This window comes from Macaca thibetana, chromosome 3, assembly GCF_024542745.1.
Source record: "Macaca thibetana thibetana isolate TM-01 chromosome 3, ASM2454274v1, whole genome shotgun sequence".
Classification (NCBI taxonomy): domain Eukaryota; kingdom Metazoa; phylum Chordata; class Mammalia; order Primates; family Cercopithecidae; genus Macaca; species Macaca thibetana.
This window is the reverse complement of record NC_065580.1, coordinates 30,011,019-30,259,316: the sequence shown is the minus strand read 5'-3', so window position 1 is coordinate 30,259,316 and position 248,298 is coordinate 30,011,019. Positions and strand designations below refer to the sequence as shown.

At 43.6% G+C, this 248,298-nt stretch overlaps 3 protein-coding genes, 1 non-coding gene and 4 pseudogenes across 9 annotated transcripts; 5 read left to right on the top strand and 3 right to left on the bottom strand.

The window, feature by feature from the left end:
* The first annotated feature begins 16,773 nt into the window (after positions 1–16,773).
* IRF5 (interferon regulatory factor 5) lies at positions 16,774–29,266 on the top strand. Of its 3 annotated transcripts, none has more exons than XM_050782533.1 (9): positions 16,774–16,889; positions 20,997–21,202; positions 25,116–25,305; positions 25,768–25,832; positions 26,296–26,329; positions 26,503–26,763; positions 26,957–27,349; positions 27,439–27,557; positions 27,802–29,266. In XM_050782533.1, the coding sequence occupies exons 2-9, from the start codon at positions 21,008–21,010 to the stop codon at positions 28,045–28,047; spliced, it is 1,503 nt and encodes a 500-aa protein (XP_050638490.1). In that variant the 5' UTR covers positions 16,774–16,889; positions 20,997–21,007; the 3' UTR covers positions 28,048–29,266. The 3 variants fall into 3 exon arrangements, with proteins under 3 accessions (XP_050638490.1, XP_050638491.1, XP_050638488.1); XM_050782534.1 differs by lacking the exon at positions 16,774–16,889 and adding an exon at positions 16,900–17,085; XM_050782531.1 differs by lacking the exon at positions 16,774–16,889 and adding an exon at positions 17,917–19,705.
* Positions 29,267–31,819: 2,553 nt separating this feature from the next.
* Positions 31,820–133,688, bottom strand: TNPO3 (transportin 3). 2 transcript variants are annotated; one of them, XM_050782518.1, is made up of 23 exons: positions 133,151–133,688; positions 96,249–96,449; positions 95,277–95,350; positions 93,286–93,442; positions 83,745–83,888; positions 79,944–80,119; positions 79,311–79,449; positions 76,283–76,429; positions 72,749–72,856; positions 70,928–71,019; positions 68,638–68,777; positions 65,101–65,292; positions 62,473–62,564; positions 60,525–60,601; positions 58,319–58,379; positions 57,329–57,469; positions 54,429–54,545; positions 53,472–53,566; positions 51,367–51,523; positions 49,086–49,253; positions 46,273–46,385; positions 36,567–36,658; positions 31,820–34,740 (listed from the first exon to the last, which is right to left on the bottom strand). In XM_050782518.1, exons 1-22 carry the CDS (start codon positions 133,268–133,270, stop codon positions 36,598–36,600), a joined length of 2,772 nt encoding a protein of 923 aa, XP_050638475.1. In that variant the 5' UTR covers positions 133,271–133,688; the 3' UTR covers positions 31,820–34,740; positions 36,567–36,597. The 2 variants fall into 2 exon arrangements, with proteins under 2 accessions (XP_050638475.1, XP_050638476.1); XM_050782519.1 differs by lacking the exon at positions 133,151–133,688 and adding an exon at positions 132,925–133,025.
* Positions 106,944–109,002, top strand: LOC126949748 (ornithine decarboxylase-like; annotated as a pseudogene).
* On the top strand, positions 133,597–137,628 carry LOC126949763 (triosephosphate isomerase-like; annotated as a pseudogene). The gene has a single exon (XR_007723962.1). The product of XR_007723962.1 is annotated as a triosephosphate isomerase-like (transcript).
* Positions 137,629–140,387: 2,759 nt separating this feature from the next.
* Positions 140,388–140,491, top strand: LOC126951862 (small nucleolar RNA U13). Its single transcript, XR_007724705.1, has one exon. It is a non-coding gene; the product is annotated as a small nucleolar RNA U13 (small nucleolar RNA).
* Positions 140,492–182,346: 41,855 nt separating this feature from the next.
* On the bottom strand, positions 182,347–182,423 carry LOC126951917 (uncharacterized; annotated as a pseudogene).
* A 13,894-nt stretch (positions 182,424–196,317) lies between these two features.
* Positions 196,318–196,635, bottom strand: LOC126949765 (cytochrome c-like; annotated as a pseudogene).
* A 22,363-nt stretch (positions 196,636–218,998) lies between these two features.
* Positions 218,999–245,551, top strand: TSPAN33 (tetraspanin 33). Of its 2 annotated transcripts, none has more exons than XM_050782545.1 (8): positions 218,999–219,364; positions 238,101–238,158; positions 238,821–238,948; positions 239,260–239,334; positions 241,238–241,333; positions 243,459–243,587; positions 244,117–244,278; positions 244,490–245,551. In XM_050782545.1, exons 1-8 carry the CDS (start codon positions 219,263–219,265, stop codon positions 244,589–244,591), a joined length of 852 nt encoding a protein of 283 aa, XP_050638502.1. In that variant the 5' UTR covers positions 218,999–219,262; the 3' UTR covers positions 244,592–245,551. The 2 variants fall into 2 exon arrangements, with proteins under 2 accessions (XP_050638502.1, XP_050638503.1); XM_050782546.1 differs by having other exon boundaries at positions 219,245–219,364; positions 238,824–238,948.
* The last annotated feature ends 2,747 nt before the right edge of the window (positions 245,552–248,298 follow it).

Genomic DNA, 248,298 nt, shown 5'->3' with positions numbered 1-248,298 from the left:
TTTTCTGCTTCATATGATATCTTTTAAATCACGACAGTTGTGACAAATGAAATCAGCTAACGGGCCAGCTGAGCAACCACAGTGGGCGGGGGGATGTGCTTTTTATCAGAGATCTGAGATTCTAATGCCACAACTCATATCTCACAGCCCGGCGACATCTTTCGTAAATTCAGACTAGGTAGCCCACCAGTCCCCTCCCGGGAGGGATTTCGTTTGCCCGTCCTTAAAATGCCCCACAGGTCCACCTCACTGCATTCCAGGCACGGTGCCAAGCTGCAGTGTTGCCCACTCAAGTACAAAATGTCGATCCACACGCCCGGCCGGCCTGCCGGGTCATACGCAGGGTTGGGACCCAATACTTCCTTGCTGGATGGAACCTGCTGGGATTTGAGGAGTGTGTGTGAGTGTGAGTTTTTTGTTTTGTTTCCAGTATAGAAAGACCAAGGCACTCAGATTGCAATATATATATATATAAAAAATGTATTGCACTATATATAATAAATATATATAAAATAAAGATATATATCTTTATATATGTAATACATATAAAATAAAGTTTACTAAACATATATATACACACACACACACACACACACACACACACACATTAATTTAATTTTTGGGAGGATCTTGCTCTGTCACCCAGGCTGGAGTGCAGTGGTGCAATCACAGCTCATCTCAGCCTTAACCACCTGGGCTCAAGCAATCCTCCCACCTCAGCCTCCCAAGTTGCTGGGACTACAGGTGTGTGTCATCATGCCTGGCTAGTTTTTTTATTTTTTATTTTTGTAGAGACAGGGTCTCCTCCTATGTTGTCCAGGCCAGTCTTGAACTCCTGGACTCAGGCTATCCTCCCACCTCAGCCTCCCAAAGTGCTGGGATTAGAGGTGCGAGCCACTGCACCCAGTCACATTGCATATCTGAACCCCATGCCACAGCCTGCCCCTGGGGGCTGGGCAGGAGGTTTCCAGACACTCACACAGTGACCCCCCCAAGCCTGGAGGTTCTGCAGCTGGAGGAAAACTTGCCAGTAGAGCCTCGTGCCTCTTCTCACCTGGGGCTTCTTTAATCCCTTTTGACTTCTCAAAGGCTGACCACTGGGGATCCCATTAGGGTTTGGAGAAGCTAAGAGGTTTGGGGAAGTGTGCCCCCCACCTGGCATTCTCTCTTCTTCCCACCTCAGCTCTTCCTGTCCTTCCTGGCCTTACTCTCAAGCTTCCACAGTGCCTCCTCTCACAGTCCAGTAGGACTGTCTGCAATGATGGACGTGTTCTAGATCTGTGCTGTCCAATGTAATGGCCACATAAAGCTATTGGCACCTGAGCAACTGAGTGTCTGAATTTTTCATTTTAATTAATTTCATTACTTTAATGTAACTAGCCGTGTGTGGCTAGTGACTTACCGTACTGGGCAGCACATATTTAGACCTCGAAGACTCCAATTCTCGAGACAATTTACTCCCACAGGCTGAGACAGTTTTGTAACAGATCCACAACGGCTATGATGTGAATAAGGCCCCCTAGAGTTGTAAGGCACAAAGCTCCCCCTGTGGCAGCCCCGGCTTCAGGAGCCCCCCCTGCACCCGATAGGGCAGTGATAATGACTCCTGGGCCGAGTGCTCAAGGGGTGCCAGGCCCATGCCAGGTGGGCTACACAGATGATGGTGATTTGTGCTCACAGCTGCTCTAGGAGGTAGGTGCTACGATGGTCCCCAGGAAACTCCAAACCCAGGACTTGGAGAATTTAAGAGGCTCAGGCAGAGGAGAGGAGCTGGTTCTCCATCCCAACTCTGGTGGGCCCCAGACTCTCCACCACAACGCAGACCTCTGCTTGCCCCCCTCAGCCCCTGCACCTGCCCCACACCCTCCAAGTGGCTTCTCTGCACACTGAGAAGTTCAGCTTCTCCATGGTTTCCACAGCACTGCGTCTTCCCTCTGCTACGGCATCCAGGCTTATCTCCTGGGGCGCCAGGCTAGGAGTGCCCTGGGAGCTGGGCTTTACCATCTCTGCACTCCCTTGCTTTTTTAGAGAGAGGAATGGCCCTGAGGGTTATTTGGATGGGCACACACAGAGGTCTCGCCTCCAACTGCCTCAAACCACATGCAGTGCCCAGGAATTGGGTTGGAGGGTGGTCCTGAGACTCGGAAGCCGCTTTGGCCCCTGCTCTTGTGATCCTGATTTGTGGCTGCAGAATTCAGATCTCCAACAGACAATGCCTGTTGGGGCTGAGCAGCCTGGGGGCTGGGTGAGGAGGGGCATAGCCCACACCTGCCAAGGGCCCTATGCTTTGGGGCAGCTCAGCACCTCTCAGCTATTCTCTTGACTCCCTTAGCAGTCAGGCCCTGAGTTGCCAATGTTTGCCTTCCCCGGTTGGTTGGCCAGAGGAGACATTATCTCTCAGGAACTTGGGTCAAGACTAGCCAAGAGGCCTCTGGACAACAGCCTGGCCTCACCCACCATAAGTCCCACCCCACTGTTTGGAGGCAAGCAGGACCTTAGACAGGGGCCGAGGCCGTGGGAATGGCGGCTGCTGCTGCTAAGTAATGGGAAGTAGGAGCGTCCAATGCAAGCGGCTAGTTAGAGGCCAGTGGATCTGCAGCTGGGGCCCTCTCAGGGCACCGGGTGTCCTGGCACCCAGTGGTGATCTCAGGCCACTCCCCTTTTTTGGTAACAACTTTATTGAGATATAAGTCACATACCATACAATTTACCCATCTAAAGTGTACAATTCAATAGTTTAGGCCGGGCACAGTGGCTCATGCCTGTAATCCCAGCACTTCGGGAGGCTGAGGCGGGAGGACTGCTTAAATCCAGGAGTTCGAGATCAGCCTGGGCAACATAACAAGACCCTGTCTCTACAAAAAAGATAAATAAAACATTAGCCAGGCATAGTGGCACATGCCTGTATTCCCAGCTACTTGGGAGGCTGAGGTAGGAGGATTGCTTGAGCCTGGGAGGTCGAGGCTGCAGTGAGCCATGATTGTACCACTGCACTCCAGCCTGGGAGGACAAAGCGAGTCCCTGACTCAAAAAAAAAAAAAAAAAATTTTCAATATAATCACAGAGTTGTGCAACCATCACCACAACCAATTTTGGAACATTTCATCATCCCAAAAAGAAATCTTGTACCCTATCCTGTCCCAAAGCAAACCACAAATCTACATTTTTTAATCTGTGGATTTGCCTGTTCTGAACATTGTATTTAAACAGAATCACACAATATGTGGTCTTTCGTATCTGACTTCTTTCACGTAGCATGTTTTAAAAGCTCATCCATGTTGTAGCATGTAGCAGTACTTCGTTCCTTTTTACTGACAAATAATATTTCATTGCATTTATATACCACATTTTATTTATCCATTCATCAGGTGACAGACATTTGGGTTGTTTCTACTTTCTGGCTGTTATGAAGAATATTGCTTAAACATTCATATACAAAGTTTGTGTGGACATGAGCTTTCATCTGTAATGAGGAAGAGAATTGTGGCATTATATGGTACTTCTATGCTTAAGCTTTTTTTTTTTTAAACAGAGTGTTGCTCCGTCACCCAGGCTGGAGTGCAGTGGCACGATGTCAGCTCACTGCATTCTCCACCTCCCGGATTCAAACAATTCTCCTGCCTCAGTCTCCCAAGTAGCTGGGATTACAGGTGTGTGTCACCACACCTGGCTAATTTTTGTATTTTTAGTAAAGACGGGCTTTCACCATGTTGGCCAGGCTGGTCTCGAACTACTGACCTTAAGTGATCCACCCACCTCAGCCTCCCAAAGTGCTGGGATTACAGGCAGAAGCCACCACGCCCGACCTCTATGTTTAAGCTTTTGAGCAACTGCCAGACTGTTTTCCAAAGTGGCTGCACTGTTGTACATTTCACATACAACAGCAGTATGCGAGGGTTCCAATTTCTCCACATTCTTGACAATACTTCTTATTATCTGTCTTTTTTATTATAGCCATCCTGTAAGTGTGAGTGGTATTTTATTGTGGTTTTGATTTACATTTTCCTAATGAATAATGATGTTGAGCATCTTTTCACGTACACACTAGACATTTATATATTTTAATCGGAGAAGTGTCTATTCAAATCCTTTGCCCACTTTTAAACTGGGCTATTTGTCTTCTTATTATTCAATTGTAAGAGTTATTTACATATTCTAGATACAAGTCACTTATCAGGCATATGGTTAGCAAATATTTTCTCCCATTCTGTGGGTTGTCTTTTCTCTTTTTTGATGGTGTCCTTTGCAGCACAAAAGTTTTTAATTTTGATGAAATCCAATTTATGTTTTATTCTTTTGTTGCTTGTGCTTTTGGTGTCATTTTAAAGGAATCATTATCTAATCTAAGGTTAGGAAGATTTATCCCTATATTTATTTATAGGAGTTTTATAGCGTTAGCTCTTCTATATAGGTCTTCGATCCATTTTAGTTAATTTTTATATATTGTGTGAAGTATGGTTCTGATGTTAGTTGCATGTATGTTTATAATTATCATATCTTCCTGATGGATTACACTTTTATCATTATAAAATGTCCCTCTTTATCTTTAGTAATTAAAAAAAATTTAAATCTACTCTGTATGATAGTTTTCTTATGGTTGCTGTTTGCTCTCTCTCTCTATATAGGAAATCATATATATACACACATATATGTGTATATATATGAAACACATTGGAAATCAAACCAGAGTAAATAACATTTTTTAAAGTGGATAATGATAAATCAACATTGTATATTTTAAAAAGCAAATCATTCAAGAACTTTGGTGGTTTATTGCTGTAAGAAATTCCTTGCAACACATTTCAGAACTGATCAGGACAAACCTCTGGGTATCAGCATAGTCACTGGGAACTACTAGTTTAGGGTAGAGTTTCTGGCTCTGCTCTACTCATCTGCTTGGAAGTTTGACTAATAAACTTCTGAGCCCCTTCATCATCATCACATATATGTACATATATATATATAATATTTTAAAGAATTTTAATTTTTTATTCCTCTTACATTTCCCCTTGTTTATTCACAAGAATTATATATAATTAACATGTTTGTCTAAATAAATTCAAAAGACCATTTAAAAAGAAAAGCTAAAACACAGATAAAAATACTGTATTGGCTTATTTGGCAGTTTTTTTTTCTTAGTGGTACATAAATATTTGCATAATTACAATTGGTGACATGACAAAACATGATACAATAAATTTAAATTAATATGAAATAGTATGATACAACATTAGGACAACAGATGCCATATGACTCTGATAATACCTCCACTTACTTTCCTAAAGTTTTGCAAACATTTCACTCTTGGTTATCACTTCAAAAGAATGGGCAATATCTTGATGCACGGCTTCCTACCACAGCACATCTTCCTGACTCTTGGTATCTAACTCCTTGGGGACCAGTTTTGGGGCTTCACTCCTCACTCTCCAGGGATCTTTTACTTCCTTGTTAGTGCTCCTGATCAGTGTGCTGGCTCTCTCGCTCCAAAATCTATTGATCAATTGCAGGTCATTCAAGGGCTGTTCAAAGTGAAGGGGAAATATTACTTTTCAGCTAGAGTTTCGGATGCGTATTTGGTTTTCGTTTTGTTTTGTTTTGTTTTTGACAGAGTCTTACTCTGTCACCCAGGCTGGAGTGCAGTGGCGTGATCTCAGCCTCCTGGGTTCAAGCAATTCTCGTGCCTCAGTCTCCTGAGTAGCTGGGATTACAGGTGTGCGTCACCATGATGGTAGGTATCAATTTTTTCTACCCTCTTATTAAATCTATTTATATCTTTAAATCTAAAGTGTGCCTCCTGTAAATAGCATGTTGTTGGATTTTGTTTTTAATTTGTATGTTTTTAAATTAATTTATTTTTATTTTATTTTTATTTTTTGGAGACAGGGTCTTTCTTTGTTGTCCAGGCTGGAGTACTGTGGTTCATCACAGTTAGCTGTAACCTTGAACTCCTGGGCTCAAGCGACCCTCCCACTACAGGCTCCTGAGTAGCTAGGACTTACAGGTGTGTGCCACCATGCCAGGCTAATTTCTATTTCATTTTATTTTTTGTAGAGTCGAGGTCTCTCTATGTGGCCCAGGCTGAAACTCCTGGCCTCAAGCAATCATCCTGCTTTGGACTCCCAAAATATTGGGATTACAGGCACGAGCCACCGCAACTGGACAGATCTTATTTTTAAATTGGGTCTGACTATCTCTGCCTTTTGGTTGAATTGTTTAATCTAGCAGTGCTCAACCTTTTTGGCATCAGGGACCGGTTTCGTGGAAGACAATTTTTCCACAGACAGTGGAGGGTGGTGGTGGTGGGTGGTTAGGGGGGAAGGCTGGTTTCGGGATGAAACTGTTCCACTTCAGATCATCAGGCATTAGATTCTCATAAGCAGTGTGCAACCCAGATCCCTCTCATGTGCAGTTCTCAATATGGTTTGAGCTCCTATGAGAATCATTTTTTTTTTTTTTTTTTTTTTTTTTGAGACGGAGTCTCACTTTATTACCCAGGCTGGAGTGCAGTGGCAAGATCTTGGCTCATTACAAGCTCTGCCTCCTGGGTTCAAGCAATTCTCCTGCCTCAGCCTCCCAAATAGCTGGGACTACAGGTGCCCACCATCACGCCTGGCTAATTTTTATATTTTTAGTAGAGATGGGGTTGTGCCATATTGGCTAGGCTGGTCCCGAACTCCTGACCTCAGGTGATCTGCCTGCCTTGGCCTCCCAAAGTGCTGGGATTACAGGTTAAGCCACTGTGCCTGGCCTCCTATAATAGTCTAATGCCACCGCAATCCGACAGGAGGTGGAGCTCAGGCAGTAATGCTCATTGCTTGCCTGCTGCTCACTTCCTGCCGTGAGGCCCAGTTCCTAAGAGACCAGAGACTACTACCAATCCACGGTGTAGGGGTTGGGGACCCCTGGTTTAATCCCTTCACATTATCAATATACATAGTTGAATTTCCATCTGCTATTTTTAAACATTTCATGTCTTTTTTTGCTCCTCTATTTCTCCTTCACTGCTTTTTTTTTTTTACATTAAGTGAATACTTCTAGTAGGACATTTTAAATCCTTTAGTGATTTTTTAACTACATTTTTGAGTGATTTTCGTCATGTTTGGTCTAGGGCTTACCTGTGGGCAGCATACTATACTGTCTTCCTGTCCCGTCCAGGTAAGCTGCACACAGCAAAGGTCCTGGGCGGAGGCAACGGCAGGAAAGTTGCCTGAAGAGGGATGCACCGCCTGGGACAAGGGAGCCCCAAGGAGGAGAACTGGGGCCTTGAGATGGCCACAGGGTGGCCCCAGTGAGCAAAACAGCGGCTGTGGCTTTGATGGGCATGTGTTTGGGCTGCACGGCCCTGGTGATCACCTCAGATTTATGAGTCAAAATAGATGTCCTGGCCCTAGGACAGGGGCCAGGGGTGAGCATTAAAGGGTATGTCCTAGGGTCTGGGCACCACTGCTGTCAGGCTGCCTTGGCAGCTTCCTCTGCCACCCCCGTCCCACACCTTGACTGCCTCCCATCATGAAGCCCTGAACTGTCCACACTCCCCTCTGCCCCAGGGGCCAATAAAAGCGGGGCAGGGCTCAGTGGGAATGGCAGCTGCCTCACCCTTCCCTTGCACATCCTAAAATGTGTCAAGGCCTGAGCTGGGACTGGCTAGAGGACAGAGAGGGGATGAAGGGCAGAGCGGGGCATCTGATGTGGGGAGGCATCGGGAGTGGAGGCCGCTGAAATGCTCTCCCTTCCCTGGTCAGCCGAAGCCCTGCTGAGAAAGTACCAGGTCCCTATTGGAACCCACTCTCCGCACATCTGGAAATCTTTGGAAACAGACCAGAGACCACGGCACACCTGTGCCATGGGTGAAGACCCAGGGTCACCTACACACCGGAGTCCACCTAGTAGGACAGGGTGCCCTGCCACTCACTCAGACTTCCACAGGGGCCTGACTGAGGGCTTGAGGGAACAGAGTTCAGCTCTTGGTTGGGGCTGGGGTGCATAACAGGAGGGAAGCACTGCCCTTTCATCTTCACTGCAGGCCCCTGCCCCTCATCCCAGTGATGCTCAGCTTCCTGGCATCCACCACACAGTAGTGCAGGGTGCTGCCTGCCAAGCTCTGGTCCAAGGTAGAGGTAGGGGTACAGTGTCTGAAGACCCACGTGGGAGACGGCAGAGGAGAGGGCCTGCCCTAGGCCTCTGACCTCCCACCCTGGCCCTCACCCCCAATCCCAGTGCTGGCTCCTGGAACCCAAAGACTAAGAGCCCCTTGCAAGGTCTTCCCCATGAGATCCGGGCCTCACTGCTTCTCCGCCCCTGCACCCTTGGACAGTCAAGGCTGGTGGGCCCATGTGGCCTCCACCAAACCCCTGACTCTCCTGGGAGATGCACCTGGAGCAAGAGGGGTGATTAACAAGCATACCATGACTTGCAGTGGGATATGCAGGTCAGAGAATGCACATGCACAGGTGTGCAGGTGCCCAGCTCAGTGTCAGTTCCCTCCCAGCCCTGCCAGGGGCCAAGAGGAAAGCACTCCCTCCCCTCATTAGCTGCCACCAGTCCTGCTTTCCAGGGCACTCGGAATATGCATGGCCCCCGGGCCAGCTCTGCCCCTCCCACCAGGAGGTATGGGCAAGAGACAGGAGGCCAAGAGAATGGGACAAAAGGGATTTCTTCCCTCTGCCTGCAATCTTCCCCTGGCAAAGGTCCCAAAGGACGGCCCCTCTGAGGGTGGAGGTGGTTCCCAGCTGATGCTAGGCCCTGGATGCCTGGAAGTTCCACAGTAGCTTTCAGAACCCTGTCTACACCTTTGCAAGTGTCCACTTCACTCAACTCTCCTCTGCCCAATATCACCTGTCTCCTGCCAGGACCCTCACCTGAAGCCACCCACATGGAGGGTGGACTCTTGGCCTGGGTCCGTGGGGCAGTCAGGGAGCCTGATAGACATAACCAAATCCCTGGAGACAGTGCTCAGTCTCCCAAGAGCTTGGAGCGAAGCAGAAGAGGGACTGGCAGGACAACTCGGCGATGGCCCAGAACAGCCAGACTGGAGCGACGGAGTGCGGAGAGAAGACGGCACCACCTTGCCTCTTTGTGAAGGATGCCTCTCGGATCTGTTATTTTTCTTTCTTTTTCCTTTTTAAAAAAATTACTTAGGGCTGGGTTTGGTGGCTCATGCCTGTAATCCCAGCACTTTGGGAGGCCAGGAGATCAAGACCATCCTGGCCAACATGGTGAAACCCTGTCTCTACTATAAATACAAACATTAGGTGGGCATCATGGTGGGTGCCTGTAGTCCCAGCTACTTGGGAGGCTGAGGCAGGAGAATTGCTTGAACCAGGGAGTCGGAGGTTGCAGTGAGCGAGATCGTGCCACTGCACTCCAGCCTGGGTGACAGAGCGAGACTCCATCTCAAAAAAAAAAAAAAAAAAAGAAAATTACTTAGAATTTTTATTTTAAACATACTTGAAAGACTTATTTAAGACATAGTTACATATAAGTCTTTTTTTTAGGTATGAAGGAAAATATAAACCATATAAATTAGTTAAGCTTTTCCTAAAAACTCCTTTTTTTTTTTTTTGAATACAGGTTCAAGTGATTCTCCTGCCTCAGCCTTCTAAGTTAGATGGACTACAGGCATGTGCCACTGTGCCTGAGTAGTTTTTTGTATTTTTAGTAAAGACAGGGTTTCACCACGTTGGCCAGGCTGGTCTCAAACTCCTGACCTCAGGTGATCTGCCCACTTCAGCCTCCCAAAGTGCTGGGATTACATTCATGACCCACCGTGCCCAGCCAAAACTTCTTGACATTTGGAGTTTGAATCTTCTGAATCATGAAACATTTAAAAAATTTTTACATTTACATACAGTAAAATTCACTCTTTTTAGCGTACGGTTCTAGGAGTTTTGGCAAAGGCGGAGAGTTGTGTAAACACTGACACAGTCAAGAGACAGAACTGTTCCCATCACTTCATGCCGTCCCTTCGTGGTCGACCCTTCCCCACATCCCATCCCCTAATTCGTTCTCCGTTTCTTGATTTTTCTTGGGCCTGTTCCTATAGTAAGGCAGCCTGTGTAGGGGGTGGCAGGCAGGCTCTTTGGGGGTCCATGATCATTCTTTCGGTACATGGGCCTCCTTCTCTACATAGAGAACACTCCAGGGCCAGGGTGAGGAAGGAGGCCGCCAGCAGCCAGCTGCTTTCCACCCTTCCCCTACCGTGTCAGGCCCAGTGGAGGGAGAGGGGAAAAGGAGGGCGTGGCCCAGGGGCAGTCTAGGGATCTCTGAGTTGAGGGAGAGTGGGAACCTGAATGCCTCCCGGCTCTGCCTGCCCCAGGGAATCAGGCAGGACAGCTGGTCATGGTGAGGCAGTCGCCCAGAACCGCCGGAGCACCGGACATGTTCTATGGAGCAGCTACTGCTATGTTTAGTAGAATCTTTTCCACTGTGTGTCCAGCGCTGGGCTGGGCCTGATCCTCACCGCGGAACAGCAGTTCTTTGTTGCTGACGGTGTATCATTAGTTCCATTTCACAGTGAGGACACCCAGACTTGAGAGGTTGAACAACTTGCTGAGCTCATCCAGCTATGACCTGAACCCAAAGGATAAAATGTCACTGATGGTTTAGTCTGGTTCAAGTGCCAGTGCCTCATGTGACTAGCTGCTGTGTGCCTTTGGGTAAACTGCCCCACCCTTCTGAGCTCGGCTGTCTGGCCCCTGGCACAGTCCTCTTGGGCTCTCCTATGGTCTGCTACTGCAAAGCAGAGCCTCCTTAGAGCCAGTGAAGAGGCCCCATAAGCTCTTTCCTGCCTGAGCAGGTGCCCCTTTCTTCTTCCTAACTTCTCCTGCACCCCCGCTCCCTAGCAATGGCCCCTGGACAGGTTATCAGGGTATGCCAGTATCCCCATGGCTTTGGAGGTGCTGCTCCAGGAGAGAAAGGAGGAGGACGGACTGGAAGACACAGAGGAGACCTGACCCTCGAGACAGGCACGGGTTGGCGGAGACGCTCCTGAATCCACAGGTCCACTGGCGCGCTCAGGGTCCAGTCTGCCCGGTACGGGGGTCTGGGTGGGCCTCAGTTGGCTCCTGGCTTGGAGAACTGCAAAGCATCAAGGCTCCAGGACACTGGCCTGGTAAGAACCTGCCCCCAGAACCCCCTCCAATGAGGCCTGACACCCTTTTCTTCCCTGAAAGGGCTCAAGACAGGAGAGGGGGCCCTGGCCCATGGCCCCCACAGGGTTCTTCAGCCCCTAGGCTCTCCGCTTTCTTGACTTTCTGCCCCCAGAATCAGAGGCTACAGGAACAGGAGAGACTCCTAGAAGGTGCCCCACCCAGAGCCCCCAAGGCCTGACCCACAGGGTCATAGTGTTGGCCCGGGGAGCAGCTGGCAAGAGCCAAACACCAGGCCCTGCAACTCCATTCAGCTGCCAGCCCCCAAGTGCTCCCTCTCCTCCCTGCCTCACACCTGAAATGCTCAACTCGCAACCCACCCCCACACCTCACCCCTCAGGGGCCAGAGAGGGACCGCTGGGACGTGCCTCCTCATGGTTGAGTGTCAAGAGGCCACACAAGAGGAATGTCATACCCCATACCCCTCCCATGACCTCACACATCAGTGACTGCAGGCCAGAGAGTATTGGGGTCAGCCCTGGAGAGGTCCCTCGCAGAGGGGTGGCTCTGTCACCTCCCCACCACTCTGAGGAGAGCACCCCATGCCCTTGGGCTGGCCCTGCCATCCTGGAGAGAATTGCGTCTCTCCCCCTTTCCCGTCTGAGCCCACCTGGGAGGGACCACCATCCTACCCAGGAGCAGTCCTAGCCTTGGTTCTAAGCTGCAAGGGCTTGAGATGGATCTGGTTCAGAAATGTTTTGGAGTCTGAGGCCGGGGGCCCCCTGCACTGCACATCAAAGATAGGTGGACCTCGTGGGCCTGGTGGGGACACCTGCAGATGCTGAGCTCCAACCAGGCTCATTCTGGGACAAAAGAGCGTACCAAAGGTCTTCAGCTGGTGCCTGTGGGGCTGGGTTGGCATCTGTCCCCACAAAGCAAGGGCCCCAGAAGGCTGGGGTCTCTAGCTAGACTTTGTCCTTTTCCCTTTCCTCCTTGTCCAGGTGCCTCGTGCTCCACAGCGAGCCCTCGAGACATGCAGGAAGGACGGACATCCCACCCCGTCCGTGACAGAGCCCAGGAGCCAGGAGGGAAGTGGTTTGAGCACAGTGCTGAGCTAAGCAAGTTTTAGAAACACTGAATCAGACCACGTGCAGCCAGTAGGGGAGGAGAGAACCTCTGGGCTGGTGTCCTGGAGGCCCGCAGTAGGCGGCAGGGGGGCAGGGGCGCAGACTCAGGGAGCTGAGCTGGGAGAGGAATCCCAGAGGGAAGTGAGAGGGCTTCAGCACATTTATTTAAAGGGAATGGTGAGAAATCTAGGAAAGAGTGAAACCCCAAGATCTGAGGGTTTAAGTGAGAAAGACAGGTAGCTACAGGAGGCCAGCAGAGACCGGAGTTGTCGGGGAGTTCTGGTGGGTTTCAGGGCTTGCTTGAGCTGTGGATCCAAGGCCTGGAGGACGGTGTGAGGCCAGAACAGATTCCACGGACAAGGACAAGAGCCAGGTTGCAGGCATCAGAGAGGACAGGTGGACCTGTCAGGGCCTGGAGCAAGGGCCCGGGCAGCTTCCTTCACAGGCCATGTGAAGACAGAGCCATGGATTGGGAAAGGTGGGGACTCCAAGTGTAGAAGTGTTCATGTGACAGGCTGGCTGAATGGGGGACTTCCAGGTCACACCCCAAAAAGCTCCGATCCGGTGTTAGTTAGTACGAAATGGGGGGGAAGGCCCAGCCGTGGCGTCCTGGGTATTAATCCTAAAAAAGATACCACTTCTATGTGCCAGAAACTTCAAAGCAAGTGAGCACTTCAAATACAAGAACCAGAGGTGGTTTTTTTTCTTTTTTGTTTTGAGACGGAGTCTCGCTCCGTCGCCCAGGCTGGAGTGCAATGGTGCGATCTCGGCTCACTACAACCTCCGCCTTCTGGGTTCAAGCAATTTTCCTGCCTCAGCCTCCTGAGTAGCTGGGATTACAAGCATGAACCACCACGCCTGGCTAATTTTTGTATTTTTTTTTAGTAGAGACAGGGTTTCCCCATGTTGGCCAGGCTGGTCTTGAACTGCTGACCTCAAGTGATCCACCTGCCTCGGCCTCCCACACTGCTGGGATTATAGGTGTGAGTCATCGCACCCGGCCAAGAGGTGTTAAAACCTAAATCAGACTGTGTCATGCCTCAGGTCTGAACCTTCCAGTGACTGTCCCTAGCAAAGCCATAGCCTGTGAGGTACCCCTGAAGGCCTCACCCAGTTTCATTACTTGAGGATTTATTGTCTATCTTACTCTGCAGAATGGAAGCTCTAGGAGGGCAGGGATTTTTAGACAAAGTAGAAATTGTCCACCACTTTATCCTGGCAGGTACAACATGCCTGAGAAGCATTGTTGAATGTAGACTCACAGCCTATCTGTGACACTGGGGTCACCATTCTCCTTTACGGATGGGAAATGGGGTTTCTGGGGGAGTGAATGGCTTGCTCAGGTCACGCAATTCTAGATTGCAGAGTAAGGATTTGACTCAGACCTGTTGGCCTCAGAGCCTGATGTCCAGCCAACAGGTTCTCTGAAACTTGGGGTTTCTGAGAAATAGGACGGCCATCCTACGGACTCCTGAGAGCCCAGGCTAAGGGGATGGGTTTCCTGGGGTGGTTTTGAGAGGCAAAGGCAGTTATCATCCACCCAGGCTGCACTGAAGGGGGCTGTTCCAGAGCCAGGGTGTATTGTTCAGCTGCCCAATGGGCCTCTGGGTTTCTTTCAGTTCCCTTTGGTGACACGGCTTCCCTCCTCCCCCCGCCGTCCCCCACCCCTGCCACCCCACTCTACTCTCACTCACACAGAGTAGCTTCTACTTGAGTCAGGGGAGGGTGCCTCCTACCACACCCTCAGTCTGTGATACTCCAGCCAGGGGAAATGGGGGAAGGGGCCCTCTCACCGTGGGGAGTGGGGGGCCTGGACAGACCTCCCTGTCCCCACCGCCTCCTGCCCCATCAAGGGGGAACTGGGAGCGCTCACACAGGGGCCGGGTGTGGCTTCACTTCCCGTCTACTTGCTCTTCCACCCCCAGGATGGCACTGGGAGGCCAGGGGATCCCGGATCCTGGAAGCACTGGAGTGCTGCTCTCTGTCCTTCCTTCCTCCCAGGCCATGTCTCTGGCCCCAGGTGATTCTTGGCTCAGGTTCTTTCAGTTGAGGGAAGGCAGGACCCGAGCCAAGCTGAGCCCCTGAACAGCCTCTATCCCAGGAGCCCCATATCAATGCTGTCGGCTCAGTAACATGATCCCCCTTTTAGAAACGAAATGAGATTTGAGGACCTGCCTAAGGCCACTTGGCTGGAACACAGCAGAGCCAGGTGCCAGCCCCTTCTCTACACGCAGTCCGTGCTGCTTCTTGAGGTTCAGAGGCTCTAAGGAAGGAGCCTCACCTGAGCAAGATGGACAGTGGGAAGGGGGCAGACGGCAGAATTCTAGGGTCTCACAGTCCCTCAGAGTGGGTGAGGAGCATTTGATAATAAAAGAAGGTTCTTCTTAGCTATTGCTCCAGATACATTTTCTGGACCAGCATAGAATATTTTTCTATGAAGCATAACTGACCTCTAGGGGAAAAGGTTCCCATTTTGTGGGAAGCCACTTTCAATGAAACAGCAATTTCATTTTATTATTATTATTTTGAGATAAAGTCTCACTTCTACATCCAGGCTGGAGTGCAGTGGTGTGCCTCCTGGGTTCAAGCAATTCTCCCACCTCAGCCTCCCAAGTAGGTGGGATTATAGGTACGTGTCACCACGCCAGGCTAATTTTTGTATTTTTTGTAGAGACAAGGTTTTGCCATATTGCCCAGGTTGGTGGACTCAAGTGGTCTGTCTGCCTTAGCCTCTTAAAGTGTTGGGATTACGAACGTGAGCCACCGTGCCTGGTCTAGCAATTTCATTTTTAAAGAAAGAAATAGAAAACGATCTACCCATTCACATTTCCCCCATCCATACTTTAAATTTTAAAAATATGAAATAATGAAATACTCAGCAGACACAAATAATAAAATACATATATATAAAATGATATTTCCACTTCATATTAGGGCTACAAAGGTCAGGAAAGAGGGAAAGATACAGAAGAGAAAAAAAAAAAAAAACACAACACGTGAGTGTCTTTTTTTAACTTGTTAAAGGTAAAGTTCAACCCAGGAGAAGGGAGGGGAAGGAAGGTCAAAGTTCTGATTCATCAACAAATACTACTTTATTTGTTAAAAAACACAAGGCTCGGCTTGGCACGATGGCTCCCGCCTGTAATCCCGGCACTTTGGGAGGCCAAGGCGGGTGGATCACCTGAGGTCAGGAGTTCGAGACCAGCCTGGCCAACATGGTGAAACCCCATCTCTACTTCGGAGGCTGAGGCAGGAGAATCGCTTGAACCGGGGATGCAGAGGTTGCAGTGAGCTGAGATCGCACTACTGCACTCCAGCCCAGGTGACAGAGCAAGACTCCATATCAAAAAGAAAAGAAAAGAAAAGAAAAGAAAAGGAACAATGAAAAGACAGGAGGGGGGTTCCTGAGTAAGCTGATTCGAGTGGAAATCAGACATCTAAATTGAAACCCGCCCAATTTTCCAAAAAGCCAGATGCTCATAGAACTGAAGCTTGAGACACTTACATTAGTACTCCTGCTGCCTGTTGACCAATTCCTCTTCCTTATCCCTCTTGTTTTCCTTCGCTGCTATAAAGCCCCTAACTTTAGTCAAGGGGAGGGATAAATTGAAGGTTTGTCTTCCCTCTCACCAGCTCACCGACTGATGTCACCAGAATAAAGCCTTCTTCCCCGGCAATAAAGCTGTCTCAGTGATAGGCTTTCTGTGCGGTGAGCGGCCAGACCTAGACCAAACCCCTGGCTATCCATAGCAAAATCATAAGCAAAATTAACCAGGAAGCTTTTTGCACCCTGGAACCCCACGCGGGAGGGGAAGTCAAGGCAGACTTTCCAGAGAAGGTGATGCTGAAACAAATTTTGAAGAGAAGGAACAGGAGGTGTGAATGTGGAGGTCCTGGGACGAGGTTCTTTATGGAATCGAAAACGGTTCAGAACCACAGATGGACGGTCAAGGTAGCAGTGAGAGGAGGTGGGACAGGAGGTGGGACAGGCGACCACGCCACTGCCCCTGGGATGATTGGAAGGCGACTTAGGAGGGGAGCTGGGGCGAGACAGGTACAGGGGTTGAGGATGAGAAAGGCACAGAGTGACTAGAGGATTCCTGCCTGCAAGCACGTCTGGAAGGGGTGTCTGGATCCTGGGGGCAGCGACTGTGCTCTAGGGGCGACAGCCGCCCTCGCCAGGGGTACAGACAGGCGACAGGAGGGCTTAGGGCTGTGGGTTGGCCACACTACGCCCTCATTTGTGTGCAGCCCCGGAGGACCAGCGTGGGGAAGCACCCCCACCCTCTCCCAGGGCCCAACCGAGCACTGCAGCGGGAGGCACGGGGTTGTCAAATGACAGTTTTACGGTTCCAGATTGCCAAAAGAGCCAGTGGCCAGTCTAGCGCACCGCGCCGACTGGCATCTCTCTGGAGGCCCTGGGCCTGGCCCGAGGCTCAGCCCGGATCTGCAGTTGCCAGGTCAGTGCGGGGCCCGGAGTGGATTCGCGGGGCGGGGCGGGGCACTGCCCGCGCCCGGAGCTCGGCAGCAGCTGCCCAGGGGCGGGGGCGGTGAGACACGGAAGTGCCCGGCTGGTTGGCGGACCGGCGGGAGGCGCAGCCTGGGCAGAGCCCAGCTTGGTCCCGCCGCCCGGCCGGTGTTCCCGAGCGCAGCCACGCAGGCTCACCGCAGACAGGTGGGTCCAGTCCGCCGCGCTCTTCTCTCTGCGTCCCCGCCTGGCGCGCCCTGAGGGTGGCGGGAGCGGTGCCGGCTACTGCCCCCAAGTCTAGGCCTAGACTGGGGCCCGCGCCCTCCAGGCACCCGCGGGAGGCGGGATGGGGACTGGAGTAGGGCGGGGTCCGCGTCCAGCTGCGCCTGAGGACCGAGAACGGGTGGGTGCCTACAGCAGGGTGCGCCCCACCGGCCTGGGACTTCCAAGGCGTGGTTTGGGGTGCTGGCGCCCGGGGAGCCCCGTGACCCAGGCGGCGCAGTCGGCACCGCTACAGGGAGCGGGGGTCGCCGGCTCTGCTGTTCTCCCTCTCCCTCGCCATCGCCCAGAATGGGGGCTCCCGGGCACCCCGCTGGAGGCTGGCTTGGGCCCCTGAGGAGCGAGGCCCGATCCTTACTTTCGATGCACTCGCCCTCGCTCTTACCGGGCCACCCTCACCCTTTTGGAAAAGAGAATGAGGTTAAATCGTTCATCCCTCGGGATCTTCAGGCCAATGGCAGGAACTGCGCAAGAGTTTAGGGGAAGATGGTGTTAGGTAGAGGCTCCGTCTGTCCCTGGGCTTGCGGCCGGGAATGGTAGACTCTGGTCTCCCGAGCAGCGGAGAAGGATGGGGTGCAATAGTTCCTGGGCTGGTTTCCGTAGGTCCTGTCCCAGAACTCAAGGCGGCAACAATGAAGAGGCTAAACGTTGAAAAAAAGTGAGGCTAGCGTGGCCGGGATGCGTGGGGAGATGGTTGTCTCCGGACCCCGGGAGGGGCGGGAGCGGGTACCCGGGAGCAGAGGCGGGAGTAGGGGACTTTCCCAGTCTCGCAGCCACTCTGGGCACAGCAGGGCGAGGACGGGGTGCTGCTCCTCCAGCAGCAGGAGGAGAGGTCCAGAGGCCGACCCTGGAGGTGGAGGTGGCTCCGCGGGCTGGCCCAAGGGGTGTGCCCCAGCGGAGCCCGCGAGAGGAGTGGGGGCGGAGGGGAGGGGGGAGCAGGGGCGGAGGACTGGGCTGGGCCTGGGCTCCTCGAGGGCCCAGAATGAGGATAAGTGGCCAGGATCAGAGAGGGCTTGGCTGTATCGATGTAGGAAACTGTAGGCCCTCAGAAGGCCCTCTGGCATGACCTCGCCTTCCTGTCCCCACCCCCAGTAGTTATGGGGCCTGGGGTGCTGGGGCTGAGGGGCTCCAAGAGTCTAGGGAAGCACTGGGAAATCACCCCTTTTTATCTAAAGGCCCTACTTTGCGGTTTTCCCCCTGTACTCTGGTCTTCCCCTATCCTGACCCTGGGAGGAAGCTTCTTCCTGGGCACCCTTTGCCCCAGAGCCTCAGCCTGTCGGACCAGGTGGGCAGCAGGGCCCAGGGTGTGGGAAGCTCACCCGGAGGGGTGGGATTTGGGGTCAGGGCCTGTACAGGGAACCCCTTGTCCTCTCCCTGAGCTGGGTGTGGGTTTGCAAGGAGACATGTGACCCAGACCAACCCTGGGAGCAGCAGGGCTCCTGCTGTCTGGCCACTCTTACTAGGACTGCTGTGGCACTTCCTCCCCTAGTGGCCCCCCGGTGCCCACGAATTGCAGATCCTGGGTGGTGGGGGCACTGTCTCCTGGGACTCCAGCAGGGTTCTGGGGTGAGCTGTGGGCTCGCCCTACCTCAGCAGGTCCTCTAGGACTGCCCACTGGATGCTTCGCTCCCTCACACACTTGTAGGGGCTTCCTCAGGCCCTCAGCTGTTGGATTTCCCCACTTTCTGGGGCTCAGGTCCGTTGACTTAGGTCTAGGGCTGCATGCATTTCACCCAGAGCCTCCGGAGCCCTACGATGGCAGACCTGTTCTGACACCAAACTTCCAAAGTCATGGGCCTTGATTAGGGTGGTCTAAATCAGACCTAGCCCTTTTCTGGGCAGGAGGGAGCTTCTGGGAGGATGGATGCTGCTTGGGTTAGAGCTTGTGTGGACCTGGCTGCAGGCAAAAGCCTTGAGGCTGAGTCCCTTCTGTGGCATGGTGGACAGACCCTCGCTCATCACAGATGCGCTTGTCGTGGGAGCTCCTTCTCCACACTCCTCCCTAAGCTCCTTGTATGGACGCAGCCCTCTGACACTGAGGCCGGAGTTGTCATTTCAAAACCTTGCTCTGTATTAAACAGCCGTGTTGGGCAGGGCCAGACTGCTGGACTGACAGCAGGGGGCAGGCAGCTGGACCCTCTGATCTCCCCAGTGGCACCAGCACCTCCCGGCCTCGGCCCAGGGGGTCATCAGGGAAGCTCTCCCCGATTCTGCACAGACAGAGCTTCCTCTGTCCACCCTCACTCGGCCAGAATTGTGTGCTGCTGGTGACTGGCACCCCTCTATTCTAGGGTCAAGGCCTCTCAGGGATCTACAAATACAAATATGGGTGGGCGCACGCCCATGCTACAAACCACACCAAATGCACAAAGACTGCCTGCAGGTGTGGGGTGTGGGGAACAGCTCTGGGTGGGAGGTTGGAAATTTGGTCTGGGGGACCCACTCGACTCCCTCCGTCAGCCCACAGTCAGTTTGGTTTCTGAGTTGTCCCAGTCCAGCCACTTTCGTTTCCCCTGGGGCTGGGTGGAGGCTGGGGCAGAAAGCGGAACTGAGCCCCCATGTTCTGAGGTCGGGGCAGGGCTGGAGCGTTCTGAACACCTCCCAGTCCCAGCCCCTGGGCCAGGCAAGGCCGGCCGGCCTTACGTCTCCTGGGTTGGTGGCAGCCGAGCTGGGCTCTGAGGGAGGCCTACAATGTGAGACACTAGCAGCTCAGAGGCAGCACGAGGCAGGTGCAAACCCAAAAGGTACTGGGCAGGGAATTTCAGGGGAAACTGAGGTTCCGTGCTGCAAGGCCCAAGCAGGCCCAGAAAGACAGAGGGAGATCAGCTCGAACCTTTGCTCCTTACTTGCTGAGCGACACGTTCACTTCTGATGGGCTGTGCTGTATAATGGCCCAGTCCTTTCTGTCTTCCACACAGGGGTCTCAAGTGAAGGGCCAAGGGCATGGGTAAGGGGAGGAGAGAGAGAGAGGAGGGGGCTCAGGACTGTGAAGAGTTTCCGGTTCTGGGCTGGAGAGGGAGTTTGGCGGGTGGAGGGGAGGAGGCAGGGTCCCTCTGGCCTGACTCCAGGGAGGCAGCGAAGCTGTGGCCTGAGAGGTGGGGATCGTGCCCCTGGATAGGTAGTGGTTAGAGCTGTGGTTTCTGTTTCCTGCAGACTTCCTAACAGGCTCCGGCAGGCGTTAGGGCCTTCCTAAGGGCTACACCAATGCGTGTCCAGTGGGAGGAGAAGGGGGAGGACCAAGAATCTAGATGAATGGCCCTAGAGAAGTAACGTCTAAGTTTGGTGGCCGCTGTCGTTGGAGGTGGTTGAGTTGGTTGATGGGATTTATCTAAAGACGTTGAGGTTGGGGAACTTCCTCCCGGAGGGAAACTGAGGAAGAAAGGTAGCTCTGAGAGTTGGGTGAAGAAACCCACCCTCCATTCACATGTTCTGCTTTCCTCTGAGGGCAGGTGTCCTTGAGAGCTCGAGATGAGATTCTTGTTGAGGGCATCTCCGGAGGGGACTCTCAGGGGACAGGGGGTGAGAAAACTTGGGCAGAGAAGAATTGAACCAGGGGTGTGGACTGAGCGGGAGGTTGCCTTCAGGCTGATCCCACGGAGCACTCGCTGCCCCAAGTAGCCCAGCTTGAGACAAGATAGCCAGGCTTTTGTCCCTTGTGTCAGGCAGTCTGGCTGTGGGCTGCCCCCCCAAGAGCGAGGGGTGGGCCTAACCTGTGGGGTGAGTAGTGGAAGGCAGTTCTCTGGCCAATGGGCTGCTCGCTACTGTCAGCAGTTGGAGAATAGATGCCTCCGCCCGGTAAAGGGCGTCTGGGGCTGTGCCCGCAGCATTCACTAACTCGTAACTCTCTTTCCCTTCACCCAAACACCAAATCCCATGACACTAGACAAGAAAGTTGATGCTTGGAAAAGACAATTGGCCTTAAATACCTAGATGGACTGGAGAAACCATCCCTTGTGGCCCACAGCTTGACCTCTGAGCACCCTGTCCCCGTCCACCTGCGGACCTGCTGAGGCTCCCCCTGGCTTTCTCCTGCAGACCCTTCTGCCATGAACCAGTCCATCCCAGGCGCTCCCACCCCGCCCCGCCGCGTGCGGCTGAAGCCCTGGCTGGTGGCCCAGGTGAACAGCTGCCAGTACCCAGGGCTTCAATGGGTCAACGGGGAAAAGAAATTATTCTACATCCCCTGGAGGCATGCCACGAGGCATGGTCCCAGCCAGGACGGAGATAACACCATCTTCAAGGTAAGCCCTGGCGAGGAGGTTGGCTGGACCTCCAGAGCACCCTGTCCCCAGAAGAGGATCGCATATAACACACACAGGCAGCTCCTCAAGACTGGCCACCCACCCAGCTAGCACGCTGCCGCTGATGCCAGGCCCGGACTAAGGGGATGCAGACGTAGCCACAGGGCACACCTTTTTCCTTTTTTTTTTCTTTTTTTTTTTTGAGACAGAGTCTCGCTCTGTAGCCCAGGCTGGAGTGCAGTGGCACAATCTCAGCTCACTGCAACCTCTGCCTCCTGGGTTCAAGCGATTCTCCTGCCTCAGCCTCCTGAGTAGCTGGGATTACAGGCATGAGCTGCCGCGCCCGGCCTAGGGCACACCTTTTCTAACCTTCACCCTAGAGCAGTGTGGGAACTGAGGGTCCCCAGAAGGCCTTCCCATAATTTGTCCTACTCACCCTTTGCTCTTGTCTCACTGCTATTACTCATGAGGACTTGTTCAGTGCACACATATGCTAAAGGAAGCCAACAATCACCCATCATCTTTCTTTTTTTGAGATGGAGTCTCGTTTTGTTGCCCAGGCTGAAGTGCAGTGGCACGATCTCAGCTCACTGCAAGCTCTGCCTCCCAGGTTCCTGCCATTCTCCTGCCTCAGCCTCCCAAGTAGTTGGGACTACAGGTGCCCGCCACCACACCCGGCTAATTTTTTTGTATTTTTAGTAGAGACGGGGTTTCACCATGTTATCCAGGATGGTCTCGATCTCCTGACCTCATAATCTGCCTGCCTCAGCCTCCCAAAATGTTGGGATGACAGGTGTGAGCCACTGTGCCCGGCCCACCCATCATCTTTCTAAAAATTTTATTTTTAAATTAATATGCCCCCATAAATATATGGGGTACACAGTGATGATTTGATAAGTACAGTGATCAGATCAGGTACTTAGCATATCCATAATCTCAAACATTTGTCATTTCTTTGTGTTGGGAACAAACTATTTTTAATATAAGATTCAGATATATCATCAATCTTTTAATTTTTTGATTTTCTAATTTTTTTAGAGGCAGGGCCTAACTCTGTTGACCAGCTCCATTTTTTTTTTTTTTTGAGACAGGGTCTCACTCTGTCACCCAGGCTGGAGTGCAGTGGCGCAGTCTTGGCTCACTGCAGCCTCTACCTCCCAGGCTCAGGTGAGTCTCCCATCTCAGCCTCCTGAGTAGCTGGGATTACAGGTGCCTGCCACCACACCTGGCTAATTTTTTGTACTTTTAGTAGAGACTTTGCCATGTTGCCCAGGCTGGTCTCCAACTCCTGGACTCAAGCAGTCCGCCCACCTCAGCCTCCCAGAGTGCTGGAATTACAGGTGTGAGCCACTGTGCCTGGCCCAATCTTTTTTTTTTTAACTGACATATTACAACTGTACATATATACTCCCCCCCCTCCTTTTTTTTTTTTTGAGATGAGGTGTTGCTCTGTTGCCTAGTGTTGCACCACTGGTGAGCAGTGGTGCAGTCATAGCTCACTGCAGCCTCCAACTCAGCTCAGGTGATCCTCCAGTCTCAGCTCCCTGAGTAGCTGTGACTACAGTTGCATGCCACCATGCCCAGCTAACTCTTTTTTTTTTTTTTTTTTTTTTTGAGATGGAGTCTTGCTCTGTCACCCTGGCTGCAGTGGCGCAATCTCAGCTCACTGCAACTTCTGCCACCTGGGTTCAAGCAATTCTCCTGCTTCAGCCTCCCGAGTAGCTAGGATTAAAACCCCCATTGTCATGCAGGCTGTCTTAATGTTTCCCTTTTTTTCAACCTCAATTATGAATTTTTTTTTTTCTGTCTTTGAAGTAAAGACAGGATTTCACCATCTTGGGCAGGCTGGTCTTGAACTCCTGACCTCGTGATCCACCTGCCTCGGCAAAGTGCTGGGATTACAGGCGTGAGCCACCGTGCCCAGCCTAATTTTTTGATTTTGATTTTTGTAAAGATGAGTTCTCACTTTGTTGCCCAGGCTGGTCTCAAGCTCGGGGGCTCAAGTGATCCTCCCACCTCAGCCTCCTGAGTAGCTGGTATTACAGGCGCAAGCCACTGTGCTCGCTCCAGTAATCTTAATGCTAGGACGTACCTAGCATAACAGTTTTTGCTTACATTTTTAGTTTTTTTGCACGTGTGTGTATATAGAATGCAAAATTGGAATCAAGTGATATATCTTGATTTGTAACCTGGATGTTTTTCACCCTATATCAGGATCAGCTTTCCTTTCCAACATACGTCCACATCACTTTTCGTGACTGTAGAATTTCCACTGGAATGGCTTAGCACAATTTGCTCACCGGGTCTGGGTTTTTGGATACTTGAGGTTGCTTTTAAAACCTGAACTTGAAACCCCCATTGTCATGCAGGCTGTCTTAATGTTTCCCTTTTTTTCAACCTCAATTATTTTGAGGGTTGATTTCCTAGACTTAAAAATTGCTGGGTCAAAGGCAATGCTTATTTTTTAAAACTTTGGATACATATTTTCTTAGTTTTTGGACTTGATCCTTACCTTTCCAAAATTCTTTTGCTAATCCATTTTTTATTTTTGTATAGGTAATACAGTCACAAAATTCAACATTAAAAGGCATAGAATGGTTTAGAGCAAAAAGTCTCCCTCCTTCCCTGGCTCACCACCACCCACTCCCCTCCCTAACCTTTCCCTAGAGGCAGCCGTGTTATCATTTTCTTGTTTAGCCTTCCTGAGAGATTTTTATGCACATATAAGCAAATATGCACTATCCTTTCCTCTATTTTCATAAGAAATGCTAGATATCTGCATTTTTTCTATACTTCATACTTCTTGATGATTGCTACATGTCAGTATGTAAACAGTTTCCTGCTTTTTCTTTTTTTGTGCCGCCCAGTATTTCATTCAATGGGTTGGCCATAATTTCACCAGCCCCTCATTGATGGATGTTGCATTGGGTATTTTCAGTCATCTTTTACACACAGTGCTGCTGCAAATAACCTTGTTTGTGCAATATTTTGTGTGAATGCAGCTATGATATTTAGGATGAATTCCTAGAAATCAAAGAGCTGGGTTAAAGGGTAGAAATAAACATTGGTAGTCCTCACCTCGCCTAATTGCCATTCAAAATAATACCAGCAGCTCCAGTGTCTCAAGCCCGTCCTATGTGCGGGCATAGCTCTGAGTGCTTTACGGACATCAACCCCCCTCATTTTTTTTTTTTTTTTTGAGATAGGGTATCACTCTGTTGCCCAGGCTGCAGTGCAGAGCATGACTGATCATGGCTCACTGCAGCCTCGAACTTCCTGGCTCAAGCAATCCTCCCACCTCAGCCTCCTGAGTAGCTGGGACCACAGGCACCCACCACTATGCCCAGCTAATTTTTGTAGAGACAGGAGTCTTGTTATGTTGCCTAGGCTGGTCTCCAACTCCTGGGCTCAAGCGATCCTCCCACCTTGGCCTCCCAAAATGTTGGGATGACAGGTGTGAGCCACTGTGCCCAGTCGACATCAACCCCTTGAGTCTTTACTGCCACTCCATGAGGTGAGCACTGTGAGGAGATCAAGACAAAGGGAGGCAGTGACGTGGCCTGGCACACAGCTGGCAGGGGGCACATTCCAGATTGAAACCCAGCCTGGCTCCAGAGTGCTCATCCTTATCCCCCATGCTGTCCTCCTTAGAGATCACACTGATTCACCCTCCTAGGAGCAGGGACTACAGATGCATCTCATAGCCCTAGATTTCATGGAGCTTGCTGGCAGCCTTAGGGCTGGGGCAGGACTGTGGCAGACTTCCACGTTGCAAACCAGGTCTGGGGCTCAGCGAGGCTCAGCTTGTGGCCGAAGTTCTCCCCACACAGTGGGGTCTCCTACGGAACGGTAGGCAGACTGGGGTTGTGGTGGAGACGAGGTTCTCTGTGGTGGCTGTCTCTTCCTGCCCCAGGCCTGGGCCAAGGAGACTGGGAAATACACTGAAGGCGTGGATGAAGCTGATCCGGCCAAATGGAAGGCCAACTTGCGCTGTGCCCTTAACAAGAGCCGGGACTTCCGCCTCTTCTACGACGGGCCCCGGGACATGCCACCTCAGCCCTACAAGATCTACGAGGTCTGCTCCAATGGCCCTGCTCCCACAGGTATCAGGCCTAGCCCTCTGTGGGCCACCTGGGAGGCTGTGCAATGTCCCGGCCCCCAGTCTTGAGCTCTTGGGTGCAGGCAGGCCCAGGGCCCCTCTAGTGGGCAGTGGTCCAGGACACGATGTGGGGGCTCCTGCTAGGTCATGACACCAGGGTTCCCAGGAGTGGCTGGGATGGGTCACTGGCAGATTAGGAATGGCTTGGCGTGCAGTCAGGGACCTGGGTGCTTCTTCCTTACCATTGCTCTAGTTTTGGCTTCTGGCTCCAGCCGCGGTCTCATGGCCCATGGAGTTGGGGAGGTCCTTCCCAATCCTGGTGGCTGTACTCTCCACCGCGCCCTGTGTTGGGGAAGCTTTGGGGAGGGCAGAAGCTGCACAGGAGCTACAGGCAGCCTCTCAGGGGATCTTGCTTCTCCTGACGTTGACTCCCTTACTGCCCTGCTTTTCTCTCCCTGCTGTGCAGACTCCCAGCCCCCTGAGGATTACTCTTTTGGTGCAGGAGAGGAGGAGGAGGAGGAAGAGGAAGAGGTGAGTGTGGGAGGGGGAGGCAGGTGGAGCCCTGGACGGGCTCTCTGCTGTCCCCACTGGCCTTAGGTTTCCGCAGCCCCGCTCCCCTGGAGCCCCATGGCCCTCTCAATGGCTCTTCACCTTGTTTCTTCTCCTGGAATTCTGAATGACAGGAGCACAGTCCCCAGCTGCTCCTTCCTGGGGCGTTGTCGTTACCCCGCATGTGTGACCCACACAGCAGTTAGGGCTTGGTAGGTCTGACTCCCCGTAGAAGGCAAATGAGGGAAGTGAGGCACAGGGCTTTTCTGACCTGCCTGGGATGGACAAGCTGGGACCGGAGGCAGGGTCTTGCCTGAGCTAAGCTGAGGCTAGGGCAGTTGCCTTGTGGTTCTTGCATGTTACTTCCCCAGCCCCAGGTCAGTGGAATGACTTGTCCTCCCTTCTCTCCCATCTCTTCCCTCCCTTGCCGGTGGTGTCCCTTCAGCTGCAGAGGATGTTGCCAAGCCTGAGCCTCACAGGTGGGGCCGGGAGGTGGTGGTTGGGGGTCTAGTATACAGAGAAGCTACAGGTACCATAGGTACCTGGGAGGGGGCTAATGGGAGGCTGGGGTGGCCCAGGGCTGGGAGTAGGTGGGCCCGGGAGGCAGTTCTTGGAGGTGGCACTGACAGCCGTCCACATGCACTTTCTGTAGATGCAGTGCAGTCTGGCCCCCACATGGCACCCTATTCTTTACTCAAAGATGATGTCAAGTGGCCGCCCACTCTGCAGCCGCCCGTGGTGCTGGGTCCCCCTGCTCCAGACCCCAGACCCCTGGCTCCTCCCCCTGGCAACCCTGCTGGCTTCAGGGAGCTTTTCCCTGAGGTCCTGGAGCCTGGGCCCCTGGCTGCCAGCCTGCCCCCTGCAAGCGAACAGCTCCTGCCTGACCTGCTGATCAGTCCCCACATGCTGCCTCGTAAGGACCCGCGGCTGGGCACGGGGAAGCAGTGCTGGGGGATTGGGGTAGGATTGGCAAGGAGGGTGGAGGGTGCTGCAGCTCCTTGGGAGGGGAAAGTGGGAGAGCGGATGGGGCTGGGCCTGGACACTGGGCTGCAGAACGGGGAGGCACGGGGCTCAAGGACGGGATGGGCCTGCCTTCTGCCCCACAGTGACTGACCTGGAGATCAAGTTTCAGTACCGGGGGCGGCCACCCCGGGCCCTCACTATCAGCAACCCCCATGGCTGCCGGCTCTTCTACAGCCAGCTGGAGGCCACCCAGGAGCAGGTGGAACTCTTTGGCCCCATAAGCCTGGAGCAAGTGCGCTTCCCCAGCCCTGAGGACATCCCCAGCGACAAGCAGCGCTTCTACACGAACCAGCTGCTGGATGTCCTGGACCGCGGGCTCATCCTCCAGTTACAGGGCCAGGACCTGTATGCCATCCGCCTGTGTCAGTGCAAGGTGTTCTGGAGTGGGCCTTGTGCTTCAGCCCATGACTCATGCCCCAACCCCATCCAGCGGGAGGTCAAGACCAAGCTCTTCAGCCTGGAGCATTTTCTCAATGGTGAGGGCCCGAAGCCGTGGTCCTCCTGGCCACCTCTTGCCCAGGGGTGTGGTTCCAGCCTCTGACTAGGGACCTTGATTTTGATGCAGAGCTCATCCTGTTCCAGAAGGGCCAGACCAACGCCCCACCACCCTTCGAGATCTTCTTCTGCTTCGGGGAAGAATGGCCTGACCGCAAACCCCGAGAGAAGAAGCTCATTACTGTACAGGTACGTCTCCTCTGCCCCAAAGTCGGCCTTGGCTTGAAAACTGGGGAATCCTGGGGCCAGGCCCTTGCCCCAGGCTGGAGGCTCAGGGCTCCCTGAGCAGCGTGAACTTGGCTGCCAGAGACCATCAAGGCTCAGGGCCAGAGAATGCAGTCTATTACTCACCCCTGATGGCTGCCCTCATGCACAGCTGGATCTGGCAGCCCTGTCATGGGTCTCCCTGTCTCATCTCCTCTTTGCCTCCCAGGTAGTGCCTGTAGCAGCTCGATTGCTGCTGGAGATGTTCTCAGGGGAGCTATCTTGGTCAGCTGATAGTATCCGGCTACAGATCTCAAACCCAGACCTCAAAGACCACATGGTGGAGCAGTTCAAGGAGCTCCATCACATCTGGCAGTCCCAGCAGCGGTTGCAGCCTGTGGCCCAGGCCCCTCCTGGGGCAGGCCTCGGTGCTGGCCAGGGGCCCTGGCCCATGCACCCAGCTGGCATGCAGTAACAGGCTGCAGATGGTGACTGGCCCTGGCTTCCTGGGTGGCTGTGTGGACTGATGTGGAGGTGTGACAGCCCCAGTGAGCACCCAGGGTCCTACCTCTGGGTTTCCTGGAAGTGGATGTGGGCCAGGAAGAAGAGGGAGAAAGGCCCGAGCCCCTGCCTTCCCAGGCCTATCTGTCCTTGTCTCAATTGTTTCTGGTCTGGTCAGCCTGGCTCTCGAGAAACTCGGCCATGAGCAGGGAAGGAACTCCCTCAACCTTGGTGCCTAGTTGTATAGGAGGAATTGCCTAAGGGTGGCCCACTCTTGTGATTGCCCCATTTCCTCTGGCAGAAAAAGCCAGAGTGTTGTGGGCCAAGTCCCCCGCACAGGGCCTCTGCAGGGCATGGCCCTGATTTCCCTGGTTTGAGCCTCACTTCCTCATCTCCCTCTCCTCTGAGATAATATGAGTGAGCACTTAGGTATCACATCAGATGCTCAAGGCTGGCAGCTACCCCCCTTCTTGAGAGCCCAAGAACCTGAGTAGAAAGAATTTTTATGTATTTTTGGATTAATAAATGTTAAAAACAGACTCAGCTGTTTCTTTCCTTTTTCTACTACCAGTTGCTCCCATGCTGCTCCACCAGGCCCTGTTTCGGATGCCCGCTGGCCCACTCCCCAAGCACCTGCCCCCAGCTTGCAACCACTGGCACTGGGAGGGCCTGGATTCTGGGCTGATGAGTCAGTTGGGCCTTCATAAACACTCACCTGGCTGGCTTTCCTTTCCAGGAGGAAGCTGGCTGAAGCAAGGGTGTGGATTTTTAAATGTGTGCACAGTCTGGAAAACTGTCAGAATCAGTTTTCCCATAAGAAATGGTGAAAAAGGGCAGGCTAGCATTGCAGCTGCATTTGGGACCATTCAAATCTGTCACTCTTTCGTGTACATTCCTGTGCTATTAAATATATCAGGGCAATGCATGCAAATCATCCTGATATATTTAATATATTTATTACATTGTCCCCCGAGGTGGGGGCAGTGAGTTCTCACTCTTAGTCCCCTCAGAGCTGGTTGCTAAAGAACCTGGCACCTACCCCCTCTCATTTCCTCTGTGTCATCTCTGCACACTCCAGCCCCCTTTCTGCCTTCAGTCATTGAGTGGAAGCTGCCCCAGGCCCTTACCAGGTGCAGATGCCCCATCTTGAGGCCCAGCCATCAGAACTGTGAGCCAAATAAACCTTTTTCTGTGTAAATAACCCAGAAAGGTCTTCGTTTACAGCAACACAAAATGGATTAAACCCCCACAAATGTTCAAGGATACCTGGCCCCACAGCCTCATCCACAGAATATATATATTATCACTGTTTGGATTTTTGTCAACCTGACAGGTGAGATATTATCTCAGTGCCACTTCTTGTTATTAGCAAGGCCGAGTAGCTTTTCACATGGTTAAGTGACCCGTACAGATTTTTTTAAATAAACAATTTTAGAATGGTTTTAGATTTATGGAAAAGTTCCTAATAGAGTTCCCAAGGACCCACAGTTTCTCCAATTGTTAACACATTACTATGGCACACTTGTGACAATAATGAAACCATGTGGACAATTACTATGAACTCAACTTCTTTATTTGGATTTCACAAGGTTTTCGGATATCCTTTTTCGGTTCCAGGATCCTATCCAAGGTATCACATTACATTCACTTGTCACATTCACTTGTCATTACTTGACGTGACATAGACCAGACTCCTCTGGTCTATGACAGTTTCTTAGACTTTTCTTGTTTTTGGTCTTGATGGTTTTGAGGAATACCGGCCATTTTTTAAAGCGTGTCCCCCAGTTTGGGCTTATCTGATGTATTTCTCATTTGTTTTTAGAGATAGGGTCTTTGCTCTGTTGCCCAGGCTGGAGTGCCATGGCGCAACCTTGAACTCCTGAGCGCAGGAGTTCCTCCCACATAGCTGGGGCTACAGGTGCACACCACTACACCTGGCTTTTTTTTTTTTTTTTTTAAGAGACCTCATCTCAATATATTGCCCAGGCTGGTCTCAAACTCCTGGCCTCAAGTGATCTTCCCACTGTGGCCTCCCAAACAGCTGAAATTACAGGTATGAACCACTGTGTTCCACCTGTTTCTCATGGTTTTTGTATGGAAGACCACAGAGGTGAAGCATCATTCCCACTACATCATGTTAAGGGTGCATACTATTAACCTTATTTATTACTGTTTCTGACTGAGGTAGTGATAGGTTCCTCTATCATAAAGTTACTCTTCATCCTACCCGATGTTCTATATGTACACAGGTACAGTGATTTTAGAATTGTTCACCTGCATCCTCTTAAACTTCACCAACTAGAGTACAGTGATTACGTAGCGCTCCTTTTGTCTGTACTCTTAGTTTTCAATCATTTACAAAGGTGTGCACCTCTTTTCCGCACAGGCCTGTGCAGTTCTATTCCCTCTTGAAATTTTCAATGTTTTGAGATTAGGAGATGGGAGATGTCACATACCTGGTTTCCAGCTTCTTCCAAAACACTGGCAAATACGAAAACACTGTCACACATTCCTCAAAGGCAATAATCAGCTGGAACTCTGGGTGGGGAATATTCTCCCAGTTCAATATGGTCCTCTCCTGGCCTGCTTCCTTTCACTGCTCTCCGTGTCCCTAAGGGCATTTGAGTTTGCAACCCTTGATGAATGGTGGAGCAGGGAGACTTGAGTGTAGACGAACTGGGGAGGCTTGGAAGGGCCAGGTGCCCCTCGCAACCAGAGTGGGCTGACTTCCCCAGTGCTGCTAGCAGTTGAGTAACTGCCAACAATCTTCCCTGAATTTCTATTTATTGGTTTCTTAAAAATAAAATGAAAACAACAATAAAAAACCTGGCTGTCACTTATAAGATCTCTGTGTTGTAGTAGCCAGTTGTGGATGAACATTACCCAGAAGTGACGGATGTAACAAACTCCAGAGGTAAGGGCAGGCCACTGTGGTACAATTCACTGCTCTGAAGCCAGGCTAGGGCTCCCCTTGGTAGTACCTTTTGACTGCTCTGGTGGCCTGTGCTGGAGCTTACGTTGGAACCCACAGGACCTTGATGCCCACAGCCCTGGGGATGAACGCAGCCCTTTAGCCCCAGCAGTTTCTCTCCCTTCTTTCAAGCTCCTTGTCCCCACCAAGTTCATCCTTATAACCAACTAAATATACCCTTTTAAGACTCTCAGCTTTTCTTTGACATAAAGAACCTACCCTGGCTGGGTGCGGTGGCTCACCCCTTAGTCCCAGCACTTTGGGAGGCCAAGGTAGGCAGATCACAAGGTCAGGAGTTCGAGACCAGCCTGGCCAACATGGTGAAACCCCATCTCTACTAAAAATACAAATATTAGCTGGGTGTGGTGTTGGGTGCCCGTAATCCTAGTTGCTCGGGAGGCGGAGGCAGGAGAATCACTTGACCCCAGGAGGCAGAAGTTGCAGTGAGCTGAGATGCCGCCATTGCACTCCAGCCTGGGCAACACAGCAAGACTCCATCTCAAAAAAAAAAAAAAAAAAAAAAAAAAAAGAAGAAAAAACCTACCCTTTTCAGTCTCTGTAGAGGAGAAGATATCAATGGCTTTTCCCATTTTTGCTGAAGGAGCATTCTTGGAAGGCAATATTCTCATTTGCTGATAATCTATCCCAAAGAATCAGGCACATCTGGTTGCAAAATCTTGAACCTTTAAGGTCTCTTGGTTGTGGCTTTCATCTGATGATTCACTTAAATCAGGGCCACACAAGGTAGACATTTACATAAACTCATGAATGTTGATGCCATTCAAAAGCACAATTTCCTTTATGTCTTAGGCATGCATTCTCAGTTACTGTTCTTTATAACAATTCCCTTCAGATACATAAGGATTACAAGTTACTATGTTTTAGTACAGTCTTGCTGGAAATAGCCCCAATGGATGATCCGTGTTCCACATAATCTTGACCAACATTTCACGGCTAATCCTATCATGGGAAGACAATTCTGTGGGGAGATGACTTAGGCAAGTTCAGATGCAGTTAGCTGACCTGCCCATGTGGACGGGAGATACTCATCCTATTTCTACTAGACAATGCCATACAGAAACACAGCATCTCCATTAGGTGAGCTGATCCTGAACAGTTCCTTTTTAAATTAAAATCTAGATGGGCATCCTTGCTCTGCCAAAAGCTTCAGAGCAGCCCTTTCAAATAATCTGTAAGGCTTAAGTAAGCAGTGAGGTTCTGACACCATTAATAACACAGGGCTGTTTGCAAAGCTATAGCTTTAGATATGCATTCCACAGGATGTTTTTCAGTGGCTTGGGAGGGTTGCATTAAGTCTTCCACACGTTTTTTTCAGTTCCCCACATAATAACCTGTGAAAACAGCCAAATTCCTTAAACAGAGCAAAATCAACTGGTTATTTCAAGGACCTATGGTTGGACAACACTTAAAGGTTTTATTATTTAGCCAGAGCATGAGAGGGATGGCTGGGGCAATGTGCTAATCCTTGGAATCTGATTATCACTCTAGACACTCAAGTTTTTTTCTCTCCTTCTATTATTGCCTCTTTGGAGATTAAAACCCTGTGTACCACTGATGTTATGCTGGAAGATTTGTTTCACCAAATTCCTACTGTTCTGTAGCTTGAGGATTTATGCCCAGGAGTGAAAAAGTTAAAGTGACAGGCAAAGAAAAGGCAGAGAAGTGTCAGTATATCAACAACACTGCCAGATGTATCACATTAGAATACAGCTCCGCCGTTATTAGCTCAAAGCCCCACTGCCATAACAGACTGTTAGGATTCCATTTATTAAAAACTCAGGAAAATGCAAACTAATCTACAGTGACAGAAAACCAGTGGTTACGTGGAAATGGGGATAGATGGGAAGAGGCAGGAAGGAGGGATTACCTAGGGGTTCAAGGAAACTTTTGGCAATAAAGAGTATGTTCACTACCACCCAGGAGGCGGAGCTTGCAGTGAGCCGAGATTGCACCACTGCACTCCAGCCTGGGTGACAGAGCGAGTCTCAAAAAAAAAAAAAAAGTGTGTTCACTACCCTGACTGTGATAACGGTTTCATGGATGTATCTTATGTCAAAGCTTATCAAAGTGTGTACCTTAAACACATGCAGATTATGTTAATGATACTTCAATAAAGTTTTTTTTTTTTTTTTAAAGATCAATAAATCTGTAGGTCAGGAAACTGTCTATTTGTGTGGCCACAATAGAAAAACCATACCACACTGTTTAACATGAAAGAGTAACCCAACTCCCTTTCCCATGGAGCTACACGAAAGAGTAAAATGTAAGCGTCACGAGTTTTGGTGTGAATTAGGAGAATAAAAGGTGCAGAATGAGCCACTTCCCTGAAGTCTGAAGGGTCTGTGGCATCAGGGCAGGGGCCTGCCCTTTCAACTCCATCCCCAGATGTCTATCAGGTACCAAAGGCTGACTCCATAGCTAGTCTAGCTGAACCATTTCTGAGCTACAAGGCAGTGAATGAAAGTAAAAACAAACACTGGTTAAATTTTAAAAATTTATTCTTTTTCTTTTGTTGCTGTTGATTTGTTCTTGAGATGGCTACAACACCAGACAGAACAGTGCCCTCATATCTGATGGCTGTGCAGGGCTGCACTCCTTTGAAACATTAAGATCTGTTTTGGGCTTCCCTCTTTGGCCTCACCCTCCCCTTGAAATCAAGTCATTTCCACACTTTTTAGTAAAATACTAAATGACACATCATCCCTTGTTAGCCCTGTAAACATTTTTTCTCCACACACCCTCCCTCTTTTTTTTCTCTCATGTCTGTGGGTGAATAATTCACTAAGAAAAAAAACCTTAAAAAACAAAAACTTACACATTTATATCCTGCACCCCCCACCCCACCCCAGTTTTGGCTCTTCTCTCCAAGGCAGACAACAACCTGATGTGGATTGGAAGTGGACTGAGATATGGTTATGGATGTATGGTTCAGATATCCATAAATTCTGACCCTGGCAGGTCCTGAGCATCACCAATGTGACCACAATAGAAAGCAGAATAGGCTCCTTGCTTACTCCTCCTTGTCTAAACAACTCTAAAGGTGGGAAGAAACAGCTGGGGAAGGTAGAAGAAATTTCTACTCATTTGCATTTAAAAGGAGGGGAGAGAGAAAGAGAAGGAAGGGGAGAAGAGGAAACAGAGGACAAAACAATAGAAAACCTGAACAAATGACCCTGACCCTCTTCTTCCAATTGCAGCTATTTAATTCATGTGAATCCCCACATTATCCCCAAGTAAATTTTTTGTTTCACAGAAAGCTTGTCCTTTTGTTTTTCCATGTGCACGTGCGCACTGGCGCTTGTGCGTGTATGTGTGTGTGTGCATGTGTCATTTGCTACCAGGTGAATGTTTCAGTTCTGGTTTCTGTTTAGTTTTCCTTTTTTTTCTTTTTTCTTTACTTAAAATTATTTTTCCTTTTAGAAAGTTCACCAGGAAACCAGCTCCCCTCCCACCACGCCGGGCAGGCCACAGCCATCTTTTTAAAAACCGCGCTGATTTTCCCTCACACCCCCAAACAGGAACTCCTCAGGATGGCCTCAGAAGGCTGGAGTCTCTCCCTGTCTGGCGGGACACCCTGGTGGCGGTGAAGGCCCCTCTGCCACAACGGAGGTTTCTGATTGTGGGACACAGTCTGGTTTTTGTTTTCTTCCTGTCTTCTAATTAAAAAAGACATTCCTGACAAAAGAGATAAGATAGTCAATAACTGCACCAGAAAATAGAGCATTTAGTAAAATCAACCTTAAGGCAGAGGTTTCTGTATTTCCTCAGGTACCTCATTCTGAAGTTTGCCATAAGAACTCAGAAAAAAAAAAAATAAAAGTCTGGAGTTTTAACTTGTGGGTTCAAGGGAGCTACTGCATTAATGAGACACCATCTGCAGCGTGTTTCCAATGCTGAGTGTGCTGTGGAAACAAGGGATGATGTGTCAGGAGGGCAAAGAGCCAACAGGTCCAGGTCTCCCATTCAAAGCAACCAGGGAAGTTCCACCTCAGTCTGCTAAATCCCACAGGCTTCATGTCGATTTTATTTTGAAACAAGGCTTTGCCTACCAACCAGTTAAAAATAAAACACCAATTTAGATGCTATCGAAAGGATACTGTATTAAGTGGAGTGGTTCAAAGTGAGGACTCTGGTACCAGAATATCTACATGTGAACTCTGGCTCCACCAATAACTGTCAGGCAAATTGTTAAACATTGTTGAACCTCAATTTCCTCATTTGTAAAGTAGGAAAAATAGTAACAAATCCAGAAAAGCAGATGAGGATTACCTAATACATCTAAAGCATTTAAAACAGTGCCCTGACACACAGTAAGAGCACAATAAAAGTTAACCACGAACACCGACAGCTGTCCATGAGCAACCTTATGAGGTGTATCAGTGTCAGCTAACCCAGACGCCACGCAAAATCTGGGGATCCCAAATGATATTATTACTCATTAAAACAATCAAAGTTGAGAAATGATTTCGGGTGTGGCAAGGCACTGCTGAATATCACCTTTACCTATGAATGCATTTATCACAGAAACTACCAGTGAGTGCTACACATTCATCAAGAATTGCCTCCTGGGAGAAGAAACTCGCCTTGAGACATCAAAGAGTGGGCTTAAAGGACAGTTGGTTTTCTTCTCTCCGTCAAGAAATTGGCATCCAAATTCTACTACCCACTCCTTTCTGCTAAGCTTCTTGCTTTGCTTCAGAATCAGGAGATGGAAAGCACGTGGAGAAAAGTGCTCATCGGGAGCCAAAGATGCTCCTCCTTTCCTGTAAAGGCCAAGCATCCCTAACCTGAATAGCCAAAATTCTTCAACAGCTGACACTTTTTGAACGCTGATATGATCCTCAAGGGAATGCGCATTGATGCATTTTGGATTTTGGATTTTTGGATTAGGAATGCCCAACTGGTATGCATTCTGCAAATATTCCAAAATCCCAAAAAATCAAAAATCCGAAAAACACTTCTGAAAGTGTTTTTTCCTCCGAAATCCCAAGCATTTCGGATAAGGGCTATTCAGCTCGTACCTCCTGCCCTGGTCAAAACCAGGCACTTCAGCATTCAGGTCATAAAAGTGATAAGAATAAGCTCTCTGCTCATTACATCTGGAGGGTCAGTTTTAGGAGACTGGCAATACATATAACAGTCTACTTGAGGTTGCTTTTGCCAAAGTAGCCAGGTTAAAAATACTTGTTTGTTGCCATGTACACTTACCATCTTAGAAGTGTCTGTAAGGGGAAGGGGGAAGAAAATTTTTCAATGCACTTTGCAACAGTTACTTTTTTATGGAGGTAAAAATGGTCCCCCAAAGACACTGACTATTATCTGGCTGCCCAGGCCCAGGAAAATCTGGGCCCCGTATATTCCAGCTGTTCACCACAGTTAAACTGCTGAGTCCTTCCCTGACTCCAGCTATAAGACCGGTCCCTTGATAGGCATTAAAACCTATGCCCATTCCCAGGCATCCCCGACAGTCCGGAGAAAAGCTGGGAACTATGTATCCTCACCTGGGTGACAGGCACAGTGCAGGAGTGTGAGCTATCGAAACAACCTGGTGAAGTCTCGCAAGGCCCAGCAAACTTGCTTACATTCCTCAGCACTAGAAAAGAAAAGGTAGGTTGGTCCTTGACTGAGGAGAAAAGACAGAATATGCTGAAAAACCACCACAACATTGGGGCACACTGAGAACCGTCCCAACTCTGCTAGGAGCTCTCTCCATCATTTCCTGAGCGACCCTGGCTTCAGATCTTTCTGTAATTCAGGGCAAAAATTAACTATTATATATGAGAAAAGTTATAAGCTTGGTGGTCTTCAAAGAGTGGACTCTAGACACAAACTGCCCGAGTTTGAATCTTGGCTCCATTGTGCCCTTCAACAAGTTACCAATCTTTGTCTCAGTTTCCTCATCTGTTAATATTATCTACTTCATAACACTGTTTAGAGGATTAAAATCATCCATATACAGAGTGCTTATGATAATAGAGCAGTGAACAAAATAGTATTCAATACATGTAGGCTGCTACAACAACACTTGGTTGCTAAGGCTCTCATAAGTTTCCTCATTCTCTTCCAAAGATAGATTTTGTTTACAAAGGCTGGTCTAGCAACTAAGTCTCCATCAGTCATTGATTTTCTAGTTGAACAGGCTGCTCAGGATTTCCTCCTGTGGGAGGAGGAGGGAGAGAGGAAAGAGTTAAAACATGTAGAAAGAGAGACGAAGCAGAAGATGCCTATGCGATATGAATAGCCCAATATTCATCCGACCCTGTTTTTTCAAAAGTCCCCCAACCTCCCTTTGTCCAAAACTGTCACCAAGAAACCAGCTGATGCCAGGTTCACTCTATTGTATCTGTCTTCGTAACAGTTTTTGCTAAATGGACATGAGGCTAAGCTAAAGCAGTGGAAAAGGAAGCATCTCTTTTTTTGTTTTTGAGATGGAGTCTTGTTCTTGTCATCTAGGCTGCAGTGCAATGGCACGATCTCAGCTCACTGAAACTTTTGCCCCCCAGGTTCAAGCGATTCTCCTGCCTCAGCCTCCCCAGTAGCTGGGATCACAGATGCCCACCACCACACCCGGCTAATTTTTTATATTTTTAGTAGAGATGTGGTTCGCCATGTTGGCCAGGCTGGTCTCGAACTCCTGACCTTGTGATTCGCCCGCCTCGGCCTCCCAAAGTGCTGGGATTACAGGCATGAGCCACCGCGCCCAGCCAGGAAGCAATTCTTAATATGCTTGCCTTCCTGTGGCCCTCTCCCTGGCTCAACTAACTCAGATACCAGTGCCTACAGCCTAGGATTCAATGCAGATGAAAACACACTTTCCATCTCATAATGATTAAACACCAGGGGAGGGAGCTGCTCTAAGTGATCTAACAGAAAAGATGAAAATACAGCTATCCACTTAGGTTCCTACATCCAGATTTCCCTACCCATTATAAGTTCTGAAACATCATTAAGAACCTTGACTTAGACCCCATGACTTGATTCAACAGAACATTCTAGAAAGTTTCTTCTAGTCGCTCCATCCTAAAAATGTAATGAAAATAAGGCAGGTGGCCAGGCACAGTGGCTCATGCTTGTAATTCCAACACTTTGGGGCAACACAAGGAGACCCCATCTCTACAAATAATTTAAAACTTAGCTGGGTGTGGTGGTGCACACCTGTGGTCCTGGCTACTCACGAGGCTAAGGCAGGAGGATAACCTGAGCTGGGGAGGTTGAGGTTGCAGTGAGCCGTGATTGTGCCACTGCATTCCAGGCTGGGCAACAGAGTAAGACCCTGTCTCAGAAAAAAAGAAAAAAGAAAGAAAATGAGAAAGGTCTTTTGGCTTTATTGGAATTGCCATTACCTCTGTGGATTTAATAAGCTTCAATTAAAGTGTTACATTTCTTATTTTACTTCCAAATTAATATTGATTGTTAAGGAGGCAGCCAGGGTATGTGAGCCCATACCACTCATGCTCCCAATGTCAGGAAGGAGGAAGATTTGTAACCCAAGAGAAGTTGCTATGTGGTGTGTTATTACAAGGGACTAGGATAATAGAAACCCTGAAACTTAGGACAGTGCTGGAGACTGAGATTTTTTTGCTATCCTAATGTCTTACATGTTTTAAATTTTACCCTTCTTCAAGAGACTTCCGTTTTGTTTTGTTTTCAAAACAGATAGAAACAGGGTCTCACTGTGTTGCCCAGGCTGCTGGAACTTCTGGGCTCAAGCTATTGTCCTGCCTCAGCCTCCAAAAGTGCTGGGATTATAGGCGTGAGTCACTGTGCCCAGCAGAGACTTTGGAAGAGAAATAACTTCACAGCCTCCTTTGTGGTGCATGAGAGAAAGTATTGAAACCAAAATGCAAGTATGGGAGAACTGCAATGAGATAGGATGAAATGAGGGACAGGCTACGTTGTCAACTCGGCTTCTGCCCCAATCCTATCTGCAAGTGCTTTGGTGTCAAACACTTCAGCCAAATGTTTAACTTAAGTGTCCTTGGTGGGCAGCCCAATGAAATGGATCAAAAAGCTCGAGGCCGGGCGCTGTGGCTCACACCTGTAATCGCAGCACTTCAGGAGGTCAAGGCGGGTGGATCACCTGAGGTCAGCAGTTTGAGACAAGCCTGGCCAACATGGTGAAACCCATCTCCACTAAAAATACAAAAATTAGCCGGACATGGTGGTGGGTACCTGTGATCCCAGCTACTCGGGAGGCTGAGGCCGGAGAATCGCTTGAACCAGGAGGCGGAGGTTGCAGTGAGCTGAGATCACACCACTGCACTTCAGCCTGGACGACAGAGCAAGACTCCATCTCAAAAAAAAAAAAGCTCCATGAATGTTAGAACTATAGTCATGTGCTACAGTGATGTTTTGGTCAACGATGGACTGCATATATGACAGTGGTCCTACGAGTATAATAGAGATGAACAACTGCATGTTGCATTACTCACATGCTTGTGATGATGCTGGTATAAAAAAACCTACTGCACTGCCAGTCGTATAAAACAATGCATACAATTATCTACAGTACACAATACTTGATCATAAACAACTATATTACTGGGTTATGTATTTACTATACTATATTTTTTATCATTAGAATGTATTCCTTCTACTTACAAAAAAAAAAAAACTGTAAAACAGCCTCAGGCAGGTCCTTCAGGAGGGATTCCAGAAGAAATTGTTATCCTAGGAGACGGCAGCCCCATGTGTGTTATTGCCCCTTGAAGACCTTCTAAGTGGGACAAGATGTAAAGGTGGAAGACAGTGATATTGATGATCCTGACCCTATGTAGGTCTAGGCTAATATGTGTTTGTGTCTTAGCTTTTAACAAAAAAGTTTAAAAGCTTTAAAAAATAAAAAATAAGAAAAAAGTAATTTTAAGAATAGAAAAAAGCTTATAAAGATACAAAGAAAAAAATTTTTTATGAGCTGTACAATTTGTGTTTTAAGCTACGTGTTATTACAAAGGAGTCCAAGAGTTTTTTTAAAAAATTCAGTTTATAAAGTAAAAAAGTTACAGTAAGCAAGGGTTAATTTTTTATTATTATTTTTATTTTCAGACAGAGTCTCACTCTGTCGCCCAGGCTGGAGTGTGGTGGCACGATCTCGGCCCACTGCAACTTCTGCCTCCCAGGTTCAAGTGTTTCTCCAGCCTCAGCCTCCCGAGTAGCTGGGATTACAGGTGCCCACCACTAAGGCTGGCTAATCTTTAAAATTTTTAGGAGAGATGGGGTTTCACCATGTTGGCCAGGCTGGTCTCAAACTCCTGATCTCAAGTGATCTGTCTGTCTCGGCCTCCCAAAGTGCTGGGATTACAGACATGAGCCACTGCGCCTGGCCAAGGGTTAATTTTTTATTGATGAAAAAATTTTTTTGTAAACTTAGTGTAGCCAAAGTATATAGTATCTATAAAAAGTCTACAGTAGTGTATGGTAATGTCCTAGGCCTTCTATTTACTCACCACTCACTCATTCACTCACCTAGAGCAACTTCCAGTCCTGCAAGTTCCATTCATGGTAAGTGCCCTCATACAGGCGTACCTTTTTTTTTCCTCTTTTATACTGTATTTTTACTGTACCTTTCCTATGTTTAGATATGTTTGGATACACGAATTCTTACCATTGTGTTACAATTGCCTACAGTATTCAGTACAGTAACCTGCTGTACAGGTTTGCAGCCTAGGAGCAATAGGCTACACTATATAGACCAGATGTCCGGTAGGCTATACCGTCTAGGTTTGTAGAAGTATATTCTATGATGTTTGCACAACAACTAAACCACCTAATGACACATTTCTTGGAACATATCCCCATCAGTAAGTAACACATGACTGTATTTTCTGTCTCAGTCCTTCTGACATTTGATATTTCTTAGCTTTTTAATTTATTTATTTACTTTTTCAACTGCCAGTATTTTTTAGATTCTATTTTCTGGCTTCTAGTCCCCAAGTTCCTATCTTTCCACCACATTTCTGAATTATGGTCGCTATTTTTCGAGCCCCATAAGATTACTAGGGGAGTGCTGAGAAATGAGATCCTTTTGATCCGACGACCTGGTAGGTAATAGAAAATAATGAAACTCTGGTGACTTGACTAGGGATTCAACCCCTTACTGGCCTCTAATTCCAGTATCAATGCTTCCCATGTTCAACATCTTTTGGCTTTGAAGCTCCCCAGGCAAGTGACAAGCAGTCACAGAATAAACACCAAGATAGAGAAATGGAAATGATGGCAGGGTTTCTTCTGGTCCCAATTGGTCTTAGTTAATGATGGGCTCATTTGGCATTTGGAAAGCAAGAATGTTATTTTAGAATGAAAAGTCCCAGCTTTCTTCAAGTTGACCAACTAAAAAAGCTAGGGAATTAATTACTAGTACCACGTGAAAAGCAGGCTTGGGCTTGCTGAAATGAAACTGAACCAGTTCACCCTCTCTGCCAGAATAGCAAACAAAGTAGCATGTTGAGGCAGGTGTTACAGGACCTTAAAATCAAAAGGGAGACTGAGTCATGAATGGGACAGAAAGTTCAAGGGCTTTCTGTCCTTTCTACTACAGGCAATCTAGAGGAAGAGAATTACTAAGAGGAGATGAGCAATCTCAAGTCCTTTCTCTAGCACCTCAACATTAGCTCTCACTTCTGTTCATTTCCCACCACTATGTTACATATGTTACAGCCTGCTATAGGAAGAGCTGCAAAACTTGTTTAGCAATGAAAGATCAGGTAGGTCAGGATGGTGGTGCACCTTATTTTCCCATATCACAGGACAAAGATCACAGATTTTTCCCCCCACAGCACTGCTTTACTTAGGTCTCTTTTCCTTGCCCCCAGAATTATCATAAATTAGGAAAGGATATCTATGACCTTGATTTCAGACTTAGCATATTATTTTATCTGTCATATATTAGTCCCACTGAGGGAATGAGGGCTTGACAGAGACTTATTCCAGAATGTGTGGGTGGCTGCCTTAGAGTCAACAGGAAACATGCCCCAGCTAGTCTTGCAAGTACATAATGACATTCTAGCAGTTTCTCCTCTGAGGAGAAGGGAGTTAACATTCACTGATCACATACTATGTACAAGATCTTCTTTAGATTTCCATTTGGTATCTCATAATAACCTTATGAGACTGGTAGTACTAACCCTATTTCACTTGATAAATAAACTGAAGATCAAAGTAATAGGGTATGTGGCAAGATTCAAACAAATATACTTGACTCCAAACCCCATCTTTGGAGGGCTTCCCCTAGGTTCCCATTTGCTTTAAGAAAATTAGAGCCAATACGATCCTTCCCTTATACTGTAACCAGCACTGAATGGAATAATGCAAAACAGAAGCAGAGAGAAGCAACTACTATACTTCTTTCCCCTCAGACAGCTTGTAGATAGAATACTACTTCTACTGAGAAGATTCACAGTAAAAGCAATCAAATAATTTTTAAGGTCACCCCAGTCAATATATATCTACCCAGTGGAGGGAAAATCCCCACTTCTGGCAAAATGTGTCATGAAGGGTCACATGCTGTTTTTCAGTCATGCATGTCACTTGATCTATGGCTAAAAGTGAGTTATTTCTGGGGCATACTGGGCTTACTACTTAAGCTACTTAGTAAACTATAAAATAATAGCATTCCATGGTTTGGGATTTTAACATTAACAACATTGTTGGAAACATTCCAGAAGATGAGAAAGTAAACTATTTTGGAAAGTGACATTAAGAAATCAATTCTGAGAAAAGACAACTAGCTCTTGTACCACTGCGTAAAGTTCATTTTCTTTCCCTTCTAAGTCTGATTTTACCCATAAAAGTGTAATTTATGCTCATAAAAAAGTGCACATAGTACAGAAAGTTATGAAATGAAAAGTAAAAGCCTCCCTCCCCTCCTAGTCTCACTTATATATCTTTCCAAAAACTTACTGTGCATAAAGTAGCCTCTGTGTGTGTATAATTTATAATAAAACAGCTCTTTAAAGTACAAGTTGGTTAATTTACAATAGCATAAAAAAATACTTATGAAAAAATTTAACCAAGGAGGTGAAAAACTTATTCACTGAAAACTACAAAATGTAGCTGAAAGAAATTAAAGACACCAATAAATGGAACAATATACTGTATTTGTCGATTTGGAAATTTAATATTGTTAAGATTTCAATACTACTCCAAGCAATCTATAGATTCAATACAATCCCCATCAAAATCCCAACAATCTCTTGTACAGAAAAATCTACCCTAAAATTCATATGGAATTTCAAGGGTCCCCAAGTGGCAAAACAATCCTTTTTTTTTTTTTTTAATTTTTGAGACGGAGTCTCACTCTGTGGCCCAGGCTGGAGTGCAGTGGCCAATCTCGGCTCACTGCAAGCTCCACCTCCTAGGTTCACGCCATTCTCCTGCCTCAGCCTCCTGAGTAGCTGGGACTACAGGTGCCCACCACCACGTCCGGCTAATTTTTTGTATTTTTAGTAGAGACAGGGGTTTCACTGTGTTAGCCAGGATGGTCTCGATCTCCTGAACTTGTGATCTGCCCACCTCGGCCTCCCAAAGTGCTGGGATTACAGGCGTGAGCCACCGCGCCTTGCCGCCAAAACAATCTTTAAAGAGAACACTACAGGCCTCATATTCCTGATTCTAAAATTTATTACAAAGCCACAATAATCAAAACAGCATGGTACTGACATAAAGAAATACATCATAGACCAATGGAATAGAATAGGGAGTCCATTAATAAATTCTCCTGTATATGGTCAAATGATTTTCAACAAGGATGTCAGTGCAGAAAGCGCAGTCTTTTCAATAAATGGTGCTGGGAAAACTGGACATCCACAAGCAAAAGAAAGAGGCTGGACCCTTACCTAATACCACATATAAAAATTAACTCAAAAAGGATCAAAGACCTGACATAAGACCTAAAACTGTAAAACTCTTAGAAGAAAATCTAGGCGAAAAACTTCATGACATTAAATCTGGCAATGATTTCCTAGATATGACACCAAACAGACAACGAAACTAAAACAGATAAACTAGGCTATATCAAAATTAAAAACTTCTGTGCATCAAGGGACACAATCAACAGAATGAAAAGGCAACCTAAAGAATGGAAGAAAATGTTTGCAAATCATGTACCTGATAAGGAATTAATATCCCAAATATAAAAGGAACTCCTGCAACTCAACAACAAAAGAAACCCAATTTTTAAACAGGCAAAGCACTTGAACAGACATTTCTCCAAGAAGATAAACAAATGGCCAACAAGCATATGAAAAGATGCTCAACATCATTAACCATTATGGAAATGCAAATGAAAACCACAATGAGATATCACTTCACACTTGGTGTGAAATGCTAAGACGGCTACTCTCAAAAAACCGAGAAAATAACAAGTGTTGGTGAGGATGTGGATAAATTGGAACTTTGTGCACTGCTAGTGGGAATGTAAAATGGTGCAGCTGCTATGGAAAACAGTATGATGGTTCTTCAAAAAATTAAAAGAAGATTAAATAAAATCACCATATGATCCAGCAATTCCACCTCTGGGTATCCAAAAGAATTGAAAGCAGGGGCTGAAAGAGATATTTGTACACCTGGGTTTATAGGAGCCTTACTCACAACAGCTAAGAGGTAGAAGCAATCCAAATGGCCATCAACAGATGGAAGGATAAATAAAATGTGGTATACGCATACAATGGACTATTATTTAGCCTTTAAATGGAAGAAAATTCTGGCACACGCTACAACATAGATGAATCCTGAGGACATTATGCTAAGTGAGGTAAGCTAGCCACAAAAATACAAATCTGTATGATCTCACTTATATGAGGTATCTATAGTAGTCAGACTCAAACATTAAGTAGGAAGGTAATTGCCAGGAGATGGGGAGAGGGGAGAATGGAGAATTGTTGCTTAATGGGTATAGTTTCAGTTTTACAAGATGGAAAAGTTCTTGATATTGGTAATGCAACAACATGAATATATACTTAACCCTACTGAACTATGCATTTATAAAAATGGTTAATACTGTAAATTTCATGTTATGTGTATTTTTATAACAATTAAAAAATTTTAAAATTATTTTAAAAGCTCAAGTTAGGTTATATAATACTGTTATTTTAACCTTTACGATTTATCTTGTATATTTTTCCACATTATCACGTATTTCTTCTTTCTGGTTCATCTTTGGGACTATTTACCAGTATAAGCACACTGTTAATTATTTAACTTTTCTCTATTGATGGGCAAGTAGAATATTTCCAGTTTTTTCACTATTACCAACCTTGCTATAACATTCCTTCTTTGACCTATATATCTTTCCACACTGTATGATTATAAGTTATTGCCTAAAATTTAGTCAAAACTCTAAAGACTCCAAATATAAAAAGAGTATCAGGGCAAGGGAACATGTAGCTATAAAATCCAACTTAAGTTGCTGTCACTAATATTAAGACCATAAGTCTCATAACCTTTGATTCGGTGATTAAATTTTAACGGAAAATATTCAAAAGAAGGAAAAGGTTCTATTTTTGACATTATCTGTAATACTAAAAAACGGAAAAATGATCTAAATGTCGACTAATAGAGGCATTATAAGGAAATCAAGTAACACCTTTATAGCTATAAAACAATAGGAAGACTATGTAACTGTATTAAAAATATTTTTATGTTCACAGTAAAAAAACACACCCACTTTACATTTTAGGCTGTAATCCAGAGATTGTAAGTGCCTCATGGGCCTAATGTATCCCAGGCAGATATTCTGTTTGGACTACACAACTTCTTTGAAATTAGAATTTGACTCTCTTTAGGCATGGTGAATATTCTCCAATTCACTGTCGTCTACATCACTTTCTAATGTTTTATAACCAATGCTTTGCCCTACTCAGGTACCTACATTCTTGACCCCCGAATGTAGATGAAAACTCAGAAGGACTTAGAAAAATATAGACAGATCTCCTGACGGGGAGTGAGCTGCTCAGTGCACTTTCCTTTGGGAGAAATAGTGCCTCCACTTACCGTTAAAAATCTTATACCAGTTAGCACATATGTTAAATATATGTACATACATACACAGCATGGTGATGTTTTCCCGCTAGATTGGCTTCCAATGCCAATTTGTGCAATTCAAGGTTAAACAGAATATAAATTGTCCATTTCCAAGGACACATAAGAAATAAAGATATGTTTCTTCCCACACCCCACACCTCCTTTTTAAGAACCCCCAGTATCACTCACCTAGTGACTTGCTTGTGGAAGTCTGTAAGTTGTTTGTGTGTCACTGTGACGGCTCCCACAGTTGTTTCCTTTGGCAAACCTTTTAAGGAATTTTCTAACCAACGACAAAAAGTCTGTATAGGGAAAAAGGGTAAGAGTTTTAAAAGGAAGCATGGCTTACTCACCTGAGACCCTATAGATACTAACAAAACCCCACAAATTTTCCTCAGTAGCATTTACTTCCCTACACTTGGGAGCAAGTAAAGAAATCAATAAAAGTGCTCTCATTAGCCCTTCAAACCCTTTGGGTTGATGGCAGTCTGAACATGCATGCCTAGACTTCCCTTCAAAGGGGCAGCAGGCATCATTTCAGAAAAGGACTTTCTACACCTTAGAAGTGAAGTTTCTTCTGGATGAGGCTATTGTTCTTTTCCTGTCATAACGTATATGACAAATTACATATGCATGCATGCAAACACGGACACAGACACGGACACGGACACATGGACACACACACACACACACACACTCGCTCTCTTTTTTGAGATAGGGTCTCGCTCTGTTGCCCAGGCTGGCGGGCAGTGCACTGCAGCTTTGACCTTCCAGGCTTAAGTGATCCTCCCACCTCAGCTTCCCAGGTAGCTCGGACTACGGAAGTCCATCAACATGCCTGGCTAATTAAAAATAATTTTTTTTAAGAGATGAGGAGTCTTTCTATATTGCCCAGACTGGTCTCAAACTTCTGGGCTTAAGAGATCCTCCCAAAGTGCTGGGACTACAGGTGTAAGCACTTGACCAATATACTTTTAAAATTAAACAGATTTCCAAAAACTCTTGAGCTTAAAGATCAAAAGCGATCCAAAGTAAAGGTTCAGATACCTGAAAGAGGAGGGGCAAAAAGCCACCATGTCAGAAAGTATACATATGAGTCCAAAACCTTAAGGATTTTAAGGCCATCTCTCTCAGAATAAGTCCTATCCATTCAGTTCCTTTGGGATATCTGCCTGCTCTTTGTGTTAAAAAACCTAACTCTTGTTGCTCATATCTGAGCATTCTCTTTATGCCCTTCCTATGCACAAGAATTGTCTCTACTCCCTTTACTTCCTTCCTTTCAAAAATAAAAATTCTAGAGACTTCCTCTGGGTTCTTATTTTCAGTTTAATTGTTGTCCTTTGGGTCAGCTCTAATATTTCTTCATCCCTTTCTTAAGTGGAATGTATACTTCAGTCAGTTTTGGGCTGTAAAATTACTCTTTTATATCTAATTTTTTTTACATTATATATTTTCCCATCATATTCATTTATGACCATAATAGGCCAGAGTGAAAGTATTATAAATGCTCAGGAAGTACTAAGCATTTCTTAATTATGGATACAAAACAGTTCCTTAATTCTTAAAAATACATAATAGTTGTTATATAGCAAACTTTTTTTTTTTTTTTTTTTTGAGACAGGGTCTTGCTATGCAGCTCAGACTAGAGTGCAGTGGCATGATCATAGCTCACTGCAGGCTGGAACTCCTGGGCTCAAGCAATCCTCCTGCCTCACCCTCCTGAGTAGCTGGGACTATAGATGTATGCCACCACACCCAACTAATTAAAAAGAAATTTTTATTTTTTGTAGGGATGGGGTCTAAGTTGCCCAAGCTGGTCTCCAACTCCTGGCGTCAAGTGATCCTCCTGCGTTGGTATCTCAAAGTATTGGAAGACAAGCGTGAACCACTGTGCCCAGCTGATATACAGTACACCCCGTTGAGTACATGGCTACCTGGTTTCTATTCCTGTCCAAACTTCTCGTTCTCATTTTTTGTTGTTGTTGTTAGCACTTAACAATATGTTTACAATCAAGAATGTTTTTATAAAGTTAGATTTACATAAGTTTTCTGTTACTTGGGAACCAAGTGTATTTGTAAAAAAGTTTAAGCAGAGTATGAAGACTTTTTCCCTCAGGTCGACTTCTGAATTAAATTTGCTGATTCCTGGAGGTTCAAAAAGTACTTTTCTTTGGAAAAACAAATATGCTACTCTATCAGGTTGAAATGGAACATGTGTATTGAACCAGCGAGGAATAGGTACTATCTATTATATATTATTATTATCCATTTTATATTCTGCAGTTCCGTAAGACAGTTCACTTTAACTAGGTCCCATTGAGTACTTTCCTGAACTGCTTTTATAGTAATATTAAAAATTATAAATTCCATTTTAAAAACAATTTCAGGTTATATTATACTTTACCATTCTACTCAACTTTCACACAGTACACACAACCTGAGTTATGGTCATGTGGCCCAGTACTGAAATTACTTGGGCATTATCAGATAGCTTTAAAAAAACAACTCCATCCTTAGGTGGGTGATAAAGGATCTGGTTCAAAGAAATCCAGAGGGGAAATATATACAACTGTACATTGTGGGTTACTTTCACAATTATGTGCTTCCAAATGTTCTGGTTAGATGTATCACCAAGAAATAATATAGTGCTATAGAATAAGTCTCAAAGGATTAAATACTTCCTGAGTAATATGCAACTAATAAAACTGACATTTGGACATCTCTCACAAGTGAACAAATTTCACACTGGAAAGTCACACGACTGAATTCAATGCTTGATACTTACTTCTGGTAATATAGCCCCTATGATAGTGACATAGAAACATGCTTTAAACAACTCAATATAAATTACTGACCTTTACGGGCCTCTTCATCTACCAATCTAACTTGGCAATATGTCTAAATTTGGTTCCATGGACAGTAAACAGGGCTAGTTGCAAAATTAGGGTTGGTCTTAAGGAACCAAAGCCTGTGAGATAAATTCCTTATGAAAACAATCTTACCGGTCTGTCAACCTGCATGATCTCCCAGAGCACTTCAGCCACATCTGGTAGGGTATAGGGGGGGAGGCAAAAGCAGCAGGTGTGCAGCAGCTGGCTGACAAGCTGCTGTCCAAGCTGGTTCATCACCTGTCCAATCAGTTCTTTCCGTAATTCAAAGTCTTCTTCATGCTGTATGTAGGAAAGCAGGAACATCAGATAAATTCTAGTCTCAATTTCCCAAAGACCAAGCACTCCTTCCTCTTTAGCAATTTCTCTTTAATAGGTCGGAGGGTGTGTATGTCTGTGTGTGCGGGTGTGTGTGTGTGTGTATGCAGGTGTGTATAAAGTAACAGCTGGATTCACAAAGTCCAGAAAATGTTTTGTCTTTGGAAAGAAAATGAAGGAGTTCATTAGTATCCAGGGAATGAACATGGGTTTCAACAGAGATTAATGCTTAGATTTTTCATGATTTGAAGGCAGAAAACATGGTTAATAATTAAAGTTAGCAATTTTAAAAATTTTTTTCTCATCTTCTATGTGATGGTATTAATTTTTCTTTAATGTGAAAAATAACTTGTGTTCCTATTTCCTTTTAAAAAATCAAGTCAGCCTGGCACGGCAGCACACACCACAGTCCCAGCCACTCCAAAGGCTTATTAGGGGAACAGCTTAAACCCAGGTGTTCTGGGCTGGAGCATGCTATACCAATTGGGTGCCTGTGCTAAGCTCAGCATCAATGTGGTGACCTCCTAGGAGTGGGAAACCACTCCTGGGTTGCCTAAAGAGGGAGGGGTGAACAGCCCAAGTCAGAAACAGAGTGGGTCAAAATTCCATTCTGATCTGCAGTGGGATCTCACCTGTGAATGGCCACTAGTCTGGGTAACACAGCCAGACCCCCACGTTACAACAAAACAAAACAAAACCAACTGAAATAAGAATTGAAGACATCTATCAGAGATCTAATTTTTTCTATCAAAAAAACCCTTATTTTTTTTCTCCTTGTGGTCTTTAATTTTTTTTTTTTTTTCTTTTCTGAGACAGAGTCTTGCTCTGTCGCCCAGGCTAGAGTGCGGTGGCCCGATCTCGGCTAACTGAAACCTCCATCCCCTGGGTTCAAGCAATTCTCCTGCCTCAGCCTCCCTAGTAGCTGGGATTACAGGCATCCACTACCATGGTTGGCTAATTTTTGTACTTTTAGTAGAGACAGGGTTTCACCATGTTGGCCAGGCTGGTCTTGAACTCCTGACCTCAAGTGATCTGCCCGCCTTGGCCTCCCAAAGTGCTGGGATTACAGGCGTGAGCCACTGCGCCCAACCCTTCTTGTGGTCTTTAAAAACACATATATTTCTAATATCTTGAGAAAAATATTTTTTAAATTGCCTTTCCCTTCTAGTTATTTTCTTCTCTCTTTTACTGCCAAACTTCTTAAATGAATAGCCTGAATAGAATGCAGAAGTAAATACATACTTCTTCACTGCTCTCCCCTGTCTACAATTCTACTCCACTTCTAATCAAACCTAACTTCAAATCTCCTGTGAACCACATTACTGCTCCCACTGCTTAGTTGTCTACTAACAAACTTAGCACTATTCTGACGTGCTCTGATCTTGATTTAGAGGCAGTATGACTATCTGCCTCTCTAATCCATCACAATTCTACCTCTATTTCATGGCTCCATTTAAATCCCTCCCTTTCCAGAAAGTTATTCCAACTCTTTTTGGTCTAGAGCTTTCCCTCGTCTGACCTCATACCAATCAATGACTTTTATCACTCATCTGACAATCAAATATTGGAGGCCAAGGTGGGAGGATCACTTGAGGCCAGGGGTTCAAGACCAACCTGGGCAACATGGTGAAACCCCATCTCTATAAAAAATATAAAAACTAGCCAGCATGGTGTTGGATGCCTGTAGTCCTGGCTACTCAGTAGGCTGAGGATCCCTTGAGATTCACATCACTGTACTCCAGCCTAGGTGACAGAGCAAGACCCTATTTCAAAAACAAATGAAAAACACCAAATATTGGCTTCTTGTTGTTACTTAACTCTTTAAACTTGTTTCTCTCTTCAACTAGACACCAAATGGTTTAGGAGCATGAACAGTTTTAGACTGCTTTATATAGCCTAAAGCACCCAGCACAAGTGTCTTAGTTGATATTTTGACTAGTGAATGATCCACTATGATATATGTCTACCAATACAGATCAAGTAAGGAAATACTGAGATGCTGGTTTTCCCCTAAGGAATGACAAAGAGATAGGAGATAAAAACTGTTAAGCAGAAATGGTATCATTTTTATACTTACATCATTGGCTACCCCTGTATGAATGAGGTCTCGTAGGAACCTCATGACACTACAATTGGCATCCCGGTGGTCCAGGGTAGTAGAGGCAATGGCCCACTGTAAGATAGGGATGACTACTTGGCTCCGCAGCAAGGTGACAGGGCTACGCTGAATAAACCTGGTGTGGAAAGTGAGACTAGGTATAAATGACAAGTTTAGGCTATAAAAGCAGCCAGGGTAAAAGGGCAGAACTATGAAGACAGTAAAAAAGATCAGTGGTTGGTGGGGGTTTCAGGGAAGAAGGGATGAATAGACAGAACATAGAGGATTTTTATGGCAGTGTAAGTATTCTGTATGATACTGTAACAGTGGATACATGTCATTACACATTTGTCAAAACCCACAGAATGTACATCAAGAGTGAAGCCTAATGTAAACTATGGACTTTGGGTGATAATGATGTGTTAATATAGGGTCACTGTTTGTACCACTCTGGTGGGGAATGCTAATAGAGGGGAAGGCTGTATGTGTTAGGAGGGAGGGGTATATGGGAGTAACTTTTCACTCAAATTTGCAGTGAACCTAAAGTTGCTCTTAAAAAAAAAAAAAGAGACCACATCTTAGATTAGTATATTAAAAGACATGTCACCACACCTAATTTCCAACTAAGATTTTATAAATCAAGAAAGACCAGTCAAAAGGACTTACAAGTAGAAACTCTCCTAGGTTAAAAAGTCCTAAAGATGCTAGAACAGCATTTCCCAAACTAAAGTTCACAGAATTCCAGTTCCCAGGATGTCAACAGGAATCTCTCAAAGAAAAGGTTGTGTGTTAAGTAAGCTTGGGAAATGCTGCTGGATTTTTAAAGTGGTTTTGCTTGTTTATTTTTTGTTTTAAACTACTATCGGGTTTCCAAGTTCCTTTAATATACAGGGAGAATCTCTTCAAAAAAAGATATAGTATATTCCAAACTTGTTTCATCATTTGTACAAAGAACATTTCTAGGGACTAGTTTTCCAAGGAATACATACCCTAAGAAAACAGAGGGTGACAGCCCATCCAACAATTCTATCAACTAAAAAGAGAAAAAAACAGTTTTTCTAACCTATCCAAAAACTAACAAAAAAAGTGTTCAATATTCAATCCTGCCGGTTATGGTGGCTCATGCCTGTAATCCCAGCACTTTGGGAGGCCGAGGTGGGCGGATCACCTGAGGTCCGGAGTTTGAGACCAGCCTGACCAACATAGCAAAGCCCCGTCTCTACTAAAAATACAAAAATTAGCTGGGCATGGTGGTGGGCCCCTGTAATCCCAACTACTCAGGAGGTTGAGGCAGGAGAATCACCTGAACCCAGGAGGCAGAGGTTGCAGTGAGCCGAGATCATGTCATTGCACTCCAGCCTGGGCAACAGAGCAAGACTCCATCTCAAAAAAGAAAAAAGAAAAAAAAAAATCAATCCTAAGATGAAACAATCAAGTCAATATTATTTAGCATTTGTAAATGAAATAACAGTTGGGCTTTTGTTGTTTTGAAAATAATGATTTTTCTCTTTTTTTTTTCTTTTTTAAATGCTGATATGGTAACAGGTTTGGTTCAAATTCCTTAGTTAGGGACTAAGGAATTCAATCAGAAGTTTGGCAATCATATTATCAAACTTGATAAAGTAGGCTGTGGGTAGAGCTGAGAAATACAGTATAAGGCAGGTGCTAAGGCATCTTAAAATCCCAGACATTCTTTATTCTGAAACTGATTATATCTAAAAGACGCTAAGCTTCTCAAAGAGAAGGCTGAGGTGAAACATGAAATCACAACAGCACAAACAGTCAAAAACTACAGAGGACTGTAGAAATGATCTAGTCAAGTGTTTTGCCAGGCACACTGCATTGTCTTGTGTGTGTGCCCTCCTTCCTGGCAGGAACTCAGCTGCTTTATCCCTTGCTTCCTGCCATTCTCTGCGTCATTGCTGGGGATATATCAGCTTGCAATTTACCTTTGGGTTATGAATCATTAATCTACTTACTCCAGTGACTTCATTTTACAAGAATAAAACAACCAAGGGTCAGATGGCAAGACTAAGCAGTGACAGGATGAGCAATTAAGAAATGGGCTCTTCAGAAGGATTTACCTGGTAGCTAGCCGGAACAGGTCATCTACAGTGTCAGGGTGATTCTGGAGACCATTCTGCTGTTCTAGGAGCTGAAAGGTGGGGATGCACAGTGCCTAAAACAGAACACTGATTTTAAAAGAAATCCTTTTTCAGAAATGCCACAGCATTCAGACTTGCCAAATATTACAATAAGTACAAAAGGAACAAAGAAGAAAAGCACAGTTGGGAGAAGAAAAAGACTGTAATGAGAATCTGATCAGGAAAAGAAAGACATAAATCCTTCCCAGTTGACATAAACAGTTTTCACCTATGAAGTCCACATTTAAGAAAGGGTTGAGGATACAGATTTTAGTTGATAAAACTCAACAGATGTCATCTCAAAGTTTTAGAAATTTCTGAAAGCAGACTCTATTTAGGTACTAGATATGGTTTAGTCCACTGAGTGGAAATTTTTATAATAATTATGAAATATCAATTTTAAATGAAAAGACATCTTGGGAAAAGAAACAGCATTCTTAAACTCAATATTCCCCCTCTGTGGCTGGAAGGGAAGGAAAAGCAGTATCTGAGGAGCTGTTTCCAATGCTATTATTAACTCTAAAACCCTCCCTGCTGCTAAGAAAACTAGTCAGTTGGCTGTTCCAGGCAAGAAGTTAAAAATACAATAATGCTTGAGCTTAGAGATTCATTTTGCTCACCTCCTCCCCCCTTCCAAACACCCTATCTCTGGAAGAGCATAAACCAGGCAGTAACATCTGTAATAATCATTACACTCATGTGGTCAGTCTCTCATTCTCTCAAACAGGCCTGTTCAGAGAACAACTAGGAAGCTTCTACCTCCCTGTTACTAGGAAATCAACATGCCTGCGAGAAAACATAAAGAAGCAACAGAATTAAAGACATGGTAAAGAATACGCTGGTAGGCCTTCAGACCCTCTAGGCCTGATGCATCTATATTCCTCATGGAAAAGATACCTGGAGCATGTCTAGTAGTCCCTGCCGACAGCCTTCTTCCATGCCATATTCATCCACGAGGATACTGCCAAGGTACAGGAAGCAGGAATGCTGATGTACGTGGTACACATTCACCATCTGTTGAGGGAAAAAACAATTAGTTCAATGCTTCGCCCTTCAAAAACTACCAACTTATGAAGCTATCTCCAGGAAGAAATTCAGAGATAGATTGACTTCTTCTCTTTAAGGCAACACAGTAAAGTTTGTTAGCACTATTTTGTGAAACAAAGGGCTCAATATCTCAATGATTTTCAGGTTCTCTATTCTTCCAACCCTTTGAGCTTTCATCTTCCCAAGACAATGCTGTGTAAGAGTTGTCTAATACTTAAAGCTGGAAGCTATCAGGGAGCTCATGGATTATTTGCAAAACCCCAGCACAGAATATTTCATCCAGTACGTAAAGGTTGCTCTCATTTGCACTGTAGATAAATCATATTTTTAAATAGTATATATAGCCATAGTTGGGAAAACAATATCAAACACCTTCATCTTGGAGAAGACAGTGAAAGCATTGTTTAAATTTTGAGTTGCTCCTAAACCTATTTTATCTTTTAAGTAAAAAATAGTGTTTTCTATGAAGCTATTTGGATTTCAGCAGAAAAAAATTTGAGTATAATATGCACATTATTATTATTACTATTATTTTTAAGAGATAGGGTTTCGCTCTGTTGCCCAGGCTGGAGTGCAGTGGTGAGATCTTGGCTCACTGTGGCCTCAAACTACCAGGCTCAAGGGATCCTCCCACCTCAGCCTCCCGAGCAGCTGAGACTATCGGTGCGTACCACCATGCCCGGCCACAATATGCGCTTAAATAATTTGTTTAGAATTCTTACTCCACTATCCTCCCAGAATTAAGAAGCAATTGTACACTCACCTATTTAAAACGCCACCACAGTACATATGTATTGATCTTATTACATAAATTCAACTCTATGAACTTGGTGGGGACTGAAAGGATACAGTAACTAATTCTTCTATTGGCCTATGCCATGGAATGAGCATGAGATAGGAGCTATGAATCCATTCCATGATGTAAACTCAAAATTATATGCTCTACTAAGGAATGATTAAGTCAAGGATTGCCAAACATTTTCTTAAAGGGCTACTTTGTAAAAAGTACAGATCTTGTCCACCATTCAGTCTTCTGCCCACTCAAGTTTGCCAGTGTAGCACAAAAATGACCAATAGATAATACTTAATTATGGCTATAGCTCAGGAAAACATTAAAAAAAAAAATAGGTGGCAAGGCCACTGACTGTAGATTGCTGGCTCCTGAGTTAACGGATTTTTTTTTTAAGGATAATTTTCATTTTTGTCACATGTACTGACTCTAGAACACACTTCCTATATAATAGTGCCACCTACTCTATTGGTCATATATAACTGTTGGTCATATATGAGTTATATATGAGTTGGTTATATATGAGTTATATATGAGTTGGTCATATATAACTGGCAGGAATTAAAAAACAGTATCAAAATCATGAGGGTATCCTCTAATAGCAAAGGGGCATTCTATCAAGTTGTGGTAGACCCAGAATATATTGCACTGAAGGGGACACTTGACCAGAGGTAGCAATTGCCTAAATGCAAACATGTATTACGGTGCTCAGCATAAAGTGAAAGTAGAGAAAATCACTAAAAATCAAAATTCTGTTGAAATATTTACCTGTACAACCTTTAATCAAATCTACAATTTAGAGAGGCAAGGTTATCCAAGTACCACCACTGCACCAGCATGCCTGTGCCTGTGGTTGAGGGCACCTATGATGCAGAATTTAAGGGGGAACTCACTCTTAAGGCCAAGATCTCCTTAAAATCTGCACCCTAGGTGCCCTCCCTAGGTGGAGCATGGTCACTTCAGGTTGGGTGGGGTAGGGCTCTAGCCTGGAGCTCTGTGACTATTTTCCTCACAGCATGGGTACAAAACTTCAGAACACACCTCAGAGTCCTGCAAATACAGGACTGGCACTTTGCCTTGCATCCCTAAATCTTGTGTCCTAGGCACTGGCATCCTGGCCCTGCTCTAAGGTTAACATCAACATAAATGACTTAGTGACTTAAGCATAGGCACCTCATATAGTTCTAGACGAGCATATGATTTTAGAGAACATCATTTAGTGAGTCATACCATCATAATTACATATCAATCTTAATGACTAAAAGAGTCAAGTTTTTTGACAAATAAGAGACTTCTGTGGACAACTAACTGTGGCCAAGATTGAAGAAAATCCCTTTGGGCCAAGAAACAGCAAAGAAACTTGATACATTTTTTTCCCAAGGATCTCAATATAAAAATGCTTACCATTAGTATACAAGGACTGAGCACGAGTCATTTGCTTCACAGAATTTCACACTGGGCTGTGTTTCTACTTAGAATACTGCTATAGCTACTATACAGAAGAGATTTTAGGCTGTTTCCCTTATAGACAATGTACCTATCACAGGCATTAATCTCTTTCAAGTTTTTTTTTAGTTTGTTCATAAATACAAAAGTGTTTCATTTCTTCAGCAAAGTTTTTGTCCTAAAGGCTCCTATTTCAAATTCTTTTTTTGAGATGGAGTCTTGCTCTGTCACCCAGGCTGGGAGACAAGCAATTCTCCTGCCTTAGCCTCCCGAGTAGCTAAGGATTACAGGTGTGCGCCACCATGCCTGGCTAATTTTTGTATTTTTAGTAGAGACAGGGTTTCACCATGTTGGCCAGGCTGGTCTTGAACCCCTGACCTCAGGTGATCCACCTGCACAGCCCTCCCAAAGTGCTGGGATTACAAATGTGAGCCACCATGCCTAGCCTATTTCAAATCCTGTACATGGAACATGTCCCTCACCACCGCCCCCCACCCGCCCCAGATAACTTTACCTGTGTGACTAGTGGCTGCAGCAGTGCTGCAGATCCTTTGCCTACACAGCGAACAGCAAAGCGCAGGCACCTGCAACAACGCTCTACAATCCGATTATCAGCCCGGTGCTTATTTAGAGTCTCGGACAAAACTGGCCATATCTGGGTCAAAAGTAAAAGAGCACAAAAAAGAAAATTATCAACAACTAGGACCTGAAAAACTGCTAAGTTGGTAACACCTCATTTAGCTTTTAAATAACTGGGACAAAACTTTCTGTATAGGAACACACATGGCCAGCATGCACAGGTTCAATAGACTACCCACCACAAAACCCTACCACTCAACAAGAGAAAACAGTGCCTCTTTAGAACTGGAAGAAGAGCATGTCTAACTTTGCTAAAAGGCAGAGATACACAATTTCTAAACTTCAGACTTCCTGAAAGGCGATGAAAAGAATGAGTATGAGCTATACAGGAAGAGATGTTTAAAGACAGTTCCTGGAAGGTGGAAGAATTTGAACAAAAGGACTAGAGTTAAGGAAATGGCATCATCTGAGACCACTGGACACTTAAAAATATTTAGTGTTGATGTCATTTGTCCTCTGAAGTCTCAAAAGCAATTCTTAAAACATGACTTTTGATCCTCACATAACCTTCAGTGAAAAAAGTAGAGGGGAAATATGTCATCACTGAGGAAACTGAAGTCACCAGCTTTGTCAAAAATATTCTGCTGGTACTGATCAGGCCTCCCAGCAACTCTATGAGTTACACAGTGGATCTCTTTCTACCACTTCTCTGGCCTTTCAATGCATTCCCTTGTAGCCTGTTTTGTTATCAAATCTAAAATAAAAGATATTTGGATGGCTCTGTCCCTCATTTCATTGAAACAATATCAACAAACTGAATCTCCCTATGAACTTGGAACACAGTATCTCCTCAGGTGAGTTACCCAAAGCCCTGTAAGGAAAAAAGAAGCAAGCCTTGATTCCACAAGCATCCATTAGCACTTACTTCCTGTATGACTTTCTGGCACGGATGAGTCTGTCCATTTTCCACAATGGGATTGGTATGCCTGGGAAAAGACAACAGCCCAAAATAGTGAATGAAGACCAATTTCACTGAGGACCCAGAGCCCTGATCCCTGCTTGCTTACTTAGTATCATTTTCACCAAATAAAGAAAACCAGATGATAAAGTCATTTACTTACATCACCCTTATAAGCACATATTTTAAATCATCCTATCATTTTTTGGCCATCTTTAAGTCACTTCCAATAGAACATGCAAATTCAACCCAACTTTGGATACATGGGCTGTGAGGCGCTACAGCTATCTTTTCCATTTTTTCCCCCTTATAAACCCAAATATGGGCTGGGTGTGGTGGCTCACGCCTGTAATCCCAGCACTTTGGGAGGCCGAAGCGGGTGGATCACCTGAGTCCAGGAGTTTAAGACCAGCCTGACCAACATGGTGAAACCCTGTCTACTAAAAATACAAAAACTAGCTGGGCGTGGTGGCGCATGCCTGTAATCCCAGACACTTGGGAGGCTGCTGGTGGCGCTACTTGGGAGGCTGAGGCAGGAGAATCGCTTGAACCTGGGAGGCGGTGGTTGCAGTGAGCTGAGATCACACCATTGTACTCCGACCTGGACAAGAAGTGGATGAAGTAAAACTCCATCTCAAAACAAACAAACAAACAAACAAAAACCCAAAAACCTGAATATGTAGTTTCTTTCAAATTAACAAAAAAATACACACAAGTTGTCTAAATCCACTACTAGAAACCAAGTATTGCTTCATTCCTTGCATTAAAGGACTAAAAGCTATAGGAACTGTAGTCCAAAGATGCTGCAGTTCTAGTCTGAATCCAATGTACTATCCACAATCAGCCAAATACAACTCCTCTAATTCGAGAGCCCACTAATTTGAAGAAGGAAACAAACAAACACATAATTAACTACCAATTACTTTAAAGGAAAGCTACCCTTTAGTTTTAAAAAGCCCAATAGCAACTTTGATAAAAATTTAACTTTAATTCAAGTATTTACAACTATTACAGATTTTCTTTCACTTACTGTGAAATAAGGGTTACTGTTAATAGGTTCTCAGAATGGCATGTTAATAAGGCTCTCCTAATTATAAAAGGAAAACATTGCACCAACTCAGAGAAAGGTATCTGTTGACAATAACTAGTAACACATTACCTTTTTAAATATTTATCCCACATAGGCTTCTATGCAACGATTACTATAACATTCCAGTTATACACTGATCCCACAAATTATAAATTATGTTACTCAGTAAGAATCACCCTTTGAAAACTGTCACTCAAATGCCTTTTTAATCATTAGGCTCCTCCTCTTGACTTCAAAGATGCATTAATTTCCCCTGATCACTGAAGAAACTTCATTATATTTTTGTACCCATACACTATATAGAGAGATGTTCTGAAAGTATGGTCTCTGGAATAGCAAGCAGAATCATCAGTATCACCTGGGAATTATCAGAAATGCAAATTTTCAGGTCCTACCCATGATCCAATGAATCAGACACTGAGGGGATGGGAACTAGCAATCTGTGTTTTGATAAGCCCAGGTGATTCTGATGCATGTGGAATGATGATATATGTGAAAGTTTGGTCTTTTGGTGTCCACAGAACTGGAGACCAAAATAATTCCATTTTTAGAGAGTCTTTTTTTTTTTTTCCTTTTTTTTTGAGATGGGGTTCTCACTCCGTCATCCAGGCTGCAGTGCAGTGGCACAATCTCAGCTCACTGCGACCTCTGCTTCCCAGGCTCAAGTGATCCTCCCACCTCAGCCTCTCAAGTAGCTGGGACCACAGGCCCATGCCACCATACCCAGCTAATTTTTTATATTTTTGGTAGAGACAGGATTTTGCCATGCTGCCCAGGCTGGTCTCGAACTCCTAAGCTCAAGCAATCTGTCTGCTTTGGCCTCCCAAGTGCTGGGATTACAGGTATGAGCCATCGCGCCCAGCCATCCACTTTTAAAGAGTATTTTAACATAAAGATCTACCAGGAATGAATTCTTAGAATTTGTCTTTGCCCCAGAACTTCAGGTAACAGCTGGTTTAATTAGTCTCCAAACCACAGGGAGATACTTGGAAGTATGAGAAAAAAATACTTGCTTACTTCAATACACAATGGTTTCATTTGAGCCTTTAACCCAAGTAAGGCATCCAGTGTCTCCCTTCTTACCTAAATATCACTGCAAGGCGATCTAAGAACACTGTGGGATCTGAGGATATGCCATTGCTGGGCTCTTGAGACAACAGCTGAAGAGACAAAAGGACATTAACACCCAATTGTCACATGTACAAATGTATAGCCAACACTGCAACATACATCAACTTTTGTCTCAATCTCTGCTTATTTCCTTATAATAAAGCCCTAAAAGTATATAAAGTCCTAAAAGTTACTCAAATGGTGCAAATTTTAATTTAAACTGTCAAACCACTTTCCTCCATCTTATTGCATCCTGGCCAAGACTACATATTACTACATTTTACTGTCTGATTACTGAGAAATAGAAAATAGTATCATTTGATTTTTTTCTCATTTACTTTACTTATTATTATATATATTATATAATTATATAATAGATTGTATATATGTTATGTTACACAGTACGTAAAAGATTATATATTTAGCTTTATATTATAAAGCTTTACAATTATTATAGCTTTATAATATATTTTAAGCGAATTGTCTCTTACTCTTCTTTCCTAAAATTTCTTAGATATTCCCATAAGTAAATCATCAGAGATGAACTACAGAATTATTTTATCAAGTTCTAAAAATCCCACTGGTATGCCTACAATTGTTGTACTATAACTATAACTGGAGAAGAGTTGACATCTTTAAAATATCTTTTAAGGAAACATGGTAGGTTCTGACGTTGACTGCTAACTTGAATGAATTCTTTTCCCATTACATTTTCTAACTGATGATTACCAGTGTAAACTAAAAATAAAATCCTAAGTCTCCCACCAACCGAACAGGCCCTTCCTGTTACCAAGGGGACTCCAGAGAAACCTTAAAAATGGAGCTCTCAGCCATGATGGGACGGGAGGTCAGATAGGTTTTTGTTATACTCCCTATCTTTTGGAGTTTAGGAACAAGTGGCCAGCATTAATGTTAAATGGAGATCGTAAGACTGATCAAAGACCTTTTTTATTTGAGATGGATTCTTGCTCTGCCACCCAGGTTGGAGTACAATGGCACGATTTCGGTTCACTGCAACTTCCACTTCCCAGGTTCAAGAGATTCTCCTGCCTCAGCCTCCCGAGTAGCTGAGATTACAAGTGTGCATTACCACACCTGGCTAATTTTTTGTATTTTTAGTAGAGACCAGGGTTTCACCATGTTGGTCAGGCTTATCTTCAACTCCTGACCTCAAATGATCCACCTGCCTCGGCCTCCAAAGTGCTGGGATTACAGGCATGAGCCACCACGCCCGGCTGATCAAAGACTCCTTGTGGCAATAAGACAGTAAATTACAAACAAGATCTGAGGCCACACAAGGCAAGAGTTAAGTCACATCTATAGCCCATCAATCTTATTAAACTGTCAAAGTTATAGTTGACTCTGACACAGCACCCTTAACTTAAACATTCCTTTCTGCTAGCCCCAAGCTTTTTGTTCCTTTAACCAACTGCAGATTAAAGAATCTCTGAATCCACTTATGACTTGTAAGCCCCCACTTCAAGACAGCCCATCTTTTTAGACCAAACCAATGTATACCTTCCGTATTTTGATTTATGTATTTGCCTGTAACTCCTGCATCCCTGAAATACATAAAACCAAACCACAATCCCACCACCTCAAGCACACTTTCCCAGAACTCCTCAAGACTGGGTTTTCCTGGGCTGTGGTCACTCATACTGGCTCAGGACAAACCTCTTTAAAACATTTTATAAAATTTGGTTTTTGCGTTAACACTGATATAGTGAGAATCTATTAATTCTGAAATACTTATTTCTTGTATGCAGTTACTTTGATAGCATTATTAATTTTAATAAATTCTTAGTGCATTTTCTTGGGTTTTCTAGATAGATAAAAGATCTGTAAATAAGTAATTTTGTCTTTTCATTTTTAACATGTAAACACCTTATATTTGTTTCACACCTTCCTTAACTGGACTTACCTTTTTCAATGCCATAACCTGAACAGAACATAGTTCACTAAGACATTCAGTAATCTTATCCAAAGGTAATCGGGCTAGGACAAGTGCCGTCCCTGAAAAACAAAGGAAGATACAAATGAAAAATAAACGCTAAATTGAGGTAACTCAACCGGTCTACATCATATCAATGAACAGAAAAAGCGAACTGGTTTGGTTCCATTCTTTTAAAAAGATCAGCATTGTTTTTTAAAATTATAACACTTTGTTATTTACAGTTGTTTTTTTCTTTATTTGGCTCAGAAGGCTAAGACTGACTAACACTTACAACTGAAGTTAATATTTGTCAAAGACTTTTAAAATCTCCTTCACAAAGCCAAGGGCAAAGCTATTTTAAAATGTATAACCACAGTGTAATATTTCTCAGACTTCCCAGAGATGCTGATTTAGTGGGTCAAAGAGAGTCTTTATTTTTGATAAGTACTTCCGGCAATTCTTATCATAAGAGAAATTCTGACATAATGCTTTTAGAAGAATGGGCTGAAATTAGAGATTTCACTCTTACACCATAACACTCTCTGTGAGGTTGTAAGAGACATTTTCTCTGGGCTTCAGTTTCTTTATGAAATAAGTGACTTGAACAGCGAAGTAACAGTTAAATTTGCCTTTCTTTTTTTAAAAAAAAAAGTTACAAAAGCCTCCTGCCCCCTTCTTTTTCCCTCCTAAATAAATCTTGACTTAGAACTACCTAAAACAAAAAACAACAGAGGCAGTTAGGTTCAAGTGGAGACAGAAGGTCCAGACCCTTCCCACTCAGCCTCCCTCTTGCTGCAATCCCCATTCTATCCCAACCAACTGCTGAAACACCTTCCCCAAATCCAAAGGATTACATATTGTAGCCTAGGTCCCTTCTAGGTCAAGAGACACCTTGAATATAATTTTTTTTCCCCCTAAGTTTCATTCAACAGAACAGTAATTTATCCCTCTACCTTCAAATTTGAATAAAAAAACCAGAGTGAATCTTCCTGGCCTTCTATAAGCCATAAATGAGTTAGACTTTTTTTTTTTTTTTTTTTGAGATGGAGTCTTGCTCTGTTGCCCAGGCTGGAGTGCAGTGGCATGATCTTGGCTCACTGCAAGCTCCACGACTTTTCTTTAAAACTAGGAGGGAAAAGCCTAATTTCAGCATGATTTTCCTTTTAATTAATTCCTATAGAAAAGTATGTTACTTTAAAAAGTTGCCAGGCATGGTGGCTCATGCCTGGTATCTGAGCACTTTGTGGGGTCAAGGCGGGAGGATCACTTGAAGCCAGGAGTTCAAGACCAGCCTGGGCTATATAGCAAGACCCTGTCTCTATTAAAAATTTAAAAGATTAGCTGAGCATAGTGGTGTGCACCTGTAGTCCTTGCCACTTGGGAAGCTGAGACAGGAGGATCACTTGAGTCTAGGGGTTCAAAGTTATAGTGAGCTATGATCTGCTACTGCATCCCAGCCTGGCAACAAGCAAGACCCTGTCTCTAAAATAAATAAATAAATAAATAAATAAAATTGAAAACCATTTTCTACATCTATTAGATACCACTGAAATTTGGGAGGCCACGTTGCACTATAGGTAAGACATCACTTCAATATCAAGGTTAAATTCCACTAGAAAATGACAAGAATATTTGACTCTGATTTACCTGTACCTATGAAGGGAAACAACAAAAACCCAAGGCACAAAAAGAAAATCTGATATAAAAAAGCACAGTCACACTAGCTGGTAAGGAATCTGGTCATATGAATGACAAAGGACAGAATTCACAAATAAGGCCATCTAATCTTGCCAAGGCTAATTGTTTAACAAGTCACAGAGGCTTAGAAGATACTACACAGGTTATTTTACCCAATCCTTTAATATACCTCAATCCTCTCTAATTTACCAGTGATAAGAATTTCATTACCTTACAAGGCACTCCAATCTGTGTTCGGAAAGTATGGTTAGAAAGTGTTTTCTTCCTAGAGCCAGTATATGCTTCCGTATAAATGGCTGACAAGTGACTACTCATAAAATAAATATGATCCTTCTTTTATAAGACCATCTTCCAAATATTTAAAAATAGCCACCATGCTTAAAGGCTGGTCTAAGTCTTTTCCCCTAGCCTTAATAGCTCTATTTCTTCTATTAAGTCTGAGCCTTATCACAATGGCTGCTCTGGATAGAGAATCACTGAGCTGATCAGTAATGGTTAAAGGCTGCTAAGAGACCAGCACCCCTGACTTCTACTCATGGCACTGATCCATGTATACTACCTTTCAACTCCCACTTACCTCTTTGGTATGGCAATACCTCTTTGGTCTCCCTTTTTATTCTTCCAACTTAAAAAGCAGCCATGTTTAGTTTGAATATGTTGTCTCTACCCAAATCTAGGTCTGTGCTATACATACTACAAGTAGTATTAATTAATCATATTGCCTTAAGATAGTCCAAGAAAAGAATGCATGTACATATAGTCAACACTATCCCCTCTAGTGGAAAAGCCACCTTCCCCATCTCATAAATTCTTATCACTAAGCCCATTGCAACTGAAAAAATTGGAATATGACAGATGTAAGATTACCCCAAGTAGTGGCTTTGAGGTGACTATTAGTGGTTAACATCAAGTAAATACCTTTTAGCAAGCCCACAGCAGCTTCTGGAGACAACAGGAAGGAATCAAGGGAACGGGCAATCTCCAGGAGTCCATTAAAGTGCTGAGCCATGTGATCTCGGCAGACAGAGCAAATGTTATGAATGGCTTTGGCTGCAGCAGAAGCCAGGGGCTTTTCACATAGGCCTTTCATCAAATAGCCCAACACAGGGTCTAAGAAGAAAAGCCAAGTAGAGATTACATATCTGAAACTAAAGGAAAACTTCTAGTTTGTTAGAACAGAGGTATACTTGCTTTTCTTTTTTCAAAGCAAAAGAACCCTTTTAAAAAGTGAAATGTGTTCAGAACCACAATAAATAAAACACATAAAAATGGAGCTGATCTCACTTACATATTATCAACAGGCCCTGAGCCCCAGCTATTTCGTCTTCCATTTCTTCCCTCATGGCAGTCAACATAACTCCCAGGGATTCACAGAGCAGTTTGTAAACCACTGACTTAAGAGCATATATGGCAATCCAGGTATTAAGAATATGGTGATGTAAGAAAGAATGCAAAGCTCAGGGAGTTACAATTATACCGAGAGATGAATTACTTGGTAAAACAGTCTATATGAATCAGGACAAGGATAGCTGTCTAAAGCTGAAACTTTTATACTTGCTTCTTTCTAGTTACAAAAGGCCTTAAAAATAGGCAGATGAATCTTTAGCACTTCTAGATGAATTAATTCACTATGTTTTAATTTTGCCAAATATAAGTGTTCCAAGAAAGTTTATTATAAAGTTGAATTTCTATAGAGCTAATTCTACTCATCTTTTTACCTTCTTTTATAAAAAATCAGAATGTTTTTCTATAGGGAAAAAAAACCTTAGAAAAGCCATATATTATTTTTGGGGACAGAGCCTCAGTCTATCCCACAGGCTGGAGTACAGTGGCGCGATCTCAGCTCACTGCAACCTCCATCTCGCGGGTTCAAGCAATTATCCTGCCTCAGCCTCCTGAGTAGCTGGGACTACAGGCATGCGTCAAGCCCGGTTAATTTTTGTATTATTAGTAGAGATGATTGTTTCACCACGTTGGCCAGGCTGGTCTCAAACTCCTGGCCTCAAGTGATTCGCCTGCCTCAGTCTCCCAAAGTGCTGGGATTACCACTGAGAGCCACCACGCCTGAGCAAAAAACCATATATTTTTAAAGGTCATTGTGAGTACTTTATATTGACCTTGTAGGAAACTGTGAAAAAGTGGAAAGAATCAAAAGAATAACATCTATTTTTTTTTCTTTTTTTTTTTGAGATGAGTCTCGCTCAGTCACCCAGGCTGGAGTGCAGTGGCGCAGTCTTGGCTCACTGCAACCTCCCGCTCCTGGGTTCAAGCAATTCTCCCTGCCTCAGCCTCCTGACTAGCTGGGATTACAGGCATGTGCCACCAAGCCTGGCTAATTTTCTTGTATTTTGAGTAGAGACAGGGTTTCGCCTGTTGGCCAGGTTGGTCTCGAACTCCTGAACTCAGATGATCCTCTCGCCTCAGCCTCCCAAAATGCTGGGATTACAGGCATGAGCCACTGTGCCTGACCAAGAATAATGTCTTAAAGCCCATTTAAAACCATTATGTCCATTTCTAGTCTAATGATCAATACGATGTCCAAACTCAGCACAATCTGCCTACCTTTACCAAAAAGAAAAAAACAAAACCAAAACCTCACTCTGTTTAGTCTAGGAATCAAAAGACCTAGAATCTAGAAGCTACCCCAAGCAACTCTAATACTGTAGACTTCTGTGACTCCCAAATTGGGTATTTGTAGTTTTGACTATTCGGAATATGAACATAGAGCAATTTGTCTACTGCTGAGGCACAAATCTGAATGAGATACTGGAAGGTGGCACTGAATTATAAATCTTTTGATAAGAGTCTGCAAGTCAACCTAGATTTGCTGCTTTCTGGACATTAACTGAAGTATTAAAACAAACAAACAAATCTACTGTTCCTTGGTGGAAAAATGGTTCAGAAAAGAAAGCCAAATGTTGAGCCAGATAAAGTGCAGAAATCTAAGAACTAAAAAACAGTCATTTTGAAATCACTTGGAAATAGTACGCTGGGCCAGGTGTGGTGGCTCACGCCTCTAATCCTAGCACTTTGGGAGGCTGAGGCGGGCAGATTACTTGTGGTCAGGAGTTTGAGATCAGCTTGGTCAATATAGTGAAACCCTGTCACCACTAAAAATACAAAAATTAGCAGGCATGGTGGCACACACTTGTAATCCCAGCTACTTGGGAGGCTGAGGCAAGAGAATCACTTGAACCTGGGAGGTGGAGGTTGCAGCGAGCCAAGATCGGGCCACTGCATTCCAGCCTAGGCAACACAGCAAGACTCCGTCTCAAAACAAAAAAAGAAACAAAAACAAACAAAAAGAAACAGTACGTTGAACTTAGAAAGCAGCTCAATGTATAGAAACAAAGAACACATTCACTCTTTTAAGCATGTGTTTCAGTCACTAAAAACAGATACGTAAAATAAAATCAAGTAAAAAGGCAATAATAAAGATATACATAGGAAACATATCAACCTGAATGATTTAATACTAATCACAAATTTTGGCATTCCTAAAATTCTCAGAATGTATCCCTCTTAAATGTCAGGGCTTGATATATATTACCCTGGATAAGTTATTTCGTCTCTTTGGGCCTCAGTTTCCTTGTCTGTAAAATGAGGAGGTTACAATAAATGATTTCCAACTTTACCTTCAATTCTAAAGTTGTTACTTATGATCTTTAGTTATTTTTTCAAGTCAATAAGGACAGCCAAACCAAACACCGCATGTTCTCACTCATAGGTGGGAACTGAACAATGAGATCACTTGGACTCGGGAAGGGGAACATCACACACCGGGGCTTATCATGGGGAGGGCGTAGGGGGGAGGGATTGCATTGGGAGTTATACCTGATGTAAATGATGAGTTGATGGGTGCTGACGAGTTGATGGGTGCAGCACACCAACATGGCACAAGTATACATATGTAACAAACCTGCGCGTTATGCACATGTACCCTAGAACTTAAAGTATAATAATAATAAAATAAAAAAAAAAAAAAAAAGGACAGCCAGAGGCTATACAACAGTCTTCATTTTAATTTGCAGTTATTTAGTTTGGAATAATAATTCTTGGTTTTTAAATGAAGCATGTATTACAAGTGAAAAATTACCTCCTTTGCTTTGGTCCTTTAGTAGCTTCTAGTATGTTAAAACTATAAGAGAGTCTGATTAGCATAAGCCAAAGACTAACAGAGACAGAAATGTTCATGCTTAAACAGAGTACTAGAAGCAAACTGTTCAGTGTTTCCCTATCTGTAGATCTAATCTTTCAAAGGTCTTTCTCCCAGATCAGATTATAAGTGTTACATCAACTAAGCACTAACTTACAACATATTGTTTACTCTCAGTTTCTATAAACACTCTCGTGTTAAAAAAACAGAAAGGAAAACTCAAGCAAAAGTAAGAGATGAGAAGAAAAATCAGAAAAATGACAAGTTAAGAAGTGGCAGACGAGAGAGATTACACATACCAAGGAACTGAGGATTTCGATCAACGACTTCACTCATCTCTCCAACCAATTCAATGCTGGTGTATCGCACAGCCGTATGTACAGTCTCTGGGAGGCGGACAACTCCTTCTAGGACTTCCACAAGTGTTGGATTGTTCTCCCTGAGTATAGGTGGTAAGTACTCACAGTTACTGATTTCAGAGGTTATATTCTGGCCAAATAACAGGCTGTGATGACACACAGCATTGCTAAAGAGCTTCTTTCTAAATAACTATTAAAATAAAAGTACTTGGTATTTGTTATGGAAGATTTTCAAATCCTCAAAAAAGAGGAAAAGATAGAAATGAAAGATATTGTTTCAGGAAAAGCATACTGCTCCTTAATATTCTGAATGCCAGTAAAGTGTCTAAAGACACATCAAGCTGGAGAGGCAGACATTTACTGTGGATGAATGTCTTCTTTTAAAGAATCTATTTTATTTCATCCTATAGCTGCAGCACCTAGAACAGTGCCTGGCACATAGTGGGCACTCAATAAATATTGCTGAATGGCTAAACAGATGAATGAATAATTCTGATAGACCACTCTTTGTTGTTATTCTCCAAAGATTTCCTACACCTGGATATTGGAAACTTTAAGAACAGGTAAGTATGGGTAGCCAGCTCACTAACTGAAAGAACAAGAAAACAAGCTGCAGGAATAGATTAAGTTGCCCCGATTTGGAACATGAGGGAAAACTAAAGTTAACCAAACACTTTCCACAGCTCCATGAGTTTATCTGTTCCCTCTCCTTCTCCCTCTGCCCCCGACAAAATATACTGGCTAAACGCTTTTGAGTAGAGTGGAGGATGCCCCCAAAGTGGCAGAACTTAATCCAGAAATGAAAGATGTTTAAAATGTAAATAATATCCTGGATTAGAGCAAGACCACCCTCTGCTGATAAGCTAGACTATTAAGTCCTTTTATATGCACTAAAAAATTATAATCATGCAGTTGGCTTGAAATGCAGATAAACAAAAAAATATATCGAATCTCTCATTTATACCTTATGTTTCCTAGGGACACTAAATCAATTAATGAAGACTATCTAGGCATCATTTTTCAAACCAAGACATATTAGTTAGAATATTAATGATTTTAATAAGCTTCAGACTTGTCACAGAAGGTTCAAAATGACACCAAAATGGGTTTAAGAGTAAATAGTGTGGTATATAATTAAGGACCAGGACTTCTTAATAGAGAAAAATAAACCTATTCAACCTCCTTGAATATTTACTGGATTAGAAACAATATCCCATTGACGAGGCCCTGAAAGGCAGCTAAGAAAGAAGCACTGTGCTTTTTATAAATACCTGCCTTAACCATCTCTCCAATCAAGACTGAATATAGAGCTTGACTGCAGGTATCACGTCACAATTCAGCGTGGCAGATATTAACATCGATTTATATACTCATGGCACAAAGTAAATTCTGTCTCTAGGGCTTCATACCATAAATAGAATTTCTATGCAATTAGAAGTAAAATTTGAATAATCTGAAATTTTTCTTTTTTTTTTGAGACGGAGTCTCGCTCTGTCGCCCAGGCTGGAGTGCAGTGGCGCAATCTCGGCTCACTGCAAGCTCCGCCTCCCGGGTTCACGCCATTCTCCTGCCTCAGCCTCCCGAGTAGCTGGGACTACAGGCGCCCGCCCCTGCGCCCGGCTAATTTTTTCTATTTTTAGTAGAGACGGGGTTTCACCATGGTCTCGATCTCCTGACCTTGTGATCCGCCCACCTCGGCCTCCCAAAGTGCTGGGATTTAATCTGAAATTTTTCAATGGCAATAACAAAAACGGTAACTGCCCTTTAGATCTGGCTCTTTCAGGTGGAAAGGTGCCTAGGCCTTGCCTCTCTGAAACTCAAAACAATGTAATTAATTTTGTAAGGATAACTTACCCAAGGTCACAAAAGCAGAAAACCCAAATTAGTGTCTATTCAATTGCTTTTAAGCAAATACCAACAATTAAACAGTCTAACAAATTCTTTACCATACCAACTTTCACAAGGGAGCCTCAGTTGGAAAAATAAATCAGCATTCTATTCCTAGCATCAAGAATAAAATAATTTCAACTCTAGGAAATGTTGTTAAAACATGGTATCAGCAATTCAGGCGACCCTGGACTAGACTCTAGAAGTCAGAAGACTAGACAGCACAACAGAAGTAAGAAGTTCGAAAAGTCTCAGGTATATACCATATAAGGAAAAAAAATAGTGTAATTTTCCTTCCTCTTGATATTTAGAGTTCCCAGCAAAAGACTTATGAGACACTCACGGATCAACACTCTTTGCTATAGCAGCCATGATAAAGAGAACCGCTTCTGTCACCTCCCAGGGTGGGTTGCCTTCTTTCAGAGTAGAATATAACTAGAGAAGAAGAGGTGGATTATGGATCCATTAAAAGGAAAACAGAATGCCAAAACAAACAAAACAAAAAATCCAGTTAAAGTAAATCCTGCTCCTTGTTTCTAAATCTAATTATCTCTCAAGCCAGATGAGAATATTATTTTCATTTTTTTTACATCATTACTAACTAGGAATAACTATTTTAATATTTGAAATAAACCCATTTAGACTCCCAAGAGTTTATCAAAATTATCATCTGCCCCCAGAAAACGACTACTATGAGAAAAACAAAACACTGTACATGAGTGTCTTTTCCTGGTCCTGATAATAACTGATAAATACATAAACACACTTAAAATAGAGATACAATGTAAATCCTCTATATATGTATTGGCTTTACATTTCTATTGTTTTAACTACTTGTCTGCATCAGCACTGGTAGTACTGACTGAATTCCTAAAAAGCAGCTGTTTAGAAGCACCTATCACAATACTGTATCCAAGCAGAATTAATTTTTTTAAAAAAGGTACACCTAGCAGAATACTCTGAGATGTTCTGGTCCAGAATTTCCCAGATTATATCCACCTACAGAACGTGACTAACTAATATTTTACAGTCAAATAACAGACACTGCTAGGGAAGGCAAAATTAAACAGCTCTCTTGTTATACAACTTCATAGAGCCTTTAATATACTATTTATACCATTTCCTAATTTTAATTAATGATATAACTTTTTTTTGGCAAAAAACATCTCATGGGGTGGTGTTTCACAGACTGTATCTTGAACAGCATTGATAATTTACATAAATTTGTAAATTAAGTCAAAGGATTGAGAAGATCAAAGGATTTCTCAAAGCCATAGAGCTAAAGAGAGAAGAGCTGAAATCTGAGCACAGGTCATCTGTCTAAGATCCAGGGATCTCATTTAAGTGGCTTTCTAAGAATCCCCAGCTCTTCACAGATGGGTCAGTAAGCATGCTTTGCTTAATATAATGAAAACAGTTATACTGTTATTAACATTTTTTAGATTGTATGACTCCCAAATATACAACAAATGACTGAATTACCAAAAAAAAAAAAAAAAAAAAATTTAGGTTACTTCAGTATTGCTATGATAAAGCTTCCAAAGTAGTATTTCAGAGCTCATTAGAGTATAATCCAGCAATATGAAAACTGCCTGAAATTATACTAATGTTAAGTGATATGGAATGACGATGACTGTAACCTTATAAGGTAAAATGTTACTCACTGATTGTCAGGAAAACCTCTGGACTATGAATCTTCTACTCTAGCATAGTCACCTCTGGGATGAAACTGCACAGGAATCTAACCATAAGTGTGGACAAAGATAATGCCAAATAACTAAAAGAGTTACCAGGAGTTGGTATGTAATTACTAAAGTAGAAACACTTGCCTATTGTTCCTGGCTAGGTCCAGATTCCCTATAAGTATCCTAGAGGCTTTAATGCTTATCTATGATCTTCTATTCCAGCTGTACAAGTGGAACAGCAATCATTGCAAGCATAGAGAGTAAACCATAACCAAATCATCCATAAACTGCAACTGACTTGTAAAATGTTAAATAAACATAGCTACTATATGCCAGGCAGTGTGCTAGGCACTTGCATATCTATTATCTCATTCAGCCACTAAGATTGAAGAAATAAGATGGAACATTCACAGAAGACACAGAAGTGAACACAATTAAGGTGACCAGTAAAACTGGAAACAATCTCCAAATAGGCTTACCTGAGCAAAACACTCCATAGACCCTATCAAGAAAATCAAGTCCTTTACCAGGTCTGATACCCTCATCCGAAACTCCCCGAAGTCATCAGTCTCCTCAGGCACCCCCTCCTAAAATTTCAAATCAGATAACATTTGTTTTAAACTCACTGCAGCTTTCAATGACCTCTATAAAATTAAGAAGAAAAAAACCATTAAGCAGTCAAGTTTCAATGAACAGAAGTTGCCTAAATCATGAGGGTATTTTATTTTAGATAGAGGGTTCCCCAAACTGTGAGGTATGCCAAGTCAACACAACCTATTCTCTGCCTTTACCACGAGAAACTATTTGGTCTGTGTGTGTGTTTTGAATTTTTTTTTTATTTTTTTTGAGACGGCGCCTCACTCTGTCACCCAGTCTGGAGTGCAGTGGTGCGATCTCTGCTCACTACAACCTCCACCTCCCAGGTTCCAGTGTTTCTCCTGCCTCAGCCTCCCAGGTAACTGGAATTACAGGGACACACCGCAACGCCTGGCTAATTTTTCTATTTTTAGTAGAGACAGGGTTTCACCATGTTGGCCAGGCTGGTCTTGATGTCCTGACCTCAAGTAAGCTGCCCACGTCAGCTTCCCAAAGTGTTAGCCACCATGAGCCAGCGTGCCCGGCTGTGTTTTGTATTTCTAAGCTATAGCTTGTTCTGTTGTTGGAAAAATGTGGCTTGGTGAGAGTGAGAAGTGACCTGGAAGTAGTAAATTAACTGATAAGCCTATCTAGAGAAGGTCAGCTCTTTAGTGCCAAACAAACCTCTGAAGATTTATGTTTCAAGATCTACCAAAATCAACCACTGTCACAATAACTTCACACAGAAAATATAATTTTATTTTCATTTTTGAGACAAGGCCTCACTCTGTCGCCCAGGCGGGAGTGCAGTGACTTGATCTTGGCTCCCTGCAGCCTTGACCTCCTAGGCTCAAGCAATCCTCCCACCTCAGCCCCCGAGCAGCTGGGACTATAGGTATGTACCACCACGCCTGCCTAATTTTTATATTTTTTGTAGACTTGGGGTTTTGCCATGTTGCCCAGGCTGGTCTCGAACTCCTGAGCTCAAGCAATCTGCCCGCCTTGCCTCCCAAAGTACTGGGATTACAGGAATGAGCCACACGCCTGGCCTCAATTAATTTTTAAAATTTTCTGTAGAGATAAGGTCTCACTATATTGTCCAGGCTGGTCTCAAACTCCCAGGTTCAAGTGATCCTCCCGCCTGGGCCTTCCAAAGTGCTGGGATTACAGATGTGAGCCATCATGCCCAGCCCAGAATTTTAAACTTAAAAAAAAATTTCACGTAGGTGGACAGATACATAAAACTAGCATAGTAAAATATGAATAGTGGAATTTAGGTGGTAGGTATACAGATGTTCTCTATGACATTATTTCATGTTTGCTGTGCATTTGAAATTTGTCATTAAAAAATTTAAACATCATTTATATTCCATGGTTTCCTATTACAAACACTTCTGTATCTTTTCTATTCTGACACACTTCTGTAAGTAAACAAAGAGTTAGCAATTATAAGATGGTTAAAGGCATGTATGAGAATCTTGGGCCCAAATACCTGGGAAAAGCCCTTAGTACTGTTGAGAATTGCTAATCTAGTTCAACCTCCTTGCTTTAAGATGAAGAAATTAAGGTCAAGAAATGAGGAGGAAATATGATGGCTATCTCAGATGAGATAATGGCTAACATTATAAAGCACTATACAAATTATAAAGCACTATACACTTACAAATGTAAGAAATTACCCACAAGGGAAATGGTGCCACAGATTCAGCGAAGGCAAAAAAGGGATTAAGCACAAAGCCATTTAAACAAAAGGGGCCCTGCTTTATAAATCAGGCTTCCAAATAAAATGTAGCTGAAGACAGGAGTCGTCACTTTATTTTATTTTTTTGAGACTGAGTCTGGCTCTATTGCCCAGGCTGGAGTGCAGTAGCACAATCTCGGCTCACTGCAACCTTCACCTCCTGGGATCAAGTGATTCTCCTGCCTCAGTCTCCTGTGTAGCTGGGATTACAGGCACCTGGCACCATGCCCGGCTAATTTTTCTATTTTTAGTAGAGACAGGGTTTTGCCATGTTGGCCAGGCTGGTCTCAAACTCCTGACCTCAAGTGATCCACCCACCTCGGCCTCCGAGTGGTGGGTGCAGTCTGAAAACCACTAGACTAGATCATGACTAAGGTTGTGTGGAGATACAAAATACCATGACTCAAACAAAATACTAACATTAAAATTAAGAGAATAGCACGTGGGATTTAATTGTAAGCAATAAAACTTACTGCAGGTCCTAAATTAAAGGACGGATTCAACCAACCAACAGGATGAAATAAATGTGGCAAAATTTGAAGAGATTAAGCATGATGTTTGAAGAGTTTTCTAATAAACTAATAATATTTCTAGTATTTTTTTCTAAACAAATAGATTTCTATATTCTTTTAAACTATAAAATGAGTATAAATAAGATTTTTAAAATGTGTATGTTCGTGGGGCAAAATCATACACACAAATATTTCACTTTTGTATTAGTTTTCATCTAACCACTTACTTTCTACTATTAATAAGAGTCAAAATTTTGGTTGGGCGTGGTGGCTCACGCCTGTAATCCCAGCACTTTGGGAGGCCATGGTGGGTGGATCACAAGGTCAGGAGATTGAGACCACCCTGGCTAACATGGTAAAACTCCGTCTCTACTAAATATACAAAAAATTAGCCGGGCGTGGTGGTGGGCACCTATAGTCCCAGCTACTCAAGAGGCTGAGACAGGAGAATGGCGTGAACCTGGGAGGTAGAGTTTGCAGTGAGCCGAGATGGCGCCACTGTACTCCAGCCTGGGCGACAGAGCAAGACTCCATCTCAAAAAAAAAAAAGAGTACAAAATTTTACATTCTGATTTTTCTCTTACCATACCATCATTTCACTACCTTTTAATTGCTCCATCAAGTTGCTAAATCATAACTCTTCTTATATAGTTCATATAACTCTTATTATACTGCTGTATATGGGTTTATAATTTTTATTTTTATAGATAACATTTTGTATATAAAATAGCTGTTTTTTCTTCTGCAGATTTAAGATAAATTCCTAGGAAAAGAATTACTGGTTTAGCTGGAGTGTTTTTTGTTTGTTTGTTTTTGTTTTTTCCTAAACAGGCCTAACAGATTATACTGGTACTGACTTCTTCAGTATAAGCTGTAGAGTGACAAAACCTGCCAATCCTCCCACCTCAGCCTCCTGAGTAGCTAGGACTACAGGCGTGTGCCACTAGGCCCAGCTAATTTTTTTTTTATTTCTTTTTGTAGAGACAGGGGTCTATGTTGCCCGGGCTGGTCTTGAACTCCTGGCCTCTAGCAATCCATCCACCTTGGCCTCCCAAAGTGCTGGGACTACAGACATGAGCCAGGGTACCCAGCCAGGTTTATTATCTATCTTCTCAGTTCCTTTTCAAGTTGGCACTGACAAGAGGAAGAAATTAAGATTTGAAGAGGTAGAGAAGGGAACTTACATGGTCTGGTTCCAGCTGGCAGTGTCGAGCCAAGGCATGAAGCAGCCTCTGAATGTAAGCTTTGAAGATGCCATGAATAACTTCATCATTAGTTTTGTACAAATGCTCCCCGAGTCGGTACCAAAAGTTAAATGAAATTTCTACTACCTGTTAGGTTAACAGAGATGATTTATTTGAATGGGAAAGGAATAGAATAAGAAGACATTTTATTATCACCATGACCATATAGAAAGAAAGATATATTTTTAAATAATATGAGTGGAGTCAGTTAAGAAGTCACCTTTTCTCTAGCAGATTTACTATTTATCTCCCCAAATTGTCTTCCCATGTTAGGCCCAAATCTCCATTTAGAATGACTGGCTTTACATTCCATTTAGTCCTGAGGTAATGCCTCCAAAAGTACACTGAATTTTGAATTTAGAGAAAACGATAACAGACATGGAAGTCTTTATTTTTATTTATTTTTTAGAGACAGAGTTTCATTCTGTTGCCCCAGCTAGAGTGCAGTGGCACAAGCACATCTCACTGCTGCCTCTAACTCCTGGGCTCAAGCGATCCTCTTGCCTCAGCCTCCCAAGTAGCTGGGACTACAGGTACACACCACCAAGCTCAGCTAATTTTTTTTTTTTTTTTTTTTTTTTTTTAGTAGAAACAGGGTCTCGCCATCTTGCCCAGGATGGTTTTGAATTCCTGCCCTCAAGTAATCCTCCCACCTAGGTCTCCCAAAGTGCTGGGACTACAGGCATGAGCCACCGCTTCCAATTTTATTTTACTTAAAACAAATTTCAGCCAGGTGCAAAACACCATCTCTACAAAAAATACAAAAATTAGCCAGGCATGTAGGTGGCGCATGCCTGTATTCTCAGCTACTCAGGAGGCTGAGGTTGGAGGATCACCTGGGCCCAGGAGGCTGAGGCTACAGTGAGCTGTGATCGCACCACAGCATTACAGCCTGGGCAACAGAGTGAGACCCTGTCTCAAAAGATATATATTTTTTCTTTAGAGACAGGGTCACCTAGGCTGGAGTGCAGTGGGGCACAATCATAGCTCACTGCAGCCTTGAACTTCTGGGCTCAAGCGATTCTTCCACACAGCCTCCTGAGTAGCTAGGAGGACTACAGGCACTTGCCACCATGTCTGGCTAATTTTAAAAATTTTTCTGCAGAGACAGGGTCTTGCTCTGCCATCTAGGCTGGAGTGCAGTGGTGTAATCATGGCTCATGGCAGCCTCGAACTCCTGGGCTCAAGCGATCCTCCCATTCAGCCTCCTGAGTAGCTGGGATGAGAGGTGTGCGCCAGCACACCCAGCTAATTTTTGAAATTTTCTGTAGAGACAAGGTCTTCCAATGTTGCCCAGGCTGGTCTCGAACTCCTGGGCTCAAGCAATCCTCCCACCTCAGCCGCCAAAAGTGTTAAAGAGGTATGAACCTCATTAGAGGTATGAACCACTATGCCCAGCCAGAAGTCTTTTTTATTCATTTATTTATTTATTTTGAGATGGAGTCTTGCTCCATCGCCCAGGCTGGAGTACAGTGGCGCGATCTTGGCTCACTGCAACCTCCACCTCCTGGGTTCAAGTGATTCTCCTGCCTCAGCCTCCTGAGTAGCTGGATTACAGGCCCGTGCCATCACCCCAGCTAATTTTTGTATTTTTAGTAGAGACGGGGTTTCACCATGTTGGTCAGGCTGGCCTCAAACTGCTGACCTTATGATCTGCCTGCCTCGGCCTCCCAAGGTGCTGACAGGCGTGAGTCACCGTGCCTGGCCAGAAGTCTTTTTTAAAGTATTTTTCTGAAACTTCTGAAATCACTGCATTGAATGTTTGAGATTCAAAATCATCTGTAACTCCTGAACATAACTGATTCAGCTTCATGTCACTTTTATTCACCTGTTTTCTTGAGTGTGACAGAAAGGGAGAAAAGGCCTGGGATTTTACTCGTAGCCTCTTTTCCATATGGCACTGTTTAAAGGAGTGATAACTGTGTGGGGTTACATTCTTCCAGAAATGTTTTGGGTTCCACTCAAATCTAGGTATCCTCATGACATTACGTAAAACAAATAAACCTTGTCTTGCATGTGATAACAGAAAACGGGTCGAGAGTCACAGGACCACTGTGCCTAAGGCACAGTAAGAAGGTCCCTACCATCCATTTCCCATCAAGGATCCAAAACAGAGCTATTTAAAACAATGCCCAACTTGGGAGCACTTCTTTCTCACTTTTTTTTTTTTTTTTTTTGAGATGGAGTTTTGCTCTTGTCGCCCAGGCTGGAGTACAGTGGCCTGATCTCAGCTCACTGCAACCTCTACCTCCCGGTTCAAGCAATTCTCCTGCCTCAGCCTCCCAAGTAGCTGGGTTATTATAGGTATGAGTCACCTCGCCCAACTAATATGTATTTTTAGTGGAGACAGGGTTTCACCATGTTGGCCAGGCTGGTCTCAAACTCCTGACCTCAGGTGATCTGCCTGCCTTGACCTCCCAAAGTGCTGGGATTACAGGCGTAAGCCACCAAGGCCAACCCTTTCTCATTTCTTATACTATAAAACTTCTCAAATAAATTAGATTTAAAAAAATCTAGCAAACCTCGGTAGGTAGGGTGTCAAGGATTTTGAATGACAGAGACCCTTAAGTCTTTTCAATCCCTTTGTCATTCTCATCCATCATTTGGAGAAAAATTGGGGATGTTAAGACTTGTGGAGGTATAGTTAGAATTCGGTGTTTTTTAGCTATAAAGCTCTAGAGAATAAGTCAAGCTAGACAAGGGGTTCGCTGGAAAGGCTTGCTTTCTAACGAATTCCTTGAGGGGTCTACCACAGTCAGCCCAGCCAACCAGGTAAGAAAATAGAGATGGACACAATGCAGAAACCCAAATATAATTTTTTTTTAATTCCAAAACAGAGGATATCACATTAATTAAAAACAAGACTATAATTTCTCAACAATAAAACCTGGGCATGAGGTAATGAAATATAGATAATATGCAGCACACAACTTGGAGAATAATAGCCTTAGAATAGCATAAACACTACCTCATATTGAGGATGTCCTGCACAGATAAGAAGCAGCTCCAGAGTTCGGAGGTCCCCAAGACCTTGGCCTGGAGTACAAACAATTTTTTCAAGAAAAGTTTCACATAGTTCAGTGAAAATACGGCAGTAATTCAGAACTCTGTAGAAGACAGGCGAATGAGAACAATGAGTCAGAAATCTGGATATTATAAGTATATACAGGCACAGTTAATCAAATAAATAAAAGGTTCCTCAGTCTAAGGGACATCTAGTGATTATTTACTATGTTGTATCACAATCCCCATGACAGACACCTTTACCTAGATCATATACTCCTACACATGTGATTTGTCAGTTCAAATTCTCAATTATTAAAACATTTGAATAAAAATTCCCATCAAATCACACTTGATATTTTACAATTTGTCTCTAATTTTTAAAGCCTTAGCATTTCTATGGTAATTCTACAAACCCCACATCCAATTTGCCACTCTCCATTCAGAGAAGCGTAGTAGAGTGTCTTTAGGAAGCAACTATCTGTACATTTACAGAATCACCGAGAATCACAAATGACAGATAAATAATAAAAAGTGACTTAAAAGAATGACCAGACTGTAGGTAAACCCAGGGCTCCAGACTTAAACAATTACTCACTTGTCTAAATCTTCACGCGCCACAGCCATATGATAGGCAGTCTCCAACGTCAGCACTCCCTGAAAAAGTTGCATAGCTAATGGCAAGTTAGTCTCCACATTCTCAATGGCATAGAGAGCTGAGCATACACAGTCTGAAGCAGCTTCATGTAGGTTAGATGAGGTCTTATCCTGTTGCTGGGGAGGTAGCAGGAATAGGGAAGCAAGAAGTATGATCACTAAGGAGTGATCTACAGTTGGCCCTGCATACCCTAGGGTTCAACCAAGCATCGATAGAAAATATTCAAAATATAAGCAAATAATAATACAATGAAAAACACAAATTTAAAAATTACCCTATAACAACTATTTACATAGCATTTACATTGTATTAGGTATTATAAGTAATTTAGAGGTTATTTAGAGTATATGGGAAGATGTGGGTAGGTTATATGCAAATACTGCACCATTTTATATAAGGGACTAGGGCATCTGTGTATTTTGGAAACTGTGCACAGAGGGGCAGGGGTAGTGGGTGGTCCTGGAACCAATCCTTTGAGGACAGTGATGGATAAGTATAATAGGAAAACAATTAGAGCCTCTTTCTTTCTTTCAATTACAGCCTCTTTCTGAACATGTACTTTAAATGTGTAACAGTCAAGTCATAGGCTTCCATGAGAAAACATCCATCAATCTTCCCAATCCTATTTCTGTTTCCTTATATGTCAAGCAAATCAGTCTTTCTGTCCCTAAGTCATGGTCATATCATTTGTAATCTCCATGTTCTTGTTCACACCAGCCCCTCCAAATGGAATGCCATGTGTTTCCTACCCTATTCTAGTGTGTGAAAATCTTTTCCATCCTTTTTTTGATATTCAAGTGCTACCTAAAATGAAAGGGCTCAACAAGTATCAAAGACACATACCTAAACACATCATTGTGAAATTTCAGAATACCAAAGTTAAACAAAGGTCCAAATGGAATGCCATGTGTTCCCTACCCTATTCTAGTATGTGAAAATCTTTTCCATCCTTTTTCTGATATTCAAGCACTGCCTAAAATGAAAGGGCTCAACAAGTATCAAAGACACATACCTAAACACATCACTGTGAAATTTCAGAATACCAAAGTTAAACAAAGGTCTGTAAAATTTCTGGGGAAGAGAGAAGGAGGTAATAATAGCAAGCAGAAGTCAGAGTTCTCCAACATTTCATTAACAATGATGCATGCTAGTAAAGGAGAACAGGGCCTCTGAACTTTTGAAGGAAAATAATATTCAACCTACAACTTCATAACTAACTGAGCCATCAATCAAGATTGAAAGCAAAATAAAAATAGTTCTCAGGCATGCAAAAATTCCAAGTTTACTTTCCATTATATCTTTCCTGAAGATGTTATCTGAGGGGGTTTGAAAGAAACCTCTAACTTTTTAATCCAGAAAGCACAGTAAAGGCAAGTCCCAAGATGGCGGGGAGTACATCTAAAGAACTGATGCAAATCAGAGCAGACCAAAAGGGCCAAGAAGGGAATCCTCCTGGGTTTCTAGTGAAGAGAGTACAGTTGAGAGGTTAAATGCACTTAGTAAGGGCATATTAGTCTTCCTTGAAAAATTTTTTTAAAAGGATATTTAAAATCTCCAGTGGGACAAAAAGCTATACAAGCAGGTTTGGGAGAGCACAAAGATGCAAATTATTCATTAGGTTATTCTTAGATTGAATAGTGGGTTCAAAGATTCTCATTATATTATCAAGTTATTAAAAGGTAAGTGTTCGAGCTGGGCGCGGTAGCACACACTTGTAATCCCAGCACTTTGGAAGGTGGGCAGATCACAAGGTCAGGAGATCGAGACCATCCTGGCTAACACGGTGAAACCCTGTCTCTACTAAAAATACAAAAAATTAGCCAGGCATGGTGGCATACACCTGTAGTCCCAGCTACTCAGGAGGCTGAGGCAGGAGAATCATTTGAACCCAGAGGGCAAAAGTTGCCGTGAGCTGAGATTGCGCCACTGCACTCCAGCCTGGGCGACAGAGCGAGACTCTGTCTCAAAAATAAATAAATAAATAGTAAGTGTTCATACTTATTCTTTTGTATATATCAAGTATTTTAATTTTTAAGTTTTTTTAAAAAGCTATTGGGGGAAAGTTGTACAAGAAAGTCGTGGTCCAAACATAAAGCAAATTAAAACATGACATGGGCCAGGTGTGGTGGCTCACATCTGTAATCTCAGTATTTTTGGGAGGCTGAGGTGGAAGAATCGCTTGAGGCCGGTTCGAGACTAGCCTGGGCAACAAAGAGAGACCCTGTCTCTAAAAAAAATTAAAAATTAGCCAGGCATGGTGGCACATGCCTATATCCCAGCTACTTGGGAGGCTGAGGCAGGAAGATTGCTTGAAGCCAGGAGTTTGAGACTACAGTGAGCTACGATCATGCCAATGGAGCTACTCCAGTCTGCACAACAGAGAGACACCCTAAATCCCTGTGACACTCCCCCCCAAAAGAAAAAAAGTAGCATGATTTTAAACCACTGAATGAATGTAAAAATGAGAATACATTTTACCCTGACTCTAGATAAACACTCTTACTAGTGACAGAGAGGTCCTGACACTGGATCAGTAGAGGAGATAATATAATCCTGGCATACTACTTAACTGCTTCCTTACTCCAATCCCAATTCCCAGAAATTACCACTGTTAAGTTTGAAGTATATTCTAGACTGTCCTCCATTTATATGTAATCACATGTAAATTTTTTAAACAAAAGTGGGACATGACTTTATTTACAGTGATTACTCTTCATACTATTTGTTGAGGTGGTAATAAATATTATCATTATTGAGGAAGGATACCAACATACATGGAGACAGACAATGGCAAGCAAAACAATGACTAGCATCCTAATTTTCCTGAGACTTAGCTTCTGATGCAAAAATGACAGCAGAAATATACTACCACTGACAAGCCAAATGTCTCCTTGAAGAACGTCTTTCTTTTCTTTAATTGACAGTGGCATCAATCTAGCATCATGGTACTATCTTCTAAGTAATAGTGCATCCGCATACATTCAGAATACATGCAGCTTCCATACTAATACATCTTCATTGAAGGAAACCCACCAGCAGAAAAAGACAAAGTTTTTCACCTCTCCAAACACCCCTTCAATAATATTTATGCTTAAGATAATGTTATGTTTCTTGTTCTAAAATGTAATCATATTCTAATGACTCCCTACCTCCTATCTACCAAGACTATATTACTAGGCACTGCTACTTTCAAAGCTTAAAGAAGAAATACACAAGTATATAAAAATACATTAGTACTTACTCTACTAATCTCAAAAACCCAAATCCATTTTGCACATACAATGATGTTTAACTAATCTCAACTACAAAGACAGTATCTTCATCTATAATTGTCTCTGGGTGCACTAAACATAATTTTTAATTCTTTCTGTTCTGTTTTTTCCTAAACTTGTGATGCACATATAATTATATCATGGAAATGTCTAGGATTCAATGACCATTATTGAAATACAGAATTTATATTTTTAAAACGAGGAAAAAGATACCAATGGTTATTTGAATTTTAATATGTAAATCATGTATCAGCATATAAGATTGTTTTCTTCTTAAGCATAACTATATCCTATTTTGAGTATTAAAACTGATACTTTTAATTTGGTACCTGGTAGCAAGGAACATTGCTATGTTCTTAATACATGCTTTCCAGTTACTGTGCAAAAATCTGAAAACACTGTTACGTCCCAGCAGGTTAGTTACGAAGTGATTGGCAGAAATACTTTGATAAATAAAGTCATTACTTACCAAAACCTCAAAAAGGAGTGCTAGTAATTTATTGTTAGCCATGAAGTTACTGTCCAAAACTCCCAAGTTAAACCAACTTCCCAAACAGCGAAAAACCTTCATAAGCATTTTCTCATCTGTTCCTGCTTTTTCTACACAGGTCATCTGAATAGGGAAAAAAACTTAAAATGAATAATGTTAATCTATATATTTAAACCATTATTACAATCACCTTACAAGTATAATAATGAGAAGGATGGCAATAAAACAGCTAACAGTTAAAAGTGCTATTTAAGTGTCACTGTCTTTTTTTTTCCTTTTAAGAGAGAGGGTCTTGCTACATCGCCCAGACAGGACTACAGGCATGTGCCACTGCATCCAGCTAGGCACCACTGTTCTAAATACCACTAATCTACTTAATCCCAAAATGGTTTGGTTCTATGTCCTCACCCAAATCTCGTATCAAATTGTAATCCCCAGTGTTGGAGAAGAGGCCTGGTAGGAGGTGACTGAATCATGGGAATGAACATCCCCCTTGCTGTTCTTTTGATAGTTCTCACGAGATTTGGTTGTTTCAAAGTGTGTAGCACCTCCCCCTCCTCCCTCTCTCTCCTACCAGCCATGTGAAGATGTGTCTGCTTCCCCTTCACCTTCCACCATGATTGTTAAGTTTCCTAAGGCCTCCCTAGAAGCAGAAGCCTGTACAGCCCACAGAACCGTGAGCTGATTAAACCTCTTTTCTTTATAAATTACCTTGTTTCAGGTATTTTTTCTTTCTTTCTTTTTTTTTTGAGATGGAGTCTTGCTGTGTTGCCCAGGCTGGAGTGCAGTGCCACGATCTCTGCTCACTGTAACGTCCACCTCCCTGGTTCAAGCAATTCCCCTACCTCGGCCTCCCAAGTAGTTGGGATTAGATGCACATCACTACACCCAGCTAACTTTTTTGTATTTTTAGTAGAGACAGGGTTTCACCATGTTGGCCAGACTGGTCTCGAACTCCTGACTTCAGGCAATCTGCCTCGGCCTCCCAAGGTGCTGGGATTACAGGCGTGAGCCACTGCACCCAGTCTCAGGTATTTCTTTATAGCAGCATGAGACTGCACTAACACAATCCCCAAATACAACTTTATAGGTAGCTACTATTATGGTCTCTACCTTCTCAATGGGAAAACTGAGGTACAGAGAGGTTACAGACTTACCCAAGTTGTTTCAGAAATAACTTACTAATTTCTTAGTTCCCACTTCTGCATTAAGGTTGTATTATCCAAAAAATTATTTTACAAATAGTTTACTTATTTATATACCTGGTTGTCATAGAATAGATACCTAGAGTAAGCTAGGCATACTACTGTATATTTCCACAAGAAAAGCTAATGTTTCAGCTTTGGCAATAGAATAATAAACATGTTATCCCACAGAAAGTGATACTACTATAAGTACTATAAAAGAGATAAAACAGAATTAGACTAAAACTCATTGTTTCTCCTTGTAGACTGTTTTTGTGATATATATTTTTTCCAAAGTAAAATGTAATGCATCTTTTTCTAGACAAAGAATGTTTTAAAATAGCTCTTGCAAGCAATGAGTTAGAAATATAATTTTCATGGGGTTCAGGAGGCATGAGAGTGGGGGTGAAATCCCATAATGTATTATTAAATCAGATCTAAATATTGATATTTGTGGTTACAATGCAGATATAAAACACACAGGAAAATTCTCCAAGTTCAAAGCTTCATCTACTACATAAATCTACATTGAAGATGACTGTCTTTATTATTGTGCTCCAAAGAATGCTAGGTTGCTAAGATGAAGAGAAGTGAGGGGTATGCCAGCTCATTCCCACAGAGGGCTATATAAGATATTCAGGTCTGGGCCAGGCGCTGTGGCTCATGCCTGTAATCCCAGCACTTTGGGAGACCGAGGCGGGCGGATCACGAGGTCAGGAGATGGAGACCATCCTGGCAAACATGGTGAAACCCCGTCTGTACTAAAAAAGACAAAAAAATTAGCCAGGTGTGGTGGCGGGCGCCTGTAGTCCCAGCTACTCGGGAGGCTGAGGCAAGAGAATGGTGTGAACCCGGGAGGCCGAGCTTGCAGTGAGCCAAGATCGCGCCACTGCACTCCAGCCTGGGCAACAGAGCGAGACTCCGTCTCAAAAACAAAACAAAACAAACAACCTTTCCTTCTCAGAAGACAGAAGAAAGGAAGTCCAAGTACATTAATATACCTGATTCCTTCTATTTCTTCTCTCTCTTCCAGGCCATTATATTTCAGGGAGAGGAAGAAAAGTACATGACAAATAAGCTGACCAGTCAGTCATTTTAACACTTACTGAGCCCTTTCTGTGCAACAGGCACTGTTTTAAGAGCTTTATATGTACTAACTCATTTAATCCCCACTATATGAAACAGATACTATTATCCCTATTATACTGATGAGAAAACTGAGGCAGACAGTCAAGTAACTTGCCCAATATGGCACAGGTAGGAAATAGCATAGCCAGGACTTAAACTTAAGAAGTCTGGCTTCAAAGTCTATGATCTTAACCACTACACCATAGCTACCTCCCAAATTTCTCTATTTGCTTATATATACAGAACAAAGATATGATTACTATCAAGGACTTCCTCTACTTCAAAAGCCTCTAAAGCTAGGCAGATTGCAACAATAATCTTACTAATATTATACATCATCATCAGTATAACTAGCTATATACTAATTTACCTGGATGATAATTAGTGTATTACCAAAGAAAGCCAGGAAATATTAACAGCATGGGGAAACAGAATCATCTGTCACACATGAACCAACTATTTTACTAGTTTTAAGCATGTCAGCTTGAAGTATACATCATTTGTAACGAATAACATCAGAACTTGATGGTTAACTAAATGCAGACTCACTCATTTTCATTTATTGTGCATATTGCATTATATATGCTTGTTGAAAAAAGGTGGAGTTGCAGCTAACTTGCAGAGAAATTAACCACATAACCATGAGTATACACATAAGTTTATGTCTAGGATATAAACGACTTCTGAGACATCTGTTACTATCTAAAGCCACAAGAGGCACAGAGTAAATATCCAAGTATTTATAGAAGGAAGAATGGCAGGGGCTGGGTGCGGTGGCTCACTCCTGTAATCCCAGCACTTTGGGAGGCTGAGGTGGGTGGATCACAAGGTCAGGAGTTTGAGACCAGCCTAACCAACATGGTGAAACCCCGCCTCTACTAAAAATACAAAAATCAGCCGGGCATGGGGGCACACCCTGTAATCCTAGCTACTTAGGAGGCTGGGGCAGGAGAATTGCTTGAATCTGGATGCAGAGGTTGCAGTGAGCCGAGATTGCGCCACGGCACTCCAGCCTGAGCGACAGAGTGAGACTCTGTCTGAGAAAAAAAAAAAAAAAAGAAGGAAGAATGGCAGGAAAGGAAAGAACTGAGAGCTCTTGCTTTAGAGGGGAAAGTACTCTTAAAAAGTCATCAGAGGCTGCGTGCAGGGGTTCACACCTCTAATCCCAGCACTTTGGGAGGCTGAGGTGGGAGGATTGCTTGAGCCCAGGAGTTCTAGACTAAACTGAGCAACAAAGTAAGACCCTGTCTCTACAGATTAAAAAATAAAATAACACTTTAAAAGTCACCAGAAAACACACTAGATGAGATGAGAAAATGTCGCAAATATGGTTCTGGCCCCATTAAGTTCTTCTAGTTATTTTTTACCTCAAGACTTTCTTTGTTCCCCTGAAACTCAGAGAAAATATTCACGGATGCCAGGCAGTTGCCTAGAATCACTAAAATGGCCAGAATTTTTAGAAAAGAGTATGACACTAATATATGCAATATATTTAAATATGTGATACATAAATAAAGGCACAGGAGCACTTAATTTCAAGGCTGAAAGTAGAGTAACTAAGTTCCCTTAACATGAACTGGAGCCACTGAGAGATTTCTCTTTAAGAGCTGATACTCATTCTCTCTCCCTCTCAACCTGTCTCAAACTCTCAATTGAATCTTTGATGCTGTTGATATAAACTCACCGTTTTCCAACTCCACCTTTTTCCAACAAGCATATATAATTACATAATCACTTGGCCTTTATACTTCTTGAATGACATTTCAATTTTAATAAGACATGATATATACAAGTGGAAGGATTTGCTTGTACATTCTAACTACAGACTCAAACTGAAGGACCAAATTCTGAAAAAACCTGTTTCTAAAACTAATCTCTTTGAAAAGATGAAATTCTGCAAATTAAATCAAACATACATTCTAAAGCATCAGAACTAAGAGTTATCTTCTGTTCCTCTTTGAGAGCTATGCTATGTTAAAAATCTGTCTCTTAAAGTAAGTCCTCAAAAGCTTCAAGATAAATGCCAGAGTCCAGAAGAGCTCACCAGTAAAAAGATAGCAGGGATAAACAAGAATTGAGATCTTAGATTAACAAAATAGAAAGTGGAGAGACAAAAATATTAGAAGCACAGGTTCAGTTTAGCTATGATAGCATGCAGAAACACATTTAAAACTTCAAAAAGTTCAACACCATGTTTAGGAATGGGTCCATTAGGAGAGACCACAAAAGTATAATACTAACAAGAAATAGGATAGAATGTAACCATTAAAGGAGAGCATGCAGGAAACTAAACGAGAAAAGGTCTTAAGAGGAGTTTGGAACCCGGCATTACAGCCACATGCCTATTTTTTTCTTGGCCATTTTGGACTAATTTCATCCCCTGGCTTGGTCATGTAGCTTGTCATGTAGGCTAAAGTCTGACAGGGAATTGAACATTCATAAAATAACAAGCTCCCATCACACAAACTACATTATATTACAAAGGAGGAAGGTGACTTTTAAAAATAGAAGGATCAGACTTTCATCCTAATCCAGTGGTCAACCCTAGCATCACTACCGAATGCTGTATATACACTAAGACATAGCATCATGTACCTATGATATATTCTATCCCAAAATGTTTAACTTTTAAAAACTAATCATCCAAGCCTCTCAGTTTTTCTCAATCAGGATCCTAGGAAAGAATTAAATCCTATAGGTTAAGTGTGGTGGTTCACGTTTGTAATCTCATCATTAGGGGAGGCCAAGGAGGGAGGATCATTTAAGACCAGGTTTGAGACCAGTCTGGGCAACATAGAGAGGCTCTATAGCTACAAAAAAGTTTATTGTATAAGAATTAAGTCCTTCAGAAAATTATCTGAGTGCTTATCTTCTTAATTATCCTAAGGGTGGTATATAGCTAGAACCATTATTAATGTAGAGGAAAGAATTCATTACATATAATGAAAGCTTTAGGTTTAATTCTCTTGAGGAACCCCTACTGAGAAGGGCTGTGTTGGATACAACTTCCAATTAGAGGAAATACAGAGAAAAGAAAAACAAGCTAAATGAAACAAAGGAGAGGCAATCAGAAAATCATAAAGGTAAGATAATTCTATAAAACGACTGGTACAATCTCTTCAACAAGTCATGTCATTTTAAAGAAGGAACAGGATGTGGGGCTGTGACTAAGAACCTGATACAAGGCATAGTTATAGATTGGATATTCTTTGTAAAGAGTATCTTTTTTTTCTTTCTCTCTCTTTTTGTTGAGACGGAGTCTCACTCTGTCACCCAGGCTGGAGTGCGGTGGTGCAATCACGGCTCACTGCAACCTCTGCCTCCTGGGTTCAAGCAATTCTCCTGCCTCAGCCTCCCAAGTAGCTAGGACTACAGGTGCATGCCACCACACCCAGCTAATTTTTGTATTTTTAGTAGAGACAGGGTTTTACCATGTTGACAGGATGGTCTCGAGCTCCTGACCTTGTGATCTGCCAGCCTTGGCCTCCCAAAGTGCTGGGATTACAGGCATGAGCCACCAGGCCCGGCCTGTAAAGAGTATCTTAGGACTAACTGGTGAAATGTGAATATGGTCTGGGTTTATCAGATGATATGAAAACTTACTAACATGAAAAGATAAGCAGATGACTGAAAAAGCAAGATGCAGAAGAGTAAGTAAAGTATAATCGCATTTGGGCTTAAAATATCTGTATATATGTCCATAAAGAAGTATGTTCATAGAGGAAAGGGTTAACTGTATGATCTCCAGATGGTTTGAATGTAATTTGCTGTCCATATTTTCTAATTTTCCATAAAACGATTTCTTTAAAATAAATGGCTAAGTGAGAAACATATATTTAACTTAAAAGAATTATTTTAATTAATTTATTTATTTATTTTGAGATGGAGTCCCCCTCTGTCGCCCAGAATGAAGTGCAGTGGCGCAATCTCGGCTCACTGCAACCTCCGCTTCCCAGGTTCAAGTGATTCTCCTGCCTCAGCCTCCCGACTAGCTGGGACTACAGGAGTGTGCCACCACACCTGGCTAATTTTTGTATTTTTAGTAGAGATGGGGTTTCACCATGTTGGCCAGGCTGGTCTCAAACTCCTGACCTCAAGTAATCCGCCCGCCTCAGCCTCCCAAAGTGCTGGGATTACAGGGGTCAGCCACCGCACCCAGCCCTCCAATGAATTTCTAATACAAAACTGAACACAATTTTTAACAGAATTTTAATTTTTTTCAAACAAAAAGATCTATGATCTTGCTGTACTGAAACACATCTCTGAAAAATAATTTACTATAGGTGAAGTATCCCTAATCCAAACTCCAAAATGCTCCAAAATCCAAAACTTTTTCAGTGCCAACATAACGTTCAAATGAAATGCTCACTGGAGCATTTCAGATTAGGAATGCTGAACCAGTAAATATAATGAAAATATTCCAAAATTTTAAAAACTCAGAAATCCCAAATACTACTTTTTTTGCCCTTCCCTAAACACTTCTGGTCCCAAGCCTTTCAGATAAGGGATATTCAAGCTGTATAACCACATTATTGAGAAAATTAAGCTGGACTATAAAGACCTATAAATGAGATATGGGCTAATCAATTTATTACCATGTACTTTAGGAACCAGTAAACATTTTCTATAAAGAACCAGATAAGGCTGGGGGCAGAGGTTCAAGCCTGTAATCCCAGCACTTTGGGAGGCCGAGATGGGCGGATCATGAGGTCAGGAGATCGAGACCATCCTGGCTAACATGGTGAAACCCCGTCTCTACTAAAAAATACAAAAAACTAGCCAGGCAAGGTGGCGGGTGCCTGTAGTCCCAGCTACTCGGGAGGCTGAGGCAAGAGAATGGCGTAAACCCGGGAGGCGGAGCTTGCAGTGAGCTGAGATCCGGCCACTGTGCTCCAGCCTGGGCAACAGAGCGAGAGCGAGACTCCGTCTCCAAAAAAAAAAAAGTAAAATAAAAGAACCAGATAAATATTTTACACTTTGCAGGCCATATGGTCTCTGTGAAAAATACCCAATTATGCTGATATAGTCCAAAATAATAGACAGACAAAATATAACCAAATGGGCATAACTGTGTTCCAACAAAGCTTTATTTACAAAAAGAGGCAGCCAACACATAAACTATAGATTTACCCACTCCTGCTCTAGCGTATTAAAAATGTCGACTAACTAAAAGGAGCCTAATCACATCTAATTCTTTTAAAAATGTGTATTAGCTCATCCATAATGGGATACTACTACTCAAAAGGTCAAGTAAAATCTTCTATCACCTCCCTCTCAAAATTTCAGTTCATCTTTAAGAGAGGATCCTTTCTTTTCTCTCTCACAATATACAAAAATCAAATCAAAATGGATTAAAGACTTAAATGCAAGATGTGAACTATAAAACTAGTACAAGAAAACATTAGGGAAATGCTGCAGGACATTGATCTGGGCAAAGATCTCTTAAGACAGACCTAAAAATCAAAGGTAACCAAAGCAAAAAAAGTCAACAAAGGGATTACATCAAGCTACAACGCTTCTGCACAGCAAAAGAAACAATCAACCAAGTGAAGAGACAACCTACAGAATGGGAGGAAATATTTGCAAACTACCCATCCAATAAGAGATTAATAACGACAATATATAAGGAACCCAAAAACTCAATAGCAAAAAAAAAAAAAAAAAAAAAAAAAAAGATTAAAAAAATGGGCAAAAGATCAATAGCAAATGCTGGCGAGGATGCAGAGAAAGGGGAACGCTCTGGAATGTAAAGTAGTACAGTCATGAAAAACAGTATTGAAGTTTCTTAGAAGACTGAAAATAGTACTACCATATGATCTAGCAATCCCACTGCTGGATAAATACCCAGAAAAGAAACCAGTATATCAAGAAGATGTCTACAATCCCATGTTTACTACAACACTATTCACAATAGCCAAGATATGGAATCAACCTAAGTACCTATCAATGGCTGAATGGATAAAGAAACAATGGTATAGGTGCACAGTGAAATATTCATTAGCCACAAAAAGAATAAAATCCTGTCATTTGCAGCAACATGGATGGAACTGTTAGACATTAGGTTAAGTGAAATAAGCCAGGCACAGAAAGACAAATATCGCATGCTTTCACTGCTATGTTGGAGTGAAAAAAAAAACAGGATCTCATAGAGGTAAAGAGTAGAATGATGGTGATCAGAGAGGCTAGGAAGGGTAATGGGGAGGGGAGGATGAAGAAAGGTTGATTAATGGGTACACAAATACAGCTGAATAGAAAGGATAAGTTATAGTGTTACATAGCACAAAAAAGTGACTATAGTTAATAATTTATCGAGTACTTCAAAATAGCTGAAAGAGAAGATTTAGAATGTTCCCTACACAAAGAAATGATAAAGGTTTGAGGTGATGAATATCTCAATTTGATCATCACCTGATTTGATCTGATCATCACATATTATATACTTGGATAAAAATAATACATGTGGCTGGGCACAGTGGCTCACGCCTGTAATCCCAGAGCTTTGGGAGGCCGAGGCAGGCGGATCACTTGAGGTCAGGAGTTCAAGGCCAGCCTAGGCAACATGAAGCGACACCATCTCTACAAAAAAAAAAAAAAACACAAACTTAGCTGGGCATGGTGGCGCACACCTGTAGTCCCAGTTACTCAAGAGGCTGAGGTGAGAGGTTCACTTGAGCCCAGGAGGGGAGGGTGCAGTGAGCTGAGATCATGCCACTGTACTACAGCCTGGGAGACAGAGACCCTGTTTCAAAAAATAAAAGTAACACATGTAACCCCACAAATATGTACCACTCTCATGTATCAATTAGAAAAAAAAAAGGAAGGATCCTTTCTTAGTAAAGTAGGTTTATACACACTTCCCTTTGCATGATCCTTTATTAACAGTCAACAGTTTGGAGCATTAAGCAGTAGAAGAGCACAAGATATACAATGAGATGGCCTTAGTTCAAATTCTGAATTAACAGTTGTATAACTCTAAAGTCCATTTTTCATTCATAAAAGAGATAACGTCACCTTTAGAGGATTATACAGAAACTTAAAAAGCATAGTTTCTGAAAGTATGTTGTAATGGTAAGGTGTTACATAAATGCCAAAGCATCATCATTAAATTTTGCAAAGAAAGCTATTTCACAATAATGCAATTGGATTACAAAATAACCATCATGGTTTTCTGCCTTTATGCAGCAACTTAGTATTTCAAACTTACTCACCAATAGAGACACTACTGTACTAGAGTAGAAGGCCAGATCTTCTATAATTTCTGTGCGTCGATTAGCTCCAATTCGTAAGGAACGACTATGTACTTCTTCAGGTAACACTGTAAGGATCTCCAGCAAAAAAGGCAAAGAAGTAACATCATTGCTGTATCTGCAAAAGAAAAAAGGGGAGATATGTTATTTATAGACAGAAAATACACAATCACGTAAGATAACAGCCATCAGAGTAACTCACAACAAAAGCAGCATTCCCACCACTATTAAGGGAGAGAAAAAAGATATAAACATAAATGTCCTCCACAATTAGTTAAGATTAAAAAAAGGACAGTTTTTCAATGAAACATAGCCATTATAATGAACGTGATATCTATATGTCCTAACATGAAAAAATGTCCACAATGTAGTAACTGAAAAACATGTATGAAACATATTGAATATGGGTGAACAAATATATAGGTATTTGTACATTAAAATATATATGCACTTATTTATTTTAAAATGCATAAAGGAAACTCTACATAGCCAATTGTTAATAGTGGTTGCTTGTAAAATACAGGGTTAAGGGCCAGGTGTGCTGGCTCATGCTTATGATCCCAGCACTTTGGGAGGCCAAGGCAGGAGGATCACCTGAGCCCACAAGTTCAAGACCAGCCTGGGTATCACAGGGAGACCGTCCCTACATTAAAAATTTTTTAATTAGCCAGGCACAGTGGTGTGCATCTGTAATCCCAGCTACTTAGGAGACTGAGGCAGAAGGATCTCATGAGCCCAAGAGTTGCAGGTTCCAGTGAACCATGATCACACCACTGCACTTCAGCCTGGGTGACAGAGCGAGACCCTGTTTCAAAAACAATATATAAGGATAGGGAGAGAGGATGGGGTTCGCTTCCATACTGTTAGAATTTTTTCAAGGAGCATGTGTCAATTTCCCCAATAAAATTTTTCTTTAAAAAATAAGCTATCCATTCAGGAGGCTGAGGTGGGAGGATCACTTGAGCCCGGTAGGTTGAGGCTGAGGTTGTAGTGAGCCATGACTGTGCCACTGCACTCCAGCCTGGGTGACATAGCAAGACTGTGTCTCAAAAAAAATAAAAATAATTTTTTAAAAAGTTATACAGGCTGGGTGAGGTGGCTCACACTTGTAATCCCAGCACTTTGGGAGGCCTACGTGGGCAGATTACTTGAGGTCAGGAGTTCGAGACCAGCCTGGCCAAACCCCGCCTCTACTGAAAACATAAAAATTAGCTGGGCGTGGTGGCACATGCCTGTAATCTCAGCTACTTGGGATGCTGAGACAGAAGAATCACTTGAACCTGGGAGGCGGAGGTTGCAGTGAGCCGAGATCACACCACTGAACTCCAGCCTGGGCAACAAGAGTGAAACTCCAGCTCAAAATAAAATAAAATAAATAAAAAGTTATCCATAAAAGGCTGTAATGACACACTACATTGTAAGTAAAAAGTACATCTAGACTTTGTTCAAAAATAACTTCCCAACCAAATGCAAGCAAATATCAAGATTATCTTGCCAGGACCCAGAAGGAACGCTTGTTTCAAAGTAGCAAGTTCTGTGTGTCTAAAAAGAATACTGTCCCTCTGATAAACGTGAAACAAACCCCAATTAGTAAGAACATATATTCATAACAACTTCTCATTTAATATACTCTTAAATTCTATATTTTTACGAAACGGCTGTCATGCCAGTTAGTGAGAGTGATCCACAAGGCTTTTAATAAAAGACTTTGCTGCAATTAATTCAAGAAGTGTGTGTTACATAAATTACTAGTCTTTTACAACCCACACAATATATTTCAGTGGTATTTAAAATTTTAGATAAGTTTCACTTAATCTAACAAAGGTTAATAACATAATTCTATGTTAAGAGTTCAGGTAAATAGTCAAATATCTAGCTATTGCCAACAAATTTCTCTGTGTAGGTTAATGGCAATTCCAAATGCTAATATACAGTCAATATAAATTACTTACTTTTCCACCAGTGTTTGCACACATCCCTTCCAGGAAGGCATCTGTAGGGCAAGATCTGCTATTGCTAAAGCCAGCTGAATAAGAGAGAATAAATGAAGACAGATGAACAGAAATAGGGTTACAATAAATATTAATTGGGAAGCAAAGAAATTACATTTCTTCCAAACAATATAACAACTAGACTAACCTCCCCTCCCCCACTTCTCCCAACCTTCAGTTATATGTATCTGATATAAACTCTTCTGGGTTAGCTATAAATTGCTGAAATTTAAGAGTTAACTTTTAAAAATTAAAGAAAAAAAAAACAGAAAAGTCAAACAACAGAATATGGACATTCCTCAAAATATATCAATATTTACTTTTATTTGGCAATACCACAGAACTTCACAGACATATAAATTATACTATGCCAAAGGTCAAAGCTACTAACAAAGTCAGACCTTTGACTCAGTTCTCAAATAATGGATTGCCATTTCCCTTCTCTTTCCATTTCTCATCTTGAAGACTTAAGCAAAAGCCTCCTCTTCAAGGACACTTCTATGCCAGGCAGAGGACACATGTGAGTATGTACTCACAGAAGCTTCCGGTTTTCCTATCTAATGTATTTCCCTGTCCAAGGGGGAAAAGGACAGATACTCTAGTTCAACCTTTCATTCATGAGACCTTTACTAAAGCCAATCAGCCCAGAAAGGATTTCTTAAAAGGCAACTACCTAAACCTCTGACCTAGCATGCCTGTGAAAACACATACTCACCTTAACCACTTCTGGTATTAAGTTAGTTCAAAACCAAATGAACTCTAAGATTAATACAAAAGATTAAAAATTTCATTTTCTATCCACTTACAAGAATACAGCAGTATATCTGTAATGAAGTTAACATTACCTCACATGGCCTAGCAATACCAATTAAAATAATCCTGATAAATTCAAATGGCCATACAAATTTCTCTAATGAGAAGCACAGGATTTACCTGCGTTACAATGACAGGTGACAAGTCTTTCAAGTTCTGGATATGGGTTAGCAATGAGTCCCGTAAAGAGGCATGAGAGTCTGTGGGGAGCTCATAAAATGAGGTCTGAATCTTCATTTTCATGGTCTGTGCAGCAAAATAGCATGATTCCACATCCTGTCGGATCTGTAACAACTGGTCTGAGATCTCCCATGCATGAACCTGAAAGCGTATTAGACAAAGATGTCTTAAAGAAGACTACTTTTCTAATGTTAATGCCACAATCTCAATACTTATATAAACATATTTAGACCAACGTATAAAGAAAAATCTGACAAGCTAAATCACCTAGTAATTCAGCCAACAGTTCAAAATACATTGTTATATGCTCTGTTCAACAAAGTAATTACCTAAAATCTGACTAATTCTAGGAAAGCACGAGAGGTATCAGTTAAATTAATAGATACAATCTTGTTGATTTGAATGACTGTGTAGGTGTCAAGAATATGAAGAAAAATGTCCCAAAAGTCTCCACCAAATAATTTCCACTGTATAATTTCCAGTCCTAATCTATGGTTGGATGTTTCTTCTCTTTTCTTGCTTAAAATAAAGCTTTGTTCACTCTAAGAATTGAATCCAGAAGCTGTTTTAATATATCTATAAATATAAGAATATATTTTATATTGGTCTCAGTAGCCCTACATTTCAATTATTAGTTCCTGATAAAACAGAAGAAAAGCTATCTTGGCTCAAGTAAATATTTCACATCCTTCAATTATTTTCTTTCTTTTTTTGGAGACAGAGTCCCGCTCTGTCACCCAGGCTGGAGTGCAGCGGCACAATCTAGGCTCACTTGCAACCCCTGCCTCCCAGGTTCAAGTGATTCTCCTGCCTCAGCTTTCCGACTAGCTGGGATTACAGATGTGCACCACCACACCCAGCTAATATTTGTATTTTTAGTAGAGGCGAGGTTTCACCATGTTGGCCAGGCTGATCTTGAACTCCTGACCTCAGGTGATCCTCCTGCCTCGGCCTCCCAAAGTGCTGGGATTACAGGCATGAGCCACCGTGCCTGGTCCCTTCAATTATTTTCTGATGAATTACGACTTGGCAAAGTGCTACATATGCTACTGAAATCACTTTCAACGGAAAAATAAACTTATCTACAGACATAATAAAAAGAACCAAAGTATAAAATCTGGTCTCTAGTAGCTAGTCACAATTATAAAGGGGAGCCATATTTTGAAGACAACTTTGTAAACAAAATCATGCAGTAGATTGTAGACAACTAGTTAATTAGTTTAATTCTAATCCAATTCTATGCTAAACAGCCTCTGGAAGACGACTAACATGGACTGGCAATAATGGACTGAAAAAAATTTCAACCTCAATTCAGGAACAGTGTATATTGTAAAGAGAAGGGGTCAATTTCTTATGAAGACAGAGCTCTTCACAAGTAATACATAATCCCTTGTGTATCCTTCAAGATCTTTCCAAAGATAGATATGAAGCAAGTTAAGATATAGAAACAGGTAGAATAAACGGCTTGTACAAGTTCCTAAAGTAAATGGAAAATAAAGACCCTGAATTTCCTAATTACAGATTTACTGACATAAAACTTAGCTTTAGGCTGGGCGTGTGGCTCATGCCTATAATCACAGCACTTTGGGAGACCAAAGGGGGAGGATTGTTTGAGCCCAGAAGTTTTGACACTGGCCTGGGCAACATGACAAGACCCCCGTGCCTCTACAAAAAATTTAAAAAATTAGCTGGGGCCCGGCACAGTGGCTCATGCCTGTAATCTCACCACTTTGGGAGGCAGAGGCAAGCAGATCACCTGAGGTCAGGAGTTCAAGACCAGCCTGGCCAACATGGTGAAACGCTGTCTGTACTAAAAATACAAAAAAATTAGTCGAGTGTGGTGGCACTCTCCTGTAATCCTAGCTACTCAAGAGGCTGAGGCAGGAAAATAGCTTGAACTCAGGAGGCAGAGGTTGCAGTGAGCCGAGATTGCACCACTGTATTCCAGCCTGGGTGACAGAGTGAGACCCTGTCTAAAAAAACTAAAAACTAAAAAATAAAAAATTAGCTGCGCATGGTGGCATGCACCTGTAGTTCCAGCTACCTGGGATGCTGAGGCGAGAGCATTGCTTGAGCCCAGGCAACAGGCACCCTGTTTTTTAAAAAACCACCCCTCCCACCCCCCACCAAAAAACCCCAACATTAGCTTTCGATGAAATAAGGGGTACAAAGTAAGCATGAGGTGTTAACTTCTTTACAGATATAGTATATTTTACTAATTTTTGTACTTTTTAGTCCAAGCATCGCGTCTCAAACGTATTCAACAAAAGTTTAATGAATTAATGTAGTACTAATAGCACCAATTTTCCTTTCTCAAGTAAAAAATCTTCCAAAGTTTTTAGCCATTGATTAACCAGTAATCCAAGCACGCCTATGATTTAATATACCATCAGAATATCTTTACTTTGCTCACATTAATATCTTTTTATTTTTTGAGACAGGGTCTCACTCTGTCACCCAGGCTGGAGTGCAGTGGCACGATCTCAGCTCACTGCAGCCTCGACCTCCTGGGCTCAAGAGATAATCTTGCCTCAGCCCCCTAGTAGTTGGAACTACAGGTGTCTGCTACCACACCCAGCTAATTTTTGTATTTTTTGTACAGATGGGGTTTTACCATGTTGCCCAGGCTGGTCTTGAACTCCTAAACTCAAGCAATCCTCCTGCCTTGGCCTCCCAAAGTGCTGGGATTCCAGGCGTGAGCTACCATGCCTAGCTGATATATTTTTAAATAGCAAAAAGATTCTATGAAGCTTTATACAATCTCCACAAATCCCTCATAAAAACAGAGCATTAGACAGCAACAAAACTAGGTGTTGTCTAGTTATCTCCAAGGGTATCTACAAGAACCCCAAAATATAAGTGGAAAGAGACAAGCCAGTGACATCTGTAAGACCTGTGTAGTTTTAGTCTCAGTAAACGTGGAAGCAGAGGCAAACAACATGGCATCTAATGGACCTAAGAACAGAGAAACACCAAGAACCAACAGAGATTCACTGGAAAGTACAAGGAGCCAATCTGAGGATGGCAGTTGAAAATGGAGAAGGTTGGGCCGGGCGCAGTGGCTCATGCCTGTAATCCCAGCACTTTGGGAGGCCGAGGCACACAGATCACCTGAGGTCAGGAGTTCAAGACCAGTCTGGCCAACATGGTGAAACCCCATCTCTACTAAAATACAAAAATTAGCTGGGCATGGTGGCGGGTGCCTGTAATCCCAGCTATTCTGGAGGCTGAGACAGGAGAATCACTTGAACCCGGGAGACGGTGGTTGCAGTGAGCCGAGATCACACCACTGCACTCGGCCTGGGCGGCTGAGTGAGACTCCGTCTCAAAAAAAAAAAGAAAATGGAGGAGGTTTTACCCAATCCAATAGCCAGTGAGTATAAGTGTGAAGGGGATGCCAATAGTTTAGCCTTTATAAAACCTTGAAACCAAACAATGAGGAAAAGACCCCAACTGAGGAAAAACTCCTGTGAAAAAAACTCAAAATAATATAGGACAAGTATAATAGAAATGAAGGAAGAAAAGGTTGAAAGTATTATCCTTAATCAAACCTTCTTCTAGAAATTCAGAAAAACTAATTTCACAGAAAATAAGCAACTGAGGTCAAATGTCATACATGGCTGAAAGAGAAAATAAGCAGAGTAACACCTTATGAGGAAAGAAGACCAGAAAAACAGGTTTAAAAACCTAGCCTATTATTTCAAAATGAGCTAAACAACGTTAAGAAAATGATACAAGATACGGAAGAACAGAATTGGGAAGGAAAATTTCAGAAATGCGGTAAAAATCTCAGAAAAAAAACAAATTAAAGAAGAAAATCCCTTCAGAGATGAAGACTAGGAGGAATTTCACTGTGACTAAACACATCAGATAATGTCTTAAGAGAAACACATGGAGTTTTCAAAATAAAAAAAAAATTTTAAAGATTCAAGAGGAAATGACAAATATTGAACAGAGACAAAGATCTAACATCTAGACAACAGAGATCTCTGAAGAAGAAAATCAAAACAAGGAAACGGAACAATTATCAAAAACTGTAATTCAAGAAAATGTTCCTAGTTGGGCAAGGCAGTTTACGCCTATAATCCCAGCATTTTAGGAGGCGGAGGTGGGAGGCTTGACGCCAGGAGTTTGGGACCAGCCTGAGCAACATAGCAAGATACTGCCTCTACAAAAATTTAAAAAATTAGCTGGGTGTGGTGGTGTGTGCCTGTAGTCCTAATTACTAAGGAGGCTGAGGAGGAAGAATCATTTGAGCCCAGGAGTTTGAGGTTACAGTGCGCTATGATCCTGCTACTAATTTTTTTTTAATTTAAAAAATTTGGTATCAAAGTTATCAAAAGAGGAAGGGTAAATAAATGAATATAATCCCATCACTACACTCCAGCCTGGGTGACAGAGCAAGACCCCATCTCTTAAAAAAAAAAAAAAAAAAACAGAAAAGGTTTCTGAAATGTTGGGTGGTAAGAGAGAAAGACATAGAACTATACATTGAAAGAGTATATCATATACCTAAAAATACCAACCCAGAATAACCAATACTGAGACATAATCTGGTAAAATTAATATACTTAAAGAAAAAGAATAAAATAATTTGGACATCTATATAAAAACAGCAAATGATTTACAAGGGAAAAAATTAGATTATCATCTACTTTGACTTGAACACTTCATGGCAGAAGAAAATGAAAGAACATGGTAAAGACATGCTAAGAAAGAAAATGTGACAAAGATTTTATGTCAAGTCAAACTGATTTTCAATTATAAAGGCCAGAAACTGTTACTTGCAAGAATGTAGATATTATTCCTAAAAGCCCTTCCTAAACAATCTGCTTAAAAAAAAAAAAAAAAAAAAAAAGAGCTTTGGACAATCAAACTGATTAGAGAGAACAAGGCATCAATGTAAGGACTGGGGGTGAATATTAACCATAGTTTATTACAACAATTACGAATAAATGAAGGTCAAAAGAGAAATGGTATGTAATGATTACAAGCTATGTATAGACACAGTGTGGAAGAAAGGGGAGAGCACATGCAAAACTACGCTTGTTTTCAGTGTACATACTGATGGTAGTAGTGTTAGCATTGTTAGTCTGAGGCTACTGACTAGGCTAATGTGGGACAGAGCTACTGAGTAATTATGAGATATTCTATCACCGTCTGTGTCCCTCACAACCTGGATTCTCAGTATGGAAGAAAAGAAGTGCAGACAAAAAGGCTTAAGTTAAAAACTTTATAATGCTGTAGTTGAAAAGGCAATATAAATTCATGAGGTATTTTACCTTTAAGTACTTATACCCACTATTTATATACCTACTTTTCTACATATGTATACACACACATAGATAATTTATATATCCTATATAGATATATAAAATATATACAATTCCCTAGCTCTATCCACTGAAAGCCCTAAACATACTGTCCAACTCAGTAACAAGTTGCATCCCTAGCGCCTACACTGTAGCCTTTAAATTCAATTTCCCACTAAAAGATACCAATATTAAATATACAAGATAGGCCCATGATACATCTTGTCATACTAGAAAGGACAGAAGACAATAAGACTACTAGAGTCATTTCAAAAGTACTGAGGAGCCAAGGAGGCAACCAGCTGGCCAGAGATAGGACAATTTTGGATTCAGCAAGGGATACAAGGAAAAAACAAACTGTCCACCACAGGCCATTTTTGGTAACAATTACAAGCAGATATAAACTCATTATCTTACAAGGGAAAAAAATCATGTATTTATCTTGGTTTTCCTATATAAACTGTACTCCTAAGTAACCTAACAGATGAGAAGAGTCTCTTTATAGAAGTATTACAATGGCAAAAACCACAATTACTTTGGCACTAACCTAACAGCATGTAAGTAAAGAAATAACAGATTTAGAATATTAACACTTCACAACCCACAATTAATGGATTAAGCACTGAACAATAACAGCTAGTTACATCACACACAAAAAAGAATAAGGTGGATTAAAGATAGCTGTGAATATAATGCTAATCCTACACTGAAAGGTAGAATCTACATGCCTTTGAATCTGCACTGGCCTTGATACCTTGCATAACTGACAGAATATGGCAGGAAGTGACATTCTGGAACTTTCAAGGTTAAGTCAAAGGAATCTTTGGAGCTTCTGCCTTGGTATCCTGAACACTACTCTGAGGAAAGCCACTGCCTGTAAAAACTTAAGACTACTCTGCTGGAGAGAACGTGGTAGAGCCCTGAGACTACATGGAAAGCTAGAGGGGCCCAACTGAATCCAGGCTTCCAGTCATTCCCACCAGACTGTCAGGCATGTAAATGAAGCCATCTTAGAACCTCCAGACAAGCTCAGCCACCAAATGGATGAAACCCGAAGGAGCACAATCAGGATCCCGGATGCTGATTTGAGCCCGCTCAAATTCCTGATCAACAAAGTTATGAGATACAATAAAATGGTTTTTATTTCAAATCACTTAAGTTTTGGGGTAATCTGCTTCATCGTGGTAAACAATCAGAACCACCAGAAAACCAAACACTTATGTGCCTCTTGATGAAAGGAGATACCAAAATAACAAGGGAATCAAATCTGTGCCTCATTGAGCCTCTAGATCCAGCAGCTAATTTGCAGGAAAAACAAAGGAGAGTAGAACTGAATCATGACAATAAAATCAGCAAAATCCACTGTGGGAAACTCTACAGGTCAAATGGCCCTGATAGTTCAACAGATAAATAATCTACAGAGGCCAGGTGTTGTGGCTCACGCCTGTAGCCCCAGCACTCTGTGAGGCCAAAGCAGGCGGATCGCTTGAGGCCAGGAGTTTGAGACCAGCCTGGGTAACAAGCAAGACCCTGTCTCTAGGAAAAATTTTTGAAAAATTTGCCATGTGTGGTGGCATGCCCCTTAGTCCCAGCTACTCGGGAGTCTGAGGGCAAGGATCCCTTGAGCCCAGGAGTTTAAGGCTGCAGTGAGCATTGATCACACTTCGCACTCCAGCCTGGGCTACAGAGCAAGACTCTGTCTAAAAAAAAAAAAAAAAAAAAAATTAACAGAGAGAGAACCTGCAGATTAAGACACTCAGAAAACATATTAAAAAACAGGCCGGGCACGGTGGCTCACACCTGTAATCCCTGCACTTTGGGAGGCCAAGGCGGGTGGATCACCTGAGGTCAGAAATTCGAGACCTGCCTGGCCAACACGATGAAACCCCATCTCTACTAAATATACAAAAAATTAGCTGGGCATGGTGGCAGGTGCCTGTAATCCCAGTTACTCAGGAGGCTGAGGCAGGAGAACTGCTTGAACCCAGGAGGCGGAGATTGCAGTAAGCCAAGATTGCACCACTGCACTCCAGCCTGGGCAACAACAGCAAAACTCCGGCTCAAAAAAAAAAAAAAAAAAAAAAAAAACAAGAAGAACCAGCTGGACCCACTAAGCCACTAAGTATAAAACCATAAAGAAACACAAAAGATTATTATAAAAGGACAGTGGTTACCTCTATGGGGGAGGAAAGTAGTTATGTCAAATGGTACAAGAATAGCTTCTGGAGTGGAATGGCCAGTAAAGTTCTATTTCTTTTCTTTTCTTTTTTTATAAAAATGGGACAGGGTCTCGCTATGTTATCCAGGCTGGTCTCAAACTTCTGGGTTCAAGCAATCTTCTTGCCTCGGTCTCCCAAAGTGCCAGGATTACAGGTTTGAACCACTGTGCTCAAAGTTCTATTTCTTGACTTAGGTGGTGGTTACAAGGACATCCGTATATAGTAATTCACTAAGCTACACATTTGCATTGTGTTTCTGTGTTTACATTTAGAAAACAAAACAGAACAACAATAAAAACCCCAATGTAGGCTGGGCGCAGTGGCTCACACCTGTAATCCCAGCAGTTTGGGAGAACGAGACTGGTGTATCACCTGAGGTCAGGAGTTCTAGACCAGCCTGGCCAACATGGTGAAACCCCATCTCTGCTAAAAATACAAAAATTAGCCAGGCGTGGTGGTGTGTGCCTGTAGTCCCAGCTACCCAGGAGGCTGAGGCAGGAGAATTGCTTGAACCCAGGGGGCGGAGGTTGCAGTGAGCCAAGATTGCACCATTGCACTCCAGCGTGGGCAGCAGAGTGAGACTCTGTCTCAAAACAAACAAACAAACAAAAAAATCTTTTTCCCAAATGAAATCCACCTGTCAACCCACCAGGGTCAAGACCCTTGGGGAAAAAATTGCTTGTGCAGTGCCACATTGTGCAGAAACTAAACGATAGAAACTAGCAGAAAACACCAACCGTATCATCCTCAATTATCTGTACTTCTGACTTTAAACATTTCTATCTCCTTAAAAGTAGAGACCTCAAAAATGAAGGGCAGAAGCAAAACAAAACAAAACAAAACAATTACTTACCCCCTGGCAAACCAGTAATCTTAGAGGTAGAGATGCAAAACTGGTTAACTTGGAGGGTAGGGATGCACAGGAAATTTATTTTTCAAGCACCTTTGATGATGATTGATTTTTTTTTTTTTTTTTTGAGAAGGAATTTCGCTCTTGTTGGCCAAGCTGGAGTACAATGGCACAATCTCAGCTCACTGCAACCTCCGCCTCTCAGGTTCAAGAGATTCTCCTGCCTCAGCCTCCCAAGTAGCTGGGATTACAGGCATGTGCCACCACACCCAGCTAATTTTTGTATTTATAGTAGAGACGGGGTTTCACCATGTTGGCCAGGCTGGTCTCAAACTCCTGACTTCAGGTGATCTGCCTGCTTTGGTCTCCCAAAGTTCTGGGATTACAGGCATGAGCCACTGCACCCGGCTGTTTGATTATTTTTAAAATGTCTTTTGTAATTACCTTTTTATTAAAAATAACTTGTACTTTATATTCAATTTTTTTAAAAGTGATACAGATCTTGTAAATTTTTTTTGACAGGGCCTCTCTCTGTCACTCAGGCTGGAGGGCAGTGGCACCATCACAGCTCACTGTAGCCTCAAATTCTTGGGCTCAAGTGATCTGCCTACCTTAGCCTCCTGCATAGCTGGGACTACAGGCATACATCACGGCACCCAGCTAATTTTTTTTTTTTTTTTTTTTTTTGTAGAGCCAGGTCTTGCTATAATGTCTAAGTTGGTCTCAAACTCCTGGGCTTGCCTGCCTCAGCCTCCCAAAGTGCTAGGATTACTGGCATGAACAATCACATCTGGCCTGTAAGACTTTTTTCTATAAAATTTGTTTAGAAAAGGTAGCAAAGCTTTTTAACAACACATAGGAGTTAGTTTCATGTCCATATGCTCCCTAAACAATAATGCTACCTCTCTCATAACATTTATCAGGTGTTTCAACTTTGGTTATAACAGACCATCTGGTATTATTACACCAATTCATAAACCACCAGAAAAGATTCACTAAGACCAGGCGCAGTGGCTCAAGCCTGCAATCCCAGCACTTTGGGAGGCCGAGGCAGGCAGATCACTTGAGGTCAGGAGTTCGAGACTAACCCGGCTAATATGGTGAAACCCCATTTCTACTAAAACTACAAAAATTAGCCTGGTGTGATGGCACGCACCTGTAATCCCAGCTACTCAGGAGGCTGAGGCAGGAGAATCGCTTGAACCCAGGAGGTGGATGTTGCAGTGAGCCAAGAACACGCTACTGCACTTCAACCTGGGCAACAGAGCAAGACTTGGTCTCAAAAAAAAAAAAAGAAAAAAAAATTCACTAAATACTCCCGACAAAGAACGTTTTTAAAGACACCAACGCTAAAATATGAGGCCACAGATCCCAGAGAGAAGGGAATGGAAGAGCATAGAGTTCAGTTCACTCTTCGGCTCCACTTTTCCCCTCATGGCATTTGCCAATTTGAAAGTGGAAGACACGAGGCTAAGAAGCTGAAGATCTCTGGACATTCTCACAAGACTGGGGAAATCAAAACTGGAATTCAGAGATATCGAAGAGGAGCCCTGGTAAATACTCCAAACTCTCGAGTTGGGACCCAGTGACAGAAACAAGAAATATACCACTCCTTAAAAAGACTGATACGTTAGGCCACAAAGTAAGTCTTAATAAATTTTCAAAGACTGAAATCATACAAAATATCTTTTCTGATCACAATTAAATAAAACTAGGAGTCAACAGCAAAAGGGAAACTAGAAATTTCCCAAATATGTGGAAATTAAACAACATACTCTTAAAAAAACCAATGGGTCAAGGAAGGGAAATCAGAAAACATCTTCAGACAAATGAAGATGTTTCTTGACTTGGGTGGTGGCTAAAAGGACATCCGCATATAGTAACTCACTAAGTTATACATTTGTATTGTGTTTCTGTGTTTATGTTTAGAAAATAAAACAGAACAAAAACCCCAATGTTGCATATTAAACTGAACTAGTATAAAATCTAGTATAAAACTGAACTAAACTGAACTAGCATAAAAAACACAACATACCAAAATGTATGGGATGCAACAAAAACTGTGCTGAGAAATAAAATGTATAACTGTATATGCTTACATTAAAAAAGAAAAAAAGGACTCAAGTCAACAACCTAATTTTATACCTTAAGGAACCAGAAAAAGAACAAACTAAATCCAAAGCTAGCAGAAAGAAGGAACTAATAAAGATTTATGGCAAAGATTAACAAAAGAGAGGATAGGAAAATCAAGGGGATGCTACAAAAAGATCAACAAGGTCAGTCCCGGCAGCCGCAGTCACTGGCCGCCCCTCTGCCAACAGCTCCAGCGCTACCTTGGGCCAGCATCTCTGGCGAGCAGAAGCAAGGCACTGACAGGCACAGCAGAGAGGTCCTGTAGCTCTGGCTCAGAGAGCAGCATCTTCACTTTCCGTGGTACCCAGGTGTTCTGAGAATGTTTCCACTGCTGCTCTGAGGGCACAAGAGGCAGGATTTGGAATTCCTGGAGAACTGTCTTTGTGAGAATCTGGAAATATTTCTTTCAATTCCATCTCTTAGTTTTCCATTTTGTGTTTCAGAGGAACATCAAGAAACCATGAAAAGTTTAGTAATGAAGAGTTTCACTGCCACTCACTTCCTTGATGAAGGTTTTACTGCCAAGGACATTCTGGACCAAAAATTTAATGAATTTTCTTCTGATGATGATTAGGATGGCTTCTATGTCATGGACCTTAGAGACATTCTAAAGATATATCTAAGATGGTTAAAAACTCTTCCTCATGTCACCCCCTTTCATGGAGTCAAACATAATGATAGCAGAGCCATCATGAAGACTCTCACTGCCATTGGGACAGGATTTGACTGTGCTAGCAAGGCTGAAATACAATTGGTGCAGATTCTGGGGATGCCCCCAAAAGAGGTTTATCTATGCAAATTCTTGTAAACAAATGTCTCAAATTAAGTACACTGCCGATAATGGAGTCCAGATGATGATTTTCGGTAATAAGGTCAAGTTGATGTCAGTTGCCAGAACACACTCAAAGCAGAGTTGGTTTTTAAGATTGCAAATGATGATTCCAAAGCAGTCCGTCACCTCAGTGTTAAATCTGGTGCCAAGCTCAAAGCCAGCAGGCTTCTTCTGGAATGGGCAAAAGAGCTAAATATTGATGTCACTGGTGTCAGCTTCCATGTAGGAAGTAGCTGTACCAATCCTGAGACCTTTATGCAGGTAGCCTCCAATGTCCACTGTGTCTTTGACACAGGAGTTGAGTTTGGTTTCAGTATGTAACTGCTTGATACTAGCAGTTGCTTTCCTGGATCTGAGGATGTGAGGCTTAAATCTGAAGTATTACCAGTGTAATCAACCCAGCATAGGACAAGTATTTTCCACCAGACTCTAGAGTGAGAGTCACAGCTAAGCCAGGCAGATATTTCATGTGGCATCAGCTTCATTGCCAAAAATATCATATTAAAAGAACAGACAGGGCCAGGCACGGTGGCTCACGCCTGTAATCCCAGTACTTTGGGAGGCCGAGGTGGGCAGATCATGAGGTCAGATCGAGACCATCCTGGAGGCAGGCAGATCACGAGGTCAGGAGATCGAGACCATCCTGGCTAACACGGTGAAACCCCATCTCTACTAAAAAAAAATACAAAAAATTAGCCGGGTGTGGTGGCGGGTGCCTTAGTCCCAGCTACTTGGGAGGTTGAGGCAGAAGAATGGCGTGAACCCAGGAGGCAGAGCTTACAGTGAGCCAAGATCACGCCACTGCACTCCAGCCTGGGTGACAGAGCGAGACTCTGTCTCAAAAAGAAAAAAAAAAAAAAAAAAGGACAGGCTCTGATAAGGAAGATGAGTCAAGTGAACAGACCTTTAGGTATTATATGAATGATGAAGTATATGGATCATTTCATCAATCCTTTATGATCATGCACATGTAAAGCCCCTGCTGCAAAAGAGACCGACATCAGTGAGAAGTATTATTCATCCAGCATATGGGAAGAACATGTGATGGCCTTGATCAGATTGTTGAGCAGTGTGATCTGCCCAAAATATATGTAGGTAATTGGATGCTCTTTAAAAACATGGGCACTGACACTGTTGCTGCTACTTCTACTTTCACTGGATTCCAGAGGCCAACAATCTACATGTGATGTCAGGACCAGCATCGAAACTCATGCAGCAAATCTAGAACCACGACCTCCCACCCCAGATAGAGGAACAGGACATTAGCACCCTGCCTGTGACTTGTGCTTGGGCAAATGGAATGAAACATCACTCAGCAACCTGTGCTTCCACTAGTATTAATATGTAGATATCACTCTCGTTGTTGTTAACTATGAGTCCTGCTTGAATTAAGGGATTTCATAAGAGTTGGGTTCGCATGGATGGGGCAAGATGGAAGACCAGTATATGGGTCACACATTATTTGTGTTCCTATGGGAACTATTTAAATATTTGTTTTATATGGATTTTTATTCACTTTTCGTAACAGTTGGGTTCGCATGGATGTGACAATATGGAAGACTAGGATATAGTTCACACATTATTTATGTTCCTATGGAAACTATTTAAATATTTGTTTTATAAGGATTTTTATTCACTTTTCAGATATGGTACTCAAGAGTGCCCCTCGGCTGCTAAGCAAGCATCTGTAGCTTGTACAATGGAATGGGCCATAGTGTTGTGACTTGTTTTTAAAGTATTTCAAAATTAACAACAACAAAAAAATTGACAAAGCTTAAGCTAGATTAAGAAATAAGAGAGAGCTGGGCGCAGTGGCTCATGCCTGTTAATCCCAGCTCTTTGGGAGGCCAAGGCGGGCAGATCACTTCAGATCAGGAGTTCAAGACCAGCCTGGTGAAATCCTGTCTCTACTAAAAATACACACACACACACACACTCACACACATACACACACACAAAATCAGCCAGGCCTGATAGCAGCTGCCTGTAGTCCCAGCTACTTGGGAGGCTAAGGCATGAGAATCGCTTGAACCCGGGAGGCAGAGGTTGCAGTGAGCCGAGATCATGCCACGGCACTCTAGCCTGGGCGACAGAGTGAGGTTCTATGTCAAAAAAAAAGAAAGAAAGAAAGAAATAAGAGAGAGGATTTAAATAATCAGAAATGAAAGTCAGGAGATTACTACCAATTTTACAGAAATAAAAAGGGTTATAAAAAGTATTATGAACTGCAAGTGAACATATTGAATAACTTACATGAAATAAACAATTCCTAGAAACATAACCTACCAAGACTAAATCATGAAGAAATAGAAAATCTGAATAGACCTATAACTTGTAAAGAGATTAAATCAGTAATGAAAAACTTCCCAATGAAGAAAAGCCCAGGAACAAATGGCTTTACTGGTGAATTCTACAAAACATGTAAAGAAATAACATTAATCCTTTTCAAACTCTTTCCAAAAACTGAAAAGAACACTTCCTACTCATTCTATGAAACCAGCATTATTCTGACACCAAAGCTAGAAGAAGAAACAAGAAAATTACAGACTAATAACATCTGTTATGAATAGTAATGCAAAAACCCTTAATAAAATACTAACAAATGGAACTCAATAGCATATTTTTTTCTCAATTTTTAAATTTTTATTTTCAAAATTTCATATTTAGAGATGGGTGTTGCTATGTTGCCCAGATGGGTTTCGAGCTCCTGGCCTTAAGCAATCCTCCTGCCTCAACCTCCCAAATAGGTCAGAGTACAGGCATGAGCCATCATGCCTGGCTTTTCAACAGCATATTGAAGGGATTATACATCATCATCAAGTGGGATTTATACCTGGAATGCAAGGATGGTTCAACATATGAAAATCAAAGTAATCCACCACATTAACAGAATGAAGGTCATCTCAATTTATGCAAAAAAAGCATCTGACAGACTTTGACACCCTTTCATGACAAAGACACTCAACAAACCAGGAAGGAAACAACTTCAACATAATAAAGGCCATATATGCAAAAATCAACAGCTAACATCATACAACAGTGAAGACAAAAAGCTTTTCTAACAGGAACAAGACTAGGATGTCTACTGTTGCCACTTCTATTCAACATAGTGTTCGAAGTTCTAGCCAGAGCAATTAGGCAAGAAAAACAAAAGTCATCTAAATTGAAAGGAAGAAATAAAATAATCTCTGGTCACGTATAATGTAAGAGCATTCTACATGATCTTACATGTAGAAAACCCAAAAGATTCCATAAGAAGACTGTTAGACTTAATAAATGAATTTGGCAAAGTTGCAGATCACAAAATTAACAGATTAAAATTAGTTGCTTCTACATACTCACAATGAAAAATCTGAAAAGAAACAATTCCATTTACAACAGAATAAAAAAGAATAAAATACTCAGGAATAAGCTTAACCAAGGAGACAAAAGACTTGTATACTGAAAATTACAAAACATTGCTGAAAGAAATTAAAGATGACACCAATAAATGAAAGACATCTCATGTTCATGGACTGGAAGACTTAATATTGTTAAGATTTCAGTACTACCCAATGCAATCTACAGATTCAATGTAACCTTCACCAAAATCTCAGTGATGTTTTCTGCAGAAAATGGAATTGTTTCCTTCATATGGAATCTCAAGAGACCCCAAAGAGCCAAAAAAATCTTAAAAAAGAATAATATTGGAGGTCTCATACTTCTAATTTCAACACTTATTACAAAGCCATAGTAATCAAAACAGTATGATACTAGCATAAAGACAGACACACAGACCAATATAATGGAATAGACCCAGAAATAAACTCTCCTGTAAAGGATTCAAATGATCTTTGACAAGGGTGCCAAGACTACACAATGGTGCTAGGAAAACTGAATATTCACATGAAAAAGAACAAAGTTAGTCCCTTACATCACATATAAAAGTTAACTCAAAAAGGACTAAAGACCTAAACGTAAGACCTGAAACTATAAAACTCTTAGAAGAAAGCCTAGGGGAAAAGTTTCATAATCATTGCAATTGACAATGATTTCTTGGATGGCATTTCTGGAATAAATATTTCTCCCAAGAAGATACACAAATGGTTAACAGGCATATGAAAAGATGCTCAACATCACCAACCATAGGGAAAGGCAAATCAAAGCCACAACGAAATATTACCTCACACCCAACAGAATGACCACTATCCAAAAAAACAAAGCAAAAAACCTCAGAAAATAATAAGTGTTAACAAGGATGTGGAAAAATTGGAACCTTTGCATCACTGGTGGGAATGGGGATGGAGGCTCCCAAAAAATTAAAAATAGAACTACCATATGTTCCAAAAATCCCAGTTCTATCTATATATCTAAAAGAACTGAATATAAAATCTCAAACAGGGCCAGGCACACTGGCTCACACCTGTAATCCCAGCACTTTGGGAGGCGGGTGATCACTTGAGGCCAGGAGTTCAAGACCAGCCTGGCCAACATGGCAAAACCCCATCTCTACCAAAAATACAAAAATTAGCCAGACATGGTGGCACACAACTGTTAATCCCAGCTACTTGGGAGGCTGAGGCATGAGAACCACTTGAACTCAGGAGGCAGAGATTATAGTGAACCATGATCATGCCACTGCACTCCAGCCTGGGCAACAGAGCTAAACTCAAAAAAAAAAAAAAAAAGATCTCCAATAGATAAGATATTTGCACACCCATGTCCAACTGCAGCCAAATGCAGCATTATTCACAATAACCAAGAGACAGAAGCAACCTAAATGCCCATCTATGGATAAATGGATAAACAAATGTATATATATGCAGTGGAATGTTACTAAGCCTTCAAAAGAAGGAAATTCTGACACACACTACAACATGGATGAACCTCAAGGACATTACACTAAGTGAAAATACATTTATCACTAAAAGATAAATACTGAATGATTCTAACTTACATAAGATATCTAAAGTAGCAAGACTCATAGAAACAGAAAGTAGGCCAGGCCCAGGGGCTCATGCCTGTAATCCCAACACTTTGGGAAACTGAGGCAGGAAGACTGCTTGAGCCCTAGGAGTTCAGGACCAGTCTGGGCAACAAGGTGAAATTAGCTTGGCATGATGGCGTGTCTGTAGTCCCAGCTACTGGGGGGTGTGGGCAGGAATGCTGAGGTGGGAGTATCGCTTGAGCCCAGGATGCAGAGGTTGCGGTGAGCCATGATCACGCCACTGCAATCCAGCCTGGACGACAGAGCAAGACCCTGTCTAGGAAAACAAAACAAAAAAAAGGTTGAAACACAGTTTAGAATCTGCTCAATTCCTTTTTGAATTTCAAAGAGATCTGTTCCTGTCATAAAGACCTGCCAGATGCAAAAGAAAATCATTTCAGGAAGAAAACATCATTTATCTCTTCAACTTTTCTTAAACAACATATCAAGCATCTGTCAAACAAAAGCAAAGCCAGGCCAGGAACACTGGCTCACACCTATAACCCTAGCGCTTTGGGAAGCTGAGGTGGAAGGATCACTTGAAGCCAGGAGCTTAAGACCAACCTGGGCAACAAAGTGAGACCTCATCTCCACACAAAAAAGCAAGAAAAAAATAAATTAACCAGATGTGGTGGTACATGCTTGTAATATCAGCTACTTCGGAGGCTGTGGTGGAAGTTCCATTTATTTGAGCCCAGGAGGTCAAGGCTGCAGTGAGCTGTGATCACACCACTGCACTCTAGCCTAGGTGACAGAGCGAGACCACGTCTGCGGGGGAGAAAACAAAACCAAGTGACAACAACTAGAAAGAAACAGACAATAGAAAGTAACCATTATCTAGATAATGAACTATCAAAGACTAAAATAACTGATGTCTTAACCAAAGTAATAAAACATCACCAATAGCTTTTATGTGACTCCTGATGTGATTCAGTAAAAACGACAAATTATCGTCTATGCAGTATTCTTCCAAAAAAGGTTTGACCTAAATGCAATCATAAGAAAAGAACCAGACAAATCTAAATAGCGAGGCATACGAAAAACTAAGACAAAATGGCCCACTCTGGATTTGTGTGGGGTGTGTGTGTTTTTTTTTCTTTTTTTTTTTTTTTTTTTTTTTTTGAGATGGAATCTCACTCTGTCACCTATGCTGGAATGCAGTGGTGTGATCTCGGCTCACTGCAACCACTGCCTCCCAGGTTCAAGCGATTCTCCTGCCTCAGCCTCCCGAGTAGCTGGGACTCCAGGCGTCTGCCACCACACCCGGCTAATTTTGTATTTTTAAGAGAGACGGGGGTTTCACCATATTGGCCAAGCTGGTCTTGAACTCCTGACCTCATGATCTGCCCGCCTCAGCCTCCCAAAGCGCTGGGATTACAGGCGTGAGCCATTGCACCCAGCCGTGTGTGTATGTTTTAAAGGGACAGGGTCTTGACACAGTTGCTCAGTCTGGCTTCCTGGGCTCAAGCAACCCTTCCACCTCAGCCTCCTGTGTAGCTGGGGCTACAAGTGTGCACCACCACACCTGTCTTGGATTTGTGTTTTAATATCATTATCATAAAAGAAAAAAAAATACCCAGGTAATTAAAGAGACACAACAACCAAAAGAAAAGCATTACCCTTGAAGGATCCTAGATTAGGGAAAATAAAATTTTAGAAAGTTAGAAATCTGTAACTAGAGCAATTAGGAAAATTTGAATACAGACTGATAATACCATCATATCAATGTTAAACTTCTTGAGAGTGACAACAGTTTTAGTTTATTTTAGAAAAATATCCTTGTTCTTACAAGATACAAGTGGAAATGTTTAAGGAGTAGGGCATTATAAGGTTTACTTCTAAAAGGTTAAAAGAAACAGTTGGAAAAAATGAATAGCTGATTAATATATGCAAAGACTTAGAAGACAAAACTGGAGAATTTCCATTAATAAATGGAATATATTAAAAAGAATTAAAAGGAAATTCTAGAAGTAAAAAATACGGTAACTGAAATTAAGAACCATTAGAAAGAGCCTGAAATTAAGAACCATTAGAAAGGGCCAAACAGCAAATCAGACAACTGAAGAATTATAGATTACTATGCTTGATAACAGGTCAATAAAAAACAGAAAGACTGAAGCACAAAGTCAAAAAAAGGATAGAAGGTAAACAATGAGAAGAATGCAAGCGACATGTGGGACACAGTGAAAAAGGCTAAGACACATATAACTGAAATCCTAGTAGGAAAAAAGAAAACGGAAATCAGGAACAAATGAAGAATAATGAAAAAGCTGTTAAATATATGTGTAAATCCAATTAACACTGATTATATAAAGCAATAATATCTTGTGGGATTTAAAATATATGAAGAATAAAAATGCCTCAGAAGAGTTCCACATCCACCTAAGATATATAATGACAGAAACAATACTGCTTTCCACAAGTTAACAATACACAAAAGCAAATAAACTATAAAATAACCTTGCTTAAATGCATCAGAAAGCTGAGGTCTTAGGGCAACCAAGTTGACTGAAATCTAAGGACAGACCTCTAACAAGGAAAACGAAGGCAAGCACTGGCTCATCTATGACAGGACAGAGGAAGAAACTAACGGCACCTGGCAACCAGCTCATAAAAATTCAGCTAACACTTCTAACAAATTGAGAAAGGCTGCATGTGGGCTAGCATGAGCATATAGAACCCCCGGGACTCAGACACAAGGGGAACTCAGTCACCCAGCAGGATCACCTCCGCAGACCAGATACTCAAGAGAAAGATTGGGGGTAGGGCAGAAGACCAGCTCCTTTGGTGGTGCAGTCCTGGAGGAGGGGAACAGCCTCTGTTGCAGAAAAGCACAAAAATCTCTGACTGAACCCTTCTTCTCTGAACAAAAGCCTTAGGCTATGGGGAAGGGGCAGCAAGGCATGTCACCCCTCAAAGCACAGGTTAAGACTCACTGCAGTTGCACTAAGCGTAAAAGAAAAACATCTACCCCAGGGGATAGGCATAAAACAGTCTTGAGCCTATAATAATACTACCAACACCACGAGAGGTCTCCTACCACTGAAAGAAGGGAAAAAAAACTATTTTGCACAATATCTGCCAGATGCAAGGCAAAGAATAAATGCCACAAGAAAAACTAGGATCATTGAGGCCGCCCTACCAGTGAGAATGGCAGACAACGGAAATGCTAAACACTAGGTTAGACCAGGGCAACAGAGAACATTACTGTTCCCTCCTCCCGCAAATAAGCGAACAAATTCTAAATATATCATACTCAAACTCCTGAAAACCAGAGATAAAGAGAAATACTGAAGGTAAGCAGAGAAAAAGGACACATTAAATACAGAGGAACAAAAGTAAAAAGCTAGAGCAGACTTCTTGTCAAGAATGAGGATGCCGGAAGACATGGAGAGGTAGATTTAAAAAATGGGAAGAAAAAAAGGAAAGAATTCCAAAGTCAATGAAACCGTATTTCTAAAATGGAAGCATTCAACACAAAGAACCCAATTTAAAAATGGACAAAGCAAAAAATAACAGATGCTGGTGAGGTTGCAGAGAGAAAGAAATGCTTACACACTGTTGGTGGGAGTGTAAATTCGTTCAACCATTGTGGAAAGCAATGTGGTGATTCCTTGAAGAGCTAAAAACAGAACTACCATTTGACCCAGCAATCCCACTACTGGGTGTATACCCAAAGGAATATAAATTGTTCCATGCATGCAAATGTTCACTGCAGCACTATTCACAATAGCAAAGACATGGAATCAACTTAAATGTCTAACAACGGTGGACTGGATAAAGAAAATGTGGTAGATATGCACCATGGAATACTATGCAGCCATAAAAAGAATGAAATAATGTCCTCTACAGGAACATGGATGGAGCTGAAGGCCATTATCCTTAGCAAACTAACACAGGATCAGAAAACCAAATACCGCATGTTCTTATTTATAAGTGGGAGTTAAATGATGAGAATACATGAACACAAAGAAGAACAACACACACTGGGACTAACTGGAGGTAAGAGGTTGAGAGGAGGGAAAGGATCAGAAAAAATAATTAATGGGTCCTGGGTTTAACACCTGGATGACAAAATAATCTGTACAATAAACCCCTATGACACAGGTTTACCTATACAACAAACCTGCATGTGTATCCCTGAACCTAAAAGTTTTTTTAAAAATGGACAAAGAACTTGAATAGACATTTCTCCAAAGATACATGAATGGTCAAAAAGCATATGAAAAGATGCTCAACATGATTAGCCATTAGTGCAAATCAAAACCACAATGAGCTATCACTTCATACCCACCAGGACGGCTATAATCAAAAAGACAACATGAAGTGTTAGTGAATATGTGGAAAAACAGGAACCTTTATACCCTGCTGGTAGGAGTGTAAAATGGTAGGTACAGCCATTTTGAAAACAGGATGCCATTCCTTGAAAGGTTAAAAATAGAGTGTTATCAGCCAGGCACAGTGGCTCATACCTATAATCCCAGCACTTTGGGAGGCCAAGACAGGAGGATCACTTGAGCCCAAGAGTTTGAAACCAGCCTGGGCAACATGGTGAAACCCCATCTCTAGAAAAAATACAAAAATTAGCTGGGCACGGTGGTGTGCACCTGTAGTCCCAGCTACTCAGGAGGCTAAGGCGGGAGGATTGCTTGAGCTGGAGAGGCAGAGGTTGCAGTGAGCAGAAATCATACCCCTGCACTCCATCCTGGGTGACAGAGCAAGATTCTGTCTTAAAAAAAAAAAAAAAAAAATAGAGTTATCATATAATCCAAAAATTTCAACAGCACTTGTATATGAATGCCTTATAGCACTATTCACAAACGATAGCCAAAAAGTGGAAAGAGTCCCAATGTCCACTGCCCAATGAATGGATAAGATGTGGTATATATGTTGAATGGAATACTGCTCAGCCATAAAAAGGAATGAATAATATGTACTATAACATGGATGAACCTTGAAAACATCACACTAACTGAAAGAAGACTAGTCACAAAGGATCATGAACTATATGATTCCATTTATATGAAATATCCAGAATAGGCAAATCTCTAGAGACAGAAAGTAGATTAGTAGTTGCCTAGGAATGAGGTAGGAGGTGGCAGGCCAAGGGGTACAAGTCTCTTTTTGGTATGATGAAAATGTCTAGCTGGGCACAGTGGCTCTCGCCTGTAATCCCAGCACTTTGGGAGGCCAAGGCAGGTGCATCACTTGAGGTCAGGAGTTCAAGACCAGCCTGCCCAAGATGGCGAAACCCCATCTCCACTAAAAATACAAAAATTAGCCAGGCATGGTGGTACACACCTGTAATTCCAGCTACTCGGGAGGCTGAGGCAGGAGAATTGCTTGAACCTGGGAGGCAGAGGTTGCAGTGAGCCAAGGTCATACCACTGCACTTCAGCCTAGGCAACAGAGCGAGACTCCATCTCAAAAAATTAAAAAAAAGAAAATGTCCAAAACTTGATAAAGAAATCTCTATATTAAAAACCATTAAACAGTATACTTTAAATGAGCGAAATGTAGTTGTGTGAATTATATTTCACTAAAGCTATTTTTTTAAAAACAGGCAAAACAAATCTGTGGTGATGTAAGTCAGAACAGTGGTTATGGGAGGGGAATGATTTACTGGGAAGAGGCATTCAGGTATCTGCTAGAGTAATAGAATGTGCTATGCCTTGAAGTTATTTGTGATTACTTAAAATGTACATATAAGAAAAAAACATTGAGTTATACACTTAAGATAATACACTTTATGTAAGAAAATTACCTCTCCTTAAAAAAATTATTTTTCTGTGGCCGGGCACAGTGGCTCACGCCCGTAATCCCAGAACTTTGGGAGGCCGAGGCGGGCGGATCACAAGGTCAGGAGATCGAGACCATCCTGGCTAACATGGCGAAACCCCATCTTTACTAAAAATACAAAAAATTAGCCAGGCGTGTGGCAGGCACCTGTAGTCCCAGCTACTTGGGAAGCTGAGACAGGAGAATGGTGTGAACCCAGGAGGCAGAGTTTACAGTGAGCCGAGTTTGCGCCACTGCACTCCAGCCTGAGCGACAAAGTGATACTCGGTCTAAAAAAAAAAAAATTATTTTTCTGCAAGTTGAAAATTGCACCTTTTTTTTTTTTTTTTTTTTGAGACGGAGTCTTGCTCTGTCGCCCAGGCTGGAGTGCAGTGGCCGGATCTCAGCTCACTGCAAGCTCCGCCTCCCGGGTTTACGCCATTCTCCTGCCTCAGCCTCCCGAGTAGCTGGGACTACAGGCGCCCGCCACTTCGCCCGGCTAGTTTTTTGTATTTTTTAGTAGAGACGGGGTTTCACTGTGTTAGCCAGGATGGTCTCGATCTCCTGACCTCATGATCCGCCCGTCTCGGCCTCCCAAAGTGCTGGGATTACAGGCTTGAGCCACCGCGCCCGGCCTGAAAATTGCACCTTTTAATGCTCATTATGTTATTTTCTAGTTTGGGGTTTTTTTAAACTAAACTATGGATGGCAGCTATATGAATTTCCCAGGACAATGCTATGGGAAGTTAGAAAATCACTGACTTATTCTTGTGCAAATGTATCAAGTAGAAGCAAAAGGAAAGCACTATCTTCTAAATTCAAGCACCCTTATTTACTTTGATACTGTCTTACCCTCTGGTCAAATGTACTTCTCCTTTCAAATACTGTATTGGTTTTTTTCAGAATAATAACTAAATATGAAAGTGACTCCTAAAGAATCACTTGGCAAACTTGGGTATCAAGGCTACTAAGTACATTGCCAATCAAAAATCAACCATGATGACACTGCCCATACTAAATGTTAAGGGTCATAATTATCACTTTATTTTGAATTCCAGGAGAGTTTAACAATTGTTGACATCCAGCCAGGCATGGTGGCTCACACCTGTAATCCCAGAGCTTTCGGAGGCCTAGGCGGGAGGCTTGCTTAAGGCCAGGTGTTAGAAACCAGCAAGATCCTGTCTCTACAAAAAAAATTTAAAAATCAGCTAGGCATGGAGTATTTGTAGCCCAAGCTACTCAGGAGGCTGAGGCAGGAGGATTGGTTGAGCCCAGTAGCTGGAGGCAGCAGCGAGCTACGATCACACCACTGCCCCCGAGCCTAGGTGACAGAGTGAGATGCTGTCTCAAAAAAGAAAACAAAATGAAACCTCGTTTTGGCCACTGAGTCATAAAGAAAATTCAACCAAATCCTGATACCCTACACACTACAGTACATTGCTCATTGTTCTTCCCCTCTGCTAAACAGCAGAAAAAAGGAAGGGAAGGAAGAGAATCAATGAAGGAAAAGGGATTCTTTATAAGGAGAGAAGAAAGCACTTACACTTCATAGGACTTTCTAGCCACAGATGCCAGGTGCTACCCACTGAAATCCAGGCTTGGACTAAGCTCCACATTTCTGAAAGGACCATCTCAACTGAAGCCTGGGGCTCAGAGTCAGCAGGAGGAAGCTGCAGCTCCCACTAGCAGCACATTTCAAAGAGGCTGCAACAAGAGAACATTTTCTATTTAAGCATCTAATTCCAATCTTCCATTTCACAAAGCAGTAGCAGAACAGGCCTTTATATCAGTCTTTTCAAAAGATATTTCCATGACTATGTGATGAATATGAGGCAGGCTGTGGCCCAGCAATCCTTTCACTAACATGCTCTAAGCCCTTCATTATACTTCACAGCAGATCCTAAAGTACTTGCTCCCTTTTTTCTTTAATGGTGCACTGTTGCTCCAAGACTCACTTCTAAACTAACATTTCTAAAACTGCCGAATCAACCAAAATCACTGAGCAGGCCGTCAACAATGCAAGCACACACCCAGACAGACGCCTAAGGACTCATTAGCTGCCAAGAATTAGAAGCAGATTACAGCTGCTAGTTAATTCCACACAAAAACTCCTCAAATTAAGCAGAATTACCTAAAATACTTCACTGAGTACCAAAGAGCTCTGGCAAATAGAAAATAAAGCTCTGGAAATACAGATAATTCAATAAGACTTGAGAAGTAACGTAAGTGTCAGGTTGCTGCATTTTTTAAGCATTTCAATGAGTGAACGATATTATTTATTAAATGAAGATTTTCAAAGATTTATAGTATATTGGGGAAAGTTCTGGGAAGGAAGACTACATCAGAACACAGAGTAAAAAGGACTCAAAAAGAAAACCATAAATCAGTCAAACAAAACAATATTTTAGATATATGCCCTGCAACCATGTGGTATAGCGCTAGAAAAGTCAGAATTTCCCAAATCAAGAAAAAGTCATTTTCATGAGACAGGTAAAGAAAGAAAAAGTCTAATTTACCTGAAACAGAAAAAGTAATTTTTTAAGTCATCAACTACCTTCTTTTACATAATCCTTTATGAGAATTTTACAAAACGAGATAAATTGCTAGATTTGTTACAACAAATTACTTCCTGATAATTTTCTCGGACAGTGGGAAGAAAACTGGTTTGAAAGGATACCAATTAAGAAAAAGTAAACTGAGGGGCACATAAGATAACCATCACTATCTAAAAATATTTTTCAATATAACTTCTTTTGCAAGATGGCCTGCAACACAGAAACCAAGATGAAATCAAACTTAACTAATATCTTTACCAAAGCAGTGATAAAGCAACTCCCATCCTCCAAAAAAAAGTTGTAAAAGTAATCATAAATCCCCTAGCAAGCTCCCAGATTCACAAAATACACTTGGGTATACATAAACACATTTTCTAGAAGCAAAAAAGTACCCTTACAGAGGTAAGTTCAGTCAGCTTACATTTTCACAGCCATCTCCATAAGAGCTAAATATATAATCAAAAGGAAAAAAAGTATTTTCCTCAGGAGGAAAGATATTCGTAGCTAAAAACAATTACTTAAAAGGAAGGGCCAGGTGCAGTGGCTCACACCTGTCATCTAAGCACTTTGGGAGAATCACCTGAGACCAGAAATTCTACACCAACCTGGGTAACATAGCAAGACCCAGTCTTTAAAAAAAAAAAAAAAAAAAAAATTAGCAGGATGTGATGGTGCGCACCTTTGGGCCCAGCTTCTGGGGGTGGGGGTAGGGGACTGAGGTAGGAAGATCACTGAAGCCCTAGTTACAGTGAACTGTGATCCTGCCCCTGCACTCCAGGCTGAGTGACAGAGTGAAACCCTATCTCTAAAATAAATTGAAATTTAATCAAAATAAAAGAAAGGAATCAATGAGGCCAATGACAGCACTGCACAGTGTGGTGTTCCCAGATTCTCCCGAAATCCCAGAAGTTCTGAGACAAGCACTTTCAAATGATCCTATATCATAATGACCTTTGACAAAGGAATTTTGGCTGAACTATGTAGTTGTTGGTCACACATAAGATGATACTAAGATATCTTGCCCCAATTTTTTCATGACAAGAATCCCTACCCAAAATAATAATCCTCAATTACCTATGAATGTGGGTATTAATCTCAAGAATGGCCCTGAAAAAGATAAATAAATTTAGATCCATAAAGCTAACTTCAGTTGGGAATGACCAAGGCAAGCATTACTCGATAATCTTTTCCCTGTGGGCCTTATTTATACTAGGCAGTCTTGCTTTAAAAATAGAAAATGCCAAGCTTGAAACCATTTCATTTGAAACAAATGGTTAGCCCATGCAAGGGCTTCCTGAAAGCCAAAATACAGAAAATTTATCTTCTTTCAACACTGGTCTCTATTTCTGCCTACCTGTTCAGTTTCATAGTAACTCACATAAACCAGATGAGAATTCTATCGTACATACAAAGCATATGTTAACAGTGCTTAAGGCTCAAATTTTTCAAACTTAATATAAATGTAAGATGTCTAACTTAAAGTATTGTAATAATATATTAAAGTGGTTTTTAAATCTCTGAATGCTTATTTATATAAAAGCATGTATATTTTCTTGAACTCCTGACCTCAAGTGATCTGCCTGCCTTGGCCTCCCAAAGTGCTGGTATTACAGGCATGAGCCACCACGCCTGGCCTTTTTTAATTTTTTTGTTTTTGAGATGGAGTCTTGCTCAAAAATCTATGTTTTCATGTCTAGTTCCAAATATATTCTCTTGCTTTGAAGATAACTGTTAAAACATTACACTATGACTGAGACAGAAAATACAACTAGGAAGCAATGAATACAAAATAGAAAAAAGAATTGTGCTGTGGGCTTGAGAAAAAAATAAGTAAAAACCGTTATGCAAACTCTGTCAACAGAAAACCCAACAAAAGGAAAAATACTTGTTTTCTAATTTCATTTTGGAGACTCTACCAGAAGAGGAAAATTAAATTAGTACTTTTAAGAGTATGTACATACCCAACACTACAAAACTATCCCCTGTAGCAATACTGTTAACTTCCAATAAAGAGAAATAAGGTTTATCTTAGAGGCTTCACCTGCACAGCTGGAAAAATACTCTCTGATAATATTTCAGCACCATGGTACAAGCGAGGGAAATACAGGACAGGTAGTCTGAGTAATCTCAACTTCCTATGAAATAAATTTGTTTTTAAGTTCAACAGAGCTTAAAAATCTGGGAAACAGTATGACAGTTCCCCGAATAAGTAAGTAAATAAATATAGAATTACCACATGATCCAGCAATTCCACTTCTGGGTATACCGTATATTCAAAATAACTGAAAGCAGGTACTCCCACAAGTATGTGTACACCCATGTTCATAGCAGCATTATTCACAAAGGTGCAAGCAAGTGTCCATTGATGGATGGATGGATAAGCCAAATGTGGTATATATACATACAACGGAATATTATTCAGTCTTAAAAAGGAAGGAACTTCTGACACGTGCTACGCACATGAATGAACCCTGAAGATATTATGCTAAGTGAGAACAGCCCATCACAAAAAGGCTACATACTGTATGATTCCACTTACATGAGGTACCAAGAACAGTCACATTCATAGAGACAGAAAATAGAATGGTGGTTGCCAGGGACTAGGGGGAGGGGCAAATGGGCACCTATTGTGTTTAGTGGGCATAGATTTAGTTTTACAAGATGAAAAAGTTTTGAAAATGGATGATGGTGATGGTTGCACAACAATGTGAATGTATGTAATACCACTGAACTGCACACTTAAAAATGGTTAAAATGCCTGGGCACGGTAGCTTATGCCTGTAAGCCTAGCTACGTGGGAGGCTGAGGTGGCAAGATAGCTTGAGCCTGGGAGTTTAAGGCTGTAGTGAGCTATGATCACACCACTGCACTCCAGCCTGGGCAACAGAACGAGACCCTGTCTCAAAAAAAAAAAAAAAAAAAGTTAAAATGGTAAATTTATGTTTTGAATGTTTTATCACAAAAAAAAATCTATAAAACCTACTTTCCATTTCCTCTATAAACATCAGTGCAATCACTATAAAAGAATGCTGAAGAAATATCTGAAAAGCTGGAAAAACTATTGTAATTAGAAAATACAGCAGTACACTGATAATTTTACATCCTAAATCAAACAACTTTGGGCCAAGGCCTGACAAGATGAGAAACTAATCAAAATATGGAGAAATGCCACCACATAACAGACTACCATGGCAACAGAAATACTGTCACAAAATCACAAACATAGACTCCAATACTTCAAAGACATGAAATGTTCTATATTTGCACTGTACAGCACTTGGAATTTGGGTACGTGCAAATAAGAAACTGATTTTAGGCTGGGTGCAGTGGCTCATGCCTGTAATCCCAGCACTTTGGGAGGCTGAGGTGGGTGGATCACGAGATTAGGAGATCGAGACCACCCTGGCCAACACAGTGAAACCCCATCTCTACTAACAGTACAAAAAATTAACTGGGCATGGTGGCATGCGCCTGTAATCCCAGCTACTTGGGAGCCTGAGGCAGAATTGCTTGAACCCAGCAGGCGAAGGTTGTAGTGAGCCGAGATCGCGCCACTGCACTCCAGTCCGGGCAATAGAGCAAGACTCTGTCTCAAAAAAAAAAAAAGAAAAGAAACTGATTTTAACTTTTACTTAAGTTTAAATACTCACACTGGACTGGTGGCTGCTACACTGGATGACACAGCTACACTGGTAAACTCTCTGGGAGAAAGATCTTTGGTTTTCATTATTTACATACTCCTAGTTTCTACCAGTGGGAGGCATAGAGTATTCCTAGACTGAACTCATCTACTGAAGTTGTATAGGAACATTATCTACTTTCTAGAAGGCTTTCCTTTCAAAACCATGTTTTGACTGGAAGGTGTGAGCATAAGCACACATAAAAAAATGCCTAAACTTTCTTTTTTTTTTTTTTTTTTTTTTTTGAGACGGAGTCTCGCTCTGCCGCCCAGGCTGGAGTGCAGTGGCCGGATCTCAGCTCACTGCAGGCTCCGCCTCCCGGGTTCACGCAATTCTCCTGCCTCAGCCTCCCCAGTAGCTGGGACTACAGGCGCCCGCCACCTCGCCCGGCTAGTTTTTTGTATTTTTTAGTAGAGACGGGGTTTCACTGTGTCAGCCAGGATGGTCTCGATCTCCTGACCTCGTGATCCGCCCGCCTCGGCCTCCCAAAGTGCTGGGATTACAGGCTTGAGCCACCGCGCCCGGCCAAAAATGCCTAAACTTTCAAGATAAATCAGTAACGACCAGAGAAAAGCCAAAAACCCTACGTTTTATAACTAGGCTAAAGAATCAATAAATTCCAAAAGGGAAAAGTACTAGGAAAGAAGTTTGAAGCTGACATTCCACGACCCACGTATTAATCGGTTCTCACGCTGCTAATAAATACATACCCAAGCCTAGGTAATTTATAAAGGAAAGGGGTTTAACTGACTCAGTTTCACACGGCTGGGGAGGCCTCACATTCATGGCGGAAGAGGAACGAAGAGCAAAGCGATGTCCTACATGGCGGCAGGCAAGAGAGAGCTTGTGGAGGGGAACTCCCATTTATAAATCCATCAGAACTTGTGGGACTTATTCACTACCACAAGAACAGATGGGGGGAACCCCCCATCATGATTCAATTACTTCCATCTGGCCCCACCCTGACACAAGTCGGGGGGTATTATTACAGCTCAAAGTGAGATGTGGGTGGGGACATAGCCAAACCATATCAACCCATGACGTTTCTGATATCATATCTAAGAAGAAAATTCCTATGGACATGTGATAAACCAAACATGACAATGCCAACTTGGTCTATCAAGGCATGGTTTACTTCATCTGCTTTATGCTTTTGATGCTTTTCATCAAAAAGCTGCAAATACCCATGCTGAAGCATGCCTTTTCAGTTTCCAGACTGAACTATAACACTTTTGAGGTAACATCTAACCCAAAGATTATCTCTGTAAAAGTTATCTCCTACTTACAACTTAAATTACAAACTTATAACTGAATAGCTTAAGTAATTGGCCCTATGAAGAGATGGTCTTTCCTTCAATAGCTCTCTACAACTTCTACTAATTTTGGTTACCAGGGGTGGACAAATGAAACTACTAAATGTACAGGACAGGCTACTAAGATTCCTTTAAGATGTGCCTCCAAATACTCTGTCTTTTAGAACACTTTGAAGTTATCAGTGATATTTACCCATCACATAAAACATAACCATGGCTGTACATCTCCAAGAATTTTGGTGGAAAAGGTTTAGAGCAATGAATACAGACTCAGAAAATGACTGTTTTATACAAATATTAGAGAAAGAGAAAAGATGCTAACTCACAGCACAGGCTAAAGCCTATTCAAATTATACCTCTATAGCAAGTCTACTGTCACCAGGTCATTAGAACTATACTAAATTACTCTCAGATTAATTAGTTGGGGTGGTGGGGAGGAATAAGGATAACAGTTTCACAAATACATATTCTTGAAAGTAGTTTTTTAGCTAACTACACAAATTCTATGCCTTACCAATTTCAAATGGATGTTAAAATGCTATACTTATTACTACAGTTAAAATGCGCTTTTGTTTCAGTAGACAAAATTTTCTGGAAAGAAAAAAACCACCACACACATTACTTTTGATTACAAATGCCACTCAGTGACCACTTAAAGAGAGCCTTGGCCAGGCACAGTGGCTCATGTCTGTAATCCCAGCACTTTCGGAGGCTGAGGTGAGAGAAGTGCTTGAGCCCAGGGGTTCGAGACCAGCCTGGGAACCAGGCTCAGGTGAGCAAGGCTGCAGTGAGCAATAATCACACCCCTGCACTCCACAGCCTGGGCAACAGAGTGAGACCCTGTCTCAAAAAACTAAATAAATAGGCCAGCTGCAGTGGCTCACACCTGTAATCCCAGCACTTTGGGAGGCCAAGGCGGCCAGATCACTTAAGGCTAGAGTTTGAGACAAACCTGGCCAACATGGCGAAACCCCATCTCTACTAAAAACACAAAAATTAGCCAGGCCTAGTGGCATATGCCTGTAGTCCCAGCTACTTGGGAGGCTGGGGCAAGAGAATTGCTTGAACCCAGGAGGCGGAGGTTGCAGTGAGCCAAGGTGGTGCCACTGCACTCCCACCTGGGCAACAGAGTGAGACTCTGTCTCAAAAAATAAGAGAGCCTTATTGAGTCCAAAAGTTCCTCTCCCTTTCTGCACCTGAATATCTGCAAGTATAAAATGAGGGCAACATACATATCTCATAAAGGTTTTTTTAAAAAAAAAAAAAAAAAAAAGAAAAAAAAGACTGGAAAGACTGAAGAGCATTAAAGGAGCTGAATATTGTTTATTTTTAACCATGTATACGGTTAAGAGTGACAGCAAAAATAAAACTCGCAGATAAAGAAAAATGTGAGTTATCCAACTGAGTATCTGCATGTATGCACTGTGACAATCAACATTTTTAAGAACCTGTGTGTGAAGCATCTTGATTGTTTATCTTAATAATCATGGTTTATTTCTTCAACTATGGGTATTGGACTACATAAACAAATGTGACAAGAATCCCAGTCTAGTAGGGGAGGCAAAACACTTATTTTCAAAGGTTTATAAAAAGGCAAACACAATGAAATAAAGTTCTCTAGGCATTCAATGGGGGCTGAAATCACTTTTGGCTGAAGAGAAGCAGGTAAGCCTTCAAGGAGAAAGTAGAATTTAGTTTGGGCTTTCAAAAGGTGAGTTAGTTTCTGCATTTGAAGACAGGGTTGGGAAAGAGTAAAAGCAGAGAAGAAAGTAAAGTTGGGCAAAGGCAGCATCCACTCTACCACAAAATATTTGTGTACTATGAGAAATATTTCAGCTATTTGGATGCTGATGGGAAAGACTCAGTAAAGGAGTCTAAAGATGCAGACAAGATATAGGATAAACCAAAAGATTAAGGTCCCAGAGATTTCAGAAGATTGAGAGATGCAAAGCACCTAGATCTGACAAGAGGAGAAGCAGCTGCATACAACCATGCTGAAGTTTGACCAAATTAGAGGGGAAAGGTGATGGTATATTTATAAAATAACTAGAAAGATAGATCTTGGAATCCACATTTGATAAGGAGAGAAATAAAGACAGGAAGACCTAATAAAGAAAAAGGAAGGGACAGTCAATGAACTGAGGTTTTGATAAAATTCAAGAACTAATGCAGGGACTTCTGTTTAAAATGACTTAACTAACTGATTGAACACAGCTGTTTGCTCTCAGGTCCTTCCAAAAATCCACTAAACATCAGAGTAAAAATTTTTTTTAAAAAGGCAAAAACACATAAAGACAAAGAAAATGGAAACAGATGACAGATATCAACACAACTGTGGAAACTGGAAAGCTGAAGGACAGTGTTAACTGTCCTAGCAGATCCGAAAAGGCTGAAATTTGCCTTGGGGGTGGGGAGGGAGGATGAGATGAGAATGGGGAAAGCAAGGGACAAACTACTCATGCTGCAAAACCCAGGAAGACTGGGGAATTGGAAGCACAGGTACATCTGAAGGCAGATGCGCAGGCAGAACAAAAAACAAAAGAGTGGAGCTGGGTGTGGTGGTGTGCACCTGTAATTTCAGCTACGCAGGAGGCTCAGGAGACAGGATTGCCTGAGACCAAGAGTCTGGGTCCAACCTGGGCAATATAGCGAGACCCCATCTTTTCTTTTCTTTCTTTTTTTTTTTTTTTAAAGGGTGGGGTGGGCCGAGCGTGGTGGCTCACGCCTGTAATCCCGGCACTTTGGGAGGCCAAGGAGGGTGGATCACGAGGTCAAGAGATTGAGACCATCCTGGCTAACATGGTGAAACCCTGTCTCTACTAAAAAATACAAAAAATTAGCCAGGCGTGGTGGCGGGCGCCTGCAGTCCCAGCTATTCAGGAGGCTGAGGCAAGAGAATGGCGTGAACCCGGGAGGCAGAGCTTGCAGTGAGCTGAGATCGCGCCACTGCACTCCAGCCTGGGAGACAGCGAGTGTCTCAAGAAAAAAAAAAAAAAAGGGTGGGGTGGGGGAGAAATCTGCCAGTAATGCAGCATTAAAAGAAAAAAGTTCTTTGGGAGGCCGAGACGGGCGGATCACGAGGTCAGGAGATCGAGACCATCCTGGCTAACACGGTGAAACCCCGTCTCTACTAAAAAAAAAAAATACAAAAAACTAGCCTGGCGTGGTGGCGGGCGCCTGTAGTCCCAGCTACTCAGGAGGCTGAGGCAGGAGAACGGCGTAAACCCGGGAGGCGGAGCTTGCAGTGAGCTGAGATCCGGCCACTGCACTCCAGCCTGGGCGATAGAGCGAGACTCCGTCTCAAAAAAAAAAAAAAAGAAAAGAAAAAAGAAAAAAGTTTAAATAAAAAAAAGGGTCAAAATCTGTGTAAGAAGCAGTAGACTCCTAAATTTCCTCTCTGACTCTGAGCAACCAGGCTACTACTCTCCCACCATAACGGAAGACTCAAGGTTTACTTTGGAAAGATTGAAGTTGAAGTAGGTGGCCTCTGGACTCTTAGACAATAGACTCAGCTAAAGACAGGAGTATCATGCTGAAAACAAGAGATTAAATTAAAACCTACATACTCAGTTGTGAGATCCATCCCCTAGCTTCATTCCCTGACCTGGCTTTAGAACACTGGCAGTCTAGCTTACAACCTCCCGGCTGACTAGAGAACTCAAGGTAAAAGCAACCCAAGAGAAACAGACCAACAGAAAAGCAATGAGAGAAAGGATGAAGGTTCCCTTCTCGATGATCCATTAAATGGAAGAGTAACCCAAGAAAACATCATGGAATCCAAGAATCAGTGGATTCAGCACAACAAAGAGGCAAAGGGAATTCCCTAGGACAGTGTTTATGGAATCCCATAACGATAATTATCAACAGACCTAGCGAACCAGGCCAGACTGGAGCAGGGAAATGGAGGGTTCTTGGGATAGATATTTCCTTCAGCCAAAAAAGAAAACAAATCACCAGTCTGAACAAAGAGGATACTTACATTACTGAGATTTGGGGATGACTTATTGTGGATATACAGAAAACAAAATTAAAAAAAAAAAAAAAAAAAAGAGGTATTTGATTACCAACAGGAAAAAAGAGGTTCCACAGAATTTTGTTTTAAAAATAAAACTTAAATATTAGTAAAATTACATAAAGATTTCAAAAAACTGGGTGACGTTGAGATTTTTGAGCCAGCAAACTGGAAAACAGTGAGTTATTATCAAAGCAGAATGTCTGAATTAGCTATTTTGAGCTGTGGTGACTTTTTTTTTTTTTTACCATCTTGCTGTCTCCCAGGCTGGAGTGCAGCAGCGAAATCATAGCTCACTCACTCTTGAACTCCTGGGCTCAAGGGATCTTCCCGAGTAGCTGGGACCATAGGCGAATGTCACTATACCCGACTAATTTTCCTTTTTTTTTTGTGGAAATGAAGTCTCACTATGTTGCCCAGGCTGGTCTTGAACTCCTGGGCTCAAGGGATCCTCCATCTTGGCCTCCCAAAGTGCTAGGATTACAGGCGTGAGCCAATGGGCCTGGCTGGTAACTTTTTTGTTTTTTTGAGATGGAGTCGGGCTCTGTCACCCAGGCTGGAGTGCAGTGGCACAGTCTCAGCTCACTGCAACCTCCACCTCCTGGGTTCAAGAGATTCTCTTGCCTCAGCCTCCTGAGTAGCTGAGACTACAGGTGCACACCACCACGCCCAGCTAATTTTTGTATTTTTAGTAGATACGGGTTTTCACCATATTGGCCAGGCTGGTCTTGAACTCCTGACCTCAAGCGATCCGCCTGCCTCAGCCTCCCAAAGTGTTGGGATTACAGTCATGACAGCCTGGGTGGTGGCTTTTTAGTAAAGACAAGATCCAGGGTGTGATTGTGTGACCAGGTGACTGAAGAGAATGAAGAGGTAAAGGAATCAAAAGGCCAAAATGTTAGCTGAACTGTCAATCCAGATGCTGAAGTTGCCTAAACATGATGTGTGACTGCTGGATATTTTCCAGATCCACTTTTCCACCCTCTTCTGTCATGTTTTCTGCTCCAATAGGCTGACCTGCATAGACTTTACCAACAGGTCACTGTGTCGCCTGGCTTCCGGCTGGGTTTGGCCAATGGGAAATCCCATCTGTGAAGATGATGTAAGGTTGTAATAGAGTAGTGGAAAGTAAGGAGAGAAAAGTGACTAATATTTAAATAACAATTGCTAACATTTTAATCTCTATGTTCCAAGAACTTTTCTAAGCTCTTCGTAGAATATTAACTCATTTAATCACAACCACCTTCTGTGATAAGCAGAGATTTTTTTCTAGTTCATTTCCAAATCCAAACACCCAGCATAGTTGCTGGCACATGGTAAGCACTCAAATATTGATTTAAAATACACACAACAAGCAGGTTTAATTAGAAAGATATGACTTTTGCAGTGAAGTGTAGCATTTCTCCTATTTATACTTTAGAAAACTATACGAAGATCAGGGAATTGTGACTCTCCAGAGATCACAGAAACACTAAATGAGACCATATGTGAATGATTTTCTTGTGTAGCCTACAGTGAGTCGTATTCCTTTATTTTCTAACGAGGACTTGGGCACCAATTTTTTAAGTTTAATATTCAAAGTCAAAGTTGCAGCCAGGCGCGGTGGCTCACACCTCTAGTGCCAGCACTTTGGGAGGCCGAGGTGGGCAGATCACCTGAGGTCAGGAGTTCGAGACCAGCCTGGCCAACATGGTGAAACCCTGTCTCTACTAAAAAATACAAAAATTAGCTGGGCGTGGTGGCGTGCGCCTGTAATTCCAACTACTCGGGAGGCTGAGACAGGAGAATCACCTGAATCTGGGAGGAGGAGGTTGCAGTGAGCCGAGATCACACCACTGCACTCCAGCCTGGGTGACAAAGCCAGACTCTGTCTCAAAAAAAAAAAAAAAAATTAGTCGGGCATCGTGGCGGGCACCTGTAATCCCAGCTACTCGGGAGGCTGAAGTAGGAGAATCGCTTGAACCCAGGAGGAGAAGGTTGCAGTGAGCTGAGATCGCACCACTGCACTCCAGTCTGGGCGACAGAGCGAGACTCTGTCTCAAAAAAAAAAAAAAAAAAGGCAAAGTTGCTCCATACCAAGACCAGATTTTTAAAAAGTCAAAGTTGCAAATTTTTAAATATCATGAACTTGCAGTCTAGGAGCTGATTTAATAAGGCAGAGCACCTTTAAGTATCAGTTATGAGTTAAAGGGAAGAGGAGCAAAAAAATATGCTTGTTAGTATAAAATGCAAAAATAAAGGCAAAGGTGAGTATTTTGTCAGCCTGTAAAAAAGCTTCTTTAGTTGTTTTCAAAGTACTTAATTTTTAAAGTGCATACTACATTAGGACCTAAGTCAGCCAGATCACCAAGAATACACACTCACACAGAAATGAAGCACAGCAAAGGTGTGAAAATTAGGGAAGGAAGCATAAAACATGAATCAACGAATGCAGAAATACAATAGATATAAGCTACAATTAAATATCTCACTGGATGCACATACAGTTTTATATGGAATAATCAAAGCAGCAGTGATACCCATTTTATAAATAAAAAAATCTAAAAGCCAGAGAAATAACAAGGTTAGAGGATTAATATGAAATAAAATTAGAACTCCAAAGATTTTCTGAACGCAGAATTAATATTTTTTCTTCATATTATGTTGCCATTCCAAAGCAAGGGGAAAACTCGCACGAGTAAGAATCTAGAAACCTGAGAAGTTTCGAGAAGAACAGACTCAAACTGGAGTGAAAACAGGCAAAAAGAGTGAGGCATAAGGCTACGACTGGGAGGAAATTGCCGGATGCAAGTCTTGGACACGGAGAGGAGACCAATAAACCATTCTTAAGCGGAAGGTAGAGAAACACTGGGGTTGGATTTGGTGGGAGGAAGACAAAACGGAAAAGCACGGCCCAAGAAGCAACGGCAAAGACAGAACTTAAACAAGACTAGATCGATGCCACAATCGAAAAGTATAAGACCTACAAATCAGATTCCACCGGGTGGGGAAAGGGCCAGTTCGCGACCGATCAGGTGCGACTAGTTTCCCAAAAGCGGCAAAGATGTAGCTTCGCAGCCCCACCCCACGACAGCAGCTCCTCCCCAAGGAGGACCTCACGAGGTCAACCGCCGGGCTCAGGTTCTCCCCTGGAGCCTAGGTTCCACCCCGCCCCGGCCCCGCGGCACAGAACTGCCTCTCTGGGCCCCTCACCGAACGCTGCAGCTCCCCAAGCCAAAACGAGGCGCGCTCCTTTCCGCTGGGATCTGGGTCGTGGTAAAGCGCCTGCACTGCCTGGTACACGAGCTGCAATGTCGGCTTTGCTCCTTCCATGGTGGTGGCGGCAGTGGCGGTAGCGACGGCTCTGATTCTTCTCCCGAGGCTTCCACGGTTGCTCCGCCTTCGCGCTTCCTCACTGTCTGGGCCACGGCCGCTCCCTGACTGGCGCCATCTCCTCCTCTTTGGCCGTTACCAGGGCAGAAGGTTCCCTGTGGAAGTTGCCCCCTCGGAAACAGCTATTAGGTCGTATTCAGGTTCCTGGCCTTTTTTCCGGTTTTTCCACTAGACCCCAGACTTCTGAGTCCACAGATTCTGGCGCTCCCGTCTTCACTCGCTGACTTGCCTTCAGACACCTATCTTCGCACGCCACACACCAGCGTGTACCTAAGGTGCGTTTACCCGGACCGGAAGCGACAGCACCGATACCTTTGGCACACTTCCGCCTGGTACACTACAAACGGCCTCCTTCCCGGCACGCCTCCTCTTGTCTCCCCGCCCCCTCCCGGAAGTGGCCCTACCGGGCCAGGAGCCGGGAAGAAGAGCCGGTGTTGTTCTCTCGTTTCTCGCTTCCAGCTTGGGGCTTTAGCACCGAGATGTGTCCCATATCTAAGCTGCCTTCAGCTCCTTGGAAATGGATCCAGGTTTTTCCTCCCCCTTCCGACTTCCCTATCCCTCTCCAGAGAATCCTTTTCTGCCCTGGTGATCAAGGCGCGTCAATTCAACTCTCCCTGTAGTGGCCACAGTACTGGAGATCCAAAATGACTTAAGACATGGTGCCTACGCTGGCTCTAGTGGAGGAGACAGACACGTAGTCAACTGAACTATTTTACAAACCTGAAATATGTGCCACATTGAGATAAATCCAAAATGCCTAGAATCTCTGTCAGCTCCCCTTTATTTAGTTCTTAAGCCCAAAAGAGGTCTTTCATTCCGCTTACAGCTCCTGGTGCTCTAACTCCAGAGTGTTTTGCATACATCTTTAGGATTATTCTCACATTGAACCGTATTTTTGTGAATGCCTTTCTGTCCGAATCCAATACCAGTGGTCTAACAGTTCACAAAAGAAAACAGAAATCTTGGAAACTGTACTCTGGAGAAATTGGGGACAAAAGGTTAACAGTATATTAATATGAACATTGCTGCTAGTCCTTTGCACTAGTAAATAACTGCTATTTGATAAATGCTCACAATGTGTAAAACACTGTAGTTACAAGAGCTCATTTAATCCGCCTAACAACCTTGCCAAGTATTATTAAAACCCGTTTTAGGCGCTGACACTGACCTACGGCACCTCAGCTCCGGCGCCATGGCGCCCTCCAGGAAGTTCTTCGTGGAGAGGAACTGGAAGATAACGGGCGGAAGAAGTGTCTGGGGGAGCTCATTGGCACTCAGAACGCGGCCACAGTGCCTGCCCATACCGAAGTGATTTGTGCTCTCCCCACTGCCTGTATCGATTTGGCCCGGCAGACGCTAGATCCCAAGATTGCTGTGGCTGCGCAGAACTGCTGCAAAGTGGCTAATGGGGCCTTTACTGGGGAAATCAGCTCTGGCATGGTCAAAGACTTAGGAGTCACATAGGTGGTGTGGTCCTGGGGCACTCAGAAGGCATGTCTTTGGGGAGTCAGATGAGCTGATTGGGCAGAAAGTGGCCCATGTTCTGGCAGAGGGACTCGGAGTAATCACCTGCACTGGGGAGAAGCTAGGTGAAAGGGAAGCTGGCATCCGTGAGAAGGTTGTTTTTGAACAGACAAAGGTCATTGCAGATAATGTGAAGGACTGGAGCAAGGTCACCTTGGCCTATGAGCCCGTGTGGGCCACTGGTACCGGCAAGACTGCAACACCCCAACAGGCCCAGGAGGTACACAAGAAGCTCCAAGGATGGCTTAAGTCCAACGTCTCTGATGCAGTGGCTCAGAGCACTGGTATCATTTATGGAGGCTCTGTGACCAGGGCAACCTGCAAGGAGCTGGCCAGGCAGCCTCACATGGGTGGCTTCCTCATGAGTGGTGTTTCCCTCAAGCCCGAATTCGTGGACATCATCAATGCCAAACAATGAGCCCCATCCGTCTTCCCTACTCTTCCTGCCAATCTGGGAACTAAGCAGCCCAGAAGCCGAGTGACTGCCCCTCCCCTGCATATGCTTCTGATGGTGTCATCTGCCCCCTATTGTGGCCTCATCCAAACTGTATCTTCCTTTACTATGTATACCTTCACCCTGTAATGGTTGAAAGACCAGGCCAATCCCTTCTCCACTTACTGTGATGGTTGGAACTAAATGTCACCAAGGTGGCTTCTCCTTGGTTGAGAGGTGAAAGTCGTGGAATTTGCTCCTGGTTTCCCTAGGCCCTAGTGAGGGGAGGAGAGAGAAACCGTCCTCTCCCTTTTTACACTGTGAGGCCAAGATCCTCCCCTCAGAAGCCAGGGGTGCTGCCCTCTCCCACGGGGCCAACGCCTGTGTGTGTTGTATATGTGAGCCACCCCACATGTGAGGGAAATAAACACCTGGCACTTAAAAAAACAAACAAAAAAAACCATTTTAAAGAAAGAGAAATAGTAATGTAATTTGCCCAGGGATACAGTTCTTAAAGTTAGGATTTGAATCCAGATCAGTGTTGCTCCAAAACCCGTTAAATCACACAATCCCTATCATCTCGTGTGTTCGTTTGCTGTTTGCTTCTGATTTGTTCCTCAAGGAATTTTTAACTGCCAGCAACATGATGAAAACACTGTTACTGCACAGAGTTGATATAATTTTAGATAGAGAAAAGAAACTTGATATTTTAGTTACCCAATCCATTCATTCATTAAAAAAAGATTCAGTGCTGGGCTTGGTGGCTCACAACTGTAATCCCAGCATTTTGGGAGGCCGAGGCAAGAGGATTACTTGAGGCCAAGAGTTCAAGACCAGTCTGGGTAATGAAATGAGACTCTGTCTCAACAAAAAAATACAAAAAAATTAGTGGGGCATGGTGGTGGGTGCCTCTAATCCCAGCTACTCAAGAGGCTGAGGTGGGAGTATTGCTTTAGCCCAGGAGGTGGGGGTTGTAGTGAGCAGAGATTGTGCCACTGCACTCCAGCCTGGGAAACAGTGAGACCATATCTCAAAACAAATTTTTTTGTGTTTATCAAAGGATACTATCAAGAAAGTGAAGTGACAGTCCACAACACAGAAGGGAATGTGCAAATCACGTATCTGATAACTGATTAGTATCCAGAGTATATAAAAACTCTTACAATTCAGCAATGAAAAGACAACTCAGTTTTTGGGGTTTTGTGTGTGTGTGTGTGTTTTACTTTTTTGTTTTGAGATGGAGTCTCGCTCTGTTGCCCAGGCTAGAGTACAATGGCACAATCTCAGCTCACTGAAACCTCCACCTCCTGGGTTCAAGCGATTCTCGTGCCTCAGCCTACCATGTAGCTGGGATTACAGGTGCCCACAACCATGCCCAGCTGATTTTTGTGTTTTTAGTAGAGACAGGGCTTCACCATGTTGGCCAGGCTGGTCTTGAACTCCTGACCTCGAGTGATCCACCCGCCTCAGCCTTCCAAAGTGCTGGGATTACAGGCATGAGCCACCACGCCTGGCCTCAGACAGCTCAGTTCTTTAAATGGGCAATTAATTTGAATAGACATTTCTTCAAAGAAGATACACAAATGCACATGAAAAAATGCTCATCATTAGCCATCAGGGAAATACAAATCAAAACTGCAATGAGATACAACTTCACACCCACTAGAATAACTAAAACAAAAAAATGTTAAGTGCTGGTGAGAATGTGGAAAAATCAGAACTCTCATACACTATTCATGGGATTGTATCATGGTGCAGCCATGTTGAAAAACAGTTTGGCAGCTCTTCAAAAAATGTTAAACATAGAATTATCATATGAACCAGCAGTTCTACACTTAGGTATATACTCAAGAGAAATGAAAACGTGTGTGCATATAAACACTTCCACATGCATATTCATAGCAGCATTATTCATAATAGACAGCAGAAACAGCCCCAATATCTGTCATTTGATACATGGATAAACAAAGTGTGCTATATCCATACAATGAAATGTTATTTGACCCTTAAAAGGAATGAAGTACTGATAGATGCTACAATGTAGATAAACTTGAAATATTATGCTAAGTGAAAGTGGCCAGACACAAAAAGCACATTAATTACATGATTCCACTGACATAAAATGTTCAGAGTAAGTAAAGTTCTAAATATAGAAAGTAGATTGGTCGTTTCCATGAGAAGGATGAGTAGGGAGAGACTGCTGATCCTTAGGGTTGGTTTTCTGTTTTGGGTGTTTTGGGTTTTTTTTGTTTTGGTATTGATGGAAATAAATACTCTGGAATTAGTGGTGATGTTCAGAAAAACCACATGAATATACTAAAAACCATTGACTTATATGTTTTAAAAGCATGAATTTTATGGCAATGTGAACTATATTTCAATAAAACTTATTTTTAAAAGTTCTATGGTTAGGAATTATTAAAACACCACATGGATATTTAGCTAACAGTTGGAGAAAAGAGTAAAAAAATAGAAGTGATACCTAACCCAGAGTAGTGAGATTGGGAACACCATCTGGAGAAAGTATGTCTAAACTGAGACCAGACTGATAGATAAATAGGAAGCAATTAGGCAAAGGGTTTAGTATTGTAGGCAGAGGCAACAGTGTGAAAGCCTGGAGGCAAGGGAAAAAATTATGTTCTGAAGACTGAAACTAGCTGAAGGATAGAGTTGGCGTTGGGTAGGAGTAAGAAATGAAGCTAAACAGTGTTTAACCCAGCTTGATGACCTCATGCCATTACCTGATACATAGTCGGTGCTTAGCAAATGTCTTAAGTGGTGTGTTTCTTAGTTCCTTAGTCTTAAAAAAAACACACACACAGTCTAGTTTAACATGAAATGGCTTGGTCAGGGAAGGTGGCAAGAACAGAAATAAGAAATTATTGTAATAATCTTGGTAAGGAGTGATGGTAGCCTGGAGTAAAGTGTTGGCGGTGGGCATGGAGATAGAGAGGTATTTAGGAACTTAGGAGGAAGAATCTTGATATGGTGATTATTTGAGCTGCAAGGTGTGACAAGAGGGAAGAGAACCCAGGCTTTTGAGATATGGAACCTAAAGGAAGAAATGGTTTTTATGGAAACAGAAAAGGATATGAGGATGCAGATGAGTTTAATCTTAGCCATGTTGAATATTGAGGCACTTAACAGACAGCCAAGACCAGCAGGCTGTAGCGTGTGTGGGACTGAAGCCCAGGGGGTGGGTTGAAAATCCAGATTTGAAAGTTGTCAGTTTCTAATTCGTGGCTAAAGACAAAGGAGTGATTGAGATGAGCATCTTTAAGCACCAAATAAATGCACCAGAGATGTCAAATATTGTTAGAATAATATATTTGAAATAAAATATTAGAAATACATGGAATATTTAAAATACCAAAAGCCCTATAACTTTTGTCATTAGGCACAATGGTAACCCTAGGAAAACTGGACTCTAATGCAAAGTTTAATGAGACCAAACCCACTCCTTCCTTCTGCAAGCAAGCTAAATATGGATTCTCTGAAGGAAAGAAGGAAAGATGTAATGACTGTTTCTTTTACTGACTCGGGGTGAGATTATCCAAAGATTGAGGGCTGTACCTCAAGCACTCCAGTTCTCTACAGGCAATACCATGAAGCCTTCCGTGAAAGCTTTGATCTGGCCAGGCACAGTAGCTCACGCCTGTAATCCCAGCACTTTGGGAGGCTGAGGTGAGTGGATCACCTGAGGTCAGGAGTTCAAGAGCAGCCTGGTCAACATGGCAAAACCCCATCTCTACTAAAAATACAAAAATTAGCCAGGCATGGTGGCGTGCACCCATAATCCCAGCTACTCAGGAGGCTGAGGCAGGAGAATCACTTGAACCCGGGAGGCGGAGGTTGCAGTGAGCCAAGATCATACCACTATACTCCAGAATGGGCAACAGAGCAAGATTCTGTACCCCCTACCCCCCCACCAAAAAAAAAGCTTTGATCTGCCATGAGACGGCACCTATGATTTGTGGTGAACCTCAGGTTACAATAATAAGCATAGGTTGTGGCCCCACAGAGGCCTCCTTAATTCTTTTCTAGCCTCTTGACACCCACCCCACCCCTCTCCCCCCATCACTCTCCAACCTCAGGGTAAAGTGAGCCACACTGCACTTTGGGGAGAAATTGCAAAGGCAGTGTGGCAGAGGCCAGTGGTTTTGCTCTAATACCCATTGTTTTCTTTCCTAGAGTTCTTTGAAGAAATATTCTTTTTTTCCTAAGCTAATTCAAATTAAGTTTCTGTCACTTCCACCAAGAATTTTGAAGTCAAACTTAATCAAAATCTTAGCTCGACCTACCATAACAAAACACCAGCTTGAAGAAGGGATATTTATTTTCTCACAGTTTTGGAAGCTGGAAGGTCGAGATCAGGGTACCAGCCTGATCAGGTTCTGGAGAGGGCCCTCTTCCTGGCTTGCAGATCACCACTTTCTTGCTCCTCTCCTTTTTTTTTTTTTTTTTTTTTTTTTTTTTGAGGCGGAGTCTCGCTCTGTCGCCCAGGCTGGAGTGCAGTGGCCTGATCTCAGCTCACTGCAAGCTCCGCCTCCCGGGTTCACGCCGTTCTCCTGCCTCAGCCTCCGGAGTAGCTGGGACTACAGGCGCCCGCCACCTCACTGGGCTAGTTTTTTGTATTTCTTAGTAGAGACGGGGTTTCACCGTGTTAGCCAGGATGGTCTCGATCTCCTGACCTCGTGATCTGCCTGTCTCGGCCTCCCAAAGTGCTGGGATTACAGGCTTGAGCCACCGCGCCCAGCCTCTTGCTCCTCTTCTTGTAAGGCCACAGCCCTCTCGGATTAGGGCTCTACCTTATGACCTCATGTGACCTTAATTACCTCCTAAAGACACTATGTCTGGATACAGTCACATTGGGGGCTAGGGCATCAACATGAATTTTGGGGGGACACAACTCAGTACATAGCATCTGTCATTATGCCCACTTGCCTTGGAGAGTTAGTAGAAGACCCTCATCCTTGCCCAAAAGAATACGATAACATCAGATTTCTTTGGTACACAGATTATAGCAAAAGTTCAGGCAAAGCCATGCTGACTGTACCAGGGACAGGGATATGCTGTGCTTCACTGAAAGACAATACCTTGATTCTTTTGTAGTTGATAAGCATGATGATTGGAGTTTCACGTGCATGTGTGAGATGTACCTCCCTCCAACCTTGTTACCACATCTGCACATTACCTGCCTGATGTGAAAAAAAAGAGAAGAAAAAAAAATTTTTTTAAGACAATGCCTTTGAATTGGATTTCACAGCTCCCTGCCAGGAAAACAAGCAGTCACAATTTTCTCAGGTAGTAACACGGGATACTTACAGGATAAAAAGATGTATGCATAAGAATGTTCATCCTAGTGTGGTTTCCCCTAATGAAAAAGTAGAAATATCCTCAATGTCCATCAATAGGCATCTTGATGCCCATCAAGAACTTTAGGATATATGCATGCATTGGATAGTAGGCAGCCATTGAAAATCAAGCAGAAAGAACTCTCATTAACTTTGTTACATATGGTAATGACATTGTGGCTATAAAGGAAAATGTCCTTACTTATTTAGAGGTGCAGACAGTCCCCGACACGATTTTTTGACTTTACAGTGGTGCAAAAGTGATATATATACAGTACAGCTGCTTGTGGGGGCTGAGGCAGAAGAATCACTTGAGCTAGGGAGGTCGAGGCTGCAGTGAGTCGAGATCGCACCACTGCACTCCAGGAGACCCCATCTGTAAAAGAAAGAAAGAAAAAGAGAGAGAGAGAAAAAGAAAAAAAGAGGAAAATGCACTTTGTGTGTGAGATACGGTCTCACTCTGTCACCCAGCCTGGAGTAAAGGAGCGCCATCTCAGCTCACTGCAGCCTCGACCTCCCAGGCTCAAGTGATTCTCCTGCCTCAGCCCCTCAAGTGGCTGGGACCACAGGCATGCACCACCACATCCAGCTAATTTCTTTTTACTTTTGGTAGAGACGAGGTTTCATCATGTCACCCAGGCTGGTCTCAAACTCCTGGGCTCACGCAATCCACTTGCTTTGGCCTCCCAATGTGCTGGGATTACAGATGTGAGCCACTGCACCTGGTCTGCACTTTTGACTTACAATACCTTCAATGTACTATGGGTTTGCATATACTAAAGTATTTAGGCACAACGTAGTACAATAAAGAATATATCAAGTCTTCATCCCCCATTCCTGTCACAGTGCTTCAAATGCTCTTGGAATTTTCCAAGTGATCACAATGCCTTCATTACAGTAATGAAGTGACTGTGCAGACCCCTAGATAACTTCAGGATGGGGTTTGGTGACCAGAAAGACCAACCATGTGTTTAGAAGGTTGGAACTCTGGTAGGAACTCCAGGAGAGAGAGGAGCTTAAGATGAGTTCAATTTTATCGCCAGTTGTTTAACCAATCATGCCTACACCTTGAAACCCCAGCAAAAACTTTGAACACCAAAGTTCAGCGGCTCTTCCTACTTTAACACATTGGTGTGCTGAAAGGGTGATGCCCCGTGATTCCAGGAGAGGGCATGGAAACTCTGTCTTCCTCCCGGGCCTCTAACAATGTGTTGTTGTTGTTGTTGTTGTTGTTGTTGTTGTTGTTGTTGTTGTTTGAGATGGAGTCTTTCTCCATCACCCAGGCTGGAGTGCAGTGGCATGATCTTGGCTCACTGCAACCTCCGCCTCCTGGGTTCAAGCAATTCTCCTGCTTCAGCCTCTCAAGTGGCTGGGATTACAGCTACACACCAACACACTCAGCTAATTTTTTTGTATTTTTAGTAGAGACAGGGTTTCACCATGTTAGTCAAGCTAGTTTCCAACTCCTGACCTCAAGTGATCCACCCACCTCTGCCTCTCAAAGTGCTACAATTACAGGCATGAACCACTGCTCCTGGCCTTGTTTTATAATAAAACTTTAATCATAAGTATTATGCTTTCCTGAGTTCTGTGAGTTGTTCTAGCAAATTATCAAGCATGTGGGGACTGTGGGAACCCTTGAGGTTACAGCCAGTTGGTCAAAAGTGCAAGGGCTTAGGGACATCCCAAAGTGAGGCTGATATCTGAAATGAGAGCATCCTATAAAAGACTGAGCCCTTAGCCCTGTGGAGTCTGACACTAACTCTGGGTAAATAACCTCAGAATTGGGCCAGGCATGGTGGCACATGCTTATAATCCCAGCACTTTGGGAGGCCTAGACAGGTGGATCATTTGAGCTCAGGAGTTTGAGACCAGCCTGGGCAACATGGCAAAACCCATCTCTACAAAAAAAATAAAAAATAAAAAAATAAAAAAATTATCCAGGTGTGGTGATGAGCACCTGTGGTCCCAACTACTGGTGAGGCTGAGGTGGGAGGTCACCTGAGCCTGGGAGGCAGAGGTTGCAATGAGCCAAGATCGTGCCACTGTACTCCAGCCTGAACAAGAGTGAGACCCTGTCTCAAAAAAAAAAAAAAAAAGTTGTTTTTAAAAAACCAACAGCCCTTTGAATTGAATTATAGCTCACCCAGTTGGGGTGGAAACAGAACAGGTAAGCTGTTCATCATGTCTATAATTGAGTTTAACATATATAAACAAAAAAAAGGTAAAGTAAATATGCAAAATAATAATTGTTATAGGAGATAAATGTGTTTACCATTCTCTCTACTTTTCTATATGTTTAAAGTTTTCTGTATTAAAAAATTGCTTGATGACTCATGATATAGAAAAAAATCAAAGCTAGAAATAAAATCATATCAGTTTTTGTTTATTGACATAAAAAGATATCTCAGAAATATTACTGGAAACAGGTTATGAATCAGCCTGTAAAAATGCTTGTTGATACAAAAACATATTTGTATATTGGCAAAGAGAGGTGTTTGGAAGAATAGACAACGAGATGCTTACGATGATTATCTCTGGTGATGAGATTTTGAGTGGTTTATTTTTTTTTTTTTTTTTTTTTTAAGACAGAGTCTCCTTCTGTCACCCAGGCTGGAGTGCAGTGGCACCATCTTGGCTCACTGCCATCTCCACCTTAGAGGTTCAAGCGATTCTCCTGCCTCAGCCTCCCAAGCTGGGGTTACAGGTGCCCACCACCACACCTGGCTAATTTTGTATTTTTAGTAGAGATGGGGTTTCACTATGTTGGCCAGGCTGGTCTCAGTCTCCTGACCTTGAGTGATCCACCCACCTTGGCCTCCCAGAGTGCTGGGATTACAGGCATGAGCCACTGCGCCCAGACGGTTTATATTTTCTTTTTTGTGTTTTTCTTCATAGCACTATCACCACTTGACACATTCCATACTTCTGTTGTTTTTAGCTACTCCCTTCATTAAAGTGTAAGTTCCCTGATGAGAAAAGAAAATAGCTTTTATCTGAGGAATGAGAGTTCTTTTAAATTATCGGGCCCAGAGAGGCATGAAAATGAGAAAACAATCATACCCACTCCCCCACTTTTGAACTATGTATTCGTCTCTTGAAACTGCTTGCTATTGCCACAGGTAGCTAAAAATTAACTAAAATTAACCTAATAATGCCATACCAGACACCATAATCCACATTCTGTAGCTTAACAGTGTATGGCAATCAATAGTCAATGTTATTTCTATAAACCAATTAGAATTTTTGACAGATAACTTCGTATCAGTCTACTAGCTTTCCCCCTTTTTTGACTTTAAAAACCTGCTATAATAAAGGCCAAATGAAGCTCATATCCAAGGATACTGGGGTCTGAGTCTTCTGGGCAGCTGTTCTCACTTTGGCGCAAATAAATTCTTTTTGAGACAGGGTCTTTCTCTGTCACCCAGGCTACAGTGCAGCGGTGCAGTCATGGCTCACTGCAGCCTCAAACTCCTGGACTCAAGTAATACTCCTGCTGAGTAGCTCCCACCAAGTAGCTGGGACTGCAGTTGTGCACCACCATGCCCAGCTAATTTTTAAATTTGTTGTTGTCATTGTTGTTGAGATGCAATATTGTTTTGTTGCCAGGGTTGGTCTTGAATTTCTCACCTCAAGCGATCCTCCCACTTCAGCCTCCCAAAGCTCTGGGATTACAGGCCTGAGCCACTTTGCCTGGCCTCTAGTAAACTCTTCAAATTGTATTTTGTGTCTCTGCCTCTTTCATTTAGGTCAACAATGCTAACGGAAACTCTGTGTTGATCACTGCCATATCCCCAATGCTTTGAACAGTGCTGGCATATGGTAGACAGAAAATAAATAGTTGTTGAATGCATTAATAAGGCTCACATCATCTGAATCTTTTTTTATAGACAGGTTCTTGTTCTGTTGCCCAGGCTGGAGTGCAGTGGTGGGATCATAGCTCACTACAGCCTCAAACTTCTGGATTCAAGTGATCCTCCCACCTCAGCCTCCCAAGTAGCTGGAACTACAGGCCTATGCCTTCATGCTAATTTTTAAATTTTTTTGTAGAGATGAGATCTCACTATGTCGTCCAGGCTAGTCTCAAACTCCTGGCCTCAAGTGATCCGCCTGCCTCAGCCTCCCAAAATTCTAGGATTACAGGCGTGAGCCATTGTGCCCAGCCTGAATTTTTTCTTTATAGTGATTGTTTACATTTATTATAGTTTTTTAAATTAATTTTTTAAATTCCAGCACCCATTTTAGAAGGGTCCCTGTACATCCCTGTCATCACATACATGATAGACTGGCCGATAGTAATGATCATGCGAAGCAACTTTTGGGCTTCATTGAAAAGAGCTTGGTCTTTTGGGGTGCCACCAACGTCAGTTATCTTGGCGCCAAACAAAAGTTGCATTATAAGGCCAGACGTGACAATGGGACAGATCCCCAGCTCCATCAAGGTGCCTCTCTGTTAGAGGCTAGAATCACTCTCATCCAATAGAAAGGGTCAACTGAATCTGAAGACATAATACCAAATAGGGGAATCTGGCAGCACACTAAGAAGATAAAGAGGGTGACGCGGTCCACAGCACTTTCTCCTTAAACTGAATCCTCCTCTCCGGCTTCTGAATTTCCAGCAGGATGACACAGAAGGGCTTGATGACTTCCAGAAATTTGATCACCATGGCGGCAACTGCTCAGGCTCTGGGTGCCACTTGGGTTCAGCTCTGCTCCCAGTGAGGCGACGCCTGCAGCCGAGCCTGTTCCACTGCACAGCTAAAGATAGAGTCCGGCTATGTTGCCCAGGCTAGCCTTGAATGCCTGAGCTGGAGCGATCCTCCTGCCTCAGCCTCTCAAGTAGCTGGGACTACAGGCACAGGCCACCACGTTCAGTGATTACTTACATTCTTAACAAGCATATTTTAGCAAAAACAACACAGCTGGAGTTCCCCTGCCCCCCCAAAACAAGGACACTATAAACTTGAAGTTGTAATTGTCAGGGGCCAGTGTTGGCTGAATCTTGGTGGCTGTTTGCAGAGAAAAGGCCACATGGCACCATCCTCTCCTAACTCAACTTCTCCTGACTTATCAGCCCTCAGGGCACATATTCTAGACCAAATTCCTGCAGCTGCACAACCTGAGACAGCCACAAACCCAGCACCAAACACATTTCTTTTCCCTCAATTAAACCCAATTCAGGGTTTGCATGCTGAGGACAGCATCTGCCTTTGTCTGGCTCTGCAGCTCAGAACCACCCTGAGTCATAGCCAGCATTTCACTGGATTTCAACTGCAAAGCAAATGCAAACTGGTGGGAGGGGCTGGAAGTGGAGGATGCTGAACCGAGATCTCGAACTTCCATGAATCATGATGTTGCAGGATTTTTAAGGAATCAGAGAGCGTTCAGAAGGATATTTATTATTTAGGTGCACCGGCTCAGTTGGATTAACATCCAAAGGATTGAGCCCTGAAGAAAGAGTTAAGTTACCTTTTAAGCATTTCATGGGGCAGGGGAAAGCATATTACAGAAGTGAGAAACAAAGACAGTTATTCAATTAATTGAGACATGCATTACATCATTTCTTACTTTTCAAGGAAAAACATGTTTTACGACTTGAGTTTATCTGTCTAGTGACCTTGCAGCTGCACAGCTAGGGAAACAGAGTCTTCACAATGCCAGGGAAAGGAGGAGAGATAAGGCTTAATAGCCACAGAAAAATAGGCAGTTAATTTTTAAAGGACTCCAGCTCTTTTTCTTTCTCAGGGGGAACTGGGTTTTCTTACATACAGCTGAGTTTCTGCTTCCACACTCTTTAATTTCTTTTAATTCCCGTTTCAATGAGAGCACAAATTAACTGCCTACAGCCACAAGGAGCCTTACTCAAAGATTTTCTGAGGGACAGTTGTGACATGCTGGAGTGAGAAAGTACTAAGTAAGTCTGCATTTTTCTGAACACAAACAGAGTGAAATTCATTTCAAAAAAGGAAATATAGTACAGAGAACCCCGGGGAAAGAGAATAGAAAAAAAAAAAAACCCTAATTCAGTAAAAGGAGCACCAAACTACCCCGACCCCATCTCCCTTATCACACTCAAAGTCTTTCCTCAATGGTTTTCTCTTTGGAATCCAGATGTAGAGGAGGGGGAAAAGCAGCTTTCAACCAAAAAGATTAATTTGTATAATTCATATTATATCCAGTTTACTGATACCCAGCCCTGAAGTATACTTCAGGGTGGTGAGCAATGCACTGGTGCTGGTGTGATCTGGCTGAACTGCTGGACAACTAGGCTGATGGATGAATGCTTTTCTCCCACAAATACAAAAAGCTCCACTGACTGTAAGGGGAAAAGTAACTCTCTCGTACAGCACTAGGAAGAGAGCCGTCCTAAAAACCAGACTCCTTAGTGCCAATCCCAACACCACTTCTTTCCAGCCAGGTGACTTGAGCCAAATAACTACCTTCCCAAGCTGGATTCCCCTACAAAAAGGGGAACCAGACACAGTGACTCATACTTATAATCCCTGCACTTGGGGAAGCCAAGGCAGGAGGATGGCTTGAGCCCAAGACTTGAAGACCAGCCTGGTCAACATGGTGAGACCCCATCCCTGAAAAAATAAAAAAAATTAGCCAGGCGATATGGCACGAGCCTGTAGTCCCAGCTACTCTGGAGGCTGAGGTGGGAGGATCCTTGAGCCTGGGAGGTCAAGGCTTCAGTGAGCTGAGCTGTGATCGTGCCACTGCACTCCAGCCTGGGCGACAGAGTTAGATGCCCCTCCAAAAAAAAAAAAAGTGGGGTGTCGGGGCGCGGGTGCTTATAATACCTACCCATCCGACACACAGGAGAACCAGATAATGTGAAAACGCCTTGGAATTGGTTCACTGTAAACAACCATAAAATGATTAAACACCATTTTACAAATACGTGGAGTCAGTTTCTGGTCTTAGAAATAATATTTAAAAATAATTCACAGAAACTGAGCACCATGGCTCACGCCTGCAATCCCAGCACTTTGGGAGGCCAAGGCAGGAGGATCACTTGAGGCCAGGAGTTTGAGGCCAGCCTGGCCAACACGGTGAAACCCCGTCTCTACTAAAAATACAAAAATTAGTCAGGCATGGTGGCAGATGCCTGTAATCCCAGCTACTAGGGAGGCTAAGGCTGGAGAATTGCTTGAACCTGGGAGGCAGAAGTTGCAGTGAGCCAAGATGGCACCACTGAACACCAGCCTGAGGGACAAGAGCAAAACTCAGTCTCAAAAAAAAAAAAAAGGAAATAATTTACAGATTTTTTTACCAAAAACCCAATAGCCCTTTGAAACACTGGAGGAATCGTGTATTTAATGAGTTACCAAGTGAGGAAACAAGACAAAGTCTTGGCTACCCCACGAGCCAAGCACCCTAGACCACTGTCACATTACCACACTGCCTGCAGCTTCCTGCTTCCTGGGACCAAACGGCTTGCCAGCCAGTTCTTGCTTCCTGAAGAATTTAGATATTTATATCCACTCATAACTCTCCCCTTCCCTGTCACTCTGCTTAGCGGGTACTGAGTACGTACCTGCTCTGGTTCCACACCGGGGCATTTAGACCCCAGAGGCTCTTTCCCTAAACAAACTCAAAGCCCTCATCGTTGTCCTCCAGCGTTCAAGATCTCTCTGCAGCCTCTGAAGTTCCAATTGCCCTCTTTCTCCAATGCCCAAATCCTTTACCTTCCAGGACTCCAACTTCCAGGACTCATTCCTCTCTGGTTGTCGCTCTGATTCTTAATCACGGCTATCAACCCATTGCACATGAAATCACCTGGAGGACTTTTAAAAAGACCAATGCCTGGGTGCCTTCCTAGAACAATCAAATTGGAAACTCTGGGGCTAGGTCTAGAGTGCCAATCTAGGGCTTTTAAAGCTCCCAGGTGATTCTAATGTGCAATTGTGTTGATAGAAATGCCTTCATTTTGTCACAGAAGAGTTTATCAGTGGGAGAGCCACTGGCATTCGGGGGAATTCTTCCTTGTGCAAGGAAGCACTACAGCCTGTCACTAACACTTTCCAGTAATGGTGGTAGCCAAAAATACATTAAACATCTCCACATGTCCTTGCTGAGAATCTCATCAACTCTTCTTCCTTTTGTGTGCTTCCTAAGAGTCAAAGCATACATACCCCCACGACTCTTCAGGTTTTTGGTTGCTTTTTTGAGACAGGGTCTTGCTCTGTCACCCAAGCTGGACAGTGGTAAGCTCTCAGCTCACTGAAGCTTCAACCTTCTGGGTTCAAGCAATCCTCCACCTCAGCCTCCCAAGTAGCTGGGACCACAGGTGCATGCCCCTATGCCTGGCTTATGTTTCAATTTTTTGCAGAGACAAGATCTTCCTATGTTACCCAGGCTGGTCTTGAACTGAACTCAAGCGATCCTCCCACCTCAACCTCCCAGAGTACTGGGAGTACAGGCAGGAGGCACCATGCCCAGCTGGCTCTTCAGTTCTTTTTTTCTTTTTTCTTTTTTTTTTTTTTTTTGAGATGGAGTCTTGCCCTTGTCACCCCAGGCTGGAGTGCAATGGCGTGATCTTAGCTCATTGCAATCTCTGCCTCCTGAGTTCAAGCGATTCTCCTGCCTTAGCCTCTGGAGCAGCTGAGACTATAGGTGCCCACCACCACACCCAGCTACTTTTTGTATTTTTAGTAGAGATGGGGTTTCATCATGTTGGCCAGGCTGGTGTCGAACTCCTGACCTCAAGTGATCCACCCACCTCAGCCTCTCAAAGTGCTGGGATTACAGGCGTGAGCCACCACACCCATCCAGCTTTTCAGTTCTTGTGTGACCAACTGTTATTTGCTCAGGACTGAGGGGTTTCCCAGGACATGAGATTTTCAGTGCCAAATGCAGGAAAGTCCCAGGCAAACACAGGTGATTGCTCACTCTAGATTTTCTCCTATTGTCTTCCCTAAGAGACACCAATTTTTTTTTCTTTTCTTTTCTTTTTTTTTTTTCTGTTTCCCTCATGCCTTTTCTGGGAACTAGACCTTCCGAGCCCAGCCTTCCTCCATTTAGGGATATACTGGGAAAAGCCTGGAGGAAGTTGCTGATGCAAGCCGGATCACCTGAGTTCCTCCCTGTGAATTTGCAACTGGAACTGGATGCCCGTCTCAGGTTGGCTTGTGCTCTAAAAGAGATTTTTTATTTTTAATTTTTTTCAGATGGAGTCTTGCTCTGTCACCCAGGCTGGAGTACAGTGGTGAGATCTCGGCTCACCACAGCCTCCGTCTCCCAGGTTCAAGTGATTCTCTGCCTCAGCCTCTTGAGTAGCTGGAATTACAGGTATCTGCCACCACGCCCAGCTAATTTTTATATTTTTAGTAGACAGGGGGTTTCACCTTGTTGGCCAGGCTGGTCTCAAACTCCTGGCCTCAAGTGAGCCATCTGCTTCGGCCTCCCAAAGTGCTGGGATTACAGGTGTGAGCCACTGTGCCTGGCCCCAAAAGAGATTTCAACTTAGGAATTGTCGGTGGTCATTTTCTACCATGAAGACTTTTGCAGGGATGTGGAGGTGAATGGTCAGTGGGAGAGGAAACGCACATGCGGAGCAGAGGCGAGATGGAAACTTTCCCCGCTTTCCCGCAGTGGTCTAGGCCAGGAATTCTCAAATGTGAGCCTCTGTCACCAGCACCTAGAGAGTTTGTCAAAACACGGATTGCTAAACCGGGCACAATGGCTCAGCCCTGTAATCCTAGCACTTTAAGAGGCTGAGGTGGGTGTATCACCTAAGGTCAGGCGTTTGAGACCAGCCTGGTCAACATGGCGAAACCCCATCTCTACTAAACAAAAATTAGCTGGGCATGGTGGTGGGCACCTGTAATCCCAGCTACTTGGGAGGCTGAGGCAGGAGAATCGCTTAAACCTGGGAGGCGGAGGAGGTCGCAGTGAGCTGAGATTGCACCACTGCACTCCAGCCTGGGCAACAGAGTGAGACACTGTCAGAAAGGAAAGAAAGAGAGAGAGAAAAAAGGAAGAAAAGAAAAGAGAATCCACAGTCTGCTGAGTCCCGCTGCTAGAATTTTTGAGTCATGAGGTGTGACCCAAGGATCTGCTTTTCTAAGGAATTCCCAGGTGGTGCCGACGCTACAGGTTAGGGGCTTGACTCACGGTGAGGACCCCTGCTCTGGGCCAGAGGGCTGAACCAGAGGGCTTAGTTCAGTATCCTCCCGAGTCCCAAGCCCGTGAGCATCCAACAGGCCCAGCCCTGTCTTTGGGTTACATGAGCCTGTATCCTTCTAACAAATTCCCCCTTTTTCCCCCTAAACAGCTTAATTGTGGTATAATTCACATACCATACAATTCACCCACTTAAAGTATTACAATTCAGTGGTTTCTAGTATATTCACAGAAATGTGCAACCATCACCACAGTCCATTTAAAAAGGAAGGAAATGTTGACACATGTAACAACATGGATGAACCAAGAGGACATTATACTAGTGAAATAAACCAGTTGCAAAAAGACAAATATTATTTGGTTCCACTCATACGAGGTATCTAGAGCAGCCAAATTCACAAAAACAAAGTAGAATGGCAGTTGCCAGGGGCCACAGGGAGGGAAAATGGAGAGTTGTTTGATGGGCACAGAGTTTGAGTTTTGCAAGATGAGGAAGTTCTGGGGACTGGCTGCACAGCAATCTTGTAACCACATTACACCAATCTGGTTCAACTTTTATGTAGCAAAGTTGTGAGCTGTTTTTCAGTGGTCATGGCCCTGCAGGTTGGAGGGGGCAATGCCCGAATGAATGTTGTGTGAAACCACGAATGGGAACTAAGTGCTTGGACCAAGGAACCGGGCTAAATTAAGAAGCAGACATGAGGCTGGCACTGGTGGTACACGTCAGTAACCCCAGCAGTTTGGGAGACTGAGGCAGAAGGATTGCTTGAGCCCAGGAGTTCGAGACCAGCCTGGGCAACATGGTGAGATCCCATCTCTAAAATAAAAAATAAAAATAAAAATAAAAGCAGACACCATGGCAGGACCCACAGTCCAATCAGATTGAGCTCTGGGGTGACCATAACGGCAGGATCTAGTCAGATCACACCTCATTACCCTATGCTAATAAAACCCAACCCAGCCTCCAGCTCCAGGAGACAGATTTGACCATTTCTTCCTATTTGTCTGTCAACTCACAAACGTTTCTCACTGCAAAAACTGTGTATTTTGGTGTTTGGCTTTCTGTTGCATGCTGGCAAATGGACCCAGTTTTGGTTCGGTGACAATGTGAATATACTTAACACTGAACTGTACACTTAGAAATTGTGAAGACAGTGAATTTTATATTATACCTTTTTTTTTTAACCACAATAAAAAGTAATTCCCTCTCTCTCTCTTTTCTTTTAAAGACATATGGTCTCTGTCACCCAGGCTGGAGTGTGTCATAGCTCACAGTGCAGTCATAGCTCACAGCAGCCTTGAATGCCTGGGCTCAAGCCATCCTCCCACCTCAGCTTGCCAAGTAGCTGGGATTACAGGCATGAGCCACTGTGCCTGGCAAAAGTTATTTAAATTTTTTTTAATGTCTTTTAAAAGGAGACCTTCTGATGTGGTCAAAGGAAGCAGTTGGTATCCAGATTCAGCTGAACTTAATATACCTCCTTGGTTTAATTTATGGAAATATTTATATAGTTCCCATTTAATCATCCTCCAAGGACTTGTCTGCTCAGAGGATCATCCTAGTTCTCCGGCCAACAATAAACAGGAACTGAGACAGAGTGATGGACGGTATGACTCTCAGTGTTTCTGTCATGGCACATTGGCCTTTATGGGTCATTGCCCATGTGTTCCAGGATTTAGAATGAATTTTAATATGTCACTCTGCGTGGGCTAAGGATTGGGTTTCATTAGGGAAAGGCTGGGTCAACAAGCAAAGGGGAAGCAGGAGTCTCCCACTCTTCTGTCATCCCATAGAGAAGTATGCGAAGGTCAGGGTCTCGGTTGGATCTGCAGGATAGGTCCATGACCTGCTGTACTTGTTAGGCAGTAAATGTAAGAAACCAGTCTGTGAGTGGGGAACAATGAGTTGTTTGGGTACTGGGCAGCTTGCATGGAGGGTGCCAGGGGTTCAGAGGAGACGGCGGGAACTCCAGCTTCCCAGTATTTGGAGACCTTGTGCCTGTAGGAAGGTGCAGTCACCCTGTGTGAGAAAGAAGTCTGCCCATGCTGTGGAGGCTGAGTTTGGGACAGTTCCTCCCACCAGGAATAGGCCTACTTGCAGTTCCAACTGGCTGGCCCAGGTAACCTTGAAAGAGCTTCCAGAGCAGCTTCCAGGCAATTCTGCTCATTTCACCACAGTTTCTGAATTCAAAAATAAATGAAAAACATATTTGTCCTATCTGGTGTTCTTTGTTTTCTATGATTCTGCTACTTTCCTCTAGAAGAATCACGAATTTGCCTACTATAATTGCCTATGTGTGGTCTCCTTTTCAAGAAGCAGCTCTAGGATTGCTTGAGCCTGGGAGATCTGGGCTACAGTGAGCTGTGATTGCACCACTGCATTCCAGCCTGGGTGACAGAGCAAGATCCTGTGTCAATAAATACATAGATGAGTGAAAAGCAGCTCTTATGAGAGATCTGAACAGGGAAACACAAAAGGCTAATAGATACATGAAAATATATTAAGCCTCACCAGTAGTCAACGAAATGCAAGTAAAGAGCAATAAGGTAGCACTTTTCAATTACCATATTGGAAACAGTTTACATATTGAAAACTATTTATCACTGTTATCAAGGTTCTGGGGAAAAGGGTGTCATCTTGGAGTGCTGAGGGGCATTCTAGCAATCTATGCCAAAATGTTGAATATCTGCAACCTCTGACCCACAAAACTACATTCCTAGGAATTTATTCTAACTAGGTAATCTGACAAGTGAGCAATGATAGATGTACAAGATTATTTGACAATGTATTGCCTACAAAGTAAAAAATGGAAACACTATATACACCTATGGACAGGTAGTTAAATTCTGAAACATCCACAGAGTGAAATACTAGGCAGTCACGACAAAGAATGATGCATACTACCATATGCCACCAATTCTGAAATGATTATTTTATGCATTTTCACAGTTATTACAGTCCATGGAATATCACAGTTTAATTGGCAGCATTTTTTTTTCTTTCTTAATGGCACCTAAACTTACAGGGCATTTAACAGGTGATAGTATATTATGTTTGATGAAATATTGTATATTCACTGACATATGGTTGAGTGGAAAATGGGCTATCTAACCACATGTAATGTGGTTCCAATTACATGTAAATTTTAAGATATGTTTATATTGCCCAGGTGCGGTGGCTCACGCCTGTAATCCCAACACTTTGGGAATCTGGAGGCGGGGGCTGGATCACGAGGTCAGGAGTTCGAGACCAGCCTGGCCAATATGGTAAAACCCCATCTCTACTAAAAATACAAAAATTAGCCAGGCGTGGTGGCTCGCACCTGTAGTCCCAGCTACTCGAGAGGCTGAGGCAGGAGGATCACTTGAACCCAGAAGGCAGAGGTTGCAGTGAGCCGAGATCGTGCCACTGCACTGCACTGCACTGCAGCCTGGGTGACAGAGTGAGACTGTCTCAGAAAAAAAAAAAAAAAAAAGATATTTTTATATTTATACATGCATGCACATACCAGAAGTTAGCAGAGACCCCATCCCCACCCCTTCCCTGCCTCATTTCTTGGGATTCCTGGCAGAGTTTACATAAATTCCCTGCTAAGGCCACAGGCTATTGAAATCCAAAACTATCCCTGTAGATTTCTGCCAGCTCCAGCGCTCCTTTTCCCATGGTCTCCCCTCCTGCCATCAGAGCTGCTTGCAAGGAATTCCATCTAGAACTCCCTATCATGTAGATGGAGCCACTCAGAGCATTCATGAGTTATTTCTGGAAATGCTTGGTGACCATTTGGAGATGGCAGGGAATGGTCACACGGGCAGGTCACAGCTTTTCTGTTCCTATTAGCTTCCTCTTTCCTTCTTTCACCCCTTTCTAGAAGGAGTAAAAGAATTTCTTCTCTTCATCTTGTGTGTAGAATTCAGGATGGAAGCCCGGCTTAAGGGATATTTGCTCCTTTTTGGCACAGTCTCCGAAAATGTCAACGTTTCACAGTGTTTGAAGGCAATACATTGACAGAATGGTTGTTGAGACTGCGAGAAAGAATATTTGAGAAAGCAGCGTGTCTTAGTCCATTTGGGCTATGATACCACAGACTGGGTGGCTGATACACAACAGAAATTGATTTCTCACCGTTCTAGAAGCTGGGAAGTCCAAGATCAAGGCACAGGCAGATGCAATGTCTGGTGAGGGCCCATTTCTTGGTTCATAGTTTGCAGCATCTTGCTGTGTCTTCACATGGTGGAAGTGGCTGTGTGGTTCTCTGGGGCCTCTTTTACAAAGTTACTAATTTTATTGATTAAGTCTCTGCTCTCATGACCTCATCTCTTAAAACTCCAATTTGCTCATGTCATCATATTGGAGATGAGGTTTCAATGTATCAATTTTGGGGGGACGCAAACATTCAAACCATAACACAGTGTGAAAGTAACACAGTGAGAAAGCTAGAGAAGTGCTCAAAAACGGGTGTTTATAGGTGCCTGCCAGCTACCATCACCAAACAGTGCAGAGAGGCTCTTTCCTTTCTTGGATATTCTACTGACCATTAATTTTTACCTCTAACCCAAACGTTTATTAAAATATTTTCTTCCAGTTTTCATCAAACTTAAACTGTTGCTCTGTAAAAGACTGTTAAGAGAATGAAATAATAAACTACAGATGAGGCATAATATTGCAAATCACACACATGGCAAAGAATTTGCATCTGAAATATATAAAGAACTCTCAAAATTCAGTAGTAAGAAATGCACAAACAACCCAATTTAAAAATGGGCAAAAAACTTGAACAGACAATTCACCAAAGAAAATATATAGAAGACAAATAAGTACATGAAAAGATTTTCAACATCATTAGCCATCAGGGAAATACAAATTGAGATATCACTACACACTTAATAGAATAATAAAAATAAAAAATAACAGGCCAGGCATGGCAGCTCCCATCTGTAATCCCGGCACTTTTGGAGGCTGAGGTAGGCAGATCACTTGAGGTCAGGAGTTCAAGACCAACCTGGCCAACATGGTGAAACCCCTCTCTACTAAAAATACAAAAATTAGCTGGGCCTCATAGTACACACCTGTAATCCCAGCTACTCAGGTGGCTGAGGCATAAGAATCACTTCAGGCCGGGTGCGGTGGCTCACGCCTGTAATCCCAGCACTTTGGGAGGCCAAGGCAGGTGGATCATGAGGTCGAGATCGATACCATCCTGGCTAACACAGGGAAACCCCGACTCTACTAAAAATACAAAAAACTTAGGCATGGTGGCGGGTGCCTGTAGTCCCAGCTACTCAGGAGGCTGAGGCAGGAGAATGGTGAACCCAGGAGGCGGAGCTTGCAGTGAGCCGAGATCACGCCACTGTACTCTAGCCTGGGTGACAGCGCAAGACTCCATCTCAAAAAAACAGCAAAAAAATCATTTGAACCTGGGAAGTGGAGGTTGCAGTGAGCCAAGATTGCACCACTGCACTCCAGCTAGGGCAACAGGACAAGACTCTGTCTCAAAAGAAAAAAAAGAAAGATACTAGGAACACCTAGTGCTGACGAGAATGTGAAACAACTTCAACTCTCACACATTTCTGGTAGGAATGCAAAATGGTACAGCCACTTGGAAAACAGTTGGGCAACTTATAAAGTTAGACATATACCTACCACATGACCCAGCAACCCCACTGTTAGGTATTTACAGAAATGAAAACATATGTGCACACAAAATTCTGCATGTGAATGTTTATAGCAGCGCTGTTCATAGTTGCCCCCAACTAGAAATTATCCAGATGCTCTTCAGTAGCTGAAACTATAAAGAAACTTTTTTTTTTTTTTTTTTTTTTTTTGAGATGGAGTCTCGTTCTGTGGCCCAGGCTGGAGTGCAGTGGCATGATCTCGGCTCACTGCAAGCTCTGCCTCCCAGTTCAAGTGATTCTCCTGCCTCAGCCTCGAGAGTAGCTGGGATTACAGGCGTGTGCCACCACACCTGGTTAATTTTTACATTTTTTGTAGAGATGCGGTTTCACCATGTGGGTCAGGCTGGTCTCAAACTCCTGATCTCGTAAGCTGCCTGCCTCGGCCTCTCAAAGTGCTGGGATTACAGGTGTAAGCCACCGTGCCCGGCCAAGAAACTTTTTTCATCGGTACATTCATACAATGAGATACCAGTCAACAATGGAAAGAAACAAATTATTGACACTGGTAACAACTGGGATGATCCTCAGAGGCATTACAGTGAGTGTGAGAAGCCAGTCTCAAGACTTACATATTGACTGGATGCAGTGGCTGACACCTGTAATCCCAGCACTTTGGGAGGCCAAGGCAGGAGGATCGCTTGAGACCAGGAGTTTGAACCAGCCTGGGCAACAGAGTGGGGCACCATCTCTACAAAATATGCAAAAATTAGCCAGATGTGGTGGTACATGTCTATAGTCCCAACCACTCTGGAGGTTAAGGTGAAAGGATCACTTGAGGCCAGGAAGTCGAAGCTGCAGTGAGCCATGTTTGTGCCAATGCACTCCAGCTTGGTCAACAGAGCAAGATCATGTCTCAAAAAAAAAAAAGTTACATACTGTATGATTTTATTATATGACATTCTCAAAAAGACGAAACTATAGTGTTGAAGGACATATTAGTGATTTCGAGGGATGTGGAATTGAGGGGTGGATATAATTACAGAAAGATAGCATAAAGCCAAGCACAAAGCTCACACCTATAATCCTAGCACTTTTGGAGGCCAAGATGGGAGGACTGATTGAGCCCAGGAGTTCAAGACAAGCCTGGGCAACATGAGACCCTGACTCCGCAAAAACCTTAAAAAATTAGCTGTGTGTGGTGGTGTGCACCTGTAGTCCTAGCTCCTTGGAAGACTGAAGTGGGAGGATGACTCCAGGAAGGTCAAGGCTGCAGTGAACCATGATTATGCCACTCCAGCCTGAGTGACAGAATGAGACCTTGTCTCCAAAGAAGACAGCCTAAGAGAGTTTAGAGGGGTGATGAAGCCATTCTGTATCTTGATTGTGGAGGTGGTTAAAAGAATCTGCACGTATTAAAACTTGTAGTACTTTCAAAAGAGGGTCAATATTGCTATATGTTAATTTCTTTGTTAATTAAATTTTTTTTTTTATTTTACTTTTTGGACACAGAGTCTTGCTTTGTCACCTAAGCTGGAGTGCAGAGGCGTATGATCACAGTTCACTGGCAGCCTTGACCTCCTGGGCTCAAGCAATCCCCTCACCTCAATTCTCCGAGTAGCTGGGACTACAGGCATGCACCACCATGGCCAGCTAATTTTTGTATTTTTAGTAGATACAGGGTTTCACCATGTTGGCCAGGCTGGTCTCAAACTCCTGACCTCAAGTGATCTGCCTGCCTTGGCATCTCAAGTACTGGGATGACAGGCGTGAACCATCACCCCCAGACTTCTTTGTTAATTTTTTAATAGAAATAGGATCTTGCTATGTTGCCCAGGCTCATCTCAAACTCCTGGCCTCAAGCAATCCTCCCAAATCCTTGGCCTCCCAAAGCACTGGAATTACAAGTGTGAGCCACCTTGCCTGTTCTGTGTGTTAATTTACAAGACAAAAAATTTAAAACTTCATCCAAAGGAATGCAGAGCTAAGCAAAGAATTCTCAAAAAAGAAACACAAGATAGTGGTAACAAGTTTCCTCTGGGGAAGGATGCTGTAAATCAAGGAAAGAAGAAAGACATCCTTTTACAGGATTATACACTGTTTAACTCTTTGAATCATATATCATGCATGAATGTTACCTTTTCCTTCTGCAAAAAAAAAAAAAAAAAAAATCATATTGAAACATGTCCCCTTTTACATTCTGGTGATTACAATTTCCCCCTCTAATTACATTTATACACATCTATAAATGAGACTAGCTAGGGAGAGCACCAAAATGTGTAGTGACTGGCCGGGCGCGGTGGCTCATGCCTGTAATCCCAGTACTTTGGCTGAGGTGAGCAGATCACCTGAGTTCAGGAGTCTGGCCAACATCATGAAACCCTGTCTCTACTAAAAATACAAAAATTAGCCAAGCGTGGTGGCGCAAGCCTGTAGTCCCAGATACTCAGGAGGCGGAGGCTGGAGAATTGCTTGAACCTGGGAGGCAGAGGTTGCAGCAAACCGAGGTGGCGCCATTGCACTCCAGCCTGGATGACAAGAGCAAAGATCTGTCTCAAAAAAAACCAAACAAACAAAATTTGCAGTGATTACCTCTGAGCAATGGGATTGAAGGAGTTTGTTTTGTTTGAGACAGGGTCTCACTCTGTCATCCAGGTTGGAGTGGAGTGGCGCAATCACAGATCACTGCAGCCTCCGCCTCCCTAGCTCAGGTGATACACCCACCTCAGCATCCCAAGTAGCTGGAACAACAGGCAAGCACCACCTGTAGCCAAGGCCAATTGTTGTATTTTTTGTAGAAGCAGGGTCTCACTATGTTAATTTATAAGACAAACATTATGTTGCCCAGGCTGGTCTGGAACTCCTAGGCTCAAGCAATCCTCCCGCCTCAGCCTCCCAAAATGCTGGGATTACAGGTGTGAGTCATTATGCCCAGCCTTAAGGAGATTTTTATTTTCTTCTTATACTTTTCTCTGCCAGAATACATGATATTTACAATTTTTAAAAGCTATTTTCATTTTGGAAAAAAAAGAGAACATATTAGAGGAAAAACCATAAGCTCACAGAGGATGAAAACCATGTTTGAGTGCCTTTAGGTACTGTAAACTCTCGGACATGGTACAGGTGCTGAGTATTCTACCAAGTAAGACATTTTGCTTGAAAGTTATAGACAAGGTGTAACTATAATGGATATCGATTGTATTTCTTTATATTAAACTCTGAATACCACAGGTGTTCATAGAATAATAATCTACCTTAGAAAGGAGTTTTACTATTTGCATTAAAAGTTTTAAGGCAAGCAAGACAGCTATGAGTTTGCCCCACTTTACAAATGAATGAGTAAACTGAGGTTTAGAGAGGTAGTTACTGAAAATGACAGAATTTAGACCAGTCTCTTGATACCAAACCTAGTATATATTCCAGGACACTCCCACTATCTCTTCCCAGTTCTCAAAGAACTATACTAAGATGAAAATAGCTAACTCTGACACTCTTTTCAACATATTATTTGAACCAGCAGACAGCTGATTGATGTCATCTAAGAGAAGTGGTTTGGAGCTGGGAAAGATTCCTTCAGGGCAATCACTTTTTTTTTTTTTTTTTGAGGTGGAGTCTGCTCTGTTGCCCAGGCTGGAGTGCAATAGCGCTATCTCAGCTCACTGCAACCTCTGCCTCCCGGATTCAAGCGATTCTCCTGCCTCAGCCTCCTGAGTAGCTGGGATTACAGGTGTGCACCAACACACCCAGCTAATTTTTGTATTTTTAGTAGAGATGGAGTTTCACCATGTTGGTCAGCTGGTCTTGAACTCCTGACCTCGTGATCCACTCGCCTCGGCCTCCCAAAGTGTTGGGATTACAGGCGTGAGCCACCATGCCTGGCTCTTCTTCTTCTTCATCTTCTTCTTCCTCCTCATCTTCTTCTTCTTTATATTCTTCTTTTTTGAGATTCTTCTCCTTCATTGTCTTCATCTTCTTTTTTAAGACAGAATCTTGCTCTGTTGCCCAGGCTACAGTGTAGTGGCAACATCTCAGCTCACTGCAGCCTCAATCTTCCACCTCAGCCTCCTGAGTAGCTGGGACTACAGGCACATGCCGCCATGCCCAGCTAATTTTTAAATTTTTTGTAGAGACAGTCTCATTTTGTTGCCCAGGCTGGGCTCACACTCTTGGGCTCAAGTGATCCTCCCACCTTTGCCTCCCAAAGTGCTGGGATTACAGGCATGAGCCACTGCTCCTGGCCAATCCCTCCTTCTAACACAGTAACAGAGCTGTTAGCTGGCATATTACCAAGAATAAAAACTACATTTTCCAGCCTCCTTTGCAGCTAGCTATGGTGACAGGGACGAAGTTCTAGCCAAGGGATATAAGTGAAAGTGTTCTGCAGCAGCTTCTAGAAACCTTCTTTAAAAGACACCTGGCATGGTTCATCCCTTTCCCTTCTTCATCCCTTCTTCCATCTTGCTCCCTGGAAAGCAGATATAATGGCCACCCCCTTAGACAATGAGTTGACTTTAGGAATGGAGGGATGCAAGACAGAACAGTGATTTAGAACAGGGATTCTACACCTGGAGTCCATGGATAGAATAAAGAGATCTGCGAACTTGCGTGGGATTACTTTCACTAACCTCTAATGGAAATTTACCATGTCCTTCAGTCATAAATGTAGTCAAAAGATCATAGTGTATTACCAGTACATTTGATGTGTTCATATTACAGTATAATTGTGGGTATCGTGATGTATCATTATGCTCGTCACCACTTGAAAGTTATGGTAGTTATTAGATCTGCCACTAGAACTTGTTTAATGTATTAACATAGAAGCATATATATTAACTGTATCAAAATTTAAAAATATACTTTAATAACTATATTTTGAAATAATTGGCTTTCGTTACAGTCTTATGTGTTTTAGTCTATTTGCTTTAAATCATTACTCTGAGAAAGGGTCTATAGGTTCACCAGATTGCCAAAGGGGTCTATGGCACCAACAAGATTATGGCCTCTGCTCTTCACGCAGCCTGGGTGCCTGACACTGTGCAGTGCTCACTAACCCTGGACCACCTACCTCTGGAATTTTACAAGAGAAAGCAATACACTTTGTTGAAAGGGAGTCTCCCTCTGTCGCTAGGCTGGAGTGCAGTGGTGCAATCTCAGCTCACTGCAACCTCCGCCTCCTGAGTTCAAGCGATTCCCCCGCCTCAGCCTCCTGAGTAGCTGAGACTACAGGCCTGCGCCACCATGCCCGGCTAACTTTTTTTGTAATTTAATAGAGATGGGGTTTTGCCATGTGTGCCAGGATGGTGTCAATCTCCTGACCTCGTGATGTGCCCGCTTTGGCCTCCCAAAGTGCTGGGATTGTAGCCATGAGCTACCACGCCCAGCTAGTGTTTTAGGTTTTTTTCTATTATTAGCAAATTGAATTCTAACAAATATTCATGATAATTTTATTCCTCTTACTTTTAAGTTCCTGCAGTCCCAAAGTACAATAGTAAATTTAAGATTCTGGGCTGGGTGTGGTGGCTCACGCCTGTAGTCTTAGCACTTTGGGAAGCCAAGGTGGGAGGATTGCTTCAGCCCAGGAGTTTGAGACCAGCCTGGGTAACACAGGGAGACCTCATTTCTATTAAAAAAAAAAGAAAGAAAGAAAAAAGAAAAAAAAGAAAGATTCTGGAATGCTTCAGACTCCATGTTATACAAGCTTTCTGACAGTGTGATGAATCAGGGAGGAGTGAGTTAACAAATTTCTGACCAGACAACTGACTGGAAAAAACAGCTTGTGGAGTGCTCAGTATATCATTTCATTCCTCAGGTTCACGTAACAAAGGTTCAAAAGCTCAAAGCATATTTCATTTCATGCGATTAATCTTACCCCTGGCACCACTTTTATATCTCTCCTCAGTAACTGTATGGGCATAATCCTCATACAGTTGGTGCGATGATTAAATGAGTTAATAATATATGTAAATGAGTGAATGGAAAAACCGGGAGAGTCAAAACTGAGCAGAGGCTCTTCATTTCTACTTTTGTCACAAACCACATTAAATTGTAAATAAGGCCCTTCTCTACTTGACTTGAGGCAGCAGATTGTCTAGAAGCCTACGGACAGCAATTTCTCTGACAAGACAAAGTAGATATTTTATACCAGGGGTGGCAAACGATTGCCCACAGGCCAAATTTGGCCCAGTCTGTTTTTGTATGGTGCAAACTAAAAATGATTTTTAAATTTTTAAAGAGTTATAAAAGAAAAAATAACCCAACCCTCAATGTCTACAGGAGCCACGGAAAGAAACGCAGAACGAAGACAAATCACCCACCAGAACTGTGAGCAAGAGAAGCGCTGGCAGCAATAGGTCCGCTTACAAAGAAGAAACTTAGAATGAAGCTTTTCCCAAACAGCCTAAAAGGTCTTTTATCCTCCATAAGAAGCTGCTCACCCAATTTTTGGCAAATCCTCATTTTTGCTTCAAAAATAACAGCGAACCCTTACCTATGTTTATCATGTGCCAAGAACTGATCTAATCATCTTACATATATTATTATTTTTAATAGCAATTTAAATAAGGTTTTTTTTTAAAGGTGGTTATTTTTATTTTTTGCAATGCCATGGTTGTAGGAGTATATGAAGAGGTAACACATCTCCTTCTCCTTGAACATGCTTTTTTTTTTTTTTTAACCTTCTACACAAAGGTAAAATTTTTTGTTAATCCCATAGTTAACGGTATAAAACACAGGTCATGGCTGGGTGCAGTGGCTCACGCCTGTAACCCCAGCACTTTGGGAGGCTGAGGCGGGTGGATCACGAGGTCAGGAATTCAAGACCGGCCTGGCCAAGATGGTGAAACCCTGTCTCTACTAAAAACTACAAAAAAAATTAGCTGGGCACAGTGGCAGGCACCTGTAATCCCAGCTACTCGGGAGGCTGAGGCAGGAGAATCACTTGAACCCGGGCAGCAGAGATTGCAGTGAGCCGAGATCACGCCATTGCACTCCAGCCTGGGCGACAGAGTAAGACTCCATCTCGAAAAGAAAAAAAAAAAAAAAAAAAGCCAAAGTTCAGCAAACTTTTCCTCCAACAGGCCAGGTAGTAAATATTTTAGGTTTTACAGACCACATCTTTTTTCTTTTATAACTCTTTAAAAATTTAAAAATCATTTTTAGTTTGCACCATACAAAAACAGACTGGGCCAAATTTGGCCTGTGGACAATCGTTTGCCACCCCCTGGTATAAAATATCTACTTTGTCTTGTCAGAGAAATTATTCTCCATAGGCTTCTAGACAATCTGCTGCCTCAAGTCAAGTAGAGAAGGGCCTTATTTACAATTTAATGTGGTTTGTGACAAAAGTAGAAATGAAGAGCCTCTGCTCAGTTTTGACTCTCCCGGTTTTTCCATTCACTCATTTACATATATTATTAACTCATTTAATCATTGCACCAACTGTATGAGGATTATGCCCATTTTCTAGATGAGGAAAGTGAGGCATAAAAAGGATAATGAACTTGCTTAAGGTCAGAACAGAAAAACCAGGATTGGAACCCAAGCAGCCAACTCCAGAGTTTGTGCTTGAACCCAGGAAGCCTGGCGACCCAGGAAGCTGAGGAATAGGAACACCAATGAATGTGGCTGGAAATAGGGGATGCCTTGGAATGGAGCCATGTGGCACGGGAGAAGTTGGAGGACACTGGTGAGGGTAGAAAGCAAAATAAATTTTAGGGAGTATGGTTTGGAGGGAGCTTTCAGGGTAAAAGTATAGTGACATGACAAAGGAGAGGTAACAGAATGTTGTAGTCCTTTGTATTCTTTCAAAATAGCTTTATTGGGGTATAATTGACATACAATAAACTACATGTTTATAGTGTAATTGGATAAGATTTGACATACATAAAAACCCGTGAAACCATACCCACAGTCAAGATAATGAAAATAGGCCAGGCACAGTGGTGCATGGGAATCACTTGAACCTGGCAGGTGGATGTTGCAGTGAACTGAGATCATGCCACTGCACTCTAGCCTGGGCAATAGGGTGAGACTCTGTCTCAAAAAAAAGAAAAGAAAAGAAAGATAATGAAAATAAATATCAGCTCCCAAAAGTTTCCTTGTGTCCTCCTGTGATCCCTTCTTCCCGGAAACTTCCCCCAAACTCTCTCCCCAACCCCCCATTGTCCCTTATCTGTTTTCTGTAATTATGGATTGGTTTATATTTTCTAGAATTTTATAGGAATACAATCGTACAATATTTATTCTTTTATTTCCAGTTAAAATAGCTTTTATTCAAAAGTTCATACTCTTTTCTTGTCTGGTTTATTTTACTTGGTCTAATTATTTTAAGATCTATCCACATTACTGCATGTACTTTAAGCGGGCGAGTCATACGCTATTTGAATTATCTCTCAATAAAGCTGTTACTAAAAACAAACCACAATGAGATACCACTGCACACCCATTCAGATGACAAAAATTTAAAAAAACAGACAAAAGCAAGTGTTAGTGAGGAGAGGGAGAAATTGGAACTCTCATACCCTGCTGGTGAGTGGATTGTATAATGATGCGGCCACTTTGGAAAACAGTCTGGCAGTTTCTCAAACATTTAAACATAGAGGTACCCTTTGACCCCAAAATTTCACTCCTAAGTATATATACCCAAGAGAAATGAGAACATGTGTCTACACAAAAGCCAGTATATGAATGTTCATAGCAGCATTATTTATTATTTATTATTATACATTTTTTAGGTGGAGTTTTGCTATGTTGCCAGGCTGGAGTTCAGTGGTGTGATCTCCGCTCACTGCAACCTCCACCTCCTGGGTTCAAGTGATACCCCTGCCTCAGCCTCCCAAGTAGCTGGGACTACAGGCGCCCGCCACCACACCTGGCTAATTTTTTATATTTTAGTAGAGATGGTGTTTCACCATGCTGGCCAGGATGGTCTCCATCTCTCGACCTCGTGATGCACCCACCTCAGCCTACCAAAGTGCTGGGATTACAGGCGTGAGCCACTGCGCCCGGCCTATTATTATTATTTTTTGAGACAGAGTCTCACTCTGTCACCCAGGCTGGAGTGCAGTGGCGCGATCTCTGCTCACTGCAACCTCTGCCTCTGGGTTCAAGCAATTCTCCTGCCTCAGCCTCTGGAGTAGCTAGGATAACAGGTGCCCACCAGCATGCCCAGCTAATTTTTGTATTTTTTTTTTTTTTTATTAGAGATGGGGTTTTACCATGTTGGCCAGGCTGGTCGCAAACTTCTGCCCTCAAATGATCTTCCTGCCTTGGCCTCCCAAAGTGCTGGGATTACAGGTGTGAGGCACCACTGCTGGCCAATGGCAGCATTATTTACAATAGTCAACATGTGAAAAGAACTCCAATGTCCATCAACTGAGGAATGGGTAAACAACATATGGTCTATCCATACAGTGAAATATTATTCAGGCATAAAAGCGAATGAAACACTGATACGTGCCACAACAGAGATTAACCTTGAAGACATTCAGCTAAGTGAAAGAAGCCAAACACACACATACAAACCCCACATATTGTATGATTCCATTTTTATTTATTTTTATTTTCATTTTTTATTTTTTGAGACAGGATCTCACCTGTCTTCTAGGCTGGAGTGCAGTGGCACAATCTCGGCTCACTGCAACCTCCGCCTCCTGGTTTCAAGCGATCCTTTGCCTCAGCCTCCCAAATAGTTGGGATCACAGGTGTGCGCTACCACGCCCAGCTAATTTTTGTATTTTTAGTGGAAATGGGGTTTTGCCATGTTGGCCAGGCTGGGCTTGAACTCCTAGCCTCAAGTGATCCGCCCACTTTGGCCTCCCAAAGTGCTGGGATTGTAGGCGTGAGCCGCCATGCCTAGCTTGATTCCATTTTTATATGAAATGTCCAGAACTGGCAAATAGAGACAGAAAGTGGATTAGTGGTTGCCCAGGTCAGAGTGAGGGTGGTTGGGGGCAATGAAGATGACTGCTAAAGGGTACAGAATTTCTTTGTGAGGTAATACAAATATTCTTAAATTGATTGTGATGATGGTTGCACAACCCCGTACATATACTAAAAACTATAAAATTACATTTTTAAATGGCTAATTTTTACATATGTGAGTTATATCTCAATAAAGCTGTTACTGAAAAAATGTTCACTTACTGAGGTCATTCCATTATGTGAATATACTTTGGTTTGTCTAGCCATTCACTTATTGATAGTCATTGGATTGGTTCCTGATTTTGGCTACTAAAAATAAAGCTGCAGATCAGTGAGGTGCTCACACCTGTAATCCCAGCACTTTGGGAGGCCAATGTGGGAAGATGGCTTGAGGCCAGAAATTCAAGACCAGCCTGGGCAATATAGCAAGACCCCATCTCTTCAAAAAATTAAAAAATTAGCCCAGCACGGTGGCTTGCACCTGTAATCCCAGTTACACAGGAGGCTGAGGTGGGAAGATCACTTAAGCCCAGGAGTTTGAGGCTGCAGTGAGCTATGATCATGCCACTGTACTCCAACCTAAGCAACAGAGCAAGACTCTATCTCTAAAAAATAAAATTCAGGCTGGGTGTGGTGGCTCACACCTGTAATCCCAGCACTTTGGGAGGCCGAGGCAGGTGGATCACGAGGTCAGGAGATCGAGACCATCCTGGTTAACACAGTGAAACCCCGTCTCTACTAAAAATTACAAAAAATTAGCTGGGCATAGTGGTGGGCACCTGTAGTCCCAGTTACTTGGGAGGCTGAGGCAGGAGAATGGCATGAACCCGGGAGGCGGAGCTTGCAGTGAGCCAAGATCATGCCACTGCACTCCAGCCTGGGCGACAGAGTGAGACTCCATCTCAAAAATAAAATAAAATAAAATAAAATACAATTAAAAAATAAAGCTTCAAGCCAGGTGTGGTGGCACCTGCCTGCCTGTAATCCCAATTACTTGAGAGGTTGGGGCAGGAGGATCACTAGAGTCCTGGAGTCCAGCCTGGGCAACAATACAAGACCCTATCTCTTAAAAAAAAAAATAGCTGCTATGATTTTTTATTTGTCACTCATGCCTCAATAAAACTGAGGAAAAAAACAATAAAGCTACTATGAATATTTGTGTACAAGTCTTTATATGAACATGTGCTTTTTACTGGGTAAATACACAGAGGTAGAAAGGCTAGATCATATGGTAAGTATGTTTAACTTTTTAAAAAACAGATCAGCTGTTTTCCAAAGTGGTTTTATCATTTTACATTCCCATCAACAGTGTATGAGAGTTCTAGTTCCTCCACACTCTTATCAACACATGGTATGATCAATCTTTTTAATTAAATATCTAATAGGTATGCAGTAGTTTCTGATTGTGATTTTAATTTATATTTCCTTAATGTGTAATAATGTTGAACTCTTTTCATGTGCTTATTTGCCATCCATTTTTTTTGATGAAATATCTGTTTAGATCTGTCACCTACTTTTTGAAAAAAATTGAATTGTTTGCTCTTATTTGATTTCCAAAGTTCTTTATATATTCTGGATACAAGTCCTTTATCGGATATGGGCTTTGCGGATATTTTCTTCCAGTCAGTGGCTGGTCTTTTCATTCTTCTCATAGTGTCTTTTCAGGAAAAGAAGTTTTAATTTTGATGAAGTCCAGTTTATCACATGTATTTCCTATTGACTGTGCTTTTAGTGTAGTATCCAAGACATATTATCTAATTCAAGGTCACAAAGATTTTACTTCTATGTTTTCTAGAAATTTTGTAGTTTTAGATTTGACACTTAGGTGCATAATTGATTTTGGCTTAATTTTTATAACATGGTATGAAGTATGAATTGAAGTTCTTTTTTTCACACAGAGCTATCCAATTGTTCTAGCCCAACTCACTGAAGCTATTCATTAGAAATTATCGTTTCTAATTGCATTAGGGTATTTGTAAAAATCAATTGTGTATGTGTGTGTATGTGTGTCTGAACTTTCTATTCTGTTCCATCGATCTGTCTATCATGATGTTAATAGCACCTCATCTTGATGACTATTATTTTATATGAAGCCTTGAAATCAGGTGGTGTTAGCCCTCCAACTTTGTTATTCTCTTTCAAGGATGTTTTGGCTAATCTAGATCCTTTGCATTTTCATGGGAATTTTTAGACAGCTTGTCACTTTCTATAATTTTTTTTTTTTTCCTGTAAAGCTGAGACAGAAACCCAGGGCTCTGAGGTCAGTTGGCCTAGATTCAAGTTTCATCTTTACCTCTTCATAACTGTCTGACTTTGGCCAAGTTACCTAACTTCTCTGCAATTCCATTTCTCGTTCATAAAGCTGAAATAATAATATTATCATTCTCATGGGGCTGTAAAAGGGCTTAGATGAAGTAATGCAGATAAGGCTGAGAGACTGAAAATACAAACAGACAATGGCCAGATCATATATGACAATAGAACTCTGGCCCACAACCTCTGCAGCAACCCGTCCAGGAAGCCAAACCACAGCCTCTGCAGCAATCAGGCCAGAACAGTCAGAACTTGACCAAGTCAGTAAGTGCAGCTGTCCTAACTTCTGCCCCTACTTCCAACTCAGGACCAAGCACAGAAAGTCAAATATGGTCCCCAATCCAATCACACTGGATGCTCCATTTCTAGTCAGTCTACCCCTAGCTTTCCCATGCCAACAAGTTCCAAGCAAGGCATAGCTGAAGACTTCCATGTTTCACTATAAAACTTTGCACAGCCCTGCCTGCCTGAGTCTCTGACAAATGCGAGTAATGGTGGCTGAGTCCCTGGCTAAAGCAAGCTCTGAATAAACAGCTTCTGTTTCTTCTCACTTGGGTGGTTTTTTATTTCCACAGTGCTTAACACTGTGCTTTCAGACTTAGTGATTGCCCAATACATTTTATATAGAGCAGTAGAATTGTTTTGTCAAATGAAACTTTAAACAGAATTCCAATAGATAAAACAAATAAAAGTGGCATTTCAATCGTTTATTTTATCTAAGTCAGTCAATAATAAAGGTAGGACTTTTGCAGTGATCTCAATAACATTAAATGAACATGATGGCTGATCCTTGCAACCACAAGATTTTTTAAAATCCTGATTCACATCATAAGAAGTTGCAAATGCCAAATTTCTGTTTTCTTTTAAACAGGTCACTTTGCAATTAAATATCTGTGGAACCTCTGAAGCACCTCTTGAAAACTCTAGGGCTCTCAGAAACATGGAGTAAAAACTTACCTTGATGTGAGGTCAGGGTACAGGGTCTTGATTTCAGTCCTAGTGATGCTGCCAATCTGCTGGGTAACCTTAGGCATGACCCTTGACCTCTGAGATTTGTTTCTCCCTTGTACATGGAAAGAGCTGAACTAAAGAACTTCTCAAAATTTAGTGTGCATGGATAATCACATGTATATACTGGAGGAGGGGGTGTGCTCACTTAAAATGTAGGTTTCTGACCCACCCAGTGGCTTCTGAGTCAGGGCCCTAGAATATGCATTTTAATAAGCACAGCTGATTCTGGTGCTGGTGACAATTGGGCATAATTTGAGCAGCACAGGAGCAAATGGTCTTTTAGGTCCCTTCTTGCTCTGATGTGTGTGATTCAGGTGGGATTGTTGAAGAGAAGTCACTGGGCTGCAACACTGGGAGAGGAAAAGTGAAAGAGAAAACCATTCAACAGTGGGGAAAAGGTTTGTTTGTTTGTTTGTTTGTTTGTTTTTAAGCCTACTGTGTCAATATTCTACTTTATTTCTTTTTTCTTTTCTTTTCTTTTTTCTTTTTTCTTTTTTTGAGATGCAGTCTCGCTCTGTCGCCCAGGCTGGAGTGCAGTGGTGCGATCTTTGCTCACTGCAATCTCTGCCTCCCGGGTTCAAGCGATTCTCCTGCCTCAGCCTCCCGAGTAAGTGGGATTACAGGTGTCCACCACCACACCTGGTCAATTTTTGTATTTTTAGGAGACACAGGGTTTCCCCATGTTCGCCAGGCTGGTCTTGAACTCCCAACGTCGAGTGATCGGCCCACCTGGACCTCCCAAAGTGCTGGGATTACAGGTGTGAGCCACCACTCCCGGCCAACGTTCCACTTTTGAAAGCCCCCATGACCCTGGTCCAGAAGGACTTGGATTCCTGGCCCTGATCTTCAAGCCCTTTGTAGAGGCAATTCACATTTTATTCTCCGTGAGACCATAGGAAGAAAAAAAAAAAGCACCCTCAAATTTCCCAACACCATGCCCTAAATTTCAATGCGCCAGAGATGAAATGCAGCTTGCGAAATGCCTCCCTGCTCTTCTGCTCCACAGTTTCTCCATAGCTTGGCTTGGGGCAAGAGGGGACAGAGGAGAGTTTGGCCAGTGCGGGATCTAGCCCTCCAAGCCGGATTAAACCCAGGCCACAGCTCATGCACTCCGACTCCTCTTGAGTCTGCAACTGGGTCCCAGCTCAGTGTGGCCATATCGCCCTCTTGGGGTAGGGAGCGGGACTCCGCCTGGCGAGGGGAACAGACGCCAGGGGCTGACTGTAGCAAAGAAGCTCTTCTTGGATCCCAGGCAGGCGCGAGGAGGGAAAAAAGGTATTACCAGACAGACGCTCTTCATTATGACTTTTTCTATTTTTTCCTCTCCCTTTCTGCTTCCCAAACCCAGTTCTCCCACTTATCCTTGCCCGCTATTAAAAACTGTTTTGTCATGAGAAAACCTGCAGTTTACAAGGTGTTTTCACAAACTTCGTCTCATGTGAGACACTCTCACTGCCTTTTCTCGCTTCTCTTCCTCTTCCAGAATGAGAAGGAAAAAATAAAAAAACAACAACAAAAAAAAAACTGAAAAAAATTTACAAATGCCTTTCTAGTATTTTGCATAAGGGTAGGCTCGCCCACACCCTTGGTTTAGGTTCTAGGACCAGTTATCTTAAAGCTGAGATCATAACCTTCACCCCTGTAAAGACCCCTTAGCTTTGTGGTCACAAATAGAGTCTTAAACTTGCCAGGGCTTGGTCACAAGAAGAGAGAGCAAAGCATATGACCAAAGCGGCACAAGGCCGCTAAACAATTGTTTTTTGTTTCATCAACTTTTTTTTTTTTTTTTTTAAGAGGCAGGGGTCTCAGTGTGTTGCCCAGGCTGGACTTGAACTCCTGGGCTCAAGCAGTCACCCCACCTCGGCCTCCCAAGTAGCTAGGATTACAGGTACACACTGGTGTACCTAGTGTACACTAGTGTAACTAGTCTGGCTAATTAACTTTTAATTTAATTTAATTTTGAGATGGAGTCTCCCTCTGTCGCTCAGGCAGTGGCTCCATCTCGGTTCACTACAACATCCGCCTCCTGGGTTCAAGCGATTCTCCTGCCTCAGCCTACCGAATAGGTGAGACTACAGGCGAGTGCCACTACGCCCAGCTAATTTTTGTATTTTTAGTAGAGACAGGGTTTCACCGTGCTAGCCAGGATGGTCTTGATCTCCTGACCTCGTGATCCACCCGCCTCGGCCTCCCAAAGTGCTGGGATTACAGGCATGAGCCACTGTGCCAGGCCTATTTTTTTGAGATAGTCTCACTCTGTCACCCAGGCTGGAGTGCAGTGGTACTGATCTTGGCTCACTGCAACCACTACCTCCAAGGTTCAAGCGATTCTCTTGCCTCAGCCTCCCGAATAGCTGGGATTACAGGCATGTACCACCACACCCAGCTAGTTAATTAACTTTAAAAAATAATAATCAAATTATGGGCCAGGTGTGGTGGCTCATGTCTGTAGTCCCAGCACTTTGGGAGGCTGAGGCAGGTGGATCACTTGAGGTCAGGAGTCCCAGACCAGCCCGGCCAACATGGTGAAACCCCATCTCCATTGCAAACACAAAAATTAGCTGGGCATGGTGGCATGCACCTGTAGTCCCAGCTACTCAAGAGGCTGAGGCAGGAGAATCACTTAAACCCAGGAGGCGGAGGTTGCACCGGGCAGAGATTGCGCCACTGCACTCCAGACTGAGTGACAGAGCAAGACTCCATCTCAAAAAAAAAAAAAAAAAAAATTTTAATCAAACTATAACAAAATCAGAAAAATGTGAAAATCATAAATGTACCATTCAAATAATTTTCACAGAGTACACTTGTGTAACTAAGCCTCCAGATCAAAAAAGAGAACATTACCAGCATTCCCTAATGCCCCCCTTCATTTTCCTTCCAGTCACAAATCACCCCCACCATAACTCCTATTATGATTTTTAACATCATAGATTAATTTTATCTGCTTTTGAATTTCATATAGAAGGAATCACACAATATGTACTCACATATATGCCTTTTGCTGAACACTGTGAATTAATCTATGTTGTTGTACACCATTCTTTCCTATTGTGCTAGTATGCCATTGTAGAAATATACCACAATGTATCCATTTTATACATGGTAGACATTTTGGGTATTTATAGTTTAGGCCTATTATAAGAGTGCTTCTTTGAACACTCTTGTATTCATGAAAAAACAGCATTTTCTAGAGTGATCAAAGGGATTAATGGGACATTTATGTACCTAGAAACATGATTTATATATATGGATATAAGAAAACTACAGGCATTATGAATCCTATTTATTTATTGAATTTCCATGTTTATTGCAGCACTATTGACAATAGCCAAGATATAAAATCAACCTACAAGTGTCCATAATCAAATGAACGGGTAAAGAAAATGTGGTATATATCACAATGTAGTATTATTCAGTCATAAGAAAAGAAAATCTTGTCATTTTCAATCATGTGGACGAACCTGGAGTACATTATGTTCATTGAAATAAGCAGACACAGAAAAACAAATACCTCATAATCTCACTCATATGTGGAATCTAAACAAGTTGACCTCATTGAATCAGAGAGCAGAATGGTGGTTACTAGAGGCTGGGGTTTTGCGGGGAGAAGGTTTGGGGAGATGTCTGTCAAAGCACACCTAATTACAGTTAGATAGGAGGAATAAGCTCAAGAGATCTGTCACACAGCATGATGACCGTAGTTAATGATGATATATTCCATCTTTGAGGAATGTTAAGTGCTCTCGCTACAAAAATGATACCTCTGTGAGGTAAAGTACTTAATTGGCTAAGATTAAGCATTCAACAATGTATATATACTTCAAAACATCATGTTATAAACGATAAATGCATAAAATTTTATCTGACAATTTAAAAATTAAATAAATTATATATCAATATCTATATCGATCTACCTATATATATCTATCTACACATATATATATGTGTGTGTGTGTATATATATATGTATATATTTTTTTCCCCTGAGTCAGGGTCTCACTCTGTCACCCAGGTTGGAGTGCAGTGGTGAAATTATGGCTCACTGAAGTCTCTACCTCCCGTGCTCAAGTGATCCTCCCACCTCAGCCTCCCACCTAGGTGGAACTAGAGGTGTGCACCATCATGCCTGGCTGTTTGGAGGGTGTGTGTAGAGACAGAGTCTCACTATGTTGTACTGGCTGGGTCTTGAATTCCTGGGCTCAAGCATTCCCCTCGCCTCGGCCTCCCAAAGTGCTGGGATTAGAGGCTTGAGCCACTATGCCTGGCCAAAAAAACTAAATAAAATTTTAGAACACGTTATGAAAGGACAGCAGTAGGCTGGGCACAGTTGGCTCACGCCTGTAATCCCAGCACTTTGGGAGGCCGAGATGGGTGGATCACTTGAGGTCAGGAGTTCGAGACCAGCCTGGCCAACATGGGGAAACCCTGTCTCTACCAAAAGGACAAAAATTAGCCAGGCGTAGTGGCACATGCCTGTTATCCCAGCTGCTCGGGAGGCTGAGGCAGGAGAATCACTTGAACCCCGCAGGCAGAGGTTGCAGTGAGCCGAGATCATGCGCCATTGCTCTCTAGCCTGGGCAACAGAGCGAGTCTCAGAAAAAAAAAAAAAAAAAGGAAGAAAGGATAGCCATATTCCAAATACTGAGTCTGTGTCTTTGTCATAACCTTAGCTGAAATTATCAAAAATATATAGTTCTTGTGGTGTTTTTGTTGTTCCACTACTTCGTCCTAAGCATACAAACTCTGATGATTACCAGCGTGTTTAACACACAGCACACAACACGGAAGCCACTGAAGTACTTTAGGACTTTGACTTTAACCTCGTGCACCTGGAGTTTCTAGTGCTGATAGTGATGGCGTGGAAGACACTGCAGAGGCAGGAAGTGGTAACAGTTCCATTTCTGGCCACTCTGAACACAGAATAAAGTTTGTATCCAAAATCACTGAAGAAATGTTTCAAACCACAAGCTTCCGCAGGCCAGGCACAGTGACTCACACCTGTAATCTCAGCATTTTGGGAGGCTGAGGTGGGAGGATGGCTCAAGCACAGGAGTTTGAGACCAGCCTGGGCAACATAGTGAGACCCCATCGCTACAAAACAAACAAAACAAAACAAAAACAAAAGCTTCCACAGTCTCTGAGAATTTCCTAGAATGACCAAGGACTTGGTTATAGTTAGGGAACTAAGAATAAAAACTGTGGACTGTGAACTGCACCCATTAAAATAAAGGAAGACATCATATATGAAAGTGAGAAATAGGCCAGGTGCAGTGGCTAACGCCTGAAATCCCAACACTATGGGAAGCCAAGTCAGGAGGATCACTTGAGACCAGGAGTTCAAGACCAGCCTAGGCAACATTGTAAAACCCTGTCTCTCATGCATCACTTACAAAACTTATAAGTAAACCACAAATGGCCTGTCCACTTATATTTTCTTCATGCCTCTTACATTTCAGAGTTCTTAATCTTCCATAGAAAAGTGTATATGAATGATGTCCTCCCAAACTTTTCCTGTCTTTCCTTAAATGTAAATTCTCAAGGCTACAGCTTCCATATCTTCCCAGTATCATTTTTTGGAATGAATCTTTTTTTTTTTTTTTTTTTCCGAGACGGAGTCTTGCTCTGTCGCCCAGGCTGAAGTGTAGTGGTGCAATCTCCACTCACTGCAACCTCCGTCTCCCAGGTTGAAGCAATTCTCCTGCTTCAGTCTCCTGAGTAGTGGAATTACAGGTGCGCACCACCATGCCCAGCTAATTTTTGTGTTTTTAATAGAGATTTTCACCATGTTGGCCAGACTGGTCTTGAACTGGCTGGTCTCAAACTCCTGACCTCATGATCTACCCACCTTAGCCTCCCGAAGTGCTGGGATTACAGGTGTGAGCTACCGCACCCGGCCTGGAATGAATCTTTTATGCCCTGCTCTGGCAAAAGGCCTTGTGTGAAATGAGAAGACATAACTGGTGTTTGGCTTCTGTCTCCTGTCTCTTCATATTCCAGGGCTCTTTCCTTTGCTCCAGGCAGGTGATCACGTCTGGCTTAGATATAGCAAAACCCAGGGAGGCCAGGTTTCTGTAGTTGTTTAACATCACATCCCTATACAAATTCTACTGTGCAGGGTCCAGGCATCCCCACTCCTCTGGAGAGAATACAGCCACATCCCTGAATGTCAACAGACTCACTTGCCAGCTTCTAGGGTGTCCTGGTGTTCTCCCTATGGATCTCTGAGTACCTGCAGATCACAGGTCTGCCGATCACAGCCCATTCTTGTGTTAGTTTTTGGGAAATATATGCACACCTTTCTGTTGGCTTCATAACTAGGAGTGAAATTGCTGGGTCATAGGATTGCTTTCACTGATACCTCCAGCTTTCCAAAGTGGTGTATTAATTTACACTCCCATCAGCATTATATAAGAGTTTCATGTTCTTTACAACAATTGGTATGTTATTTTTCATTTAGTTATCCTGGTATGGGGGTAATGGTATTTATTGCCTTGTTCTTTTAATTTACATTTCCTTAATGACTAAAGTACGTTTTCAGGAACTTATCAGCCATTTGGTTTGGATATCTTCTTTTGTCAAGTGCCTATTTAAGGCTTTTAGGCAAACAATTTAAAGTCTGAATTTATCCACCACGAATGTGATAAGAGCATTGTTAAGAACTCAATTTAATCCCAAACAAGCAAGTTCTATTCATGAGTGACATCTAGAGAGAATCCTTACACCTGTATGGTATTTGCATGATCTCATTTGGCTAATACAGCAAGTACTCTGGAAAGTAGAAGGCTGAGGTTATGTTTTACCTGGAAGGAAGCTGTTTTGGAGGGGTTGTGACATGCTCAAAATAAGTGGCAGAACCAAGATTCTCAAGGTTTTGCAACTTCCTGACCAAATACTCATTTCACCATAGTAGTTCTTAACTCCATTTAATTCCTTTATAATAAATATTTTATATCATCCCCTTTACTACAATGAAATTAAATGTATACTTTCAAAAGATAATCAAGCCAAACACGGTGGTGCCCACCTGTAGTCCCAGATACTCAGGAGGCTGAGGCAAGAGGATCTGCTTGAGTCCCTGGAGTCTGAGGCTGTAACATGCCATGCTCATACTGGTGAATAACCACTGCCCTCCAGCCTGGGCAACAGAGTGAGACCCTATCTCAAAAAAAAAAAAATGATAATCAATATATTGCCTCTATGTTATAAAGGAGAAATAAAAGGGTAGTACTTTATAATAAATAATTACTGGCCTGGCACAGTAACTTATGCCTGTAATCCCAGAACTTCGGGAGGCCAAGGTGGGAAGATCGCTTGAACCCGGGAGTTCAAGAACAGCCTGAGCAACACAGGGAGATCCTCTCTACAAAAATTTTTTTAAAAATAGCCAGGTGTGGTGGAACATGCCTGTGGTGCCAGTGACTTGGGAGGCTGAAGTGGGAGGATCATTCAGGATTGCTTAGGCCTGGGAGGTGGAGGCTGCATTGAGCCGTGATCACACTATTGCACTCCAGCCTGGGCAACAGAGAGAGACTGTCTAAAAATAAAATAATAATTACAATGATTACAAATAGAATAATTAATAACTAAATAATTATAAAGAAAATAATAAATTCTGGGCACAGCTGTATTAGAACATGTAATGGAATGATAGATAGTTTCCTCTACACACAGACTGTCTCTGCTGTCCCTGACATAATTTTCCACATTGGTGAACAGCTCTAGGTAAAACTGTGAACAAAACAAAGTACAATAATCTTTTATATGGTAGTTGTATTCCAGAGAAATTAACTGTGTTAATTTTTGATGTTTTTAAAATCATTTTCTGAGTTTTAGGCTCAGATAATTATGGACAGTTTTTCACCTACATGAATATCTGAGGATACATTCGAAAGCTGGACAAGTCTTTATTTTACAGGATTGTCACATTCATTGCAGAACAACATAGCAGCCCTGGCCCCATGCTCCCTAAATGGCGGTAGGGTCCTGCAATCATTGTGACAACCTGCAGCTCCTTGGGGCGGTACTTCTCCTACTGACAACACTACACTACATGCACTGTCCAGCAAATGTCCAGCCTGAAATAGGCAATGTAACCAAAAAACCAAGGTTTGGCTGAGAAAGACCTGGGTTTGGCACTCAGTCATTCACTCTCAGTGAGACCCCGAGTAAGCCGCTTCACATCTCTGAGCCTTGGTGTCCCAACTATGAGGCTGGCCTCTGCATTTTGTAGCAGCGGCAGCATTTACTGTGTCTCACTGCACCTGCTGCAAGCTGCTTGGAGCAAGTCTCTGTCCTTCCCACTCCATCGCTTAGCTACTCGATCAACCACCTAGCCCTGCCCCACACTGGCAGCGATTTGCAAAGTTGACCAGTTAGTTACTCACGCACATAGTGCTTTTGATCTTCCCACTCCCTGTTGATAAATATGTTCAGCAGTAACATGGTAGATATTAGTATGAACTATCACCATCAGGAAAAAGGTGTTAAAATGTATATCTATTGGCTCAGTAGAAAATACTCCTTCAGGCTTTAGCTGTTGAAAAAATATACTGTTTGACACTTTCTCAAGTCCAAATGCAGTAGCTCATCGTAACCAAAATCTTGGTAAATATAACACCTTCCCATTGGGATTCCAACTGCAGGCCTTGCTAGCACATGCCTTCTTGAAATGTGTGATAATTAACTGCTTGAAAAAACAGAAATCAAATTAGTGACTGACGTCACAGTGGATTCAAAAGTATGACTACAGCTTAAATTCAAAGGCACAGGAGTGCAGAATATGAACATATCATTGTTAAAGTACAGTTTTTTAAAAAAGTTGATAACATGAACGTATACAAATATCAAATTAACATGCATCAAACATTTTATTCAACTCAATTAATAAAGGAACCAATAAGATGTTACAACAAATTTGAATGAGAATTTTACCTACAGAGGTTTATATTCTCCACTGGGCAAGGTATGTTTGTTTGTTTGTTTGTTTTTTGAGACAAGCTCTCGCTCTGTCACCCAGGCTAGAGTGCAGTGGCCTGATCTCGGCTCACTGCAGCTCGACCTCCCGAGTTGAAGCAATCCTCCTGCCTCAGTGTCTTGAGTAGCTGGGATTACAAACATGCGCCACCATGCCGGGCTAATTTTTTTGTATTTCTTGTAGACATGGGGTTTCACCATGTTGCTCAGGCTGATCTCAAACTCCTGAGCTCAAGCAATCTGCCTGCCTCGGCCTCCCAAAGTGCTGGGATTATAGGCATGAACCACTGCGCCCGGCTAGACAAAGTATTTTTAAAGTTCTATGAACAGGAATCATTTGCATTACTATGGACAAGAAGCATTTGTATTGCTGCCAATTTCTACAACTTAACTTCTACCCTAAAGGCTGTAAAACAATCTGGCCTCCTATTGCTGCTGTAGCATATTACCCATAAACTCCATAGCTTAAAGCAACACAAATTTATCTTACAATTCAGTTGGAGTATCTGACAGTTGGAGGACAGAAGCCCTAAATGGGTTTACTTGGCTGAAATCAAGGTGTTGGTGGGGCTGTGTCCCTTCCAGAGGCTCTAGGGGAAACCTGTTTCTTCACTTTTTCTACCTTTTTTTTTTTTTTTTTTTGAGAGGGAGTCTCTCTCTGTCACCCAGGCTGGAGTGCAGACTACACCCTAAAATCCACTGAAAGGACACCCAATAATCTCTTTTGTACTTTTCCTAGTCTTTAACAGTTTTTCCTGGCAATGTCAAGGCTCATAGCAAGGGCGATTTTGCAAAACACAAGATCACACAGCCCTGGGCCCATGGTCCCTGTGAACAACCAACCACCTGAGCAGGGGAGCAGCTGCCACTTTCACCAGGACATGGTCACTTTGTTCCTACCCAGCCAACTTGGCTTGTTTCCCTTGGTCTCTGCAAGGGTTAGAGTTTTTCACCCCTGGTTACTGATTAATCACATTATATTCCCTTCCCTCCATCCTGGAAGGAGACAACGAGGGAAAAGAGACATACAAATATTAATAGGACACGGACAAAGCCAAACCTTATCCGCTTCATAATTTTGTGTAGATCTGACGTTGTTCCAGGGCTGGGGCAGCAAGTAGAGGCAACAGAGAGTGGGGTGGAGATGTCTCTCCACACTGACCTCTTTCCCGAACCCATTTGGCTCTTGTGGAATAAGGGGGAGCCAGGACATCCCCTATAACAAATCCAAGATGGCTTCACCCTGTTAACTGTGTGGACATGGTGAAACAGAAGTAACTAGTCACTCTTGATTAAGCCAACAATTTTCAAACTACTCCTGCTCAAAGCTCCATTTAACACTGACTTTTCCCGCTGGTTAGTTACTCATCTCCTCCTTGCTGAGCAAATCCTCCTAAACAAATGGCAATTAACTAAGACATAATGAGGAGCTGCCTGATGGAGGCCAGAACATAGTTTCAGTCAAAGCCAGAGTAATTCATTCCTTCCCTGAACAAACACCAACTGAGCCTCTGCTGAGTGCTAGGCACCAGACTGACTCCATGGGAAATAAAAAGAAGCCCACAGTCCTGCCTTCAAGGAGCTCCCAGTCCAGTGGGTGGAGAGGTGAGGGTGAAATTGCATGTCCAAAAGCAAAGAGAGGGAAGCAGAGAATTTCAGAATGTTGGGAGAGCAGTAGAGAAAGCACGAAGATGTAGACACAAAGGGCTGTGTTCTTGGCTGGGAACTTCAGGTAGAAAGAAGTGGCTGGAGCTGAGAGTGAACGGGAGGTGAGACTGCAGAAGGAGAGGAGGGCCAGGCTAATGTAAGCATGCCTTGAAACTGGGGTTCAACAAGTCCTTCATTTGCTAGGTGTTTGTTGAGTACTTCCTATGCACCCAATACTGAGTCAAGCCCTGCTAACATAAATACAACTGAATACGAAATGGCTCTACCCTCAATAAATCACAAGCTAGTGAAGAGAAAGAGCTATGGAAATGCTCTCAGTAGAGCAAGTTAAGTGAAAAAATAGATGTGCTTAAGTGCTAAGCAAACTCTGCCCACAGGAATAGGGAGAGGAAGGCAGGCCCCTTGGGAGGTTTTGCAAAGGAGCCATATAATTAGTAACATGCCTCTTGGCATGTTAGAAGTAGAAGACAAGAGGAATTAGGGGATGACAACTCATGATCTACTCCAAGGGTCTATGTTTATAGATACTCTAAAGGCACAAAACTCATCACGTCCAGCTCAGTTGGGTAGTTGATGGCTCAGTACCCACTGCATCAAGACAATCTGAGGGCAGATTTCTTTTTTTTTCTTTTTCTTTTTCTTTCTTTTTTTTTTTTTTTTTTTTGAGATGGAGTTTCACTCTTGTTACCCAGGCTGGAGTACAATGGCACTATCTCGGCTCACTGCAATTTCCACTTCCTGGGTTCAAGTGATTCTCCTGCTTCAGCTTCCTGAGTTAGCTGGGATTACAGGCATGCGCCACCACACCCAGCTAATTTTGTATTTTTAGTAGAGACAGGGTTTCTCCATGTTGGTCAGGATGGTCTCGAATTCCCCGCCTCAGGTGATCTGCCTGCCTTGGCCTCTCAAAGTGCTGGGATTACAGGTGTGAGCCATTGTGCCTGACCTGAGGGCAGATTTCAATCCTGCACACATTCCTTTCTTCCCTTCTGCTGCATGTACTTCCTCCTGCATTACGTGCATTGGACTGGTTTCTCCCTGCCCTGAAGTTCTGCAGTGAATGAAGCCCAGGATCTGGTTTCTCCCGACTTTTGACCTTGGACTCACTGTCTGGCTGCAGTGTCCTTTAAACTGCTGATTCTATGAAAGGCCTTTGGGTCACATCAACTGCTGCTACCAGTTATTCAGTAACTAACTCACAAGCTCTGAGATTCCCAATCAGGCGAGAAGGAAGAGCTTGCAGGGGCTCCGCATTCGCTCCGCTTGGCTAACTTGGCGTTGTAAAGAAACTTTCTCCTTCTAGAGGTGAATTCCAGCTTTTATAGTCAGAGGAGCCAAAGTTCTGAGCCTGCAGCGCCATTCCCATCCTCCCCTAGTGCTTGCCAAGGCCACAGTCTTCTTCCTCCTCCCCAGCACTGCACCAAAGCCTCTGCTGTTTCATGCTAGTCTGCTTTGTCGGCATCATTTTTTGACCCTCCCGGCCTCATAGTTTGGGGCAAGGAGAATCATAGAACAATTTCTGTTTTCCTGACCTATTGAGAAACTCTGAAATGGTTTGTGCCCCTCATGTAGTCAGAGAGACCCCAAACAGGATCCATTCTGCTGGATTCCTCATGGGACCATTTGGAATACAAAAGATCCCAGCAGGCATCAATCACCTGCCATTTCAGCTAAGGAAGGAAGACTGAGCCTCTCTTTCATAGCATTCTGCTTCCTGGCTCTGGATTTGACCTGTGTGCAAACTTCCAGGGCGGCTTGAGCATAACGATGCTATCAATCAGCTCAGATGCCCTAGGAGGTGGCCTTATACAGAAATGGTAGCCTTGTGGTATGGCACAAATGTAGGCTGGCTACCTGTCTACACCTGCTCACCAGTCTGGCCAAGCCCTGAGACTGGCTGGGCCTGTCCACAGCACTGAGGCCTATGGGGTCAACTATAGCTGTGTGCATGCCCATACAGGTAAGTGTCATTTATGCTAGAGGGTGGGACTTGCTGCATCCCCCTCCTCCAATAACCTGCCAATTCCAATTCATGTGTACCTTCCTTTTTTTCTTCATGCTGGCATTTTTCTCCCCCCAGCTTTTTTTGAATGTCAATTAGCAATAATCATGCCTTGGATAAACCTCATTGGCTACAATACTGCCACTGTGCAAAGCTCTGGCCATTTTTTTTTTTTTTTTCTGCAGGAATCTATCCATGGGCCAAACCACAGAAGTTTTGAGTCTTGAGCCAATTCATCAACCAGGGCCAGCACAATGAACCCAGATACAAACACATCCAGGCTTCTGGTTTTGGTGAATATCAATGCCAGACACACTCTAGTGGGGATGAGGGGCGGAAAGGGGTTTGTACCACATGAGACCCCAGGACAACTGGCCATGGAACTTGGGAAGCCATTGCCATTTTTATCACCCATTTGTCACAATAATACTGAGACTCACCTGTTTCAAGATCCCAGGGTGGTGCCCTGGAACCTCAAGTGGTGGCATCCTCCTCAGCCACCTGGTGGCATCACTTACAGGCCACTTCCATCCTCCCAGTCACACCTTACTTTCTGACCCTGGCCTTCATCCAGTCCAGCCCAGGCCACTGGCCAAACACATGTGTTTTTAGGGTAAATAATTGCTTATGAGTGACCATCTTCCATCAGCCTCATGCCAACTGCTGCTCGTATTTACACACACTGTCCAGCACTGGGTAAAGCACTGAGTAGGCTCTTTATACGGGGTATCTATTTTCATTATCACTGTGCTACGTGGTGCTTCCTGAATACACAGTTTTTGAGTTCAGAACCATCTATCTTTCAATTGTCAGTGTGGCATTCCAACTGTAATGTAACATCTTGCCATGGCCTCAAATTCAACATAATTATTTGTTTTGTTTTCAGAGTCTTGCTTTGTCGCCCAAGCTGGAGTGCAATGGCGCAGTCTCGGCTCATTGCAACCTCTGCCTCCCAGGTTCAAGCAATTCTTGTGCCTCAGCCTCCCAAGTAGCTGGGACTACAGATGTGCACCACCACCATGCTCGGATAATTTTTGTGTTTTTAGTAGAGATGGGGTTTCGCCACATTGGGCTGGCTGGTCTCGAACTCCTGGCCTCAAGTGGTCCACCAACTTTGGCCTCCCAAAGCGCTGGGATTACAGGCATGAGCCACCGCACCTGGACCAAATTCAACATAATTAAAAGTGAATTCATTCCCTCCAAATCAGGTTTTTCCTTCTATCTCCTCTATTTCTGTTACCAATTTCTCAGTCCCTGGAATTAAAAAACCTGAAAATCTTCCCCCTAAATCCTCTCTAACAATTATCTCTCATATTTAATCAGTTTTCTGATACTTTAGAATAGATTCTTTTTGAATGCGTCCCTAACCCAATAGTTCTCAACCCTGGTTGTCCATTAGAATTGTTAGAGGAGCCATTTTAAAATAAATACGTGGGTCATGGCTGGGGCCACCTCCCTCAGACAGCTGTGAGGGTTATTCACTGCACTAGGGCGAGGGGGTTGTTCCAGCTCATGCTGTGCTTGCTATGCCTTTGGCCCTGGCATGTAGCTACCTCCGACTGGAGAAAAAGAAGCCTTTTTGAACTCATACAAAGGCCCTGGAAGGGCTAAGAAAGTGGCCAGTTCCCTGAAATTCTGATTCAGCAGACGTAGTCATTTATATTTTAAATAGTTTAGTGAGATACATAAACTTTACTCTTAAGTAGTGGTGTTCCTTTCTCCCTCTTTTTGTGATACTATTGTTACACATATTACTTCTTTGTATCGTAAATCCAACAGTACAATGTTATAATTATTACTTTTATATTTTTATTTTAAAAAGTTCTTTTAATTGAGACGAGGTCTCACTATTTTGCCCAGGCTCATCTCAAACACCTGGCTCATCTTGACCTCCCAAAGTGCTGGGATTACAGGCATGAGCCACTGTACCTGGCTATAACTATTACTTTGAAAGAGCCTGAGAGAAGACCAAGTACATATTTATAGAGTTAGTTATATTAATCTTCTTATTTATCCTTCGTGTTCCTCTTGATTTCTTCCTATGGATTTCAGTTCCCATCTGCTGTTATTTCCTCACTCCAATATAGCTTTGCTCCCACTTGCCTCCTTTGTGCTGTTATTGTCAAGTATACTACATTTTTACATGTCATAGGCCTAAAAATACATATTATTTTATGCAGCTGCTTTTTATGTGTACTCTACATATTATTCCATACATATTATTTTACGCAGCTGCTTTTTATGTGTACTCTAACTCGAAAACCATAAAATTCACCCCTTGATGATTATTGGTGACTAATGATGAGCATCTTTTTGTGTGCTTTTTGGCCATTTTTATCTCTTCTTTGGAGAAATGTTTATTTAGATCGTTTGCCCTTTTTAAAATTGGGTTGTCTTTTTATTGTTGAGTTGTAGGGGTTTTTTTTTTTTTAATCTGTCTTTGTTGTTTGTTTTTTTTTTGTTTTTTGTTGTTGAGACAGAATCTTACTCTGCTGCCCAGGTTAGAGTACAGTGGCGCCATCTTGGTTCACTGCAGCCTCCACATCCCAGGTTCAAGAGATCCTCCCACCTCAGCCTCCTGAGTAGCTGGGACCACAAGTGTGCACCACCACGTCCAGCTAATTTTTTTCTTTTCTTTTTTTTTTTTTTTTTTTTTTCTTTTTTTGGAGAGCTGGGGTTTCACCATGTTGCCCAGGCTGGTCTTGAGCTCCTGACCTCCTGGCTACCTTGACCTCCCAAAGTCCTGGTATTATAGGCATGAGTCACCATGCCTGACCCAGGAGTTACTTTTTCTATTTTCTTGATATAAGTCATCTATCAGATAAGTGATTTGGAAATGTTTTCTCTGATTCTGTGGGTTGTCCTTTCACTTTCTTTTTTTTTTTTGAGACGGAATCTCACTCTGTTGCCCAGGCTGGAGTGCAGTGGCCGGATCTCAGCTCACTGCAAGCTTCACCTCCCAGGTTTACGCCATTCTCCTGCCTCAGCCTCCTGAGTAGCTGGGACTACAGACGGCCGCCACCTCGCCCGGCTAGTTTTTTGTATTTTTTTGTAGAGATGGGGTTTCACCGTGTTAGCCAGGGTGGTCTCGATCTCCTAACCTCGTGATCCGCCCGTCTCAGCCTCCCAAAGTGCTGGGATTACAGGCTTGAGCCACCACCCCCGGCCATCACTTTCTTAATGGTGTCCCTTACAGCACAATTTTTTTTTTTAAATGGAGTCTCACTCTATCGCGCAGGCTGGAGTGCAGTGGTGAGATCTCAGCTCACTGCAACCTCTGCAGCCCAGGTTCAAGTATTCTCCTGCCTCAGCTTCCAGAGTAGCTGGGATTACAGGGGCCTGCCACCGCACCCAGCTAATTTTTGTATTTTTAGTAGAGATGGGGTTTCACCATGTTGGCCAGGCTGGTCTTGAACTTTTGACCTCATGATCCACCCACCTCAGTCTCCCAAAGTGCTGGGATTACAGGCATGAGCTACTGCGCCCAGACTACAAAATTTTTTAAATAAAAAATAAGGTTTTAATTTTGATAAATTCCAATTTATCTGTTTTTTCTTTAGTTGCTTTTGCTTCTGGTGTCATGTTTAAGAAACCATGCCTAATCCAAGGTCACTAAGATTTACCTATATGGTTTTCTTATGAAAGTTTTATTTTATAATTTTAGTTCTTTTTTTTTTTTTTTTTTTTTTTTGAGACGGAGTTTTACTCTTATTTCCCAGGCTGGCATGCAATGGCACGATCTCGGCTCACCGCAACCTCCACCTCCTGGATTCAAGCAATTCTCCTGCCTCAGCCTCTCGAGTAGCTGGGATTACAGACATGCAGCACCACACCTGGCTAATTTTGTATTTTTAATAGAGACGGTGTTTCTTCATGTTGGTCAGGCTGGTCTCGAACTCCTGACCTCAGGTGATCCACCCGCCTTGGCCTCCCAAAGTGTTGGGATTACAGGTGTGAGCCACTGCGCCCGGCCAATTTTAGTTCTTACACTTAGGTATTGGAAACCATGTTGAGTTAATTTTTGTGTGTGCTGTAAGATATGGGTCCAACTCCCTTCCTTTATATGCAGATACCCAGTTGTCTCAGCATCACTTTTCAAAAGACGATTCTTCCTTTGCTGAATGGGCTTGACATTTGTACTTATTTCCTAGGGCCACTGTAGCAGATGACCTCAAACTGGGTGCCTTAAAACAACAGAACTTTTTTACATGTCACAGTTCAGGAGGATGGAAGTCCAAAATCAAGATGTCATCAGGGTTGGTTCTTCTGGAGGCCCCGAAAGGTAAACCATCCTACCCCTCTCTAATGCTTCTCGTAGCTGCTGGCAACCCTGGGCATTCATTGGCTTGTAGATGCAGGACTCCAATCTCTGCCTTCGTCTTGTGGCATTCTCCCTGTGTCTCTCTCTGTGTGTCCTTTCTCCTAGGACACCTGTCATATTGGAGTCAGGACCCATCCTGATCTCAGGACCTCATCCTAACTTAACTAATTACGTTTTCAAAGACCCTGTTTCCAAACCGGGCTACATTCTGAGGTTCCGCATGGACATGAATTTTGAGATGACACTGTTCAACCTAGTACAGTCTACTCACTGGCACCCAAAATTCACACCCACCCCATGTACACAATATGTTCACCTTACCCCAAGACTCCCCAAAGTCTTAACCCTTCCAGTATCAACTCTAAATCCTAAATCTCATTTAAATGTCAACTCAAGAAGTCCCAAATCTCCTCATCTACATTATCTTAAAAGGTATGGGCGAGACTCTGGGAATGATCCATCTTGAGACAAAATTCCTCTCTGTTCATAGACCTGTTAAACCTAGAAAACAAGTCATCTGTTTTCTAAATGCAATGGCGGAACTGGCATAGGATGGACATATTTCCATTCCAAAAGGGAGATAAATGGAAGGAAAAAAAGGCGGTTATTGGTCTAAAGCTAGTTTGCAATCTAATGGGGTCAATTCCATTAGGTTTCAAAGCCTGAGAGTAATCCTCTGTGACTTGATGCTGTGTCTTCTGGGCCTTTATGGTAGCCCTGGCTTTACACTTTCAGGCCTCTGCCTCCACGGCTCTGCCTTCGGAGTCATTCTTCCTCCATTTTATTCCATCTCCGTCTCAATCAGTCTAGACTGGCGGTATTTGTGTTGGTATAAAATTCTCAAAAACCTTGCCTTCTGTGATGTCAAGGGAATCTATGCCAGTAGACACGAGGGTTCGTCATAGATTCTTCCTGGAGAGTTACATGCCTGCCTTCTGCTGAGATGGTTGGATCCATGAGTCACAGGCCTGATCTCCTTAGCAAATGGTTGCTGAGCCTCAGCCTTGGTGCTTTCTCCAGAGCACACTTTCTCAACTTTTGCAATGTGGATAAACTGAGAGCATTCTAAACCATGAAGTTCTGATTACTTTTCACTTAACAGTTCCTTCCTCTGTTTCTTTCATTTGCATTTTACTATCAGCAACAAGGAGAAAGTAGGCCATGTCTTGGTTGTGTACATTAGTATTTTCCATCAACTTTGGGAAGTTTTCAGCCATTATTTCTTATTTTAATTTTTTATTTTAAGTTCCGGGGTACATGTGCAGGCTATGCAGGTTTGTTACATAGGTAAACATGTGCCATGGTGGTTTGCTGCACCTATCAACCCATCACCTAGGTATTAAGCTCCACATGCCTTAGCTATTTTTCCTGATGCTCTCCCTCCCCCATCCCCCGCCGACAGGCCCCAATGTGTGGTGTTCCCCTCCCTGTGTCTATGTATTCAATTATTTCTTTGAATATTTTTTTCTGTCTCTTTCTCTCTCCTCTCCTTCTGGTACTACCATTATGTGTATGTTGGTGCATCTAATGGTGTCTTCTCACTTTTCTCTAATGCTCTGTTCATTTTTATCCATTGTTTTCCTCTTATGATTATATAACCTCTATTGATCGGTCTTTAAATTCACTGATTCTGTTTGTTTGTTTGTTTGTTTATTGAGACAGGGTCTCACTCAGTTGCCCAGGCTGGAGTGCAGTGGTGCAGTCACAGCTCACTGCAGCCTTGACCTCCTGGGCTCAAATGATCTTCCCACTTCAACCTCCCAAGTAGCTGGGACTACAGGTATGCACCACCATGCCAAGCTAATTTTTTTATTTTTTGTAGAAATGGGGTCATCTCGCTATGTTGCACAGGTTGGTCTTGAATTTAAGTGATCCTCCTGCCTTGGCCTCCCAAAATACTGGGATTACAGGCATAAGCCAGTGCACCTGGCCTGATTCTTATTTTTGACAGAACAAATCTATTGTTAAGTCCCTGTAGTGAATTTTTCACTTTGTTCATAGTACTTGATATTCTCTATTTGATGAGACATTGTCATCCTATCTCCCTTTACATCTTTTTGCCCCATTGTTAGCCAGGGCCTAGTAGCATGGATCTTCCCTCTCTGGTGGCTCATGATAGGGTACAGCCTTGGGGGTGCCCAGGATGTTCTCGACTACTAGAGAAGAGCATGATTTTACTTCCAAGCCTTGCTTCCTAGGAGTTGCCCTGGTCAGAGTAGTTTGTTGTTCAGTCAGTGTTTGTCCAGAGGTTCTGTTTAAGGCCTTTGTGCCAATGAGGCTTCTGCCCTTTGTTAACAGGCCTGTGTATGGTTTAGAGAATATTTTCAAGTCTGCCCCATGCAACCAGAAACATGTGCACACCCTTTCCTGACCCCTAGAGCTGAATGTGCTTCCAGCGTGCTTTGATTTCTTTTTCCCTGGCTCTCTATATGAAATTTTTAGCTGCTCTGCCATTGTGCTGTGTCATGGAGCTACCAGCCTCCTCTTAACTGCTCTCTTTCAAGGTCTCTGTTGTTTTCCACAACACCCTTAGGCAGCGTTCTCCAGGCTCTGTTCCAATACAGCCTGTGTCCTCAAGTAGAGCTCTAAAGCTCTTTGTCATTATGGGCTGCTTTTCTTGCTGAGAGAACCCCAGGACACTGCATCAGAGCTGGGGGTGGGGCCCGGTGTTGCCTGTAGTGACACCTGGCTCTGTGAGTGGGCAGTAGAGGAAGCAGGAGAAGCCACTGATCCTCTCTGCTTGCCCCTCCTGGTGTAGAACCTCCTCCACTCTACAAACTGGCTGGGAGGAGAAAGGTGAAGTGATCCGGTCCCAGTATTCTCAGCCTGCCATGCCTTGAACAGAATTTCTCCCCTACAGTTGGGGTTGGGTAAGGGGAGGGACCAGATCCTGCCTGGAATACAGCTTCTGCAGCAGAGAACTGGGGAGGGAACTAGAAACCCTGGCAGCATGCCCCTACCTGGGTAAAACTGGTAGCCACAGACTAGGGGCTGGGAAAAACCTTACCGGGAATAGAGCTCTCAGGTAGAGTTTCCATAACAGGGAGTGGGGGGGAGGAGTAAAAGAATAGGTCATGCCTTAAATGCCATAGACAGATTGTTCTTACTAAGATTTAGTAAGAACTTCAACAGTATTTCTCCATTTGCTCTATGCCCTTAGAACAATTTCCAGATTTTAAATGATTGCATTCTGTTTTACAATTTAAAAAAAAAAATTTTTTTTAATTGTCTTTGAGATAGGATCTCCCTCTGCCACCCAGGCTGGACTGCAGTAGTACCGTCACAGCTCACTACAGCCTCTGTTTCCCAGGCTCAAATGATCTTCCCATCTCAGCCTCCCGAGTAGCTAGGGCCACAGGTGTGCACCACCATGCCTGGCTAATTTTTTTTAAAAAATTGTTTTTGCAGAGACATGGTCTCACCAAGTTGCCTAGGCTAGTCTTGAACTCCTGGATTCAAGCAATCCTCTCGCCTCAGCCTCCTGAAGTGCTGGGATTACAGGTGTAAGCCACTATGCCCTGCTCATTTATTCTTTAATATTCTTCACTCATCAGGGAAACCTATTTTTGGGTGCACAGCCCATGATGGCAAGCGTGCCTCTGAACCCGGTAGCATTTGTTATGTGTGCTTTGCCCAGTTAGCTACCTTCTGTGCATGGGTGTCACCTCCCTGGCTGGGCCATGAGATGTTCTTATGCTTTTTTATAACTCCCGTACCCTGGATACTCCGTAAATATCTGTTAAATGATATGAAACCCAAAGCAGCATGAACAACAGAAGAATAACTTGTACCGGACATCCACGTAACTAATCTCAGTGATATATCCACCCAATATACTATTCTTTTTTATAACAGTTTTATTGAGATATAATTCATATACCATACAATTAACCCATTTAAAGTATAAAGGCAATGGCTTTAATAAATACATGGAATTTCACAACAATTACCATAATTCTAGAACATTTTCATCACCCCCATTACTAATTTTTCCCCATCTTACCCCAAGCTCCCACCCCTAGGAAAATCTGCTTTCTGTGTTTATGTGGATTTGCCTATTCTACATTTCATTTTATACAAATGGAATCACACACTATGTGCTTCTTTGTGACTGGCTTCTTTCACTTAGCGTAATGTATTCAAGGCTCATCCAAGTTGTAGCATGTTTTGGTAATGCCTTTATTTATTTATTTATTATTTTTATTTATTTATTTATTTATTTTGAGACAGAGCTCTGTCGCCCAGGCTGGAGTGCAGTGGTATGATTTCGGCTCACTGCAACTTCCACCTCCCGGGTTCAAGCAATTCTCCTGCCTCAGGCTCCTGAGTAGCTGGGATTACAGGTGTGCACCACCATACTGGGCTAATTTTTCTATTTTAGTAGAGACAGGGTTTCACCATGTTGGCCAGGCTGGTCTTGAAATCCTGACCTCAGGTGATCTGCCCGCCTCAGCCTCCCAAAGTGCTGGGATTATAGGCGTGAGCCACCGTGCCCAGCCAATTTTATTTATTTATTGGGGGATGGGGGTCTTGTTTTGTGGCCCAGGCTGGAACATAATGTGATCATAGCTCACCGTAGCCTCCAACTCCTGGGCTCAAGTGATCCTCTGGCTTCAGCTTCCCGAGTAGCTGGGACTACAGGCACACACCACTATGCCAGGCTAATTTTTGTTTTTTTGTAAAGACAAGGTCTTGCTTTGTTGCCCAGGCTGGTCTAGAACACCTGGCTTCAAGGTATCCTCCCACCTCAGCCTCGAAAAGTGCTGGGATTACAAGTGTGAGCCACCACACCCAGCTATTCCTTTCTTTTTATTACTGAATAATATTTCATGGTATATACATACCATATCTTATCTATTCATCAGTTGATGAGCATTTGAGTTGTTTCCACCCTTTTTTGACTATTACGAATAATGATGCTATGGACATTCATGTGCAAGTGTTTATATGGATATGTTTTCACTTCTCTTGGAGATATACACAGGAGTGGAACTGCTGGGTTGTATGGTAACTCTATGATTAAGCTTTTGAGGAAATACTAGACTGTTTGCCAAAGCAGCTGCACCATTTTACATTCTCACCAGCAGTATATGAGGGTTCCAGTTTCTCTTCATCCTCACCAACACTTGTTACTTGCCTTTTTGATATAGCCATCCTGGTGGCAGTAAGGTAGTAGTTCATTTTGGCTTTGATTTGCATTTCCTGGTGGCTAATGATGTTGAGCATCTTTCTTGTGCTCATTGGACATCTTCTTTGGAGAAATGTCTATTCAAATCCTTTCCCCCATTTTTAGATTAGCCTGTTTGTCTTTTTATTACTTAGTTGTTAAAATACTTAATATATTCCAGATATAAGTCCCTTATCAGATATACAATTTGCACATTTCTCTCATTCTATGGGTTTTTTCACTTTCGTGACAGTGTCCTTTGAAGCACAGAAGTTTGTTTTGATGACATCTAGTTCATCTAATACTTTGTTGTTTGTTGCTCTTCTTTATCATTAAAAATTGTGGATATGAAGATGGTACAGAGAAAGAAAATGCTTATGATGAATGTGTTAATTTGTTAGAACATGATATGTATCTAATTCAAACAAAAAAAAAAAAAAAGTTTTTTTCTGAGACGGGGTCTTGCTCTGCCACCCAGCCTGGAGTACAGTGGTAGGATCATGGCTCGTTGCAGCCTTGACCTCCCAGGCTCAGGTGATCCTCCCACCTCAGCCTCCCTGGTACGTGGGACTACAGATGCGCACCACCAATCCCAGCTAATTTTTTGTATTTTTTTCTATAAAGACAGGATCTCGCCATGTTGCCCAGGCTGGTCTTGAACTCCTGAGTTTGAGTGATCTGCCGGTCTCAGCCTCCCAAAGTGCTAGAATTAAAGGTGTGAGACCCTGCACCCGGGCAAACAAATTTTAACAGAAAAAATATGTATATATATTGCTCATAAATTCTGAGGATGTTTGAGCAACACTAATCCATGGAAGGCCAAGGACATATACTTAAGAAAAGAGCTAGATTCATAATCTCTAATAGCACCAGAGTGCTATCTCCAGCTTTCCCCTCACTTATTCTAGTTACATAGCCAGAAACACCATCCCTGGGAGCTCCAAATTTACATCTCACAATTCTGACGCCATGGAAGGGTTGCTCATGTGGTTCATGTGTCCACGTTCCTAACAGAAGCAGATCTGCTGCCTGCCCCCTGCCCCTCACAGTACATGCCAACCCCCATCCCCAGCAAGACACCTTATATGCAAAGCTATTTGGCTGGACACAGTGGCTCATGCCTGTAATCCCAACACTTTGGGAGGCTGAGGCAGGCAGATCACCTGAGGTTAGGAGTTCAGGACCAGCCTGGCCAACATGGCAAAACCCTATGTCTACTAAAAATACAAAAATTAGCTAGGCGTGGTAGCAGATGCCTGAAATCCCAGCTACTCAGGAGGCTGAGGCAGGAGAATAGTTCGAACCCAGGAGGTGGAGGCTGCAGTGAGCCGAGATCATGCCACTACACTCCAGACTAGGTAACAGAGCGAGGCCTCATCTCAGAAAAAGAAAGGAAAGGAAAGGAAAGAAGAGGAGAGGAGAGGAGAGGAGAGGGGAGGGGAGGGGAGGGGAGGGGAGGGGAGGGGAAGGGAAGGGAAACTATTTTCTGGAAAGATGTACAAGACTTAAAGTGGTCACTGGGGATAAGGATGGAGGAGAGGGACTGTCACTTTTTACACTTTTTATTATGTGCATGAATTACTTAAAATTTTTTTTAAAACAAAGTGAATCTTTAATGTTTATAAGAAAAAAATGTGTATGGGAGAAAAGATAGGAAAGAAATATTCCAAACGCTAGCAAGTGACAGATGTATTAAGACAATGAAGTCAGCCAGGCTGGTGGCTCACGCTTGTAATCCCAGCACTTTGGGAGGCCGAGGCGGGCGGATCACGAGGTCAGGAAATGGAGGCCACCCTGGCTAAGGCGGTGAAACCCCGTCTCTACTAAAAAAAAATACAAAAAATTAGCAGATGTGGTGGCAGGCGCCTGTAGTCCCAGCTACTTGGGAGCCTGAGGCAGGAGAACCGTGTGAACCCAGGAGGTAGAGCTTGCAGTGAGCCAAGATGCGCTACTGCACTCCAGCCTGGGCGACAGAGCGAGACTCCATCTCAAAAAACAACAAAAAAAAAGACAATGAAGTCACGTGTGATTGTTTTCTTTTTTCAATTTTTTCCCAAATTTTTTGGTAAACTGATGATATAATTTTATACCAAATATAATTTTTTTAAAAAATAGAACCATATAAAAGCTAAAGAAATCCTTCAGAGATGTTTTTGGAAAGCGAACTTTAAATGAAATAAGCAAATAAATACATACTCTCCTCCCAAATGTGTTATTTTGGGAAAAACATCTGGATTTCCACACCTCGGTTGTGCATAAAGCAGGGCTGACCCAGACTCCCTCTGTTCTTTTGGTGCTGGTGGTCATGATTGCTGCTGGCAAGTATAGGAATCAGAGAGCTGAGCAAAGAACACTTTCTGTCATCCATGCTGGCCCAAGTCTGGTTCTGGGGTAATCAGCTGGGAAATAGCAATGAGGTTTTAGAAGCCTAGAGATGGTGATAAAGCTCCTTGATAAGAGAAGTGACGTTAGGATCAAAGCCTGCTTGACTGCTCCAGTGTTGCTGAACATAGTCCACCTGAATCTATTCTACAGAAATCTACTCAGCCACAGACCTAGCTGCAGGGATGACCTTGGATTGCTGTTAGCAGATTCCCTTCAGCCTCAGCCCTCGTATGCCTCTTTCTCCTTTCCTTAGTAATCTCTTATATAGTCCCCATAAGACTCCCAATCTCTACGAGGCTTACCCTTAATCTCTAAACTCTGAACTAACAAAGGTGTCTTGTGATTCCCTCTCCTGAGCACTTGCCATGGCTTTTACCAAATCCATATCAGGGAGCAGAAAGGGTGAGTTGATGACTGAGTAGAAGATGACTAAAGTGACCATATTTCTAACAAACAAGTTTAAGTGTGGACCAGGCAGAGCCAAGTAAGATGAATGAGGGACTGGAAGAAAGCCAGCTCTTTCCTTTCTCTCCAGCACCAAGACTCAGCCCCAGGCTGTGGGAGGAGGAATAATATAGTTAAGAGTGGTATTGATTTTCCCATGGGAGTCTCCAAGGACTATTCCAAGCTTAAGAGATATTGCCTTATATTATTTGTTTATTCATGTTGTTACTTCAGCTCGGCCACCATATTTTATACACCAGTGCAAATTGCTTCATAGTTTGCGTATGGTTGTGTGTTAAGGCCAGTACAGGCCATCAAAACCCACAGCATCTCAACATTTGAGGATGTCCCAGGGCTGGGTCTGGTCCTTTCTTTTTTTTTTTTTTTTGAGACAGAGTTTCACTCTAGTTACCCAGGCTGGAGGGCAATGACGCAATCTCGGTTCACTACCACCTCTGCCTCCAGGGTTCAAGTGATTCTCCTGCCTCAGCCTCCCAAGTAGCTGGGATTACAGGAATGTGCCACCACACCTGGCTAATTTTGTATTTTTAGCAGAAACAAGGTTTCTCCATGTTGGTTAGGCTGACCCTGAACTCCCGACCTCAGGTGATCTGCCTGCCTCGGCCTCCCAAAGTGCTGGGATTACAGGTGTGAGCCACCACGCCCAGCCAGTCTGACCCTTCTAACGCTTCCATTCAAAGAATCAAGCTAACTTCTAAGATGGGGGAATTGAGGAATGTTCCTGTTCACAGAGACATTCTCAACTTTGTGTAAGAGAATAGGATGGCAATGAGAACACATGGACACAGGGAGGGGAACGTCACACACGAGGGCCTGCCAGTGGGTGGGGGAACATGGGGAGGGATAGCATTAGGACAAATACCTAATGCATGCGGGGCTTAAAACCTAGATGATCGGTTGATGGGTGCAGCAAACCACCATGGCACATGTATACCTATGTAACCTGCACATTCTGCACATGTATCCCAGAACTTAAAGTATAATAAAATAATAATAATAATAATAATTTTAAAATAAAAGAAAATAGGTGAGTGGCAAAGAGTACTGGCCTGGGACCAAATTCAGAGCTGGCAAACTCCTGGAATAGAAAGTTGTCCCTTTGTAGTATACATCCAGAAGCTCCTGAGAGTCAGCTGGTTTCCTGCTATTAACCTGAATTTGGTTTTACTTAATGGATTCTGGTCCCTTTCTCTGGTCCTGCTTTAAGCTTGGGCCATGATGTCCTGGGGCTTGAGGGTGAGGAGCAGGAGCCTCTGTAAGGGGAACAGAAATGGTGTGTGGAGGGGCACAGGGCAGGTAAATCCAGAAAAGTTTTCAGAGGGTGTCTGGATTCCATGTTCCAGTTTCGGGCCTGTACAGAGCTAGGAGCATCTGAGACCGGGTCAGGATTTAAGGAGAAAGAGAGAAGATCCCAGAAACAAAACAACAAAATAACATTATGAAAGCTGAGGGGCTGGCAAATGCAATGTGACATTTTGTTCTTTTTTTAATTGATATATAATAACTATATATATTCATGGGGTACATAGCGATGTTTTGATACATACACTATATAGTGATTAGATAAGGGCAATTAGCATATCCATCATCTCAAACATTTATCATTTCTCTCTGTTTTTTAATTCTGGTGTATGAAATCTATTAAATTATGATACACATAAAAAATTCATGAGATATTTCTCTTTTGTAATAAACAACTCAGTGGCCAATTATTACTCATGAGTAGCTTTTTTCAGATAAGCTATCAAGTCCGCCCTTTCTCCTTTCTTCTTAATGCCACCAAAGATCATTTTTGTTCCAGGGATGTAATTCTTTGGATTCTCCAAATACTCTATCAGTGTGTCCTCTCCTCAGGTGATGCCTTTGTTCTTACTGGTGTCTCTGTAGCAGAATCCAATGGCCTGATCTGTCTTCCACCCAAAGAGACCGTGGAGATTAGGCTCAGTCTTGTGCTTGCCTCCCTTTTCCATGGTGTGGCACTGGGCACACTTCTGAACACAAATATTTTTGCTTTTCTCAACATCACTCATATTTAATTCTCTCTTTTGTCACTGACACTGTGAAGGTTCCCCCTCAGAAACCAGATGTCCCGCTGTTTCATTTATCATTTGTGTGGAGAACATTCTATATCTATTTTTTAGTTACTGTTTTGTTTCTTTTTTTTTTTTGAGATGGAGTCTTGCTCTGTTGCCAGGCACAATCTCGGCTCACTACAACCTCTGCCTCCCAGGTTCAAGTGATCCTCCTGCCTCAGCCTCCCTAGTAGCTGGGATTACAGGTGCATGTCACTCCGCCCAGCTAAGTTTTGTATTTTCAGTAGAGATGGGGTTCACCATGTTGGCCAGGCTGATCTTGAACTCCTGACCTAAAGTGATCCGCCCGCCTCAGCCTCCCAAAGTCCTGGGATTACAGGCATGAGCCACTGTACCTGGTTTGTTTTAGCTATTTGAAACTATATAATATATTATTGCTACATCCAGTCATCCTACAGTGGTATAGAGCAGGGGTCCCCAACCCCTGAGCCACGGTCGCGTAACGGTCTGTGGCCTGTTAGGACCTGGGCCACGCAGCAGGAGGTGAGAAACAGGCTACAGAAGCTTTATCTGTATTTACAGCTGCTCCCCGTTGCTCACATTACCGCCTGAGCTCCGCCTCCTGTCAGAGCAGTGGCAGCAGTAGATTCTCACAGGAGCACAAACCCTATTGTGAACTGCACATGCCAGGCTCCTTATGATAGTCTAATGCCTGATGATCTGTCACTGTCTCCCATCACCCCCAGATGGGACCATCTCGTTGCAGGAAAACAAACTTAGGGCTCCCACTGATTCTACATTTTGGTGAGTTGTATGATTATTTCATTACATATTAATATTATGATGCAATAATAATAGCAATAAAGTGTGCAATAAATGTAATGCACTTGAATCATCCTGAAACCATTCCCTACTCCCTGGTCTGTGGAAAAATTGTCTTCCTTGAAACTGGTCCCTGGTGCCAAAAAGGTTGGGGACCGCTTGTATAGAACACTAGAACTTATTCCTTCTATCTAGCTGTAATTTTGTATCATTTAATGAACATCTCTCTATCTCCCACTTCCCTCTGCCCTTCCAGCCTCTAGTATCCTGTTTTACTTTTTACTTTTATGAAATCAACTTTTCTTAGCTTCCACATAGGAGTGAGAACATGCAGTGTTTAACTTTCTGTTCCTGGCTTAATTCATTTAACACAACGTGCTTCAGTTCTATCCATATTACTTCAAATAACTGGATTTCATTCTTTTTTTAGTAGCCGAATAGCGTTCTATTGTGTATGCATACCACGTTCTCTTTATCCATTCATCTGTTCTTGAACACCTAGGCTGAGTCTATATTTTGGCTATTGTGAATAGGGATGCAATAAACATAGGGGCACAGATGTCTCTTTGATACACTGATTTCTTTCCCTTTGAATAAATGCCCAGTGGTGGGATTGCTGTATCATATGGTAGTTCTATTTGTAGTTTTTTGAGGAACCTCCAACTCTTCTCCATAGTGGCTGTACTAGTTTACATTCCCACCAACAGTGGATAAGAGTTCCGTTTTTCCACATCCTCGCCAGCATTTGTTATTTTTTTGTGTGTTTCTGATAATAGCATCCTAACCGGAGTGAGATGATACTTCATGGTGGGTTTGCTTTGCGTTTCCCTGATGATTAGCAATGTTGAGCGTTATCTTGTATATTTGTTGACCATTCATTTGTATGTCTTCTTTTGAGAAATATCTGTGCAGATCCTTTGCCTTTTTTTTTTTTTTTTTTTTTTTTTTTTTTTTTGAGACCAAGTCTTGCTCTGTCACCCAGGCTGGAGTACAGTGGCATGATCATGGCTCACTACAACCTCTGCCTCCCAGGTTGAAGCGATTCTCCTGCCTCAGCCTCCTGAGTAGCTGAGTAGCTGGGATTACACCCATGTGCCACCACACCTGGCTAATTTTTTATATTTTATATATTTTTTATATTTTTGGTAGAGAGGGGGTTTCACCATGTTGGCCAGGCTCCTGACCTCAAGTGATCCAACTCCTGACCTCAAGTGATCCACCCTCCTGACCTCAAATGATCTGCCTGCCTTGGCCTCCCAAAGTGCTAGCCCACTTGCCCATTTTTAAATTGAATTGTTTGCTTTTTTACTGTTGAGGTGTTTGAATTCCTTGTATATTCTAGATAATAATCCCTTGTTGGATGAATAGTTTAAAAATATTTTCTCTCATTCTGTTGATTGTATTTTCACTCTATTGATTGTTCCCTTTGCTGTGTAGAAGTTTTTTAGTTTGATATAATCCCATTTGTTTATTGTTACTTTTGTTGCCTATGCTTTTGAAGTCTTATAAAATCTTTTCTCAGACCCATCTCCTGAGGCATTTCCCCATGTTTTCTTCTAGTAGTTCTATAGTATTGGGTCTTACATTTAGGTCTTTGATCCACTTTAAGTTGATTTTTGTATAGGATGAGAGTCAGGAATCTAGTTTCATACTTTTGCATATGAATATCCAGTTTTCCCTCAACCATTTATTGAAGAGACTATCAATAAGAGTTCTTGGCACCCTTGAGGGTGCCAATGAGGGTTCTTGGCACCTTTGTTAAAAATCAGTTGGCTGTAGATACATGGATTAATTTCTGGGTTCTCTATTGTTCCAGTGTTCTATGTGTCTGTTTTTATACCAGTGCCATGCTGTTTTGCTTACTACAGCTTTGTAGGATATTTTAAAGTCTGGTAGTGTGATGTCTCCAGCCTTGTTTTTGCTCAAGATTGCTTTGACTATTTGGGGTCTTTTGTGGTTCCATATACATTTTAAGATTTCTTTTTTCCATTTCTATGAAGAATGTCATTGGTATTTTGATAGGAATTGCATTAAATCTATAAATTTCTTTGTGTAGTAAGATTTTGTTCTGAATGCTAAAACTGCAGGTATAAATAGGATGGCACTGCTGGCTCAGAGGAAGATCTGATTGGCCAGGGTGCCTCCCTAATAGCTCTGATTTCACTAGTTCCCAATCTTCTCTCAGTACTTTGAGGGATTAAGACAAAAATTTCACATCATAGGTCTGATGCTGAAACAAGTTTGTTCCTTTAATGAGATAGTTTTTGACAAATTGGATCCAATGTCTCCTGTTAAAATGGAAATACATATTTGGAGTGGTGGTAGGGCAGGTAGACAAGTAACAAGCCTGAGCGGCCATCAGCACATTAGTTTGAATTAATTTAGGAACAAAGAAAAACTTCCTGGGAGGATATGATCTATAGTGGGATGGTTGAGAGCAGGTTGTTAGTGGCGGTGATAATGGGTTATTTTAATTTTGAATGTATATGTTGCAGGGAAGGAAAAAGTTGGTGGAGAGTTCAGAGCCAAAGTCATGCTGAGTGACAGGTGGAAGACAGTCTGATGGATCATAGTCACTGTTCTTAAAGAATACATAATTCAGGTTTGCATGAGACAAGATGAACCACTGACATCCTAATTTCTCAAAGTAGTCATTGGAAATGGAAACAAGAGTCAGGATTTATTGGAGGCTATAGTCACACAGAAGGGGTTCCTGAAGGTGAGGGACCCTTTCACCTCCCCACTGGGCAGAAAGCACTTGCCAGAAGAAAGGGTTGCAAAAGAAGGTTGAACTCATCAAGAAAAGTGCCTTGGACCAGTCTCTGTACTGCTAAGTAGGGCCTACCACCACAGCCTGCCAATCCCTACATAGGCCCTGTCTTCAATAAACACTAGAGTTCACTTATCTTCCATTCCAAGAACGAATCTGACGTCTGTTGTGTTAGTCTGTTTTCACACTGCTGATAAAGACATACCTGAGACTGGCTAATTTACAAAAGAAAGAGGTTTAATGGACTTACATTTCCACATGGCTCGGGAGACCTCACAATCATGGCAGAAGGCAAGGAGGAGCAAGTCACATCTTACATGGATGGCAGCAGGCACAGAGAGAGCTTGTGCAGGGAAACTCCTGTTTTTAAAACCATCAGATCTCATGAGACTTATTCACTATCATGAGAACAGCATGGGAAAGACCTGTCCTCATGATTCAATTATCTCCCACCAGGTCCCTCCCACAACACATGGGAATTCAAGATGACATTTGGGTGGGAACACAGCCAAACCACATCATCTGCTGTGCCTCATCCCACAGATAGCAGAGCTTCCTAATCTATCAAGAGTTCAGCATTTTGTGAGTGGTCAGGATCTCACCCTTCATTTAGCCAACTAACCACCACCAACCAACCACTACCATCAGAGGTGGGCCTAAGGAGGGCCTTGGGGTCTTTGGGAAGTGGGCCATGCTCAGTCTACATCTGAATGTGCTATGGCTCCTGACAGCCTGGCCAGGGGCACACACCAAAAGAATGATCGGGCTTGAAAAACGTGCCAACTTGCTTATAAATCAGTCTCTTCAGATTCTACAATTCACCGAGCCATAAAACCTCAGAGCTTCTAAGATCTTTAGAAAATATCAAGGCCAATGTTTCCAGGAAGCCTCAATGCTGCCATTTTACAAAGGAGAAAACTGAAGTGCAGAGAGATTAAGGGGCTTGTCCAAGTCACACAGCTACTTAGTGGCAGATCTGTAACTAGAAAGGTTTCAATTCATACTCAATGTTCTTTCCTCTAGAATCTAGCCTCTGCCCCCTTGTTATTTTTGGCATGAGAGAGAAGGATTATATTTGTGCCTCTAGAAAAGCTGCACTCTTGGATTGAATTCTGATTTTCTCTTCTCAAGTCTCATTGAGAACCACATGAAAAAACTTCTCTGCTGGATTTGAGTTAAAAAAAAAAAAGAATCTGAAGAAAAAAATAGCAAATCTGGTATCCTAATGAGATAATGAATGCACAAGTACTTTGAAAGAGGTACAGCACTTCAGTGCTTTTCAGATATGAGGTTTTATCATGCTCTTGAAAGAAATGCATAGGCTTTACTGACGTGGGGGCTGGGGCTGGAGCCCTGGCAGAAATGGGGAAGCACAGGCTGTGGCAAGGGGGGTTTCTCCAGAAGGCTGACTCATTTCTTGGCTGTCCCAAGCTTAGAGAGCCAGATTTCTTAGGGTTGTTTACCACCTTAGTAAGGAACTGGTGGAGGGTTTTTTTCTGGAGTTAAGCACTGCAGGAAGAGCTGCCCACAGTATGGGGGTGGGTCATCTGCTTCAGGACTGCCCAGGCCAACTGTGGTTACCCCAGTTAACTGTGGTGAGCTGTCCACATAACCAGCCTTCTGGATCTGCCTTTCAAGGAGTCCCGCTGTGCTTCTCCCTGCTGGGGCCACTGAAAGGAGGGCATAGGCAATTGCTAGAGGTGAAGAAAAAGTCTGTAGCTAAACTATAAAAACAGGCGTCCTGGATCTGGCTACATCCTGGTGATCTTGCATATAGGATGAATCCTAAGAAAAGGTGAGTGTTGTTAATGTGCACAGCACACAAGCTGGTGGGATGGCATGCCAGTCAGTCGAGTTTCAGTTCCAAGGTAACTGAAAATCCATTTTTATCTGACTTAGACAAAACGAAACAAAGCACCAAACCAACAAACAACAACCACACAATTTCACTGCTTCACGTAACTGAGAAGTCTAAGGTTAGGGCTTGTTTCAGGCACCACTGATCTTGTGACTCAAACTATGTCACTGGGACTTGGTTTAACCCCGTCTCAGCTCTGCCTTTCCTCAGTGTTACCTTCTCTCTCGGGAGCCCTGGGGTAGCCCCCAGTGGCTGTAGGTCATCTGTAATCCCAGGGGGTCCCAGCAAAAGAGAGGGGGAATCTCTTTCACTAATGGTCCCACTCCCCAACTAAATTCTAGGCTTCATTCTGATTGGACCAAGTTAGAGCACATAACCATCCCTGGGCTCTGATTGACCAGAACAGAGTCCAGTGCTCCACCTGCCAGGCCTAAGGGTAGATCACTCGCATGCGCACTGAGCCTGAGACAGAAGGTGGAGTTGCTTCCCAAAGGAAATCTACCATGCTGGTACCAGAATGGGGAATAGGTGCTGGGCTTGAAAAAATAACAGACAAGCAGTGCTACCCATTTAAGCATTTGAAATAATTTCACCTCAAAATCAGAGTGGTCGAGTCTCAGACACATGAGATTCTATCTCAGATTTCTGGTGGCTTGAATGGAGGGTGTACAGAATCATGTCTTGATAAATGTTTAGCTTCTAAGGTTTGAAGTGCAGATATTGGGCTGGGTATCCCTCCCAGAAATATTTGCATTTTCTGCATTTTTTTTAATACTTGATTTTTTTTTTTTTAGACAGTGTCTCAGGCTGGAGTGCAGTGGTGTGATCTTGGCTCACTGCAACCTCTGCCTCCTGGGTTCAAGCAATTCTTGTGCTTCAGCCTCTGGAGTAGCTGGGACTACAGGTGTGAGCCACCACACCTGGCTAGTTTTTGTAGTAGAGACAGGGTTTTGCCATGTTGCCCAGGCTGGTCTCGAACTCCTGGCCTACTATAGGGTTTCACTGTTGCCCAAGCTGGAGCGCAGCAGCACAATCATAGCTCACTGCAGCCTCGAATCCTGGGCTCAAGTGATCCCCCTACCTCAGCCTCCTGAGTAACTAGGACTACAGACACGTGCCACCACACCCAACTAATTTTTTATTTTACTTTTTGCAGAGACAGGGTCTCGCCATGTTACCCAGGCTGGTCTTGAATTCCTGGCCTCAAGTGATCCTCCTGTCTCAGCCTCCCAAATTGCTGGGATTACAGGCATGAGCCATTGCACCAGCCTCTTCTTATAAAGACACTAATTCCATCATAAGGGCCCTACCCTCATGACTTCATCTAAACCCACTTTTCTCCCAAAGGCCCATCTCCAAATACTATCACACTGGGGTTACGTATTTGGTGGAAGGGGTGATTCTGCTCATAGTGATATTATATACCTGCCCAAAAAGGTAGGGGAGCAACTTAAAGTGATACTGGAAACCAATGATCTTATATGATAAATAGCCAGGAAAGGCCAGGAGCAGCAGCTCACGCCTGTAATCCCAGCACTTTGGGAGGCCAAGGTGGGCAGATCACGAGGTCAGGAGATCAAGATCATCCTGGCTAACATGGTGAAACCCCGTCTCTACTAAAAATACAAAAAAAGTAGGCGGGTGTGGTGGCAGGCACCTGTAGTCTCAGCTACTTGGGAGGCTGAGGCAGGAGAATGGCGTGAACCCAGGATGGGGAGCATGCAGTGAGCTGAGATCGCGTCATTGCACTCCAGCCTGGGCAACAGAGCAAGACTCCATCTCAAAATAAATGAATAAATAGCCAGGAAACTTAATGGTACTAGATGCATAAAGACACCAAATAAATGTTTACCACTTTTTTCCTCAATAATTTCTGTATTTTTTGTTTTTTGTGTTGTTGTTGTTGTTGTTGAGATGGAGTCTTGCTCTATCACCCAGGCTGGAGTGCAATGGCACGATCTGAGCTCACTGCAACCTCCGCCTCTGGGGTTCAAGTGATTCTCCTGCCTCAGCCTCCCGAGTAGCTGGGACTACAGGAGCCCCCAACCATGCTCAGCTAATTTTTGTATTTTTAATAGAGACAGGGTTTCACCAGGTTGGCCAGGCTGGTCTCGAACTCCTGACCTCAGGTGATCCACCTGCCTCAGCCTCCCAAAGTGCTGGGATTACAGGCATGAGCCACTGCGCCCGGCCTGTATTTGTTTTTTGAGTAGCTGGTACAGTCACATGGTTTACAGTCAAAAGAGGCAAAAGGATATGCAGTGAAAACTCTCCCTCCTATCCCTGCTTTCCAGCCACCAGTTTCCTTCCCCAGAGACTGTGGCTGGGGCTTTTGTCTCCTTCCTATGTACATCCAGGTCCCTTGGAGACATGGGTTTCAGAATCCAGAACGTTTCAGGTTTAGGCAGTAATAAGGTGCATACAGCATGTATTCCGCAACACCCCAGGTTCTGTCTAGGATGGCCAATCATCCCAGTTTGTCCCAGACTGCCCCAGCTTTAGCACTATCAGACAAACCAAGCTGATTTGACCACTTTTTAGTCTAACCAAGTTTTTGTGAATGACTTCTTTATCTTTGCTGCTTCTTAATATCTACTCAAGATTGTTTTAAGATCACTTTATTCTTCCTTTTCCTTTGGTTTTCAGGCTTGCCCTCTCTTTCAAACCATCAGGCAAAACATACCATGATGAACATATCAAATTCAGCATCAAAGTGGTCAGTTACAACTTTAATGTTCACTACAGATTAACCTCAAAACAGCTACATAAATAAAATTAAGCAGGATTATCAGAGAATTGTTCAAATAGCAATCACAGAATTCTTTCCCTATTCTTTAAAAACTCCAGAGATTGGCCGGGCACAGTGCCTCACGCCTGTAATCCCAGTACTTTGGGTGGCTGAGGCCGGCAGATCACCTAAGTTCAGGAGTTCAAGACCAGCCTGGCCAATATGGTGAAACCCCCATTTCTATTAAACATACAAAAATTAGCCAGGTGTCGTGGCGGGCACCTGTAATCCCAGCTACTCAGGAGGCTGAGGCAAAAGAATCACTTGAACTCAGGAGGCAGAGGCTACAGTGAGCTGAGATTGCGCCATGCACTCCAGCCTGGGTGACAGAGCAAGACTGTCTCAAAAAATACAAATAAATAAAATAAAAAATAAAAACTTCAGACATTGTTCGTGATGTTGTTTAGGTCTCTGGAAACATTAAATGTCAGGCTTATTTTTTGTGAAAAATACGTGTTTGTATATGTGTGTGCATGTGCCCAGAGAAAACTCTGAAAGGCAGTGGCAGTGATTTTTATTTTCTTCTTTTTTATTGTTTACATATTTTTATAATGAATATGTCCTAATTGTATAATAGTTTGAAGTAATTTTTTTTTCTATTTAAAAAGGTGCTGGTATGTTATTTCCGGAATTATCATGATTCTTTTCAAATTTACATTGTGTCATTATTGGTAAAGCAGAAGTCACTTATGTTTTAAATCCAAACTATGTAGCTAGGCTTGTGGCTAGAACGCATGCTCCTTAGGTCAGGGCTAAGGCTGTGTCGTTCAATTTCAGTGTATGTGCTGTGGAAGTGAGCACCGGCTGCCTTATTCATGTTTGCGCCCTGGCCCTTGGTACAATGCCTGACATGAAATGGGTGCTCACAGTTTGTTTGCTGTGCTGCGTTTGAACACTCCTGTAAGCATAACTTCATTCTGGATGCAAGGATCCAAATTATTTTCACAGATTAAACAGTTTAAATCTGTTATCACAGGTTTTCATCCATGGTGAGTATCCACACACAGTACCACCAAGAATAGTATCCTATTACAAGTACATCACCTTGAAAAGGTGAGTCACACTTCTCCTATAATGAAGGTGACATAAAATCCAAGACTAATCTTAGTCAAAATTGCCAGAGATAATTTCTACTCCCTGCAAGTGCTATCACAAATACATGAATTTAATAATAGAGGTAATGTAGTCTATGAAACTCAATTATATCCAACCTTTTTCAACAAGAGACACATTTCATCTTTTTCTTTTTTTTTAAGACAGAGTCTAGCTCTGTCTCCAGGCTTGAGTGCAATGGCACGATCTCAGCTCACTGCAACCTCCACCTACCAGGTTCAAGCAATTCTCCTGCCTCAGCCTCCCAAGTAGCTGGGATTACCGGCACCTACTGCCACGCCCAGCTAATTTTTGTGTTTTTAGTAGAGCAGGGTTTCACCACGTTGGCTAGGATGGTCTTGATCTCCTGACCTCGTGGTCTGCCCACCTCAGCCTCCCAAAGTGCTGGGATTACAGGCATGAGCCACTGCGCCCAGCCAATTTCATCTATTTTTATTTAACAAAATCATATCTGTAATGAACCGATCATACCTGAAATGCAGAATTCAATTATACTTTAATATTTTTATTTCTTTTTCCCATGTCATTCCATTAAGAGTTTGTGACGGACTCCCCTCGCCTGAAGAACCTTTAATGGTCTTCCCCAGAGGTAGATGCTTTGCAAGGGGCTGCGGGTCCCCTTAGGACTCATCGCTACTACTTTCATTGCTCCTAGACATACACGATATAGCTTATAGCAGGTCCCTCAGAATGAGGTACAAAGTGTAACCTGTGAAGAGACAGAACACACACTGAAGAATTACATTGTTTTACCAATTTATATCAACCAATTCCCAGACTGAAAACAGTTCACAGATGCAGAACCTCTCGCATATACCAATTTATATTAACCAATTTATATCAATCTGGAGAATACGTGTGGGACTGGGTCCTCAGAGTATGGGATGAGGATGAAAGAAATATAAAGTGGGGTTAGACTAAATGGATTGCTATGAGCTCACTAAGCAGAGATTCTGGATTTCATATTGTTAGCTCAAGTTGCTAGAAATGGTTCTGATAGTTTGGTTAGTTTACTTGAAGTCTGGACCCAAAGGTGGCTTAGGCTGAATAAAGTTTCCTTGGTATACTGTGGAGCAGAATTTCTCAGTCTTGGCGTTATTAACTATGAAAGAATCAAAATGGAGCCACATATGTTAAAAACCCTGGCAAATAGAGTGGCGAAGTCCATGAAGAGAGGGTTCTCATGCATGAATGTCTGATAATAAGAACTATTAAAAAAAACTCCATAAAACCACAATCTTGCACAAAGGTCGTCTCAACTTTACACAGAAAAATACTTCTGCAGGGATGTACATCTGCACAGCAACCACCCATCCAACCTCCCTTGTTATTGATCCATGTAGCTGAGAATAATTATCTCAAAACAACTATGTAATCCTTCTCATTTTTCCTTTAAAAACCTTTATCTTCCTTTACCTCCCTGAATATGCCTCGGTTACTATGGCACGTGTATTCCTGTTGCAATGCCTCTTCCCCAATAAAATCACTTTATTTTAGAGAGTCTCCCTTTCTGTTTGCTATTTAGGTTGACATAGCATAAGACTTTGTGGTGGGGGACTGTCCCGTGCATTGTAGGATGTTTAGCAGCAGTGCTGAGACTAGGGTGAGTTGAGCGAGACAGCTAGCTTTGGGCCCTGGGTACCTCACTCACCTAATCCTGGTCCTGGCTTCATGTAGCCATAGCTCTGGCTCCTAGACACTAAGTACCAGTAGCACCCAGCTAGCTGTGACAATCAAAGATGTTTCCAGACATTGCCAAATGTCTCTAGGGTGCAAAATCACCTTTAGTAGGGAACCACTGCTGTAGAGGAAAGTTTCCAAAGTTTTCATAATTCCTTGTTTCTATCATGTGTAATATGTGTTATGAAAACTTGCAGTGCAAGGAAAATGCCTGGAATTCTGCCTGGATGTAAAATTATAAGAATGTAATAATGATGACCAGTAAATACATAATTCAAAAACATCATCGCTTCGGAAATGATATGCCATGGATTTACTTCAAAATAGTCCTGTGGTGGGGGCAGTAAGTGGGAGTGGTGATGAAATAAAAATGGCTACAAGTCGATGGCTGTTGTAGCTGAGGGTTGGGCTCATGGGCCTTTGTTGTACTATTATTATCTTTACCTCATATATATTTGATTCCATGATATAAATTTTTTGTTTTTGTTTTTGAGATGGAGTCTCGCTCTGTCACCCAGGCTGGAGTGCAGTGGCACCATCTCAGCTCACTACAACCTCCGCCTGCCGGGTTCAGGCAATTCTCCAGCCTCAGCCTCCCGAGTAGCTGGGACTACAGGCATGCACCATCACGCCCGACTAATTTTTGTATTTTTAGTAGAGACGGGGTTTTGCCATGTTGGCCAGGCTGGACTCGAACTCCTGACGCCAAAAGTGCTGGGATTATAGGCGTGAGCCACCGTGCCTGACCTATAAAGTTTTTAAAAAATCATCTTTTCCTACTTAAGCCCATTCTTCTGTTTAAATCACTTGTTTCAATTGTTTCACGTTGACGCTGCCTATTATTTCAAGTTCTTCTGATCTTTTATTTTGCTGCCTTTTTTAGCATAACTTTTGCAATATGACATACTTAAACAGGTATAACCATGATGACAAGAACAGACATGCTTAATCTTATCCTCAGGCCTGGTTGGGTAGCCTCGTCTGCCACTCTTTTCACAGGCCTTACGCACGGACCACTGGCTGCCTCCCATTGACCATACATTTGCAACCCTCTGGATCATCATGCACTTGCTTGTCTTCTCTGTTTAGCAAAATATTCCTCCTTCCTCTAGCTCAGCTCAAATGCCACTGCTCCCTCCTCTTCAGCGCTTCGCTTCCCTTTCATTCCAGCCCACTTCCCTTCTAGCCATGTCAACTTCTCTTTTCCTCCTGCTCCAAAAGAGCTTTGCTCATATTTTCTGTATACTATTTATTGTATCATATAGTTTGCCATTGTAAAAATAAGAATTATTTGGTTGAAAGAAAGAGAAACTAACCTATACTAGATTAACAGGAAGTCTGTTAAAAGAGTAACAAGGAAACTCTTCAGACTGAAATGCATGTGGCCAGCTGGGCCTGAGGGATTAATCCAGGAATTAAACACTCATCTCTCCAAGTCTCTCTCCTCGGTGCTCTTCCCTGGGTGACTGGTTCATTCTCCTGCAGCAAATCAACTATTTCACTCTTTAGTCCCCACAGTAAAAAAACGGGTGTCCCTTCGCTACCAAGTGTATATGTTAGAGGTTTAGCCACACAAAGAGTGAGTGAATATCTCTGTGTTTTGAGAGGGAAGGAACTGATTGGCCCAGTTTAGTCAGGACTTATCTGCGGGGAGTGGATGGTTGAGTGGGCAGGATCACATGGTACAAAATAACCACCACCTCTATGGGTGGGGATGGAGCAGTTACGGGTACATAGGGACACAGTAGACCATCCAAAAGCTTCCATTACAGTTATACACATGTCTAATTCCCCGGTTAGATCGTGAGCTGCTCAAGGGCACTGACAGTGGCTCCTTCATCTTTGTGAGCCTTTGCCAAGAAATACATATTTATTAAATGAATTTATAACCAATTCTGTGGAGCTTAACTTAGACATGAGGCTCACACAAGCATCTAAAATAATGCATACAGATATTCTGATAGACATTTTAACATATAATAAACACTTTGTGGGCCCGGCATGGTGGCTCACGCCTGTAATTCCAGCACTTTGGGAGGCTGAGGCAGATGGATTGTCTGAGGTCAGGAGTTTGAGACCAGCCTGGCTAATGTGGTGAAACCCCGTCTCTACTAAAAATGCAAAAATTAGTTGGGCATCTTGGCGCATGCCTGTGGTCCCAGCTACTAGGGAGGCTAAGGCAGGAGAATCACTTGAACTCGGGAGGCAGAGGTAGCAGTGAGCCCAGAACGTGCCACTGCACTCCAGCCTGGGTGACAGAGAGAGACTCCGTCTCAAAAAAATAAATAAAATAAAATAAACACTTTCTGGCAGACATTCTAGTTTCCTACTCATATTCTTTCTGGGCTTCTTTCTTTCTTTCTTTCTTTTTTTTTTTTGAGACAGAGTCTTGCTCTGTCGCCCAGGCTGGTGTGCGGTGGCCGGATCTCAGCTCACTGCAAGCTCTGCCTCCCGGGTTCATGCCATTCTCCTGCCTCAGCCTCCCGAGTAGCTGGGACTACAGGCGCCCACCACCACGCCAGGCTAGTTTTTTGTATTTTTTTAGTAGAGACAGGGTTTCACCATGTTAGCCAGGATAGTCTGGATCTCCTGACCTCGTAATCTGCCCGTCTCGGCCTCCCAAAGTGCTGGGATTACAGGCTTGAGCCACCGCGCCCGGCTGGCCTTCTTTCTTAATAGAACCCCACCTTTTTTTCCTTCCGGAGAGTAGTACACTCAGTTAACAATGTTTACTCAGAAGTGGTGATGTGGCCCAGTTCTAGCCAATGAGATATTAGCACAAGTTACTGGTAAAGCATCTGTGAATATTTTGTAAAAGGGACAAATGTGTCTGGCTTGTAACTTTTGCTTCTGTCTTTCCCTGCCTGGAATGTGAGTGTGATGTTTGGATGTGAAGCAGCTACCTTATGACCATGAGAATGAAGGTTGCTCCCTAAGATGGGTAGCAGAAAAATAGAAGGAGCCTGGCTCCTTGAGGACGTTGGTAAACCTTTGAGTGCAAAGGACCAGCCCTGGACAGTCCATCCCCAGACTTCTTGTTGTCTGAGACAAAAAGCAAATAAAAACAAAACAAAAGTTACTGGTTTAAGCCGTGGTTGGTTGTTTTTCTGTTATTTGCACTGAACATAGTCGTAACAAGCTTTAAAAAAAAAAAAAGATTGGCCAGGTGCAGTGGCTAACACCAGTAATCCCAGCACTTTGGAAGCCTGAGAGGGTGCCGATTACTTGAGCCTAGGAGTTCAAGACTAGCCTGGGCAACATGGTGAAACTCCACCTCTACAAAAAAAAAAAAAATATATATATATATATATATATATATATAAAAATAATATATTTATATATTATATATATTTATATGTATATATTATATATAATATATGTTTTATATATAAATATAAATATATATATATGCCTGTAGTCCCAGCTACTTAGGAGGCTGAGGCAGGAGGATCACTTGAGCCTGGAAGGAGAAGGTTGCAGTGAGCCAAGATTGTGCCACTGCACTCCAGCCAGGGCAACAGAGTGAGACCTGTCTAAAAAAAGCAAAACAAAGCAAAACAAACAAAAAATTAAACTAGAACTTATTTTTTTTAATTGTACAAGTCCTATGCTTACCTGTGGAAAGACACTAGATCCTTTAGAGATGTTTTTAAAAAGTATTGTCCATAGATGATCCACATCAGAATTACACAGTCTGCTTGTTAGAGAAGGTAAATTTTCAATGTGCTTGTTTGCTCAACCTAACCTCTCAACTAGCCCCAGAATCAGAATCACTCCTGACCTAGCCCCAGAATCAGAATCACTGGGGCTAGGGGCTGGAAATCTGCTCTTTCAACAAACTCACCAAACAATCCCTGAGCTCAGAAAATCTTAAGAACCACCAATAAATGATTCAAACAAGTTAAATGTAACTAGTTTACATTTAACTATGTAGCAAGGTAATGTAACTAGTTGGGGTTTTTGTTTATTTGTTTGTTTTGTTTTGTTTTGTTTCCTCTTTAGTTCAACACTAATCCCCACACCTACCAACTTAACTTGATTATCATCAAGAAGAGTCCAACCTCTTTTTGAAGAGGAAACAAACTGTCAAGCTTCAATAAGAGCACACAATTTCCTGTGAGGTTGAAGCAAATGTTCTGCTTTCTTTATTAAGTTTATTTTAACTAGATTTGCTAAGCTTCCTCTAAATGTGTCATAATATCCTTACCCCCTTCCTTTTTTGAGCACTGCCAATCACAGTCTCATTTCACATACGCAGTTGTGCTCAGTGTCATATTCTAATTGTCTGATACATTTGAAATCAACATAATCCGATATACTTCTGATTTAATATTCCCTTAGTTTAGGCTCTCCTGAGTTATTAATTCTTTCTAGACTCAGAATACTCTTATCTAATTTTGCCTTTCTTATTGAACTAAAAGTTACTCTTATGTGAAAAAAACATAAGTAGCAACAATTTTTAAAACCCCAAATCTTGAATTTGAATATGATCAGAGGTCATTTATTAAGTAACACCAGAGGCAAATGACCAATATTAGACCCCCTAAACTATCATGACCCTGTCTTCTGGAGTCTTATTTCTCAAAACATCACAAAGCTTTTTCTCCTCTCTAGTCATTATGCCACCCTAAACTCATTCCCAACTGTTCATCTTTGCTCAGGCTGTGTCCCCACCTAGGGAAGCCCAGCCTCACCTCCTCTTCAATTACTGCAACCCATTCTGCTAGCTCTCTTCTCTAAATTCTTATTCTAGTCACCATCATTACCACCTAATTTTTAAAATCTTCCCAAAGGAGATTTTGACATGTCAGTCTCCAACTAAGAATCCTTCAATAGCACCGTGTTTTCTTTTCTTTCTTTCTTTCTTTTCTTTTAAAATAGAGTCTTGCTCTGTCACCCAGGCTGGAGTGCAGCGGCACGATCTCGGCTCACTGCAACATCCACCTCCTGAGTACAAGCAATTCTCCTGCCTCAGCCTCCCAAGTAGCTGGGATTACAGGCATACCATCATGCCCAGCTAGTTTTTGTATTTTTAGTAGAGATGGGGTTTCACCATGTTGGTCAGGCTGGTCTCAAACTCCTGACCTCAGGTGATCCGCCCGCCTTGGCCTCCCAAAATTCTGGGATTACAGGCGAGAGCCACCACACCTGGCCAAGCACCATGTTTTCAACACTGAATACATCCTATGTCCCATGCTTTGCTAGGTGCCAAGGGTACATATACTAATGCAACACATCCAGAGTCTTACAGGCATTATGGACTGATGGGTTATTATCACTGGGGCTCACTAGAATTCTCATGTTGTCTACAGAGTGAACTTGAACTGGAAACAATCCTCATGGCCCTCCATGATCTGTTTCTAATTTTTTTTACTAATTGTATCCCCCCCCTTATTCTCTCTCCTTCGATCCAAAATACATGGGGCTACTTGCCACTAGACAAACATACCTGCCGCCTTTCTGTCTCTCTGAATTTGCTCACTTTGGTCTCTGCTCCTGAAGTGACCTCACTTCTCTACTCACGTCGATTCTGACGTATCCTTGAGGACTCAGATTTCAAATGCCACCTTCTTCATGAAACATTATATTGCTTACGAAGTTCTAATTAAGTCAGGTTTCTCAAAAAGAACCCCACATAATACCAAATGCAATGACTAGTTCTTAATTAAATCCTGGTTTGAACAAACCAGCTGTAAGATATTTTGGGGTCAACTGGGGAAATTTGAGTATGAACTGGGCACAAAATTATATTAGGAAATTATTGTTAAACTTATCAGGAATGATAATGTTATCATAGTTATATAAAAGTCATTATTTTTAGACATGAAAATGAAATTAACAGGTTAAATGACATGATAGCTCAAAAATGGATGAAGGAAACATGAGAAAATGGGAAAATTTGGTAACGGGAATGCTGTAGATGTTTCTGGATTATTCTTTCTACTTTGCTGTGCATTTGAAAATATTTCTAACCAAAAGAGAAAACAGGAGCTCCAAAAATTTTTCTTGCCAATAAAAATAAAACATATTCACTAAAGAAAATCTGGGGAAAAGGAAAAGCAACACAAATAGAGAGAAACCAATATCCTACCACACAGAGATAATCATTTATATTATGATGCCTTTCCTTCTACACATTTATAAACCTAATTCTTTTCTTTATCTATTTTTATTGACACATAAAAATTATACATATTTTATGGTATACAACATGGTGTTTTAAAATATATAATTATTTTTATTTTACAAAATTGTTATGGCTCTGGACATATAGTTTTGTACTGATCTCAGATTTTAAAATGATATATACAAAAGATAGAAAGAAGCACATAAAACCGGGCTCGATGGTTCACGCCTGTAATCCCAGCATTCTGGGAGGCTGAAGCGGGCAGTTCACGAGGTCAGGAGATCAAGACCATCCTGGCTACTCAAGAGGCTGAGGCAGGAGAAAGGCGTGAACCGGGGATGCGGAGCTTTCAGTGAGCCGAGATCGCACCACTGCACTCCAGCCTGGGTGACAGAGCGAGACTCCGTCTCAAACACACACACACACAAACACACATACAGACACACACACACACACACACACACAAAAGAGAATGCTGTATTTTGTAGATATGTTATATGTAAATAAAAAGTTAAAATACAAAAAAAAAAAAAAAAAAATGGTGCAGACAAACCTTCCAATCCTTCCAGAGTTACATACCAGCAGTTAGTTCTCTAATAATCCTAGATCCCACAGATGGGCTTTTCAATGGTGCATTTCAAATGGTGCATCCCAGAATCACTTGCCTCTTTGCAGTTTCCAGCATTTGTAGTTCTCACCGTGGGCTCTCCAGGCTACTACATGCTTTTTTCTTTTTTAATTTTTTCTGAGACAGAGTCTTGCCCTGTCACGCAGGCTGGAGCACAGTGGCCTGATCTCAGCTCACTGCAACCTCCGCCTCCTGGGTTCAAGCGATTCTTCTGCCTCAGCCTCCTGAGTAGCTGGGATTACAGGCACGTGCCACCACGTCCGGCTAAGTTTTCTATTTTTGGTAGAGACAGGGTTTCACCACATTGGTGAGGTTGGTCTTGAACTCCTGACCTCGTGATTCACCCACCTCAGCCTCTCAAAGTGCTGGGATTACAGGCGTGAACCACCACGCCCGGCCTACATGCTTTTTGAAGGGAATCACCAGCCTGGCCAACTGGGATCACCACAGTCATCAGCCATGCCACCTGGGCCATCACTGCTGCTGACCCATCTTGCCCGGAGTCTCCTGCCTTGCTCTACCCAGAACTCCCCTCTCCTAAAGTTCCTTGTCTACACCGTGTCACTGCTCCTCTCTTCATATGCCTTCTTGCCAATGTTAGCTCCAGCAACATGACCCTCTTTCTTTACAGAGATATCATTCAAATATTTTAATTATTTTCATAATCACGTGTAATAATATTAAATATATTTTTAAGTAAAAAATTGCTACACATCGTGTCACAACAACACAGCTGATTTTACTTTTATATTTTTTCATCTCTGTTGAAATTTGCCCGTATTTCTTACTGTGGATATTTTTATATTGTTAAAATCTTACATACTATTACATATTTTGGGGGGGTTCCATTTTTTGTTTGTTTTCTTTTGTTTTGTTTTTGTTTTTTTGGAGACAGAATTTCTGTCACCCAGGCTGGAGTGCAGTGGTGCAATCTTGGTTCACTGCAACCTCCACCTCTTGGGTTCAAGCGTTCTCATGCCTCGGCCTTCCAAGTAGCTGGGATTACAGGTGCATGCCACCACGCCCAGCTAATTTTTGTATTTTTAGTAGAGTTTTGCCATGTTGGCCAGGCTGGTCTCAAACTCCTGGCCTCAAGTCAGCCGCCCACCTTGGCCTCCCAAAGTGCTGAAATTACAGGCATGAGCCACCACACCCGCTTTGAATTCCATTTTAAATGGCCACATTATATATTATATATATTCCAAATAACTGAAATACCTTTTCCATTGAATTCCATTTTAAATGGCCACATTATATATTCCAAAGAACTTAATGTCTTTTCCAAGGACTCGAAATAAATTGAAACTATTCACTGATTATCAGATACTCTGTATACTTTATTCTACAACCTGATTTTTGCACCTCATATGTCATGGACCTTTTTGCAAGTCAGTACATATATTTTCTATGTTATTTTAAATGGCTGCATAGCATTCTATAGTAAAGATATATTTTTTTCAATTTGTAAATTCTTTTCGATTTTTCAATTTGTGTAACTTTTTCATTTTGAATCATTAATACATTCTATGCTGCAAAAAAAAGAAAAAAGAAAAGAAAAAAGAAAAAGAAAAAAACCAGAAAGAATAAAATGGCACACAGTGAAGTTTCTCTGCTCTCTTTTCAGTTCTCATCACCATCCCAGTTTGTAACCTCCTTTCTTACTTGATGTCTTACATTTCCTTCCAGAGTTTATTTAGTCAGAGGGAAGCAAACACAAACGTTATTCCTTATTTTTGTTTTCTCTCTTTCTCTTTAACCAGAATGTAACATATTGTATCTACTGTCCCTCGTTTTGCTTTTTTTTTTTTTTTCTTTTGAGGCTGAGTCTGGCACTGCCGCCCAGCCTGGAGTGCAGTGGCGCGATCTCGGCTCACTGCAACCTCCGCCTCTCAGGTTCACGTCATTCTCCTGCCTCAGCCTCCCGAGTAGCTGGGACTATAGGCGCCCGCCACCGCGCCCGGCTAATTTTTTTGTATTTTTAGTAGAGACAGGGTTTCACTGTGTTAGCCAGGATGGTCTCGATCTCCTGACCTCGTGATCCGCCCGCCTCGGCCTCCTAAAGTGTTGGGATTACAGGCGTGAGCCACCGCGCCCAGCCTCATTTTGCTTTTTAAATGTAATGACCTAACTTGGAGATCGTTCCAACTCAGTACAGAGAGTTCCCTAATTCTTTGTTCTATAGCTGCATGGCTTCCTACTTTGTGGTGCCGTCTATGACTTCCACATGAGGGACACTGTGGTCATCACTTTGAATCCTGATCCCATCTTTACCTGTTAATTCCAAAACATTCCATCCATTATCCACATTTATCCCTCTTTACTGTTTTGTTTCGTTTTGTTTTTTCCTACAAACATGTTAGGTCTCTTCTATGCTAACAGAGAACTTTACCTTCACTCTGGGGTACCTTAAGGCTCCCATAACCTTCAAAGCTCCAGATAGAGATATCCACAGTCTTCGTTCACAGCTTCCATTTCACCACCCATTCCTTCCTTGACACTTTGTGATCTTCTTTCTTCCTGTCTCAGTTAATGATCTCTTGGCTGGGCACAGTGGCTCATGTCTGTAATCCCAGCACTTTGGGAGGCCCATGCGGGTGGATCACCTGAGGTCAGGAGTTCAGACCATCCTGGCCAACATGGTGAGACCCCATCTCTACTAAAAATACAAAACCTAGCCAGGCATGATGGCTGGCGCCTGTAATCCTAGCTACTTGGGAGGCTGAGACAGGAGAATCGCTTGAACTAGGGAGGCAGAGGTTGCAGTGACCTGAGATCGTGCCACTGCATTCCATCCGGGATGACAGAGCTAGACTCCATCCCAAAAAAATAAAACTGATTTCTGGAAGATCATCTAATAGAAACATTCAGCATCTTGGTCTATTTCTCTATCCTCCCTGCTCTAACATCTGAAAATGAGCACCTACTCATTCAATCACTAACCTCTTGTAAAATGACTTCTGCCCACCCTACCCTCTTCATACTAAAACTGATCTCCAATGTCAACCTGTTAATGGCCAGTAATCACCCAGTAACCTGGCTAAGTGACTACCTTCTTTAACCTCCACTCTTGCTGCTCCTGTTATGCCTGCTTGTCACCACAGCCTAACCCCTAGAGATTCTATCTTGCCAATGCCTTCCCTTCTATCCTTTCCTAACTATCTATTATTCTATTACTCCTAAATCAGTTCCTCGTTTCTGATTATCTGGATGATAAGCAGCATGCTTCTAACAAATCTTTCTCTCTCCAGCTTCTTTCCCACTCTAACTGAAAACGTGGGTTTTTCATCATCCCTTTCTTCAAAACTCTTATTTCCAAGTCAATTAAGCACTAACTCCCCAATCTGATGTTCAATTACTTCCACAATTTTAACACAATTCCACATGTAACGGCATCGGTCAGCATTACCTCCCGCTGCTATTCCAAGCATACCCTGTGCTCCAGCCACAGCAGTCTGCTTATTTTGCACGAAACACATGGCCTGCTTCTGCACCTCCAGGCTTTGGTTCACCCCTTTTTTTTTAATCCACCTGGATTATGTTTCCCCTCCATCTCTGCTATTCTAAATCTCGTCCTCCCCTAATTTCACTTGTCACGCTATCTTCACTAACCTTCTACGAGATGTATTATAATTATTTGTGCAGTTATTTTCCACACTGGATTCTAAATTCTGCTAAAACGAAATACTGTACTGCCTTTGATGAGCCTTTCCATGTGCCAGCCATGTGTTAAGTGAGCTACATGCATTATCTCATTTAATCATCACATCGACACCTAGGTCAGGACTCTCCCATTTAACATTAAACAAACTGAGGCTCCGAGAGATTAAGTAGCTTGCAGCTTTCACGCAGCTAATTATGGTGGAACCAGATCCCTCCCCGAGGTTCACGCTTGCATTACTTAGGGTAGCCAACACAGTATATTCGCCAGCTACACTGCACTCAACCTGTGTGTGCCGGATCAGCATGTTAAAAACGGTGTCTGCAAGTAGACCAAGGGAAGAGGGGCTGCGGGGGCGGGAAGTGACATAGCAATGAATTAGGATGGCGGGATTGGCGGTGATGTTTCCAAATTTCCACTGTTGGGTTGTACAGCTTTTGAAATAAGCATTTAAAATGTATAGTTACTAAACAGAATTGCACCTACTCTTGGTCTAATGTGTAGGTTAGTTTTGTCTCCCTGATTTTATTGTCCCCCGGGATTGTTTCTGTTCTGCCGTGTTCCCAGAGCTTTCGGCGCATTGCTCAACACACGGTGTGCGTACTTGTTGATTTTAATGTATGTGTTTGCATATGTGCACAGCAACTGGGCAGCGGACGTGGGTGTGGGATGCACTGTGCATTCCTTCTCCTCATTCTTGTTCCTTTGAGCAGCTGCAGCCTGAATGCTTTCCCTTTGGGGTAGGGGAGAGGCAGAACCGCTGACCCTTTAACAAGTTATCCCTCACAAAACAGGTGTCTCCCCCGACTCTCAGTGGAGAGGGATGGCTGGATACTCAGTGACATCAGCCACGAGCCAATGGGAAGTCGGGCTCCAGCCGTCGCGCCAATGGGCGTCTGGGGGCGGGCCGGGTTTCCTGGGCGCCGGGCTGGCCGGGCTGGTCCTGCGGCCGCAGCTGAGTCTCCGCCGCTCGCGCTGCCCACCGCGGCTCCGGCGGCTCCAGGCGCAGTTCCCCGGCCCGCGAGGCTCCCGGCCCCCCGGCTCGAGCGCCTCCCGCCGCAGCCAGCTCCCCCGCCGGCCCGGCTCCTGCGCGGCGCGGCTCATGCCCCCGGGCGCGGGGCGCACAGGCCGGCCGGCCGCCACTGGGAAATAGGCCCCCGGGGGCGGCGGCGGCGGGGCCATGGCGCGGAGACCCCGGGCGCCGGCCGCCTCCGGGGAGGAGTTCTCCTTCGTCAGCCCGCTGGTGAAATACCTGCTCTTCTTCTTCAACATGCTCTTCTGGGTGAGTCTCGGGGTCGAGGGCACCTGGGCGGCGGGGTCCACCCGCGGGGTGGAGGGGTGGCCCGGAGTGCCCCACGCGCGGGAGCCACACTGCCGAGTTTTCTGGGCTGACGGCACTTGGGGGAAATTCATCCTGGGGAGGGACACCCCGGGGACGCCGCGTCTGCAGGGGGCGTTGCAGGGAGGAGGGTATGCCAGGGAATCAGTGAAGACTGATGGGTATTGTCGGGGTGTCGGAGGAGGGTCTGTGTCAGGCTAGAAATGTAGGTTTGAGGCAGCCTGTTGGCCCAAGGCGGACCCACTGGCACATGATGGGGAGTCGGTGGTGGCAGGTGACTTTCAGGCCTGGGGGCCTGGAGGCCTGGCTGGCAAAGAAGAGGAAGGAAAAACCCAAACCTCTCTCTCCACCACTTCAGAGAAGATGGGTTATGGGCATCATCTCTTCCTTTCGCAGGCCTCCTCTACCCCCACCTACACCCCCCCCAAAGTCTGGGAAGAATCGCCTCCAGGCGCAGATGTCTTGCCTATCCCAGCACTGCCCCAAACTTTGCCCCCTCCCCGCCACCCTCCTCAGGACCAGACTTCACCCCTGGAGCCTGACAGTCCCCAGTGTCTTTAAACAGGACCCCGTGTTGGGCCGGAGGGCCAGGGATTCTTTCAGAATCTTCTGCTTGGGGTGGACAAAGTATTGGGCTGGGACTCAGGACACCTGGATTCCCATCCCACTCTGCCGTTCATTGTTGACTTGACCGACCTAAGCATGTTATGTTCATGTCTGCAGGTCTTGCCTCCCTCCCCCACAAATCCAACCTAGTGTGATCAGGGGTGGCAGAAAGACTGCTGAAGCTGAGAACTGAGCTGAACCAGATCATGCAATGCCAGTTCGACCCTATTTCCTGGCTAGAGAGTCCTGGAGGTTCTGGGGTGTGAGAACGTAGGGATGTCCTTCCTTCATTCACCTCCTCTTCTGGCTCCTACCACACCAGAGCTGCTGCTTCTGGAGCCCACCATCCTTCCCCACTTCAGCTGGAGACCTAAAGTTCAGACTTACAGGAGGGAAGAATTGAGTCTAAAATATGTTTCCTAGGGGAGGGAGCAAAAGAGACATCTAAGCCCTTTGCTGTAAAGGTTTCACAGGGCCCGTGGGGTGAAGTGCAGACACAAAGCACATAAGTGCTGGCCTGTTGGGACAAATGAGAGAAATCTCAGAGGGTGGTGATGACAGCACACTCAGCCATCATACTCCTGGGGAAAATGAAACTTGGGCTCCTATCAAATGCTCAGTTTTAGAACTGGAAAAACATTTTAGAAGACATCTTGTCCAGCATCTGTGTTTATGTCTATAAAATGTAGAAAACTAAAGCACAGAGATGTTAAATGTTTTGTCCAAGGTCCAACAGCTGGTTAGCAGGCTTGGTCTGGTGACCTTTCTACTGAACCACAGTGCCTCTGGGGGAAGTCCTCAGCGCAGATGGCTGCTGCTATAGCTGGGGTATTGGCAGTTTTAGTAGTCAACCAGTCAACCCGAGTTCCCATAGTCTAAGTTCTGCTTCAGCTGGAGGTTAGGAAAGAACACGAGAAAATCCCTTACCACTCTGCCAGTGCTGAGAGCACACTGAGAGACTCCCCACCTACGGGCAAGTATCAGTGAAGTCTCCTCTGTGCTCACTGAGTGTGCCAGGCCAGTGACGTGCCATCGTCAGAGCCAGCACTAGCATCTCAGGGACTTTAGGTCATCACTCTGACTTCCTTTATCTGCCGAGACTGGCTCCCTTGGAGCCATCGGCACCTCACCCTTGTCTGTGCTTGCCAGTGACAACAGCTGGGTGCATCTGTTACACTTGTGTTCCTGGTCTTTTTTTTTTTTCTCGAGCTTCCCTACCCCTTACCTCCACCCTACCCCCCTTTTATCAGATAAATGACTTTGAGAGATCTCAACCATGAGAGAGTTTGGCTCCACAGACCCATTTACCTTGGTAAAATGGTTCATTCAAAGTCAGAAGACCCGGGCGGCCAAGCTAGCACCACCCCAAATTAGAATAGAGCCCCTTCTTGGCCCTACAGTAGACTCATAAAAAATCAGAGGCTCTAGAAATAGCACACTGAAGGACAAGAGGCTCAGCATCTTTTTGGCACCAACTTACTGTGTGACCCTAAGCCAATGTATCTGTCTCTCTGACCTTAATAATCTTTCTTCTCTAAAGGAGAAACAATTTCTGCCTTAGTGAACTATTTAAGGATGAATGAATCATTTGGGGGACTGTCATCTTTTTTTTTTTTTTGAGACGGAGTCTCGCTGTGTCGCCCAGGCTGGAGTGCAGTGGCCGGATCTCAGCTCACTGCAAGCTCCGCCTCCCGGGTTTACGTCATTCTCCTGCCTCAGCCTCCCGAGTAGCTGGGACTACAGGCGCCCGCCACTTCGCCCGGCTAGTTTTTTGTATTTTTTAGTAGAGACAGGGTTTCACCGTGTTAGCCAGGATAGTCTCCATCTCCTGACCCAGTGATCCGCCCATCTCGGCCTCCCAAAGTGCTGGGATTATAGGCTTGAGCCACCGCGCCCGGCCTGTTTTTTGTATTTTTTAGTAGAGACGGGGTTTCACCATGTTAGCCAGGATGGTCTTGATCTCCTGACCTCGTGATCCAGCCATCTTGGCCTCCCAAAGTGCTGGGATTACAGGCTTGAGCCACCGCGCCTGGCCGACTGTTTTCTTTCTTCAAGACCTGGAACTGGATCTAAGGATGAATCTCCCTGTGTCCTGATTGCCCTTCCTAGGGGACAGTACTTTTCAGGTCTTATTGAATGTCCCTTCTCCCCCAAACCCAGTGCTGCACAGGTATATTCCATACAAGAGCAGCTGGAGAGAAAGGGCTGCTTCCCCAGATCAGGGGGCCATGTTTCTTCCTAGCCCCTCTTCAGGCACTGGTTCCCATGCTTTCTTTTTTGTAGACTTTTATCACCCTAATCAAATTCCGCTCTTCTGCCCAGGAAGCACCTATGGATGAGACGATGGTCAGCCCACACCCTTGCAGGCAGAGTGCATGCTCTGACCAGCTTCTGGAGTGGCCACGTGGCAGTGGTTATTGTGTCTGTGCCTGGAACCCACTAGGAAGGTGTCTGGCATCCTCTGGGCTCACATTCAGTGGTGCTGGTGGTGATGGTGGCTATGTCTGCTCTTGCTCTAGAAGCCCTGACTCTTGGGGCTTTTGGAGTCTGACTCAGAAAGCTAATGAATTTCTGGTGACGGGGACCAGTTCCTACTGTTCGTGTTTCAAATCTCACTTCCCCTTTGACCCGGGAGTTCTGATTTTCTTCCCTGAATCGTGTTGCTGGGTTACTGACTGTGGGGATTCCATGGCCTGGAGTAGCTGCTCTAAGATCCTAGATGTTGTATTTAAATCAGTTAGGGTGGCTACAGAGCAGCTGCCTCTCCTCACCTCCCTCTGCAGGACAGCTTCTTGCAGAGAAAGACATTGGGGTGGTGCCTGCTTTATCAGCTTGGCCATGTGTTGTCAGGAACATACAGTGCCGCCCACCTCCTTCCTCACTGGTCCTTTTCCCACTCAGGGCAGCAGTTGGCTGGCTTTTGAGTCAGGCAGAGCCCAGAAGCTCAGACCTCCAGCCCCTGTGTCTCAGCCCAGGCTTCCCTAGCAGCTATGCCTCAGGACTCCCATGGCACCTTCTGTATTCTTCGATTGTCATATCCCTTACCTGTGCTGCAATTGTGTTTACTTCTCCATCTTCCCCTCTAGATTTCGGGATCTTGAGGCTGAGCACAGCCCTGTTCACCTCTGGATCCCCGGCGCCCAGCTGTGTTTGGCATAAATTGGGTGCTTATTGAATGTTTATTGGATGGTGAGTGAGAGCGCAAACCCCACAGGGTAGAGGCATGGTGTCCATCCTCCCTCCCTCATAGACACTGGCCTGTAAAGATGCAGCTCAACCTGGGGTCCTTGAGCACTCTTGGTGATGAGGTACCCAACTGTGTTCTCCTCTGTGATGGGTCTGGTGGCCTGGCATCCCTTCCCTTAAGCCAGGTCAGAAACATGGCAGCCATCCCCTCTTCAGAGCCACACGTACGTACTGTCTACAGCATGTGGATTTTCTCACTTCCACTGCTACCTATATGGACCCCCGTTCAGGTCTTCCCTAGGCTGAGCCAAGCCATCGGTGGCGCATCTTCTTCAAGAAAGCCACTCTCCCATGCAGGACTACTGTATTGGAGTCCTTGGGCACTCAGAATCACCCAGACCACTCTCAGCACCATCTCTTTTCGTCTGGCTCAAAAATCATGAGGACGTAACCAGGCATCAAGCCAGCCAAAACCTCTTCTAAGTGGCAGGGGCCCTTTCTGCCATCCAGCCTCCTCATCCTATACTTCCAAATACACTAGGAGGCAGAGCCCATCACCTCCTTCCCCCCGCCCCCCATCTTCCTCATAGACTTGGCTGGCTTCAGTAACTGAAGATAGTCAGATGCTTTTTATAAAAACAACAAAAATTACAAAATATGGGAAATGAAGACAAGAACCATCTCCTTTGCTATGCAGGTCGCATGCACACTTTCTTAACTCCCCAGCAGCTTTGTTTGCCTTGGACCAAGTAGAAAACCATAAACTTAAAGCAGCCTTTAAAAAGAAAAAAAGAAGGCTGGGCACAGTGGCTCACGCCTGTAATCCCAGCACTTTGGGAGACCGGGGCAGGTGGATCACCTGAGGTAAGGAGTTCGACACCAGCCTGACGAACATGGTGAAACCCCATCTCTACTAAAAATGTAAAAATTAACCGGGCATGGTGGTGCACACCTGTAATCCCAGCTACTTGGGAGGCTGAGGCAGGAGAATCACCTGAACCCGGGAGGTGGAGATTACAGGGAGCCAAGATTGCGCCATTGCACTCCACGCTGGGCGACATAAGCGAAACTCCATCTCGGAAAAAAAAAAAAAAAAAAAAAAGGAAAAAGAAAACATAGAATGCCTCTCAGATCTTGGTAGGAGGCTAGTGCAAGGCCAGTCCCTCCAGGGCTGTGAGTTTGAATGTTTATTTACTGCAAGCCCTTGCTAGACCTCCCTTCCTCTTTCTTAACCTTGGAAGAACAAAGTCAGCCATGGCCTGAGGAAGATGCCAAAGGCTTGGCCCCAGACATTGTTGAGGAAGGAGCCCTGTGAACTCCTCCATTTCAGAGGGACACTGTCCCCCAGTCCGGAGGGAGAGCGCTGAGAGCCAGCCTCACATGGACAGCCGCCACTTCAGACAGCTGTAACAGCAGCGCCACGGAGAGCACAGAAAGACCAGTATGTGTAAGGTTATGGGCAGGGAGAGAAGTGGCCGTGCTCTGGGGCCACAGGCTGAAAGTTCTTTGACTTCATCCAGATATAAGGGTAGGAAGGACTGAGAAACCAGAGGTGGAGACCACTGCCTTGCCCATTTCCCTCTGAGCAGGGACAGGGTTTTGATTGCCACACAGGGAACCACTTTACCCTCAGCTGTCTCCACCGTCACCTTCAAAAGAGGAGGAAAAGAGATTCTAAGGAGGGGGTGTGGGCCCTGAGACAGTAGGGTGCCACTGCTTCTTACAGCCTGGACTTTGGACTATGGAAGACAGACAAGGCTAGGGCTTTCCCTGGAAGCTGCACCTGCGGGTGGCCCCCCTGTGGCAACACCATGCCTTCCCTTTTCAGAGTGCTGTTCCAGAGACTTCCCTCTGAGCCACCTCCTGGGCCCCGCTGGCACCCTGTCCCTCCCCGCCAGCTGCAGTCTTCCTTCCCCTGCCTGAGCCCTAGCCCATTTGGAGATTATCAGCTGTTCCCCCAAGGGAACCACAAGCAGCTGCTTCCCATCTCCCATGATGGCTGAGGTGAATATGCAAAATCCTGGGGGTGCTGAGAGGCAGAGATAGGAAGGCAGACAAATGGCCAAGCTCATGAGGCTTTGGGGACATCCAGACCTAGGTTCCAGTCCCACTTCAGCCGCTCACTAGCCAAGTGAATGGAGGAAAGTTGCTAAAATTCTCTGAACATCATCTCTATAAAATGGAGATCCTAACGCCCTCTTGGGTTTGTGGTCAGAATTAAATGAGACAGTGTTTAGCCCGGCGCCTGATCCTTGGCACTCAACAGAAAGTAATGCCACTGCTATCCCTGTAAACGCTCCTAGAGGTCACCTGCTGGGGGTGGACGTGGAGGGTGAGGTTGAGTGCTCCTCCAAGGAGGACGAAAGAGAGTGGCAAGCAGACAGGAACTGGCTAGGGAAGGGCCAGCCTTTGCTCAGCCCTCTTTGCTCACGTTCTCACCATAACAAAGGAAGACTAAAAACAAAGGAAGAAAATTAAAGAGAAAAGAAAAAAAACTCAGCAGGAGACAATCATTATTGGTAGCTTTATGTTGTTTAGTTTATGGAGAAATTTCCTATTTATCCCATGAACAGAGCCACACTGTTGTCTCCGGGGGCCTTCCCTAGGAATCTAACTGAATCTTAACTGTGAGGAAACATCTGCTTCTCAAGGCTTGTCACACCACCTCGGCCTTTTAACATTTTTATTTACATATTTGTTGGTTCATTTGTTTGTTTGTTTAGACATGGTCTTGCTCTTTAACCCAGGCTGGAGTGCAGTGATGGGATCACAGCTCACTGCAGCCTCAACTGCCTGGGTTCAAGCAAACGTCCCACCCCATCCTGTTGAGTAGCTTGGACTGCAGGCATGCATCACCATGCCCGGCTAATTTTTTTTTTTTTTTTTTTTTTTTTTTTAGAGACTGGTCTCACTATGTTGCCCAGACTGGTCTTCAAATCCTGGCCTCAAACGATCTTCCCCACTTTGGCCTCCCAAACTGGTGGGATTACAGGCATGAGCCACCATGCCTGGCCCTACCTTGGTCTTAAATGCAATCCAGTAGAGATGGACTCTGGGAGCGAATTTGCCTGTAATTATTGGCATTTGGGCATAAGAGCCAAGGAGAACAACCTTTGTTCAGGACCTCAAGTTGAGGCCCTGCAACCTTTCCTCTCTTGTTGCTGATGGCCCTGAAGTACTGTCTTACGGGATAGAATAAGGGTTTTTCCTTTTAAACATCAAATCATGACAATTTTTTCCAAATTTGCAAGAAAAAAAGTCAAGATGAGAAAATTTTCTTCATCTCCTTTCTTCCATGAACATTAGTACCTGCAGCTGTTTATCTGCCTGCAAGTGCTAACAAAAGGCAAACAGAAGAGGACAAGTAGCAACTAACTATTATGGAAAACTAGGAAACAATTTAGAGTATTGCCTGCGTTGTTTTATGAAATGCAGAGACATACACCTAGCAGCCACATCTCTTGGTAATAATTGTTCCTTAGTTCTATAATAGAAATTAATGTTTGTCTCCTCACATGATACAGTGAGTTGGACACAGCAGTATCTGTGTAATATTCCTGTCAAATATGTGTAATCTGAATCTAACTGTGAGGAAACAACCAAATAAATCCAAATCAAGGGACATTCTGCAAAACAATTGGCCGAAATATAAAAACTGTCAGTGTCCAAAAAAGTGTCAGAACAAGTGTTGGGAAGGATGAGAAGACATTGGAACCCTCACACATGGCTAGTGGGGAAGTAAAAAGGCATAGAAGCTGTGGAAAACAGTTTGGCAGATCCTTAAAAAATTAAACATAGAATTACCATGTGACTCAGCAATTCCTAGGTATAGAGAACTTTGAAAACAGGTATTCAAACAAGACCTTTTACACAAGTGTTCATAACAATACTATCCACAGCAGCCAAAAGGTGGAAACAACACAAATGTCCACCAATGGAGGAATGGAGAAACAATTGTGTTATAGTCACACAACAAAGTATTATTCAGCGATAAAAGGAAATGAAGTTGGCAGGGTGCAGTGGCTCACGCCTGTGATCTTTTGGAGGCCGAGGCGGGTGAATCACTTGAGGTCAGGAGTGGCCTGGCCAACATAGTGAAACCCCGCCTCTACTGAAACTACAAAAATTAGGCTGGGTATGGTGGCGCACACTGTAATCCCAGCTACACAGGAGGCTGAGGCACAAGAATTGCTTGAACCCGAGAGGCAGAAGTTGCAGTGAGCCGAGATTGCACCACTACACTCCAGCCTGGGTGACAGAGCGAGACTCCATCTCAAAAAACAAACAAACAGGAAATGAAGTTGTAACACATGCTGCAACACAGATGAATCTTGAAAACATTCTGCTAAGTGAGCCAGGCGCGGTAGCTCATGCCTGTAATCCCAGCACTTTGGGAGGCCGAGGCAGGCAGATCATCTGAGGTTGGGAGTTCAAGACCACCCTGACCAAGATGGAGAAACCCCATCTCTGCTAAAAATATCAAATTAGCCAGGTTTGGTGGCACATACCCGTAATCCCAGCTACTCAGGAGGCTGAGGCAGGAGAATGACTTGAACCCAGGAGGCGGCGGTTACGGTGAGCCAGAGATTGCGCCATTGCACTCCAGCCTGGGCAACAAGAGCGAAACTCCATCTCAAAAAAAGAAAAAAGAAAGAAAACATTCTGCTAAGTGAAAGAAGCCAGACACAGAGGGTCACATAGTGTGTGATTCCAATGACAGGAAATGTCCGGAATAGACAAACCCGTAGATACTGAAAGCAGATTTGTGGTTACCATGGGCTGGGGTCAGAGGACGGGGTGATGGAAATGGGGAGTGATGGTTTAATGGGTACAGAGTTTCTATTTGGGGTGATGACAAAGCACTGCACCCTGATGGTGGTGATGGTTGCACAGCCATGTCAATGTACTGAAGGTCATTGAACTGTTTACTTTAAAATGTCTAAAATGGTACATTTTGTGTCACGTGTATTTTACCATAAATTTTACAGTCAGTGTCTTAAAGACCAAAAACAAAGGAAGAAAATTAAAGAGAAAAGAAAGCCAAGAAACTGTTCCAGGCTGAAGGAGATTTAATCTCTAAATGCATGATCCTTGATTGGATCCTGGATAAGAAACAAACAAAAAAAAAGGTTACAAAGCACATTTTGGGGATAATTGCGGAAAGTTACATATGGACTGTAAATTAGGTCACAGTAATAGTGTATTAAAGTTTAAAAAAGAGGTCAGGTGCAGTGGCTCACGTCTGGAATCCCAGCACTTTCGGAGGCCATGGCGGGTGGATCACTTGAGCCCAGGAGTTCAAGACCAGCCTTGGCAATGTTGTGAAACCCTGTCTCTAAAAAAAATTTAAAAATTAGCCCAGTTGGTAGCACATGTCTATAGCCCCAGCTACTCAGGAGGCTGAGGCAGGAGGATTGCTTGAGCCCAGGAGGTCAAGACTACAGTGAGCCCTTGATTGTGCTACTGTACTCCAGCCTGGGTGACAAAGTGAGACCCTGCCTCAAAAAAAAAAAAAAAAAAAAAAAAAAAGAATAATATGACAAAATCTATAATGTACACCAACAGAGCACTGTGACTTCCCAGTGCTCTGTCACTTGAACAATTTTAAGATCCACTACCTTAGCCAAGCCTGGTGGCTGATGCCTGTAATCTCAGCACTTTGGGAGACCAATGCAGGAGGATCACCATATGCCAGGAGTTTAAGACCAGCCTGGGCAACCTAGCAAGATCCAATCTCTACAAAAAATTTAAAAATTAGGTGAACATCGTGGCGTGTGCCTGTACTGAGGAGGCTGAAGCAAGAGAATCTCTTGAGCCCAAGAGGTTGAGGCTGCAATGAGCTATGATTGTACCACTGCCCTCCAGCCTGGGCAACACAAGAGTGAGACCTTGTCTGTTGGGTTGCGGGGGGGCGGGGAAGATCCACTGCCTTAAGTTTTGGTGTGATTGATGGGAAATCACCCAGATTAAAGTTTGTAAAACTGTATGCAAGTTAACCCTAGTTTATGAAAATCTGATATTAAAAAATGTATAGGCTGGGTGTGATGGCTCACGCCTGTAATCCCAACACTTTGGGAGGCTGAGGCAGGTGAATCACCTGAGGTCAGGAGTTTAAAACTAGCCTGGCCAACATGATGAAACCCAGTCTCTACTAAAAATACAAAATTAGCCGGGTGTGGTGGCTCATGCCTGTAATCCCAGCTGCTTGGGAGGCTGAGGCAGGAGAATCGCTTGAACCTGGGAGGCGGAGGTTGCAGTAAGCCAAGATCACGCTGTTGGAGTAAGCCGAGATCGCACCATTGCACTCCAGCCTGGGCAACAAGAGCGAAACTCTGTCTCAAAAAAAATAAATAAAAAGTATGAACTAGGCCGGGCGCGGTGGCTCAAGCCTGTAATCCCAGCACTTTGGGAGGCCGAGACGGGCGGATCACGAGGTCAGGAGATCGAGACCATCCTGGCTAACACGGTGAAACCCCGTCTCTATTAAGAAATACAAAAAAAACTAGCCGGGCGAGGTGGCGGGCGCCTGTAGTCCCAGCTACTCGGGAGGCTGAGGCTGGAGAATGGCGTGAACCCGGGAGGCGGAGCTTGCAGTGAGCTGAGATCCGGCCACTGCAGTCCAGCCTGGGTGACAGAGCAAGACTCCGTCTCAAAAAAAAAAAAAAAAAAAAAAAAAAAAAGTATGAACTAACAAATTGAGTGGGGGGTGGTAATAGACTATTTTTTAAGAACAGTTTTACAGAAAAATTGAGAGGATAGCACAGAGATGGACATTTCTCAAAAAAACAAAAAATAAAACTACTAGACAATCCAGCAATCCCACTACTGAGTGTTTATCCAAAGGAAAATAAATGAATATATTGAAGAGAAATCTGCACTCCCATGTTACTGCAGCACTATTCACAATAGCCAAGAAATGGAATCACCTTAAGTGTCCATCTACAAATGAATGGATATAGAAAATATGATTCATATACATAATGGGATATTATTCAGCCATAAAAAAGCACGAAATCCTGTGATTCGCAACATGGATAGAACTGGAGGTCATTATGTTAAGTGAAATAAGCTGGGCACACAAAGACAAATATTGCATGTTCTCACTCATATTTGAGAGCTAAAAAAGTGAAACCCATAGAGGTAGAGAATATAATGATAGTTACCATAGGCTGGGATCCAGGGTCAGGAGGATGAAAAGAGGCTGGTTCATAGGTACCAACATATGGTTACATAGAAGGAATAAGTTCTAGAGTTCAACAGCACAGTAGGGTGACTATAGTGGACAACAATATATTGTATTTTTCAAAATAGATTTAAAATGTTTCTAACACAAAGAAATGATAAATGTTCAAGGTGGTGGATGTTCTAAATACCCTGATTTGATCATTAAACACTGTACGCATGTATCAAAATATCATACGTTTCCCATAAATACATACAATTTACATATATCAACTAAAAACATGTTATGATAGTATTGAGAGTTCCCATATATCCCATACTCAGTTTTCCCTGTTATTAACATATTAGTATGATAAATTTGTTGTAATTAATAGTATTATCATTGTGGTCTACACTTTATTGGGTTTTTTTTTTTTTTAGTTTTATTTAATATCCTTCTGTTCCAGAATCCTATTCAGGATACTACGTTACTTTTTTCTTTCTTTCTTTCTTTTTGAAACAGGATTTTGCTGTGTTGCCCAGGCTGGAGTACAGTGGCACAATCATGGCTCACTGCAGCCTCAACCTCCTGGGGTCAAGTGATCCTCCCGCTTTAGCCTCCCAAGTAACTGGGACTACAGGTGCACACCACCATGCCCAGATTATTTTTATTTTTATTTTTTGTAGAGATGAAGTCTATGTTGCCTAGGCTGGTCTCGAACTCCTGAGCTCAAACCATCCTCTGCCACTGAAAAGTTCTGGGATTCCAGGCGTGGCCCCCCATGTTCTGCCCTACATTACATTTAGTTGTCATGCCTCCTTAGGTTCCTCTTGGCTGTGACAGTTTCCTAGACTTACTTTGTTTTTTTTTTTTTTTTTTGAGACAGAGTCGCGCTCTGTGGCCCAGGCTGGAGTGCAGTGGCCGGATCTCAGCTCACTGCAAGCTCCGCCTCCTGGGTTTACGCCATTCTCCTGCCTCAGCCTCCCGAGTAGCTGGGACTACAGGAGCCCGCCACCTCGCCTGGCTAGTTTTTTGTATTTTTTTAGTAGAGACGGGGTTTCACCATGTTAGCCAGGATGGTCTCGATCTCCTGACCTCGTGATCCACCCGTCTTGGCCTCCCAAAGTGCTGGGATTACAGGCTTGAGCCACCGCGCCCGGCCTAGACTTACTTTGTTTTTAATGACCTTGACAGTTTTGGGGAGTACTGGTCAGGTATTTTGTAGAATGTCCCTTTATCGGAACTTGCCTGCTGTTTTTCTCATCATTATAATACTGGGGTTATGGCCTTTGGGAGGAAGACCAGAGAAGTTAAGTGCCATTTTATTTTCATCACATCACATCACATCACATCACATCACATCACATCACATCACATCATACAAGTGATTTGGCAACATGATCATTGTCGATGTTGGCCTCGATGAAGTAGTGTTTATCAGGTTCCTCCGCTGTAGAGTTAGCCTTTCCCCCTGTGTTCCGCACTGTGCTCTTTGGAAGAAAGTCACTATGCACGGTCTGCACTGAAGGAGTAAGGAGTTAAGCTCTACCTCCTCGAGAATCATTTGAAATTCTTCTATGTGGGAGATTTGTCTTTTCTCCACTACTCATTAAGTCATTTATTTATATCAGCATGGGCCCACAGATGTGTATTTTTTATTTTGGGTAATAATTCAATATTTCTTTATTTTGACGCTCAAATCATTCTAGCCTTGGCCATTGGGAACTCTTTCAGTTGGCTTCTGTGTCCCTTTGGGATGCTCACATTGATGGGGATAGTGATGTGGGGAATTCATTTTTGTTTCTTCGTGAGCATTTCCTTTCTTTGGGGCACTACAAGATGACGTAGGCTCATCTTGTGCCCCTCCTGCCCCCATCCTAGAATCAGCCACTTCTCCAAGGAGCCCAGGGGATGGCTATTTTCATTACAAGGTGATCACTCACTTTACATAGGGATAATGGTACTGGTGTGTGCAAATTATTTTATATAATTTGACTGATAACTTTTCAGGAACATATATTTTGCTAAAAGCTAGACTCAGCCATTTTAAAAGTTGTATCTAACTCTTAAAAGTTTCCAGCCAGGCTTCATTCTAGTCAGAATGTGAAAAGCTATCCAAAGAAGAGAAATGTCTTTATCTCCGTCCTCGTCGCGAAAGGAGGTCATTCATGATATTGTGAGGTGCTATAAGGATTTTACAGAAAATTCTGACATAGTGGAAAGAGTTCCAGAATGAGATTAGGAGGTTGGATTTGGTCCAGATGGTGCATTGCACCCATATGCACTTGGTTAAGTGTTACTTCCACTCTTTTGGCCTCACCTATAAAAAGAGGTGAGTGGCCAAACCCACTTCTAAAGTTCTGTTCACCTCCAAATGTGATGCTATGAACAGCAGCAGCAGCACTAACTTTGGAAAGGCAGTAGTTTTGAGGAATCCAGGGTGGGAAGTGGGGGCAGGAATGGGGGTGTGCAAGGTCAAGCTGTGAAATGCAGAATTTGAGAGCTCAGGGGAAAGACATCATTAATGATCGTATTAATATTAATAATATTAAAGACTTTTTTTTTTTTTTTGAGACAAAGTCTTGCTCTGTTGCCCAGGCTGGAGCGCAGTGGCACGATCTCCACTCACTGCAAGCTCCACCGCCTCCTGGGTTCACGCCATTCTGCTGCCTCAGCCTCCCGAGAAGCTGGGACTACAGGTGCCTGCCACCATGCCCGGCCAATTTTTTGTATTTTTAGTAGAGATGGGGTTTCACCGTGTCAGCCAGGATGGTCCCAATCTCCCAACCTCATGATCCACCCGCCTCGGCCTCTCAAAGTGCTGGGATTACAGGCGTGAGCCACCACGCCTGGCCAACTTAATCTTGATTTTAATGTAGCCTGCATCTGTGGCTCTAGATCCCTGGCTGATTGTTCTTTAGGCTTGTAGGTTCTCAGACTTGGCTGCACATTGAAATAACCGAGAACATATTCAGAAATACTGTTGCCTGGGTCCCAATGCCAAAGATTCTGATCCACTTGGTTTGGGATGCAGCCTAAGCATTAGCAGTTTTTTAAGCCTCTCTCCCAACAACCCTAAGTCCCAGGCGACTCTAACGGCAGCCAAAGTTGAGCATATGCTTTCGGCTATAAATGTTCTTGTCCCTCCACCATATAGCACATGGATTAAGGGTCCTCAATGTACTGTCTGCATAGCAGCAGATGAATTGGATTTGGATAATGTATTAGTTTCCTGTTGCTGCTGTAACAAATGACCACAAACTTAGTGGCTTAAAACAACACAAACCAAATTTCTTATATTTCTGGTGACCAGAAGTCCAAAACGGGTCTCACTGGGCTAAAATCAAACAGGTCTCACCGGGCTAAAATACGGCAGCACCGCATTCCTTCAGGAAGTGCTAGGAGGGACCCGCCTCCTCACCTGCTCCAGCTTTTAGAGGCAGCCCTCATTCCTCCATCCATAGCACCACAGCAGTCCAGCCTCTGCCTCCATTGTCATCTTCTCTGACTCCGGCCCTCTTGCCTCCTTCTTAGAAGGTCTTTTGTGATTGTATTGAGTCCTCAGGAATAATCTCCCTAGCTCAAAATTCTTAATCACATTTGCAAAGTTCCTTTGGCCATGAAAAGTAACACATTCACAGGTTCCAGGAATTAGGACATGGATGTCTTTGAGGGGACATTATTCTCTCTACCATAGATAGAGACAGAGCAACTGCTGTAATTACAGGCCCATAAATAGAGTTAACTTACTCTATGATGTGTGGCATCTCTTTATTTTGCCCATTTTTTCAACTTTTATTTTAGGTTCAGAGGTACATGTGCAGGTTTGCTATATAGGTAAATTGTGTGTCATGGGGTGATATTTCATAACCCAGGTAATAAGCATAAGTAGTTTTCCATCCTCTCCTTCCTCCTGCCCTTCACTCTCAAGTACATGTGTCCATGTGTACTCAATGTTTAGCTCCCACTTACAAGTGAGAACACGTGGAATTTGGTTTTCTGTTCCTGGGTTAATCTGCTTAGGATAATGGCCTCCAGCTGTATCCATGTTGCTGCAAGGACACGACTTCATTTGTTTGTATGGCTGCATAGTATTCCATGGTACATATGGACCACATTTTCTTTTTTCTTTTCTTTTTTTTTAGACAGAGTCTCGCTCTTTCTCTAGGCTGGAGTGCAGTGGCATGATCTCAGCTGACTGCAACCTCCGCCTCCTGGGTTTAAGTGATTCTCCTGCCTTAGCCTCCTGAGTAGGTGGGACTACAGGCATATGCCACTATGCCCGGCTAATATTTGTATTTTTAGTAGAGATGGGGTTTCACCATGTTGACCAGGATGGTCTCGATCTCTTGACCTCATGATCCACCTGCCTCAGCCTCCCAAAGTGCTGAGATTACAGGCATGAGCCACCGTGCCCGGTCCCACATTTTCTTTTCTTTCTTTTTTTTTTTTTTTTTTTTTTTTTTTTTTTTTTTTGAGACAAAGTCTCACTGTGTCACCAAGGCGCTGGAATGCAATGGCGCGATCTCAGCTCGCTGCAACCTCTGCCTCCAAAGTTCAAGTGATTCTCCTGCCTCGGCCTCCGGAGTAGCTGGGACTACAGGCATGTGCCACCATGTCCAGCTAATTTTTGTGTTTTTAGTAGAGATGGGGTTTCACCATGTTGGCCAGGCTGGTCTCAAACTCCTGACCTTGTAATCCACCTGCTTTGGCCTAAGTGCTGAGATTATATGTGTGAGCCACTGCGTTTGGCCCGGCCCCACATTTTCTTTATCCCGTGCTGTTGGTGGGCATTTAGGTTGATTCCGTGCCTTTGCTATTGTGAAGAGTGCTTGTTTGGCCTTTCTTGTTTTATCTGTACTACGATTTAATCAGAGAACATCTTGTGGAAAATTATACACCCTGGTAAAAATTTAACATGAAAAACAATGAGAGCCTGGGAGCAACAGAAATCAAGAGCAGATACACGTTTTTCAGTAGTTCAGTTAAATGACACTCAGAACTGTAATTGGCTGTGGTGGGTTTATTTTATTTTATTATTTTTTTTTTATTCAGAGTCTCGCTCTGTCGCCCAGGCTGGAGTGCAGTGGCGCAATCTCGGCTCACTGCAAGCTCTGCCTCCCGGGTTCACGCCATTCTCCTGCCTCAGCCTCCCGAGTAGCTGGGACTACAGGCGCCCGCCACCATGCCCGGCTAATTTTTTGAAGTTTTAGTAGAGACAGGGTTTCACCGTGTTAGCCAGGATGGTCTCGGTCTCCTGACCTCGTGATCTACCCGTCTCGGCCTCCCAAAGTGCTGGGATTACAGGTGTGAGCCACCGCGCCCAGCCTGCAGTGGGTTTTAAAGGGCAGACAGAGATGCTCACTCACTCTGGTGGAGGACTGGCCACCAGGCCTGGGGAATGACTGGCATCTCTGTCGTGTAGTTTCCCTGCCTCCCCCATGCTCTGTGAGCCTGGCAGTGCTGTGGGACAAGGTGCCAGCTGGCACCTGCAGCTCTGCTAGCAGCTCCCTCCCTCCTGGACAAAGAGTATGAAGGCCGGCAATAACACTTTGGGCCCTGAGTTAGAGGCATGGTCAAATGATGTGAGGTGGGAAGAGACCGGGGCCAGCCAGGTGCAGTGACTCACACCTGTAATCCCAGCACTTTGGGAGGCTAGGGTGGGAGGATCAATTGAGCCCAGGAGGTCAAGGCTGAAATGAGCTATTATCATGCCACTGCACTCCAGCCTGAGCAATAGCACAAGACCCTGCTCCCCCACCCCACAAAAAAGAGGGGGCTGTACATACAGGCAGAGAAGAGTTCTGGAAGATGTGGTTTTAGATAATGATCGCCATTTACTGCTGAATGCATCTGCCGTCCCCTGCCAGATGGCAGAGGACCTTCAACAAGGAGGCCTACAGGAAAAAATGTCTTTGTACCGAGGGACTCATCTGACCCTATTACCTGTTCTGGGGGCCTAGCTCCCTTCTTCCACCAAAGCTCCATGGTGGCTCTTTCCAGCTGCTTTCTGTCTTGCAGGACAGTGGTGTCTAGCCAGCCATCTCCTTCCCCACTGAGTTGGTCAAGACCCTGTTGCTGAGAACTCTCTCCTGCCAGAGCTTGGCCCCATCTGTTGCCATGGCAACAGCCAGCTGCTGCTTAGCACCAGCCTGGAGACTGGGCACAAAAAAGGGTAGCCAAGGGAAGTAGGCACTGGAGCTGCCCTGCACCCCTGGAGACCTGGGGGTTGGCGGGCGGATAAGGCCCCTTTGGGGTCTCCTATTAGTCTCTGATGGGTTTGTTCTCTCAGGGAGAAGCCACGAAATTTGAAAGATCTAAACTCCTCTTTATTCCTCCACAATGGAATCAGAGTTTGTGAAGATAAAGGTTCCTTTGCCAAGGCAGTTCCAGTGCGTACACACATACACTCACACACAGTCCTTCACATTGGAGTGCACTTTCTTTTTGTACTTGACACGATATTGACATCTAAGAGGGTTAGAGAGCTGGGAGTATGCAACCGCCCAGGCCTGCTTTAGGTATAAAACCTGCCCTTTGATGCAGATAGATTTGAATTCAAAACTTTTCCATTTCTATGTGACCTTGGGCAAGTTAACTATCAATAATGATAGGTAATATTTATTGTCAGGCATTGTGTTAAATGCTTTCCATGCATTATTTTATTTGATTCTTACAGTAATCTTATCAGATGTTTGTTCTTACTTCCCATCCTCAGATACAGAAACTGAGGCTCAGAAATTTACCCTATATGTACCCAAGTTTGACTCGCTCTGAAGACTATGTTCTTTTTAATTTTTAACACAAATTTTTTAGAGACAGGGTCTCGCTCTGTCACCCAGGCTGGAGTGCCATGGCACAGTCATGGCTCACTGCAGCTTTGCACTCCTGGGCTCAAACCATCCTCCTGCCTTAGCCTCCTGAGTAGCTGGGACTACAGGTGCACACCACTGCACCCAGCCAATTATTATTTTGTGTGTGTGTCTAGAGACAAGCTCTCATTATGTTACCCAGGCTGGTCTCAAACTCCTGGCGTCAAGTTGATTCTCCTACCTTGGCCTCCCAAAATGCCCAGCCTGAAGCCCATATTCTTAATCGCTGTTTAGTATTAACCCTGGATTGCCTTAATTTCCTCATCTGTGAAGTGGGCATAATATCTGCCTCACAACCTAATTGTGTTGTGAGGACTGAATGAATAATGAAAAATATAATGTGAGTAAAAGTGTCTCACGGAGGCTGGGTGTGGTGGCTCACACCTGTAATCCCAGCACTTTGGGAGGCTGAGGTGGGCGGATCGCAAGGTCAGGAGATCGAGACCATCCTGGCTAACACAGTGAAACTCTGTCTCTACTAAAAATACAAAAAAAAAATTAGCCGGGCGAGGTGGCAGGCACCTGTAGTCCCAGCTACTTGGGAGGCTGAGGCAGGAGAATGGCGTGAACCCGGGAGGCAGAGCTTGCAGTGAGCTGAGATCATGCCACTGCACTCCAGCCTGGGCAGCACAGTGAGACTCCATCTCAAAAAAAAAAAAAAAAAAAAAAAAAAAAAGTCTCATGGAGGTAAAGCCCTGGCAGATTCTATCAGCAGAATTACTGGGGAGGTGAAAGATGCTCACCTTTGAGTCCGAGGGAAGTTGTCCTTCTCCTGCTCTCCTAGGTTACTCACGGCATTCAGGGCTCTCTGGTTTCCAGAATCTCAGGGTCTGGTTCTTTCCTGTCTCCACAGGTGATTTCCATGGTGATGGTGGCTGTGGGTGTCTACGCTCGACTGATGAAGCATGCAGGTGAGCTGTAGCTCTCCCTCCCTGCCCCCACCTTGTGCCATGCCCCTTCCCCCTCTGCCTCCTTCAGCCTGGCCCTCATACATAAGCTATGGTGCTGAAGGAGGCAGCCTCCCTGGAGCCAAATCTTCACGGTCTACATAGGTGTCAGACCCCCTCCATACCAGTGCCCCTGGATTTCCCTGAGCCCCCCTGAGTCTTCCAGGATATGCCTATATTGGAGGCTTAGGAAGTGCCTGAGAAAGAAGCTAGGCCCCTGGGAGCAGACAGTCATTAAGGGCTTTAGCTCCTCCCCAGCTCTGTTCTGGAGAAACCCAACCACCATTCCTATTTCACCACACAAGTCTCCAGGAAACAGAATCTGCAAAACTGGTGAGCCTAATGCCATTCTAATTCTTTTCTGGAGGGAAAGCAGCCCCTCCTGTCTTAAGCCCAGGAATAAAGGCTTTTATTTCATTAGTTTCTCAAATTAAATGCTACAACCCTTCTGGCCCCTTTTTGGTTCTCCCCCTGGGACAGGGGTACTGCCTCCGCTTAACCTTCATCCAACCATACTGGGGATTCCCCCACCAGGGGAAGGAGAACAGTTTGGGGCACCCTCCCACCCCATCCATGGGTTCCTCAGTGGGCACTGGGCTCAGGCTGAGGTCCGGCTCCTTCTCCAGAAGCAGCCCTAGCCTGCCTGGCAGTGGACCCTGCCATCCTGCTGGTCGTGGTGGGTGTCCTCATGTTCCTGCTCACCTTCTGTGGCTGCATTGGGTCCCTCCGTGAGAACATCTGCCTCCTGCAGACGGTGAGTGGTCAAGGCCCCACAGGAAAGACCCTGGCCCTCTCCCCATCATGCCTCTTAGCCTCCTAGGGCCCTTTGGTTTCCTTGTCCCACCCTACCCCCAGGCCTGTGCTGTCCACTCCTCAGTGCAGAGCTCAGCCCAGGTGACCCAGCACAGGGTGGCCACCCCCAGGACAGTGTCCCAGAGGCAGCTGCCTTTCTCATGTGTGGGGCATCTGGGAGAATTGCCTGGCAGCTCCCAGCATCCCCATGGCCCTGGGAAGGGCCGCTGCCCTGACTGGTCCCAGACGCCTCCTCTTCCTGCTGCTCCACAGTTCTCCCTCTGCCTCACCGCCGTGTTCCTGCTGCAGCTGGCCGCTGGGATCCTGGGCTTCGTCTTCTCAGACAAGGTAATGCTGGGAGCCAGGAGGCCTCCTCAGGTGTGACCCAGAGGGAGGAAGGAAAGTTCCTGCCCATGTTTAGCCTGGTTAATTAACCACAGCGCTCCTTCCCTTGAGAAACATCAGCCGTCGAAAAGTCCATTAAGGGTGAATGAACAGCCTGTAAGCTCATCATATCTGAAGAGAATTTTAAGATCATAAGGTGCTTTCCTCTGACAGTCTGAGAAGCTAACAGGGAAGTAAATTATACAAACACAAAGTTAAAATAATTTAGAAACTTTAATGGCAAATGACAGAATCAAACTCAATAATCAAGTGGGCCACTCTTACTTCTTTTAAAAATTGTTTATTGAGATAAACAGAAGGAAGGAAGGAAGGGGGAAGAGAACAAGATTTTGTTTTGAGGTTTTTTTCTTTTTTCTTTCTTCTTTTATTTTGTGGGGGGGGGGGTGGCGGTTGTTGTTTTTGTCTTTTAAGAGATGGGAGTCTCACTAGGTTGCCCAGGCTGGCCTTGAACTCCTGGACTTAAGTGATCCTCCTGCCTCCATCTCCTAAGTATCTGGGATTACAGTCATGTGCCACCATGCTTGGCTTAAGAAAAGGTTTTTTGTTTTAAGATGGAGTCTCTCTGTTGCCCAGGCTGGAGTGCAGTGGTGCAATCTCGACTCACTGCAAGCTCCGCCTCCCGGGTTCATGCCATTCTCCTGTCTCAGCCTCCCGAGTAGCTGGGACTACAGGCACCCACGACCACACCCAGCTAATTTTTTGTATTTTTAGTAGAGACAGGGTTTCACTGTGTTAGCCAGGATGGTCTCGAACTCCTGACCTCGTGATCCACCTGCCTCGGCCTCCCAAAGTGCTGGGATTACAGGTGTGAGCCACCGCGCCCGGCCAAGAAAATGTTTTGGACAATGCTTGCCATATCTGGAAATCATCTGCCGTTCAGTGACATTCCTTTTTAAGAACCAGAATGCCTTTCCCAAAAGGCAAATGATTGCCAAGGGCAGAGTACAAAACTATGGAAAGAAAATTTGAGAAAAGTAGTGGGGCAGGAAGGAAGAGACTATGGTAGAAAATTATGAAATTGGGCCAGGCATGCTGGCTCATACCTGTAAACCCAGCATTTTGGGAGACCGAGGCGGGCAGATCACTTGAGGCCAGGAGTTTGAGTCTAGCCTGGCCAACATGTCGAATCCCTGTCTCTACTAAAAAACACAAAATTAGCTGGGTGTCAGGAGGCTGAGGCACAAGAATCGCTTGAACCCAGGAGAAGGAGGGTGCAGTAAGCTGAGATCGTGCCACTACACTTCAGTCTGGGCGACAGTAGAACTGTGTTCTAGAGAAGAAAAAAAAGAAAAGAGAAAAGAAGAGGGGAGGGGCAGGGAGGGGAGGGGAGGGGTAGGGACGGGAGGGGAGAAGAGAAAATTATGAAATCGAGAGCCGCTGAGTTAATTCCAAATTTTCTAGTCCTCCTGGCTTAGAAAGATCCTGAAATGATGTATTAAATAGCTGAGTCTATAGAGATGCAATTATCTCGTGTCCACTAGAGGGCAGTGCCTCAGCTCAGTAAGCTACTTTCTGCTAAAAAATTAAAAATTAATTTGTTTTCATCAGTCAACAAGTATTTTGTGATAGTTGCATTCAGAGATAGATATGCATTGGAATATCCTGAAATGTGTCTCTGGAAAGCTTCAACAGCAGGTCCAGCATTTCTCCTGCCCACTGGTACCTGAGGGCCTTGGGATGGATGGGCTTTGGAACTGAACTGGCTATCTTCCACCATTAGGACTCAGTTCTGATTTCAAGGCAGACTCAATTAAGAAGGATGACCCCTGTCTACTGTTATTTTTGCAGGAAGGAGCAAGTTAGGGATTAGTCCTGTGTTCTGATTCCTTGCCCATGTTTCCGGCAGGCTCGAGGGAAAGTGAGTGAGATCATCAACAATGCCATTGTGCACTACCGAGATGACTTGGATCTGCAGAACCTCATCGATTTTGGCCAGAAAAAGGTATGGGTCAGCCAGTGGTCTGGGGGACTGTGGGTAAAAGTGAACGTCATCCCAAGAGATGCCTCACCCTCTGTGCCTGTGGAGCTCTTCATTACCTGCCAGGTAATGGCTTCTGGGAAGGGGTTTGGCAAAAAACCATATGTAGCAGAGTGCTTTAAATGTACTTTTAAAGACACAGAACAGTATATTTTGTAATCTACTGTGTTATAAGTGGTTACCCACAGGGGGATGAGGAACTGCGCAGATTCTTGAATATTACCTCTTCGAAAGTGACATTTTCGGCTGGTCCGAAGGGAGTGAGTTATCTCATTTGATTGTTCACAGTCAGCTACAGATCGAACTCCTTGTTCTACTCTTCCCCCCTCTCCCCATTCTCACTTCTGCACTTGACTAAACTAAAAAAAAGAAAGTTACATTTTAAAAATTGTGATAAAATTTACATAATGTAAAATTTACCATTTTTAAGCATATAGATCTGTGGCATGAAGTACCTTCAATTGTTGTGCAGCCATCACCACCCTCACCTGAACAAACACTCATCTTCCCCAGCTGAAACTCTGTATTCATCAAACACTAACTCCCCATTTTCCTCTCTTGAAACTCTGTATCCATCAAACACTAACTCCCCATTTTCCTCTCTTGAAACTCTGTATCCACTGAACGCTAACTTCCCATTTTCCTCTCCCCCAGCAACCACTATTCTACTTTCTGTCGGTAAATTTTACAACTCTAGGTACCTCAAATGAGTGGACTGACAGTGTTAATGCTTTTTTGAGTGGCTTATTTCACTTAACATGTCTTCAAGTTTCATCTCTATTATAGCATGTGCCACAACTTCCTTCCTTTTGAAGGCTGAATAATATTCCACTGTATGTATATGCCACATTTTGTTTATCCATTTATTCACCAGTGGAGACAAGGGTTGCTTCCACTGTTTGGCTATTGTGAACAAGGCTGCTATGAATCAAAAGTTAACATTTAGGCCAGGCATGGTAGCTTACACCTGTAATCCCAGCACTTTGGGAGGCCAAGGCAGGCAGATCATTTGAGGTCAGGAGTTTGAGACTAGCCTGGCCAACATGATGAAACCCTGTCTCCACCAAAAATACAAAAATTAGCCGGGTTTGGTGGCGCACACCTGTAGTCCCAGCTACTCAGGAGGCTGAGGTACGAGAACAGCTTGAATTTGGGAGGTAGAGGTTGCAGTGAGCTGAGATCGTGCCGTTGAACTCCAGCCTGGGTGACAGAGACTCCGTCTCAAAAATAAATAAGTAAAAAATAAAAAGTTAACTTCTCCCCCCTCCCAAGACAGAGTCTTGCTCTGTCACCTAGGCTGGAGTGCAATGGCATGATCTTGGCTCACTACAACATCCGCCTCCTGGGTTCAAGTGATTCTCCCTGTCTCCGCCTCCTGAGTAGCTAGGATTATAGGTGGCCCCCAAACCACACCCAGCTAATTCTTGTATTTTTAGTAGAGATGGGGTTTTGCCATATTGGCCAGGCTGGTCTTGAACTCCTGACCTCAGGTGATCCGCCCGCCTCCGCCTCCCAAAGTGCTGGGATTACAGGCATGAGCCAAGCACCTGGCCAAAAAAGTTAACTTTTAAGTAAAAGTGCTTTGAGACAAGTCCTGAGTTCCCTTTTCTCTGGTGCAATAGACACTTGACTTTGAGATCCAGTTTGCTCTCATGGAGTAATGATGGACTACAATATTGAAGATTCCTCTCCTGTGTTTTCTCTATCTTAAGGAGAAGTTTTTCAGCACTGATCCTTTAATTATATCAGTCAATACTTTTGATCACTTCCATTTGCCTGCAAAGCCAAAAACTTCTCTCAAGAAGATTATAGCTGACTATGTAAAACAAAATATATGTACAACTGTAATACCAACAAGCACAGTGGTAAGTTATAACCAGATATACAAAGTAATAGAAATTAAGAAGTGAGAATATCTTCAGGCGAAGGCAACTGGGAAGCTGGAGCTCAAAGTTTAAGGCCATGTTAAAACACAACCCGAAGTTCCCAGTGGAAGCTTCCTATAGACTTTTGGTGGCTCTGAGAATTCCCCTGGTCACCTCAGTGTGAGGGGTGGGTGATTGTTAACCTCTGGTGGGTTTTGTTGCAGTTTAGCTGCTGTGGAGGGATTTCCTACAAGGACTGGTCCCAGAACATGTATTTCAACTGCTCGGAAGACAACCCCAGTCGAGAGCGCTGCTCTGTGCCTTACTCCTGTTGCTTGCCTACCCCTGACCAGGTAAGCCAGCGTCCCACCTCACTTCCTCCTGGGCAGCGAGCTGAGTCACTTTCTGATGGGGGCAGCTTCTATTGGGAATCCCCATCCCCTAGCTTAACCAGTCATGTGGGACAGGTGTCGGGTGTTTTCATTCACCCCAGCCTGATGTTTCTGTTAACCTCGCACTCCTGTAGCCCACATGGAGTTCAGAAGGTACAGATTTAACTTCTAAGTTCAGGTTCAGTACCTGTGCAGATTTGTTACATAAGTAAACTTGTGTCTTGGGGCTTTGTTGTACAGATTATTCCACCACCCAGAGCAAAGAGACCTGGACCCTGACCTCTCACAGGAAGGGAGGTCTGCATTTGGCAACTTCCAACCCTACATCCTCCACATATATTCTCTGACAATTTAGGAGTTTAGGAAGGGTGTTCCGGAAGCCCATCAGCAAGGAGTTTAGGAAGGGTGTTCCAGAAGCCCATCAGCTAAGGCCCCAAACAAAAAGTTATTGGAATTAGAGTCCCAACTGGCTTTTCAACTCTTTCCCCAGGCAGTGATCAACACTATGTGTGGCCAAGGTATGCAGGCCTTTGACTACTTGGAAGCTAGCAAAGTCATCTACACCAATGGCTGTATTGACAAGTTGGTCAACTGGATACACAGCAACTTATTCTTACTTGGTGGTGTGGCTCTAGGCCTGGCCATCCCCCAGGTAACTTACCCTGTGAGACCTGTGGGTCCCACACACTCTGTAAAGACTCCTTTGTTTTGGGGAAGGCCCCCGGGGATCAGAGAGGGTGTCAGGCACTGACATGGCTGAGGGTGGGGAAAGGGATAGTGCTGGCCGCACTGGAAAGATCGAGCCAGGGAAAACAAGGCCATCACTCACTGCTGAGGGCCCAATTCCTTCTTGCCTCTCCCAGCTGGTGGGAATTCTGCTGTCCCAGATCCTAGTGAATCAGATCAAAGATCAGATCAAGCTACAGCTCTACAACCAGCAGCACCGGGCTGACCCATGGTACTGAGAATCCATCCTGCACCTCCTCACCATGGCAACTGGCAAGCCTCATCAACCAACAGCAGCGGGTGCTGAGAACAGCACCAAATGGAGATTTGGATTCCAGCCCCCCAGTGACAGCCCAGTGGGAAGAAGCAAACTCCAGATGGGCAGAAGGCAGGGTGCACAGGTGGCTCCGGTCTCAGGAGGATGCGCCCCCTCTCCCCCATCCCAGCCCTCAGCATTGTGCGAGAGTGATACCCTTAAGTGTTTGGGTTTATGTTTTTAGTTTTGTTTGGGAAACAGCAGTTGCACAGAGTTACGGTGTAGTGCTGCTGCCGTTTCACCGAGGCACTGCCACCACCAGCTCTATCAGGGATGCTCCTGAGCTTGGCGGACATACTTAGATCCTAACGTGCCAGTGAGACCTGGCTGTGGAGAGTAGCACTGGCAGCCCTGCCTGGAGTCCGGTTGGCATGATACCAGCTCCAGAAGGGAAGAGAGTGGAGCAGACAGTGAGGAGCGAGCCTGGGGGTCGGCTGGGGACAGCCGTATGTGCTAGCTGGGAGTGGAGGGGGATATGTTTACCAAATGCCTGCCCTGCCATCCTCCCAGGTAGTCAGAGTGAGCTACATCCTGCCCCGCCTTCATTTCCATGGAAACATGGCAGCTAGGGCACGGGGTACAGCAGCAGCCAAATTCTTCCCCACCTCCCCTGCTTTGAAAAAAAGTTTGGAACCCTGGTCCCTATACTCTGCAGTCAGAAGTGGGACTGAGCCATACATGCCCTTGGATTCCTCCCTGTCTGGCCCTCCCTCTCCAGCAAGTGGGGTTTTCTTTAACTTGGCAGTGTGCAGAGGAGAAGTGGTAACACCCCCACCCCATTCCCCTGCATCGGAGCTCAGTATTCCTGCAGGGTAAGAGGTAGGAATCTTGCTGGGACGAGCAGAGCCAGAAGTGGCAATAAAAAACGTGTTGACCTGGGCTACGCTGGACTCCATGAATTTTCCATTCTGGCAACTGGAAGGGGAGGAGTAGAAGGGCCCTGCAGAGGACGGCACCGGAGACTCCTAAACGCCACACACCTCCCCCTTGCTGCCCCCCACACGCGCGTCTCCTTCAACCGATGCATTGCCACCCTCCCACAGCCTCGCCCTCAGCTCTAAATTAGGTCGAAAGAGTCCCAGTTCCGATCTAGGAACAGCATAATTTTGTTCCAAAACCTGATGTGTTTTTTTCTAATTAAAATTGATTAAAATTAATTTGTCACCCAAAACAGGAGGGGAATGGGAAGGAGGGACATGAGCACTCCGCTGGGGCCGGGACGGGGGATGAGGAGGAAGAAGGCCCTTTCCCCTACCCGGGCCCTCCACGCCGTTTTCCCCCAGTCTGCTGTAGGGAGGACTCCGAGGAAGCTCGGCGCGGTGCGCTGGACCTCCTGGCGCCGGGAGGAGCGAGCGAGGCAGGCGGGGCGGGCGCATCCGGGGCGGGGAGCTGGGCTTCGTGGGTGGTCCCCGCCCCCGCGGCGGCCTCTGCCCGCGCCTGGGTCCCCCCACCCGGAGGAGCTGGGGACTGTGCGAGCCGCTTTCCCACCTAGTGTTCCCGGAGTCCCTCGACGCACCCCGCTATCGGGTGCTCAGACCAGGGGCTCGGCCTGGCGGGGGGAAAGCCTCGACCGAACTGCTGGGGGCACAAAGAGCCGCGAGTTCGCTCCCTGCCCCCAGTGTCTCCTAAGCGAGCCTTCTGCTCCTAGGAAGGCGCCTTTCCAGCAGCCGCCTGGGACCCCGGCCAGTGTTTAGCTCCCAACTAGTAACAGACGGAAAGAAAAAATAAAATCATCTAGAATCTAGAATAAAAAGTAAGGGCCCTTTATTCTGGGAGAGGACAGTTAAAAAGCGCGCTTTCTTGCTAACTTGCCTTTCTTCCTCAGTGCCAGAGACGTGCACTTTATAAACTTCTTTAAGTGACACGGACCCAGAAGTCGATGTCTTGGGTTAGAGGCCAGAGTGATGCGCCCTCTTGGTTCAGTGGCTTTGAGGAGCTCACCCTGCAGCGGGGTCCGTTTGGGGCCCCTTGGAGGAATTAAGAGACCAGGAACCCTGACCCTCAGAATGATCATTCAAATCTGGATCAAACTACACTTTCACCATGGCCTCTACTGTCTCTCAATATCTAGCCTCCTGGGTCTGGACTAAAAGGCTAGGAACTTCTGCTCATGCCCCAGACTTTATAACACATAGAGCAAATGTTCAGTATAGTGCAGTTCAGGGTTCCTAGCTAGATTGCAAATTGCCAATGTCTCTGATTCTCAGTCTCTAGCTTTCTTTCTCTTCGGCCAGATGCTGGGGAAGAAAATGGGTGAAGTTTTATATTTCATGTTTGCTCCTTGAATTTCTATCTATTTCTAGTAACTCTCCTCCCAAGCACACACTGTTACCAGACAGGAGTCCTGATCCAGACCCAAGACAGGGCTCTTGGATCTGACACAAGAAAGAATTCAGGGCAAGTCCATAAAATGAAAGCAAGTTTATTAGGAAAGTAAAGGAATAAAGAATGGCTACTCCACAGACAGAGCAGCCCCAAGGGCTGCTGGTTGCCCATTGTTATGGTTATTTCTTGATGATATGCTAAACAAGGAGTGGATTATTCATGCCTCACCTTTTTAGACCATATAAGGTAACTTCCTGACATTGCCATGGCATTTGTAAACTGTCATGGTGCTGGTGGGAGTGTAGCAGTGAGGATGACCAGAGGTCACTCTCGTCACCATTTTGGTTGTAGTGGGCTTTGGCCGGCTTCCTTGCTGAAATCTGTTTTTATCAGCAAGGTCTTTCTGACCTATATCTTGTGCAGACCTCCTATCTCATCCTGTGACTTAGAGTGCCTTAATCTCCTAGGAATGCAGCCCAGTAGGTCTTAGCCTTATTTTACCTAGCCCCTATTGAAGATGGAGTTGCTCTGGTTCAAACGTCTCTGACACCACTACTTTAGAATAGCTTCTTGGGGACAGCAGAAATCAGGCTGGGTACGCAGACAGAGGTGGAGAGAAAGGCCTGAAGGATGGCAAAAACCTGGCAGGGTGGCACGCCAAGTAAGGCACCACTAAGTTCTGTGGGCCTCAAGCCCTGCAGTTAAACAAAGACTTGTGTCCAGAAGAGCAAATTTTGCAGAATGTTCAGTGAAATTCTGATTTCCTCCTATCAATTTTTTATTGCTACTGTTACAAATTACCAGACATTTAGTAGTTTAAAGCAACACAAATTTATCTCACATTCTGGAAGTAAGAAGTTCAAAATGGGTCTCATTGAGCTAAGATCAAGGTGTGAGCAGGGCTGTATTCCTTCTCCGGGGCTTCTGGAGACCACCTATGGGTGGTCTCTTTCTCCAACTTCTGTCATCACATCTCCTTTTTCTCTGATGCTCCTACTACCCCCTGACAGGACCCTTGTGATTGTATTGGCCCATCTAGATTATCCAAGATGCCCTTTGTCAGGCCTGTGAGCCCAAGCCAAGCCATCGCATCCCCTGAGACTTGCACGTATAAGCCCAGAGGGCCTGAAGTAACTGAAGAATCACAAAAGAAGTGAAAATGCCCTGCCCCGCCTTAACTGATGACATTCCACCACAAAAGAAGTGAAAATGGCCAGTCCTTGCCTTAAGTGATGACATTACCTAGTGAAGTCCTTTTCCTGGCTCATCCTGGCTTTAAAAGCTCCCCCACTGAGCACCTTGTGA

Excerpts from the sequence above, each read along its gene's own strand:
- IRF5 (XM_050782531.1), top strand. The coding sequence starts at position 19,324 with ATGCACAAAGACTGCCTGCAGGTGTGGGGTGTGGGGAACAGCTCTGGG. Across the intron at positions 19,706-20,996 it reads GGCAGGTGCAAACCCAAAAG|ACCCTTCTGCCATGAACCAG; the intron begins GTACTGGGCAGG and ends TTTCTCCTGCAG. Across the intron at positions 25,833-26,295 it reads AGGAGGAGGAAGAGGAAGAG|CTGCAGAGGATGTTGCCAAG; the intron begins GTGAGTGTGGGA and ends GTGTCCCTTCAG.
- TNPO3 (XM_050782518.1), bottom strand. The coding sequence starts at position 133,270 with ATGGAAGGAGCAAAGCCGACATTGCAGCTCGTGTACCAGGCAGTGCAG. Across the intron at positions 95,351-96,248 it reads CACCTGTCATTGTAACGCAG|CTGGCTTTAGCAATAGCAGA; the intron begins GTAAATCCTGTG and ends TCTCTTATTCAG. Across the intron at positions 60,602-62,472 it reads AGGTTATGGCATTGAAAAAG|CTGTTGTCTCAAGAGCCCAG; the intron begins GTAAGTCCAGTT and ends TTGTCTCTTCAG.
- TSPAN33 (XM_050782545.1), top strand. The coding sequence starts at position 219,263 with ATGGCGCGGAGACCCCGGGCGCCGGCCGCCTCCGGGGAGGAGTTCTCC. Across the intron at positions 239,335-241,237 it reads GCTTCGTCTTCTCAGACAAG|GCTCGAGGGAAAGTGAGTGA; the intron begins GTAATGCTGGGA and ends TGTTTCCGGCAG. Across the intron at positions 241,334-243,458 it reads TCGATTTTGGCCAGAAAAAG|TTTAGCTGCTGTGGAGGGAT; the intron begins GTATGGGTCAGC and ends GTTTTGTTGCAG.